The 216,486-nt window shown below is 37.3% G+C and overlaps 14 protein-coding genes across 28 annotated transcripts; 8 read left to right on the forward strand and 6 right to left on the reverse strand.

The window, feature by feature from the left end:
- Nucleotides 1-13,216: 13,216 nt before the first annotated feature.
- On the forward strand, nucleotides 13,217-52,666 carry LOC130733579 (anaphase-promoting complex subunit 1). Of its 2 annotated transcripts, XM_057585800.1 has the most exons (37): nucleotides 13,218-13,682; nucleotides 13,868-13,931; nucleotides 14,758-14,842; nucleotides 15,239-15,477; nucleotides 15,621-15,726; nucleotides 15,820-15,980; nucleotides 16,690-16,877; nucleotides 16,957-17,026; nucleotides 18,581-18,751; nucleotides 18,888-19,378; nucleotides 20,184-20,643; nucleotides 26,308-26,640; nucleotides 27,292-27,375; nucleotides 28,295-28,387; nucleotides 28,505-28,564; nucleotides 28,668-28,766; nucleotides 30,205-30,345; nucleotides 32,075-32,155; nucleotides 32,971-33,042; nucleotides 33,390-33,461; nucleotides 34,108-34,201; nucleotides 34,277-34,356; nucleotides 34,529-34,582; nucleotides 34,702-34,779; nucleotides 45,452-45,573; nucleotides 45,665-45,825; nucleotides 46,042-46,118; nucleotides 46,194-46,307; nucleotides 46,395-46,496; nucleotides 46,988-47,128; nucleotides 47,224-47,397; nucleotides 47,599-47,662; nucleotides 47,774-47,913; nucleotides 47,996-48,153; nucleotides 50,202-50,280; nucleotides 51,351-51,449; nucleotides 52,151-52,666. In XM_057585800.1, exons 1-37 carry the CDS (start codon nucleotides 13,456-13,458, stop codon nucleotides 52,526-52,528), a joined length of 5,412 nt encoding a protein of 1,803 aa, XP_057441783.1. In that variant the 5' UTR covers nucleotides 13,218-13,455; the 3' UTR covers nucleotides 52,529-52,666. The 2 variants fall into 2 exon arrangements, 1 of the variants encoding a protein (XP_057441783.1); XR_009017498.1 differs by lacking the exons at nucleotides 47,996-48,153; nucleotides 50,202-50,280; nucleotides 51,351-51,449; nucleotides 52,151-52,666 and having other exon boundaries at nucleotides 13,217-13,682; nucleotides 47,554-47,662; nucleotides 47,774-47,788.
- Nucleotides 52,667-52,841: 175 nt separating this feature from the next.
- Nucleotides 52,842-57,051, reverse strand: LOC130733581 (xylan O-acetyltransferase 1-like). Its single transcript, XM_057585801.1, has 5 exons — nucleotides 56,135-57,051; nucleotides 55,728-55,899; nucleotides 54,860-55,068; nucleotides 54,595-54,753; nucleotides 52,842-53,496 (listed from the first exon to the last, which is right to left on the reverse strand). The coding sequence occupies exons 1-5, from the start codon at nucleotides 56,851-56,853 to the stop codon at nucleotides 53,148-53,150; spliced, it is 1,608 nt and encodes a 535-aa protein (XP_057441784.1). The 5' UTR covers nucleotides 56,854-57,051; the 3' UTR covers nucleotides 52,842-53,147.
- Nucleotides 57,052-61,494: 4,443 nt separating this feature from the next.
- LOC130733582 (1-aminocyclopropane-1-carboxylate oxidase 2) lies at nucleotides 61,495-64,252 on the reverse strand. The gene is made up of 2 exons (XM_057585802.1): nucleotides 63,372-64,252; nucleotides 61,495-62,155 (listed from the first exon to the last, which is right to left on the reverse strand). The coding sequence occupies exons 1-2, from the start codon at nucleotides 64,170-64,172 to the stop codon at nucleotides 61,826-61,828; spliced, it is 1,131 nt and encodes a 376-aa protein (XP_057441785.1). The 5' UTR covers nucleotides 64,173-64,252; the 3' UTR covers nucleotides 61,495-61,825.
- A 6,317-nt stretch (nucleotides 64,253-70,569) lies between these two features.
- LOC130733583 (lethal(2) giant larvae protein homolog SRO77) lies at nucleotides 70,570-84,139 on the forward strand. 5 transcript variants are annotated; one of them, XR_009017499.1, is made up of 26 exons: nucleotides 70,571-70,819; nucleotides 70,969-71,105; nucleotides 71,456-71,540; nucleotides 71,831-71,884; nucleotides 72,115-72,206; nucleotides 72,312-72,415; nucleotides 73,192-73,264; nucleotides 74,816-75,269; nucleotides 75,818-76,144; nucleotides 76,329-76,535; nucleotides 76,678-76,776; nucleotides 76,870-76,942; nucleotides 78,561-78,688; nucleotides 78,810-79,098; nucleotides 79,176-79,396; nucleotides 79,477-79,598; nucleotides 80,206-80,323; nucleotides 81,274-81,329; nucleotides 81,630-81,723; nucleotides 81,806-81,989; nucleotides 82,061-82,126; nucleotides 82,197-82,306; nucleotides 82,381-82,443; nucleotides 82,956-83,140; nucleotides 83,745-83,892; nucleotides 83,997-84,139. XR_009017499.1 is itself a non-coding variant. In XM_057585803.1 (24 exons), the coding sequence occupies exons 1-24, from the start codon at nucleotides 70,760-70,762 to the stop codon at nucleotides 83,061-83,063; spliced, it is 3,324 nt and encodes a 1,107-aa protein (XP_057441786.1). In that variant the 5' UTR covers nucleotides 70,570-70,759; the 3' UTR covers nucleotides 83,064-83,378. The 5 variants fall into 5 exon arrangements, 1 of the variants encoding a protein (XP_057441786.1); XR_009017500.1 differs by having other exon boundaries at nucleotides 70,570-70,819; nucleotides 70,978-71,105; nucleotides 83,745-84,139; XM_057585803.1 differs by lacking the exons at nucleotides 83,745-83,892; nucleotides 83,997-84,139 and having other exon boundaries at nucleotides 70,570-70,819; nucleotides 82,956-83,378.
- Nucleotides 84,140-86,113: 1,974 nt separating this feature from the next.
- Nucleotides 86,114-89,040, reverse strand: LOC130733584 (zinc finger CCCH domain-containing protein 29-like). Its single transcript, XM_057585804.1, has 2 exons — nucleotides 88,882-89,040; nucleotides 86,114-88,501 (listed from the first exon to the last, which is right to left on the reverse strand). The coding sequence occupies exon 2, from the start codon at nucleotides 88,489-88,491 to the stop codon at nucleotides 86,494-86,496; it is 1,998 nt and encodes a 665-aa protein (XP_057441787.1). The 5' UTR covers nucleotides 88,492-88,501; nucleotides 88,882-89,040; the 3' UTR covers nucleotides 86,114-86,493.
- A 12,166-nt stretch (nucleotides 89,041-101,206) lies between these two features.
- Nucleotides 101,207-102,325, forward strand: LOC130724076 (uncharacterized). Its single transcript, XM_057575277.1, has one exon. The coding sequence runs from the start codon at nucleotides 101,207-101,209 to the stop codon at nucleotides 102,323-102,325; it is 1,119 nt and encodes a 372-aa protein (XP_057431260.1).
- Nucleotides 102,326-102,538: 213 nt separating this feature from the next.
- LOC130733585 (jasmonate-induced oxygenase 2-like) lies at nucleotides 102,539-106,544 on the forward strand. 2 transcript variants are annotated; one of them, XM_057585806.1, is made up of 3 exons: nucleotides 102,539-103,102; nucleotides 103,560-103,890; nucleotides 104,344-104,577. In XM_057585806.1, the coding sequence occupies exons 1-3, from the start codon at nucleotides 102,576-102,578 to the stop codon at nucleotides 104,353-104,355; spliced, it is 870 nt and encodes a 289-aa protein (XP_057441789.1). In that variant the 5' UTR covers nucleotides 102,539-102,575; the 3' UTR covers nucleotides 104,356-104,577. The 2 variants fall into 2 exon arrangements, with proteins under 2 accessions (XP_057441789.1, XP_057441788.1); XM_057585805.1 differs by lacking the exon at nucleotides 104,344-104,577 and adding an exon at nucleotides 105,727-106,544 and having other exon boundaries at nucleotides 102,540-103,102.
- A 26,433-nt stretch (nucleotides 106,545-132,977) lies between these two features.
- On the reverse strand, nucleotides 132,978-134,136 carry LOC130724171 (uncharacterized). The gene is made up of 3 exons (XM_057575381.1): nucleotides 133,717-134,136; nucleotides 133,590-133,655; nucleotides 132,978-133,538 (listed from the first exon to the last, which is right to left on the reverse strand). Exons 1-3 carry the CDS (start codon nucleotides 134,134-134,136, stop codon nucleotides 132,978-132,980), a joined length of 1,047 nt encoding a protein of 348 aa, XP_057431364.1.
- A 15,240-nt stretch (nucleotides 134,137-149,376) lies between these two features.
- Nucleotides 149,377-154,698, forward strand: LOC130733586 (uncharacterized). The gene is made up of 7 exons (XM_057585807.1): nucleotides 149,377-149,910; nucleotides 150,568-151,429; nucleotides 151,909-152,188; nucleotides 152,429-152,536; nucleotides 152,777-153,055; nucleotides 153,213-153,356; nucleotides 154,211-154,698. Exons 1-7 carry the CDS (start codon nucleotides 149,616-149,618, stop codon nucleotides 154,391-154,393), a joined length of 2,151 nt encoding a protein of 716 aa, XP_057441790.1. The 5' UTR covers nucleotides 149,377-149,615; the 3' UTR covers nucleotides 154,394-154,698.
- A 3,297-nt stretch (nucleotides 154,699-157,995) lies between these two features.
- On the forward strand, nucleotides 157,996-160,510 carry LOC130731598 (RGG repeats nuclear RNA binding protein A-like). 8 transcript variants are annotated; one of them, XR_009016758.1, is made up of 7 exons: nucleotides 157,996-158,133; nucleotides 158,512-158,667; nucleotides 158,768-158,821; nucleotides 159,117-159,305; nucleotides 159,422-159,881; nucleotides 159,952-160,085; nucleotides 160,317-160,510. XR_009016758.1 is itself a non-coding variant. In XM_057583878.1 (6 exons), exons 1-5 carry the CDS (start codon nucleotides 158,011-158,013, stop codon nucleotides 159,677-159,679), a joined length of 780 nt encoding a protein of 259 aa, XP_057439861.1. In that variant the 5' UTR covers nucleotides 157,996-158,010; the 3' UTR covers nucleotides 159,680-159,709; nucleotides 159,809-159,930. The 8 variants fall into 8 exon arrangements, 3 of the variants coding, with proteins under 3 accessions (XP_057439861.1, XP_057439860.1, XP_057439862.1); XR_009016756.1 differs by having other exon boundaries at nucleotides 159,422-159,709; nucleotides 159,809-159,881; nucleotides 159,952-160,510; XR_009016757.1 differs by having other exon boundaries at nucleotides 159,422-159,709; nucleotides 159,809-159,881; nucleotides 159,955-160,510.
- A 6,810-nt stretch (nucleotides 160,511-167,320) lies between these two features.
- Nucleotides 167,321-172,588, forward strand: LOC130733587 (uncharacterized). The gene is made up of 6 exons (XM_057585808.1): nucleotides 167,321-167,825; nucleotides 169,348-169,476; nucleotides 169,562-169,682; nucleotides 169,780-169,861; nucleotides 171,604-171,757; nucleotides 172,156-172,588. Exons 1-6 carry the CDS (start codon nucleotides 167,526-167,528, stop codon nucleotides 172,288-172,290), a joined length of 921 nt encoding a protein of 306 aa, XP_057441791.1. The 5' UTR covers nucleotides 167,321-167,525; the 3' UTR covers nucleotides 172,291-172,588.
- Nucleotides 172,589-190,029: 17,441 nt separating this feature from the next.
- Nucleotides 190,030-192,987, forward strand: LOC130733589 (putative serine/threonine-protein kinase-like protein CCR3). Its single transcript, XM_057585809.1, has one exon. The coding sequence runs from the start codon at nucleotides 190,288-190,290 to the stop codon at nucleotides 192,682-192,684; it is 2,397 nt and encodes a 798-aa protein (XP_057441792.1). The 5' UTR covers nucleotides 190,030-190,287; the 3' UTR covers nucleotides 192,685-192,987.
- Nucleotides 192,988-196,242: 3,255 nt separating this feature from the next.
- LOC130733590 (phosphoinositide phospholipase C 2-like) lies at nucleotides 196,243-200,826 on the reverse strand. The gene is made up of 9 exons (XM_057585810.1): nucleotides 200,311-200,826; nucleotides 199,391-199,587; nucleotides 198,849-198,984; nucleotides 198,525-198,767; nucleotides 198,196-198,428; nucleotides 197,697-197,814; nucleotides 197,132-197,284; nucleotides 196,969-197,055; nucleotides 196,243-196,772 (listed from the first exon to the last, which is right to left on the reverse strand). The coding sequence occupies exons 1-9, from the start codon at nucleotides 200,614-200,616 to the stop codon at nucleotides 196,479-196,481; spliced, it is 1,767 nt and encodes a 588-aa protein (XP_057441793.1). The 5' UTR covers nucleotides 200,617-200,826; the 3' UTR covers nucleotides 196,243-196,478.
- Nucleotides 200,827-205,252: 4,426 nt separating this feature from the next.
- On the reverse strand, nucleotides 205,253-209,318 carry LOC130733591 (phosphoinositide phospholipase C 6-like). Of its 2 annotated transcripts, none has more exons than XM_057585811.1 (9): nucleotides 208,778-209,318; nucleotides 207,689-207,885; nucleotides 207,414-207,549; nucleotides 207,103-207,327; nucleotides 206,793-207,013; nucleotides 206,564-206,681; nucleotides 205,884-206,036; nucleotides 205,730-205,816; nucleotides 205,253-205,657 (listed from the first exon to the last, which is right to left on the reverse strand). In XM_057585811.1, exons 1-9 carry the CDS (start codon nucleotides 209,147-209,149, stop codon nucleotides 205,364-205,366), a joined length of 1,803 nt encoding a protein of 600 aa, XP_057441794.1. In that variant the 5' UTR covers nucleotides 209,150-209,318; the 3' UTR covers nucleotides 205,253-205,363. The 2 variants fall into 2 exon arrangements, with proteins under 2 accessions (XP_057441794.1, XP_057441796.1); XM_057585813.1 differs by having other exon boundaries at nucleotides 207,689-207,836; nucleotides 208,778-208,915.
- Nucleotides 209,319-216,486: the final 7,168 nt, after the last annotated feature.

Genomic DNA, 216,486 nt, shown 5'->3' on the forward strand with positions numbered 1-216,486 from the left:
CAAAAACCTGAATGGGCAGCAGCTGTAACAGAAGAAGTTCAAGCACTGGTAAAAAATGGGACTTGGGAAATCACCACTATACCAGAAGGAAAGAGGCCAGTGGGATGCAAGTGGATATTTTCAGTCAAATACAATGCTGATGGAAGTATAAACAGGTACAAAGCCCGGTTGGTTGCAAAAGGATTTACACAATCATATGGAGTGGATTATGAAGAGACATTTGCACCTGTGGCAAAACTCAATTCTGTTCAAGTCCTGTTATCTTTGGCAGCAAATCTAGATTGGCCTCTTCACCAACTAGATATAAAGAATGCCTTTCTAAATGGTGAGTTAGAAGAAGAGGTGTATATGCAAATACCTCCAGGACTTGAATCACCCAACACTTCAAACATGGTATGCAGACTCCGTAAATCACTATATGGCCTAAAACAATCACCAAGAGCATGGTTTGACAGACTAACAAGGGTTGTCAAAGAAGATGGTTTTGTTCAGTGCCAAACAGACCATACTATGTTTGCTAAGCACTCTATGGATGGGAAGATAGCCTTATTCATTGTCTATGTTGACGATATCGTTATTACAGGAGACGATTATGACCAAATCAAACATCTAAAGAGTCTTTTAGCAAACGAATTTGAGGTCAAGGATTTGGGCCAGCTCAAGTACTTTCTAGGGATGGAAATTGCTCGGACAATAAATGGCATTTATGTTTCTCAGAGGAAGTACACTCTGGATTTACTTAAAGAAACAGGGATGCTCGGATGCAAAGCAGCTAATACCCCCATAGAGCCGGTCAAAAGAAGTGAAGAGGAAAGTATACCAACTGATAAAGATAGATATCAAAGTCTGGTTGGAAAATTAATTTATCTAACTCACACCAGGCCAGATATTGGCTTTGCTGTAAGCTTGGCTAGTCGCTACATGTCAAACCCAACTGAGACTCACATGAAGACTGTGAACAGAATCCTTCAATACCTAAAGGGATCACCTGGTCGAGGACTTTATTTTCAGAAGAACTCAAACAGAGGCATTGAAGTCTACACTGATTCAGATTGGGCAGGTTGCTTATCTGACAGGAAATCTACCACAGGCTATTGCACCTTTGTATGGGGAAATATGGTAACTTGGAGAAGTAAGAAACAATCTGTAGTAGCTAGGAGTAGTGCAGAAGCTGAATTCAGAGCTATGGCACAAGGTATTTGTGAAGGAATTTGGCTCAAACGAATGCTGGATGAGACCAGAATTCCTACCAATTACACCATGAGAATACTGTATGACAACAAGGTTGCTATAAGCATTGCTAAGAATCCAGTTCACCATGATAGGACAAAGCATGTGGAGATTGATAGGCATTTCATTAAGGAGAAAATTGATCAAGAGATTATACGTGTTGATCACATTCCATCATGCAAGCAAACAACAGACATCATGACTAAAGCTCTTCCAAGGAACATATATGAAAATATCAGATCCAATCTGGGTATGATAGATATCTTCCACCCAGATTGAGGGGGAGTGTTGAAAGTCAAATGCAATTAATTAGCACACTAATTAGAATAATTAGAGTCTGATTTGTACAGCTAATTAGTACTTTTATGTTAATGTTATTAGCATTCATAGAGAGAATATTTTCCCTGATTTTTAGGCTAGAATAGTGCCCAGGTCTTTAGTCATTTGTATTCTATAAATACTGCTCATGTATCATTTTACCTATCAATATAATATCATACATTTTCCGCAGAATGATAAATAATAGAAATGGTAAATGAGATGGAAAGTTTAACATGAAGGGTACATGGAATGATAAATTATCAAAATGGTAAATGCATTACTAGTTTACCTTAAAGTTACTTTGCCCCATGAAGAATTGCATGATGGACTTCAGTCTAATGGTCAGAGATACTCCAGAAAAAAGGAGGATCTAATTTCAGTGACAACGAAGGGTGTTATAGAAGTTCTCATTAAGCAAAATCACACAAGCAAAAATATTAAAAACTTAAGAATGAACTTGTCATAACTTAAGCTTACATTTCCTATGGCTAGCAGTCCCTTGTTGAAGAAGAATATAACACCAAGGAATGAGAAAAATATACCAAAGCCTGTCAATCTCAATCCAATTTATGTTCCATGTTACAATTGCAAACATTAAACTTCATAAGACATTAGAAATTAGAACTGTAAAAGAATTTACAAATAGGAAAAGTAGATGTCAATGGTGTAATGTACAAAATTAACAAATATACAATTTAACCTAGCTAAGATTACATACATAATAACTAGGCAAAGGCTCTAATATGTTTTAAAAACTAGATGTTCACTAGACAACACGTGAACATCTTATCATTTGGTAGATAAGATTACATACATAATTAACAAATATACAATTTAACCTTATTCTTATCATGTTGGTAGATAAAATTACATACAGTTTAACCTTATCCTTTTCGTAGCTAAGATTACATACAGAATAACTAGACAAATGCAAAGACTCTAATATGTTTCTGGTGAACATTGTACACATGTGGTCATATACAATTTAACCTTATCCATCTCAAGAAAAATTATTTAAAAACAACAACAATTAGAGTAGGTGATAACCACATGTGTACAATGTTCACCTGAAAACTAGCTGCTAAGTGCATGTATCGCTTCAGAATCATTGACTTTTCACCAGAAAAATGATAGGTATACACAGTTGTATTTAACTTATGGGTCAGATATTAACTATGCTTTCAAAATGTCATCACTGATGGTGTTGATGTTATTTCAATATCAATTGGTCAAAAGAGTTTATCTATAATGGTTCTAGCTTAGGGTCCTTCAAGCCAGTTATTAATGGAATTGTTGTTGTAAAGTTCGGAGGAACATACCTTTTACTTCTACTGTAACCAACTTGGAACCGTCGATACTCACTTTGCTGCAAGTAAGACGAAGAGTCTTTTAGTTATGTTACACTTGGAGATGAGAAAATCCCCAAGGTATTTTAATTGGTGTATAATATCCCTCATGACAAGGAGCAGTGTATTGGGTCTTGAAGGCCGCGAGGGATATTTTTTTGATTAATTTCCTCTCTATAATGGGTATTTCCTCTCTGCCCTGATCTCTTTTTTAGTCGCTTGCCTTTCATACAGGGTTTTCTGGTGAATGCATTGACATTTATAATTTAGTAGAAGTTCAAATTGAGTTTATTAAGATTGTGATTTGCATTAGGTCCAGGCGCATGTCAAGTGGCAAAGGGGGCTCATGATGAAGACAACGTGGCAGAGGGGGTTGGTGAAGAAGAAACGTGGCAGAGGGTAATGAACAGTGATAAAGCTATTGCAAGAAAAGTGAAGAAGATTGTCTTAGGATTATTTGAATTAAATCAAGTCTTGTATGACAAATCTTTTATTTTCTTGAATGAATGTGGTAAATGTTACAACTTTTGTTTTAAAAAAAAATAGTTGTATGATTAAAAAATTCTTCATATTTTCAACCTTTATTGATATTTTTTTCTTTTATTATCACTCTCACTATTTTCTTGTAGAAAGCTAATTGGGGCAAGATACTTCTAAAAGAGTTCAACAAGTTTAGTGTGCAAGTGCTCGTGACTTTGATGGTCATGAAACACATACCTTATCCATAACTTGAGGTAACGTTGTTAATAGAGCAAGTATATTTGGCCTTGGCAAGGGAACAACGAGCAACGCTAGAATGTTATGAGTCGTATATTTACCTTGCTTTAAAAATACCATCGGCATTGATGTTATTTCAATACCAATTAGTGATGATAATCCCAAAAAGTTTTTTTAAAGTTGTTCTAGCTTACGATCCTTCAGGGCAGTTGTTAGTGGAATTGTTGTTATATAGTCCGGAGGAAACAACAAACATTCTCCTTCTACTGTAATCAACTTCGAACCATGGGTACTCATGGTTGCTGCTAGTACAACAAAGAGAAAGTTTTTTAGTTATGTTTCACTTGGCGACAAGAAAGCCCTCAAGGTATTTTAATTTGTCTATCATACTCCTCATGGCAAGAAGTGGGGTACTATTATGTATTTTATGCATGAAACTATATATATAATATAAATACAAGAACACAAATTAGAAATGAAATGTGATAGATATCTTACACATGCGCTTGAACTTCTCTTTGAGTTCAGTCTTGTGCTCACTGTTTGTGATATGAAAATATAAGTCAGGGCAGGCGCTCTGGTCCATGCAATTTGGATGAGTTATGTGACAGCCCAAATTTATAGTTAAGCTATTAGATTAAATCACTAGTTATTCAAGCTAGAAAATCATTGATTTTTTTCCTTAACAAAAGGAAACGAGCATAAGGACGATATTTGTTTCTAGTCAACATATATAGTGCATCATCACACACTTATATATTATATACATGTTGGGCTTACATCAGCAGTTACAATACTGATTAAAGTATACACCAAACAGTCTTAGTTGCATCATACTACTGTCTTAGCTGCATCATACTAGGGTAGCTAGGATTTAGTTCTACATTATATTACACTATAAGGTACATTCCATAGTAGCTTTTTGTTTCCTAATAGTCAGGTGAGCGTCGTCTTAGAGGGAATCAGGTGGTGGTGGATCGATGGGTGGAAAGACGATGGTTGTAAGACCCAGAATTTTAGAATTAAATAATTAATTAATTTCCAGCTCACGCATAGGACTCTGTGTATGCATGAGTAGAACTTCACTTGTGTTTGATGTTTTGACAAGTAATGTGAAGACGAAAGTTCATAGCATGTTTAAGGATGACACTATAGTCATTTTGATTGATAGCACGAGCCATATTCGCACCCGACTAAGGTCGAGAGTGTCCGAAAAAGGCTATATCCACTCCTAGAGCATTGTTTAAGAGAATTTTAGAATTTAAGAGAGAATAAAAACCTCTGAGTATTTTTCCCATGACCAGCTTTCCGATACGAAACCCTAGATTGTACGCTTGTTAGGTTTCGTTTCCCGGAAGTCCGTTGAAGATAAACTTTAACTTCTCGGGGACTTTAATTAAGACCCCGAATGAAGAGTTTTTCTATTTGGAGCTTCTAACAAAGTTTCCATCCCCGATGCCTCATTCCTTTCGACGTTTGTGATTTTTTTCTTGAAGGAAGTTTCTTCATCCGACGTCGATTGCAAAAAGTAATTTTTCGGCGTAAATCGACCCACACCGTCCTTGAGACGTTTTCCTCAATTAAATGAACCTCGATTTGAGTTTCGACATTATGTCGCCGAATACTCAATTTTTATCAACAGATGAAAGTGCCAAAACGACTGGAATCGCGAAATCTCGATTTTTCGGATTTTCCCCTCGCCTATAAAAAGGGAAAAAATTCTTTCCCAAAGTGGTCGAAGCTTAGAGAGAGAGAGAGTGTGGAGCAGAGCTTTTTCATCCTTTGCCCGATCGTCCTGATTTTAGAAGCTACGCGTAGGTGCATAGGTAAGGATGCCTGATCTTACTTCTGTTTCTTCTTTCTGTTGGGTTTTCTCATGTCTTTCCGTGCTCAAAGTTTGGAGCAAAATGTCAAAATGTCTGATAGCTTTGATTTTTCTTTTCAACTATCTTCCCCACTAACCCAACATGTTATAATCGTTGTCGGTTTGTTCGGATTTGCACCGAGTCACCGTAGATCTGAGTTTTAAATCCCGAAACCCATTTTCTCTGTGAATTTACTTTTTGATTCAAAAAGTCTTGATCTTGCTTAGTGCCTTTAGAATTAGTTGCTATAAACGCCCCGATCTACGACCCTGTCAAATTTGTTTTAAAAGATTTTAACTTTGAGTTTTGAGCTTAAAGTTTGGACCCAAAAGCACCTAGTAGCATAGCAATTTCAAAAAAAAATTCCGAGCATTGTTTTACCCTAAATATCACCTAAGAATACCTAGGAACTAATTTAGATCGAAGAAAAGTTCGGGAAACCTTATTTATGGTAGTGGCCGAAACCTGTTGGGGCTGTACCGTGTCCAAAAATAATTTTTGTTTGTATGGCCTGGTCCATATCATAGCTCTCTCTGTTGTCGAAATTTTGGCTTTGGTTTCGTGTCATTCCGAGTTCTGTAGCTCGAGTTATGCGCGTTTTAGCGAACGAAGTCTTCGTTGTCCATTCGTGTCTTAATGTGAACTCTAAAGCTTTAAAAGCTTTCTTTCCGGTTTTGATTAGTGTTCTTAGATCGATTGCTTCTTGTGGAGCTTGTGTTGATGAGATTGTATTTCTGTGTTTTAGGTTCGCAACGTCTATGCACGACTTTTACTCACGAAGGTAAGGGTAACTCGGTTTTAGAGTGTCTTTGAGTCTTGCATGTTTAAATCGCATTGCATGCGTTTAAGATGAAGGTGTTTAATTTGATTGGCAATTGATTGAAATATTGTTATGTTTTGCTATGTTGTATCTTTGCTTATGTTGACTGTTTCTAAGGCTTCTCCAAATGTTTTCTGAGGCTTCAGCCATTGTTAAACAATAGAGACGTGCGTCTCCGTTTTCTGGGGCTTAGGCCATTATTCCTTGCTTAATGAATTGTCTTATGTTTGTTGATATTATGTATGACATGTGGTTACTCTGACTTGACTATTGGTTTGGAAGTTGTTGATTGATTTTGGCATATAGGGCTGAAACTCAAGTGACAGTGTAGTGGTTTTCTTTCCACATGACTATCCTGTCTTTCATGGGCGTTATTAAGTGGCATTCAAGGGAGTCCGTTCTTCGTCTGTCCCGTCTTTCATGAGCGCTATTTGGTGATAGTTCAGGGGAGTCTGTTCCTCACTCTGTCCCGACTTGCAAGACACTACTGATCGATCCATTTTGGTAGCATCATATAGTTGTATCGTAGTTTACCAACATTTGATTTTGTTGATTCGGTTGATATCTGATTTGATTCTATATTGTTGAGGTATTTGATATCATATTTGATCTATGTTGTTAAGTTGTTGATTCTGTTTATGTCTGATCTAATTCTATGTTGCTGCTTCTATTGATATCTATCTTGGATTATATTGTTAGCTTATCTATTTGTGGTCTGAATTAAGTTGCTAGTTTATTTATCATGACGTGCAATTAATTTTGAATAGCATGTTTTTCTCTTTTATATGTGGTAGTTGTATGAAGTTAACCCTTTCTGTTTTCTATTTGTTGTTTGGGCGCTTAACGCTATTAGGCGATGAAGAGCCTTCCGACGATGCTTAGCTATGATCGAGATGGAGGAGGGACAATAAGCGGCGGAGTAGAGATGGAAGAAGCTGTTTGATTTTCTTTTAGTAGTTTATGCCTTGAGTCTTCTTCATCCTCTGAAAACTCTTTTACTGGAACCCTGTCTTAGCCACTATTTAAGTGTGCATACTTATTTTGGAACCCTGCTTTATGTTATTGAAAATCACTATAATTATATGTCGGGAACGGGTTGTTTAATTAAGGTTATCTTATGGTTTCGAGTATGTTTAGTTTGTCTTCAAAAAAATATATCGTGTTTTCTTTAGGATTTCAAATTAGTCCTTAGAATTTGATAGGTTTCTAATGTGATTCCTCAGTTGAGAAATTGAGGCGTTACAATGGTCAAGGTGGTGTCTCTGGTGATCAGAATCGGCTCTGAGAATGGATAAGTTACAGTGATCCACATCGGTCCGATGTATAAGGCTACGCTACCTACCGGGTCTGTAATCAGCTGTCCCGAACCCAGCTGGATTGTTACGGCCTGAGGGGGGAATCCATAAGTGCTCCTGTCTAAATTTTATAATTTAAAAACAAGACACACAGAGAAGGAGTGAGTTCATAATATCTATAACAAAAATTCGGAATAATAACAGTAATGAGCATAACTTAAGTGAAAATGTAACAAAAAAAAAAAGAATGTAACAAAAAAAAACTGAAGTGAAAATAATTTTATGCAAAAAGCATGCATGTGGGCCCAATAGTAACTGCTCCATGGAGAGTATCACACTAAGTAGCTCGACACGGGAGTAAATGTTTTCGTTTGTACCGTCAATCCTAATAATCTGCATTTTGCCAGATTATCATAAAAACATCCTCAACCGGCCCTGATATGACATAGTGTCTAGTCAGGATACCCTCGGTGGTAAGTATAATGTCACGACACAGGGAAGCTACTCCTGACCACTTATGAGATTATACACGAGATTGTATCCCCAGTGTCTGCGAACATACCTTACTACCCATTCCCATTCCGAAGAATGAGATTCTTGTTCCGTCAATTCATAAGTTCATGTCATGTATGCATGAAAATTAAAGCAATAATTCTTTTATAGCATAATTCAGTCAAACCTTAAGACCCTTATTTCTGTGCTAACATTGTCATATTCTTTTAATAGGATTCACTGGCTAATTCATAATCTGAATTTCCAGGTTGGTAGTGTATAAACTAGTAAATTATTTAAACAATTAAGAACATATTTATCCAATAAAACGGGACTAGAGAAAGTCCTAGAGTTTTTTTTCTTAAAATACTCACTCTACTACTAATTATTTAGAATTAGTTTTATACTTGATTTTAGCTTGATACAACTTTCTCTTTAAAAATTACACAGTACCCACCCCTTAAGTTATTATTTCTTTTTCTTTTCATTTGCTACTACCGTTCTCCTCTACCTACAATCCCGTGTCCAGAGCTAGGAAAAGTCGATTTAATAACTTGGCTCTTACATAATAAACAAATAGCTTATTCACGTTATAGGTAGCAGTACTACTTTCTTATTTACGAGTTTTGAATATACATGTAAGGGGTGAATATGTACACATATATACAAATGAGTTTGTACCTATGAATAATAATACTCTATGCTTAGTTAATTCAGTCTGAAATATAGTGTGGCAACCAGAAAATATAAACAGTTAAAATATTTCTTGAGAATGTGGCTAGAAATTTAAGAATGTGGTGAATGGTCTTTACAAGATTTTGATAGTTCTTCTCTCACTCTGCAGAGATTGGCTCTTCCTTTTCAATTGAGTGACTGAAAGAATATGATTCTAAAAAGTGAAGCAAAAGAAATAACTAAATTTGAAATTGTTTCCTTACTTACAACATAGTATTGGATGTATTGTGAAAAAAGACACCACTACCATTTGTACAGCTCCCTCTTTCTAAAAGTAACAGATAGTGACTTTGAAGTTTAGTGGTATGCTATTGGTTTGTGCTGTGCGTTTCTCCTATTTGCTATCCTATTTATAGTCTCAATTCATGGTAAAAATCTTTGAAAGAATGATTATGGGCCACCTCATCAGATTCACTTAATCTGATTGCTTCACTAAGATGGTGCCATTTGTTCCCTTATCTTCTGATTGGATTCTCTTCCTGGTAAAAATCTTAGATTTTAATTTTATGCTTCCCCTTCAATCCTTACCCAATAATTATTAGCTTCCAGATCCATCCGTTGTACTCCACCATGTGTCTTTTCTACCTGTTACGTGTACTCTTACTACTTTTGTTTATATATTTCTTTTATAAATTTCTATGTATGCTATTATACCCCCGCCCCCAATGTTCTGTACCTAAATTCCTTGGAATAAATGCAATATATATCTATATATAGTTTAGTTAGAATATATTATAGTTACATACCATAGTAATATTATTATATTATAGTTAAGGAAATTTTGGGACATTACAAGTTACAGTGCCAATTGCCAAGACTACGACAGGGCCTTCAGCCCTCAGTTCCAACTATCAGAGAAGAACTAAGGTTTTTGTTAAGCACGTAGTAGCTAACTAAGCTCTCTTAAGATTGAATCAGTGTGGTGTGAGAGGAACTGGTATATATATGTACACACACACACACACACACACATTTGCAGAAGCCAAAGAGGAAGGGTAGAGATAGTGGTAGGTGGAACTGGTATTCTAACAAGCAGCATTATTTCCAGTAAAAACTAAAAACTATACACATATAAGATTCTAATTTCTTTGATCATCATAATATCCATTTCAAAACAATGAAATAATAAGAATAAGTGCAAAAATTTGCATAAGCCACGTAACCTTTTTTTTATTAGCAAATTAAATATGTATAAAATAATAGGGGCACAAGGGGTGCCCCAACCCTTGTACAAGAGGAAAAGGAAAACATAAAAGAGCAAGCCAAGACCCAACAAAAGAAATAGGGAAAATCCAAGCTCAAGAGAAAACACCCAGCTAACAAAAAGACCAAAGACAACAACAAAAGAGCATTTTCGAGATAGCATAACAATCCTTCATAGTAAGCACAAAATCAATTCTCATCAACATAGAGCATCAAAGAGCAGCAGATAACACTTTAGGCACTTCTCTAAATACACCAAAAGAAACCTTAGAGATAAACAAACTAACAGATTTGACGCCCAATCAAAAGGAGAGAAGCAAAAACATTTTGTTCTACCTTTAAGCCAAAGCCATCATTTATACTGGATAGAATCTAAGCCAAAGAAAATTTTTTCGTTTCACCTTGAAAATAATAAGTGTGTAACCTATATGTGTTCTGCCAAATTCGCCTCCAAAATCAAAGCTTAGATTCGAGATAGCAAAAAAGCAACGTATGCGTGAGAAATAAAATAGTTAGGGCCAAGACTTACATTGCCAAAACTCGAAATGATTAGGGGAAAGCATCGTCAATTTCATGAACCCTAGAAAGTTGAGGATAAGAGTGAACGAATCGCAGAGGCAAATCGCAGTCAATATCGCCTCAAGCGACACTGGAACAGAAAGAAGAAAGCATAGAATGTTCGGGTTTTTGTTCTTCATGTCTTGATTTAGGAATTTAATTCTTCATGACTTGATTTAGGGTTTTTGTTATTCATGACTTGATTCAAATTGAGCATCTTGGATCATTGTTTGTACCTCATACTCCACTTGGAATATGATTTTTTTTTTTTTGTAAATATAGATAAAGTCACCATGAAGTTTTGTTGTCACTAGCTTAATTCATCAGTTTCATTGCCAATCTCATCAATGCTCTCAATTATTAGCATGAGGTTGTGGCCAATATTCCCAATCTTCACTAAAGCCCTTTATCTATGTATGGATGAATGTATTTTATGACTGATAGAAAAATCAATAACAATTTCTTCTCAACCGCTTGGACATTTTCACAATTGGAGGTGCCGACTAATACAATTTGAAAGTTCTAATATAGATATTATCATGTGGGTTTTGAGCATGAACTGCAACACTTCCTTAATTCATCACAACCTTAGATGCTAAAGTTTGATTATTATATTATTTTTCCTTTCCAATATATAAAAAGACAATATGTATGCACCCTATTTTCATTCACAATCAAGGAAATACATCTAATGTAAAAAAATTTCTCTAATAAGTTGTATGCATAGTGAGTGATCAATCATCTTCTTCCTTCTCTTATCTGCAACAATTACAACTCATACCAAAATAAAATCACTGGTTAATTGGAATGGGTGATAGGGTGAAAATCTTGTGGGAAAAGAAATGAAATCAAGAAAGAGATGAAAGAAAACTGAAAAGAAACATGATCAAAGTTTTAGCTGAGCTGACTTCAAGTTGATTGCTATATGCTGATTTGCTATCCCTTACTTCTTAGGCTCCATATTGGTAGTTTAAAAAACATTTTAATTTTTTTTGGGCTGTCGCCATGATGTTCTGCCAATGCTTACACAATCATTCTATTATCTACTTTCTTTTATTTTTTTTTATTTTTAGGGATTTCCAATCTACTGCATAGTTCTGTAGCAAGGATGAACCGGCCAATGTCCAGTGATCATGCTAAACAATGTGAAATTCATAATGATGGTGCTTTTGAAACATGTATCAGAATGACTCGTTTTCTTTTAATTCATTAGCAGATTATGAGAGCCAACATGCTGTTTTTCTTGCTTATAAATGTGCATTGGTTGCAATATGATGACATATTTGGAATTAAACTTTGTAACGTGACAATGTGCTTAATTGAACCCATTACAGTGTCTTCTAATTTCAAGATCTTTGGATAATCCACGTGACACATTTTAGTATGTTTACAAAACAAGTCTTTCAAAGAGGATACTCATATTTTACTATCAAAGGAACAGTCCATTTACATTAACTTCAAGTTTAAAGACCAAATGTCTAATCAATAATTTTTTTTTGGGTACAGTCTAATCAATACTAAACCTTAGATGTTGATAAGTGTATAATAACGTTTCCACTATCTCAGTCAAACTTGTATTGTTGTCTACAATTTATAAAATTAATTTATAATTTATAAACCATATCAAATGAGTACTAATATATACTAAATGTCACCCGTGAATGCACGAGGATAAAACTAGTTATTTTTGTTTATGTATCAAATTCTATTCGATTTGGTGTGGTATAGATGAATCATCTCCCCAATGGCGGGTCTTATAAAGATCAAAATTTCAAGGGGTTTAAACAGCAAATTTTAACTGCCGCGACCGACACCAATTAAGCTTAGAAAATATATATTTGTTCTCAAATAAGCGTGGAAGAAAACATATCCAATTACCCAAGTGCAAGGCCAACAACACTCTTAGCCCAAAAGTCCGGTTCTGGCTTTGGTGGGACAGTTGAAAACTGCTCCATTGTGGTACAGTTGAATAGTAGTCGTTGGATAAACAAATATAAAAATGAACGGTCCAGATCTATTATCAAGTAAAGGCATTGAAATTGTACTACATGTGTTTAATAGAATGTATAATATTGCAATTTAACCTCTAGGCTCCATCCCCGAATTCACTGCTCTCCCTACACCATGTTTTTTCATCCAGATCTGGAACAAATCCTATTAATTAAAAGCCCTTTAAGTAAAAATTAATCAACTAGTGAGCAACAAAATTGAATCAAGAAACACATTCTTCTTCTTCTGCCCCCTTTGATCCTTTGAACCTAGGTCCAAACTCCATTGTTGAGACAAGAGGTAAACACCACGAACGTGGTTAGAAGCACCTACGAAACAGATCGATCCTCAATCGGTCTTCATCATCCATCTGGAAGAGAGAAAAGAGAAACCCTAGCAGAGCGTTCAAGAGGAAAATCAAAAGAAACAAACAAAATGGTGAGCAAGCTCTTTTTTCATTAATTGACTGAAATAGAAATCTACATATTTATACTACTGTCTCTTCTTGTAAAAGCCTACTACTGGCCCATTTCATTTAATGGGTAGAGGGGCTAAAACAAAAGTGCAAGAATTGATAGGACTGAATTTATAATTTAGAGGAATTGAAAAAAATTGGGGGAATTAAAGCCCGCTTCAGCGCTTCTTCTTTGATTTCACACTCGCTTCTTCTCTCTCAAGGGTGCTTCCTCTCTCGCCGACCCTCCCTCACACCGGCGCTGGTTCCTCCGCCGTGGGTTCTCCGCCGTGGGTTCTGCTTCTTCACTCGCTTAACTCGTTTCTTCAGGGGCGGGACACTCGCTTCCTGTTATGCGACACACTCTACACTTCACTTTCCCCTCCATTTTCCACACCACCATTCTCCACCTTCACTGTGAGCTCCGAAAATGTCCATAGGCGAGCGTCGCTTATCGTTACTGGGCGAGTTCAAACCCTTCGGCCTCATAGCCGAAGCTCTCGACGGAAAACCCCCTGACACTGTAACTGACAAGTACGATTACTTCCTTTTCGATCCAGAAATCGCTCGAGATAGAGACGCTGAGGACGATTGCGATGAAGTTGCTTCCGCATTGAACAATCGCGGCGATCACGAGCTTTTCATCCGCGGGAATCGGTAATTTCTTTCTTTCCTAAACCCTTGTTTCTGTGCTTAGTTGCTTGTGAAGATGCTGAAGCTAACAACTAGGAAATGGAAAGAGAAATTAAACAGTTGATTTGCAATTTTCAGTTTCAAATACTGTTGTTGTTTTTGCTGAGCATGATTATCACTTTATCTGAAATTACATGTGCTTGTTACAGGATTATATGGTCGATTGGCGCGAGAGTTTTTAAGCGATTTACCTTGCCGCATCCGATCGTTAAGGTGTGTTTTTTCGACCTTTCATGCCTATAGTTTGGTTTCCTTGACCTCTTACAATTGTCGCTTTCGTACGACTCGATTTTCCTTGGTTGGTGAAGGAAGGTTATTGTTTCTTTTGTGGACATTTTTTAAAATTTTGGGAATTTTTCTTTGCAATTTTTTCGTTAAGCGGGAAGTCAAAGCTACTAGTTTGAGACTGTAGAGAAAATGCTCTACATGTTCCATCAAGAAATTTACTGGCACACATTTTTGTAGATGGATGTGTCAAATTTAAGTTCTCCTGTTCTGTTTCAATGTACTTGCTTTTGTCAATGTTCACTTTAATCTTCTTCATTCCATAGTATGCTCACCTAGAGAAACAGAGTTTGAGGCCAGCCCAGTGTTTAGAAAATATGGTAGTCACATGCTTAGTTTGAATTCCCGTGCAAATTGGATGGAATCGAGTGAGTATAGTTACAGGTTGGGAGTTAGTGTTTTAGAAGATGAAAGGCAAATCTTCAGGTAAGTGGTAGCTGGAATTTCTGGGCTGCAACACTGAATCCAGAAAGTTTGGATGGCAAGGATTAGAGTTTTATGAGCAATTTTCAGTTGAAAGTATGGATTATTTATAATAGAAACGAGGATGCGTATAATTTTCACTAACATCTAGCTATCAAATATACTCAGTTCCTGGGAATGAGTAAAAGCTGCTCAAAATTACATGTGATTGATACTTACGTTAACTTAAGCTTGTGTCATATGCATCAAGCTTGCTACAAATAAACTAGCTATCTTTTGATTCATGTGAACAGTTTTAATCTAACTATTTTTTGTTATCATGAAATGATAGGTATGCTGGTGTCATCTGGGTCATACAGCTGAAGCTCTTCTATGTGTATTACAAAATAAATGTTTGATGATCTATAATACATCTGGTAAGCATACTAAATAAACTAACTTGGCTTTATTTCTTACAAACTTTATTTACTTAGTGGAAGCAGGTATCCTTACCTCTATTGATGTAGAACAAAAATAAAATAACTAACAATCCTTTATTCTTCCAAAAATATGCATGTTCTTCTTCATTTCGTTTTGATTTAGAAGGAAGTTGAGTATATGTCTCATGCTTCCGTTCCATCGTTGATTTCATGCTCTTTTTAAGTCTTTACATATATATATATATATATATATATATATATATGCATAGATTTATACTATGATTAGAAGGAGACAAGGAGTCATCAATTTAAATCTTTCTCATCAATCCATATGCATTTCCTGTGTTCAAATATGTTTTGTTTTAGTGACCAAAATTTACTTCTGTGTAATAGGTGAAATAGTTTCACTTCCACTTCCTCGTACAATCACATCTATATGGCCTCTTCCGTTTGGTTTATTACTCCAGCAGGAAGTTGAAGCAACTACACCATCACGCATTCCTTTTTCATCTACAAGCCCTTTGTTTAGTGCCCGTGATATCTTGCTTAGTTCATCTGGCCATATCCAAAAGGGTGAGGGAAGTTTAGTATCCTCTCATCTGATCTTGATGGATCCACTGGATGAAGAACAAGTATGTTATAACAGTCTGTTGGGTTGCTGCTGAGATTTTGTTCTTGTTTATATCTTGCGAAGTTGTGACATGTTCACTGCAATAGATTCTTGTTCTGGTATTACTTGTTTTTGTTTGATTAATTCATTTTTCTGTAACTGTAGCCAACTTTTATCCAAGAAAGAGGGAAATTGAACGTTATGAAGGAATATGATGAAAAGACAATTTGGACTAGTGATCTGGTGCCGCTTATGGCCTCCTATAATAAAGGTTTCTTCCATGAAAATTCTTGGAATTAGTAGCTGGTCTCCTTGTGAGCGGTTTCTTGTCTTAATAATATTTGTAATGGTATTTTGAATTCAGGAAAGATGCAGCACTCTTTGTGGGTTGCAGAAATTGTCAATTATAACTTTGATGAGGCAGCCACAAGTTCATTAAACATAAATCCCATGGGTGTATTGCCAAAACACTTATCCTTCCGTAGAATATGGCAGGGAAAAGGTTCTCAAACAGCTGCTTGTAAGGTTGTATAGGCTTTCACAGAACTATAAACTGTCTCTGTATTGTTGATCTTGTGTATTTAATTAGAAAAATTAAGTTTGTTTCAAAAGGGAAATGCAATTCATCAGTTAATGACCTACTTCCTCTGTTCTTTAATTAATTAATAACATAAATGCAGATGCTTTGCATACTTGTATTTCGAGCATAGCAGATTGGAATTGATAATATAAAGTTTTATTAATTTAATCTTTTTAGTTTTATGTATTTAGTATATGTAGAATAATTATTTAGTATATGTATTTATTTTCTTATATGCTTAAATTTATTATTATTTTTTTCTGATAAAATATCGACAGTTACTTTTTTCAAGCTTACGTTGACTTAGTTCCTTTGAGAGATTATTTGAATTTACTTAGCTTTCAAGGAAAAACTGGTCCACCCAAAATAAAAGAACATAGCCAGTAATATTTTGAGCGCAGAATAAGCGTCCAAATAGACTATGGTGTTTTGTATCAATATATGTCCAAAATGCCTGATTGTTTTATTGTTAGAAGACTTATTTTATTCACTTGAAATTTTGGAGTTTTAGTTCAGAACAGTGGAATCCAAAGACCTTAATTAATAAAATAAATAGATTCTATTCTTCATTCCTCATTGCATGATTTATTTGTTACTGTTTCTGCATTTAATTTATCATTTTTTATTCTTACTTTCCCTTCTAATACTTACTAGGTATTTATGGCCACTGATGATGATACAGCTCCTATCGTCTGCTTTTTTCATCAAGAACAAAAAAAAATGTTGTCTGTTAGCCTTCAGAGTGTCGAAATAAATAGTGAGATTGTGTTTGATGTTAAACCTGATACGAGCTGGATCATAGCTGCAGTTGCAGCTTCACCTGTTACGGTCACTCGTCCAAGGTAAATATTGAATTTTTCCATCTAATTCTATATTGGTTTTATAGTGTTGGACATAATTTTCTTTATATGTGTTTTCCAGGGTCAAAGTCGGGCTACTTCCATATTCAGATATATTGGTTTTGACTCCAGAAAATGTTCTGCTTCTCTATGTAAGCTTAATCCATGGATGGTCAACATATTGATTGTTTCATTGTTCATTTCTTTTTAGTGTCCTGGCATTTCTCTCGGTCTATTAATTATCCTATGTGTACATGTATCTTCACCATAAGGTTCTTCTTTGATCTTCCTTGTGGGTTACTCTCATGATTTTTGTATAGAGCTTTTTTTGTTGCACACAGTGATTTAGTCGTACTTCTGAACTAATGCATTATTGGTTATTTTTTTGTTGCTGTTAGGACTTATAGGTTTCCTAATTCTCCTGCTCTATTTTTATCTTCTCTTTTATTAGATATAAAACCATCCATGTGCTTTTACCTTACAACTTAAGCTTATGGGAGACTTGGTTTATAACATGGTATAGAGCCTCTATGACCATGTGGTCTAGAGCTTGATCCTTGTTGCCACCATTCTTCTGAATAAAAAAAAGTTAAATATCACCACAAAGTTGGGTGGGTCAATGCACAGGTCCACCTACCATGTGCTTTTTAATTCAACTTTTAGAATAATTGGGGGTGACATGGATCGAACTCTGGACCGCTTGGTCATAGAGGCTCCGATACCAACTTGAATGGCTATGAAGCAGAGTACAATATATATACAAGAGTAATCCCATAAGATTAGGGATATCAATCACCTAAATAAGGAAAAGATATAATCTATTATCCTAATTAAATTAATAAAGATAAAATATACCAAATATATGTACCCCCTATTTACTTGATTTACAACAGATCTCAACAGCTTTCATTTCTAAAATAATTAAATCAGAATAAGTTTTTAAGTCATTTCTTGAAGTTAAATTTTGGATAGCCTCTCTCTTCATTAATAATGTACTTGCAGGTTCGTTGATCTGTATATGACTGGTTTTGTAGAGAGGTTAATAATTTCTACCGAGCAATTTTGTTTTCTTCTCTTGAAGAGTATAAATCACTACATCTGATAACTTGTTCTTATGAAATTTGTCCCATATATTCTTGTGAATCCTTAGTTGACTGAAGAAAATCTTATGGTTAGAAAATGTGAGAAAGTGAATGAATTTGAACTGAAGGAAAGTTTGTGAGAGAATTGAGAGACATCTAAGTGTTTCTGAAAAACTGATTACAAATGGTAGTAGTCTGAGCATATATAGAGTAAACTTAGACTTAACTATTTCTGTTATCACTTGTAACAGAAACCTAACTACCTAACTTCCTATATGAACATGGTATGTGTCTATACTAGCTCAGTTGATACTTGATACTGAGACTACAATGCAGTGATATAAACTACAGCATAGAAGCACAAGCTAAGCTATACAGTGGAATCTCAAATTCTGATTACATTTCTTCAATATTGACCAACCTTTATTGCCTGGATATGGCTTCTTACAAATGTGTTGAAAGCATGAGAGCTTTGATTTATAGGAATTCCTTTCAGGGTTATTTTTTACACCTTATGTGGCTTTTTTCATTATCCCTCTCCTTATCATAAGCCATTTTCTTCAGTTGGCAACACGATTTCTTAAGCTTGACTTATCTTTTTGTTATGTCTTGCAACTATTGTAGTCTGGGAAGCAATGCCTATGTAGATATGTGCTACCTTCTTGCTTAAATAAAGATAAGATTTTGCATGATTGGAAGCTTCCCGAAACATCCTCTGTTCCCATGGACTTAAAGATCACTGGCCTAGCTGATGCTGTTGAAGGGCGTGTTAATGTGGTAGTAAACAATAGGCAGGTATACTGACTTGTATTCAGGGGTTATTCCTTTTCATTTTTTACTTTGAAGACATATGCAATGTTCTTTGCTATTGGAAAATGCTCCCTGTTTCTTTGAAACTTTAACTTTTGACTTTCCTGCATTGTATGTGCAGATGTTTAGATGCGCATTGCGACAAAGCCCTTCATCATCATTAGCTAATGATTGCATCACAGCACTTGCTGATGGACTCAGTTCTAGCTTCTACAGACATTTTATTGGTCTTCTCTGGAAAAATGATGACCCGGCTGATTTGTCAGAAACTGAATCTAGTGTTGATTCAGAATGGGGTTCTTTTTGTCATGTAATTATGCAAATCTGCGGAAAATATAATATTATATCTCAAAAACGTTCTGGTCCAGTGTCACACTCTGCTTGGGACTTCCTTCTCAGTAGCCAATTTCATAATAACTTCTGCAAAGTAAATTCCATGTTCGGAGTATCTTGTGCTGCGCCACTAAATCAGCTGGAATCGAATCCCCCTAAGTCGTCCATAGATGGTAAACAAAGCTCTGAAAAACCATTTTATAATGAACTGTTAATGGAAAGTCTGGAATCACTTCATGCACTCTATGAGAGCCTGAAACTGGATAGTCTCCGCAAAAGGTATGTCTTTCCATTGTATTTGATATTTTATTTTTAAACGTTCTGGCCTGGTTTTCTCTAATCTATAGCAGCGTAGTTAAAGTTTTGTTTGGGTCATCTCTTTTCTCTGTGCTGTCAGGCATTTTGTCTAGTAATGCTGCCCTGTTTGTTTAGTAAGCAGCTGATTTATTGGTTTGGTGAATGTAGCCAGTAATCTGTTTTACTTTAGTTATTAGCTCAGTGCTTTTAGGTCAGCTCAATTTGATTGGTATGAGGACAAGTTTCACCCTAAGTAGCTGCCTTGGAAACATAATTTTCTTAACAGCTCTGCGTACTGTGTACAGAGTTGACTGCACCGCATACCACTTACAGAGTTCAGCAAAATTTTCCTGGATTCCAAGAGAGGAGAAAGAAATAATTTATTTATGCTGTTTGCACATGTCTCTAAGTAACCCGATTAGTTAGTTAGTTAGTTAGTTAAGAAGACACCTTAGTTAGTTAGGTTGAGAGATACTAAGAGTGAGTAATGATAGTCTATAAATAAGAGGTGAGGGTGATGAATGATTGTCATCTGTGGTTGTGGAAAAAGGATTAAGTGGGGGACAGAGCTAGGCCTTTCAAATACCTGGCTGTATCAGGAAATTTCTTGGGGATAAACACATTTTCTTCCTATATTCAAGTCCAGATTCTATCATATTTCTACCATCCACTATATGCATTTCATTGTGTTCTTTAGGCTGTCTTTTCCTTGGTAATTCATTTTCCACATTTTGTTTTTGTTAAAATATATTTTTCTGTGATTTAATTTGATAGTTGTTGTCTACAGGGACTTGGAGCTTCTAGCAATTCTCTTATGTAATATGGCTGATTTTCTGGGTGAGAATAACTACATGGACCATTATATTCGTGATTTCCCTGGCCTCTGTAAAAAGTTTCAGATGTCTGGAACCACCCTTTCCCTTAAAATTTCTCCAAGTTTATTCAGATGGCTTGAGAACTGCTTGCAACATGGATGGAGCTGTGCTAATATTAGTGATCTTCCATCTTTAGTCCTTAAAGATGGATGTTCTGTGGTAAGTTTGGCACGGAAAATAGTTTGCTTTTACAGTATATTATCTGGTGCCAATTTGCTCGGAAAGAAGCTTTCTTCTGGTGTTTACTGCAACATCGCCACTGGATCACATTCTTCAAAAGAGGAGCTTACTATGTTAGCGATGGTTGGTGAAAGATTTGGACTTCAACAGCTGGATTCACTGCCTTCTGGTGTATCTCTTCCACTTCGTCATGTAAGTATGACTTGATTGGTTTTGAGATCTTTTTACGTCAATAATAGAAAACTCTAACTGTATAACAGAATTGTAATATTGAATTATGAAAAGGTTGATATTACAGAAAGAGATCCAAGCTATATATAGAGAGAGAAGAAGCTTGCGCAGTAAGCTATCATAAGGAAAAACTAAGCTAACTAACTACTCTAACTGATTCTGTTATAGCTTGCCATGTCAGCAAGGCCACTAACTGATTCTGTTATGGCTTGCCATGTCAGCAAGGCCATGTTGATACATATACTCTAATATCCTCCCTCAAACTCAAGGTAGGTGAGAAACAAGTTTCTCACGCACATTGAGTTTGCTTCTAAGGTCTTCAAAACGAGTAGGAGAGAGGGCCTTTGTAAAGATGTCAGCAATCTGATCAACAGAAGGGACATGATGAACAAAAAGAGACTGTTTTTGAACCTTCTCTCGAACAAAAAAGATATCAAGTTCCATATGCTTTGTCCGAGTATGGAGAACAGGATTGTGAGTCAAAGCAACAGCCCCCATATTATCACAGAAAACCTTAGGGACTGTAAATGGAACTTTCAATTCCTGTAATAAGGATTGTATCCATAATAACTCAGCAGAAGTATTAGCCAAACTTCTATACTCTGCCTCTGTACTGGACCGGGCTACCAAGGTCTGCTTCTTAGAAGTCCATGTGACCAAGTTTGGACCAAAAAAGACACAAGAGCCAGAGGTTGACCGTCTATCATCAGGGTCTGACCCCCAATCAGCATCACAGTAAGCCACCAAAGAGACTGGAGAGTGCTGAGAACAAGGCCTGATGTGTAAACCATGATGAATAGTACCTTTGAGGTACCTAAGTATGCGCTTGACAGCCTTCCAATGCTCCTCCAAAGGTTGGCTGAGAAATTGACACACTTTGTTCACTGAAAAACTAATCTCAGGCCTGGTCAATGTTGCATATTGCAAGGCACCAACAATGGATCTATAGAGTGTAGGATCTGAAAAATAATCTGCCCCATGTTTACTAAGTCTAGCACCACTAACCATAGGTGTAGAGATGCCTTTAGCTTCAGCCATGTCAGCCCTTTCAAGGAGATCACCTATGTATTTAGTTTGAGTTAGGAGAAGAGATCTATCTTGCAAGTGATGAACTTGAACACCAAGAAAATAATCCAGCTGGCCTAATTGCTTCAAAGCAAATTCTGAATTCAGTTTTTGAACCACTTCTTGAATAAAGGGCAAGAAATTGCCAGTGATGATAATATCATCCACATAGGCTAGTATGTAGATGACATTAGACTTGTTGTGAAAAGTAAAGAGAGAGGGATCACAACAACTTGCTTTGAACCCATACTTGACTAGAGCTGCCTTCAACCTGTCAAACCAAGCCCTAGGAGCTTGTTTAAGCCCATATAAGGCTTTATTTAGCTTGCACACAAGTGTTTTGTCAGAATTCTGAAATCCAGCTGGTTGTTGCATGTAAACCTCTTCTTGGAGAGCCCCATGAAGAAAAGCATTATTCACATCCAGTTGGTGAATATGCCACCTTTTGGAAACAGCCAAAGTGAGAATTAAACGAATGGTGATTGGCTTTACTACTGGAGAAAAGGTTTCTGCATAGTCAAAGCCTTTCACTTGATGATATCCCTTGGCAACTAGCCTGGCTTTATATCTATTTACTGACCCATCTGCATTCTCTTTGATTCTAAAAGCCCACTTACATCCTATTGGATGCCTGCCCTTGGGAAGAGTGACCAAAGTCCATGTATTGTTGGACATGAGTGCATCATACTCTGACTTCATTGCAGCCATCCACTTTGGATCCTTAAGAGCATGTTTTGTTGTAACTGGTTCTGCTTGGGTCAGAAGCAAAGTGGGAAGGAGTCTAGGCTTAACAATACCAGACTTTGCTCTAGTTTGCATAGGATGCACATTGGTCACTTGTTGAGGCTGAGAAGAGCCTGTTGTAGTAGCTGGGATGGAAGAAGCAGAAGCAAAATGATCTGAGGAAGATGTGCTGGAAACTGCATTGGGAGAGACAGTTCCAGAGGCTGCAGGAGGTTCTGAGACAGTGGCAGCACTATGAACTGGTGAATTGGGCAGTGACTGCAGGGAATCAACTGAATCAGGAGATGAGATGCCAGTAGGATGAGAATGATGAGGTGAAGGGATTGGTTGCTGCAAAGAAGGCACATAAGAAATAACAGGAATAACAGAAGACACAGAAGAAGGATTGGAAGCAGGAAATTCTGAGGAAAACAAAGTAGAATATATTAGGATATATGTAGTCACATGCTGACATGGCATTGCTGACATGTCAATCTGTAACAGAATCAGTTACTGTGTAACTGATTCTCTCTCTCTCTCTCTCTCTCTCTCTTAGTAACAGCTTGCTACGCAAGCTTCTCTGATTCTATAAATAGCTAAATGCTATTCATTGTAACTCAACTTTTCAGAAATACAATTCAGTTTACAATTCAGTTAGAATTTCAACAGAATAAGGAAACTTGAATTCATTGAATTGTACATCTTTAGAGATGTAAATTCGACCATCACTAGCAAGACACTTGTACCCTTTGTGTGAAGAAGAATATCCAAGGAACACACATTCCTGAGATCTAAAAGAGAGCTTGGAAGAATTGTAAGGTCTGAGATGAGGATAGCATGCACTTCCAAACACTCTAAGGATCTTGTAATCAGCTGGAACTTTAAAAAGTTTGTGATAAGGACTAAGATTGCCAAGAACTGGAGTTGGAAGTCTATTTATGAGAAAAGTAGCTGTGAGAAAAGCATGATCCCAATAGGATGTGGGCATGTTAGCACAAGCTAAAAGAGATAAACCAGTCTCCACAATGTGTCTATGCTTCCTCTCAACACTACCATTTTGATGGTGTGTATGAGGACAAGTAAGTCTATGAGTGATGCCTAGCTTTAGGAAATGAGGAAGTAAGGGTTTGAATTCAGTACCACCATCTGTTTGTACAGACTTAATTTTTAAACCAAACTTTAATTCAACCATAGCTTGAAACTGAATAAAAACAGTACTGGTTTCAGATTTTCTTTTAAGGAGATAAATCCAGGTAAACCTAGAAAAGGCATCAACACATGTCAGGAAATATGAATAGCCAGCAGAAGATTCAATAGATGCAGGACCCCACAAATCTGCAAAAATTAATTCTAATGGAGCAGTATAAAGAGTAGAGGAAGCAGAGGAAGGTAATCTATGAGATTTGGCAACACAACAAGAATGACAAATAGTATATTTTGATTTATGTGGAACAGGAATTTTACAAGTGGTAAGTGCTGATTGCAGTGCCTCATAATGAGGATGCCCTAACCTAGAGTGCCACAAGTCATAAGCTGTGGGACTTGGTACATTATTGGAAGTAGAAACAATAGTATTCACTGCAGGAGATGCAGGCTTGGACAATGAAAAAGCTGAAGAGACAGGAACTTGAGGAAGATCCTTATGAAAGTTTGAAGAGTGCATGCCATCAAAGGAGTAGAGACCATCTGAACCAAGAGAACCTCTGAGAAGAGTCTTACAAGTATCCTGAGAATTGACAGTGCAATGAAAAGGGTGAAATTCAAAATAAACACCATTATCCTGAGCAAACTTACTAACACTAACCAGATTCTTAGTAATATTTGGTACTAGCAAGAGATTTTTAAGAAGTAAAGTGGTTTGTGTGTGAATGGGAGAAGAAAAAGAGGCTGAACCAATGGATTGAATGGGCAAACCTTGACCATTCCCCATGTACACCTGATCATTCCCAGTCACTGACATTCCATCTGAAATAGCAGAGGCATCATGAGTAACATGATGAGTTGCACCTGAGTCAGGATGCCAATTACCAAGAGTAGAAGGTGCAGAGGCTAGCATTGCCTGTGGTGCACGTATCTGTGGTGCTGGAGCTCTAGGAGGCAAACCAAATCCATAACCAGAACCAAATCCATAACCAGGAGGTGTAAACATTCCACCAGAAGCATATGGAGAACCAGAACCAAATCCTGAGTTTGGAAATGACATTCCAAACTGTGAGGGAGCTCCATAAGGTTGAAAACCACGAAATGGAGAGTAACCAAACTGAGGCATCATGCCAAAGGAAGAACCAAAACCAAAGGTTCTCAGATCTGAGTTGTGTAGACTGTGCGAGAGAGTGTGCATGGAAGAAATCCAGCACTGCTTCCCAGATTTGCCATGAATGTTGACAATTCACCACTGTAGGAAGCACAGATGGTGAAAGAGAAGAGAGGAGCCAGGTAAACAAAGCTGAATCCTGTTGCTCCCACACAAGAAAAGCAGGATTCTCCACTGAATTGGCTCGATCTTCGTCAGAGAGAAAACGAGGAGGAATCTCAGGCTGATGAAGAAGAAAACTCTGTAATCTGAGTGCGCACGATTCCCTCCACATGCTGCTTCCATGAGAGGAAATTCGAGTCGTCAAGCTTCAAGAGAAGCTTGTGAACCAGCGAGGTGGAACTCAACTGTGGAATCGCAACCGAAATCGGAGTCGGAGTTGGAATCTGAGTCGGAGAAGCTTCTTCTGCCATTGAGACGAAGAAGAAAAAGGTGGAATCAAAGAGAAAAATCCACTGGATCGTAGCTTGCTCTTGATACCATAATAGAAAACTCTAACTGTATAACAGAATTGTAATATTGAATCATGAAAAGGTTGATATTACAGAAAGAGATCCAAGCTATATATAGAGAGAGAAGAAGCTTGCGCAGTAAGCTATCATAAGGAAAAACTAAGCTAACTAACTACTCTAACTGATTCTGTTATAGCTTGCCATGTCAGCAAGGCCACTGATTGATTCTGTTATGGCTTGCCATGTCAGCAAGGCCATGTTGATACATTGAAGAAGAAAACTCTGTAATCTGTGAGTGCGCACGATTCCCTCCACATGCTGCTTCCATGAGAGGAAATTCGAGTCGTCAAGCTTCAAGAGAAGCTTGTGAACCAGCGAGGTGGAACTCAACTGTGGAATCGCAACCGAAATCGGAGTCGGAGTTGGAATCTGAGTCGGAGAAGCTTCTTCTGCCATTGAGACGAAGAAGAAAAAGGTGGAATCAAAGAGAAAAATCCACTGGATCGTAGCTTGCTCTTGATACCATAATAGAAAACTCTAACTGTATAACAGAATTGTAATATTGAATTATGAAAAGGTTGATATTACAGAAAGAGATCCAAGCTATATATAGAGAGAGAAGAAGCTTGCGCAGTAAGCTATCATAAGGAAAAACTAAGCTAACTAACTACTCTAACTGATTCTGTTATAGCTTGCCATGTCAGCAAGGCCACTAACTGATTCTGTTATGGCTTGCCATGTCAGCAAGGCCATGTTGATACATATACTCTAATAGTCAATTAATTTATCTGATTTTACATATTTGTTAATGGATACCATATGGTGACAGCTGTTTTTTTTTTCCGATATATTAAATTGCACTGTTTTAATTGCATGATTCTAATGTTCATCATGATGACACCCTCATTTACCAGGCTCTGCCTAGTGTTTATTTTTCTTACATTGATTCTTTGACATATTCCACTTGTAATCGTATTGCTATTATAATACTTCTGTTGTTTGAATATTATCTCTGGCAAGGTATTAGTATTTCGGAGGATTTTTTTAACCTTATTGCTGTCATGCTTCTAGGCATTAGATAAGTGTCGAGATTCTCCTCCCAATAACTGGCCAGCAGCTGCCTATGTCCTTCTTGGTCGCCAAGATTTGGCAATGTCAACTTTGGCACGTGAATGCAATTATAAAGATATTGAAACACCAACCAATGTTAATGTAATCTCTATGTCCACACCTTATATGCTAAATCTGCATCCAGTGTCTTCTACTATTTCTGATGCAATTGGATTCGAAGGAACAAAGTTTGAGGACACAGATTCAGTTGATGGGTCTACGACGGATGGTATGGAACATATTTTCAACTCTAGTACACAGTTGCGCTATGGTCGTGATCTAAGATTGAACGAGGTAAGTTGTGGCCATATAAGAATTGTACAAACTGATTTGGGTTTTACTTTATATATATATATATATATATATATATAATTTTTTTTTCCACTCCTGTTGTGGCTTGTCTATACCCTAAAGATCATAGAAAAGGGTAGAGCTTTGCACATCAGTTTATTAACAATCATTTTAGGCAAAGAAGTACCGCTTCTTTATTGTCATAACTACCAATGATTTCAGATGAATTCATCCTCTATTTTTCACCTATCTTCAACAACGAAACCTAAAGGGAGAAAAGAGAGTGCCATACGGTGCCTTGTTAAGTGTTAAGCCTTCCTGTTGTTATTATGCATATAACATAGACTGGATTTTAGTTTTATAAGTTAAAAAAAGTTATACTACATTTGATGGACATTTCCCAAACCTGCAATGTTAATATGCCTTGATGTATGGTTATCCGATGCCATTGCAGAATTAAATCTGCTTGTTGTATGCTTAAGTTCATGTTCTACTGTCTCTTTTCTTTAAATTTTTTGCTGATAACTTGAACTGACATCTGAAATTTTACTTCACCTCCACTGTCAATTGATATGTTGTGCTGCTGCAAAAGTTACTTAAGAACATAGTTTATTTTACCCCCACCTAAATCATGGCTTTTGCCATCTTTACTAGGTTAGACGTCTTTTGTGCTCTTCAAGACCTGTGGCAATTCAAACATCTGTTAACCATAGTGCTTCTGATCAGGACCTCCAGCAGGTATGCCTTTCCATGGTATTTGACTGACTTGTTATTGTCTACAACTTTGTTTATAATTTGATTATGGGTAAGTTATACTGCCCCCTTGGAGAGATGTTTGAATTATGGTTCCCTTTCTTAATTTAAAACCTACACTCCCCTCCCTGAGACTGAGATACGTATGTTTTATACTTTAGTTTATTTTAACATAGTTCTTAGTCCTGTGAAGAGGGATAGAGGAAGGTTGAAAAGAACATTGAAAGATATGCGACCTTATGGTCAATAATATCCCACAAAGTTTGGTTTTCGATTGAGCGCAATGGCATCAGCTTTTTGGCATGAACCAACTACCCCAAAAGCTTAAGCTGTTGGGTGAAGACACATGAATGATTTTATATATGCTTTTAACACGCTCCCCACGCAAGAGCCTATAGGTCTTGAAGCGTGGGCAATACACAAGTCCAGCTACCATGTGCTGGAATTCAATTTTTTGTTAGAATAATGAGGCAACAAAGGTCGAACTCTAGCTGTTGGGTCATACATGAATGATTTTACATATACTTGTAACAAACCATTTATAATTATTTCAGCTAATTCACTTAATTAGTGGAACTAAAGCAGCCCTAGAAATTTGTAATTGGCATGTTGTACATGACTCCTGGTCTTGTTGCTCTTACACAGGGAAGGCAGCTTGAATTGTAATTTCTCCCACTTGCGGGCTTAGTTTTGGTTCCTCTATCTTTTTAATTGTTTTCTCGCCTAATATATTCTTTTCCTGAAAAATGAAAGCTGAGTTTGTTCTGAATTCTCTGCAATACTTTCTGTTCTGGATTTCGACATTTCGTAATTTAAATGTTCTTCATATTTCTCTGCTGACTGGATATACTGTTTTTTTAGAAGAATGCTTGGCTTTATCACTTTTATATTACTTTTTATATAGGCTCAATTGTGGCACCTTGCCCAAAGAACCACTTCACTTCCTCTTGGACGTGGAGCATTTACTCTCGCAACCATACATACACTCCTGACTGAGGTGCTGTTACATTTAACTTTTTAATTCCTATTTTGTTTTCATCGTGAGGATTTTGAAACTATTTCTTGAAATATATTGTTTGATTTGTTTCTGATAGAACCTTTACATAACTTATAGGCTTTTATTGTGCCGAAGCTTGTATTAGCGGGTCGGTTGCCGGCCCAACAGAATGCAACCGTAAGTTGATAGCTTGTATTTGACTCCACTGCTTGTGAAACTATTTAGTAGATTGTTGTATTGTTATGACAATATGACTTGAATTATTTTTGTCTACTCATAGGTTAATCTCGATCCCAACATCAGGAACATACAAGAACTAAGGTCTTGGCCTGAGTTTCATAATGCTGTTGCTGCAGGCCTTAGACTAGCCCCCTTTCAGGTTTGACATTTATTCATAGAGTTGTGTACTTTGTTAGTACAATTATGAACGCTTAAAATGGTTTTGATGCCACTTGTTGCGCTAGCTATATTAACTAAATTCTGCTTCATGTTAATATCTCCAAAAATAACTACTTTACATTTCTGTCAACTGTCATAATCTCAGTTAAGCAGTTGTCAATTGAGTCAACCACTTATCATTCACGTTAACTACTTATCATTAACTATATATTATAGACTTAATTCAACTTTTTATTTGTCTAGTTTGAACTTTGTGTGATTCTACTTTTCAAATTAAGCGAATTTGGTCAATTTCATATATTTAAATTATTTAAGTCTTCATTTTCTATTCAAATCTTTTTTGGGATCTATGATAGATTGGGGATATGAAATAATTTTAGCAGTTTAATAGTCAGAACTTTAATGAAATTTTGAAGGATGTTGTAGGACGAAAGATTAGGGTTTGGAGGGACTGAAAGAGAAATTAAGCCTACTATATAACAAGAATTACAATAGTTAATTAACATGATTAAAACTAAAAGTGGCATCATTTTTTTGATGAGATATGGGGCTGAAGCTTTGCTGTGTTCTGTCAAATTTATGCACATTTGAATTAAACATTTGGATCTTGTAATTTAATCTTTGATGCATTAAATTATTACGACTTTTATGAACTTTATAAAAGGAAAGTAAAATCCATTATCATATGGATTATATAACAGACCAAGTATGTCACAATTTTACATATGATTTTTATAAGCTACTAATTGACTCAAATTCAGAACTATTCTATCCATGCTTAAAATATAGTTAACTTAGGTACATCTTATTAGTGTTCCCTTTTTTTCCATCTTCGATTCGGGTTGCCAATTTGTTATTGTTTTTGATGCATGGTTCTGTAATTTGCACACATTTGTTTACTATCTACATGACGTTTTTTTCCGGTGACAGAAATTGACATTGCAACTCTTAGTTTGCAATTTTTTAATTCCCCCTCTCACACGTTGTGCAATTCATTCTCATCCTTTGCCCATCTTTTTATCTCTGGTATCATTTCTCTGACCATAAGCACTGAGAAACTGTATATGATGCTCACTGACACTGTCAAAAATCTGTGCCTTCTATACGCCTCGCAGATATCTTGATAGTGCTCCAAACTCTGGAGAGTCTATCATTCACCTTCACACAAAATACTTAAAAATGTGTATCCAAAATACAGAATACGTACTTATTAATTTGTGTAAAAGTGTAAAACTGAATGCATTGAGTATCAGAGGTGCAGCAAAAACCTATGAGGTATCTGACTCTTTTCTGGAAAATTCCAGTCACAAAATATTGTTACTGAATGAAGCTTTGGCTTCGAGTATTTGTTATTATAGCTTGCATAATGGTATATCATGGATGCTCAGTTCTGAAACATGCATATAAATCCTTTGCAGGGAAGGATGTCAAGAACATGGATAATTTATAATAAACCCGAGGAGCCAAATTCTGTTCATGCCGGACTACTTCTTGCTCTAGGAGTGCATGGATATCTGCGTGTATTGACTATTACGGACATTTACCAGTATTTATATCAGGTTTGATTCTCTGGGGCTTAGTGGTCTTGGTCATCTCAACTTTTAGCACTCCTTTTGATTCTAATCATGATGATTTATTGTGCGCATATGTGTTAAGGTCCCATATTGGCTAGAGATAATAATAATGAGATATGGCAAAATAGTCCTTATAAAGGGCAAAACAAGCCACACTTTTGAGCTAGCTCTTCGGGTAGAGTTAGGCCTAACCCGAATCCTAAGGTGGTAGTAGTCTGTCTTAGATCCATTTATTGGGTCACTCATAAATGGGTCACCCGCATATGTCTAGTCCTGGGGTGTGTTAAGATCCCACATTGACTAGAGATATGGCTAAACTAGTCCTTGTAAAGGGTAGAACAGTCCTCACCCTCGAGTTAGCTTTTGGGGAAGAGTTAGGAGGCCTAACCCGAATTCTAATAACGCAATTCTAATAACGTAAATAATCGATGTTAAAGTTCTATCAAATTGATATCCTTTGCAGTATATATTAGTTGTTACTGCTGCTCTTAGTTCAATCTATAGTTTTTTTGCACTATTAGAGAATACCAAGTGGAGACTCAAATAAGTCCCACATTGGGTAGACTAGCTAGTGTACAAGTGTATATATAATAAAGGACACACACACCCATTGCCTTAAGCCTAAGGTTTTGTGGTGGTGTGTGGTTCTAACTTATGAATTCTAACATGGTATCAGAGCCCTTGCCTAACGGCTCATGATCCACAAAAAAAATAAAAAAATAAAACGAAAAAAAAGTATATACAGTACAGGCCTTTGAGACTCAAGAACAGAAGTCTAACACCTAATGACGTTCCGCTGAGCTCAAGCCTAAGACAAAGCAAGCCGCAAGGCCTCTGAGACCCAGACGAAGGAGCACAAGTCCAACGACCACTGGTGTTCCCGCTGAAGTACAAGCCCAGTCAAAGAAAGCCGTAAGGCCTCTTAGACCCAGACGAAGGAGCACAAATCCGTCGACCACTGATGTTCCTGCTGGAGTACAAGCCCATGCAAAGCAAGTCGTAAGGCCCCTAAGACTCGAGCAAATGAGTACAACCCCGGGTAAGAAATAGAGTCCCACTTGAAGGGGGAGTATTAGAGAATACCGAGTGGAGACTCAAATAAGTCTCACATTGGGTAGATTAGCTAGTGTACAAGTGTATATTTAATAAAGAACAAACACACACCCATTGCCTTAAGCCTAAGGTTTTGTGGTGGTGTGTGGTTCTAACTCAAAAATTCTAACAGGTACTTGAATAATTATTTGAACTTTTTCTAGTTCCCTTTCTAGCTGGTCTCCTTTAATTATAGGTTGAAAGCTACGAAACTTTGGAGGATATATGTATCTTCCCTCTGAAGTCTGGAGGAGACTAATTAAACCAGGTACAAAAATTTAGGGGTTAAAGTGCAAAAAGTGCAACTAGACTATTATAATGGCTGAAGGAATATAACCCACTTAAACTTTAGATTTCTCAGAGTTCTGTTTTCAACTGAGAATTTTGTGTGAATGGTTGTACTCAGAATAAAGTGCAACTTGAATGGTGGAGTGAACAGACTATTTGATTTTAATGGCCTCGTTGTAACCACCAAGATGATTGATGTTACATTATTTATTAGTAGCATCAATATTGTCAATGAATTTGGGGACAAATTTTCCATTTTTTTGTCTTTCTATTGTTATCTTTCTGTTTTGTCTATTTTGTATAACTTCATATTATAATCACTGCTTACTTTTAGGAGCATGAAAGTACTACTGTAGGATTGATGCTTGGCCTCGCAGCTTCTTATAGAGGCACTATGCAACCAACTATATCAAAGGTACCAAATCTTTATGATGAAATTGGCAGATCTTTGCCCTTAGGTAGCAGATCGTAGCTAGTGTGACTGTGTGAGAAAATTACATTCATAGCTTATAGCTCTATAATATTATTGATTGTATTGCATTTTCTTGTGCATGAAACACACTTACCATTTAGTACTAAAACACAATTTAGTTTAATGTAACTGAAAAAGAGGCATGTCAAACTGGAGTTTAGGAATTTTTGACGTTCACATTACTATTTACTATTAGTCTATTACATCTGGGGTTTGCCTAATTCAATTGATTTCTGCAAGGAAATGTCAAGTGTGGTTATTCAAATTAATACTTGTGCTTATAACTAATTTATAGAATTACTGTCTAGTATATATTTCTTAAAGAAATTGATTTTACTGATATGATTCTGTTAATTGAACTCAGATGGCTTGTTTTCTTATCGTGCTTGGAAATTGTATTTGATTGAATTCCCTGTGCTTCCCTCCTCCTCTCACTACATTGTTAAGAATGAGCAAATGTCCCATGTTTTTGTAATCACCTTTTGTCTTGATGATTTTTTTTTCCTTTTATCCAAAACAAGGAAAGAAAAGAATATGCTCATATTATAATTAGTTGTGTTTCACATGTGTGCATGCATGTGGATTAACCTACAAATTTATAAAAAAATGTGCTTTTTAGTGTATGAAATCAGCATCTTTTTATTGCACAGTTTCTTTGATGCGAACTCGCGCACTCACCTCTGCTTTTCATAGTGCTTATAGGTTATTAAATTGGCTAAACTTCTTTCAAGGAGAACTGACAAAAGTTCCTGTTGCAGAGTCTTTGTGTTCATATTCCTGTACGTCATCCATCATCCTATCCAGAATTGGAGGTTCCAACCTTGCTTCAGGTATCTTTCATGTCATATTCTATATTTTCACTTTGGATTGGGCTCTTTCACCACCCCTCCCCAGCCCTCCCCAGGTATTGGCTGGGTGGATACCTGGTTATGTGTTGGTTTGATAAGGAGAGAAAGCTTGTGCTTTCTAACATGTGTAGAGAAATTGTAAATGCCCAAAGTTTTGACTTTAATTGACTTCAATTTATCTGATGAAAATTTTATTTTTTTGATAGTAAGTGAGTAACAATATAATTCAATTCGTTTGCAGTTATATATTACAATACTATCACATTTTTGTGCTGTGTATTACTATCACTTTTCAATGATTGTTTTTTAAAGGTGTTTTTTTCCCTCAGTCTGCAGCTTTAATGTCTCTGGGTATTCTTTATGAAGGTTCAGCTAACCCACAAACAATGCAGGTTTTATTGGTAAATATATTTCTCTTCTTTATCTACTATTTATTCAAAGCTTGATAATCTGCCTGGGTTCTTTCATTCATGACACTAAGATAAAGTGAACACAAAAAAATATGGTTGAACTGGTAATATTTATTCTGCTGAACTCTATTGCTTGCTTTGACTATTTAACCATCCTGTATGATTTACATTCTTGTTGCCCCTTTCTAGTAAATGCAATTGGTTGAGAGTTTCAATATATTTGTATTTCATTATCATTTGTGTGCTTGTATGTTTACAAATTGGTTATCAAAGATGCAGTTTGCTAGCATGATGTTATTTGCATGGTCTGTACTGATCCTATGGTCATTTTGATAAACCTGCCACATTTGAAGTGCATCAATTTCTTTTGTGATTCATTTTTTGTATGCATGCTTCCTTTTCATTCATTCTGAAAATCGATAATAGTACTGATGTTTTCTCTGGTTGAATTAGGGTTCCATATATTCAGTATCTGCTTTAAATTGTCACCTTTGTTTTGTATTTAATTTCTTTTGAACATGATCTATGATTGGACATTATAATATCCTTTGATGTGTGTAGTTGAATAGTTGATGGTACTTTGTGGAAATGGGTTATGTTGTTGGTTTTCTGCTACATCTCTATGTATTTTTTTCAGGGTGAAATTGGGCGCCGAAGTGGGGGTGACAATGTTCTTGAGCGAGAGGGTCATGCTGTTTCCGCGGGATTTGCTCTGGGTCTTGTTGCACTGGGTATGAATGCAAAAAAAGCAGATATTGGATAGTGGTTTTCTGTTTCTCTATCTAACCAAGATATGTTGCTTGAAGGACGGGGAGAAGATGCACTTGGCTTTATTGAGACATGTGTGAATCGTCTGTTTCTCTACCTTGGTGGCAATGTTCACAGTGTACGTTATGGAATTAACAAACTCCCCCATCTCCTTTTTACTCCCATGATGAGAACCTCAGATCTCATGTTTTCATACAAGTTTGAGATTGTGCCATTTTGGTCCTCTGTCGTTTGGCAATTTGAGACTACTTTATAATGTTTTATATGACGTTCAAGTACTTCTGCATCAGGAGAAATCTCATTTTTCGACAATCTCAATGGACGAAAATCGTGGTTCTGCGCAGGTAGGTTCAGTAAACTCAATTCATAATTCTTTTTTCTTCCATATCATGGTTGGGTTGAGACTTGAGATTCTCTCCTGCACAACTGATTTCAATATTTTTACAATTATTTCTTGCTGTAGATGATGGATGGTACAACAGTCAATATTGACGTCACTGCACCTGGAGCCACAATTGCTCTTGCTTTGATGTTTTTAAAGGTACAGCCAGTGACATCACTCTAGGATAAGTAATTGTATTAGGATATATGTAGTCACATGCTGACATGGCATTGCTGACATGTCAATCTGTAACAGAATTAGTTATTAGGTGTAACAGAATCAGTTACTGTGTAACTGATTCTCTCTCTCTCTCTCTCTCTCTCTCTCTCTTAGTAACAGCTTGCTACGCAAGCTTCTCTGATTCTATAAATAGCTAAATGCTATTCATTGTAACTCAACTTTTCAGAAATACAATTCAGTTTACAATTCAGTTAGAATTTCAACATGGTATCAAGAGCAGGGAACGATCCTTGATCTTTTTTCTCTGGTTTCTCTTCTTCTTCACCATGGCTGGTGAAGCTCCAGAAGCTCCTGTGCCAGTGGCTCAACCATCGTTGAGTGCTTCTTCTCTGGTTCACAAGCTCACCTTGAAGCTTGATGATACGAACTTCCTCTCATGGAAGCAACACGTAGAAGGAATTGTGAGAACTCATCGCTTGCAGAGTTTTCTCACAGCACCGCAGATTCCTCTTCGTTTTCTCACTGATGAGGATCGTGAGAATGTGGTTGAAAATCCTGCGTATCAAGCCTGGGAACAACAGGATTCAGCGTTGTTCACTTGGCTTCTATCGTCTCTTTCACCTACTGTTCTTCCTACTGTTGTGAATTGTACTCAGTCATGGCAGGTTTGGGAAGCAGTGCTTGATTTCTTCCACGCACACTCGCTTGCTCAGTCCACACAACTCAGATCTGAGTTGCGATCCATCACCAAAGGATCGAAGAGTTCTTCCGATTATCTGAAGCGTATCAAATCCATTGTGAACGCTTTGATCTCGATTGGAGATCCGGTTACGTATCGTGAGCATCTTGAAGCGATTTTCGATGGCCTTCCTGAGGAGTATAGTCATCTCATGACTATTGTGAGTAGTCGCGAGTTTCCGTGCTCGATCTCGCAAGCTGAAGCTATGGTCATCGCACACGAAGCACGTTTGGAGCGTATGCGTTCGCGTCAGACTCCTGCGACTTCTCCGTCTGCTTTCCTTGCTCAGGCAGTTGCGCCTCCGTCAGCGCCACCGCAAGCGCCACCGTCTGCGCCACTTCCTGCGCCATCGCCAGCGCCGCCTCCTCCGCCTTCATCAGTCGCATCTGAGGTTCATTACGCCTCTCGCACTGATTCAGAGGATCGTGCATATGAAGATCGCGATGATGATCGTTCTCGCTCCGGTGACAATCGCGATCGCGGAGGCTACAACAACCGTGGACGCGGTGGACGTGGTGGTTACAACAACCGTGGACGCGGTGGTGATCGATCTTCAGTTCAGTGTCAGATCTGCCATAAGTATGGTCATGATGCTAGCATCTGCTATCATCGAGGCAACTCTGCTTCCCCTGCACAGAATGCTCAGCCAAACGTGTCTTCCAACACACCTATGCCTTCTCCTTATGGTTTTGGCTCATCTTATGGCATGATGCCTCAGTTTGGATACTCACCTTTTCGTGGATTTCAACCTTTTGGTGCACCTGCACAGTTTGGCATGCCTTTTGCTGGTGGATCTGGTTTTCCCCTTGCATCTGGTGCAATGTTTGCCCCTGGCTATGGATATGCTTCTCCAGCATCATCCACCTTTGGTTTTGGCTTCCATCTTCGAGCTCCACCACCACAGCCTCGTGCACCACAAGCTATGCTAACTTCTGCACCTTCCACTCTAGGAAATTGGTTTCCAGATTCAGGTGCAACTCATCATGTTACTCATGATGCTTCTGCAGTTTCCGATTGTGTGTCAGTGACTGGGAATGATCAAGTGTACATGGGAAATGGTCAAGGTTTGCCTATCACATCCATTGGTTCAGCTTCCTTTTCTTCTCCCTTTCACACACACACTACTCTTCAACTTAAAAACCTATTGTTAGTTCCTAATATTACTAAAAACCTGGTTAGTGTTAGCAAATTTGCAAAGGATAATGGTGTTTTCTTTGAGTTTCACCCTTTTCATTGCACTGTTAAATCTCAGGATACTTTTAGGACTCTTCTCCGAGGCTCTCTTGGTCCAGATGGCTTATATTCCTTTGATGGCATGCACTCTTCAACATTCAACAAGGGTTCTCCTCCAGTTTCTGCCCCATCTGCCTTCTCAGTGTCCAAGCCTGCATCTTCTGCAGTTACTTCTTCTGTTTCAGTTTCAAATAATGTACCTAGTCTCACAGCTTATGACTTGTGGCATTCTAGATTAGGGCATCCTCATCATGAGGCTCTGCAATTAGCACTATCCACTTGTAAGATACCAGTTCCTCATAAATCAAAATATAACGTTTGTCAATCTTGTTGTGTTGCAAAGTCTCATAGATTGCCTTCATCTTCCTCTACTACTATATATACTGCACCTTTAGAATTAATTTTTGCTGATTTATGGGGTCCTGCCTCCATTGAGTCTTCTACTGGCTATCTTTACTTTCTCACTTGTGTTGATGCTTATTCAAGGTTTACATGGATTTATCCAATTAAGAGGAAGTCTGATACCAGTTCTGTTTTTCTTCAATTTCAAGCTATGGCTGAATTGAAGTTTAGTTTAAAAATCAAATCTGTTCAAACAGATGGTGGCACTGAATTCAAACCTTTAGTCCCATATTTTCAGAAACTAGGCATTAATCATAGGCTTACTTGTCCTCATACACACCATCAAAATGGTAGTGTTGAGAGGAAGCATCGCCATATTGTAGAAACTGGATTGTCTCTTCTAGCTTGTGCTAACATGCCTACTTCCTACTGGGACCATGCTTTTCTTACTGCTACCTTCTTAATCAATAGACTACCTACTCCTGTTTTGGATAACATCAGTCCTTACCATAAGCTTTTCAACACTCCTGCTGATTATTCTATCCTTAGAGTGTTTGGAAGTGCATGCTATCCTCATCTTAGGCCTTACAATTCCTCTAAATTGTCCTTTAGGTCTAAGGAGTGTGTGTTTCTTGGCTATTCCTCCTCTCATCAAGGTTATAAGTGCCTAGCAGCTGATGGTAGAATTTACATCTCCAAAGATGTTAAATTTAATGAGTTCAAGTTCCCATACACCACTTTATTTTCTCCTCCTTGTCCTGATTCCAATAATGCACATATTTCCTCTATTATTCCTGTTGTTACTTCTGTGCCTCATGTGCAGCAACCAGTTCTTAGTCACCAATCTTCCCAGTCTACTGGCAGCACATCTCAAGTATCTCCTGCACCACTTCAGTCTCCACAGCAGAGTCCAGCTTCTGCAGTCAACAGTTCTGCCACTCCAGCAGCTCCAGTTCCTGGTTCTGGTTCAGCAACCACTGCATCTGCACCTTCCAATTCAGTCCCTGCCACTGAGTCTTCTCAGCCTCCACCAGTGGTTAATGTGCATCCCATGCAAACCAGGGCAAAGTCTGGCATTGTTATGCCAAGGCTTTTTCCCACTTTGCTTCTAGCACAGGCAGAACCTACAACCACTAAGCATGCTCTTAAAGACCCTAAGTGGTTGGCAGCTATGAAGTCTGAATATGAAGCTCTCATGACCAACAATACTTGGACTTTGGTGCCTCTTCCCAAGGGAAGACATCCTATAGGGTGCAAGTGGGTGTTTAGAATAAAGGAAAATGCTGATGGCTCAGTTAATAGGTATAAAGCCAGACTTGTGGCTAAGGGATACCATCAAGTGAAAGGTTTTGACTATGCAGAAACTTTTTCTCCTGTAGTTAAACCTATTACAATTCGTTTGATTCTTACCTTGGCTGTGTCTAAACAGTGGCATATTCACCAGCTTGATGTGAATAATGCCTTTCTTCATGGTGCCCTCCAAGAAGAAGTATATATGCAGCAGCCTGCTGGTTTTCAAAGTTCAGACAAGACCCTAGTTTGCAAGCTGAACAAAGCTTTATATGGGCTCAAACAGGCTCCAAGAGCTTGGTTTGATAGGTTGAAGACAGCTCTAATCAAATTTGGGTTCAGGGCAAGCTGTTGTGATCCTTCCCTCTTTACTTTCCATCATAAGTCAAGTATCATCTATATTTTGGTCTATGTAGATGACATCATTATCACAGGGAATTTTCTGCCCTTTATTCAAGAGGTTGTTCAAAAGCTTAATTCTGAATTTGCTTTAAAACAATTGGGTCAGTTAGACTATTTTCTTGGTGTTCAAGTCCATCACTTGCAAGATAGGTCTCTCCTACTTACTCAGACCAAATACATTGGTGATCTTCTTGAAAGAGCAGACATGGCTGAAGCTAAAGGCATCTCTACACCTATGGTCAGTGGTGCCAAACTAAGCAAGCATGGAGCAGATTATTTTGCAGATCCTATACTCTATAGGTCCATAGTTGGGGCCTTGCAATATGCCACTCTTACCAGACCTGAAATAAGCTTTTCAGTCAACAAAGTGTGTCAATTTCTCAGTCAGCCCTTGGAGGAACATTGGAAGGCAGTTAAGAGGATATTGAGGTATCTAAAGGGTACAATTCATCATGGCTTGCATATCAAGCCTTGTTCTCTGCATTCTCCAGTAGCTCTAGTGGCATACTGTGATGCTGATTGGGGATCTGATGTTGATGACAGGAGATCCACCTCAGGGTCATGTGTTTTCTTTGGTCCTAATCTTGTCTCTTGGACCTCTAAGAAGCAAACTTTGGTAGCCAGGTCTAGTACTGAAGCAGAATATAGGAGTCTTGCTAATACCTCAGCTGAGTTGCTATGGATTCAATCATTGTTACAAGAGCTGCATGTTCCCTTCACAGTTCCCAGAATTTTCTGTGATAATATGGGAGCTGTTGCATTAACTCATAATCCAGTATTGCATACCCGCACCAAACATATGGAACTTGACATTTTCTTTGTTAGAGAGAAGGTGCTGAATAAGTCTTTGTTTGTTCATCATGTTCCTTCCATTGATCAGCTTGCTGACCTCTTCACCAAAGCACTTTCTCCTACTCGTTTTGAAGACCTTAGAAGCAAACTTAATGTGACTGAGAAACTAGTTTCTCACCCACCTTCAGTTTGAGGGGGTGTATTAGGATATATGTAGTCACATGCTGACATGGCATTGCTGACATGTCAATCTGTAACAGAATTAGTTATTAGGTGTAACAGAATCAGTTACTGTGTAACTGATTCTCTCTCTCTCTCTCTCTCTCTCTCTCTTAGTAACAGCTTGCTACGCAAGCTTCTCTGATTCTATAAATAGCTAAATGCTATTCATTGTAACTCAACTTTTCAGAAATACAATTCAGTTTACAATTCAGTTAGAATTTCAACAAATTGATATGTCAACAAGAAGTCTCTGTGCCATCCTCTCCTAACTTGAATCTGAATATTTTTTGTTGTATTATTGACCAGAAAATATTCATGTTAGAGAAACTCAGAATAGTGAAAAGTGTTTATCATTGATTATGAAAAGCTGAGGATACAAGAGTTTGATTACAGCTTATATAGAACTCTATAGCTTGCTCAACAAGCTTAACAAGAACTCTAACAGATTCAGTTAGCCAGCTAAGCATAACCGCCTAGCATAACAAACCTAGTGCTGACTGATAGTACAGTCAGCAATGCTAACGTGTAACTCTATACACACTCATACTGTGTTCCCTAATATCCACCCTCAAACTCAAGGTGGGTGAGTAACCAGTTTCTCACACACATTGAGTTTGCTTCTAAGAAGCTCAAAGCGAGTAGGAGAGAGAGCCTTGGTGAAGATATCAGCAAGCTGATCAATAGAAGGCACATGTTGCACATGAAGAGAGTTATTGAGGACTTTTTCCCTGACAAAGAAGATGTCTAGCTCCATATGCTTGGTGCGGGTGTGCAACACAGGATTGTGAGTTAAGGCCACAGCGCCCATATTATCACAGTAAATTCTGGGAGTAGAAAATGGAACATGCAGCTCATGAAGTAAGGACTGAATCCAAAGCAACTCTGGAGATGTATTAGCCAGACTCCTATACTCTGCCTCAGTACTAGATCGAGCTACAAGAGTTTGCTTCTTGGATGACCATGAAACTAAGTTGGGAGCAAAGAAAATACAAGAGCCTGAAGTGGACCTCCTATCATCAGGATCTGATCCCCAATCAGCATCACAAAAGGCCTCCAAAGACACTAGAGAAGAGAGTGAACAAGGCCTGATATGTAAACCATGATGAATAGTCCCTTTAAGATACCTTAGAATCCTTTTTACTGCCTTCCAATGTTCCTCCAGAGGTTGACTAAGGAACTGACAAACTTTGTTAACTGAGTAGCTAATCTCTGGCCTAGTCAAGGTAGCATACTGCAATGCCCCTACTATAGATCTGTAAAGTGTTGGATTATCAAAATAATCAGCACCAAACTTGCTCAGTTTTGCACCACCAACCATAGGCGTTGAAATACCCTTAGCATCAGCCATTTCTGCCCTTTCCAATAGATCACCAATGTACTTAGACTGAGTCAAGAGAAGAGATTTGTCCTGAAGATGTTGGACTTGGACCCCAAGAAAATAATCCAACTTGCCTAATTGCTTTAAAGCAAATTCTGAATCAAGTTGAGTAACAATTTTCTGAACCAATGGAAGAGAATTTCCAGTGATAATTATATCATCAACATAGACTAAGATATAAACACAATCTGTTGCTGTGTGAAAGGTGAAGAGAGAGGGATCACAACAGCTAGGTTTGAACCCATTTCTGACCAAAGCAGCTCTAAGTTTCTCAAACCTAGCCCGAGGTGCTTGTTTGAGACCATACAAAGCTTTATTAAGCTTGCAAACCAGCTGCCTATCTTCTTTCTGAAAACCTGGTGGTTGTACCATATAAACTTTCTCTTGAAGTGCACCATGCAGAAAAGCATTATTCACATCAAGTTGGTGAATATGCCAATGTTTAGTGACAGCCAAGGAAAGAATAAGCCTGATTGTAACTGGCTTGACAACTGGTGAGAATGTCTCAGCATAATCAAAACCATGCACTTGATCATACCCCTTGGCCACTAGCCTAGCCTTATACCTATTGACAGAACCATCTGGATTTTCTTTCACCCTAAACACCCATTTGCAACCAATTGCCCTTCTATTGGAAGGAAGGGGAACAAGTGTCCATGTATTGTTAGCAAGGAGAGCATCATACTCAGCTTGCATAGCCTGAAGCCATTTAGGATCCTTCAAAGCCTGTTTAGTTGTTGTAGGTTCAGCTTGTGTTAGAAGCAATGTAGGGTGAAGCCTAGGTAACACAATCCCCGACTTAGCTCTAGTCTGCATGGGATGAACATTTCCCTGAGAAATGACAGCTGCTGGTTGCTGAAATATGGTTCCTGTGGAAGTAGGAGTTCCTTGAACAGCTGGAGAAACTCCTGAAGCAGTCTGCAAAGAGGGCATGGTCTCAACAGATGCAGTAGAGCCAACTGCAGAAACTGGTGTGCCTGGCTGAGGAGAAGGAACCACTGGCGCAGAATGCTGCTGCTCTTGGAGAGGAGCCAGTGTGTGATCATGTGTGACCAATGGTATACAAGAAGAAATTCCCAAAGAAAAAGAGTCAGATACAGAAGATGGAAACAATGTAGTGTATGGAAATCTGAATTCATTGAATTTTACATCTTTGGAAATATAAATCTTTCCATCACTATCTAGACATTTGTATCCTTGATGAGAAGAAGAGTAACCAAGGAAGACATACTCTCTAGACCTAAGCTCTAACTTGGAAGAATTATAGGGCCTCAAGTGAGGATAGCATGCACTTCCAAACACTCTCAAGATAGAGTAATCAGCTGGAACTTTAAACAGTTTATGATAAGGGCTGAGATTACTCAAAACTGGTGTTGGAAGCCTATTGATGAGAAAAACAGCTGTAAGGAAAGCATGATCCCAATATTGGGAAGGCATGTTAGCACAAGCTAGTAATGACAAACCAGTTTCCACTATATGACGATGTTTTCTTTCCACACTTCCATTTTGATGGTGTGTGTGAGGACATGTAAATACCTGTTTTGACAAAGTGAGGAATGAGAGGCTTAAACTCTGTACCTCCATCAGTTTGTACTGATTTCAGTTTTGTACCAAATTTTAACTCAGCCATTGCCTGGAATTGAAGAAAAACTGAGCTGGTTTCTGACTTTTTTCTTAATTGGATATATCCAAGTAAACCTAGAGTAGGCATCTACACAAGTTAAAAAATAAAGGCAACCAGAATTGGTTTCAACTGATGCAGGACCCCAAAGATCAGTAAAAATTAATTCCAAGGGTGTAGAATAACTAGTAGTAGAAGATGAAGATGGTAAACGATGAGACTTAGCAACACAACAAGAATGACAAACATGAAATTTTGATTTATTAGGAATTGGAATCTTACAAGTGGACAATGCATTCTGCAGAGCCTCATGATGAGGATGCCCTAATCTATTATGCCATAAGTCATAAGAACTTTGGCTAGGTACAATACTAGAAACAGAGTCACTAGGACTTGATACATCAGAATTATTCTTGGAAACAGCAAAAACAGAAGGAAACTGAACAGGAAGAGAATTCTTGAGAAATGTGGAAGAGTGCATGCCATCAAAAGAGTACAGGCCATCCTTGCCAAGTGAGCCACGAAGGAGAACTCTAGAAGTGTCCTGTGATTTCACAACACAATGAAAAGGGTGAAACTCAAAGAAAACTCCATTGTCCTGTGCAAACTTGCTAACACTCACAAGATTTTTGGTTATATCAGGTACTAACAGCAAGTTTTTAAGAGTAAGAGTGGTTTGTGTGTGATAAGGAGAAGGAAAAGAGGCAGAACCAACAGATTTTATAGCTAAACCTTTACCATTTCCCATCAGGATTTGATCACTGCCAGCCACGGATACACTATCTGAAACTGCAGAGGCATCATGAGTGACATGATGTGTTGCTCCTGAGTCTGGAAACCAAGTGCCAAGGTTAGAAGCAGAAGATGTTGGTCCTGTGAGCAACGCCTGTGGTGCCCGAGGATTTGGAGCAGAAGCACGAGGAAACATGCCAAAGGGAAGAGAGCCAGGTGCAGTGGGATACATCATAGCACTTGAAGGATAGGTAAAACCAGCTCCAAATCCTGCTCCAGTAAACGGAACTCCAAATTGTGCAGGGGAACCAAACTGAGACATGCCTCTGAAAGGAGAGTAACCAAACTGTGGTAGCATTCCAAAATTAGGATTGAAGCCAAGAAGTGAGGCTAAAGCAACCTGTGGTAGAACACCACTGTGTGAAGACGACGCAGAGGTAGAAGAACCGCCACGATGATAACAGATGCTTGCGTCATGGCCATACTTGTGGCAGATCTGACATTGAACGGAGCGATCACCGCCGCGTCCACCACGATTGGAACGGCCACCACGTCCACCATAGTTATTGTAGCCACCACGATCACCGCCATAACCGCGTGAGTCACCGGAGCGATTGCGATCATCAGATCCTGACGAGTCAACGCTACTAGCAGCGTAGTTGACCTCTGAGTGCACCGGCGATGGAGGCGCAACTGTCGTCGGAGGCGGCGCAGTAGGTGTCGCCAGCGGTGGCGCAACCGGAGGCGCCAGCGATGGCGCAGTCGTATGAGCGAGAAACGCCGCTGGAGAAGACGCTTGCATCTGACGCACACGCGTGCGTTCCAAACGCGCTTCATGCGCAATGATCATCGCTTCAACCTGCGAGATCGAGCAAGGTTGATCGCGATTGTAAACAATCGTCATCATAGAACTATACTCATCTGGCAAACCATCAAAGATCGCTTCCAAATGCTCGCGATGCGAGATCGGATCGCCAATCGTGACAAGAGCGTTCACAATCGACTTGATGCGCTTGAGAAAATCAGATGAACTCTTTGATCCTTTGGTAATGGTGCGCAATTCAGATCGAAGCTGTGTTGATTGCGCAATCGTCTGAGCCTGGAAGAAATCAAGCACAGCTTGCCACACTTCCCATGACTGCTTGCAATTCACCACCGTTGGAAGCACAGAAGGCGAGAGTGAAGAGAGAAGCCACGTGAACAACGCTGAATCCTGTTGCTCCCAAATCTGGTATGCAGGATTCTCGACTGCATTCTCACGATCTTGCTCATTGAGAAACCGCGGTGGAATCTCTGGATGAACAAGATAACTCTGTAACCGATGCGTACGAACAATGCCTTCTACGTGTTGCTTCCAGGAGAGAAAATTGGAATCATCAAGCTTCAGCGTGAGCTTGTGAACCAACGTAGAAGAACTCAACTGTGATGGAGCAACAGCAACTGGAACTGGCATAGGAATTGCAGAAGCATGATCTGCATGAACTTCATCAGCCATGATGATGATGAAGAAGAAAGAAAAATCAGAGAAGGATCTCAAGGATCGTAGAAGGCTCTTGATACCATGTTAGAGAAACTCAGAATAGTGAAAAGTGTTTATCATTGATTATGAAAAGCTGAGGATACAAGAGTTTGATTACAGCTTATATAGAACTCTATAGCTTGCTCAACAAGCTTAACAAGAACTCTAACAGATTCAGTTAGCCAGCTAAGCATAACCGCCTAGCCTAACTGAAATGCCAACTCAGCATAACAAACCTAGTGCTGACTGATAGTACAGTCAGCAATGCTAACGTGTAACTCTATACACACTCATACAGTGTTCCCTAATAGTTCACTCATGAATATGGCACACCTAACTCTATGGAGTCCTGGTGACTTTGGTTTTTCTTATTTTTGACAGACAGAATCTGAGGCTATCGTGTCTAGGCTCTCAATTCCAAGCACACGTTTTGATTTGCAATATGTACGGCCTGACTTCATAATGCTTCGAGTCATTGCTCGAAATTTAATAATGTGGAGCAGGTTTGTGCTGGTCTATATATGTCATTGCAGCAATTTACTTGGATCTATTCATCATTTTTTTTATCCATATTTGTTGGATGTTTTATTGCAGGGTTCATCCCTCAAAAGATTGGGTTTGGTCCCAAATTCCTGAAATTGTGAGATGTGGTGTAGAAGGCCTTGAAGGTGATGACAATGATATTGACGATATGGACGCTGAGGCTTTTATACAAGCCTATGTTAATATAGTAGCTGGAGCTTGTATATCTCTTGGTAAATGCTCACGGGTCTTTGCGTCCATTTTATGATGAATTCAACCTAAGTTCCTTTTATATCAAACATAATATGACTTGATGAAATAATTAAAATCCTCAATTTTACTGTTATTCATCTATGTTTTGTAACTTCCTTGCTAGCACCAACTCAGTAGTTGTGAATTACTTTACTGGTTTGTCTTTATCTTGACACTTGTTCCTTTAACCATCTCAGGACTGGTTTTTGCTGGCACAAGAAATGGAGACGCCCAGGAATTGCTTTATGAATTTGCTATATACTTTCTCAATGAGGTCAGATCCTTGAATTATGCTGGCTAACTCCTCAGCGCATGTTAAGTGGTTGGTTATAAATTTTTAATCTTGCAGATCAAGCCCGTTTCCCCTACAAGTGGAAAGTTTTTGCCAAAGGGACTGTCTCGCTACATTGATCGGGGCACATTGGAGACATGCCTTCACCTTATCGTTCTTTCACTATCGGTGGTATTTGCTTCGCCCTTCCTTTCACTATCTACGAAGTAAAGATTAAGATCATGGTTAAAGTTCTATGATAAAACTTCTGCTTACCAGGTTATGGCTGGATCTGGACATTTACAGACCTTTCGGCTGTTGAGATTCCTTAGGAGCAGAAATTGTGCAGATGGGCAGTCAAGTTATGGTATTCAAATGGCAGTAAGTACAAGTTGTCTCTTTTTCCCCCTTTTGAATTTTTTTTTTAAAAATAAAATCTGGTTATGCCGTTATGCATGAGAAGCTGGCTATGGGAGCTGGGACATTAATTCATGTAAACGAAGTCTGCTTATGTATTTTATATACCCAAATGTATCTTCTATACTCATGCATGCATTTATGCATACATAAAAATTACAAAACACAAAAGGGCCTTTTAGAGGTTTAGATTTTAGACTTTAGACCACTTGTATTATGGTAATAATATCAGATAATAAGTTTGTAAGTTCATATACTTCCTATACACTCTTTGGTAAAACAAGCTTAATTCAAGAAGCTAGTATACGTCAATATATCTCTATCAAACTTCATCTTTATTCAGGAGAAATCTTGTATGTGGTTGACTATTCATTTTTTCTTTTTAAATTGAGTTTGCTAATTAGATATTTTCCATCTCCATTCTAATTTTTCGTTGTATAAACCTGCTGCATTAGGTAAGCTTAGCTATTGGTTTCTTATATCTTGGTGGTGGAATGAGAACATTTTCAACAAACCGTAGTTCCATTGCTGCTTTGCTCATTACTCTATATCCACGCTTGCCCACGGGTCCAAATGATAATAGGTGCCACCTTCAGGTATTTAAGATCGCTGGAATTACTGGACGATAAATTTGTATTTGTTCTATAGTTTACTCTTCAAAATTGTTCTTATGAGGTAAGTTTATTTGCAGGCATTTCGCCATCTGTATGTCCTTGCAACAGAGGCACGATGGATTCAGACAGTTGATGTTGACACAGGTCTGCCTGTTTATGCTCCTGTTGAGGTCACAGTCAGAGAAACTGAGCATTATGCAGAATCAAACTTTTGTGAGGTCACCCCTTGCCTTCTGCCAGAACGAGATATTGTAAGTCTGGTTTTCTAAATGGTCTATGGATGGAATATGTTGTGTACTTCAGTTTACCTTGTTTAGTTTATACTTTTGTATGTGTAATTCTTTTGTTTGAATTATCTTTTATTTGATTGACTTTGGAATGAATATATTTCTTATTGTTGGGTTAAGGAAAAGCATTGATCGATCTAATTTGTCTGGCATTGATGATTATAGTTGAAAAGAATACGTGTTTGCGGGCCTCGCTACTGGCCTCAAGTTATAGACTTTACCCCTGATGGTAAACATAAATTAATGTCTTGTTTATATCATCTTATGCTGATTTGAGATTTTCGGAGTTATTATATGCTTTTTCAAAACGAGTAACCCCAAATTATTCATTTCATAACAGATAAACCTTGGTGGAATTTCGGTGACAATAATAATCCGTTTAATTCTGGTATTCTTTTTATCAAAAGAAAAGTTGGAGCTTGTTCATATGTTGATGATCCCATTGGGTGCCAGTCACTACTGTCACGAGCAATGCACAAGGTTGAGATTGCATAGTATTTTATATTGTATGACGAGTTTATACAAGTATTAAACCCCCAATTGAATATTTTGCTTGATCTAGGTGTTTGGCCTGACAAGTTCAAAACCATCTGATACAATCACTGACATCCATAGTGTATCTGGTTCTATCTCAGTTGATCAGTTAGTCAGTACCTTCTCATCTGATCCTAGTTTGATTGCTTTTGCACAACTATGCTGTGATCCCTCTTGGAATAATAGGTAATCTCATATTTCTAATTTTTTTTTTATTCCATGTCTTTGCCTCCATGTACTGTTTTGTTATATCTTTAGTTTTTTAATTCTATTTGTTTGGTCTATGCAAAAGTTTCTGATATCTTTTGAAGAATAATTACTAGTTAGGCCCAGCAATAACAAGTTGGACACCAAGTTACCAAGATCCAAACCACATTCATTTGCATGCCTGCAACAAATCTCCTGAATAACTATATAGTTTCTGTTATCATTCCAAAATCCAAACACTTGACTAAAGAAAAATTATCTGATGAGCAAAGCCTGCTGACATTTCAAAAAGAGACATATAATAAATAGGTATGATGGGTTGGCAAGACCGAGTCCGAGAATGATTCACCACGTAGATAATGGAATGCTCCTCTTCAATTAACCAACGTTTGAGAAATCTGCTGGACATTGGGTCCCAAAAGGAAGTAGCCTATGGATCACCTCAAGAGCGCACCCAAAATATTAAAGGCCTGTATAAGACCTGAAAACTAACCATAGCCGTGAAATAAGACATAATTTGGTTTTATCCCTACAATCAAATGAATCTTTAATGATACTAGGCATGCTTGTAGTTTAGGTTAGGTTGGATCAGTTTTGGAAAGAAAAATCAAACAATCTTATCTCTTTTTTTTCAATCATCCAGTTGGTTTGGTTCTAAATTTAAAACCAGTCGCATCCAATCCAATCTACAACTATATGGATAGGATCAGTTTTTCAATTTTACTCTTCATTTTTTTCTGTTAAAAAATATGATTTATAGCATTAAATTTCTCATTCATAGTTCATAATATAGTTAATATTAGCAAAACTTTTAAAATCCATACTATTAAAGGGAATCTTTACAACTTCATGACATATATGTTAACTCAACACAATTTTGTAATCTGACAAATTTTGGTTAGCTTTGTTCACTTATATATACTTTTATTCAAATGTTTACTTAAAATTGTCTTCACATCTAAGTACAGCTTGTATGAAAATGTTATAAATATATAGGGAAATAAATATAGAAGTATGAGTGGTACAATATATATAAATAAAGGGCTAATATGATTTTCATCCCTCTAAATTTGACTCATTTTGGTTTTAGTCTACTAAAATTTTTGTTCGATTTTAGTCCCAACAAAATAGAGAAGTCAATAATTATAAATTTTACAGGGACAAAAAACGTATTGAATACTAAATTAAATTTATTATATATGTACACAAGCTCGGATTGGATAGTGTTGGTGTTCAAAATAAAATCTGAAATCCAGTCCAATCCATTGAAAAATTCCAGTTATTTTTTTTTTTGGGTTTTCGTTCAGTTTTGGTTTTTCAGCTTTTGTTGTATCAGGTCGGTTCTTGAACAACTTGATCTGAAACCATCTACAAAATCTGCAACATTTAGAGTACATAAATTTAGTTGGTCAGATCAAATAACTTAGTGATGCGATTGAATGGGCCATATAAAAGCCTCATTTGTTATCTATTTAAACTTTTTATCACTATAATATTTGCATGTTGAAATTACTGTGGGATTGACATCAAAATAAAAGAAAATGAATTCATTTGATTCAAATAAAAAGGACTGAGAGTTCGAGAACCTCAGCTTCTCTCTCTAGAATCCCTATTCTTACAATATGGATGCCTTACAATGAGTCCTGTTTTATGCCCTACTAACTTCCGGACTAACCATTCATACTTTAGGCTGGTTAGCTATTATGACAATAACAACCTAAAAATCATCCCATAACTGTCACTCCCCTATTCCTATCAGCGATACGCTCAGTTTCATCTATCTTTGCATCATAATTAACCAGACATGCCTTGTCGAGGGCTTTTCTTCATCGAGGTTTTGTTTTCTTTATCTTATATCAGTTCATAAATCATATTCTGTTATTCCCTAGATTTGTATTGAAGATCAAAGATGATAAGCAATGATGCTTTAACTATTTACATACACTTGTTGCATATACTATTACATTACACTCCTTTTCTGTAAAGATGGTGTAATCTCTAAATAAACTAATGAAACATGCTTGCAGATCTGATGTTGATTTCAAGGAATTTTGCTTGCAAGTATTATTTGAGTGTGTGAGCAAGGACAGACCAGCTCTTTTACAGGTAATGTACTTAGAATTTAGAAAGGCCAATTTTTTTTTTCTCTAAGTTCAACAAAATAATGATGGTCCAATATATGGTGTGTTTGTATTGCCATCAGGACATGTAAACATGAGAACTTGCATGTAGTGTCATCATTGAGGTTGACATGCGTCCTTTTTTTTGGAGGGGGGCGGGACTGCAACACGACACATGCTTAAGAACTTTAAATGTTGGCACAGGGATTAAGTTGTTTAAATTATTTGTGTGATTCACATGGAAAGTTGTAATACAATTGGATGCATCTCATGATTTATGATTTGCTGACCCAAATGTAAGACTTGTAAAATGTGATATTTACCACTGCAACTGTAGAATATGAATATTCTCATAATAAAAAATCACCAATACCACCGTTCAGCTAAATTTCTAATACATAAATAAAATTTCAAGTACTTAACGGTCTTATCTATTATAGATTCCTCATATTAGATGGTAATCCTATGTACTAAATTACTAACACAGTATAAATAAAATTTGAACTGACATGAAAATTTATGAGCATTGTCTACAATTCTACATAATGTAAACTTCTGAGATTTGTTGTTTTCTGAGAGGTGACTACTGATGCATGATTCTGCTCCTCTCTTGATGTCCCTTCTATTTTTGGGTCACACAGTACACGTGCAAAAGATTGTCTGTGCTTGTTGTACCTGTTACTAATATAATTTTTAAAACATGTGACTTCACTCCACAACTTAAGCTTTTGGAATAATAGGTTTATGACATGGTATTAGAGCTTGTATGACCAAGTGATCTAGAGTCCAATCCTTGTTGCTCCATTATTCTAATAAAAAAGTTGCATTTTACCACAAGGTAAGTGAGTTTATGCATTGCCCTCGCAACAGTCAAGCATGCATCCAGTGGTGAAGCTTCTACCATTTAAGGTCACATGGCTTAAAAATATGATATAAAACATTCATTATGTCTTCAAATAATTTATTCATGACAGTAACCATTAGATAATGAGGTTTTTACACTTCTTGAAATTGGGTTATACTGACAGTACATTTACTGACGGTTATATTATGCAGGTATATTTATCATTATACACAACGGTTGAATCAATGGTTGATCAAATTGCTACTGCTGCCATTGTTTGTGGTGACTCTCTCTCTATATCTGGTTTTAAGGTGAGCTTCATACTTAAACTTTATAATTGTACTTTCCTTTTTCCTTTTGAGTTATAATCTGTCCCTAACCTGTTTTTCACATTCAACTGTTTTTTCACCATTAGTAATCTCCTCTGATTTGATCATACTGGGCCTTTTTCCATTTTAGTCTTATGTAATGTAACTGTCAAACAACCAATTATCCGAAAAGGTTAAGCTGTTGGGTAAGAGCCACATGAATGATTTTATATTATATTTCTAACACGCCCCCTCATGCAAGAGCCCACTTGGGCTTGAAGTGTGGATAATGCACATACCCACCTACTATGTGCTGAAATTCCACATTTTATTCGGGGGGGGGGGGGTGCAAGGATCAAACTCTAGACCTTTTGGTCATAGAGGCTCTGATACCATGTCAAACAACCAATTATCTCAAGCTTAAGTTGTTATTATATTTCTAAAGTAACCATACATTGTTTTGTTCATATAATTATTTTGGTATTCTTATATTGATGTGAAGTTCAATAAATGGAACTAAAAGTTTGTAAAATAGAATTAAAACTATTCAGTGTGTCTCTGAATGCCAAGTTGCCAACATGAAAAGTGTTATTATTTTGAAGTGTTTGTAAACCGAGTCATAGATTCTGCCTAGGGGGTAAGGGTGCATACATTTGACCCTTTATTGACATTTGCTTAACTTATGTATTTGTATTTGCCTGCAGCTTTCGCTGACTTATATCGAGGCATTGATGTCCGGAAAATTATCTTCACCAAAAGGCGGTATTGTACAATCAGCGTTCATTGGTTCTCTTAGGAAGAAAGTGGAAGAGCTCCTAAATTGCTCTCAGGAATTGAAGGATGATTTTCATACATATTTGAAATTGGGAAAATGGCCTGATGGGGAATCCCAAGATAAACGTTCGATTCTTCTTTCTTGCTATCTTCAGTGGTTTGACGTACCAGCTTCATCCGTAATCAGGCTAGCTATAGATCGAGTCAAACCTAAGCTTATGTCATCATCTTCAGTTCCCTTGTTGCGTCTGTGTTTTCCAAGAACTCATATCAATGTTATTAGCGAGATAGATAGATGTTTGAGATGATTGTACTCAGCTTTGAATTGTTGATTTTACAAATACATATGTGCAGTAGTCTTCACATCACTGTATCTGGCAAAGTGTTTGTACTTATAAATTATTGTAAAAATCTGTTGTATTTATATTCAGTCATGTTATTTTTTATGATGGGAATGTTCTGATTTGGTCTCATATTTTTAGAAGCCTGAAATCAGTTATTTAAAATGCCTTTTCTATAGAAAGTACATTGCTCAATTTAAGTTGTTAGTTTCCACATGTGACATGTCCAGACGTAATATAATGCAATTATTTTAAACTTGAAGCAATAAAACACTGAAAATAAACTGAACAAAACCTTGATGCTTTATTGTTCTCTTCATTCAAGAAACAAGTATTCATTGTACAATTAATGTTCTTGCTGTGCCTTCCATTCTCGCCTAAATTGGCTTAACAAATAAACATAATGAAGTAAATGGTTTAAAAATTGCCCAAGTCCTAAAAAAGGCCTAATAAGAAGTGACTTACAAAAAACTGACAGAGACAAAAAAAAAGAGACAGGGCTTGCTTCTTAAGGTAAAAGGAGAAGTAATAACGAAGTAAAGGGCAAAAATAAGTGTATTGTGTGAAGATATGTATATGTTGTGGGTCAAGATTGAGATATGATACGTGTATAAATGAACTCATTCCAAGTGTCGGGTAATCCTGGTAAACACCAATGTATACAATCTGCATAAGTAGCAGGGTCAGCTTGTTGTTCTGGAGTTAACATTTTGCCTTGACGTATGGTGTAAACAGAGGTATGCGCATCTTTTCTAAACTCTGATAAGGTAGTGATGTTGATGAAGTACACTGGCACCTTCATTGAATGTGTTAAATTGTTTGCAATGACAAAAAGGCGACGATCTGTGCCTACATCCAATGGAGTTGACATGTTGAGAACTGGAGTGGTTTCCTTTGCACATTTTATACCATCTGGGTTGTTCCAGTCCTCACTCCTACAAATGACATGGATAATTGTAAATGTTGAATTCAGAGGACAATGTGCAAAAGTATTCATACTGATTACAAACAGGTAAGTGTTCAAATAAAATCACAATTGTAACACTCTGGCTCAACCCATTTTAGATGAAAGAAAAAGGAAAAGAAGAGAGGAAAATGATATATATTATGACGTGATAGGTTGAGAAGATAGAAGAGAAAAATTAAGTATATATGAGATGTTGTTATTCTTCAGGTGTTTAAAAATCATGATCATTTTGAGTATTGCAAGTGAGATAAATGATTTTGTTTGCCGAAATAATCCTCCATATTTATCTACATACCAATTTCACACGACTTCATAAACCTTCATTCTTATCAAGTTCGGATAAAGGAAAAAAAATTGTTCCTCTTTTAAAATAATATTAATTATGATGTTTTTTTACTTGTAATTCTATATCCATACTAATTCTGAAGTATGATAAATAATTCTCAACCAGACTAAAGATTAAAGATAGTCACCGAATGATAACTCAAGTTGTATGAGTTATGAGGCATATGAGTTTGGTAGAGGAGGTCCAAGGATCAAACCTTGGAGGGAATAATTTATCTTTCCAATGTACTAAAAAAAGATTAAAAGATAAATTGGAAAGTTTTTTAAAAAATGAAGAAATTCCTAATAAAATTTTATATTATATTTGTAATTATTTTTAATTTGACTAATTATATAAATAAAATTGAAGGTAGCACGATAAGTTAGAACACAATGACGCAACACATTTGTTTCAAAGTGTAAATATTTTTTACACATACATCCAATGATATGTTGCCAAATCAGAAAATATGTTTTTAATTTAATTAAAATAAAAATGAACATAACTGCTTTTGAATATGTGGTATTCAGTTATTAGACGTCTGCGTAAAATTATTGGGTACAACCATTAAACTCTTTTATTTATATATCCTTATCTATGACATTTTTTTTTGATAATTTTATCTATATGGCATATTGTGTCTATCACCGTTAACATAATGAAATCAATGTTTGTTTGTTGATCACAAAATTAGTTTTCAATAATAAAAAAGCAGAAACTAAAAGGTATGGTAATAATTACTTGATATGAAGAGGGGACGTGCTGCTGAAGAAAACTTTGGTTCGATTTGGGTCAATATTCTCATCAACCCATTTTGACCATGTCCTGAGGACTATCTCATATGCTACTGGCCTTGGGATCTCATCGTACTCCGTGGACCCTTCATCAAACGACCCTCGTCTATTGATTGCATCACACACAAAACCATGTCAGTTTCATGAATTTGCTTAAAAGATAAGAAACATTTAAAGAGAAAAGAAATGGAGTAGAGTGATCTTTTGCTTACAAGACTTTCATATTGAAAGTGTTCATCCACCATATGTAGGTGTTGAAGATCAGGTAGTCCACATTCTTCCAATTCTCACCATGTTTCTCAATTGATTCAGGATTGATTATACGGTTCAATATGCTGTGCATTTCTGGATCATCTGAATTTGACTCCACAAGGAATGGTGCCCAATAGAATTCCACCGTTGTAGTAATGTGATCCGGCTCCTACACATAGATAACGGTTCGCAAGTGTTTGAATATCAGCCGAGTACATAAAGAAAGAGCATTTAACAACATAATTCATAAGAGTGTAAAAAAAACAACATAATTCATAAGAGCTCAGCACACGGCTAACAGAACACAAAAGCTAAACAAAGAAGCTACTATTTCATTAGAATCAATACTATAACCTCAAAAGCTAATCACCGAAGCTTCTCACTAAAATTGATTCCGTCTTCAGAATCTATTTCAGTGAAGTTTGGAAAGATGCACTTAGTCACTCAACAAGAGTGCATCCTAAGCAATATTGCATATGTACACTTTATTCCCTGACATCATATGTCCTTTCTTAACTAAAAAGCCAGATCTTGCAGATTAATGCCAAATAAAGAGGTAACTTGATATTTAAACAACCCCATTTGGTCATCAAATTCTGTGGTCCACCATAGGTGCGCAAAATGATTCTCATTGCATGTTCACTGTTCACACAGAGACTAACCCATAAAACTAAGATATGGTCATTACTCATTACAAATTAGTACATATGAATAGTGCTTTACGAATCTAGCTTGATGTTATGTATGTAATTAATAGTTATGGCAAATGACAATGAATTATGATGATCAAACTTGAACATTCAGGAAAAAAAATGGAGGAAGACAAACCTCAATTTTGAAGATGGCAAAAGAACCATTCTTGTACCAGGTCTTTTGTTCTGGAGGAGCCACAGACTGGACCATACAAACCATTGATTCCCACTGGTTCCTATTCAGTGAGTCTCCAACAAACAAAAGCCTCTTCCCTCTGATCTTCTCAAACAAGAGTCTTGGTTTGAACCTTAACAATTTCATAAAATTCCAATCAATAACAAATTTTCTTAAAAACATTGGGAGGATTTAAAAAAGGAAAATGTTTGAAAAAAATTCTACAATTGATTCTACCACCAGAATCAATTCCGCGGAGAAGGCTATGGTCGGTAGCTTCTGGATTTCAGAATTGATTCCGAGAAAAGAGAACCTGATGCATTTAGACATGCTATAGAAATGGAAATTGAAAGAACCAAATTGCTTACTTAGGCAAAGAGCAATCTCTAGGCTGCCATTTCCATTTCTGGTACATGGAATCTCTTCTTCCATTCTTCATGCATGTCACTTGTGAAGTGAGGAATTCACATTCATCTTCTTTGTACAAAGGGTGTGTCATGTTATCCAAAACCCACTCCCCTGTAAACAAGTCACAATCTTCTGGTGGCAACTCAACCACTTCCACTTCTTCTTCCTCTTCTTTCTCTTCCTCCCCTTCTGGCAATTCAATCTTCTCCTCTTTCTCCTCCTCCTCTGCCTTGGCCACCACCGTTTTCAACTCTACGCGCTCTTGTTGTGTTTCATCAGAATCTTCATCACCATCATCCTGGCTCTTCTTCTCAAGCTGAGCTCTTGAATTCTTGGAAACAGTGACCCTCACAGTGCCTTTCTTGGTGGTATCTTCATCTTCTTTCTCACCATCCTTTTCAAAAACAACAGTATCTTCCAATTCCATGTCTCTTCTTGGATCCACTTGAACAGACTCAACAACATGTTTTGACTCCACTTCTTGTGCTGTTTCTTGAGATTTAGGCCTTGAAGAAAATGGAAACTCTGCTATTGATTTCACATCCTCGTTGTACATGAACACCCCAAAGAGACAAATGGAGAAAACCACCACGAAAATGGAGAGGTTGCTGTTCTTGCGGCCCTTCATAGCCACTGCTTCTGAGTTGAAGAGAGGGGCCTTGCGGCGAAAAGGGTGCATGGTGGTGGAGGAAGAGAGAGTTTTGGGTAACAGAAGAAGATTCACTGAGCAGAGAAGGAAAACAGAGAGGTAGAAATATAGCAGAGAAAGCAGAGAGAGGCATTTGGTTAGGGAGAAAGAAAAGGAGTTGAATTCAAGTTTTAGTAGGTTGTGTTTGTTTAATTGGGGTTTGGTGAAATGTACTTGTCTTTCTAAGACTATAGAGAGCAGAAAATACTATTGGTAGAGGGAGGGTGGCCTTTCTCATTTCTCAAGTACTCTCTACTATTGCATGGATTTATGAAATTAAGCTTACCATATGAGATTATTAAGAAATTAACTATTGTGGTTGTGTGATTGGGATCATGAACTTAGGGAGATTATTGGGGGGACATTTTTTAAGCGATTTATTGGTAATTCACTATTTTCAGCGCTTGATATAATGATTTTTTTAATTAAAGATTATGAGTCAACGACGAATAACAATAAATCACTAATGCTCTTGTTAAAAAATAGGTTTCCCTATAAATTTCCTCTATGAACTTATACATGTTTAGCAAACTTACTGTATTTTAAATGTAAACTATGGATTTCTCTTGGTTGTGGTGGATGTAAATTGTTTGCGCAATAACAAAAATCATAAATTCACGTAGTTAAAAATGAGTCATTTGATTAAAATTAGATGGTTAAGAATCCAAGTTTATTTTAGTTGTTCTATATTAATTGAACATCTCAAATCTTTAGTATAGCTTCAAATAACTAACTGAGTAAATTTAAGACGTTGCGTTCACATGGGTTCGAATCCAAGACATATGCTTAAGCTAGAACTATCTCGTGTCAGTTAATATATGCGCTTGGTGTGGTATGGTAGAACTTGAGCTACTCCTTTTATATGAGCTAAACAAATGTTGCACTATTTTACGTTTTTTACTTTTTATTTTTGCTCTATTTTTCATTCTCCTTGAAGTCTTGAACCATTGACAACCACTAATACTTTCAAGATCTACCTTGTATTGAGACAATACGTGAATGAGAGGGAAGAGAAAGGAGTGATCTCAAAGCCTTCCTTCAAAGTTGGTACCAGTCTTTGTCAGATGAAAGGGTGGGAGCTGTTATGTGGTGGTTTGAAGAGTCTTTATGGTGGACACGACGTTGCTGTCTTTCAGTTTCAGTTCCATGTTGCAAGGAAACTCTTTGATGGTTATAGTAGAGTTACTGTGTTGTGTGTTCTGAAGCCAACTCAGAGTCCAGATTCAATAAGTCATGGAGTCAACTAATTGAAAATGGCAAAATAATATTGTTTGTATATTATTCTTTTATATATACAGGGAATTGAAAATGGCATACTGATGTTTGTAGATTATTCAGTTATATATGCAGTGAACTTACCTATCTTCTCAGTTTTTTTATGTGACCCAATTGATGTTAAGAAAATAAAATGATGCCTTCATAATCATATTTAAGAAAAAAAAATTGCTTGACCAAAACATTTAAAATTGACAAGTCTTCCATACCAATTAGTCCAACTTAACCACATGCATGAATTCTAACATGAATACATGATTCCTATGAAATTTATTTAAATAATAATTAAGGATATATTAAAATGAGTGTACTACTACGTACAATTCTTCATTTAATATGGAGTGAAATAGTGAATCTTCAAATTTAGCCCACCCAATCGAGCCGATCTGTACATGAAAAAAGAAAATAATTTTAAAGTCTCTGAATGTGTGAACATGCCGATTAAATTGGTTTATCTATCACTTTAAAAATCATCATTAATATTAATTGACTAAAAGTGATCAAGATCAACTTAACCAACAAGTGACATGTCCCCGATGGTTAGCTCAAGTGGTAAGAGTTATGAGACATAAGCGTTGGGGAGGGGGAGGTCCAGGGTTCGAATCCTGTAAGAGAAATTTGAAGGATTTTCTAATTAACTTACTAACAACTAACAACTACCATTTGCCTATAAAAAAAACCAAATGATATATTTAACTCTCAGACATATACATCATATTAGTTAAATGGCAACATCACTATGTTAAACCAAACTCACCAATCCTAAAGGTACTAACGACTCTCTAGATAAATAAATGGAGAACAATCACCTAATCTTAACTAATTAACATGAGTTAACCTTAAATTTATTTTAGACAAAACTAATAAAATACTCCAATAGAGAAAAGAGAACATATTATTGGGGAAGGGAAAAGAGCCCCAATAGAAAATTCAATGTGGTCCAAGCCCAAAGGTGAAGGCCATGAAGCAGGTACAACAACAGGATGAGCCACATCAAATGTCCACCAGCATTTGTTTTCAAATGCATATTCGTTGGTTGCAGTTTGCTTTAGGTTACGTATATCATTTCTTATTTGATATGAGTAAATCTTTAAGCTATTACTTTTGATAGTTGGAATAAATACAAATTAAAGAAATAAAACAAAAATTGGTGACTTTTTTTTTATATTTATCTAACCAATGAAGTTTCATTCGCACTCTTATTTAAGTGGAAATTGAATGAAAAGAAGGGAGAAATATGAAGTAAAAAGAAAAAAAGTAAGAAATATAGGTGATATGATTAAAAAAAATATAAATATAAATGTAAGTGAAAATAAATTGAGAGTGTGATGAATCATAGCTCTTCTCTTATTTTTGAACTTTTTCTTTGATGGAAATCTTCTTTTTCTCTTGCAAGAAGAGAACGAAACTCCTCATTATTTTTTTCAGAAAGAAACATGTAAAGAAATAAATCTGAATATAAATGGTAACATTGTGTGTTCTTTTAAGATTAGCCCAAAATGAATGCTTCTAGTTCAACTCTTGGTTTTTATTCAAAGCCTCTTTGATGGAAAAATAAGTTTCAATTCTTTAATTTCAATTTATAAATGAAAAATAAAATACAAACTGGAGTGTTTGTCGGATGTGTTGAGATAAGTTATGTTTGACTTCTACCCGACACTAATTATTGACTGGACTAATTTTAAAATTGTGTCTTTTTCTAGACTTGAAGAAATCTGATGAGTTGAGTGTTTAAGAAAGTCTGGGCAACAAAAAGACCAGTTTGAGTTTATCCAAAAGACAAGTTAAATGACAATTTCGAATCCCATAAAAAATTATAAATATTTGTCACCGTGTAAAAACACCAATTCACAATCCTATTTTTTTAAAGTGGGTCCCAATGTGAAGAAGTTAGACATATATTAGATTATTTGTACTAAGTTTTGCATAGTATAATGGTATAATCTAACTGAGGTATTTGCCCGATGGGTTAAGATAAGTTATGTTTGACTTTTACCCGACATTAACTATTGACTGGACTAATTTTTAAATTGAGTCTATTTCTAGACTTAAAGAAATCCAATGAGGTGAGTGTTTAAGAAAGTCTGGAAAAGACGAGTTTGAGCTTATCCAAAGGACAAGTTAAATGACAATTTCAAATCTCATAAAAAATTATTAATATTTGTCATCGTGTAAAAACACCAATTCACAATCTTATTTTTTTAAAAGTAGATCCCAATGTCAAGAAGACATATATTAGATTGTTTGTACTAAGTTTTGCATGGTATAATCTAACTATATAATGAGATGCATTTTCGTATGAGTGTGTGTGGGATGGTTGTGTTTGTCTTTCTCACGATCCTAAATATTGTTCGATCAAGTTTTTAAAGCCCGAACTTGTCCATAGACCTAAAGATACTCGATGAGGCGCGGGTTGAAAAAACTTGGACTAGGACAAGTCAAGGGACAAGGTTGGGTCTTGTACACCCTACTCTCCACTTAGTTTACATAAACTTTAATTACAATCATATTTTTTATTTCAAAGAACAAAACTTAGACGCAATTTTCTATATATAGTTTTCCTGCTATCTAATTACAACATGACATGTGTGTTTGTTCTAGAAATGAACACTCAAGAAGGGTACATGCCCCAAACCCTAGCAGAGCAAGAGTCTAGTAATAACCTAATCCTTTAGATAAAATGCGAAAAAAATCCTTTATAATGATCATAAAGTCCTCTTTTATAGGGGTTTTCACGGAGCCCTAATTCTACAACTAAAGATAATAGTTAGGTTGTAATACTCTCGACCCAACCACCTTATACATGTCAACCGACCCCGATGTTAACCTAGAGGCCCCCTAATTCCCTAAGTCTTTTCACTCGCCCCTGACGGGCTTCACCTTGCCCGATCTTGACCGTCCCTGGGTGAGTTCCTCTGGGGAATGGGGTCTTGCCCCTAATTCCCTAGTGGAAGATGAACTTTTGATTGGGCAATGCCACAAACAATACCCAAAGTACTACATGTAAATTTGATCATTTTTCCAAAACTTATACTCTCATGTGAGTGAAGCTTTAATTACATTTTCTTCTCTCTTATTTAAAAATTTACATTCTCATTTTCTAAGAGATAAATACTTATTCCACTTTAGTATATTTTAATTATTAATGCATCTTTTAAAAGGTTTGGATGATTGTGAATTAGTTTTTTAGCATATTTATTATTTACCCATGCCATAACAAATCAATAATATTCAATTAGGATATTTTATAAGTTCTGTTGAAACTTGAAACTTGCACAGTTGAACTCATGAGTAATTGTTGCAAACTCAGATTCAAGATTAAAGTTAATGAAAAATCAGTCACATATGACACAACTGTTCTATAACTTGAAGTACTCTTCAAAATCAATCCAATTATCCAATAAATAAATGAAGCATATACATCTCATTCATCACCGTGGTCCTCTCATTTCTACTTTAAATATTTCACCACCCAAAATTCAAACTTCACTGGACTAGTAACATTACCATGCCAAATGAATAAAATACAAACTCATCAATGACTGAAAAATGAAAAAATAAACATGTTTGGATAAAGATTTTCTTTTATTAGAATCAAGTCGGAAACCCAGCAGCTACTCATAGAATCAACCGTAAAAAAATGTTCAAACATGCACTAATAGGGTGAGAGACAAGTTCAACTTCTTAATTAAGCGACACGGTACCTATCGAGAGGATCTTTGAAAAGAAGGCGTTCATGGTAGACTCTCCAAGCATAGTCCTCAAAGTCAAAAGAGTTGAACACCCTCTCTTCTTCTCTTTCTCCTTCACCATCCACATTGATTTCTTTATCTTCACCTTCTTGATCCTTTTGGTCCTTGCTGTCAATGGCTATTGCCTTGGGAGGGAGAGGAGCCACAGTGCTCTCTGTGGGAAGAGTTATGAGCAATGACATTGTTATGCAGCGTGAATCATTTTCATCTCCCACTGTGGCCACTGGTCTTCCTCTCACTTTCTTTAACTTGCCATTGCTCCACACCTACACATTGATTATTAAGTTATTCATATATAGTAGCACACAAGTAAAAAAGTAATAGATAATATAAGAATTGCATAAATATCTAACCTAAGGTTTTGATTCCAACTCTTAAGAAATATGAAACCAACTCTTAAGAAATATGAAACCAACTCTTAAAAAACACAAAAACACTTTTGTACTTGTGTCTTCTCTCCTTATTCCTACTCAATTCATCAAGTTGGCATTTCTTAATTTTTTAGACAACTTTGATGTAGCATATAAATTGTATAATCTTTGATTAAATGAATAGCACATTTTTTTTGGTAAGTAGGAAAAAAATGAATAGCACATTTTGCACAAGTGAATTTAGGATTATTCTGACTGATAAAAAAATCTTAAATTATTTGAACAAGAGGGTCAATAACCTGAATTTTTTAAGACTATTTTAATTATAACTTAATTATCAGTTTCTTAAAATTATAAAAGATCATAGACTGGCCAAAATAACATCTAATTTCGTTTATCATGTGGCCGAAAAACTAAAATATGACTCATTCAGACATAATTAATAATGCCTCCTAAGTTGAAAGTACATTTGTTTGTTTCTTCACATAACTTGATTAGTGTTAGATTTTGAAGGTTTGTTCAAACTACAGTTTAGAAGTTTCAAGATTTATGCGCATGCACTTGAGGGGCAAAACCGTACTTACAACCATACATAATATATATCAACTTAGCCACCATGATTACGTGACAAACTAAAGTACTAAACTGACAATAACACATGACCTTTTCCCCAAACCAAGCCACTAACAAGAAGAAAAATAATAAAATATGAGCGAATGATTAAATTAGTCTCTAAAAGTATGGACAACCGATAAATCCTTACTTGAAACAAAGAAATACTCAACATAATCCTCATTTGTTATAAAACGTTAATCAAGTTAGTTATTTATGGTCACATAAAACATTTGTAGTCCCTATAATGTTTAGGATGTTAGGACTAATTTGACCGACATTTTGAAATATTAAACACTAAATTTGTTATTTCCGAAAAAATTTGCACCTAACCACCACGCTTTCAGATCAATTTAACCATTCAGTTAGTAAATATGTTTTAGAAAAAGATAAATTGCAACACAAAATCAACAAATATCCAAAATCTTGAAGCTAACTAGCCCAAAAACAATTAATTAATTCAAAACATAACCTCAAAAGAAAGAAATAATAATCTAACCTGAGCAATATCACCAACAGTAACCAAGATGGAGTCCACGTGTGGCAAAACCGAAACCCAACCCGAATCCGACAGCAAAGAGTACTTCTGACACCTAATCTGATACTGCAACCCGACTATAAACGGGTAAAACCCACTCGAATCGGGTCGAATACCGGGTAAGCATTCAGAAACCCACATCACAGAATGAAACCGGGTCGGGTCATCTTCCCCAACTGGATTCTCAAGCTCCAAAGCATTCGTTAACATGTCAATGATCTTCAACCCCATCTTCTCCAACTCACGAGTGAACTCGCGCAGAGAACCGAGTGGTAACTCGGGTGAGCACGACGAGTCAAGCCGGAACGACTCACCGAGTTTGTTTTCGTCGTCGTCATCGTCGTTGCCGTTGTTGTAACCGAGAGGCCAGTTGGTGGGGAATAACGACTCCTTCTGGTCGTGGGGGAGGTTGAAGAGGGAGAGCGCTTCCGACTCGGCTGAGTTAGCGAGTTGGGAGGGGACGGGGTTGTTAGTGAGTTGGGCGTAACCGAGTTGGGAAATGGAGGTGAGGAGGTCATTGGGGGTTTGTGAGGAGAGGGAGATGGAGGGAGGAGAAGTGGGGGTTGTGGGGGTGGGGGAGCGGCGGGTGGGGAGGGAGAGGTTGGGTGGGAGGCGGTTGAGGAGGCGGGAGAGGGTGTCTGCGGCGTCGAAAGTGGAGAGGAGGTTGTTTGAGGTGGTTGATGGTGTTGGCGGCGGAGCTGAAGTGGCGCCGCCGTAGAGGTTTGGTAAGAGGTGGTGTTGCTTGTGAGCTGAGGAGGCCATGATCGAGTGACGTGAGGTTGATGAAGTGGTGGTGCAGCCGTGCAGTGCAGGTGCCAAAACTTTGATTGAATATTTGGGACCCTTTGGTTTGTTTGTACATATATGTATTGTAAATTGTAATGTTGGGCTTGTCAGAGGATACAAAAATGTTAGGCTTAATTCTCATATTAGTCCCTGTCTTTGTCTCGTCGTCTGAGGTAGGTCCCTGACTGGAAAAATTTGTGCAAAACATCCCTATTTTTACAAAACGTATGGAGCCGGTCCTCGTCGGAGCTCGGAGCTCCGGCGAGTGATGAAATTGCATGGTGACTGTGTAAATGAATCTGACATGGCACTAAAAAAAATAAAATAAAACAAAATTAGTTTACACATCATATAATTAACATAATTAACCCTGATTCTAATTCTAACTCAAATATAATTAAGCCAACTTAACTCTGATTTCAAAAAAGAAAAATTAACTCAGATCATTTTTCCTCAATTTCCCCATCTGCTTCATCTCCTCTTCCTTCATCTTCTTCTTCTTCATACTCAGGACCTTGATTTTCACGATGAGGAGGCTGCTCCTTTGTTCCTTTCATAAACCCTTTCAACATCTCCATCACAAAGAACCCTAATTCTATTTCCTTTCATCCCAAAAGAAGAAAAAACCCAAACCCATATTTTCCATATTTCACAAAGAGAACGATTCAGGAGTACTGTAAGCACCATTTCGGATGAATGGAAGTTTCTGAAGGTGGTGGGTGTGGATCTAGGGCTCTCGAACGAGATTCTTGGCCACCACCACCACTTCTGGGTCTCAATCTCCTGGGTTTCTTCTTCCATGGCCACCGCCACCACCACCACTCACGGCTTGGCCACCACCACCACTTCTGAAAGCACGATAGATCTTCTCTCGAACTTGGACAGAGCAGATCGATGGAGATCTGGGTTGGGGATCTCCTCCGAGCCCACGCTCTTACTCCGCCGTCATCACCATTGCACACTCTGGTTCTGGACGCTCTAAACGTTCGGTTGCAGGTGGGTCGGGGTTTTGGACTCTCTGAACCTTCGATTGCAGGTGGGAGTGGGGTTGGGGTTGGGTTTTGATTGCAGGTGGGGGTTGGTTGGAGAAGAAGAAGATGAAGGAGGAGGAGATGAAGCGGATGGGGTTTATGGACTAGGCGTGATTTTAACAATCTGGTGGTTCCCCTGTTTCTGGTCTGGCAGCATGTTGGAATTACTCTTCCCCTTGTTGGTTTTTTGGTTGCTATTTTTACCTTCTAAGGATTGATAGTATGGTGGGTCAGGGACAATGTATAGCTTTGGTTGATTTAGTGTTGGTTCCGTTTCTAACTTCTGTAATCCTGAGATGGGTAATTTAGCACCATTCTTGTATCCCTTTTCCTTTTTCTTTTTAATATTGTTTCTAGCTTATGTAATTCTGAGATTTATTCTTGGTTTTGGTACTTCCTTAATATATTATTGGTTTATAAAAAAATTTGTGGGTAAATTTTCTGGGTTTGGAGGGAGGGGTTGATCTTGATTTTCATGTTTCTGGGTTTAGTTGTTTGTTGAAGAACATAAAGAATGTGAGGGAAGATGATTTATTTCTCTGGTTCAAGTTTGGTTGTTTTTGCTTAATAATTTTTTGTTTTTTAACTTTAATTAATTTATGAGGAAATTGGGTTTTTTTAATTAACTTTGAAATTTTTAATTAATTTATTTTCCTGATGTGTATTTTTTAATTTTTTTTAAATTCCACGTAGGTTCCAATGACACAGTCAGCGTGACACTTCATCACTCGCCGGAGCTCCGGGCTCCGGCGAGGACTTGCCCCATACGTTTTGCAAAAATAGGGACGTATTCCATAAATTTTTCCGGTGAGGGACCTAGTTCAGACGGCGAGACAAAGACAGGGACTAATTTGAGGATTAAGCCAAAATGTTACGTGTACACACAAATTCGATTCACATTCAAATATTCAATAGACATACCACCACAACCAACTGATGCTACTAATCCTAGTTCCTGTTTCGTTTTCAGTTGGGTGAATGTCAATGTGAAAGCACATTCACTCAACCTAATAAGTGCATTCCGTTGACTGAATGTGTATTGAAAATCGTGATCTCGAATTTCAATGCTTCAAACGGACTTCCTAATTGAAAATCAAACATGCACTAAAGGTTGCTTTGCCAATTGATATGTCATTTGGATGGTTATCATAAATCATATGTACACGTATATATCAGTATATGAGGTTGTCTAAATGATCATATGAAATTTTTGGATTAAATTACTCTAACTTTGAGTGGATTAATAATAGTTAAGATAAAAAAAAAATTGACTCACTAATCTTAAATATTAGTGTTGATTCTGCGCTATGCACGAATGTAGTAAGAGTATTTTTTTTGCATACATCAATCATTTTCATATATCAGCTCTCATTTTTCATTTTTTAAATACGGATATCATTATTCAATTTTTTTTCTAATCATAGTTACACTCTAATTTCCGTATTTTTTCTAATTAGTTGTGCTTTGAATCAATATACAAAAAAGATTTTAATCTTCCAGATGTATATATGAAAACATAAAATACAAAATTTTTGAGTTAGTTTCCAAATCAATCCTTTAAAACTATTTGATATCAATTTTTTATGTCATATTTGATATCATTTTGAACGTAAGATATTATATTCAATTTTTTTATTATATAAAAATAACCATAATCATAAAAAAAAAACTTTGTCAGCATACATCTTAATGGTAGGAAAGTCATAATTGATTTTTATTAATCATTAAATGTCAAATTAATACAACAGTTATTTTCGAAAAAAATCACAATTGATCGATTTTGTTAATTATTCTAATTTCATTAATAACTATTAAATGCAATATTAATACATTAATTATTTTCGAAAATATGAAAATATTTAATATGTTAAATTAATAAAAAATATGAATATGACATTATCTACCTACTAATTATAGTATGAGAGAAAACTTATGAAGAAAGACATAGAATGAGGAGATGATACTTGTCGGAATTGTCACTTTTATTGATTTCGAAAATAGTATATAGTATAGGATATATGATATGATATGATTTTTGGTTCACTTAGGATTAGAGTGATTTAATTCAAATTTTTCTAGAATCATTTTATGAACTTCTAGGCCAAAGGAGAAAGTACATTATCCTAATTAAGGTTGAGGTAGTACTGTAGTAGTCAAGTGATTTAATGCAGTGTTTCACATTTTATTTATTAAATAAGTGGTTGAGGTTCGAATCTCAACTCTTAATTAAAAAAAAACTCATGGGACCTTTTAAAAAAGTCATATGACTTTATGTGTGTGTGCGCAAGCGCGCACAAGCGTGTGTGTAACATTTTGCTTGAAAAATAATAGAAAAAATTCTATCATCTTATATACAAAAGTAGCTATGGCCATATATGTTATGGTGTCTGCCATTATTCATGATTCATAAACTAACTAACCAGACAAGGAACTCTGGAGGATCAGACAAGCTTTCATTCAAGCACAATGGAATATTTTGATTGAAACAATATGATTTAAAACACGCATAATGTTCAATAGTATTTTATTTATGTTACAGAATTTGCATTGTTGATCGATATAGTGTGAAGCTGTGGTTGCATTAAAAAATGGCAAACAATAAAGCTCTGGGGGGTCACGACACGAGGTTATAGCTAGTGGTAGTCCTCTACCACTTTGTTAGGATAAAAATGTGCCTAGCGACCGTGGCAGCAAGCAGGGATGCGGGGCTGGAACCTGGAAGTTAGAAGTTTGGTTGGACAGTGAGACACATGCATCCTTAGGGTAATAGGCCTTTACTTAGATTTTTTTTCCTTTGAATGTCGACACATGTTCAAGATATAATTACATGCCACTCCAAACAAATGTTTTTATAGGATTTAAAGCTGTACTTGTTGGAATATAAAAAATTATAATATCTCAGAATATCTTAATAATTTAGATTATTTTCTAGGTTAATTTGTAACCAAAAAAAATTTCTAGGTTCTAGACACAATAATATTACTTACACACCTCTTTTTGAAGTGGAAGAAGTAGAATGAGGAAAGAGATAGGAAGAAAAGAAAAAATAAGAAAGAGAGAGATAGAAACAAAAATAAGTGGAAATGAAATGTTTAAAAAGTGAGGTGTGTATATATCATTGTTGTTCTAAACATGCATCCTTGGACAGTGAAAGTGGCGTGGAGTAAGCTCTGTCACGAGCATGATGATTTTCAACAATGGCAGAGCACGGGTGACATGGGGAATCGTAATATGCTCTCGCGGGCTTGGAAGCCACCGCCGGAGAACACAGTAAAACTTAACATAGATGGAAGCTTCAGAGTAGAGAATGCGTGCATGGGGGGGGGGGTGGGGCACTACTTTGTGACAGCAATGGTAATTGGATAGTGAGGTTTTCCTGGTATGGTGAGGGAGGATCAGCGTTCAGAGCTGAAGCTGAAGCGCTCAAGGAAGGGTTGTGGCTTGCTTGATCTCGAGGTTTCAGACACATTCTTTGTGAGACAGATTGCTCTGATCTAGTGGCTGTGCTTGGGGATGAAGATAGAGTTCGTTTCCATAGTCAATATCGGGTTCTGATGGATATTCGAGAGCTCGTAGCTCGGGATTGGATAGTATCTTTGGTGTGGGTGCATCGTGAGGGAAATGCTTCGGCGGACTGGCTCGCGCGGCAAGGAGCGTTATCTCCACTTAGTGGCTTGCGGATTGTGGAATTTCCCAACTCAGAACTTCAAGTACTGTTGTTGAAGGATTCCTTAGTTTTTCTTTCTTGTTGTTGTTAATTTTCCGAAGCATCAAAAAAAAAATTCTAGGTTAATTAATTTCTTTATTTAATTAGTATTAAAAGTCTACCATTATAAATATGAATAAATGCTTATCAAAAATAAATAAATAGGAGTAAAATAATCATTCACAATGTAACCCTAGTACATTTTTGTTGTTCTTCTTCTCTCTTCTTCGTTTTTTCATATATTGTTTCTTTTCAATTATATCAGAACCTCTTTGAACAAACAGTTTAGAGTTCAGTCATTGTCATCCTTAATTTTTTTATAAAAAACTTGAATTTCAGAACACAATATGTGATTTTGTACATTGTCTACGTTTCAAAACCAACTCTTGTATAAAGATACGTGTTAGAAATGATAATATAAAATTATTTATGTGTCGCCTACCTAAAATTAGTTATTTAACTGTATTATCCACAAGACATGAAATAGTATAAGTATATGAAATTAACATTTGTTTTAACATTTAATATCCAGAATTCGTACTAATTCAAATCAAGTTGATATTACTACTAGGAGTAAGGCTAGTGATATTGAGGTGTCTCCGGTTCAGGTTTGAAAGGAAGGTTTGGTGCGAAAGTGTTTTGTTTCAAGCTGTGAGAGCTTGGTTGGTAAGGAAGTTGTAGATAACAATTGCAGAGGGTGCAGGTTGCTTTGCTGGGGTAATCTTTTTCTTGAAAATGATTATTAGCTCTTGTATGTTCTAGATAGCATTTTCCTGCTCATGTGATACGTTCTTGGGGTGGGTGCATGATATTTTTGGTTGGGGTGCTTGGGATCTTATAATTTGGGATGCTCTGTTGAATTGAGAAAGATTGTTTCTCAACTTATCAGATTATTAGTACAAAAATTGCTTTTCAAGAAAATGTGAGGGATTTAGAAATGACAATAACATTCTTATCAACAAACATCTCCCCATGAGACCCTAAGGAATGACACACAACCACTCTACGGGGAAAAGAGTATCATCTAACAGCTTTTTGTCACCACAAAACGAGCTTCTCAGCACATGTGAGTAAGGTTGACAGAATTGTGACACAGATGTTACGATACTACAAATATATATAAGTATTTTAGGTGCATATAAATTCATCTTTTGGTGTTACCCATCATCAGCCCTTTCAATCTTTAGCATTGAGGTTGGGCTCGCAATTACTCCTCTTTTATTAGTGTTTTTCAACATTTTTTTGAAGGTACATAATTTTTTTCACACCCATAGTAGGTGCGAACACACATTTTTTCCTGTCTGGTATATTTTCTCTTTTATAAGTACGAAAATCACGTCACTTAAAAGTGCGAAAATCAACTTAAAATTGTAAGTGTGCTACAAGGATCATGAATACAACATAAAATTCTCACTTATAAATGCGAAAGTCACCATGATTTCTCACTTATAAATGTGAATTTTTTATCTTAACAAAAAGAATATTTTTAGTTTATGAAAAAATAGAAATGATATTAAAACTGATAGGGGATAACACCAAACCACCTAAAACTAAAACAATAGGGGTATCAATTTAAAGGTTAACCACTCGAGATTCCCAAAGCTCCCTTGAAGGTTGAGATCCTACGGTCTAGGTGGCCCTTAAGAGTTAAAGCCTCTCCAATCACCGTCCATTTCAGTAAGAAAATCACAATAAGAAACCGTGCATGATGCAACATACAGGTGATTCACACCGTACCTGAAGCAGAAACAAACAGAAATTCCAAACACAAATTTTCACAGAAGAGGAAGCAAAAGCTCTCACAATTCGATCATCATCAATCAACAATGTTCTCTAGATTCTTCCAGAAATCTCCACCACCACCACAACAACGTCCACAGCCACAGGTACGTGCATGCTCAATTTCCGCCATTACAGTTTCCAAATTCTCCTAAATTTCCAAGTGTTTGTGAATTGTGAATGCCATTGGTGAATTGAATTGATTCGTGTTTTTCCACATGAATTCGAGTTCTGAAACTGATTCTGAATTGTTCAGCCACCGCAGAACGTGGTGGAAGGTAGTTTATCGCCGGCGAAATTGGATCCGCAAGTTGTGTTTCACTATGGAGTTCCATCTACTGCTTCCATTCTTGCGTTTGATCGGGTTCAGCGTCTGTTAGCGGTTGGAACTAGGTGAGTTATGTTGAAAAACTGCTTCCTTTCACTGTTTTCTACTTTGTCAGAATTCTCCATTTCCATTTATACCAATGTGAATGAAATACCCAGAAGGAAAAAAACTCCATTTTCATACAAGATTTTGGAACTAGCTCATAAAGTGTTAAACTTTTTTTTGTTTTGTTTTGTGTGCTATTGAAGTTGTAGTTTTTAGCTTCATTAGATGTGGCCCTTTTTTTTTTTTTAAGTTTCTTCATTTCTCTGTTGTGATTATTGAGAAGTAGCTTAGATGTCGGAAAAGAGTTAGTTCCTATGGAGATTGTTCATGGCTTTATGTGTTAACTTTAGCATTTTCTTCACTCTTGTAGTGATGGCAGGATAAAGGTGTTTGGTGATAACAATATTGAAGGAATATTGACCCCTCCTAAGCAAGCATCTCTCAAGAATTTAGAGGTTTGTAATTTTGGGTAGATGTTGAAATTAGAAAGTAAAGTGTATTTGTCTATCAGTCATTCAATCTTATGCTGGTTATTGTCCTGATAATGTTTGGATGTTTGCATCTCTGGGATTGTGTGTGTGTGTGTGTGTGTGTGTGTGTGTGTGTTTGTTGGGGGGGAGGGGCATGCATCTGTTGTCCATGTTTGCTGATCAAACATGACACATTTATTGAACTCTAGATGTTAAAATAAATGTTTTTGAAGTATTTCATGAATGTATCTTACCCTTTTCCATCTCTCTGGCAGTTCTTGCAAAATCAAGGTTTTCTTGTTTGCGTCACGAGTGGTAATGAAATACAGGTATCTTATATAACTATTGAAGTTCCTTTAAACTGTCTATGACCAGGAACTCTCTGTGTCTGCTTATTATTATTTTTTACTTTGTGGTATTCCATCTGAGTTTTCTTGCCTTGGATTATTTGTGTATTAAATGGATAGCTTTCATACCTTATTTTTTTTCCTCTCTTATTCTTCCTCATTTCCTCTGTTTCATTTTCTAACCAGCTCAATATGTTTTATGATAATGGAAGGTATGGGATTTGAAAAACAGGCAAATTGCTTCTGCCTTGCAGTGGGAATCCATCATAACTGCTTTCTCTGTTATTTACGGCACCAGTTACATGTAAAATACTTGTTCAGATGATTTGGAATCTGCATTTGTAATTTACACTTTCTGTTGAAATTTCTGTTCATGAGTCTATAACATTTTTACCACGTTGAGATTCAGGTATACTGGAAGTGAGTATGGGATGGTGTATGTGTTGAAGTTTGATTCTGAAGACAGAAAAATTAATATATTACCTTATTATGTTCCCACGAATGCTATATCAGGTTAAGTGCTCACTCTTGTATTTCATGCCATATAACTGCATTTTTGCGCTGACCAAAAGGGCTGGTTCAATAAGCATTGACTTTATTTTTTGAGTTTGTTGTCTGGGAAAGAGATGCTTTCTAATCTAAACTTCTAACTAAGCTCTCAGGAAACTTTCTTTGGATTCTCGTAGTAACCCGCTAAGCCCTTTTTAAATTACTTTGTGGTTGGGTATGAAAGAAATGTAGTGATTTCATTTGTCAAGTGTCATCCAGAGAGTTAGCAAGTTTAAGATGATACCTGCTCTTGAAATAGGGTATAGATGCAAATGCGAATTTGAGAGATCATGGCTGGCCTGGAACTGTATGACCAATCAGTCAAAACATACATATATTCATATACTATGTCAATTCAATTAACTCCAAAATTAGAGCACTAATTATAGCTGGACAGAAAATACATATAAGAGAGTTTTTTATTTACTCTAACCATTAGTAATTTAAGGTTTTAAATTACTAGTGTAGTCCCCCATTGATGATGTTTTTTGTATACTTATCTTCATGTCTTGCACCATATTGATGCTTTGTAAATTGCAATAGATTTTTACTGATTAGTTTATGAAAGCTTATCAGAGCAGATTATTGTGATATATGGTATGTCACTAATGTAACATAAGTTCCAACAAAAACGTGCCATATGCTTACGTTATTATCTAGTTTTTTTATTTTTTAGGTGGGAAATCACATAGTTTCTATGAGTCTAACATCTAACTTGTTTCAAAATTGCTCACCTGCAGAAGCAGTTGGAATGTCACTTGATAATGTTTCAGTTGTCAGAGTTCTCCATCAACCTTGTTCTGATGGAAAAAGGCAAGACAGAACTAACTTAAAAGTTTCTATGGTTGATTTCCTTCTATTCTATGAAGAAATATCTTAGGTAATTTTGGTTCTCCATGGACAGACTAACAGTTTTCTTGTAAACAATAACTTTGACAAGAACCAACTTAAAAGTTTTCTTGTCACTTAATCCCTTAAACAACAATTTTCTTGTAAAGATCTATTTTTCTCAATTTCTTGATTTGCAAAGATTAAAAAGAGCATTAAGAAAATGACTCTAAATTAGTCGCTCAAAACCTGTTATTATCCTTAAGAAGCAAGCATGAATATTTTGTTACAATCAACAATTCCCAACACAAATTTTCCTATCAAACTTTAGACTGAAAATTATCTGTAAATTTTCCAATGCATGGATTTATTCAGTACAGAAACAAGCATATAAGAGATGAAAATTAAATTCAAAGTTAAGTATGGAATCATATAAGATATTAGGTAGTTCAATCTACTTCTAATAACAAGAGAAACTAACTACTCACACTAAAATAAAAGAGAACAAACCTGGAAGAGAATCTTGAATCTTGGAGCCAGACTTTTCTTTGTTCACGAACTTCAGAATCCTTGTCCAACTCTTTTATTGCCATTTTTTGTCATGTTTTTCAGTTGTTTTTATAAGCCTGCCATACATTTCTTCCCTTCACCTCCTGACTTTTGAGTTGCAGATAAAATAAAAAGTCACAAACGGTGCTGAAACACACTTACGCTAAGGAATACAACCATATAAGGAACATGCCAGGCCGTCTTCCTTACCTACTGGTACTAAAATCCTAACCACAAGGCGGTCTTGATAAGGAGTATGGTCGGGCCTATTTCTTGTTGAAATGATATTCCTGTGCTGAGGCCTGACCATAATGTAGCCATATTACAAAATATTGCAACCCATATTCCTTGCTGGACTTTAACTTTGATCTCTTCTACTGCAACTTCAGTCTAAGTTTACCAACTCCCTTTGCACTTAAAGTCGTCCTTAATCTCTGTCCGAAATACTCCAACTTGTACACCAAAAGCTTTCATAGCAATAAATGTAACTAAAAAAATTGCTTCTCAAAACTCAGTGAAGATATATAATTCAAAGTGATTCTCATCAAAATTGTTGGAAATTCAATTTAAAATTATTCATATGCCTTCACCCCACACCTTAGACTTTGTAGATTTGAGAATAGGATAAGTGCAGTAAAATTCCTCTTAGAGTTTTCAGGTTAATTGAATTGCATGGCTGTACATGTACGGGGTACGCCCATGTTGAGTTGGCAGTTAGCTTATTATGTGAGGATTGCCAAGCCTTTATGAGGACTCTTTTGGCAATATCTTTCCTCCAACTAAAATCCAACAAGAGAAAAGACTCAATTTACACTAAAAACACGTGAACAACAGACTTCTAAATCAGAACATATAAAAAAATGAATTAAATATAAAAATTGAATATTCAGTGACACATATTTAAGATACACTGTTATGCACATTATGTAAATAGTTTAGTTTTTCAGAGGGTACTTACTAAGCATTTGAATATTCATCATTTTGCAGACTACTGATCGCATATGATACTGGCGTGATGGTACTCTGGGATGCTTCTGAAGATCGAGTTGTTCTCATCAGAGGCAACAAGGACATTGAATTGAAAAGAATAAAAATTACTAGTCTTCCAAATGATCCAAAGAATGAAGATTCTGATGATAGATTAGACGATGAAGAAGAGAAGGAGATAAGCTCTGTTTCTTGGGCATCAAATGATGGATCAATTGTTGCTGTTGGTTATGTAGATGGTGATATAATGTTTTGGGATTTGTCAACTGCCAACTCCCCGCCAAATCAACAAGCTGAAAAAGTGCCCAATAATGTTGTCAAGCTTCAATTATCATCAGCAGATAGAAGACTCCCTATTATTGTCCTACATTGGTGTGCCAATAAATCTTTGAATAATAGGGGTGAGCTTTTTGTCTATGGTGGAGGCGAAATGGGATCCGAAGAAGTATTGACAGTAAGCTTCTTACTTGTAGGGGCTATTTGAAATTGATGTTTTAATAGTTATTGTAGTAATGAAAAAAGATCATCATCACATCTATTTTAATGTTAACATTTGCAGGAGATTATCCACAAGTGAGAAAAAAGTAAGAAATAACATAAAAAACGAAAGCAACCAAGCAAATGGTCCTAGATGAATACTATAAAATTAGTAGTTTGGTGTCTATGCTTCTTCTTTATTCTTTTGGTGCTTTGCTTTTGTTATATACATGTACATTCAATATATATCATGTCATCCAAATGGAGTAGAGTTGTATTGTTAGAAAAAGAAGAAAACTGGCCAAGGAAATTAATGAGCATACACTGTTGATCCTTTATGCATTTTTACTTCCCTTTCTTTTATTGAAGAAGAATTTTTTTTTTGAACTAAATACTGCTACGGAAAATTTTCCCTTTTGCTATATTAGATTTGAAAAGTACCCTGTTAACAGCCTATTACGATTTCATAAATTCAGTTTAGTAGATAATTAATGTCACTGTAATATTTTTTTTTTATGTTCCCAGGTTTTGAGCATTGATTGGTCTTGTGGGATAGAAAGTCTTAAGTGCACTGACCGCATTGATATTTCACTTCATGGTTCTTTTGCCGATATGGTTTTGTTATCTAGTGATTGCCATACAGAGGGAGCCTATGATATGCTGTTTGTATTGACAAATCCTGGACAGCTGGATCTTTATGACTGTGATTCTTTGATGTCTCGGCAAGAAAAGAAGACTTCTTCTCCCACAATGAAGTATCCCATCATCATACCTACTCTTGAACCGCAGATGACAACAGCAAGGCTTGATATGGCATGCCAAGATGTGAACTCATTCAAGAAGCTGTCTGAGGTAATCCATATTTATTACTATTAGGTCTAAATTTCTCTTTTTTATTCTAAGGCTAGTTGTTATTTCTATTGTAACTTATGTGTGTGTTATGTAATATGTTTGCAGTGCAAATGTTGCTAAAACTTTTAAGGATAAAAACTCAACTTTCACCACTCACTACTAATGGCAAATGATATCTGTGTAGTTTCTCATAGCAGCAAAGCAGAATTCAGTACAAAATCAGACAAATATGGGTACAAAGTGGCCTTTGACTGGTGGTGTTCCAAGTAATCTTTTCAAAGAAGACCATCCTATCATTCAAATATACATAGCAGGTTACCAAGATGGATCTGTTAGGATATGGGATGCCACATATCCTACTTTGTCACTTGTTTACAACATCATATCTGAGGTTAGACATTAGCATACTAGACAAATTTTAAACTATTGACTTCTGCCTTTTCCTCCAAGTTTTTCTATATTAAACCAAACACATATATTGAAGACTTATTATACTAACCAATCATATGGAAAACTAATTCTGCAATTGGCAGGTGAATGATGTCAAAATTGGCGGTGCTAGTGCACCGGTTTCAGCATTGGATTTTTGCTCTGATACTCTACGTCTAGCAGTTGGCAATGAAAGTGGTGTTGTAAGATTTATTAGTACTGTAATGTTGCATTTCTCCTTTTCTTATTCAATGAAGTTTTGAATCCCTAATCACTTTATCCTCGGGAATATGTAGGTCCGTCTGTATGGGTTAATATGGAATTCAGATGACATGACTTTGAACTTCGTGACAGATAATGGAACAGAAGGTTTGATATTCTTTCTTTTATATTTGAATTAAAACAGAACCTCTCTTCATATGTTTCTAGTATCAAGCAAGTGTTATAATGATTTGTTGAAGAAAAGCAAGAAATATTGTTAAAGGGGCATATCAATATTTGGAATCTTTCCAATAAATGATTACGGGAAATTTTATGTATAATAGGATGTGGATTACTTGAAGGTTGAACCTAGAAACAAATTTAGTTTGCATTTCCATTTGTGAATTGTGATAATTAAAAATTGCCTTCCAAATCTTGGGCTCATTGCCTGCTGTTGAGAAGTCTCACATTGACTAGAGTTATGGCTACATAAGTGTTTATAAAGGGTAGAGCAAACCTCACATATAAGCTAGCGTTCGGGGTAGAGTTAGGCCTAACCCAAATTGTAATACCTGCTATCATTTTCTCACAGCTAAGTGTAGGAACTCTTCAAAATTCATTGTTCAGACAAACTTTGTAGATAACATAAAAGTTCAGCTTCCACAACTCTTTGGAAGGCTAAGTTTCTATAGTAAACACTTGTTTGATTTCCAATGAGCAGAAGTTGGTCCTTTCCCCTAATTCATTTTATATTCCTCAAAAGCTCCATAGCCATCACATATTGACATGTATGGTGGAAAAAGTTGTTTTCATTTTATTTGTTTATTTGTGGACATGTCTTCCTAGCTTGGAGATTATATTTTCAATCTTGTCTGAGGGGCTATCAGTAACATAGGAGACTAAGGTACTTTGGCACTTGCGTATTTTTTGATGGAGCATGGTGCATCTGATTGGACTGTAAAGTCTGAGTGGAAGATGTATTAATACCAAATCACCCTAAGTGTTAAAAATATAATATAAAACAATGCATTTGTCTTATTAGAGATAATTAGTATAACTGTTATTTTATATTAAAATAAATATCTGTAGCCTATGTGGCAGCTAGGTTATTTGTAGCCTCTGTGACGGCTAGGGTTAGTTAAGATAAGCTTGCTGTGCAAGCCTTCCAGCCTCCAAGGTCTCTATATAAAGAGAACCTCTCAGCTGTATTTGACACGTTAAATTAATAGAAAATAATTTCGTTCCTTTTCTTTTCACCCTATTAGGGTTTCTAATATGTCTTCATTCAAAAGCTTAAGCTTTTAGGATAGTTGGTCCATGGCATGGAATCGGAGTCACTATACCAAGTGATCTTAGAGTTCGCTACTTGTTGTCCCCATTTACTTAATAAAAAGTTAAATTTCAGTACAAAGTAAGTGGGTTTATGGCAATGTTCTCGTTCAAGCCCCTTCGGTGAGGCAGAGTGTTAGAAATACAACATAAAACTATTGAAGTGTTTTCACTTTTCACCCAACAACATAGGGCATTGGGTATATATGGACATGTGATATCATGTCCACTCTTGTGGTCTGTAGGTTGGCTCATTGGCCCTCTGCATTTCGGCTCGACCAGATCAATAACAAGTGGTATGGGAGCCTATTCTTAATTCGGTATTGGGCCAACTATGATGGGCTTCCTGAAAATTACCAAACTAAGTTACCTTACATGTATCTCTTTACAGTTCACACTAAAAATCATTTGATATTTCTAATCACTGATTGTAACCCATTTCTATCTATTGAGACAGTTCATAATACGAATCATGAGGATGGACCTCATTGCAAAACAGTGTTTTCCCTTCAAAATTCTTCTGTGTGCGGCCTACAGTTTGGAAACCTTGGAGGGAAGCTTGCTGTTGGATATGAAAATGGGCAGGTGAGATCATCCATGAATTTGTTTCCTTTTAAAAGGAAATGGTCTAATTCTTGTCGATTCAGTTGTTGAGTGGCATACTGGATTGAACTTTCCAACTTATATTTTCTAATCCACTTTGCAGGTTGCTATGCTTGATATCAGTACATCATCAGTTTTGTTTATTACAAATACCGGATCTAACCCATCTTCAACAGTTGTTTCTCTGAATGCAAAATTTTCAGACAGTTGTAGCTTGAACATTCCACAGGAATCTGAATCTGATATTTCTGACAATTCTGGAAAGGGGCTAGTCTTTGTAATGACAAGGGATGCACACTTTTCTGCGGTAGATACTGCAACAGGGAATATGGTTTGCAGTAGGACAATGGGCCCAAAAGTAAAGTCAAATGTAATTTCAATGCACATCACAGGCAAGTATTTTGGTTAAGAAAATCAGATTCTATAATCTGCCAATAATTTTATTACTCATGGTGCTGTGTTATTTCAGATTCTGCTTCTGAACTATCTGCTGAAAAACTTCCATCCAACTCACCTCAGGAAAGTGATTCTGAAATTCAAGCTGACGTTCAATCTGAAAATGCAGAAGTTGAAGTTGAAACTGCTACTACCGCAGAGAATTCATATTTAGGGCAGATAGTATCAAACTCACTCATCTTACTTTGTTATGAGAATGAATTGAGCTTACACTCCCTAATTTCAGTGATTGAGGTTCCATTCTACATGTCCATTATCCTTTTAATTTTAATGTATTCTTCTCTACCGATTAAAATGTAGTTGCCTAATTACAGGGTAGCAGTAAGTACATACAGAAGGTGACCCTTGTACAACGCTGCTGCTGGACTACAACCTTTAAGAAGGATGACAAAGAACGTGTTCTAGTTCTTTATCAAACTGGGGACATTGAATTAAGGTTAAATGCTTCGAAGATTATGTGTTCTAAATATTAATTTGGACATGGTCACACTCATAATCAAATTTTAGATTGGCATATTATAAATTTAGAATGAGAAATGCTAGCAACATACACTTTTGAACACACTCGCACACACACTCTCCATGTGGTTGGTTAATTTTTGCAAAAGTCAAAACATTTTTAATAAGAGAGAGAAATAAATTGACTATTTTGAAAATAGACCAATCACAAAGAGTGTGTGAGAGAGTGTGTTCAAAAGAGTGTGTTGGTCGCATTCCTCATTTAGAAATCTAATCAAACAATTGGTATTATATATGGAGGCTCATCAATTTTATACTAGTCTTGACTGGTACTTGTATTCCCCCTTATCCTAATATTAGAATCTTAGTCTTGTCGCCTAAAAAATCTATATGTTTTTTATTCCTGATTGATTATAATATCTGAGAGAAATAATACTCTTCTGACTCTCAGGCTGTTACTTATTCTAGTGCATTTTTTCTGGTGGTGTTGTGTCATGCTGCTTTTCAGGATGTCATGTTCTACTTCACTCTATTTTCTCCTCTTTTTTATAAGCTTTTGATGGACGTTTTGTCACTTCATGCAGGTCCTTACCAACTCTGGAAGTGTTGGGAGAAAGCTCTTTAATGTCAATCCTAAGATGGAACTTCAAGACCAACATGGAGAAGACAATTTGTTCTTCATCAAATGGGCAAATAATTCTGGTTTGAAATTTTTCTCGTTTTTCAAATGAAGCTATTTTATTAGTATATGCTGCCAAAACTAATCTGATTGGTCTATTTTATTAGTATATGCTGCCAAAACTAATCTGATTGGTCTGTTGTTGTCTTAAGCCTAATATGTCACTTTACTAATTTTAGTATGGTGAGTTCATTATATATCACATTTAACCCATAACCATGCAGGAAATATAGTAAATTGAACTTCCATTTGGAAACAACGACAGCAAAGTTTTCGGTTTCTTCCTTTTTTTATTTTATTTTCTGTTGTTATGTTTGTCAAACTTTATCTGATTTTCTTCTAAGAATCATCTATGTTCATGTTTAGCAATGATATAAATAAACTAGCTTTCGTACCTCTTACCAGTTAACAGAACAACTTTTGCAACATAATGTGATCTAACTGCACTAACTAATCCTTGTTGGACATAAAACCATTCATAAGTCTTCGTTTAACAATTTCAACTTTCGAATAAGTTAATTCCTTTATAGTATCATAGCTTCTTTGAACAATTGGTCAAAAGGTTAATCCGTGCTACTTCCATTATTCTAATTAGTAAAAGATGGAATTTAAACACAAGAAAGGGTTCACTTGTGCAGTTTCCTGCTTCAAATGCAAAAGCCTCTTGAAATAAAGGATGTGTGGGATATAAAACTATTTCATTAGTTTTCACCTAATAGTTTAAAATTTTAATTTTAAGAGAGTCCGTTTATAACAGTCCACGACTAACACTAACATTTAAAAGGTTACAAAAGAAAAGAAAATTTGTTAAACCCACTGCATTTATCTTTTAGTGTCTTGGATCCTTCAAAAGCATTTTAACTAAAAGCTGCTAGAAGATATATTGCATGAGTAAATCTTTCTTCTAACAAATTAGATAAGTTCCAGTTGCTTTTAATTTCTTAATCAGAATCGTGATCATCTTGTTTTATAGGTCAATGGAAATGAAGCTGCTTCCATATTACTGTTCTTTGGTGAAAATGAGTTCTGGTAACTTTTTGGTTCCTCCCTTCACTCCACGAGCTTTTTTTTTTTTTTTGAAAGAGTTTAGAGCTCTATTTTTCATATTTGAAGTATTGGATAAATTATTTCCACACAACACAGCTTTTTATGACATTTTATAGAAAAAATATTTGAAAGCTCCTATAAAAGAGAGCCGCGGACAAACTACAAACCACGGGTGGTTGCTGAATGTGATCAGCCTCTCCACAAAATGTCCGAGAAAATTATATGTAGTATCATTAACTATTAGAATTATGGTTTCTAACATGGTTTTTCTAATTATTGTAGGATTCCAGAGTCTTTTCCTTGTCTTCATGATGAAGTCGTTGCAGCTGCAGTAGATGTTACTGCTATCCCATCTCCGAACCAACATGAAAGACAGGTCCAGTTTATTCTGGCTTGCTGTGCTTCTGTTTCTCATATTAAACTTTCCAGGATCTGTAATTCAACTTATCTTGCCATAGGGACCACCTTCTATCTTCCTAAATGCTGCCAAGATCTTTAAAGTAGGGAAAGCGAATCAGAATGCAAATCAAGCTGGTCACGATAATTATTTGGAAACTTTGGAACAACTATTCTCCAATCCTCCTTTCTTAAAGCCTTCCTTAGGCACAGAAGATAAGCAAGATGCTTTTGATTTTGACATAGGTCTGTCCTTACCATCTTTCTACCCCATGCTATTACTTCTTTTCTGAAAATATTTGCCGTATCTTCTGCAGATGAAATTCATATTGATGAAAAAGTCGTCGTTTCATCTCCTAAAAAAAGCAATATTGATAAGAGAGGTACATCTAAATTGTTTTATTTTCTCCTAAAAGTGTTTTATCTTTTGACTAATGAGTGTTTGGCGAGCAGATAAAGGGAAAGAAACAGAAAGGCAGAAATTATTCGAGGATGCAAGCACTGACTCGAAACCGAGAGTTAGAACGGCTGAAGAAATTAAGGCTAAATACAAAAGGACGGGGGTAAATCTTAGATCTGAAAATACTGTAATTTACTCATTTTAGCTCACACGTCTTGACCTGGTCACTGGTTTCAGGATGCCTCGGCAGCAGCTGCACTTGCAAAAGATAAGCTATTAGAGCGGCAGGAAAAACTCCAGGTAGATTATTGAGCACCATTTTTTTCACACCATTTTCGTTCATGCTTGGATACATTGTGGAAAACCACGGTGAAACCAAAATCCCGGTGGCCAGAAGCAACTTCCCTTAGCTTTTGCATCTGTCCACCATGATTTTGGTCTCACCGTCCACCATATATTCAAACATACACAAAGTGAGACCATTACATTGTAGCCTATACCAGTACACCTTCCTCACTTGTAGAGTATCCCCTATACCAGCATTGAACAAAACATTTTTCATTATATTTGATGCCATTCTCCATTACCTCTATCCTGTACTGTCACAATTTCCAACCTCATCTCCTTTCTAGAAAAAATATAATAATTCTGAATCATCAAAAAGACAAAAAAAAAAAAAAAACCCTCCATTGTTAAGAAGTTTCTAGAAATAGACGTTTCATGTATGAGTTCAGTGGATGTTAGTTTGCGCTCATCTTAATATTTGTTTATTATGATTATATCTAACTATTGCTTCTTTATATTTTTACTAGCTGCTCAACGAACGTACTGAAGAGTTGCAAAATGGGGCACAGGACTTTGCATCCATGGCAACTGAACTCGCTAAAAGAATGGAAAATCGTAAATGGTGGCAGTTATGACAACGTTGCATGATTGTTGTCCTGCTATGCTCCTTTTGAAGTTCTGCACTAGTGAACTGCCTCACTTGCTTCAAAAGGTATCTCTGATCCGTTGCTTATTTACTGTTTGTAAACATATTTCTTCCCCCACAGGCGCATGCTAGTATCATTTTATATTTTGTCTCAAGCATGTTAGTATAGTTTAATAATTGTGTTACCCTGTACAGAACATTATTTTGTATATATCAGGCTGAATAATTGCCTAATGCATAAAGCATCGTTAAGTTAAATTACCCTTTAGCTTTTTAATGGGCATTCAGCATTACCCTTTCTGAATTCGCATAGCTAATGTCTAAATCCACTCACCGTTTTTTCCATCGTTCTAATGACTCAACTTCATCTTGGGTCCTTGTCAACCCCATAATCCTCTAATCTGGATAGCAATCATTCGCAACACGACCCTCGTTCATTTCTAAGTTGTATCTTTCTTTACTAACGATACACATAATTTTGATGTTATATATAGTTAATGGGAGTGTTTGTATATACAACATTGTTTTTTCAAACAAAACTCATAGACTAGTTTTAACCATTTTTTTCATCCTTCTTTATTCTAAGTCATCAATGACTTCTATACAATCTGTGTAATATATGCCCATATGGTATTTCTGCAGATAATAATTTTTTTTTTTTTTTTTTCAGAATATACTTCCACCTTATAGGAAATAGACTAATCTCATGGAATAGCGTAGATGCTAAACTGGAGATCACTCTCGAGTGTTTTCTCAAAATGCATGAACCTAAGAATCAAATCCACGACCACAAACTTGAGACCTTTTCACTTCAACAGGTAGTGAAGATATTTTCATTTTAAATGGTAAGAGGGAAGTGTTCTCCGCACTTGAAAATTGATCTGTTTTAACTATTAATCTATTCCATTGCGTCATTTGCCAGGAAGCACTAGGTTTTTAAAGACCCTGCTGTTTCTAAAGTGTAAGATGTAACTAATCAAAGGGGAATATTACTATTAACTTTTCTTTCAAAAAAAAAAAACTAATAACTTTTCCTTAAATATATTAAAGGCAAGTTCACATGCATTTTATTAGTTACTTACTGCTTATATTTTATAGAATATTGTAAAAGAAGTGGTTGGTAAATGTTTGAAAACTCATTCTAAATTAAATGCTTGTGAACTTTGCCCATAAGCATGAAGAAAAGTTCACATGCATTTTATTAAAGGCAAGTTCACATGCATTTTATTAGTTACTTACTGCTTATATTTTATAGAATATTGTAAAAGAAGTGGTTGGTAAATGTTTGAAAACTCATTCTAAATTAAATGCTTGTGAACTTTGCCCATAAGCATGAAGAAATGAGCTGACTTCATATACACTCTGATATTAGGGGTTCGGAATCATCCTGCAAATCAGGCCAAAATAAAAACATGAATTTGTTATAACACGCAAAGCGTATATAAGCATATCTTGTTACATCTCTTAGTTTTCCCCTCCTTCAGACAACACGAAGCCAATCAAGTTGGCTGAGCTTGTGATTTTTTCCCCTAGTGGTGCAAACATTTTTTTTGGTGGACAAATAATTTGGGGCATGCAGTGCTGTAGTTAACTGAGGCCTCCCATTCCTTGCATTCAATAAATAAGTACAATTTTGCAATTATTAATAAAACTACGATACTTATAAAAGGGGGCATGGAGGGGGAGAAGGAGGCAAAGATGGTGTTGGTGATGCTCCTCCATATCGACGTTGTGATGCCCCATACCCATCTTTCGAGGCCCTCTTGCATCTTTGCCCACACTTCGTGCTGGAACGACTTGTGCAAAGGCATTTTGATGGGCACGGAAGAGATGTTGTGGAAGCGAAGGAGAAGCTTCAACATTCTCAGCTTCTTTTCAGCGGAGAACGAGTCTTCCACGAATTTTGAGTCATTCTTGTTCCACCATTTCATCGTTCTGTTGAAAAAAATACACAACCAAGAGGGAGAAGGGGGCATGGAGAGAAATTTGTGATGCTCCTTCGTATCCCTGATGTGGTGTCCCCCCCCCCTACACGTTTGGGGCCCTTTTGCATCTTTTGCCCACGCTACGATATGCTGCAATAACGTGTCGACAGGCGCGGAAGAGATGCAGTGGAAGCGTTTGTGCTTGAGAGAAGCATCATTGTTTGCTCCTCTTCGACTGAGAATAATTTTTCTACGAATCTTGAGTCATTTTGTTCCACCATTTCGTGTGTGTTTGGATTTCAGTTACTTTCAACATGAAAGTGCTTTCAACTCAATGAAGGAAATTGTTACTTCTACTTTTGGTGTCTTGGAATGTGCGTAAAGTTGGTTAGATGCACTTGAACTGAAATCCAAACATAGCCGAAATCGTTCTGTTGGAAAAATACACAGCAACTGAGAAGTCAAGCTTTTGGTCTTCGTGGTGCTACCAAAAGCCTGATGATGGCAAAAAGCTGGCTAAGTTTTTGGTAGCCGTATTGCTTCTCTACCGCTGAGATTTGATCTGATTCTTCACGTTTGAGAGGGCGGTAGGGAAGGCAGTGTGAGAGAGATTGGGGGGGGGGGGGGGTTATTTGGTCTAATAATGTGCCGGTTGGCAAAAATACCTTTGATCCACCCTAAACCGACCCATAAAAATAATTTTCAGAAAAATTTGTAAATCATTATCTGTACGATAGTGACTTGCTAAAAAAGAACACTAGTTTATAAATCTTAAAATTCAAGTTTCACATAAAATTAGATTAAGATAGTTAGATTCGAACTTGATCCATTCATACTTCCAGACTACGATTACTCATCATTGCCGGCCGCACATCCGTTTATAACGTTGATTGTCACGTACATGAACAAAAGCCAACACAAATAATATATATCTTTTGCGAATAATACGGATCATTTTTTGTATGATTGTGTTTTAGATATATAAACGACAAGATGAATCAGCTCAACGTAACCTCAAGGATAGAAATATTAAATAAGATGCCCACAGAATACTAGACAATAAGAAATTCCCAAGAATGATCATAATGGACATCGATCAAAAGGCATAACAATATAAAAAAATATTGTGCAGCTTAATCAATGACAAAATACTTGTCCACTTGCTAAAGAAAATCAAATACAACCACCACCCACTTGAGAAATGGGCTAATTAATAAATTATATAATACATCTAAATGAAAAAATCAGCATCCTTACTTCATCCAATGTTTCTCCAAGTCCTTCCTGATCTAGAAGTTGGAACTTGGAAATCTTCAAATCCCTGGATTAACCTGAACTTTGTTGATTTTTTGCAACATCTCTCATCCTATCACTAACTATACTCTTATGTAATGTTGGACAGAAGTAATACTTCAATTAATAAATAAAATAAATAAATAAATAAACTTTGTCAGAATAACCAAGAAGCTTTGTTTGCCATGGCAGCTGCACTCATCATGCTACCATCTGCTCCTGCTCTATGTACAACTGCTCAACCCATGGTGGAAGCATCTCTTTACTGAGATCATCTTTCACCAGTGAATGAACCCAAGAGACATCAGGCTCAGCATGTTCTGAATGTGCCATGGGGGAACCAGTTGGAGCCATCCCATTGTTTCTGAAGCCGAAGGAAGCAGATTTCCTCAGCTTGCTCAGCTCATCCCCATTCACACCCCAGTCCAGTTTCCCACTAGGGGAATTCCAATCTGAAAAGCCAGAGGACACCCTGCAGGAAGGGTTGGAAGGTGAAGACATCCCGAGATGGTGGGTTCCGGCGGCGCCGCGATCGATGAAACTCTGGCTTCGCTTCGCGAAGGCAGCAGACCTGGAATTCATCACAGCAGCCGCCACAGCGGAGGATGAGTCGAACCCTAGTGACGAGGGCTTCCTCACAGGAGAGGAAGGGATGTTCGATGGATAACTCGAACGAAGGTGGTTCATGTTCTGCTGCATCATCTGATGCCTGCTTTGAGATTGCAAATGTGTAGGTGTTGAAGGTCCAGAAAGTCCATGGAGTTGAGATAATAAATTAGAATCAACAGATCCTAACAGGTCATCAAGGTTAGTAGGAGTTAAATCACCAATCCTATTGCGGAAAGATGGAGAAGAGATCCTGGCAATCTCTTCTATCAATTGTTGTTGTTGCTGCTGTTGCTGCTGTTGTTGACGAGTAGGACTTCCTAACCCGAGCATTTCCATCTCCAGATCAAAATCCCTGGCACTCAAGGCAGTCTTCAACCGGCTACCGGGGAGCTGCAATGATGGCGGTGTAAGGTTTAGGTTTATCTTGTTCTGCCACAAGTTTCCACTCTTGGGAGACAATGAACCCGCCAAGGGAGACATGGGTGGTGTTGAAACAGTTGACATAGGCAAGGATGAGGAACTAAGAGCCAATGGACTCATCACTGACATGTCAACTGCATTAGATGAGTAAGATTTTGGTGAAGGCATAGCTGAGCCAGTGGAAGCATACACCGGTCGCAGCTCCTCAGGTCTGTGAGCAAAGAAGCAAACCTTTCTACCGCAGCCAGTCTCATCCTTGCAAAGCCTTGTTCTGTATTGTGCAGGGTGGAGCCAAGACTCGAAAACACCATGTGCATACTCGCAGGAATCGCCCTTCTGGCACGCCCCTTTGCGAAACTCAGGGCAGGGAACACAGCTATAAGGGTATTTCCTTGGGTCTCTCCTCCTTGCATTCTCCCCTGGATGAACAAAAGGACACTCAGTCCAGTCATGGGAGTAAGCCCTTGAGCATGGCTTCACCTTGAAACTGTACATCCTGAACTCATCACTTCCATATAAACCATTGTTAATGTCCGGCAACGATACATCAACAGGATATTCCTTCTTATCACTTCCTTCTTTTGATGAGAAAGGAGCAGAGATCAACTCTAGGTCCATCTCCTGATGAATGAGTTGACCACTCTCCCCACCTCTCAGAAGCAACTCCATGGCCTTCCTCCTTGATTTGGAGGAAGAATTGAAGGCAGGCGCAATCAAATTCATCGGCTTATTTCCACAAGCATCAAGGGAATCAGCATCTGAACCGGCATCAAGCAAGACCTTGACAACCTCCAGAGAGAGCTCAGAGCCACCAGCAACAGCACAGTGAAGAGCTGTGGCCTTATCAGAACCACAGGCCTTGTTCACATCAACCCTTCCTGTCTCAACAAGATACTTGACCACCCTTGTGCTTCCAAACAAAGAAGCAATCATAAGAGGGGTCCTCTTTTCAGATCCCATCTTCTTTGATCCAATCCTTCTTCCATACCAAAAGCCTGCCTCATTGACATCCAAACCCTTCTCATCCACTTCTCTCTTGAGAGCTTCAAAGTCATTGGAAGCAGACAATTCAAGCAAAATTGAAAAGTTGTGGAGACCATCACAATTCTCCTTCTGACTCTCCATGACTTGTTCTGAGGAAGAAAGTTTACTTTTTGAACCACTGCACATGCTCCAAATCCTGCAGAATAGGATATCACAAACTCAATCAACCTCCAAACTCAAAGCAATATCTAAAAACAACCCTGATTTTCAAATCCCTAAAGATGTGCAACTAGTTAAAATCCCATAAAAACTGTTTATATATATACCTATTTGATAAAACCCATAACAGAATCTACAAAAACTTCGGATTTCAAATTTTCAAAATCTCAACAGGGAAAAAGTTGCAAAATAAGTAACAACCTAAATCTAAAACCAAAGTTTGAAACTTTAACCTACCCAGAAGCAAACCCACAAATTATTTTCCCAAAATCAGCTCAATAACCTAAGATCAAGGGAGAATACCCAACAAAAAAAATAAAAATCCAAGCTTTTTTTTTTAAGCAAACAAATACATACCTATTGAATAGTAGTAGAGATGGAGTATCACACTATGATGAGGTTGTTTTGTTGTTTGTGTTGTTGGTTGCAATGAAGAGTGAAGAGGAAAATGGAGTGAGAGAAGATGAGGAAACAAGGGAGGGATGGGTAGGCCTTTTTATGAGGGGAAGAAAGGAAGAAGAGAGGAAAGTGTGACTTTTCTTCCTCTTGTGTTTCTCTTTCTCTTTGGTCAAAGTCAATTATTCAATGCTAAAGCTAGGGCCCACAAGCAGCGTTTGCTTAATGTCACTCACTATCTTCCTAAATGTAAATGTATATGAAACTCAAATTCACATTCAAATTCAAATGAAATGATCTAAATTTGAGTGTGGGCCACACCAGGGATTCCTCAGAGGGAGGCTCCTTCTCTCAACGGGTGGTTTACTCTCACGTGCAGTTTTGTTATGAGTTGTGAATCTCTGGCCAAAATGCATTTGCTCTGTTCCTTCTCTCTTCTTATCTCTTCTTTTTATTTTATTGATTTAATTATTTGTATTAGTTTAGTCATTTGTCATTCCCCAACCTGATATGCAAGATAATGAAGATATGATAAACATGTTATTCTGAGCTGTGATTTTCTCCATACCCTTTTGATTTTAAGTCAATTTGAGTGAATGTTTGAATTTTGTCTCTTGCCTCAAGATGAGGAAATAGTTCACACGATTTCTGAATGTGTTAAATGTTGATGTTCGATATGAGCATAATGATCAACTTGATCATCATTTGACAAAATCATGTATTAAGGAGGTATTTCTTTCTTTTATGGATAAATTTATCTCACACTTACGTCCTAAATGACGAAATTGAGCACTCACTCTCCTATTATTTTCATTTTTTTCTACTTTTTGTTTTTGTTTTTTTGTCTTAATCAAGGTACCATGGACAGTAAAAAATTGGTTAATGAATCTTTTTTATTTACAAGAATAAATCAAACTTTCAACTACTTATTTAAGAAATGAAGTATTGAACTGTTACATTTTTAGTGATTTTTATTGGTGAATCTTTTTTATTTTCAGGAATAAATCAAACTTTCAACTACTTATTTAAGAAATAAAATATTGAACCATTACACTTTTTTAGTGATTTTTATTGGCTTTTTGGCCTCATAATTAAAAATAATTTATTAATTATGACTTTAGTTTTTGATGAGCATATGGTGTGTATTAGTAATATTTAATCTTAAATAGTCTGGTTATAACATTTCTGGATGCAGAATCTTTAAAAGCAAGATATACTATGCATACAGTACCAATAATAGCCCAATACTATTTGTGCTATTGCACAAAAGTTAATGAATTAATTCAACTATTAAAGAGAAAAAATCATGAATAGTATTCCCGTGCCATGACTACTCTCTTAGCATTGGATATTTATCTATATGAAATGAAATGAAATGAAATGAAAATGACACTTTGGTTAATACTTTATATAGTGAAAAGTGAAAAATGAATGATTCTAAAACATGAGGGGAAAACAGTAATGTTGATTCCAAATGGTAATTTGGAATTGGTTCAGTTGATTCAATATTGTGACCTTTAAATTATTCCTACTCTTTAGACCTACTAATTTAATAAAAATAATTCTGGAGAAAGGGACCACAAGAGAATGGGTTGTGGAAAGATTGGAAGTTCAACACATTAATAGTTTGAACGCGTTTTTGGTTGTGTGCTTGCTGTGTGTCTGTTTGTTTGGGTGTGTTTGAATTGTATAATGTTTGATGACAGGTTGAGTGCTTAACTGAGTGGGTCGTAGTTGGGTGACAGACAGCGTTATATGTTCCTGACTCAGCCATCCACTATAGCTTCATTGAAAACAAAAACTCTTACTCTCTCACATCATCTTCATCATCATCATCATATATTAAGCACTTGGGAAAAAAAAAAGTTAGTCACACACCTTTGAAGTAGTCTCCCTAGTAGACTAGTAGTACTAATGGTTTTCTTTTGTTTATTTTATATGTATATGTATATGTATGTATATCTACTATTTTATCCTTCCAATTATATCATTGAAGTCTCTTGTGGCTCCAACATGAGTGTTTACTTTTGAAACCATCATCATTAGTCAATTGTGCAAATTGCTTTGTTTGACTCATTTGAACAAGGAAATTAAGGTAACATTTGATTCAATGTTGGATAGAGTTAGTTTTTTTGGAAGGGCAACAAAAGGAAGGAGGTTAGTCATTTCCTCATCTGGAAGTTCTAAAGTATTATATACCTTATAATTTTTTTTATAAGCATTATATACCTTATAATTTGAAAGTACTAAATTTTGGACTAAAAGATGTGGCTTCAACCGTGTCTTCAAAAGCATAGTGAATAAATATCATATGATCATAAATTACCCAAAATTTTTACCATAAACCCTTAGCTTCATGATAATAATTCACTTTGTTTTTTTGTGTGGCATAGTTAAAGCCACATCTTTTAATTATAATTTAAATAAATATTTATCTTGTCTAAAAGACTATCATTGCTTTTTTTATGTTTCTGATCTCCCTTATTGTCTAGTTGTATAGTAGAGTTTCTGAACTCTAATCAAGTCCAAACAATGTCTGAACTCGGTCGCACACCCAATTATCTAAGGATATTATAGATATTAAGAATTTTTTATAAAATTATTTGGTGTGTAAGTAGTAGTTTTAAGGTGTGCAACAAGCAATACCCAAAGGATACTTCTGATAGAGTTTTTATTTGGGGGTGTTAAAAACTCTCCTGGTTTGGGCCCTATTTCCTCAGGATCCGGTTGTCATCATATGAGTCCAATTTCCGCAATAATCAACATGCAGGACTTGGCAACTCTCTACTGAGCTGGTGATGGTAACTTCAGCCCCTTTGTGTAGTCTATGAGTTTCCCAGGCCTTTTTAATTTGGGCCCAATTCGGAACAACATTCCGTATAATCAATAAATCAAAGATAGATATATTTCTGAAAGCAATAAATCAAAGATAAAAAAATAAAATAAAAATACAAAATACTCGATGCAAATGAATAATACTATTTTAAAAAAATGCTAGCAACACTCACTTTAGCATTTTTTTTTCAACACTCCATTCATTAATTTGTTAAAATTAACGTAGGATTTACTAAAGATATAGTTTCAATTCTAATCTAATGAGATTTACATGAATTATAATTAATCAATTAGAAAGTGTTGAAAATAGTTTAAAGTGAATGTTGCTACCATTAAAAAAATATTTTGCTATCCTTGATTCCAATAAGAAGGGACATGTAGTAAATTGATGCCCAAATGAGATTTTAACAGTAGAAAAGTAAAGGACCTGTTGATGCAATTAACCAAACAAAACACCAAATGCTCAACCTCAGTCCAATGTGAGCCATCGTCCTTTATTCTACTCGAGTAAGAAAGATCTCTAACCAGTAACCAAGCAAGCATAAATGGGTGTTTGGGTACTTAGAAAATTTCCGTTTAGAAGCTTTGAAAAATCAAATTTGCTAAAAAAACAAAAAAAAACGTGGAATTGCAGGAGGGTTTTGCTTCTATCTATTGTGAAAGACTGAAAGGAAAGGAGAAGCAAACACAGAAAATTCTACAAATTGAAGAGAGTATGTTTACCCAATGAAATTGAAAAGTACATGTCTATCACATAACTCTTACTTGTTTATTATGTAATCCATGTGATGTGTTTTTTTTTTATTTGTTCCCGACAATCTTAAAAATACTTAATATTTTCTCTTTATTCATTTTAAATATTAAGTAATTTTGAGAAATTACTATGTATGTTAGTCAACACATACAAATAATGGTACAATCTCTTTTTATAATTTCGTAAAAGAATTATGGACTAATGCAAAATAAGAAGATATGAAGGCATGAAAACTTTTAGACAACGATATTTCAAAGAAAATCACTCCAACTTTTTTCAGAAAAAAAAGGAAATTATCAATAGATGATGGTCTACAATCTTCATAAATTTCCTAATAACCACGCTCTACAATAGTCATAAATTACTTTTAAAAACTTGACATTATGTATTGTGATTATTTGCTTTTGAAAAAATAAGTTTCACGAAATGTGTGGATAAACTATTATGAGATTGTTCTAGTTTAAGTAGAAGTCTTAGTTTTGAATTCTTGTGGATGCAATTGTGTCAAATCTTTATGGGAAGAGTTTTGCTGCCCAAAATCCGTAATAATCATACCCAACTCGAACTTGATTAAATTTTTTTTGAAAAAAGAAAGAAAAAACTTACTGGAAACAAGGGAAAAAAAGAGGAAAAGAAGTGGATTATTTTTGTCAACACAAAAAAAAAAAAGTGGATTGAATTAGTGGATCGTGTCTAAGCACAAAGAATCTTAAGTTGGGCTTCTATAGTTGGGTTCTTCTTTTATACTCTTAAATAATGTTGGCGTATTGAACAAAAAAAGAATTCGGGCTTGTCCAAAATCTGTAGATCATCCATCACTTTTACAACTTTTTATCAACCATAGCATTATCATTAACATGCTTTTTTGTCTCTTTGGCAAAAAAAAGTGCTTTTGTCTCGATACTACTCAAATGACAAAGTTAGGGGAACATATTAAAGAGGATAGGTAACACCATGAGATCATAAAAAACTGTTGCGTAAAGTTTAAGAAATATTTTTGTGTTTATGGCTACACTTTTAAACTGGTTTGAAAAGTAAAAAAATGTTATAGTAATTTGAAGTATCTAGTGGTCTTTTTATCAATTTTACAACATTCTCAAAAAAGAGCAAAATTATATACTTTATAAAAGAACAGCGTTATCCAAAAGACTTAGACACGTGACATTCCAAGATGCACTCTTATCTCACCCCTTCACTGGCTGACAAGTGTCACAGCCACATCAATTCTCACAAATTTATTAATTGCATTGATTTCCCTATAATTTGGTTTAGTTGTCCCCCATCAAATGTGATTTTCAAAATCATTTCCTATAAATCAACCTTCTTATTGTTGATTTCATCACAGGCTCAAAATGTGTTTTTGCCATCCTTTTTCTGCGAGTATGAAGTTTCAACCTTCTCATATCAAAAGGTATGTTTTCGCACTTTCTATTCAATTGACCTGTTACATCTGATTTGGTTCCGTTAACTAATACTGAGTTGTTGTCTTTTTCAATTGTAGTTGATGATTGCCAACAAAATGTATTGAAAGTTGTTAAGGAGGAGAAATAAGCTTTTGAAAGTTGTCAAGAAGGAGAATATATGATGAATAGAAAGTGATGATAAATTTGTTATCCAAGTAGAATAAGAATAAAGATTTGTTAAGGAGGAGAAATAAGCTTTCCGTTCATGGTTCTCATATTTGTTATCCAAGTAGAACAAGAATAAAGATTGATGATAAACCATCTCTCTTTTGCTACTGCTTTTTACATTTCAAGTTAGTTTTGACATTTATTTTTGTTTTCAATACCAGGAAACAGAAAGTGTTTGAATTTTTGTTTTGCATATTAGTTTTCAAGGTTTATTAATAAATTACGGTTTATATTTACAATTGCTTCTTTTATGATTATATGTTATTATTTTAGATAGATTCAAATCTTTCATTCTACTCGTGTTTACAAATTTTCCCTATAATGAATGAGTCTTTGTTTTGAAATGCAAGATATATATTGAGGTTGTGTAATTTTATATACTTACAAACATTTTATATTAATTTCCATCATTTCAGAGCATCAACGACATATATTCTTAAAATACATAATTTGCGTGTGTGAAAAATCAATGAATAAAGCTGATGGTTTTGCATCATTTCTTTGATTTAAAATAATGTCCATTTTTAGAATGGAAAAAAAATTAAAATTTAATTACTTATTAAATTCAAAAGCTATCTATTTAAGGAAATTTACAATTCGAAATTAATTTTTAATTTCCTTCAATTTCCTTACATGAACAACTTAACAATAGTAACTTGTAGTCAACTCATAAAAGATCTAATAAATGCTATATGGAATAAAAGTTGTATTCATTTTCTTTTCAAAAACCTCATTTAAAATAATTAATTACATTTTAATGCAGTGATTATTTTGTTTTTCCAGTCAATTATTGCTATAATCATTTTTTTAAAACCTCATGTAAAATAATTAATTAAATTTTAATTCATTGATTATTTATTTTAGGAAATTAATATTCAAAATTAATTCATTAATTCCTTCCATTTCCTTATATGAATTAATTAATGATGTGAATCAGTGCAAATATGTTTTGAAATAATTTCATTTTTTAAAATGAAAAAAAAAAACGTTTTGAATAATTAATTACTTATTAAATTCATTAGCTATCTATTTAAGGAAATTACCATTCGAAATTAATTAATTATTTTCTTCAAATTCCTTATATAAACCCCTTAATTATATTAATTTGTATTTGCACTCATAAAAGACATTAAATGTTATATTAAATAAATGCTATATTCGGTTTTTTTAAACCCTCATTTGAAATAATTTATTACATTTTAATGCATTGACAATTTGTTTAAGGAAATTATTATTCGAAATTCATTGATTAATTCCTTCAAATTCCTTCAAATTCCTTATGTAAATAAATTAATGACATGAATCGCGTTTTCTTTGATTTAAAATAATTTCCATTTTTAGAATGGAAAAAAATATTTTAAAAAATTAATTACTTATTATATTCAAAAGCTATCTATTTAAGGAAATTACTATTCGAAATTAATTTTTAGTTTCTTTCAATTTCCTTACATAAACAACCTAACTATAGTATTTTGTAGTCAACTCATAAAAGATCTAATAAATGTTATATGGAATAAAAGTTGTATTCGTTTTCTTTTTAAAAACATCATTTAAAACAATTAATTACATTTTAATGCAGTGATTATTTCGTTTTTCCAGTCAATTATTGCTATAATTGTTTTTTTAAACCCCATGTAAAATAATTAATTAAATTTTAATTCATTGATTATTTATTTTAGGAAATTATATTCAAAATTTATTCATTAATTCCTTCAATTTCCTTATGTAAATTAATTAATAACATGAATCAGTTCAAATATGTTTTGAAATAATTTCCTTTTTTAAAATGAAAAAAAAAGCTTTAAATAATTAATTACTTATTAAATTCATTAGCTATCTATTTAAGGAAATTACTATTTGAAATTAATTTTTAATTTTATTCAATTTCCTTACATAAACAACTTAATTATAGTAATTTGTAGTCAACTCATAAAAGATCTAATAAATGTTATATGGAATAAAAGTGAAATTCGTTTTCTTTTTAAAAACCTCATTTAAAACAATTAATTACATTTTAATACAGGAATTATTTCGTTTTTTTCAGTCAAATATTTAGCAAAATTTTAAGCGAGTTTTTCAAAATTATTTGAACTTGGAAACAATCAAACATCAAATATGACAAATCATATGTCTATAGATAATTTATTAGCCAAATAGAACATCAAATATGACATATCATTCCATCCATTTTCTAGCACTTGATATCTTTGTAATTAACCTTTGTTCTGATAGCTGCCAGAATCGACGATCTCGCCAAAATCGATGCCTCCAATGAGAACTGGACTATGGTTGCAAAAGTCAATCGTTTATGGCTAAGTCCGAGCTTATATGGTTCGAAGCTCCCTTTTTCTATGGGCTTGGTTCTTATGGATGACAAGGTATACATTTTTTTAATTACTCACCCTATTTTAATATCATTTTTTATGGTTGGTAAATCTCTTATCTTTTTTACTTTTAAAACTCCAAGGTTGTAAGATTCATGCTTCAGTTAGGAAGACTCTGATTTATCGATTTTAGTCTTTGCTAAGTAAATGACGTGTATATTAGATTTCATTCTTTGGTGTTGGTGAAAGCGGTAGTGATTTTCGTTCAACCTCGCATCCATTCAATATCAACTTTGATATTCACACTTCTGTACGATTGGTTCCTAACAAGGCTATCAACTTAACCGCATACTCTTTCGTTCCACTTTGTGACATAATGTATAAGGACATTGATACGTCATTCCTTATAGGTATAAACTCTTATGTAGCCTTTTGATTTTTTGAACAATAGTTCTTAATTTTTTCCTTACATTTTAATTTGTCTTTGACCAGATGTAATTAGAATTCTCACTGAAGCAAGTGGAGAACAAGAGTTTGAGAAAGATGGTACAAGCAGAAAAGGATAACTATTGAACTTGACCAAGATGGGTACACTCAATGTTCTTTCCTTATTCAAAGAACAATATTTGCCGAGCAACGCACGAGGTAAAAGCGCTAGTTTATGTTAAAGATAAAACCATCATCAACTTCAAGCAGATTTGTTGGATTATATTTATGAGCGTTTTGGAGGTAATGATAATGAAAATTAATTTCATTATTTTTTTCTTTGATATGTATTTCCTTTCATTATCAACTATATCTTTTTACCTTTTTTTACTTACCATGTTGAATTACAATTATATCACATTTTTATAAATATTAATTAAATTGTATTAAATTAATATATAAATTTGAATCTAAATAAGGTGAATAAAGAAATATGAATGTGACCTTATGGAACTCAAAATAGTAAGATAAGAATTCGAAACTGAAGTAAAATTTGTATCGGTTTTTTCTAAGTTACTTGTAAGTAATATTTCCAGCCCACATGTTTTTGTAAAGATGTGGCACATCAATTAATTAAATAAAAAAATGTTTTTTCATGTCTATAAAATTGAAATTTAATTGTGCGTAAATTTTGTTTCCACATATATTTATTTGATTTCTATGCAACAAAAATATATTTTTATTCTAATTAATAAAATTCAAATATAATGTAAGTGTCTCTAGTTGTGGTCGTATATGTCGAGATATGTTCTTACACGACCCTGAACGACTCTGATCTAGGATTTAGGATTCTAGGATTTGCCGTCAACACAATAAATATAGAATAATGAGAACCTACTCCATTTAATGAGAGTTCAGTTTTTTATAGTGGGGTTAAACTTTTAACTTAGACCTATTACATATCAACTTTTACTCTTGACCCATTGGGCCTCGACGATAGCTGGTCCAACTAACTAGTCTCCGTTATGTGCTTTTGTGATTCAAATTCGCCTCGTTCCGCTAGGAGTTGTTTGAAGGGAGGTCACGCCATTCTTTACGGGGCAGGACCGATTTACATGTCCACAAGGCGCCAAGTTCTTGGCATTCAAGGACGAAGTGCGTCAAAACATGCACCTAAGTTCGGTCCCGGAATTTCAGGGCGGAACTAATCCAACGTACTATAGAAAAAGGTTGTGTTTACATTGACACTTGATGATGATTATATCTATTACTAATATTTATATTTTTAATAGGATGAAAGGATCAAAGGAGGCTACAAACTTTGGTGGCTTTAATTGTACGTCGGTATAAAAAACAACCAAAGTGAAGCAAAATCAAGTTGTGCACGGCGCCGGAATCATGATAGTCCCTTTCAATCCAACTCCGTCGGCATGAGTTCTAACACCACAAATTCATCCACGTTTTGTAGGATTCATTATGATACTGCAATAATTAATAAAACAAATTGTTAAATAATACTAGTATCACTTTATCATCAATTGCTGCAATTTAAAATGCCAATAATCAATGACCGATGCTCAAAATCAAGATTGTGTGTATGAAAAAAATTTCTGCTAAAAAAAACTTTAATAGATTTGTATTTCGTGGGAATACATGTGTTAAATAAAAAGAAATTAAATCACGTCCAAAATGTTAGTTGCGGTAGTAAACAAATCTAGTTTCCAAAAACAAAAAAGACAAAAATCCGAGTTAAAGAACCTCACTTGTTTGTATTAGTTGTTGGGTGCGCAAAGAACTAGAATCTCGTAGGTTGATATCCAAAACTAGAAAATGCCAATAAAATCACATTTAATATCAACTCCAAAAAAGACAAACCCCACCCCCCAAATTGTGTCATTTATTTCCCCTCTTGGAATTAACTTACCAAGCATTCACACCTACTATTAATAAACGGCGCACCTTAATAAACCGCATGAGTTCCACGTTTCATTCAAGTCCATATCAGTCCTCATCATACCCTCTTTTTTTCACCATTTAACTCCCACAACCACCTCATCTCTATACCTACACTGTGACAGCGTGACATTATCATATGAAAATTTATACTTATCATCTCACTATTTATAATTTTATATTCCATACATTCCATTGTTGCTCTGTCTCTTCATATTATTTTTCTAGAATGTTTGTTGTTTTATAAAATTAAGATTTTTTTTAATTTTTTTATCTATATCTTTATTTAATAAACTTTCTCTCACTTATCACATTTCATATCAACAACTATAAATTTATTAAACTTTCTCTCACTTATCACATTTCATATTAACAACCACAATTTTTCTCTATCAACTAATTTTTCTTATTTCAAGTTAAAGTTTAATAGATATACACATGGTAGTAGTAAAATTAAAGAAGAATATTTTAGTGACATTGTACTATTAATAATTATCATTTTAATTTTCGTGCTACAACCTTAAATAACAATCTTTATGAAATAGAGGTAAATATTTAGAGAATTCCATATGATGTGGAACGAAATTTTAAGAGTTTAATAATTTTCATACATGTAAATTTTTAACACATAATTTCAATCATTTTATAGCACATCAATTTAAACAACTACATGTGTTATGACGAGACCAACAAAGCTAAAGTTCATTTAAAAAAAAAAAAAAACAAAGCTAAAGTTGACGAGACCAACATAGTCAGTATATCTTAGGTGTTATTCATAAAAGTAAAGTTATACGGTTCCCTCACTATTCATAACAAATCCATAAATATATGTTTTGATCATTACCTAACATAAGCATAACTCATTTGTCCACTATTATTATTCTTAGATACTGAGTTTCTCTCTCTGATCCTAAACTAACTCGAGCGTCAAAGTAACTTTTGTAAGATTCTCTCTACCGAGGGTATTCATCGCACTACCAAACACTCAACCAACCATGCTGTGATTAGATGTACTCTTTACTCATTTTCTAGAATAACAACATTGTTTTAGTTAAATCCAAATGTTACTTTCTGCTAGAGCATCTCTAATGCTACTTTTTAGAGACCCGTTCTTAAACTAAGAACATCAGGTTCTTAAGCATTAGAGATGGTTGATTTGGAGTTCTTAGTTTTTATAAATAAGAACTAGTTCTTATATAATCAACTTTACTTTATGAGTTCATAGCATACTTTTTTTTTCTCTTATCAAATTGCTTTATTACTTTACGAGTTTTGTTCTATTGCTTTATGAAATTAAAAATAAAAATATTGTGATATGGTAAGACAAAATGAATAGTGCTAAGAACTCAAAGTTAAGAACTTGTGATTGGAGCGAAATATGCAAAAGTTGTTTAAGCATATGTGGCAGTACGGACCCACATGAATAGTGCTTAAGAACTCACATCTAAGAGCATCTTCAATGCAAGGTTCTTAGTTCTTATTTTAGAGTTAAGAACTAAGAACTAAGAACTTTACAATTGGAGGTGCTGACATGAACTCCTTAGTTCTTAAAAATAAGAACTCAGTTCTTATATAAGAAGTTTTGCTTTTTGAGTTCTTAGCTTAAAATATTAATTATTTCTCTCTCATCCAAATTACTTTTTTACTTTATGAGTTTTTTTATTACTTTATGAAAATAAAAAGTATAAATAATGCGGTTGGTGAGACCAAATGAATAGTGGTAGGAACTAAGAACTAAAAACTCATGGTTGGAGCAAAATTGCTTGAGAGTTGCTTAAACACATGTGCCTATACGGGCCCACATCAACAATGCTAAGAACTAAGAAATAAGAACTAGCATTGGAGATGCTCCAAATGCTTAGAGCATCTCCATCTCTGGTTTTTAGAGGTGAGTTCTTAGGCTAAGAACTAAGAACTAAGAACTAAGAACCAAGTTCTTAAGCATTGGAGAATGTTAATGTGGAGTTCTTAATTCTTAAATCTAACAACGAGTTCTTAGTTAAACAACTTTACTTTATGAGTTCTTAACATATATAAAAAAAAATTTCTCTCATCAATATTTCTTTATTACACTATGAGTTTTGTTTTATTGCTTTATGAAAACAAAAGTATAAATAATGTGGTGTTGTGAAACAAGATGAATTGTGCTAATAACTCATAGTTAAGAACTCATGATTGGAACAAAATCTACATTTGTTGCTTAAAGTCTATGTCGCGATTCAAACTCATATGAATAGTGCTAAAAACTAAAAATTAAGATGTTATGGATAGTTAGTTCTTAGTTCTTACCAGAGGCAGGTAACAGGGGTTGGAATGTTCCTTTGATTGAGTGGACTTTTTGTCCAGCTACAGCTTCTCGGATTATGTCTGTCCCTCTCCCTCGCCAGCCTGAGTCAGATCAGCTCTTTTGGTTAGGGACTGCGGATGGGTTGTACTCAGTTAAAACAGGTTATGAGTTTCTTCAAGAGGTGGTAGCCCAGGATTCTCCCTCGTCTTCTCTCTCTCGTGGGCTTGATCAAACGCTTTGGAAGCGGTTTTGGAAAGCACCCTCTATGCCCAGGGTTAGGGAGGTATCTTGGCGTGTGTGTACAGGTGCCCTTCCGGTGCGAACAAAGCTTCGTCAGAGAGGTGTTGATGTTGATTCTAGCTGTCCGTTGTGCGGTCTTGAGGATGAAACGGTGGATCATCTGTTTCTTGGTTGCAATATTACTAGAGGTTGCTGGTTTGCAAGTCCCATGGGTGTTCGCGTGGATCCAGGCTTGAAGATGGTGGATTTCTTGACTATGGTGATCCGAGACATGGATCTCGAGGTGGTGGCTTGCGTGCAACGTTTTTTGTTTGCCATTTGGGAGGCTAGGAACAAGCACATTTTTGAGGAAAAGTTGTTTTGCATTGCGGGGGTGCTGGATCGTGCAGCTAACTTGGTAAGCCAATCAACTCTACCTTTCACACTGGCCGCATCACAGGAGGAGGACAACTTGAAGAGGTGGCGGAGACCGGCGGAGAACGTGGTCAAAGTGAATGTGGACGCAGCCGTTGGACAGGATAGGTTTGCGGGTTTTGGTCTTGTTGCTAGAGACCATGCAGGTGAGGTTCTCGCAGCTGCAGCAAAGTACCCCACAATGGTGCTTTCTCCTACAGTAGCGGAGGCCCTTAGTTTGCGGTGGGCGATGGATTTGGCTATTCAGCTGGGGTTTAGGAGAGTGCAGTTTGAGACTGATTGTTTGCTCTTACAACAGGCTTGGAAGAAAGTTTCTGGAAACTCTTATTTATTTTCCATTATTAAGGATTGTCATAAGTTAGTGGTGTTTTTTGATCATGTTGATCTTACCTTTGTGCGTAGGGAAGGAAACTCTTGTGCTGACTACCTTGCTAGGAACGCCTCTTCTTACCCAGACTTTGTTTGGATTGAGGAGGGGCCTCCGGGGTTGTCTAGTCTTTTAAGGGATGATGTATTGGCATCTGTGCCGAACTTGCTTTGATTTAATGTTATTTGATTTCAAAAAAAAAGATGTTATGGATGCTCTTACAGCTGGCAAATAACCATTGGATGTCACTACAAAAATTTTACGGTTACATATACATTAAATTTTAGATTTAATATAATAAAGTCACGTCAGAACTCAAATTGCTAGAATAAAACCAAAACTTGTTTCATGGTACCTAGTGACATGCATATATATAGTCCACTTTGGAAAGCATTATTCCTACTAACAACACACAATTGCAAACATGATGAAGAAGAATATTAGCCCACTTAATTGGCCTGAGCCAATAGTCCGGGTTCAGTCCTTATCCGAAACCTGCATAGATTCAATCCCTGAAAGGTATATCAAGCCCCTCACTGACCGTCCATCCATAAACTCTTCTTCATCTTCATCTGATGCCAATAACATCCCAATCATTGACCTCAGAGGCCTATTATATCATGGTGATCCTGATCATCCAGAAGCCAGAGCCTCTACCCTGAGGCAAATCTCTGAGGCTTGCAAAGAGTGGGGGTTCTTCCAAATAGTGAACCATGGGGTTAGCCCTGACTTGATGGACATGGCAAGGGAAACTTGGAGAAAGTTCTTTCACTTGCCCATGGAGTTGAAGCAGCAATATGCAAACTCACCAAAGACTTATGAAGGGTATGGTAGCAGGCTTGGAGTTGAGAAAGGTGCTATTCTTGATTGGAGTGACTACTATTTTCTTCATTACCTTCCCTTGTCTTTGAAGGACTACAACAAATGGCCTGCTCTGCCTCCCTCTTGCAGGTTCAATTCATTCTATAAGATGATAGTTTCATGAATGCTTTTACAATTTATTTTAAATTCAAAATTAATTTTGGAGAAAAGTTGCTTTTGAGTTTCATAATCAGAAGTTTTTTGATACAAACATGCTATATAAACTGATCACCAAAAATATTTATGAATTTTTGCTATCTACATATACACTGTAATGTTGATTTTTTTTGTCTATAACTATAAATATGTGAGACTCTACGAATATTTATGAAAGATAAATATAAAATTTTAAATGATATGTTATATTAGAGGGTCCTTAATTAGAATTTGGGTTAGGCTTAACTCTGTTTCAAAAGTTTGTTTATGGTGAGATTCGTTCTACTATTTATAAACACTTATTAGTCCATATTTTCATCATATACACTTTTTTGTGCTTATGGAGTTTTTCTTGTATGAATAATTAACAAGCATGAGGATTTGCATGCAGGGAAGTGTTTGATGAGTATGGGAGGGAGTTGGTGAAGCTATGTGGGAGGTTGATGAAAGTTCTGTCTCTGAACCTTGAATTGGAAGAGGATTTTCTGCAGAATGGTTTTGGGGGTGAGGACATTGGTGCTTGTTTGAGGGTGAATTTTTACCCAAAATGTCCAAAGCCAGAGTTGACATTGGGATTGTCATCACACTCAGATCCAGGGGGCATGACTCTCTTACTACCTGATGATCAAGTTGCTGGTCTTCAGGTCCGGAAAGGGGACAATTGGATCACTGTGAAGCCTGTTCCCCATGCCTTTATTGTCAATATTGGTGATCAGATTCAGGTAAATGATTATATCTTACTCTCTGTTATCTGATATAGAATGTTTTGCTATAAATTGGAACAAGATTCTCCGTAGGAGCGGTCCGGTGTTTCATTTCCTGTCTTATTAAGAAAATTGTGTCACCTCATTTAAAATTTGCCCTCTAAGTTTTTGTGTTACTCATACCTTCATGCCACAATTTTATCCGTGGCCGGATAAGGAAGATGACACCAAACAAGAAACAAATCATTTTAGTTCTTTAAATTCTTGATTCATGTACATGAATCCGTCACATGGAGGGGACACATGTGAACTGGAGGCGTTTAATTGTTTATTTGTTTATTTATTTATTTTATTACTTCAGTTCCTAGTCAGGTTTTTTGGACAGTTGTGGACTTTACCATGTTTCTGAATAGATGAGTCAATTTTTTTATTTTATGGAGAATAATCAATAGAAATTCGTATAATATGCAGGAAATATCATAGGCGAAAAAGGAAGAGATCTATCATAAATAATAGATGTAATATATAAAAAATAGATGTATTATATGATGTAATATGATAAAAAAGTAAAGATAGAAAAATATATGTATTTCAGTGTTAATGTTGTTTGAATGTGTAAGTATCATTTTTTTTTGGACTATTATATATTTTCACTTCACTTCACTTTCTCTTTAATCTCATTTTAACTCACATTTCTTTTTATCTTTTCCATTTTTCTTATTATACATCACATATTATAGTACTCATTTCTTTTTTTCCTCTTCCTAATCATCTTAGATGGAGGTGGTAAGGTGTGAACATACTATTTTCCTTTTTTTTTTTTTTATTTTGAAGGATGGTCTATATTGAAATAATGTTATGTTAACAATCCATTTGCACCTCTACTTTAATAAAAAGGAAGAAAAAAGAGAAAAATAAGTGATATGATTTGAAATGTGATAGGAAATGCAGAGAAGGATAAAAAGAAAAATGTGTAGAAATAAGTTGGAAAAGATAGTAAGATGTGTATGTATCATTACTTGTATAAATTGGATTAACTCATTCTAGGTGTAAGTGTGTTAGTGGTAGACATATGAATATGCTAATAAGATGGTTTACATTACATATATTGCTATTGAAAGAGACCTTTATCATAAATAATGCCATTTTCACACTATTGCAGAATCAGCAAAGCACACATTATAAAGTGGATAAACATTTGGCTTGTTGGCCACTTGGTTAAGGATAGATTCGTTAATTGGCATCTAATTTCTAAATAAAAAAATGAAAAAAAGTATAAATAGATATATACATGAGTTTAATGGATATGCACTGTCGTCTGTCGGTGTAAAATAGTTTTATACAGACAACCAATCACAACATGTCACATAGGAGGAATAATAACTTTCGCATTAAATTATAATTAAAACAAAGATATATTTTATGATGTGGCGGAATTCAATTGAATGACTATGTAAAATTTGTTTACATTGACGATGTAAATCTCTTTAATTCATATATTTTTCATGTAACATTCTTAAACATACCACTTTATGACAATTTTGAACTGCCACACAAAATGTTGTGAGGATTAAAAATCACCGTAAAGTGGTCTAATAGAAAATGTATACTTCTATATCAGCCACTCATTATAAAAGAGGTAAACATCTCAATAAAATACAACATGTGACTTTAGAGAAGCTTAAATATCTTTCTTATGCAATGTCATGGTGTCTAGAAGGCATTGGCGTACTTTTGCCTCCTACTTAGATTTGCATGATAAGGTTAATTACTTTGAAGTTCAATTTCAATTAGATCTTTAGAAGGTAATCAACATGAAAGTTATAATAATTTGTTTGCTTTGTGTTTGACCAGGTCCTAAGCAATGCAATCTACAAGAGTGTAGAGCATAGAGTAATAGTGAATTCAAATAAAGAGAGAGTTTCACTAGCTTTCTTCTACAACCCAAGAGGTGACATACCTATTGAACCAGCCAAAGAATTGGTAAAAGAAGACAAACCTGCACTTTACACAGCCATGACCTTTGATGAATACAGGCGTTTCATTAGAATGAAAGGACCATGTGGAAAATCTCATGTGGAGTCTTTAAAATCTCCAAGATGATCAATAAAAAGGTCATTTAATTATTGATATTGTCCAAACATCCACTTAAAAATATCTCTCATAGTCTCATGTGTTAATATTAAGATAATTGGGGCTTTAGCCCCTCCCTGTAACCAAAAAATAAAATATTAAGATAATTGTAAATTTTGTAATTAGAGAGATACAAATGTGCTTGTACAATTGCACATTAATTATGCCACAAAGTGAGGGTACAAAGATTGTATATCAGATATGAAATTGATGGAAGAAGCTGATTTCTTCTTCATTATTGGACTGGGCGGGACATAAAGAGTTCCATGCTCGCCCAAAACAAGGAGTCAGCCAGATGAAGGAAGACAGGGCGGGAACAGGTGAAACATTTAGGATTCTCGCCCTTCCCTTTAGGCGAACCCACAAGCCAGCTGGAAGATTCTTCTGGATTTGTCTTATGTGCATAGGGATTTGGGCCCTAGTTGTCAGGCCTAAATGTAGGAAAAGTCCATGTCTTGACAAACCCCCTATAAAAGGGAAAGTCATTACCTTGTACTACCAACTTCTGAATCATTAATGAGAATATACTCTTTTTATTACATCTTTACTACTTTCGTGCTCTGCTAGGGTTTGCTTTTCATTCCTCTTCTTACGTAAGCATACCTTAAGACAGAACATTGGCGCCATCTGTGGCTCTAACCTAGATCTACCAGTGACGTAGAAGGTGAGAGTTACGATTCATGGAGACCCGTTCGTGCGGCGTGGGCCGCCGTGATCATCGCAGGAGAGGTGGTGGTCGTCAGGGCGGACGCGGCGGCGGTCGAGATAACAATCGTGCAATACTTCAAGAGCAAGAGCAGGAGGCTTCCTCGGAAGGGGTTCACTCGGTGGCGCAGTCACCAGCGTCGCTGGTGAACTTAGCTCCGGGAAAGCCCTCAGATCTGATAGCCAAATCAGATCCAGGTGTCAGGCGACGAACAACGCCGCCTGAATACGTAAATTTAGAAGATCTTAAAAACAGCGCTTCGAGGAAAACACAAGAAGTGATAACGGGTATCACGCCTGTGGCTTTGCAACAAATGTTGGATACTTTGCAAAAGGTACAAACCCAAAACGAGCAGTTACAAGCCTAAGTAGAATATTTAACTCAGAGGCAAGATTTTAAACAAGGACAACGCCTCGAGGCTGAGGACGTCGTCGAATTTCAACCTTTTGTTCCAGCCATCACCAAGGTGGACATACCAAAGCATTCGCAAACAATGGCATTAGACGCCTTTTCTGGCGACTCTGATCCCATGGAACATTTGAGATATTTTAATACCAAGATGGTAATTGGTGGGGCAACGGACGCGGTGAAGTGTAGATTATTGCCTTCAACATTCAAGGGAATGGCGATGCAGTGGTTCATCAGACAACCGCCCTTCTCCATTGACAATTTTACGGATCTGTCTACTAAATTCTTAACTCAATTCTCCGCCAACAAAACTACAAAAGCAACTATGTTTGACCTCATCAGCATACATCAACAGCCAGGGGAGAAGCTAAAGACCTACATGGCACGCTTCAGTAAGATGACTGTTCAACTGGAGGAGGATAACCCGGATGTATGCCTGGCGTCTTTCAAAAATGGCCTTAGGGCGGGGGATTTGAATCGAGATTTAACAAGGCGACCAGCGAGGGACATGATGGATCTTCGCGCTCGCGTTCAGGAATTCATCCTAATTGAGCAAGACGATCAGAAAAAGCAAGAAAGGGAGGAGGGGCGAAAACATGCCCATCCCGGCGGTGTTTCGCAGGAGAAACCCAAGGCTGGAAAGGAAACAAGGATAGCTCAAACTCCACGAATGCCAAGGCCTGGACCATATCAAAACTCCAAACCCGGATTCCAGAATACATGGCACAGAAATCCCCAAGGTACCACTACAGCCCCAGCTGGTCAACATGGTGCCTCGCCAACTCTAGTTCCACTTACTAAGTTGAATGCTCCCCTAAGCACCATCTTGAAAGCAGTTGGACAGACAAATGTTGTGCAATATCCACCGCCGCATCGGCGACCACCAACTAATGTGGATACAAACAGATGGTGTGAGTACCACAAAACGTTGGGGCACACCACGGATAATTGTTGGAACTTGCGGCGGGAGATTGATCGGCTGATCAAGGCTGGTCATCTGGCAAATTTTGTTAAAGAGGCAGCAACACCAGAGGCCACTAAGGTAACTCAGAGGGACAAAGGAAAAGGAAAGGAGATAGTTGAAGAATTGGGCGACCCTGTTGGGGAATGCTCATCCATTGCAGGGGGATTTGGAGGGGGCACGATTTCTAGCAAGGCCAGAAAGCGTTATGAGGCGGCAGTACATTCCGTGCACGAGGCATACGAGGGCGAATGCTGGTTAAATCACTCTCCCATTATATTCACCCCTCAGGATTTTGCACATGTAATTCCCCATGACAACGACCCGATTGTAGTAACAATCAGGGTTAACAATTACATGACGAAAAAAGTGTTTTTAGATCAGGGATCTTCGGCGGACATCATTTATGGAGATGCCTTTGATCGCCTGGGGTTAAAGGAGTCAGACTTGAAACCATATAAAGGAACCCTGGTGGGATTTACAGGGGATCGTGTCAATGTGCGGGGATACGTGGAAATACCAACAGCTTTTGGTGAAGGAGAGTTTGTCAAGAAATTTCAAGTGAAGTATCTAGTATTGACGTGTAGAGCCAATTACAATGTACTTTTGGGGCGGGACACCCTTAACAAGTTATGCGCTGTAATTTCAACCGCTCATTTAACTGTCAAATACCCAGCCTGCAATGGGAAGGTTGGGGTCCTTCGCGTAGATCAGAACGCAGCGAGAGAATGCTACCTAAGAAGTGTGGCGCTCTATGGGCGAAAGGCCGCCAAGGAAAGCCACCGTATCACAGAAATTTTTCCACAAGAAAGGTTTAGTTTAGACCCAAGAGATGATGCTGATGATTTCCGCCCACAACCTTTGGAAGAAACCAAATCGACGCAAATTAAGGATAAGGTTTTGAAGATCGGCAACAATTTAACAAAAGAGCAGGAGGAAAGATTGATCACCCTTTTGGGCGATAATTTGGATCTCTTTGCTTGGACAATTAATGATGTACCAGGGATTGACCCCAGTGTGATCACTCATAAACTGGCCATACGACCAGGGGCAACACCAGTCATCCAGCCAAGGCGAAGAATGAGTGATGAAAAGAACAAGGCAGTGCAAGTAGAAACTGAAAAATTAATCAAGGCTCAATTCATTCGAGAGGTGCAGTACCCAACTTGGCTCGCCAATGTGGTGATGGTCAAAAAAGCCAATGGGAAGTGGAGAATGTGCACGGATTACACAAGTTTGAACAAAGTGTGTCCCAAAGATTCATATCCTCTTCCCAATGTTGATAAATTGGTAGATGGGGCTTCCGGAAATGAACTGTTAAGTCTCATGGATGCATACTCTGGGTATAATCAAATCATGATGCATCCCTCGGACAAGGAAAGTACGACATTCATGACTAATCATGCGAATTATTGTTACAAAACCATGCCTTTTGGTTTGAAAAATGCGGGAGCTACATACCAACGCCTCATGGATAAAAATTTTCAAGCCAAGTTGGCAGGAATATGAAGGTATATGTGGATGACATGATCGTTAAGTCCGCCAGGGCTAGTGACCATGGCGATGATCTTAAGGAAGCATTTGCCCAACTAAGAAAATATCGAATGAAGTTAAATCCCGAGAAATGTTCATTTGGGATTCAAGGGGGAAGGTTTCTGGGATTCATGTTAACGTCAAGGGGGATAGAAGTAAATCCAGATAAAGGCAAGGCAATCTTGGAAATGAAAAGCCCAACGAGTGTCAAGGAAGTACAACGTTTAACAGGACGCATGGCTGCCTTAGCACGTTTTTTTGCCAATGGCGGGAGACAAAGCGGCTCCGTTCTTCACTTGTTTGAAAAAGAACTCGAAGTTTCAATGGACCGAGGCATGTGAACAAGCTTTTATCAAATTGAAAGAATCATTAGCAACGCTACCGGTACTATCCAAGCCCACACCAGGCGTTCCTTTGACGCTCTATTTGGCAGTCACGGATAAGGCGGTAAATATGGTGTTGCTTCAGGAAGAAGGGAAAAAGCAGAAGGTTATATATTTTGTGAGCCATACTTTGCAAGGTGCTGAATTACGATACCAAAAAATTGAAAGGGCGGCCTTGGAAATTCTAAAAACAGCGAGGCGCCTTAGGCCATACTTCCAAAGTTTCCAAATCAGAGTTAAAACTGATATTCCCTTAAGGCAGGTACTCCAGAAACCCGATTTGTCAGGGCGGTTGGTCAGCTAGTCAGTCGAGTTGTCTGAATATGATATACAGTATGAGCCAAGGGACCAAGTCACAATCCAAAGTTTGATTGACTTTGTGGCGGAATTAACACCCACAGAAGGCGAGAAAACTCAGGGAGAGTGGGTCTTGTCTGTTGATGGATCCTCCAATGACACGGGAAGTGGGGCTGGGATAACTATTGAAAGCCCGGATAAGATGGTCATCGAGCAATCTCTGAAATTCGAGTATAAGGCGAGTAACAACCAATCAGAATACGAGGCATTAATAGCCGGCTTAAGGCTCGCCATCGAATTGGGCGTCCAGAAATTGTTCATCAAAGGCGATTCGCAGCTGGTTGTTAAGCAGGTAAAAGGCGAGTATCAAGTGAAGGATCCACAACTTTCTAAATACTTGGAAGTGGTACATAGATTAATGATGGAGATAAAAAAGATCAGGATAGAACATGTTCCAAGAAGTCAAAATGAGAGGGCTGACGTGCTAGCAAAATTGGCCAGTACGGGGCGATTGGGCAATTATCAAACAGTCATCCAAGAAACCCTTCCTCGCCCCAGTATTGACTTGGTGGAAGTTAAGTTAAAAGAAGTGAAGTCAGTGAATGAAGGCGAGCCTTCGTGGATGGAGTCAATCAAGATTTTCCTTAAAAATCCTCCAAACGATGACGATCTGAACACAAGAGCAAAGCGTAGGGAGGCCAGCTTTTATACGCTGGTAGACGGTGAGCTATATCGGCGGGGAATTATGTCTCCTATGCTCAAATGTGTTGACACAAGAGAAGCCCTGGGAATAATGGCGGAAGTTCATGAAGGAGTATGCTCCAGTCACATCGGTGGGTGATCATTGGCAGTAAAGGTGTTGAGGGCAGGATTTTACTGGCCGACGATGAAGAAGGACTGTCTGGAATATGTCAAGAAGTGTGAAAAGTGTCAAGTCTTTTCTGACTTACATAAGGCCCCGCCTGAAGAGTTAACAACCATGATGGCACCTTGGCCATTTGCTATGTGGGGGACTGACATTTTAGGACCATTCCCAGTAGCAAAGGCACAAATGAAGTATATCATTGTGGCAGTCGATTATTTCACTAAATGGATAGAAGCGGAAGCAGTGGCGACTATTACAGCCGCCAAGGTCAGGAATTTTCTGTGGCGACGAATTGTGTGCAGGTTTGGGGTTCCCATGGCGTTGGTAATGGACAGTGGGACTCAATTCACAAGTAATGTCACCAGGGAATTTTGTGCGGAGATGTGAATTGAAATGCGATTTGCATCAGTAGAACATCCCCAGACTAATGGACAGGCATAATCAGCCAACAAGGTTATTTTGAAAGGCTTAAAGAAAAAATTGGATGAGGCGAAAGGTCTTTGGGCAGAGGAGCTACCAGGAGTCCTATGAGCATATAACACGACTGAACAGACAAGCACGAAGGAAACCCCATATCGTCTAACTTATGGAGATTTGGTGATTCGAAAGAATACTATACCCGACAAGCATAACAAACTTTCGCCCAATTGGGGCGGGCCTTACAGGATAATTGGTGATGTTGGAGGAGGAGCTTATAAGTTGGAACAACTTAATGGTCAAAAGATTCCACGAACATGAAACGCACATTTGAAGCAGTATTTTAGCTAAGGGGAACAACAAAAATGAATGAAGCCGCACTCTTTTCCCTTTCTTTGGAAAGGTTTTTAATGAGGCGGCATATGTAAAGAATGAAGGGACAATTGCTCCCATGTATGGAAAGTAATGAAAAAATCATTTCAAGAAATTGTTTATTTTTTGATTTATATTACGAGTTTATGCGACGCAAGTCGCATCAGGGTATAAAATACCGCGAATAATCATTTCGGAATAAGAAAGTATCGCCATCAAGTATCAAAAGCCTTGGAAATTCTAGTGGCCACTAGAAACCAAGCCTCGTCGAAAAATCGGCTAAGGTATATAAACCTAAACGTTAACAAAATTCAGTAAACAACAACTTCAAGGTAACAACAGTTAAACTCAAAAGAACTTCATTAAAGATAAGAAAAGGGCGTGGCCCATACATGTCTTAAACAGCAACAAACAAAAGGGCAAAGCCCAAAGCAAATCTTGACTTAAACAAAATAAAACAACAAATAAATTCAAGTCAGGTTCTCATTGTTGGCGTTGTTGTCTTGGCTTGCGGCAGTTTGTGGGTCCTTCTCCCCTTTATCCTCATTCTTGTCCTCGCCATTACCATCTTCGCCATTTCCTTCCTCAGACTCACTTTCAGAATTAAATTGAGGAAGGAGGTCAATATCAACATCATCATCGCCGACCACCTGACCATCCTTGATCTCCTTCAAAAACCCGATACGGGAAAGGTCGAAGCCTGGTTCAACAACACTAATTTTCTCTTTGGCCGCGAGAAAGCCTTGAGCAAATTGAAGGGATGCACGCCCTAGAATGGAGGCATTCAGGCGTTCATATTTTTTTTTTCCATCTTTTGGCACTTAGCCTGAACAGCAGTGTGTTTGACATTAATGGCTTCCTTCAAAGATTTAGTCTTTTGAAGGAGCAGGTCAGAAGTCGCCAAGTCTTCAGTTAACTTAGCACATTTCTCCTCGGCAGACTTCAGGTGCTTATTGGCGGTTTCAGCGTCGATCTTTGCTCGCTCATATGCAGACTTATAGTCAGCCGCTTTCTTCTCAAGACGATTCTTGGCCGCATGCAAGTCCTTCACATAGTGAGCCATGCCCGCCACGGTGCTGGCGGCAGAAAGAGCATGGTGAATGGCCATGGAAGCAATATTGGGGGGACCTTGACCATAAATGTCTTTGTGGAGCCTGTTGTCAAAGGTTCGATTCATGAAGTCCAAGTCGTTGAAGTGAGGATCGGACAAGCTTAGCAAGGAAGGGAGAGCCTCGCCTCCAATGGCTGAACTAGAGCCAGCATGACCAAATGGAGTTGGCGGGCGGTTAATCATCATATTTGGATCTTCTCGGGGTGGCGGGACATTGTCATGTCCCTTCTTTTTCTCTACCGGTTTACCTTTGGAGGCTAAACCGGATGGATTGAGAGTCGTCTGGTGAAGAGGTTTACCACCAGCAGTCCTTTCAGTGGCGCCTGAAGTTTTTTGGCGCTTAGGATCCCTGAGGTTGTCAGAATCCGAAGTACCTTCGAGTTTTTTCTTCTGCTCAGCATCTGCAGCTCTTTTCCTCGCCGCCTCAGCAGATTGGGCGAGATACTCTTTCATCTTCAACGGGCCGGCGTCGACCTTGCCTTTACCCATTGTGGCTACACAGGAAAGTATCGCAGTTAGAAGTGAGGCATGAATAAAAAAGCAAGTTAAGTGTGAAGATTATTCGACGCCTCAATCAACTCATGACCAGAGACAACCGGCAATGAACGAAGATAGTCGGCGACCCCTCGCTCAGAATCGTCTAAGGCGTCATATGAAACAAAGATCTTTCGGCGAGGGTTTTTCGTCCAATAAAAGGGGAAGAGAGGAGAATTGTTGGAATCTCAGAACAAATCCTTTATTTCAGGCGACTAAACAATTTTAAAGTATTTTTTTCTGCCATACCTTGTAATGGCTCTTCAGGGCGGTAAACCGACTCATTTTCTTTCGGGCTAGAAGAGGGACCCACTTCACGGAAGTAGGTTTCTTAGTAACAGACTTATAGAAAAGAAAGAACAAAGGGTAGGTGGGCGTGAAGCTCAGATGTTCACATAAGATTTCAAAGCAACAGATAAAACCCCAGGTGTTGGGCTGGAGTTGGCAAGGCGCCACATTCAAAAATGATAGAATGTGGCATATGAAAGGCGAAAAAGGAAGTTTTATGTTCAAGTCAGTAAAAAAATAACCATAAACAAAGAAGAAGTCGGGCGATTCATCTGATGGTTCTTTGCGTAAAAGAACACAATCATCCTCGCCACATGGGAGAACGTTTAGCTGAAGGTCTTCGTTATGAGAAGTGGCGGGATTTACCTTCGTAAACCCTTGGGCAGATATTCGAAGCGAATTAATGCTCCCAATACTACCCCAGATGGAACGCCACAGACACTTATCTTCAACCAAATGTACGTTAGTACGCCATTCGGGCGAAGATAAGTCCCCATTGGAGGAAAGCACAGAATCAACGGAACCGGCTGGTCCGAAATCCTCGTGAATGGAAGGCGAGGATTGGATTTCAATAACAGAGGGGGCAGAAATTTCCCCCTCCGTTGAAGGTGATGAAAGTTCTAAGGAGGAAACACTAACACTATGCAATGACATGCTGGGTAGTTTCATAAAAGTTAAAGGAAAAATATGAACAGTGTCAAGAAAGTGAAAGAAAATAAAGTGAGAAGAAAGGATGTAGAGAACTCACCGGAGGAAGAAATGAGAGTTTGGGTAAGGAGGACGTCGGTTAAAGGAGAACACCGCGCAATGACGACGGCCGGAGTAAACGAAGGATTCGCCGGAGTTCAAAGAAGAGAAAGTGAGAATTTCAGAAAAGTTTCAGAGAGTAAAAAAGAGGGTTTCAGAAAGTAAAGAAAGGAAAGGTTAAAAGGGGTTTTATAGAGGAAAAAGAGGAGAGAGAATGAATGGGATGGGTAACGAAGAGTCGTGAGATTTGAAATTCAAAAAGGTGAGGTGAAAAGGCATAACTCCTCGAGACGCACAAATGGAAACTGCATTCATAGCAAATGATGACGAAATCCCGGAAAATAAGGATTGCGTGTGTCAGTTGAAAAGACGTGATAGACGGTTATGACAATGACGACATATTGCTATAAAAGTGGTGGTGTAACAACAAAATATTAAAGTGGCGGTGTAACAACAAAATATAAAAGTGGCGGTGTAACAATAAAATATAAAAGTGGCGGTGTAACAACAAAACATAAAAGTGGCGGTGTATCAACGATTATGAAGAATGGAGATATAATAACGAAAGCGAAAGGGGGAGTAAAGAACAACCAACATTTATAAATAACTTCACCAAAAATCACTCAGTGAATAGTGAAGGCAGGCGACAGATAGCATATTGAAGACATTTCGACTCAACCTACCTGAGCCTCATGTCTTGGGGGCATGTGGACTGGGCGGGACATAAAGAGTTCCATGCCCGCCCAAAACAAGGAGTCAGCCAGATGAAGGAAGACAGGGCGGGAACAGGTGAAATATTTAGGATTCTCGCCCTTCCCTTTAGGCGGACCCACAAGCCAGCTGGAAGATTCTTCTGGATTTGTCTTATGTGCATAGGGATTTGGGTCCTAGTTGTCAGGCCCAAATGTAGGAAAAGTCCATGTCTTGACCAACCCCCTATAAAAGGGAAAGTCATTACCTTGTACTACCAACTTCTGAATCATTAATGAGAATATACTCTTTTTATTACATCTTTACTACTTTCGTGCTCTGCTAGGGTTTGCTTTTCATTCCTCTTCTTACGTAAGCATACCTTAAGACAGAACATTAGGTGAAAAGGCATAACTCCTCGAGACGCACAAATGGAAGCTGCATTCATAGCAAATGATGACAAAATCCCGGAAAATAAGGATTGTGTGTGTTAGTTGAAAAGACGTGATAGACGGTTATGACAATGACGACATATTGCTATAAAAGTGGCGGTGTAACAACAAAATATAAAAGTGGCGGTGTAACAACAAAATATAAAAGTGGCGGTGTAACAATAAAATATAAAAGTGGCGGTGTATCAACGATTATGAAGAATGGCGATATAATAACGAAAGCGAAAGGGGGAGTAAAGAACAACCAACATTTATAAATAACTTCACCAAAAATCACTCAGTGAATAGTGAAGGCAGGCGACAGATAGCATATTGAAGACATTTCGACTCAACCTACCTGAGCCTCATGTCTTGGGGGCATGTGGACTGGGCGGGACATAAAGAGTTCCATGCCCGCCCAAAACAAGGAGTCAGCCAGATGAAGGAAGACAGGGCGGGAATAGGTGAGACATTGAGGATTCTCGCCCTTCCCTTTAGGCGGACCCACAAGCCAGCTGGAAGATTCTTCTGGATTTGTCTTATGTGCATAGGGATTTGGGCCCTAGTTGTCATGCCCAAATGTTGGAAAAGTCCATGTCTTGACCAACCCCCTATAAAAGGGAAAGTCATTACCTTGTACTACCAACTTCTGAATCATTAATGAGAATATACTCTTTTTATTACATCTTTACTACTTTCGTGCTCTGCTAGGGTTTGCTTTTCATTCCTCTTCTAACGTAAGCATACCTTAAGACAGAACAATTATGATTTGTAATGGTTAATTTTGGGTGGTCCACAAAGATCATATATATATCCATAGCCGGGTAATTATTTATTATTAGAGATTTTTGTCCCCACTCACTAACCGATGATTGTGGTGAAAAATCCACCATAATTTTAGGGGAAATATTTGCAGCACATGCAAATTGCTTATATCATCGGTAATAATTTGTATGATGCAATAATTGTGCTTATTCCAGCTTCAAAATCAATACACCAGCAATAGAAGTGTTAATTAGCGGGATAATGATATAGTGCACGAGAATGTAGGTACGATAGGAGCACGAGGCAATTTCTGGTGGTTTAAACAGTTAGAAATGTGTAAGGTTTGTGCTTTTTTAGGCACCGGAAATTAGTGACAGTTTTCAGAAATGTGTAAGACTTGCGTTTTTTTTCTAGCACCTCAAATTAGTGACAGTGTAAAACTGCCACTAAATGCTGCTCGTGTCGGGTCAAATAGCATTGTTGTAATTAGCGTCAGCTGCTGACAGACGCTAAGCAGACAAAAGACGAAGATAACGCCGATTTATGTCGGTACTGAAGTATATGTTAAATGGATTTAAGCTTTGATTTCGCACTTCAGTCGATTCAAATTCGTAAAAATTAGTGTCGGTCGTATAGATTGACTCTAAAAAAAAGGTTGTCTAGGTCGATGCTAGTATGAATGTAAAAATAAAAAACTTTACGTTGACCATGACCAATGCTAATATTAGTTGTTATGAAAAAAAATAAAACAATTTATGTGAAATTGATAATGAGTTACTCGCATTTGCTCACAGTTTGCAAGCCCTTAAATGGCGACTTCAGTCAAAGCCAAACAAGACCCCTGATTTGGAGTTATGGTTAGAATCTCCAATTTAGGGTGTTGTTTGGCCTGTACGAAATTGGTGACTTAAGCACAAATGATGTAAGTCATCACCAAATCTACATTGACAACCAGCGAAATAAAGACAATCAACTTAACATCAAGCATATCATGACATAATGCACTCATGAAAATATAGATGAACTTATATGACTTGTAAAAAATTGAATAGTTATTGGTATACCTGATGAATTGAATAGCTTATCGAAATGGTCTAAATATGTGACAACAAGAAAAACACTTCTAAAAATAATTCCATTTCCAGAAAACACAAACCTTGATAGCTAGTAATTAGAAACAATCATAGCACAATACGTGACATTGGAAAATTTGATACTCCGCCCGTTCCCAAATATAAGTTGTTTTAGGATTTGTGCTATATTCTAAAATATAAGTTGTTTTGCAAATCAAAGCATTTTTTTCTCTTTTTTTTCCTTATATACCCTCATTTAATATTACATCTCTTATGCATTGTTTGGTAGGAGAGAGTTAGAGAAGAGAGATTGAGAGAAGAGAGAGTTAGAGGAGAGAGAGGGTGAAATCACCCTTGTTTGGTGAAGGAGAGATTCAGATGAGAGAGAGATAGAGGGAGCCAAAATGTCACTTTTTGTTCTCTTCGCAAATTGCGAAGAGAAACCATCCTGGGCGACTTTTTTTTTTCGTATCCTGTGCATTTAGTGGCGGTTTGAAACAGCCACTATATTTTAATTATTGTTGTCCTGTGTATTTAGTGGCGGTTCTAAACCGCCACTATCTTCAATCTGACACCTTTTTTTGTAAAAAATTGTTTTTTAATCAAAAGTTTATTTTTTTTCTTTCTTCCACCTCACTATTTCTCATCTCTCTCTCTCATTTATCTCTACTATACCAAACAACCTATAAATCTACTCTATTTCTCACATATTTCTCTCTACTCAACTTCTCTCTTCTCTACTCTCTTTTCTCTATCTCTCTCTACTCTACCAAACGAAACCTTAATTATCACCTTCAATTTTCATATATCACAACTCTCACTATGTAATTAACCAATGATAACATTTTTCTCTCATTAATATAACACAACTTTAAATAAGGGTATTTCAATCAAAAAAATTATCAATTAATGAGTTTTTAATTAATGTGCATAACCTTAAACAACCTACATTTTGGGACGGAGGGAGTAGTTGAGTTCATTATTGTTTGATGTTGAATTTATTATTGTTAAAAATAATTCTTATCTCAGTTTTTAAAATTAAAATCTCAAAACATCACATAGATATTTTCTGTTTTTAGTTTTATAATTATAGTTTTTGACGCTGTAAAACATATCATTCAAACAAAACAAATTTATTTTGAAAACAAATTTTAAAAATTATTCCTAAAAAACCAAAGCAAAAATTAAACAAGCTTTAATAAAGTTATCTTTGCAGGGATAATTTTATACTAGTAAAGTTGGCATGACAATAATTGAGCTCTAAACCACTTAGTTATAGAGGCTCATATACTATGTCAAAGCCAATTATTTTAAAAGTTTAAACTGTTGGATAAATAACATATGAATTGTAACATTGATCTAACGAATGCTTATTGGATCAAGCGGCTTGATCAAAAGCTACAACTATTGGTAATAGCGCGCACAATCTTATTTCCTTATGGTACTCGGAGTTGCATCTAGCTCAATGAGTTGCACCTATAACAGGCCTCCCGTGTTGAGATATTAAGCCCAAAAAATCCTGCGGGTGATCTTAGACAGTAATGCCATCAATCCCCTGCGAGGTGAGGGTGAGACTCAAACTCATGACATCGCTCTGATTGTATATTATGAACTAATTTTCTCAAAAGTAGGAGACACGTAATAAATTAATTATTATATTTCTCATACTAGTTAAAATATTTTTTATCTTTGTTTTTTTTTTTTATTTTAAATTTCTTATCGTATCTGATATTTATTTATCATACATGGTAGGAAGAGTTCGATCTCAACATAATAACTATTATATGAAGGGTTGTCTAAATGACATATGAGAAAGTTTTGGTTAAATAACTCATCATCCAATCACATTAGAAATAATTGATTTGAAACAAATATTATACTCACCGAAATTAATTGTTTTAAATTTTATTTTTAAATATCAGTAGAACACATGGTATCACATTTTTTAGGCATTAATGCAATTAATTCAGCTCTTATCCTCCCCTCACAAGTCACCGTTGACTCTCGTTTTCACATATATTTTATTTTCCAAACCTATATATACATGTTCAAATCATTAAAGAAATTATTTCTTAAGCTTTTTATATGTGGAATGTCTTCCTATTGTATCTGATGCAAGACAATTGAAATGTTCAATTTGAAACCGTGTGAGTACACTTGTCTTACCTATACAATATGGGGTGAGTTAAAGATTCACACCTGCAAACTAATGAATTACGAGATTCTTCTCAACTTTATTTCCTTTTAGAGGGAACAGATTCTCATTCTTTTCATTTTTTAATTTGCCTCCATGATCAAGTTTTATAATTTAAATTTAACCTTTTATATTTTAAATAATGTGCTGAATTCTCCCATTTTAACAAAGCACTGGATGAACGCCTTATATTAAAATTTTACTATAAATTAACTCTTTGCCCCATCTTGTACAACCACAATCTTTGCATATCTATCATGTGAAGCATCATACTCACTCATTGATTATCAATAATCCGCTAGAGTCAACGCATCTATTAGCGTGTCTATTCAGCATGAATGAAAGGATCGATCACATAGGAGATTATAGTAATTTTCTTGTACTTTTCTCTTTCTTTAACAATATTATTAATCATATACCCTAATAATAATAATAATAATAATAATAATAATAATAATAATAATAATAATAATAATAATAATAATAATAATAATACATGTATCTAAAAAGTGGTTATTATTTGAATTCTTTGCTTCCGAGATCGAGATAAAAGAAACATCAGCACATACTCAATTTGTCTCCTCTAGATAGAGACATCCCTTAGAGCTAGGTAGGGTTTGAATGCTGGAAATGGAAAAACTCATTCCTCATTGCTTATCTCTAAAATTGATTTTTTAAAGGCTTTAAAATTGATTTTGGTTTTCGATACAATTAAGTATATATATAGAATAATTTTCAAACATACATACATGCATATAAGTATCAGACATGATGTTTTTGTGTGAATAATATCCTATAAAAATGCATACATATAATATTAATATAAATTCTAGTATAATATGTCATACTTGGCTTAAAGTGAGTGAGCGCGGCTCATCCAAGCTAATTGACCGTGATTTAGAAGAAAAATGAGGTGAGCCGAACTATAACTTTTTGGTGAGCCTCTAAAATCATAACATAACTCAATCCACCACGAGTTGGTGGGTTTGATGAGCTGTGACTTTTATTCTAAAAAATAAAATTTGACATAAATTCATATAAAAATTGTAAAAAGTTGTAGAAATCAGAGAAATGTGAGGAAAAAAAGAAGTTAATTTTTCAATGTGTCACAACAATATATATAAAATGAGGTTGTTTAAATTACTTAAAATTTCTATGAGTAAATTCACCATAGCTTAGGTGGTATAAGAATATTTGAACATGTGTCTTAGGAAATTTTGTTCATGACGTCATCTAATTAAGATTTTTTTTTGAAAGTTAAAAGATATTATAAATATAGATAAAGTTGAGATATATCCCTTCTCAACAATGGATACACTAGCCAAGCCGACAAAAGCCGGCAAACAACTCAAACACTACAGCAAAACACCTCTAAAAACCCCCCCACAAGCGAACGACCCGTAACGAATACACCCATAGGAAAGGTCGTAAAAAAATCCGAAAACAACGACAGGTACAACCCTATAAATTGCACGACACCTGCCAGATAGCCACCTCGGTAGTGCTTACTACAAGACCTAGAAACAAAGACCCAAAACGCCATAGTGTTGAGACTCAAACCTAGAAACACAGTTGAAAGCATAAAATAGAAACACACTAAGAAAAAAGACAAGATCACACGTGCAAGCAAAACAGCAAACTCCAACACTGCCTCCGGAACAACACCAAGCTCAAGTAGCAAACGTCAGGGAGAAAGTAAAACCCAACAACGACCCACCAGCCAAAAACCACAGGACATCCACCGCAGCGACGCGCGTCAAGAAGACCCACCCAACCACTGATTTGAGAAACCTGAGATGAATGTCAACAACTCGGTTGGGTGAGGGGTGGGTCACCGGAAGGACACCAACCGTCATCGCATCGGGAATGGAGGTCGCCAAAATTAGAACTGTGCTGGAACCAACATCTGCATCAAGATCAGAGATGAAGAAATAATCTTCTTAAAACAACAACCAAAAGACCCCATCGCCAGCCACCAGGGCAGGCTCACGAAACCACTCTCGTCACACATTAAATTCCTCTCCGCCACCACCGCCACTGAAAGCAGAACCCAAAGGTTCATTGGTCTTCCGCTGGGACAGGAAACCACAAAATCCTAGTTCGACTCAGAGAAACGAACAACATGGGTCATCTTCATCATCTCAGATTCTGGAGATATCATCAAGATCAGCTTCCAAGAGACAAGAATCGAAAAAGTTTAGCCTTTTCTACTCCATTCGCCTCAGAGACACGAAACAGAGCAGGATAGAACCCACCAATCATACCCAGACACATATCTGAAGCGATTTGGGTAGAGCAAAGCGCGAAGCAAAGCGGGAATGGGGAGGATCGAATCGCGAGCAAACAGGCACGAGAGGGTGTGGTCGGCGACAGCCGCTACTTTAGGGAGGAGAGGACAAAGGGCAGCATAAGAGGCACAATTTGCAAACTCATATGAAAGCTACACTAGAAAGGAAGAGAAGCTTTGGAAAGGGGAGATAAAAGGGACTAGAGGGGGGTTGCCGCCGCGCAAGGAGGCGGCGCGACGACCACATAAGCAAACCCTAGAAGCAGCGAGAGAGAAGAAAGGGTAGAGAGGGAAAGTCTTAAAGAGAGGGTCGACTAAATAGTGTCATCTAATTAAGATTAAAGTGATTTTATAGCTAATATTTACCTCGAGTGATTTAGATAACCCGAGAAAATGTTTCATTAATAGAAAATTGACTCGTATGCTGTAATTATTATATTTATAAATTCATTTTATTTTAGTATTAACCGAAAATGAAAATTTAAATGAATTTTTTTGACCTATTAGCCCACAACTAAAATTAGGTGAATCAAATAAAATAAAACTCAACTAAAAGCAAGTTAAAAATTGAGTTGAGTCGAGCTAATTAATCCATTGACATCCCAATATTTAGAGCATCCATTGTCAATTAGTTTCTCTCTCTAGCTCTAGCCAATTTTCTTTTTTTAAATTTGCTCTAGCCAATGTTGAACCCGACTATTCAAGTTTGTGGGTCATTGCAAATCTATTCTTAAATTAAAACCCATTTGCTTTACTATATTCATGACATGAGGGAGAATAAAACAAGTGTAACTGTTTAGATTTTCCTAACTAGATCAATGCAAGAAAGTCAGTATTGTCAACTATATATTAAATATGGATTTCATCATAATTAAATAAGAATTTAATGGGTATACACTGTCAGTGTAAACTTTGTTTACACAGTCGTCCAATTGAATTCCGCCACATCAGCAAATATATTCTTGTTTTAATTAAAATTTAAGATGAAAGATATTATTTCACTTATATGGCATGTTGTGATTGGTTGTCAGTAGTGCATATCCATTAAACTCATTAAATAATGTATTTAGTTCAATCACTGAAATTTTTAATCACGTGCTTGAAACTATATAGTACCTATCAATTAGTGGCCCATCCTCTAATTATTTTACATTTGGAAGGCAATTCATAAGTCATAATTGCCTCATAGTGGAAGTGATGCGTCGCTCAACCTAGAATTTTTATAACAATAATTATTTATTCACACCTCAAAATGAGGTGAAATGAGGTGGGGGAAGAGAGAGATAGGAAGAAAAGAAAAAGTAAGAGTGATAAAGTATAAGATGTGATAAATGATAAAAGGAGAGAGATAGAAATAAAAATAGGTGAAAATGAAATGTATAAAAAAAGAGGTTGTATATATCATTACCCTTTTTATATTTAGATGCATATTTAGCATTGCGTATACATGATGGGGGCAGTTTAATTGATTCGCAACTTTAAATTTATATAGTAAAATATTTAAAGAGGGATGGAAAATGCCACAAAGTTCCATAGAGTTTTGCACTATACTTTATTGATGAAGCAACATATGCAGTTTAAACTGGTGCAATTAATTTTACAGGCCAGTAACACTAAAAGATAGAAATTATGATATATATACTACCGCCAATTTTTTTTTTTCATCGGAAAGTTTACAAGAAAAGCGAGCTAAATTAAGGGACAACAAGGAAGTCTTTCAATAATAAAACTGAATTGACTACCAAAACACTATGGGCAAGCCAAACCGCTGACGCGTTTCCCTTACGATTATTCCAGCATAGTTTGACATGCCAGACTCTAGACATCAAGTCACAGATTTCACCAGCAAGGCTGCATTAACATGGTACCTCCAATTATCAGGCCTCTACTACCTCCAATTTTATTAATGATAACCAAAAACTTAATTCATAAAGTTTAAAAAATTTAGTTAACGTAGTTAATTGCATTAAATTTATTATTTTATCTGTTTCAAAACAATTGTCTAGTGAGAGAAGAAATATACATGTTAAGATTTAAGAAATGTAATCAGTGATATTAACTTTTTAAAACATATTTGAGTTGTTTTCTTATTTTACCCTTAGAATTTTAGTTTTATCTCTCTTCAATTTTTCTTCTTAAAGGGGTATTATATGAAAAAACATCATTTAATGTTTTGTTTGAAGTTTAAGTTAACAATTATTATGAAACAAAAATATTCTCTCAAAGTGGATAATTTTTTTTTTCGAAAGTAAAATAATTATATTATTGAGAAAAAGTTCAGGATATACAACCCTCCTAAAAAGGTCCAAAAAGCCTGCAAAAACAGTGACAGCGCAACCCAAAAATAGGCACAATCAGACTAGAACTACCCGGACAAGATATCAAAGGGAAACAATGACTTCAATGTTAAAAAGACTAACCCCTAAAGTGGACAGTTATTTTGAAACTTATGAAGTATCAATTAATATTTTTTTGAAAGTTAGTATCAATTAATATTAAACTTTCAAATTTGCTCTTAACTCACTTTTCTTAATTTTTATGCACTTTCAGAGAGTGAAAATAAATAAAATGTTCTATTAAATAAAGGTATAAAATAATTAATGTACCACAAAGTCTAAATTAGTTCTTATAAAAAGACAAAAATAAACTTCTCATTTAATTATTATCCCACGCCATTGCATCACACTAAAAGTAGTCACAACACTAAATTTAACATTGAAAAAGGCTTTACACACCTACGAGGCACAACACAATGAGTGGCCAAAAAAAAATTAGTAAGCACATATATTTTGAGATTTGGTTTCTAGTTTCTTTTTTTTTACATCAGAAACATAAATTGCACCCTGTCAGGAATAGACCTCTGAACCTCCTCATACCCAACCCATATGTCCACCAGAGTGTTTTTCACAATAATAATAATAATAATAATAATAATAATAATAATAATAATTAATGATAATTATTAGAGTAAATTACAATTCACTACCTCCAATTTTACTCATATGATGTTAAACTTTATTTTTTTATAAAATTTACACTCTACGCAACTCTTTTAATTTTTGCTACGAAATATCATAATCCGTCACTAAATTTCAAGATGATGAATAATAGAGATGAATATAGGTTGGGACATCACATTAGCATTACTTTAGTTTCTCAAGTAAATATTTTTCTTTTTGGTCTAATTCAAGTGTTTTCCCCCCAACAATTCAAGTGTTTTTTCCCCAAAAATTCAAGTTTATCCAAATAAATCTTCATTCCCAAGCACCAGTTAGTGAACATAGGCTAAAACTGAAGTGCCTGAACATATTTACCATTGAAAACTTAGGCCCATCAATTGAATTTGCTAACTTTGCACATGTGAAGCCCAAATATGTTTCGCATTACTGTTCTGTTTACACACCCAATTTTTTACTTGGTATTTACACCTCTTTATTATATAAAAAATCTCATATTTTTAGTTTCTTATTTGAAGGTGAATGAGTGTGACTAATTATTTAAAACGAGTTCACAAAAAGGGTTGTTTAAATCAGCTCTAAGTGCGATTTAACCAATAGACCGTGATTGAATTATGGTAGAACTGATGATAATTAAATAATATTTTTTTAAACACGATCATTGTTATATTCTACAATGTATTATTATTTTTTCTTGCTAATTATCATTTTATGAAGGGTTTTGTTCCGGTACGGAAGCAATAAACTTGGGCTAACTAATTCGAGAGCAAACGAAGTAACAAGGCAAGTAAAAAATGCGTGAAATGATAGGTCCCCCATCGCTTGGATGATGCCTGTTATTTATATCTTGGGTTTCGGTCCGAACGAACCATGGGTTGCCCGACCCATTGAATGCACGACTTTGATCAACCCAATTGCTGAGTAAATTAATACGCCCATATCAGACCACAAGCCCACAAGACACTGAGACTTGTAATAAGGAGAAAGTATCTTTGCTAAGCCCACAGTAATTACATAAAACATAATGGGCGTACAAGTTCTAATATCTAAAAAACAAACCGTAACCACTTTAACTATAATTTTCTTCAGATTTATTTCTTGCCCTTTCTCCCATTGGTTGACCAATTGTCTTTGCCATCGTTTCACTTGCCCTTACCGTGGCAAGTTTCAAAATCATCATTACTCAACCTGTCATAAATACATCAACAGAGATATGGTGCATATATTTGGGAACTCGGTACACAATGTCATTAAATGCTTTAAACCTTCTTGACATCACTATCAAGAATAAAATGATTATATATAACAGTCACAATCAAACTTTCACACGAAAAGTCATGCTCTTTCACCAAACTTGTCTCTCTTCGGACCAAAGTACCCTTTCACACTTAAAAAGTTATAACCTGCTTCTGAAACGTCCCGTCTTCCGGACTAACATATCCTTTCAAAATTCAAATCTCCCAAACCAACGTGTCTCTCCAACCAAAACGTCAGATTGTGTGGTTTAAACTCACGCGTGAAGACCCGCGTCTATTCACAATTAATTTCACCTTTTCACCTTCATCTCTTTCTCTATAAAATCCATTGATTTTACTTTCCTCTTACTCATACTTATCCTTTAACCAAAGACTAAAAAGTTCAAATTTCTTGCTTCTTCTTCACCAATTGCATTCAACACTCAAAGCTCTCCTCTTGCACCCACCATTTGCATCGACATTTCCAGAAATTGTTCAAGTCTTCTTCTTCCCAAGGTACGAATCCACCTCCTTTCTCTCTGCAACTTTACTACTTTCAATTCCCATACCCATTCTCAACTTATAGATTCTTTTATCACTTTCTTGCAACCCAGGAATGTTGTATAAAACTCATACATTCTAAACCCAGAAGCTTGACCGCAACTTCTCCTTTCATCTTATACTTCTTAAAATTTTACTTTCAGGATTCCTTCTGAAAATGGCTGCTAAACGTACTCGTAGGGAAACTCCCACACTTAATGTTCAAACTACTGCAGACTTTCTATGGGTCTCTAGCAAAATCAAAAAACAATTTTCAAAAATCTGCACCCCTAAAGCTGTAGTAAATCTAGTCACCAAATATAATTTTTGAAAAGATGGCTTAGATGCCCACTTGGACATATTACCCTGCTCCCCTAATATACCATGTTGCTTTGGAAAAATTGACAACCAAGGAAAAAAATTGACTTACCTCTTTGAAAATTTGTTCGCTGATTTGAAATACACACTTCCCTTTTCAAACTTTACTTGCTTTATCATAACCCTCTTGAATGTAGCTCCTACCCAACTTCGTGCTAATGCTTGAGCTTACTTAAAAGCCTTTGAGATTTTATGCCTCACCCTCAATATCGAACCTACTAGCAATAAGTTTTTCTACTTCTTTGACACATGCGGGCGAAACGTTAGAGGTGAATACGTTTCGCTCGCCACTGCTAGAGGACTAGGACTATTTACCCTATACAAAAGCCATTACAAACATTTTAAAGACAAATTCTTCAAACTCCGTGAATCCGAACCCTGTAAAGATGTTTTCTACCTTGATGATGGAAGTCCTCGATTTCCATTCTACTGGACGAACCAGTATGAAGTCATCATCAAGATTCCTGATGAAGCCCTGACCCAAGAAGAACTAGTTGACTGTCGACTCTTGTCCACCATAGAGTTAAATCTTGATGATTTTATGAACGCCCTCTCTGTTAATAAAGTGGGTGAATATGTTGGTAAGGCATCTTTATCTGCATTTCCCAATTCATATGTTACACAAAATTTCCCACTGTATCCTTATATCTTTTTCTTGTCCAGGAACAATGGCTCGCCTTTAGGAAGATATCCTTCGTTTTCACCGTGAACAACAAGCTGCGCGAGAAAAGAGAAACCCAGCAAAATCCCTCATTGACCATGATACCAGCCACTCAGGTACCGAAAGTGGTCGCCCCGCCAAAAAGAAGAAAAAGAATGGAGATCCTGACTCCCTCAAGAGTAAAGGCTCAAGTCAAACATCCTTAGAAAAGTTCATGACTAAGGATATTGCTGCTGAGGCGAACAAAGGTGGCTCATCAAGTGCTCCGCCCCCTTGCTGGAAGAATTTGCTGAAAGAGTTTGAGGAGTTGACTTCTCTATGGGACTCTAAGATTGATTTTAACTCTCTGGTGGAAACAAACTTAGTTTTTGAGGCAGATCGTGAAAAAATGAGGAAGATTGGTCTGAAGGAAGCTTGTCAGGCCCTGATGACCAAAGGCTTGGAGATTGTTGCTATCTCCAAGATGGTTGACTTAGAATCTGTTGGTTTTGATGGCCTTGCCAGCGCAAAACTTGTTGAAGAAAAAGAAAATGAAATTGGAAAGATGAAAGTGACGATGAAACTGTTGGATAAATCCAACAAAGCTAATGAAAAGAAAGCCGCTGACTTGGCTTTGGAAATTGCAAACTTGAAGAAGACTGTTGAAGAGAACAATGCTTCTTTCCAAGCGCTGACTGAAGAGAATGAAAAGGTGAAAACTGACATCACTCAAATGACTGTTGTGCACAACCAACTACTTGAAGAAAATTCAAAGTTGAAATCAGAAGTAGCAGAGTTGAAGTGCTCTATTTTGGACCAATTTGAAGCTGGCTTCGCCAAGGCGATAAAGCGAATTTCCTTCCTCAACCCTGAACTGGCTATCAACTTCAACGGTTCCAATCCATACGCCCGCATTGTGGATGGTAAACTAATTGGTCCGGACAATGTAGAAGAAGAAGAAGGAGAGGAGGAAGGAGAAGAAGAAGAAAAGAACGAAGAAGAGCATGCCAACAACAAAGAAGGCGAAGGAGAAAATAATTAAATTCCAAATCTTGTAGCGTCTTCTCTTTCTTGTGCTGTGTCAAAGATCTTAACTTTTTCTGCTTTCATGCTTTCCTTTTATCCTCCTCATGTATGTCCTTCGCTTGAACGCTGAAAAAATTATCTAAGTCTTTTGTTCATCAATGACTCATCCTGCATCATTTACCCAATCTTGGCAAAACTTCTCCAACTTTATACCGTAATCTAAACTTAATATCATATCTACCAATGCTAATAAAATTATTCCACCCAAAACAATGAAAATGAATAACATAAATCATTTACTATTTTTCTGAGATAACTATCAATAACTTCAGATATCAACAATTCATAGATATAATTTAATAGAATTGTCATACACTAACCTTTGTATCGAGTTTATTCCACCTTTCTTTACTGTATATAGTAAAGTGTTGCCTAAGCAAATCCCAATAATTTTTGGAAAATTTTATATCAATCAACTATTCTTTGAATCATAAGGCTTTTGCATATATAACTTAATCAAAATTTTCACTCTTTTGACTTAGTTGTTCGTTGAATCAAAGCCACCCTGTTTGATTCGATTATTTGCTCGCGTGGAGACTTGTGCTTAATTTGGACAAGCTTAAATCCAACTTAAGGTTGTGCTTATGAATTCGTGGTCAAATGCTCTAGTTTTAAGAGACTTATTCTTTCTCAATTGACTGGCATCGCCCAATTGATAGACCTAAGTTGATGCGTTTCTAATCACGAAACAGAATAAAATGTTGTACACTTGAACATTTTACAAAAGGTTATGCCTCGTTAAAAACTCTCCCGCCTGGGGTAGAGAAAAGAGTGCATACTTGTTATTCATTAATATATGATGCCTCATTAAAAACTCTCCCTTCCGGGTAGAGAAAAGAGCACACCACACTTAGTCTTACACACACAAACATAGTCTTAAACAACAAGGAGAACAAACATAGTCTTCAACACACATAAACTGAAACAAACTATACAAACATCACACAAACTGAAAGAACACCTTGCACATCAACTGTAATAGTAATGAAGATGCTGCGCATTCCAAGCTCTCGACACCCTTCGCCCTGACAATTCTTCCAAATGATACGCCCCTTGGCCCAATTCTCGTAAAATTCTGTAAGGTCCTTCCCAATTTGGTGACAGCTTTGAATCATCAGGCCCCTTTGCTTTTCTTTTCAGCACTAGATCGCCCACTTCCATCTGCCTTGGTACCACTCTTGAATTGTAACGCCTTTCTGACCTTTGCTTTACCATGGCTTGTCGCAATCGAACTTCCGCCTGTAGCAGCCAAATTTAAATCAAACAGTCTATTCATATCATTATGCTCTTCATTATAAGTTGCCACCCTAAATGTCACATCTTGCACTTCCACTGGAATCATTGCATCGACCCCATAAGTTAACTTGAAAGGTGATTCACCAGTTGTAGATTGTGGTGTCGTATTGTACGCCCAAATAACTATGATCAACTCATCAGCCCATAATCCTTTTGCTTCGCCCAATCGCTTCTTGATTCCATTCAGAATTACTATATTAGCAGATTCCACTTGCCCATTTGATTGTGGATGCTCAACTGAGGCAAAACGCATCTCAATACCCATTTCTGCACAAAAATTCTTCACGCTCCTGCTAGTAAATTGCGTTCCATTAATGAGATAATTGTAGCCAGTATGCCAAATCTGCAAATTAACTTTCTCCAGTAAAACTTCTTGACTTTTTCTGTTGTTATCTTTGCCATTGACTCTGCTTCAATCCATTTAGTAAAATAATCAACTACAACTAACACGAATCTGATTTGTGATCCTGTTGGAGTAAAAGGTCCCAGAATATCCACGCCCCACATTGCAAATGGCCATGATGAAATCATTGAACTTAAAACTTCAGGCGGTGCTCTGTGTAAATCCGCATATATCTGGAATTTCTCACACTTCTTTGCATATTCCATACAATCTGTCCTTAGTGTCGGCCAATAAAATCCTACTCTTAACACTTTCGCCGCCAAAGATCTTCCGCTTCATGACTCGCACAAACCCCTTCATGTACCTCAAACATAATCCTTTCAGCTTCCTCCTTTGAAACACACCTCAGCAATGGAATCCCTACCCCTCTCCTGTACAATTGATCGCCCAGAAGAGTATAATGACTTGCTTCACGAATCTGATCTTTAGTGAACAAAAGTAAATCAGTTCCCTCTGCTTCCAAACACATCTTGATTCGGCCCATCCAATTTTGATCTATTACCCTTGAAATCACCATAACTTCATCATTCTCAATACTTGGGTTGTTTAAAACTTCCTGAATCATTGACTTGTTATTCCCTTGCTTTTTGGTACTTGCCAATTTTGACAATATGTCAGCCCTCGTATTCTCCTCTCGCGGAACATGATTAATCTGCACTTTGTCTACCTGTTTCATCAAATTCTGAGCCTTCACTAAGTACTTGGCCAATTGTACATCTTTTGCTTGATACTCCCCTTGAATCTGCCTGGAAACTATCTGCGAATCTGTTTTGATTATAATACTTTGTACGCCCATTTCAATCGCCAGTCTCAATCCTGCAATTATGGCCTCATACTCTGCCTGATTGTTACTTGCTTTAAAAATTAAACTTGAGTGACTGCTCAATTGTTACGCCTCCTGGTCCTTCTAAGATCACTCCTGCACCACTGCCCTTGACATTGGACGAACCATCAACTGACAAACTTCATTCACCTGGTTCTTCATTTCTTTCTTCTGGAGACATTTCATTAACAAAATCTATTAAAGCTTGTGCTTTGACTAGCCCTTTTTTCTCAAACGAAATTCCAAACTCCGATAGCTCAACAACCCATGAAACCATTCTTCCCGCTAAATCAGGCTTTTGTAACACTTGGCGAAGAGGTAATTCAGTTTTGACTACAACTGGAAAGCCTTGAAAGTAAGGTCTTAATTTCCTGGCGGATATGATCAAGGCTAAAGCAACATTTTCTATTTTTTGGTATCTTACTTCTGCTCCTTGGAGAGCAAGACTCACAAAATATATGATTCTCAAATCATCTTTAATTTCTTGCAGTAAAACTGAACTAATGGCGTTATCAGATATTGAAATAAACATTGACAGCGAAATACCTGGCATTGGTTTTGACAAAATTGGTGGACTGGACAAGTGTTTCTTTAAATCTTGAAATGCCACTTCACATTCCTCTGTCCACTGAAACGCCTTGTTCTTTCTCAAGCATTGGAAAAATGGAGCTGATTTGTTTCCAGAACACGGCAAGAACCTTGCTAAAGCTGCAATTCTCCCAGTCAATTTCTGCACATCCTTCACTGAAGTAGGACTCTACATTTCGAGAATGGCTTTACACTTATCAGGGTTTGCTTCAATTCCTCTCCTTGTGATCATAAAGCCAAAAAATTTTCCACTTTGAATCCCAAACGAACACTTTTCTGAACTAAGTCGCATATTATGCTTCCTGAGTTCACCAAAAGCTTCCTTCAGATCTGAACAGTGTGCTAACATTTCATCTGACTTAACCACCATATCATCCACATAAATTTCCATGTTTCGCCCCACCTGTTTATCAAAAACTTTATCCATCAACCTCTGATAAGTTCCACCTGCATTTTTGAGTCCAAACGGCATAGTCTGATAACAATAGTTCGCCTGATTCGTCATGAAAGTTGTTTTCTCCTCATCAGGTCCATACATTCTGATTTGATGATATCCTGAATATGCATCGATGAGACTGAGCATACCAAATCCAGACGCTCTATCCACAAGTTTATCAATGTTTGGCAAATGATAAGAATCATTTGGACAATGCTTGTTCATATCTGTGTAATCAGTGCACATCCTCCACTTTCCATTAGCCTTTTTCACCATAACAACATTTGCCAACCAAGTTGGATACTTTACTTCTCTGATGAATCCAGCCTCTAACAATTTATTAGTTTCCACTTTCACAGCTTCTGCTTTCTCTTCGCCCATCTTCCTCTTGAACTGAACAATTGGCTTCGCCCCAGGATTTAAAGCTAGTTTATGACAAATAAATTCCGGATCAATCCCAGGGAGATCTTTCGCACTCCATGCAAACAAATCCATGTTCTCCGCCAGAAGCTTAACTAATCTGTCCTCTTAACTCACTGTTAAGCTGACGCCTACTTTCAAATTTCTTTCACCAATCACTACAACCTTAGTCTCCTTCTCTGAAGTCATCTTATATTCCTGAAATCTATCACGAGGATCCAAACTCACTTCATTTTGATTAACATTCACCTCATATACTCGATGTCCTTCTTTCACAGCTTTCTTTCCCATATGACCGTACTGCTTGAAACTTTCTGAATAACATTTTCGAGCTACAACCTGATCAGCCTTTAGAACTCCTACACCTCCTGTACTTAATGGATATTTGTTTGTCAAATGTCTGGTAAAAATAATCGCCCCAAGTCTGTTTAATGATGGTCTCCCAATAAGCACGTTATAGGGCGAAGTACACTTTACCACCAGGAATTTAATGGCAAATGCCTCCGCATTCTTCCCTTCACCAAAAACTGTATTCAGCTCCACATATCCTCTGACAAAAACTTTCTCTCCGGAAAAGCCTACTAACGATCCATCATAAGGTAACAAATCCGACTCTGTTAAACCCAACTTCTCAAAAGCATCCCCATAAATCAAGTCGGTTGAACTGCCCTGGTCTAACAATACCCTTTCAATTTCATACTATGCTATCCTTAACATTACCACAATTGGATCATCCTCATGAGGTTGAACGCCCTCAAAATCTCTTGCATTGAAGGTAATATCTGGCTGATTGATTCCCCAACTTCCCCAATCATTAGAATAAACTGCGTTAATAGAGTGAACATACCCTCTTTCGAGCTGAATTAGTTGTTCCCCCTCCACGAAATCCACCAAAAATAGAATGAATTCGGCCCTTTGATTTTCCCTCTGTCTGCTTCTTCTGCTCTTCATTCTCAATTTCTTTCCCTTCATCAGTGCGCCTCACTGAAGTTCCTGCCTCCTCCGAGTTGTTACGCCCCGATAGTTGTTTCATGCATCCCGCTTTTATTAATGCTTCTATCTCTTTTCGCAAAGTGAAACAATCATCAATGTTGTGTCCTGAAATCCTATGGTACTCACACCATTTTGTCTTATCCACGTGGCCCGGTGGCGGTTTCGGTTGTCTTGGAAAACGAATGACGTTCGCCTCTAAGCACGTGTGCAAAGCTTCAGTTAAATTAACCGCCAAAGGTATCACACGATCATTTTGATTTCTAGTCCACGTCATAGAATGTCCATACCCACGAGTGCCATACGATACTCACACCATTTTAAAATTGGAACGGTTATCTTGACGATTGTCAAAATGGTTCCGGTTATTATGCCCTCTATCTTCATGCTCAACTGCTCCCTTTGAACGCTGATCGTGAACCGCCCCTTTCTTCGTCTCAAACTGCTGCTGATGGCCGGAAATCGCCGCATTTGGACGATTCTTTTGAACTTGATTGCTTTGTTCCTCCCTAATGAAACCTTGAACTCTGATTCGTAACTGCGCCATTGTTATCACCGACTTTCTGCTTAGATTGCTATTCAAATTCGCTGGCCTTAATCCCAATTCGAAGGCGGCTATGCAAATTTCTGGCATTTTATCTTCTAAATGCACTGACAATTGATTGAATCGCCCCATATATGACTGTAGAGATTCATACTGCCCTTGACGAACATTGAATAGCGTTGCTGGAGTTACCTTCTGCGCGCGGCTAGTTGAAAATTGTGACAAGAATTTTGCAAACAATTATGTAAAATTCACTATTGAACGTGAAGGTAACGTCGTAAACCAAGTCATAGCAGACTTCATGAAAGTAGATGGAAGCATCTTGCACTTGAGTGCATCCGATGCGCCCACAATGACCATTTTTGTATTAAAATACAGCAAATGGTCCTTTGGATCAGTGTCTCCATAGTAAGAATCCAAAACAAGTGTCTTCAAATTGTCTGGGACGGTAGTGTTTGCTATCTCCTCAGTGAAAGGTTGGAAATCCACCACCGTCTCAGCCATTCTTCGATCGCCCTCTCGTAACCCATGAGTCTGATTGAGATCGGTAAGTTGAGTTTGCAACTGATGATTGTGTTGACGTAAGTCGTTGAAATCATTCATGATCCGCTGGAGAACGTCAGGATTAACATTATCCGGCGGGATTATGTTTCTCTCCCCGTTCGCCCTTTGATCGAGTCACCATTTCTGATGAAAATGAAGCCTAGGAAGAATTTCCTTCGGCCCCACGGTGGGCGCCAATGTTCCGGTACTGAAGCAAAAAACTTGGGCTAACTAATTCGAGAGAAAACTAAGTAACAAGGCAAGTAAAAAATGCGTGAAATGATAGGCCCCTCATCGCTTGGATGGTGCCTGTTATTTATATATTGGGTTTTGGTTCGAACGAACCATGGGTTGCCCGGCCCATTGAATACACGGCTTTGATCAGCTCAATTGCTGAGTAAATTAATACGCCCATATCAGACCAGGTTTTTATACATTCGCGTCTAACTTTATCTTCTACTGTATATTTGCACTAGGTTTTCTTTCTATTTTTCTCTTCTTTTCCTATAATCAACATATGCGTGATGGTTCAAATTGAAGGAGTGTTCAGACTCTTACCATGTGATCAGGTTACATCATGTATAAGGAAAAATAAAATAAAAGAGAACTCATGATTATGCTCCAAATTTTGTCTCTGATTAGATTTTAAGTAGCAATCATTTCCAAACATAATTTTCTAGAAAAAATTTGCTGGTCTTCCATTATTCCTCGAGTCACTTTCATTTTGATTGAGATATGTTTTTTTTTCCTATTTTCTTCCACTCCTCTATAGCCATGGTGCTTGAGAACGTGGGTATCCAAAGAGACTCCAATGTTGACAATCATAATTATGGTCATACGTGGGAGTTCATGGGAGCTTTAAATTATGCAAACACCCCACAGTTTCAGCAAGATAAATTAATTTAAAGTTTTCTTAACATCATCTTAAGAAAAAAATCAGTCATTAGACTTTTCCAATAAAAACTTCAAATAAAAACTTTCTATTTTTTATTCTTGAAATCAACTTTAAATCCTATTTATTTTTATTTTAACTAAGAGTATCCCACAGTTTGTAGCTATGAACTTAATTTCCTAGGATCAGCTCACTAAACAGTAGGAACTTTTTTTTTGAAACATAATTAAACAGTAGAAACTGATCAGTGAGCTTTTAGTGATGATCTTCTTCTATTCACTGGAGTTAGAAACTGAACTTCTAACCACTTAGTTAACGAATTAAATCCTGATATTAACAAAGCTGATTAATTTATAGTATAATAATAGCTATATTAAAATTATTCCTATCATCATAAAGAAAGGTTATGCGCCTATAAAATATTCATTTTCAAAGTTTGCTCTTTTGGATCTGAGGGACAGAGACCAGCTCAAACAATTGTTTCTTTTTCTTTGTTATTAATGTGGGTATATTCTATATTTCCCCTAAAATGAAAGGTTCATGGTTTGGAAACAGAGAGGAAAAAAGAAAAGTCAATTATTTTGTTAGGGATTATGTCATTATACTTGACTAATTAGGCTGGGCTCTTGTGTCCACACAAAGAAGCAATCTAGATTAAGAATGGGGGATGATAAATCCTTTTCCAACTTTACAAGTAACATTGTGAAATTTGCAATTATGTAACCTATTTATTTATATTTAGAAGTTCATGATACTATTTACATTTATGAAATTACCCACTATACTATTGGTAAAGCTATGTCACATTAAACACTTTGGCAGTTGGCTCCCCATTTATAGATTATTGTTAAGATTTCACTTCAGGTTTTGTAAATTTAGAGGATTGATGCTCATAATTATGAATTTGACCCTTTTTTCACTCACTGAATAAAAACAAATCTAACTGACAATGAATTTCACTATAGATTTCAATTGCATTATGAATTAGGACAAATCTATCTAATACTGAATTTTTACTTGTCATCTTTATATGAGAGTTATGATATATGTTTTGTGCTTCAACCTTGTAATTTTTTTTATCAAATACTAGTATAAAGAGACCATCTTATTCAAGTTGAGAACATTCACATTTTGATGAGATTTAATAATCAATCCTCCTAATATGAATTGTCAATATTTTAAGGCATATTTCATGTGGCCTCACTAACGGGCAACTAATTTGAAATTCAAATGTTGTCCAGGTAAGAAAGAAAAAAGAATAAAAAAGGGGTAAAAATAAAACAAAAAGGAAGGCAAAGACAGCAATAATTATAAAGTGAACAAATGAAGGAGAGGAAAAGAGCTCAATGATTCCACATACCAGTCAGTGAGTACTAGTGTGGTGAGTCTGGTGACTGATCAAATGGAAAAGAAAAGAGTGGGTGGCTACTCAGTTTCATAGAATTGATAAACAAACATTATGATCAATGGTGGGTCTGTGATATTGATTTCACTACCCTCTAATCAAAAGTAGGTTACACCAGTAAAAAAGTTTAATTTACTCTTAAGATTGAACATGTGCATGTGGTCCTACTCATTTTGTTTATTAATCTTTGCTTCTTTGTGAATTATCTCTCTCTCCTTATCTTTCTTCTTAATCTAAGTTTTTTATATTCTCAAATCATATCCAATTATATCAGTAATGCTTCCAAATTGATCAGCTGCTGAGATATTATATATGCATAATTGTAAAATATTATTTGCCCACTTCTTTAAGTTGTTTTTATGCCTCAGCTTCCAGCAGCAACATTTGCTTAGGTAAGCATTTTGTCCATATCAGCAACCAATTCTATCTTATTTATTGGAATTTTTCAAAGCTGCAGCAATTTTCAATCTTGTTGATTTATACTGTTTTGCAATCAAAAAAGAGAAGGAGGGCATAAAATTGCAGAGAAGAATATTCCACCCACAAAGAGGATTAGGCAGCTTAATGATAACACATTAAACATTATATATTTCTTTTTTTTTTTTCTAACAAAGATACAAAAGACAATAGATAAGACTCAAACTGAAATGTTGTTTTAGAATTATGTATCGCTTAAATTAACCACTGAAACTGTTCTAGGAATGAACATTGAAGAGAGGCATAGTACCTAGAGGTAGAGGGATTGTGCCAAGAGAGAGTGAGAATGAGAGAGAATGCTGAATTTCAAGTGTTATTTCATCAAATGAGCCAAAAGTCCCTTACAATTGATAACTACCTCCTATTTATAGAGCTTGGGTACTACCTATTGGGCCAATTGGGCCTCCAAGATCAGGGCCCATCTGAAGGCCAGGGCCCCGCCTCAGGGCGGGATACACGCTGGGCGTTGCCCCTCTAGGGGCTCGCCCAGTCCACTAGTCCACAAGACACCGAGCTCGAGGTACGAGAGCTAAGGGTGTCTTTTAAATGCTGTCACATGTCTTATTGTACACCGGAATCTACACTGCCAACATGGCTTGAAAAAAGAGAAGTTAACTATATCGCCAACATGGCGTGAGCAAAAGGAAACTAGCATTTTCAGTTACCCAGTCCACTGACTTGACGAGTAAACCAAGCTGGCAAGTCCACAAGTCCGCAAGCGGCGAGGACGACTACTTTGTATTGGTGACAAGTTGGAGCAGGTGTATGATCGCTCGCTGGCGGGAAAGGTGGCAGGCATGGGTCATGTGCCGATCATTCAGTCATTGACTGGCGGTGACCCCGGCGAGCGACTGAACTTCGTTGTTGGTGTCAATCGTCAGGCGATGGCGTTTGATCCTTATAGTGGCGAGGCTTTTCGCGCTTTCCCTTATTTTAAAACCCTTTCAAATTTCTATCTGCCTCACGTGGCTGCCCCACGTGATGTGTTGGTTACGTCAATTTCCCTCTTTCTCCGGAACCGTCACTTCACCTTTCATAACCGTCCCATCGTGCGCAGTAACTCCCCTTTGCACGCGACCCACCTCCCCAAAACCATCATGACTTCCAACCTCCCACACGCGTCCAACACGCGTCACCCTTCCAGCTTCTCCCCTTCTCCTATAAAAACCCTTCTTCCCCACTGTCATCCCTTTCCGAGACCCCTCTTCACTTCCCTAATCGCTTACCAAACTCCTTCTGCCCACTTCCGCTCCGGAGCCGTCGCTTATCACCCTTTCCGCTACCCACTCTTCACATCCTACTCCGGTGAGTCCCACTGTCTTTATCTTTACATCGCACACATACTGATCTTTTCTTTTCTTTCACCTCACTGTTTTCTAAAAATGGCTTCAAACCCTACCTCCCCTAATCGCTCTTCTTCCTCCTCCGAAAGCGACCCTGACTCCACCGCTGCCGGCGGCCTCCGTTTAGAGGTTCCGGAGATCCCAGCTCACCGACTAAAAACCTACGCCACCCTGCCCCTTCCAGTCCAAGTAGCCCCCAAACACGAGGCTATAGATCAACCTTCCATCTTCCAAGATAGCGATCCCATTGTGCAATTCGTGAACTCCCTGGGTGGCTTGTCCAATGATGATGAGTTTAACGCCAAACTCAGGATCTGGGTTTGCAGTCCCGGGGATCGCCCCTGGCTTCACAAGCCAGACGGCGACGTAAAGAGATCCCATTTTTTCTTTGCGTACGAATACATGTTTAGCGAGCTTGGAATCAGGCTTCCTTTCTCGCCCTTTGTCCAAACCGTCCTCCGCGACATCAACGCGGCTCCCTGTCAACTCCACCCTAACGCCTGGGCCTTCATTCGATGTTTTGAAATCCTAAGCGCCGCTGTCGGCATCGCCCCGTCCCCCACCAGTTTCTTCTACCTTTACGACGTCGACCCCAAGTCCATCAAAAACAAAGGATGGATTTCCTTGAAGGCCCGAGCCGGCCGGAAGTGTTTGCATCCCCACAAAAGTAACGCGAAGTCCTCCTTCGCACGAAAGTACTTCCGTGTGGCGGTTCATCCCGCCTACCCAGAGGCATTCACCCTCAGAGACGGGACCGCCCTCTTTCCTCTTTACTGGACAGAGAAGCCCAACGGGATCACCGATCCTTCAGAGGATTCCTTGTCCGCCAACGATAAAGCCTTTCTTAATCTCCTTGCCCCACTTCCCATCCTTGACTGCACAACAGTCCTTGAGGGCGCTGACCTCTCAAGAACTCCCAAATACTTAGGTTGCCCATAGCTCACTTTTATTATTGACATTTCCTTTCTCGACTCCTATGTTATCACTGATCGTTTTTTTTATTGTTACAGAAGATATGAATTTCACGAACGCCGAGCTCCTGAAGGCCCGCGAGAGGAGAATGGCTCGCTTTTCCCCAAAATTCAACACTGAGGGCGACGCGAAAAAACGGGGCGGTGCTGAAAACCAAGCCGAGAGCACCAAAGCTCCCAAGAGGAGAAGATTGACCAAAGCCTCCTCCGACGCCGGCACATCCAACCCTGGCGCTCAGCCCACCACTGCTGCTGCTGCGCCTAAAAGCAAAAATGTCGCTGAAGCCTCTGTCGCCGCAGCTGCCGAGCCAACCGCCGTACCAGCTTCTTCTCCCGCTTCCGCCGGTGCGACCGCTGCTGTTGCCGCTGAGTCCTCTATTGGCGCCACAGCCGCCTCCGCCGGCGTTAACGCCACAAAAGCTGCTGCGTCTTCCGACACTCCTATTGGAGATAAGGAAAAAGAAAATGAAACCCCAAAGTCTCCCCCTCGCCAAGATGCGCCTCCTAGCCCGCCCTCAACACATGATGCGGGCCCCATGCCTTCCCCGCCTCATCAAGGGGAAAAATCCTGTCCTGGCGCTGCCACTACCTCTGAAGCAGCTCAAATTGAACAAGCCCCTGCTCCTGAGGTCGGTTCTTCAAGCTATTATAATATGCTCCCCAACGCCATTGAACCCTCAGAATTCTTACTTTCTGGTCTCAACCGTGACGTTATAGAAAAAGAAGTTTTGAGTCAGGGCCTGAATGTCACCAAGGAGGAGACTCTTGCTTGCCTCCTACGCGCTGGGTGCATCTTTGCTCACACGTTTGAGAAGTTCAATGCCGCCAACGTTGAAGCTGAGCGGTTGAAGGCCGAAAGTGCTAAGCATCAAGAAGCCGCCGCTGCTTGGGAAAAGCGTTTCGACAAACTGGCGACGCAGGCAGGAAAAGACAAAGTCTATGCCGACAAGATGATTGGCACGGCGGGGATTAAAATCGGCGAGCTGGAGGATCAGCTGGCGCTGATGAAGGAAGAAGCAGATGAGCTTGATGCAAGCCTTCAAGCTTGCAAGAAGGAAAAAGAGCAAGCTGAGAAGGACTTGATCGCCCGAGGCGAGGCGCTGATTGCTAAGGAGTCAGAGCTTGCCATACTGTGCGCTGAGCTGGAGTTAGTGAAAAAGGCGTTGGCGGAGCAAGAGAAAAAGTCTGCGGAGTCCTTGGCCTTGGCGAAATCTGACATGGAGGCAGTGATGCAGGCTACGTCCGAGGAGATCAAGAAAGCGACCGAAACTCATGCCGAGGCCCTCGCCACGAAAGATGCCGAGATTGCTTCCCAACTAGCAAAGATCAAAAGTCTAGAGGACGAGCTGGCGACGGAGAAGGCCAAAGCCATTGAGGCGAGGGAACAAGCCGCTGACATCGCCCTTGACAACCGCGAGCGCGGTTTCTACCTCGCCAAAGATCAGGCCCAACATTTGTACCCGAACTTTGACTTTAGCGCCATGGGAGTAATGAAAGAGATAACCGCCGCAGGACTGGTTGGTCCCGACGATCCTCCCCTGATTGACCAAAACCTCTGGACAGCAACTGAAGAAGAAGAGGAAGAAGAAGAACAGGAGAAAGAAAATAATGAATAATGTAATTTTTAACATTACTTTTATCTTTTACTGTCACCTTGTAGTGAATTTTTCCGCCATTCGTCTATGTTTAAGCAACCCTTCGCCATAGCTTTTTATATCGCCGTTGGACATTTTGTAAGTCATATTGGAATGCTTTCGCCGTACACTACTCGCCTTCCCTCCTATTCATTCGCCGACCTTATATCTTGCGCTATTTTTCACGCGTCATATGATTGAATTACGCCTAACGATTTCGTGCGTTAATTTTAACTAGGACTTGTTGCTTGGTATTCCACCACCAAGACTTTAGACGTTTTTTCCCTAATAGGAAGAAACGGCCTCCATTCTCGAGGACTTCGCCCGGGGCTTTGCCCGCTCGGGGCTTACAATGCTTGGATCCCAATGGCCATTTGGGGGTCCCAAGACTTTTGCCTAGTTAACGGCGCTCGTCGTATTCTGGCGAGACTTACCCAGCACATCGTTTACGGGACCGGCGATCACGTCAGACTTTCCGGAGGGTGATTCCCAGGCGTCAAAGGCCATTTGTGGAATCGCCACAACCTTCAGGGTTCCAGCAAGCCCCTTTGGGGATCAAGCTTGTCCCACTTAGTGATCGCCGTAATTCTTTATGTCGATCGGCAATTCCGATCGTCAGGGAATCCCTGGAATTTTTTGGACACGAATTTCGTGAATTTTCGTCTTATTTTATTGATTTGTCGTTGCAGTACATTGGACAATTTGAGAACACTTCAGAAAATATTAAAGATATCTGGCTCCGGCGATTCCGACTTGTTCACTTTCTCGCCTCCGAACGATCGAGGTAACCGCCTCCCATCAAGCTCTTCTAAGTGATAGGCCCCATTACCAAGAACTTTAATAATGCGGTAGGGCCCTTCCCAGTTGGGAGTAAGCTTGTTCCCCGGGGCTCCCGATCGCCACTTGAGGACCAGGTCGCCAACCTGCATATCTCGGACGCGAACCCTGCTGTTGAACTTTGCCGCCACGCGCTGCTTCATCGCTGTTTCCCGAATGTGCGCCTCGTCGCGCGTTTCCGACAAAAGGTCCAGCTCCACCGCCATGTTGGCCTGATTTTCCTCTTCAAAACCTGGTCGAGTCCGCCATGTAAAGTTGTCAATCTCCACCGGCAACATGGCATCTACCCCGTAGGTCATTCTAAAGGGGGTTTCCCTTGTAGTAGATTGCTCGGTGGTGTTGTACGACCACAGCACCGCCGGAAGTTCATCCAACCAAGCTCCCTTAGCCTCCGCGAGCCGTCGTCTTAGTCCTCGTAGGATTACCCTGTTTGCAGATTCCACCTGCCCGTTCGTCTGCGGATGCTCAACAGAGGCGAACCTCATCTGTATGCCCATTTCCTTGCAGAACTCCCTTGTTTGACTGCTTGAAAACTGGGTCCCATTGTCAGATACGATCGCCCTTGGGATCCCGAACCTGCAAACAATACGCTTCCAGTAGAAATTGACTATCTTTGCAGAAGTAATCTTGGCCAAGGGTTCAGCCTCAATCCACTTAGTGAAGTAGTCCACCGCCACCAATATAAACTTCATTTGTGCCCTGGCGGTCGGGAAAGGTCCAACTAAGTCCACACCCCACATGGCGAAAGGCCACGGGGCGCTCATCGTTACCAACTCTTTTGGCGGTGCCTTAGACAAATCCGCGAACACTTGACACTCCTTGCACTGCTTCACGAAGTCCATACAATCTTTCCTGAGGGTGGGCCAGTAAAAACCCGCCCTCAACACTTTGCAAGCCAAAGACCTTCCCCCGATGTGGCTCGCGCACACTCCTTCATGTACTTCAGACATTATCGCTTCGTACTTCTCTGGCGATACACATTTCAACAATGGCGTCGAGAAACCACGGCGATACAAGTGTCCGTCAATGAGAGTATAGTGACTCGCCTCCCGCTGCTGCTCCTTCGTGCATTGCTCCACTTCTGCCGGGTCCCCCGCCAAGATAGATATTATGGGATCCATCCATGTTCTCCCTCTGTTTACGCAGGACATGAGCTCGCCTTCGATGCTTGGGTACGCCAGCGTTTCCTGAATCACACTTTTGTTATTGCCGGGCTTCCGCGTGCTCGCCAGTTTGGCTAGCGCGTCCGCCCGCTGATTTTCTGCCCGAGGAACGTACTCCACCACGACCTTTTGAAAGAGTGTCATCAAATACCGTACCCGCTCAAGGTACTTGATCAGATTAGGATCTTTGACCTGGAAAGTTCCCTTCACTTGATTCTCCACCAATTGTGAGTCCGTTCTTATCAACAAACTCCTGATCTTCACTTCCCGCGCCAACTTCAATCCGGCGATGAGAGCTTCATATTCTGCTTGGTTGTTCGTTGCTTTGAACTCGAATTTCAGGGATTGCTCCAACACTAGTTCCCCCGGCCCTTCTAACGTTACTCCCGCGCCGCTGCCACTACTATTGGAGGATCCATCCACGAAGAGAGTCCACTGAGTGTCCACTCTTTCAAACCGATCTGGAGTCAACTCGACCACAAAGTCAGCTAGTGACTGCGCACCAACCGTGCCCCGCTTATCGTATTGCAAACCATACTCTGACAATTCAACCGACCAGGCGACCAATCTACCTGATAAATCCGGTTTTTGTAATACTTGCCTCAAGGGCAAATCCGTCCGCACCTTCACGGGAAAACTCTGAAAATAAGGTCTCAACCGCCGGGCGGTGATGAGGACCGCCAGCGCCGCCTTCTCAATTTTCTGATATCTGACCTCCGCGCCCTGGAGTGTGTGACTAACAAAATAAACAATTCGATGCTCGCCATCTATCTCCTGCAACATCACAGAACTCAGAGCACTATCGCTCACAGCAAAATACAAATGCAGCGGGTGTCCCTGTATTGGTTTCGACAAGATCGGCGGTGACGATAGGAGTTCCTTGAGGCGAACGAAAGCTTCCTCACACTCCGCCGTCCACTCGAATGCGACATTCTTGCGAAGACACTTGAAAAAAGGAAAAGATCTGTCACCAGACTTGGGAAGAAACCGAGATAAAGCTGCTATTCGCCCCGTCAAACGTTGGACCTCTTTCACATTGGAAGGGCTTTTCATCTGCTGAATCGCCTTGCATTTTTCTGGGTTTATCTCGATTCCTCTGGATGTGATCATGAATCCCAAAAACTTACCCCCCTGAACACCAAAAGAGCATTTCTCCGGATTGAGGCGCATACTGTGCTTCCTTATTTCGCCAAATGCTTCCTCCAGATCTTGATGATGGTCTAAACCTCGTACTGATTTAACAATCATGTCATCAACGTAAACCTCCATGTTTCTTCCCACCTGCCCAGCAAAAACCCTATCCATCAATCTTTGGTAGGTAGCCCCAGCGTTCTTTAGTCCAAACGGCATGGTGCGATAGCAATAATTGACTCTGGCAGTCATAAAAGCCGTTTTGTCCTCGTCTGCCGGGTGCATGCGGATTTGATGATAGCCAGAATAAGCATCCATCAAGCTAAGCAGTTCGTTGCCCGAGGCACCATCAACAAGGCTATCGATGCTGGGAAGGGGATACGAATCTTTTGGACATGCCTTGTTTAAGTCTGTGTAATCTACACACATTCGCCATTTCCCGTTCGCCTTTTTTACCATTACGACGTTCGCCAACCACGTCGGATACTTCACTTCCCTGATGAACTCTGCCGCCAACAACTTGTCGACCTCCTGTTGCACCGCCTTCCCTTTGTCGCCACCCAAGCGCCTCCTAAGTTGTGAAACTGGCTTGACACTTGGATTCAATGCTAACCGATGGCATATGAAGTTTGGATCAATTCCAGGCATGTCTTTGCAACTCCAAGCAAACAAGTCTAAGTTCTCCCCAAGCAGTTTTGTCAGGCGCGTCTCCTGCTCTTCCGTCAGTCTGGTCCCAATCTTCAAAGTGCGATCGCCAAACTTTAGCGCCTTCGTTTCCTCAATTGGCGTGGGCCTATTTACTCGCCCCTCGCCCCGGGGATCAAGATTTTCATCCGAAGCTTCGATTTCATAACATCTATGACCAACCAACGCACTCTTCTTGCCGTACAAGTTAAGGCAATTATTGTAACACTCCCTCGCCATCTTCTGGTCCACCTTCAGCTTTCCCACCTTTCCACTGCTTAGCGGATACTTGACCGCCAAGTGGGCTGTCGAAATTACAGCACAAAGGCGATTCAATGTATTTCGCCCAATGATGACATTGTAGGATGCTACCACCTGGAGAACCAGATACCTTACCTTCAAAACCCTAGCACACTCGTCTTCCCCAAATATTGTGTCTAGATCAATGTATCCCCGCACCATTACTTGCTCCCCCGCGAAACCTACCAAGGTTCCCGCGTATGGAGTTAGATCATTGTCAGTTAGTCCCAACTTGTCAAATGCATCACCATAGATAATATCAGCCGAACTACCCTGATCCAGGAGTACCCTTCTAACGTTGAAACTGTTCATCCTTAACTGCACCACAATCGGGTCGTCCTTATGAGGCTTTATCCCCTCAAAGTCCGCCATCGAGATTGTTATGTCAGGGTGTACGAATCCAAAAGCGACCTCATGAACGGAATTAACGGCACGAACATGGCGCTTACGCGCCGCGTGAGTGTCGCCACCGCCGCCAAATCCCCCGGCGATGGTGTTGATGGTTCCGACGGGCGGTCCTGAGTGTTGAGCGAACGTGTCATCAGCCCCTTTTGTGGCGATAGCCGCTGATTCTTGCTTTTTCTTGCCCTTAGTGTCCGCTCGCTCCTCCTCCCGCTTGTGCGCTTTGTTTTGATCGCCACCATTGCGCCACTGGCCTTGACGATTTCCTTGATATCCCGCCCGAATCAACTTATCAATCTCCCGCTGCAAAGTCCAACAGTCATCCGTATCATGCCCGGCGGACCGGTGGAACTCGCACCACTTCTTGGGATTGGCGTCCCGTGGCTGATACTTTGGGGCCTCCGGCTCATCCACTAGATTGGCGTCGCTTGCCCCTCGGAGCATATCCGATACATCTGTGTTCATCACCATATCAGTTTCCTCCCGCTGGCGATGAGACTTAGATTGCCAGGGCCGACGTTGTTCATAATCATCGCGCCGTGGATACAACTGTTCCTTGGTCGGTTTGAATACCGACTTCTCCTTACCTGGCCTCTGCTGTTTGCCGTCCCCCTTATCCTCGCCGCTCCTATCTTTTTTCACGCGCTTGGGCGACGTGTCGCCCTTTTCCAACTTCGCGCGCTTTCTTTTGAAAGCGTCGTCCTCCTCGTCCAGAATATAAGTGCTGGCACGAGCACGCATCTCTCCCATCGAGCGCGCCGGCTTACGTGTCAATTTGCTGTTCAACCCTCCCGGCAGCAAACCGTTTTTAAATGCTAAAGCACAAGCTCGAGGCTCCTCGTCCTCTACCTTTACCGACGCCGCGCTATACCTTGCCATGTACTCTTTCAGTGACTCCCCTTCCTGCTGGCGAATATTGTATAGGTCATTGATCGTCACCGGCTGATTCTTATTTGCCGAGAATTGCACTAGAAACTTGGATGAGAAGTCTCTGAAATTTGAAATCGATCCACGCGGCAAAGTTGTGAACCACGCCATCGCCGTCGATTTGAACGTCGATGGAAACATCCTGCACTTCACCGCATCTGACGCCGCAATTATCACCATCTTCGTATTAAAATACAGAAGATGATCTTTCGGATCGGAATCTCCGCTGTAAGAATCCAGAACTAACGTTTTCATGTTATCCGGAATCGCCACATTCTCAACATCTTCCGAGAACGGACGGAACTCAGCCACGGAATCTGCTTCTCTGCTTCCATCATCTCGCTGCTCGCGACGGTAGAAATCTAACTGAGCCTGTAGATGCTCATTCCGCTGCTGGATGTTGCCAATACTGCGCATCAAATGGCGCCATTGCTCCTGTGTCACCGCCGGCTGTTGTTCCGGAGCAGGTGAATTCTCTGGTGAGCGCTCCAGAGATCCTACCTGTGAAGGCGATGGAGGAGGTGGTGGTGATGGAAGAGGAGAAGGCGACTGTACTCCTGTCGTTCGTACCGGAGAATCCAGGTCCACACGATGAGGCCGCCGAGGCGGCGAAATCCGCTGTCGCATTGGTGAATGATGCTGCCTCCTGCGTCGAGTCTCCATCCAAACCAGAAACGATGCAAACTCGATCGGAGAACCAACACTAGTCACAGAATCAAAATCGGAAAACCAGAGAATTGCCTAATCACAATCAGAGGTAACTTCATGCACAATCAATCCACGTGAATGGGAGTAGAAAGTTTACAGTCCCCACAGACGGCGCCAAATGTTCTAGGAATGAACATTGAAGAGAGGCATAGTACCTAGAGGTAGAGGGATTGTGCCAAGAGAGAGTGAGAATGAGAGAGAATGCTGAATTTCAAGTGTTATTTCATCAAATGAGCCAAAAGTCCCTTACAATTGATAACTACCTCCTATTTATAGAGCTTGGGTACTACCTATTGGGCCAATTGGGCCTCCAAGATCAGGGCCCATCTGAAGGCCAGGGCCCCGCCTCAGGGCGGGATACACGCTGGGCGTTGCCCCTCTAGGGGCTCGCCCAGTCCAGAAACTTTGTTTATTTTCCATTTGAAACGTCTTCGATCTATATATGCATAAATAAGTAAAAGGTCAATGGAACTAAAAAGATGGATTGAGTGAATGTGCTTCCATATTTTCAACTTTAAACTAACACATACTTATTTGTAAGGATTAAAAGTATATGGGTTGTCGTTGTAAATTTATATACATAACCATTCAATAGAATTCCGTAAAACAAAAATATATTTTATTTTAATTAAAATTTAAAACAAATATAAATATTCCTCATCGTGACATACTGTGATTAGTTGTTTGTGTAAATTAAAATTGTTTTATACTCACATTATATCATAATTAAGCTCTATTTGTTATGATATTATATTTTCAATTATTATCAAAGGATGAAACTTAGGTTAGTTTTTTGGATGTTGATCAATAAAAAACTCACTTAGGTTAGTTTTTTTTTATGTTGATCAATAAAAAACTTAGTCACTAACTAATTAGTAGTTTATCATTCCTGGTATATAATTTTTCAATATGAGTGTGATATTTTAACTAGGCAACAGTAGTGCACACATTAAACTGTACTTAATTTTTTTTCCTTTTTGTTGACCAATTTATTTTTCGTTTTTCAAACTATTACAAGCACATATTAATAACTTGTGTTCATTTAATATTTCCACGAATAATGAATGAACTTCCCCACCAAATTAAAAGAGAGAAAAAAGTTATTAAAGAAACCCAGAAAACATGTTCTAGAATTGAAAAGTAAAATAAACTGCTAAAGAGGAGAAAATTAAAGCAAAATGAGATGGTCCCATTCACATGTTGACTTCTCACCATAAAGCAAAGAAATTAAAAATATTCACGTGACGTGGACATCCCATCTCAATTACACGTGTCAGCCATGGAATTAATAATGTCTTCTCACCCAAGAGGCTCTCTTCTTCTTTTACAAAAGGCTTAATTTGAGAATTCTTAGAAGAAACACGGGTCACTTGAGCGCGTGAGACTCACATTAAGTGGTAAACAACTGATCGTAAAGTATGTTTAATTTTTATGATTGACAATCAAACTCTCAATTTCATGATTAAGGAATGAGGTGAACAACTACAACGTCACACGCGCTGTGTTTGACTGTTTTCCCATTTTCTCCAAAGTTGGTAAAGACATAGACACCTTGATTTGGCTTATGTCTTACACAGAAAAACAGGGTCATGGAGAGAGAAGCAGAATCTCTGTATTTCTCTCTCTAACTATCTTCTTCTATTTCTCTCTCTTGGAACCAAAAGAGCATGCACATCACAAACCATGGATTTAATTACACTTTTACCCCTCCCTCGTTCCTTAATTCACATGCTACTGCCCCTCTAGCTCAATCAGCACCACCACCACCACCTTCATCTCTGAGTTCTTCTTCTCCATGGCGGTGCCCAACGGCGTCGAAGCCGTGTTGCAGTTTCTGAGGAAAAACGGGTTGTCGGAAGCAGAGTCTGCTCTCCGACAAGACATCATCGAGAAGAACATGTACGATGATGATCTGGCATCCTTTGACTATGAAAAGTTCTTCTTCCCCATGGTTCCGCCGCCGCCTCCGGTTAGGCTCCGGCCGTCGGAGACTCCTGCCGCCGTCGTAGACTGCTTTGAGTCCAGCTCTGCTTCGTCGGAGGACCGGTTTCTGAGCATCGGGTCGGCTACTTCTCGTGTTTCTTCTTTAGGTACTCTGTTTTTTACTCTGTTTCTGCTGAATTTCAAATCAATTGTTTTTGTGTTGATCGGTGATCACTGTGCTTAATGCAGAACTTAACAGTTAGAAGTTAACGGTCATTGTTAACTTTTGTTGTTTTTGTTATCAAAGCTTTTCTTGTTTTAGCTTTTTGCTCAGAATTCACAAACATCCCATGTTCAGTTTGATCACTTGAAAGCTCTGTTTATAGTTTCTGCATTTGGAATACTTAATTGATCATCCAATCTTGAATTTGCATATTTGGATCACTTAATTGATCTTCCAATTCTGAATTTGTGTATTTGGTTTTATTTTAATCCCAATTCAATAGCATGTTGAGTTTATCTTGATTATTGACCTATTATTGTAAGTGTAATTTGGCAATCTCCTGCTTCTAGCATTGTTTATGGGGTAATTGTGTTACTTCTTTCTTTTGCTTGGTGCATGTTTGTCCACACGGTGGAAAATCACAGTGAGGGGCAAAATCGTGTTGGACAGAAGCAATTTTTCTTAGCTTTTGTAATTGTCTGCAGTGATTTTGGATTCACAATGGTTTTCATTGTGTACCCAAACATCTACTTAGTAAATTGTTATTCATCAATGTAATGTAAGGGAATAGAGCATTCTAAAATCTAGTTGCTTTTTGCAGAATTCATCAATCCATATGGAATCCGTTCCTCATCTCAGACTCTGAATGATTCTGAATCTTCATCTGATAGGTTATCCCAATTTGGCACGGCGCGTGATTATCATGACTTTGAAATGCAAAATGAACCATATTGGTATACTGAAAAAGATGAAGACTTTTTCATGACTCCTAATTTTGAAGGGCCGGATTTCTTCACATGTCAAACTGAAGATAAGTTTGTCATGACAGCGGAAACGGAAAATCAACATGACAGTTCTGTGGGTTTTGATCACAGCTATGAGGAACTTCAATTAGCAGGAAATGGTTGTTACATGGACAAGGCATGCCTTTGTAATCATTCCTCTATAGGGGATGGGGATGTGATTTATTCAAAAGGTTACTACCATGTGGATAACAAAGACCAGTTTGAAGGGGAAATAGAGGGCAAGGCCGAGAAAAACACGGTTTCTTGTAATTGCGAAGTTTCATTTTGCAAAAGCCGTCCAGGTTCAGGAGATTCTTATGGCGGGGATCCTACAAACTTCAGCTACCCTGATTTGAAGGAAATCCATCTGAATGATTTTCATTTGAAGCCTGCTGGGGATATTAACTCTGTGAATCAAAGTTTTGACTACTACACCAAAAATGTCACTGGTGAGGGATACAAGGGTCCCTATGACTTAACTATCAAGGTTTCTGAAACGGATCTACCAAATGGACTTGACCCATATGAAACACGAGACGATCTAGAATTCGATGAAGAATGCCATGATCCAAAGGTTTCTTCTGTTGGAGAGGACCCAAATGATGATGAGCTCTTAAAATACATTCAAGAGGATGAATATGAAGTATTTGACCTGAGAATCATACATAGAAAGAACAGGTTTGCTTGTCGATCTTCTTGTGTCCTAATCACAATGCTGGTAAATAAATTGATGTTGAATGTGTAGAAGAGTAGGATTTAAAATCAAATACTATGGATTTTACTTTTCTAATTTTTGGACCTTTTAACTTTTTCCTTACATTACCTTAGTTCATGATAATCTTCGCGGAACATTTATTTATTGTGGAATTTCTATCATGGGAGTCATCAAGTGAGCAAACTTCCTATTATGAAATATGACAGCATTCAATCATGATCATACAATCACATATAGATGGTCAAGTTTAGGAGTTATTGAATGACTTTATGATGTATTTTTGAACATTAATTGTTAGATATAATGGTAAAATCTTACTCATTTCACTCTCGCCTGATATGTTCGATGTACTGTGGGTCTTTACTTATGCTCTAAGTAATTTAAAGGGAGTCACACATTGAATTTGAGTATAATTTTCTCTCATTCATTATTGCTCCTACAGGACTGGATTTGAAGAAAACAAGGAACTTCCCATTGTGCTAAATACAGTCATGGCTGGCAGGTACTACATAACAGAATATCTTGGTTCAGCCGCCTTTAGCAGGGTTGTTCAGGCTCATGATCTTCAGACGGGAACAGATGTTTGCTTAAAGATTATTAAAAACGACAAAGACTTCTTCGACCAAAGCTTAGATGAAATTAAGCTTCTGAAACTTGTCAATAAGCACGACCCAGCAGATAAGCACCACATATTGCGTCTTTATGACTATTTCTACCATCAGGTATGTTATATACAGCGTTCATGTAAGGTTTAGAAATTTCATTTAGTTCAAGCTATATTTCCAAGTATTTGCGCAAATCACACATGATTAACAAGGAAACCTTAAACTATAGAGCAAGAGCACAAATAAATCCTTGTCGTGAGTGGAATACGATGAACTTTTTGTCCTATGCCGTTTCCCATCCCATTCAATCTTAACTTACAACATAAATGCCACTTATCTTGAATTATAACTTTGCAGGAGCATTTATTCATTGTGACGGAACTTCTGCGAGCAAACTTGTACGAGTTTCAGAAATTCAACCAAGAATCTGGAGGGGAAGCATATTTTACATTGAACAGGTTGCAGGTTTGTTCAGCTAGACTGATAACTTCTTTACCCGTTCCACATGAATACATGATTACTTGCTCAGTTGTTATATTGCATTGTATAAGTTTAAAAAAAAGACCTTGATATGTGGCTCCTTTTAACACATTTCCTGTCGATTGCGAATGGTTAATTCATCAGTTTGAATAGAATTGCTTGTTGTCATGAATAGAGAAATTGTCAAAGCAAGATGATCAGGGTTGTTTTTATCATTCTTTGCAGGTCATTACTCGTCAGTGTTTGGAGGCATTGCAATACTTGCATAACTTGGGAATTGTTCACTGTGACCTTAAACCAGAAAACATTCTAATCAAAAGTTACAAAAAGTGTGAGATTAAGGTTATTGATCTCGGAAGCAGTTGCTTTCAAACAGACAACCTTTGTCTATATGTACAGTCCAGATCCTATCGAGCTCCAGAAGTGATGTTAGGCCTTGAATATGATGAAAAGATCGATATATGGTCTCTCGGCTGTATTTTGGCGGAGCTATGCTCTGGTGAAGTATGTTCTTATTTGCCTTTCTATGATATTAATGAAGTACATTTTTTTATGGCTTTGACGTTGCATGGAATTTTCATTTTCTTTCATCGATTTTAATCAGATTTTCAGTTTGTGAAGCTAATATAACCGAGGAATAATCATTATGAGTTTTCTCTAGGTGCTCTTTCCAAATGATTCAGTCGCGCTGATTCTTGCTCGCATGATTGGAATGCTCGGTCCTATTGATCTGGAGATGTTGGTGAAAGGGAAAGAAACACACAAGTACTTCACCAAAGAATATGATGTTTACTACGCAAATGAGGTTTGTTTCCCTTTTTTATTTCTTCATATCTGTTCCCTTTTTTATGAGAAGGTAACATATTTCATTTGTTGCTGTTCATGTAATTGTATTCTTGTTGCTGCTGAATACAGGTCATATTGACCCATCTATTTGAAAGAACAGCAGCAAAAAGTTCTCTTCTTGTTCTTAAAGTATTAGCTTGCTAATATCTACTTAACACAAGAATGTAGTAAATATTTCTTCTTTGTCTGGATGAGGCTCATGAAAATCTTATTAATCCACATTGTGCTTAATTTCAAATTCTGCCGTGGATTTAGTCTATAAAAATCTTCTCTCTTTATTAATGAACAAGGTAAAGTCCATAGTTAGGAAAAACTCAGATGGATTAGCATGTATATTTTGATTGAGAAGAGTAATCGAAAAGGTAGTATATTACATCTGTGCTAGTTTGCTTATAGCATGATTGGATCCGCACTATTAATATCTCAAAATCACATCTTTCAATCACAAAAAACTACTTCTAGTAGCTTTTTCTAGAATCAGTTCTCCCCTAAACATGAAAACCTCATAGCATTTTTGGATCAGCTCAAAATCAATTCTTGCACCCAAAAGCTACTCGTAGAAGCTTTTTCCTAGAACTGATTTTGGCTTTAGAAATGATTGTAGAAAGATTTCCAAACATGCTATTTATTTTTCCTCGGAATCAATCGAAGCATTCAGAAGCTACTCACAAAACCTTCTCAGCAAAATTTATTTTTCCTTTAGAATCAATTGTAGAAGAAAAAATTTTCCTTTCTTTCATTAGCAAAATTAAATCCTCCTTTCAAATTCCATTTTAGTTGTTCCCATCTGATGTTTAGTGATGATATATTCAGGAGACTGATCAACTGGAGTACATAATTCCAGAGGAGTCATCATTGGAGCAGCACCTGCAGGTCACTGATGCTATGTTCATAGACTTTGTCAAATACTTGCTTAACATCAACCCCAAGAGGAGGCCTACAACAAAACAGGCACTGAAGCATCCATGGCTTTCCCATGTTTACAAGTCCAAGTAACATTGTTTCTCTGGTGGAATGTTCATCATGAGCTTGTTTTCTGCATACCGCGAATCTTGCAAATTTGCAATCACAATTTTGGTTTGTTCATAAGCAACTACAAAGAGTAAATGCATTGTCTCATGTTGTATATTTTCTTTTTCTTTTTTTCACCTGCTGATTAAGAGTTTGTTCTTCTTTGTACATAACTTGTGCCCATTATTTTTGCCTTCCATGAACTGGGGGATTTGAGCATTACCAGAATAACATTTTGGTGTCACCCTTTACATTCTATCACAAGTCAGCATAATACAGGCGTTTCTTTACATTCACTGCATCTATTGAAGTATAAACATAATTTGGTTTCATTGCAAAAAAATTGTTTAGAACTTCAAAGGACCTGTGCTATTAATGATAATTTTCTTATGAAGTATATATACATCCATTCGTTAATTCCAAACTTCGAGAAAATATACATTGTTGTGGTCAATTGGGCCTTCTAACAGATCCAGTTACAATTTACAAGAGCAAGAATTAGGAAATTCAAAGGAAAAAAAGGCTTGTCAGCCAAAAGAAAAAAAATGTAAGTTGATTTGAATGGACTGATCAAGACTAAGTGGCTAACCAATGATTAAACAAACATTCAAGAGGATTAATCAACTTAATTACTAACATTCAATGGAGTACTCATGATTCAAGTCGCCACTTGCAATTGGTGGAACATTTGTCATTGAAGTTATGAAGAGTTGCACCCACTTATTCATATATAATTAATTATAAATAGAAGTTTTTTTTATATTGTATTAATTTTCATATATTTTATAGCTAGCAGTACTGTTTAGAAGCATTTGTAGTTCTTGATTAATGTAAGTGTGTTTAGTGCTTATTTTAAGACCTTACCACCTATACTTACTATAAAAGCTTTCTTTTAGAGTTGTGATAGCACTTTTAAAGGGAAACATATATGCGAGAGGTGTCGCACATAGTAGTGTATGTTGAAACTCACACATGTAAGAATTGCTCATTACTTGCAAAACCAAACAACACCATCTTCATTGTACTTGACAATTGCAGCTTTAATTTGAACCCAACACTTCTTTGTCCCATTACCTTTTCCTCAAAGATGCATCCCCTATATAATCAACAGAACAATATATGAGGCAGCATTTGGAAGTTGTTGAACTTTATTTATCAATTATGCAAATGCATCAAGCGGCTTTGTCAAATAGAAACACCAATTATAATTACCGATCAAGCTATCTTGTTGTCTTCCATGATGAACATTCTTGGAACAAAGCATTCTAGATTTATCTAAATTGACTTTCAACTCAGAAGCAGTACAAAAATTGGCCAAGGTACTAGAATTTAAGTTCACTTATTTCTTATTAATTACCTAATGAAAGATGAGGACATCATCAATAAAGAAAAGATGAGATACAGCAATACATTCATTTGTGACACAAACCAGGTGCCAAGAACCCTCATCCACTAGCTTCCAGATTTTTATATAGTAAGCATCTTCTTACAAAGGACAAAATAAATCAGGGAAGAGGAGATCACCTTAGCTAAGACCTCTCTAAGGAGAAAAGGATGGCAGCTTTACATTTAGTAAAAACAGTATATGGGAGAATCATGAATAGTTATTTTGTTAGTTAATGATTATTGTACTTCAAAATCAAAATAATAATTGTACAACTATTTCTCGAGCCACTTAATTAATATCGTATTCACTGCTTTAGACATCAGTTTTTTGTTTTACCTTATGTGACTAAAAACTAGGGTATATATATAACAACAGTAAATTATTAATGCAAACTATCTTAAATTTTTTTAAAACTAAATAATATTCTATACATACCCTTATGTTATAATATTCTATGTTTTCCGATGTAGCAAAAAAATGTTATAATATTCCATATTCTGAACGTCAAGATACCGATATTTCTCCTACTTAAAATTTCTTAAGATTTTTTTTTATACTTAAAGTTAAATAACACTCTATGTTAGAACTTAGAAGTTCATAATAATATTCAAATTACTAACTTATTTTCATTTTCTATCACCACTAGTTTAAGCTTAGAACAACCAGAACAGAACACTAGTCTTCCTCCTATACACCCTTTCATTTTTTTTTATAGTCTGAATCAATCACACTTTCTTTTTCTATATCTTCTCAGTTTTCAAGTTCTGACTCCTGTCTGTGAAGCCACCCATTCTCTTCTAAACTTCTGATACAATAATTTAAAAAACATGAACAAGGACACCCTCTTTGAATATATTTTTTGGTGGTTGATTGAATCCTCTTTAACGACCCAAACATTGTCTTTTCTCATTGGCGTATTCTATATGTAGCTTCCTATCCTTAATTATTAGCATATGTTATTTCTTTTGTTCCATATAATCATGAACGCCCTTTCCCATTACATTAGTTTCTCTCACGGCGCGTTTCTTACATTCTCCCCAACCATCCCTTACTTTCTCCTTGACTTTAGCTGCCTTCAAATAAGAATTTTCTTTTGGCCATTAAAAATATATTTGGAGGTAGGGTAAAAACAATACAATTAATGACATCAAGCACTCATTAATTTCGGAGTGACCATCAACTCCATTACGAAAATGGATAACCGCCACTAAATTGTATGTCTGAAGTATGGTGCTGAATACTGCACGTGTAAAATTGCTATTTAAATGTCTGTATGAAGTACGATAATATATACTGTACGTGCACCCTACATATTAGAACTCATTCCATAGACATAATTTAAGAATTTCATACTTCAAATTTAAATATATTTATGGAAGTGTCATATAAGTTATATTTTGGTCTTAGACTTTTATGTTTTACATAAATTTTTTAGTTACTAGCTAGTTTGAGATTTAGGTAAGTCCCAACATGTGAACTTAGCTTCATGATCTATCTATCTATCTATAAACTCTATAAAGGAAGAGTTTTAGCAGCCTTAGGGGTAAATCTGTCAATCAACAAATAAATTTAAAGGCAATGAAGCTTGACCATGGATATTTTGGTAAAAGTCCCTTTTATTTCACTTAGATTGAATCTCAGCCATTGATTCACATTAAGTTATTATTTACGGATCAAATCTTGGCCATCCAAATCCTCCAGCAATCTCCTTCTTTAAAAAGAATCATTGACTCTCTAAAATCCCTAACCGTGAGTTTCTATTTTGGAGCCGCTTCGTCTCTAGCGTTTATTCTTCCTTGCCGTTACTCTCAAAGTCTCTAAAATAAAGTTCTCGCTGAATCACGCTTCAGCCCTTCCCCATGTTCGTCGAGCTTGCTCTTGCTGCCAACGGAGAAGCAGTGAACAACGACGGCTTGAAGGAGAAACCCAATCGACCACATTCATAACAGATCGCGAGTTGGATTCTCCTTTTTCATCTGTTTTCATTCTTCTAGGGCTTTTAATCGCGTGCACGGCTTAACATTATTTTCTTCTTGGCAGAATTGCGGTTTCACCTCAGATTCTTTGTTTGTTTTTTTTTTCTCTGTTCTGAATCTGTCACCTTCCCCTCTAGACTATGAAAATCTGTTCGACCCAGTTTAATTTGAACGAAAGGGGGTTCAGATTGATTTTAATCATGTTAGGTTTTGCAGGTTTGGAATTTTTAATTTCTGTCATGGGGAAGAGTTTTTTGAAGAATTTGGGTGATGAGAAGCCTGCAACCGAGGAAAAAGAGGCAGCATATGGAAACAAGGAAAGCCCTGTTAATGAAAGTGAAGAAAAGGAGCCTGAGGACAAGGTTAATAATCTTAAAGCTTTCTCCATTGATCTTGATTTTGCTTCTTCTGAATTTTATGCCTTTCATTATCTAGAGACTAACAGGAGAGTTGTGTCTTTTGATTGAATGATAAATCATTCAAGTTCAGTTTGGGTCATAAGTTCATCTTATGAATTGCATGGGATTCTTTACGAGAAAGAAACTCTTGCTCAGCATTGTTTTCTTGATTATGAAATGATGTTTTCATTCAGTGTTTGTTTACCTTTTGAAAGTGTTAGAGACTTGATCTGCATGTATTATTTTTTGCTCATATAGTTTCTGAATTAAGTGTTACATGTTGAATTTATATTCTATTGGCTTCTGTTTGTCCTTCTCTAAATGCAATCTAAACTGTGATAGGAGATGACACTGGAAGAATATGAGAAGGTGCTGGAAGAGAAAAGAAAAGTCCTGCAAGCACTCAAGACTCAAGTGAGAAAGGTGGATGCAAAGGAGTTTGAATCCATGCAGCCACTTTCCCACAAGAAAGACAATGATGAGATCTTTGCTAAATTGGTAAGAATTTTCTCCCTTTCACCATTCTAACTTTTAGTTTATATTATATTAGTGAACTGATGCCTATAAATATGTCTTTACACCTTTAATTTCTGTCCAGGGATCTGACAAGGATAAGCGCAGAGATGCTATTGAGAAGGAGAAATCAAAGAAGGTAGGATTTTTTAGGCTTTGGTTCATAATTGGTTATTATATTAAGCTTCATGACGAGCCAGTCTCCTTGATTATGGCGATTACCTACCTTCAATAATTGTGTTTTGAAAGCTTATGAGTTGATTATAGTCTAACTTTTGATAACCTGTTGAACAACAATTGATTTAATTGAAAACACCAATTTTGGGTTTTAAAATCTTTTAGTATGTTGTAGATGTCATAATTATTGATATTATGGGTTAAAATGAAGTGATAATATTTTTGACCAAGTTGTTAAAAGAGACATTAAAATGAAGGTAAGCAACACAACAATGAAAATGACTCCCTTGCCAAGAATTGCGACAGGATCAATGAGCAAGCTGATTCTCCACCTCTGGTGGCTTCTCTGTCTTCGATACCAGCATGGATTCAGGGTGAAGAGGAGCACAGCGGTGTATCCAGCAAGTCGTCCTTTTCCTCCTCTGATTCTCACCATCGATGGAAACGTATGAGATCCAAACTTCACTTCTCCATTTTCTCCCATTAACAACCACTTCTTGAAATCACCATTTGATTCCTCTTTTTGTTCTTAATTACAATTTTCCTGTTTTGGGTATTTCAGGATTTTGGGTATTTCATCTGTCATCTAAAAGCAATGAGGGCGAGTGAAGCAGCAAGCACCATTGAATGCCGAGTGGTGAACCCTTTGAATGAGTGTCACGGTTTTGATGCTGCTCCTTTTTCCATGTTCCGCGTTCCTAACCTCGATTATGTGGTGCTTTTTTGGTGTTCAACACCGCAGCACATTGATTATGGTGGTGAATCACCCCCCATGAGGTCAATGTTAGTAGGTTTTGGTTGCTCAAAAGTTCCTTCTTAATGATAGTGTTTTTTTCTCTGCAATTTTAGGGTGAGTCTAATTCTTCCACTACATTTTGTTCAACATTTTTTCTCCTTTCGTTTCATTTTGTATTCTGCATTGAGTGAAATTATGTTATTATTGATGAAGGTTTGATCTCTCAAGTTCTGAAATTATGTTTTGCTACTGATGTTGTGGGTCTCTCTTGAGGTCCTATTTTCATGTGAGTATGTCTTCCATTGTTTGTTTTATGCCAAAATAATTTACTAAACATATGAGTTTGCCTATTGTAGCAGATAATGTTTGCCTGAATATATCACGCCATGGTTCAGCAAAATTTTATTTTATATATTCAATCTCCAATACTCAGGACTAGGCTCCTCCACCTTCCTCCTTGCTTGCAAAATCTGGCGGTGCCAAGAAGAAGGTTTGCGTTTCTCTCTTTTTTTTGGTTTCGTTTCTTTTTCTCCCCTTAATGTAATATCTCTTGATGGGAGTAATCGGTTGGATTTTTTTTATTATCCATGATGGGTGTCAGAGCTCACATAAAAAATTTGATACCAATCATTTTCTACAAAGAATAAATTTTTGTTATGATTTATGCAATATGAAAGATGGGGTGTGTGGTATAAAGGTCATATATTTGTGCTAACCATAGGTGGAGCAAGGGATCGAAAAAGGATCAAGCCAGCTATGACAAGCTTCTCACTGAAGCACCCAAATACAAACTCCTCACTCCTTCCATTCTCTCTGAAGTCTGATTGTTTAAGGATGTCTCTTTTTCTCCCTGTCTTTTAGTTAGTTCTGATATATATTATTCATGTTGATGAGGAATCATGTGTTGGTGTTGTTTTGGTGCATGTTCTGTGTTATGGTTGTTGGGTCCAGGTGGGCCAGCATCCTGCCTGCAGGTAGCATTCGAAACGGGGCGCTGTCTGCTACGCTATAAGAAATAACGTTGCGCCCTCACTAACACCAATTGGTTTTGGCGTAGTGGTAAGCGCGTGATCCTACAAGTGGTATCAGAGCTAAAACTTATCCTGATGTGTATAGTTTATCTTGCTCCTTCTGAATCCAAGACTCGTGCTTGATTCTGAGCTAAGCTCCCCCTGAATCTAGTACTTAATATCAACGTTAGTAATATCTAGATTCTGAGCTAAATAATATAGGAGTTGTCAAGATACTATAAGTTCTCCCCCTTTTTGTCATAAGCAAAAAGAATGAAGGTAAAAAAAAAAAAAATAGTAAGAGTAAAAGACGAAATACTCCCCCTCAGAAGTAATACCAAGGGATACTTGGCTTCTGATTAGCATATCTTCTGATGAGAGCAGAAGTGTGGTTCTGGTGACATCTCCGTTCTGGACAAAATTTCATCTTCAGATACTTCAGAATGAGAAGCTAGGAACCTACTCTTCTTCTGATGACGCAAGTCAGAAGTTGTAGTAGCATCTTCTGATGTTGTTGCTTCTGGTTCGTCAAGTTCTGAGTCTTTGTTTCTTTCTGAAACGGTCATGCTCATCTCTGCAAGCTTTTTCAGCTAGCTTTGACTTGTCAGAGTCAAGCTTATCATTAATTCTAACATGAATAGCGTTCAGAATATCAACAGAGGGGTTCATATCAAAAACCAATGATTCCTTGACCAAATCTTGCTCTACTGATGCCTCCAAGATCAACTTCACCTTCAGGTTCAAGTTTTGGATCATGGGACATATGCCTTTCTCCCGTCATGTGTTGCTTGCATCCACTGTCCAGGTTCCACGGTTGGAGTTTCGATGGACCTATTGAAGATATCTGCAACATATATAATCTTATCCCTAGGTACCCACTTTCTGGGTCCTTTCTTGTTAGTTAGCCCAGAAGTTCTGACAACTTTGGGTCTTTCAACAGGATAATATAAAGGAATTTTAGCATGATATTTTGACATAGAGAAAGTTCCTTTTATAAGAGGAGGTTTAGCAGCTTCAGCAGGTACAGGGTCAGGCAATATGGTACTAGAGGGAACAAAGCATTCATACAAGGATTTAGCTTTAGGCACAGAGGGCTCATTTCTAATTGGTTTAGAATAGCCAATGCCATGCATTCCATTTCTGCTTACGCCATAGATCATAGAAGCCATTAAGCTTCTATCTACGCTTTTAGCTAGGAATCTTTGAAAAGATTTTTCATACTTAGATTCATGCTTACTATCAGAGGCATCGCAGGCAATAACTTCTTCTAACTTAGCAATTTGATTCTTAAGCACAGAGTTAGAATTAACTAAAGCATGGTTATCATTTTTCAAATCAGATATGATTTTCTCATGTTCAGAAGAAGTTTCAGAGGCAGCAGAGAAATTCTTTTTCAACCTTTTATGCTTAGTCAAGAGAGAGTTATATTTATCCATAATTTCAGACAAAGCATCTTTAAGTTCAGAAGTTGAGAAAGAATCAAATACCTCATTTTCATCGTCAGAGTCTGGATCTCCTTCTGATTCTGAGTCAGAGTCAACAGCTTCCTTTGACTCTGCTCCTTTGTCTTTGACAATAGCCACAAGTCCTTGGACTTTACCATCAGAGTCAACATCCTCTGATTCTGATTCATCAAAAGTCACCATCAGACTTTTCTTTGGTTTGAAATGCTTCTTTGACTTTTCGTCCTTTGATGAACCTTTGTATTTGCTCTGCCTGTGCTTCCAGATGCAGTTGAACTTTCTGGATATCAGAGTCAGCTCATCTTCATCAGAATCTTCTGATGCTTCTTCGGATTCTTCTGTTCCAGCTTGGAGAGTCTTAGCCTTTTCAGATTTGGATTTCAAGGCAATAGACTTCTTCTTGTGATCTTGATGTTCAGCACGCTTTAATTCATGACACTTCAGTATGCTTATGAGTTCTTCCAAACTCATCTGCTCAACATCTCTAGTTAGCTCCAAGGAAGTTATCAAAGGCATCCAGCTTTCAGGAAGACCTCTAAGGATCCTCATGACATGATCCGCAGTGGTGTAGCTGTTGCTGAGGGGTCTTATTCCAGCTACGAGCAACTGAAATCTGGAAAACATATCCTCAATGGATTCGTCAGGTTCCATTTGGAAGGATTCATACTGCTTGATTAGAGACAACGCTTTTGTCTCTTTCACTTTCTTGTTTCCTTCATGAGACATCTGCAAGGATTCAAAGATGCCCTTGGCGGAATCACGATCAGTAATTTTCTCATATTCTTCATATGAAATGGCACTTTGCAGAATAGATCTTGATCTGTGATGATCTCTTGTTGGGTCCAGGTGGGCCAGCATCCTGCCTGCAGGTAGCATTCGAAACGGGGCGCTGTCTGCTACGCTATAAGAAATAACGTTGCGCCCTCACTAACACCAATTGGTTTTGGCGTAGTGGTAAGCGCGTGATCCTACAAGTGGTATCAGAGCCAGGTCCCGTGTTCGAATCCCACGGAAGGCATGCTGTGCAGCTAGTTTGGCTGGCAGGTGCTGGGGGGGGGATTGTTGGGTCCAGGTGGGCCAGCATCCTGCCTGCAGGTAGCATTCGAAACGGGGCGCTGTCTGCTACGCTATAAGAAATAACGTTGCGCCCTCACTAACACCAATTGGTTTTGGCGTAGTGGTAAGCGCGTGATCCTACAATGGTCACATTTGATCTCATTTCGTACTTGACGCTGAGACAGGTGGAGTTGTCGGAGTAAGACCAAACAATGGTGGATGAATGTTTAATGGCAAGATTTCGCTTGACAAAAAGGTTTGCTTTCTGTTTCTTTGATTTACATCTTTGTGCCTTTAGGTAATGCCATCTGCTTCTATATTTATTTTTCTATTATCTCATTAAAAAAACCTATTTTTCCTTACTATTGTTTTATACATGTTCCGCTCCTCTGCTGCGTGTAATGAACACAAGTGGAGATGATCAGGAAGTGGGGGTCCTGGAGTTTATCAGGTAAACTTCTTTATTAACTACTTTATCCATCTTTTATGGTCAAGAATCTTGGTCCACTGATTGCGCTCCAAAAACATGCTTTTCTGACACTTTTGTGAGGAGGCTGGGTTTGTGGATGTTGCCCATGTTCCTAAGCTTTCAATGCTGGAAATATTTCATGGACTGCAGGTACATCCAACTTCACAAAGCTGTAAAGTGTACCAAGATATAGAAAAACTATAAATTGTATCAAGTTTTCATGTTTTCTCAACTTTCTTTCTTTTGTGGGCTTAGGATTTCCAACCACTAAAGCTATCAGTTGTAATCAGGTTGATTATATATTTAGCAGAATTATCATGGTAGCACATGTATGTAATATTTAGCAGTTTCATCACGATTTTTTTCCTTATATATAAAATTCATTTTTTCGTTTTATCCTTAAAATATATTTTAATAAATATAATAAAAACAACACATATTTTAAAAAATTTACGCGATAAATTAAAATAAAAATCCTCCGTGTATCGCACGGGTCAAAGCATGTATGTCTTATGTTGTCTTCACACTTTAGACTATATTTTATGTGATCTTGCTAAGAGTTTTAGTTTTGTAGCATGTTGTGTCATCAGTTTATTTTTAATGAAGATAGGTTACTACTGCTTTATGTCCGGGTCCTTGGTTAAAAGAAGTGGCCAAAATTGTCATTTGGTCCAACTGCAATCAAAGCACTATTTAGAAGCACAAAATCATGGTTATTATAACAATCTTAGGCCCTCTTAACTCAATCTTTGTTTTCGGTCTTTTGTTCATGTAAAAGTTAAATCTTATATTGAAAATTCTATTAAAGAGGAAAATTAAATACATGCTAATCCAATTAATGTGAGAATTTGAAAAATTGGTATTATGGTAAAAAAAATAGTAAATTTTAAACATATATCTCCCTTTTGATAAAGAGTAAATTCATCGAAACAATATCACATGCTCATTCATGGCCATAATGCCAATTTAAGAAATTATCTTCCTTTTATTTCAAAAAAAAAAGAAAGAAATTATCTTCCTTAATTAATGGAAAAAACCCTTTGCACTATAACTATTTCTATTCCATGTGGTTAATTTCTGTGCATGAAAAAAATTAGTGGTTAATATCAGTTAGGAACTTCATAGAAAATGATTTTTTTTTGAAAAATCCAATGAACATAGTTTTAACATAAATTTGATATCAATGCAAAATAATTTTTAATTTTGGTTTTATTATTTAAAAACCACACAACACGTTCATGCTCATAATGACGATACAAAAAAATATCTTTCTTAACAATAAATTAAAGGAAAAAAATCTTTGCACTACAATTATTTCAGTTACATGTGAGATATGTGTTTATTGAAAATTTTAGTGGTAAATATGTAATTAATATCAGTTAGGAATTCCAAAAGACATGATTAATTAGTTAGAATTTATAAAATATATTTATCCTAAAAAATGAAAGTTTATTGTTTTAAAATTAAATTTATATTGTTGAATTCCGAATTAAAAAAGGTGTAGTATTTCTAAATGTTAAAATAAAAAGCATAAAGCGAAAAATGAAAAATAAAAAATAAAAAGGAATTACGAAGGCAAGGTTCTTTAAGTAATTGGTCTTTATGGTTATTTTTTAGTTTTGTCCATTTTTAAGTTTATATAATTTCAAATAAAAAGGAAAGTTTTTTTTGAATTCAAGAATAAAAAGGAAAGTTAAATACACTTTAATGTGAGAATTTGAAAGATTGATATTATGGTATAAAGAAATCTTTCGCAGTGTCGAATACGATTTTTTACAGGAAATGTGCAACGATACACTTTCAATTTTATTCACAATGTAATTATTCCAATTGAGAAAAAAACATTCAATGGCTATTTTTAGCACATGACTTTAACTCCATGGAATAGATTATTTAATAGATATCGAAAAAACTATCAATCGAGCATTTAAAAAAATAAGTACAAAAAAGAAAAATAAAATAGCTACTCAAAAAAACAAGGCTTAATTGCACTTTTGGTCTCTCAACTATTGTCTTCCTGCGAAAATCGTCCCCAAACTTCAAAATTAGCAAAAAATGTCCTCCAACTATACATGTTGTTGCACTTTTGGTCTGCCGTTTGCCTTCCGTGAGAAAACTAACGTGATAAGCTGATGCGGCTCCCTCACGCGTGTCTCACGTGACTTTCTTCATAGCGCTTGATGACTGGACAAGTCACATGCTTCTCATGTGACTATTTTAAGGGTTCCATGGTGAAGAAGACGATGGAGGAGAGAGATGACCGTTGGAGCAAAAACATACAAATTTATGATTTCATATATCCAAAATAGATTTAGTTCTTTTAATCCCTAAAATATCTTTTAAAAGAACTCATAGACTTAAAAGAAATACACACAAAAAACAAAATGAATATCCCCGCCGTGCAAGCACGGGTAACAAAACAATTTTTTTCCTCTATAAGAAACTAAATTAAATAGTGCAACATTAAAGACAAAACCTAAGAATACATAAAATGGTTGTGCTTCTACAAAATAAAAACAAACAAATTCTCGACCGAAAAAATTTATAAATTTGTGTTTTCTTATATTCAAAATTATTTGTCCTTTTAATTCGTAAACTATTTTTTATTGTCTCCGAATGTTAGCTCAAGTGGTAAGAGTTAGATGACATAAGAGTTGGGGAAATGAAGGGTGAAGGATCTAGCGTTCGAACCCCGAGGATTGACTAATTTACTAACATTTTTGACAACTAACATTTTCCTATCAATTCTTTTTAATAAACATAACACAAATTTAAATTTTTTTGTACAATAAACAAAAATTAAAATCCCCCGTGCGATGTAAAAGTACTAGTTAGATAATAAATTAAGTATGCCAAAACAAAAGAAATAAAATGACAGAAAAAATCAATTAACTCACCTCATTAACATTGATTTGGTTACTCAAGCTATGAGCAAACACTTAAGTAAGTTACTCGAGCTCCGTCCTCGGGTGATGACTAAAATGAATTTTTTTCTAATTATAGGAATGAAAAAAATACTTTTTTTGCTGGCAGAAGATGAAAATCAATACTCACTCATTTTATACGGACCACACACATTTAACTATATTATTTTTTGAAAAAAATATACTATTTAATAAAAATACCATTTTCCACCTAAACAAATTAATGTCAACAATCAACTCTGCTATTGCGGGCTATTTAGCTAAGTCGGGAGTGACGACTACAAGCTTTAGTATGGTGTGGAATGCTCCTCTGGAGGGTGCTTCTTCGTTCTTAAAAGCGAATTCGTTTGGGGCCGCTTTCTTAAGGCGTTGGTCCTTTATTATTTTTCTTTTCTTTCGCATTTGTTATAAGTAAAAAACTCAGATCCATAGAAAAAGAAGATATTCGAATTAATTTAAGATAAAACCTATTAATACCACCCACACTTATATTCATGACATCCTTTTTTCATTTTCTCCAAAAATACCCTTAAAGAAGCATGACAAGCTACCTTAAAGGTGCAATTTGTATTTGTGTTTCACATTTTACAAACCTTAACCAAAGTTGAGTATGGATTTCAAGCTTCCACAACTATTGTTGCGAGATCATGTTAAGTCCCTACAAATGAACACACCGTTTAGAGATCGAAACCATAGACCAAATATTAAGAAGTCGAACTAGTTGTGGTACACCTTATTCTTATTCATCGATACTTATAGATTTTCCCTTAATTTAAAGGAAGAAAATATAACAAAAGCAGCCGTATAAAAACACGCGCCACCGCAGCGCGTTCAACAATATGTTCTGCCCTCTCTCCCGGCTTTCTCTTTCGTCGAAGCACCACCATCATCATCATCATCACCACATCTCTCTGAATTCCTCACAGAGACAGAGAACACGAACACGATATACCACAATTCCACACCACTTCCACTTCGTACTACTACGCACCGATTCAGTGGTTTCTGATGGGCGAGTTGACTCAGGCCGAGGTGTACTCGCCGAGGACTCAGCAAGTGTGGAGGGCACTGTTGAGCTGGTTGGCCTTCTTCTTCCAGATCTTCTTTCAGATTATCAGAGCCCTTGGTCACTACCCTTTGCTCTCGTTCTCTTCTGGTTCTTCTTCATCGTCGTCTTCAGGTTCCTCTTCCTCTTCTCCTCATGCCTTCAAGCCCCTACCCTCAGTTGAGCTTCAGGAACACGATTCGCCACCACCCTCCGCCCTTGAAATCACCGCCGTCGATCACCACCCTACCCAAAAACTCACGGTATTTATTTCCACAATCACTCACTGCTTAATTATTTATTGTTATTATGATTGTTGTTGTTGTTGTTTTGTGAAGTGTTTTGAGTGTAGGGATATTGATTGATTTATGCTTGAATGGAACTTCTGGACTTGTTTATTTGATGAAAATTTTGAAGTTTGAGCTATATGTGAAGTAATTAGAATTGGGAATTTGGAATTCTATGTGTAAGGTGAACTGTTTTGGCTCTGATTTGAGTTGGGTCTGATAGGATTGATGTGATATTTATATCAAAGGGAACACTGTGGAGAAAACATGGTTTGAGTACCTGGTTTAGTACTGGTGCAACTGCAGGGTGAATAGAGATGCTTGTAGTAGATAAAGATTACTGAGGATGTTACACGAGTGAACCTGGGATCATAGTACATACTAGTTTTTTTTTTGTAAGCAATGCAAAGATTACAGCCTCGGAGGTTAGAGCAACATGGGTAAAATAAACCTCCTCCCCAAGGGAATGCTTTTCACAAGGAATCGAGCCAGGGACCTCCTTGTGGGTACCCTTGTACACACTTGAGCCTTACGGACGTAGCATGCTTTGACTAGGCCAAACCCCTTTGGGTAGTACATACAAGTGTTCAGCATTAAAATTTGTGTTTTGAGAGAAAGATCATATTCTTTTCCTCTGTTGTACTTCAAACTTAGCCTGTTTCTATGATTGCTTGCTTCATGCAGCTTCCGTGGCTTGTTGTCTTCATATCTTCGCACTATTTTTCATTTCCTGCTCTCTTGTTTTTGTATTTGATTTTCGTTTAACTGTAAATCTTTGGGTGTTCTGGTTTTGATTTCTTTTGAACGTGCATATTATAAAACTTTCATGGTGTCCTGTTGACTCGTGCAACTTGGAAAATGGTTAACTTCTGTCATCTTAAGAGGTTTTGGAATCGTCTGAGGTTAAAGTAAATATTTTGCGTGTTTGTGCATTCGTTGGGTTGATGGTGCACGAGTTCCAGTGCTCATTTTTCTGAGAAGCAACAATTAGTTGCTTTTACTTCAACGAGAGTGTGGTGCAGGTGCAAAGGAAAATCAAACACGCGCTTAGAAGTGGCTCAGAAATGCATTCTCATGTTTGATGATATGTGTTTGGGAACCCCGTTGGTTTCCACGTTGGGGGATAATTGTGAGGGAAGAAGTGATTATGGGAGGTTTAATTGTGAACGCGCTAACATGATTACAGAATCTGGTCCTCTGCATTCGGCGGTGGCCATTTGTATTGTGGAAGCCTGAAGCATTGGTCTTGATAAACCGTATACTGATTTGAGTGATTCCTGTTGCTTATGTCAGAGTTCCATAGAGCTTGTCAGGACATATCCACTTTACTCAAAGCTAAAAACTTGTCACATTTTGGCTTCTTATAATGGAAACAATTACTGTTATTAGATTGCAAATAATTTCACGCTTTATGTTGTTTCCTTTTCTTACTCCCTCCCCACCACAAATCTGGTCCAGTTATATTTCCTGTTTGTAATGTAAATATGTGCATGTGTAGGTAGTGCTTGACTTGGATGAAACACTGGTATGTGCATATGAGACATCAAGCCTGCCAGCTTCACTACGTGCTCAAGCAATTGAGGGTGGTTTGAATTGGTTTGATCTGGAATGTGTATCTTCAGATAAGGTATGTTCCACTGTAACTTGCATCTAAGTATTTGTTCTGAAGTAGAATATGTTATATCCTCAGTTGGGCATGTTGGATTTTCAAGGAAGGAGAAGGCAAACCGAAAATCAATTATGTTACTGTCTTTGAACGCCCTGGGCTGAAGGAATTCTTAAGGAAAGTTGGTGAATTTGCTGACTTGGTACTGTTTACTGCTGGTCTCGAAGGTTCTCCCCAAAATACTAAGCTGCACTCAATTGATATTTATGTTTATGGAATTCTGTTTAATGTTTCTGATTGATATCTGTCTCTAAATTCTCACAGGATATGCTAGACCCCTTGTTGACAGAATAGACATAGAAAATCTGTTCAGTCTACGACTTTACCGGCCTTCGACAATTAGCACGTAAGTGCTTCTACCTCGTTTCCTATCCAGTACTCTGTTTTTATGTAAAATACTGTTATAATCCATTTAACCTTTCTTTATAGTCATCTTGTTCCTTGATTTTCCCATACCAACCTATGTCTTATCGCTGTTTTCTTTATACGTTGGGGTGGACATCATTGAATCTTGGCAGCACTGATAAAACACTCACAGACAGATATTTGGTACAAACTTGTTGCATTTATATAATATGTCTTGACTCTTACATGTGGTCCTGGTTTTGGTCCTTGGATTCATGTGAATGGAGAAATTAATCTCCGAGAAATCAGTCTCTCGCCTATCTAGTTAGAGGATATTCTGGGAGACAAAATAATAATAACAATAATATGGATTGACTCTATTGGCCTGAATGAGCCTTTGCTAATTTTAACTGCAGCATGCTGCATAATTAAATGGTTGAAAATTTTATGCTGGTATAGAAGAATCATGCAGCAATGAGTCTCTTTCATTATTTCTAAATGTTGTCATTAAAAGGCCGTTGTTGTTATTGCTGGCTATTTATTTATACATATATGCATATGATATTACTTCAACATTATAGTGGTGATATACATGTTTGTGATGGTACTTCAGTAAGCAGAGTACTTACAAGTCTATTTGAATGATACACTATTTGGTCATTTTTTTGTCATGTAGAATGTGGTTTCCTTGAACTTTTTTAAAGGGAAAAACTATTGGATGCCTTTTGTATTATTTTCAAAGTCCTGAGGGTTACATGCTTTGGATTTTCGGGCAGAATGTCTCGATAATTTTGTTGTTTTTACCCAAGATAGTTAGAGATGAGTCTGGATTATACAGACGCAACTGTTTAGCGGGTTTGTCCATTCCATGTTTTCAGTTTCGGTGTACTGGTAGTTGTTACCACAACTTGCACTTACGTGCTCTACCCAAATCCCCACCCATCCCAACCTCTTGAGTTATGCTCAGGTGACTTGTGGTTGTGATCCTAGTCACTTGCTTTTATGAGCTATCGCTGCTAAGTAACTATGACTTTATTGCAATCTCTGAACTTGGATGGAATAAAATAAATTCTATACTCTTGCATTAATCTTAAGGCTAAACTTTTATTATATTCTGCTTGCTCATGCATTTACTTTCTTCTTTTGGGGGTTGGTATAAATTCAACTGCTGAAATCTCGCTAGAAAGGTATAACAACTGCCTATATGTCAATCTGTCAATAACTCTGGAGTGTTGTTATTTAGACAATTTCTTGGATTTCTAGCTTCTGTAACTCAAAATGCATATCTATTTATACTTTTCATTGATGTTACAATTAATTGTTTCCTTTTCACGTTATTCTCACCAAGCGTGGAGTTTCTCTATAGTTTTTATGTCCATGTGTCATTAATAGTTTGAATCCTTTCTGGAATTTTGAAGTTATTTTGTGTTGTAACATCATGATATTATTATGAGATATTGTTTTAATATTGTGATAATATTATGAGATACTTATTTTCTTATTTATGTGATTTGTACAATTGAAATTAGGAGATTTGTATAAATTTATTCTTTGTAGTTATTTCCTTATTTAGTCTATATAATGTAACCACCTATTGTAATTTCACTAATTTGAGATAAGAAATGAAATTACATTTCTTCTCCTTTCAACTTTTTGTGGTCTAAGTTTTTAAGCTTGAAGTTAATAGTGGAGTCTGTTGGATGAATTTGTGCATACATTCTTATAAATGCTGTATGCTTGCAGAGAATATAGGGAACATGTCAAGGATCTTACCTGCATATCAAAGGATCTATGCCGCATTGTTATTGTAGACAACAATCCCTTCAGCTTTGTATTGCAACCAGTGAATGGAATTCCGTGCATCCCATTTTCTGCTGGGCATCCACATGACACCCAGGTGCTAATCTGCTGTTGAAAATAAAACACCATGACCCAAATAAAATAAAATCACCCATCTAAGGGCTTGTTTGATTTAGTTTTCTGAATTTCAAAACTATTTCCAGAAACAATTTCTACATGTTTTTCAAAAGAAGAAAAAAAAATATGAACAAGATGTTTTGCAAAGCTGAAAGATGAGTCACTTGAAAAATGAAAACAGAAACAGAAAAATCTCTGAGATGTTTTGAGATTTCAGTTTTTAAAACTGAAAATAAGATCTGCTTTTAAGATCAGTTTATGTCTGACGTTTTTTTTCTGTTTTAAAAAACTTGAAACTTTTTAATAAAACCGGAATCAAACATACCCTAATATTCTGATAATTTACTCACCATCTCCTGTATTTTGCATGTTTTTCAGCTTCTAGATGTCATTCTTCCACTTCTGAAGCAACTCTCTGAGCAGAATGATGTAAGGCCTTTGCTCTATGAAAAGTTCCACATGACTGATTGGTTCCAGAAGCAAGGGATTCCAGCTTCCAGTTGGACATTGTAGAACTAAAATCGCGTTTGCTAGTATCTCTTTTGTTTATTTTTTGGTGAAACTCTCATAATTATATTGCTAGAAGGGCAGCTGCTGATTGTACGGTTTAGATTCTTTGTATAGCATCCATTTGTTTCTGGAGCATCCAGAGGTTTCAAATGCTGCTTCTTGAAGCCAAGTTAGTTCACCATTTATGTATGTAGATTGCCAGAATTCTTATTGTTGTTTATAGGCTTGCAATCTGTTGGAAAGTATCTTGATGGTTTATTGTACAATTGTTTATCAATAATTATTAGCAGTTCAAAATTCATTACTTTCCATAGTTGTTTGCAACAGTTGTTAGTTTAATATGCTTTCTCACTTAGTTTTTTCTAGTTTGGATAAAAAATGTGTTAAAGAAATCTTGAAGGGCTCGTAGGTAGAGGTTGTTAGTATGAAACTTTCAAAAGCAGTCTCTGTCATTGGCATAATTATGTATGACATGTTTGAATATTTGTAAGTTCAAATTGAGAGTTCGTGTTCAAATTTGAATATGATAGAGAGATATGTTGCTGAGGTACTTTTGAAAAGTTCAAGTAGAGTCACCAAAAATTAAATTTAGCCATTTATTCACTTGTGCAAATTTGAGAAAGTGATGTTTTCTCATCTATAGTATCATTAGGATTTTGCTCCCCTAAGATGTAAGGTGCATTTTAGAGGGTAAGAATAATGGTTAAAGTTCTAACAAATTTTTTTTTTTTTGTCTTTGACGTGTAAATCCGTTCGGGAAACTGTGACAGTCTTTCACAAATAATTTTCACAGGATTTAAATTTGTGTCAACACACTCTTATAGGAATTTAACTTGCCTAACATTGCAATAACACATCGTTGGTATCTCATTTTGATAGTTATAATATTTTGTTCTATAAAGAAAAAATTAAGAGTTGCATTTGTTGTGGGATCCATTTGCTTAATCACTTAGTCTAATGTCAGCTCTGATGTGAGGGTAGGTGAAATAGTTTAGCTAAGGGAGATGAAGGGTATTGAAGGGTGAAGGGCAGGGTTCAAACCCTGGTGAAAGAACTAATTTACTAACAATTAACAACTAACATTTGCTTCTAAAAAAAGTAAATAAAGAATTATCCTGCGAATTATATTAATTAACTGTACATGAGAAGGAGATATGTGATGCTATTAATTGGGTTCTACACATAAGCAATTATGTCAGTCAAGTGTGCTAATTCCGTATGGATTCCTTTTTATTTTAGTTAACAAAAAATTAGGGTGAGGAAATGGTGCCCCAATCCAAGGGAGAAAAAACTGTCGGACTTAAAAGGTAGTTATAAAAAACTTATATTAATTACTTCGTCCCAAGGGGTAGGGGTTCAGACTAATCTGTTCACCTAAGAAAACCGGTACATTATAGAACTGGTCATGAAAATTGGGTTGAACCCACGTGTTATTTTTTATTTTAAAAAATACTTTTTAGCTAAATAAAAATCCAATGAAAGTTATTATAACCTACATATATGATTTTTTATCATTTGTCTATTTATTGTTGAATTTTTATCATATAAAATATATAATATGAATCTTATATTAATTTGAAATTTAATTTAGTCTAATTTTTTTAATATATTGTGTTAATATATGGCGTATTATAGTAAATAATATTAAAATATTTTTTAATTATCACCATTTAAGCGCAGTTTGACCATTAAATCTTAAATCGGTGTCTGAACTAAGTAAGTAATCAATCCAATTTTCAATACTCTAGATTTTTTCTACAATTAATTATAAAACTAGAATCGATTATGAGATGAATTGACTTCTGATCCAAATATGCTTCGTGGGTTTTGATCTTTTAGAAGCTTGTGAGTTCAATAGCAAGTTTAATTATTTGTGACACTTTATATCAAATTCCAAGCTCTTTTTTTTTTTTGTCAGTATCAAATTCCAACTCTAACTAGATGGTATCTACTTGTCATAAAGTTTCCCTCCAGCATGATAGGTAGTAACTGGCAAGGCAACCCAAGTGACTTGGAGCATGGTCATGTATGGCTTATGTTCTTTAAGAAATAAGAATTAATAAATTATTGGTTAGAAGCTCAACATCATGTTAGGTATATATTTAGGTTGGGATAAACAAAAATAAAACAAAGGTTTCCAGCTTGGCCTGTCTTTAAAGCTCTATCCAGCAGCATTCCTGAATATCTTGACAAAGAAAAGGAGTTGGAACTGCAAGAATCTCTTTCCATTCTCATGGGGGCACATTCTCTTACCACTCTTCTCTTCTGCTTGTCTACTTTTAGACCCTTTATTTATTCTTAGACACTAATTTGGTTGCCTTGTCAAAATGTCTCCTTTGGACTTCAAAAGCAGCTTTCCATGTTGATTATCCTATTCTTCTTGGGGTTGGTACTTCATATTTAACGTTTTGTGATGCCAAAAAGGTTGAAGGATTTTTCTTTGCCCTGTAATTATAGTGATGTGATGCTGATGCATGGAACTCCGGTGTGATGTACAGTAGCAAAATGAGGCCATGACAATGAGTAATGATATATACATACCTCATTTTTTAAACACTTCATTTTCACCTACTTTTGTTTCTACCTTTCTCCTCTTATCATTTATCACATCTTATACTTTCTCTCTCTCTTACTTTTTCTTTTCTTCCTATCTCTCTCCTTCTCCACCTCCTTCCACCTCAAAATGAGGTGTGAAGAAAACATTTTCCCCGTGACAATAGCTCATGGGTGTTTGAGTCAGTGCTTTCAGAAATAATTGTTGATAGAATTAATTTTGTTAAAAATGATACCCGACAAAACTAAGTTGAGAGTGAAATGATTAATATTTGAATAAAGAAAAAGAATTTCTATAGAGTACAATTAATGTCATTAAACTAATTTGTTAAATTTTATTAATTTTTTTTTCGAAAGTAAAAAAGATGTATTAATCACGGCTTTAATAACAAAGCTTAAAAGGAGACAATGACAAAGTGATTTGTGAAATTTTACTATTGTTTATGTTGATGATGTATCATATGAGAAAGATGTTCTTGTATGAGAAAATAAGAATAAATCATAACCGTTAGATCTAATCTTGAACGGTCAAGATTAAAACATGAAATCATGTGACTTTTCACATGACATTTTTAAGTGGTCATGTGAGCGTTAATTTTTTTAATCTTGACCATTCATGATTAGATCTAACGGTTATGATTTATTCTCATTTTCTCATATAAGATCACATTTCTCATGTGATACATCCCCTATTTATGTTAACTGTAAAACTATAATTTATGGCTTCATTGCATAAGCTTGGAGATAATAAAACATCCAAACACTCTAAAGGAGAATTGATTTCAGAAAATCTTCTACAATATTAATTCTAATCGAAATTTAAAACATCCAAACACTCTATTTAAAATTGATTTTAATCAAGAAAAAGATAAACTGATTCAAATATAGTAATATACTATACAATATTTTGTGGGAATAAGTTTTTTTTTGGTACAAAGGGATGGCTAAAGCCCGAAAAAAGAAACTAGTAGGAACTAAACGCGGGAAGGACACCCCCGCGGTATCAGACAAAAACAAGCTCGAACAACGAGGAGGACAAAGCTCCAACAAATGTAATCCAAAGGGAAGCTTGAGAGCCATTTCAGCCAAACAATCCGCTACTTGGTTAGCTTCTCGCCGGACATGCACACAAATCACCTCCCACTCACGATGGAGCCAAGCCCGAATCTGGTTCACCAAGGATGCATAAGGGTGCAAGATGGAGCATCCACCATTAATCAAGTTAACTGCAACAAGAGAGTCACTTTCAATAATAACCCGGCGCAGATTCCGATCCCAAGCCAACGAGATAACGGAAAAGATTGCCCAAACCATTATGTAAATGTTAGTTGTTAGTAAATTAGTCCTCCTCAGGGTTCGAACTCTGGACCCTTTACCCTTTACCCTCCCAAACCATTATGTCTCCTAACTCTTTCCAATATGTTTGTGGGAATAAGTGATTTTGGAAAGATTGAAGATATGTTTGTTAGAATACTGGAAATCAAAAAGAGTTATCATAAAATATTGAGTGCAACTCAATAAACAACTGCTCTTTGTCTTTAGGGGATGATTATAGTTTAATTTGCTCTTTTGGTAAACAAATATTCAGTTTACTTTTTCTAATTTCATTGTACGTGCTTTTCAATGCAGCACTTTAATGTTAACAATAGACGTACACTTCAAATTTAAAAATGTAAGCTTTAGTATTAGAAAAACCATCGTATACCCGTGTGGTCTGTGAATCGATTGCAGAATGCAGACATGTTTTGTTCTAAAGAATAGACAAATGATGAATTTATCTGTGCTAAGTATAAGATTTATGAATAAATATATATCTGATTACAACGAAGATTTGATTGTAAAGTGTATACATGTCAAGGGTGTTTGTCTTCTCATGGTATTTAATAAGAATTAATTGGCAAACTGTTTGCAGCCCAAAGTGTCATGGCGGCTTAGGTTTCCGTCGAACTTTGGATTTTAACGAGGCCATGCTTATGAAGGTTAGGTGGGGACTCATTCATCAACGTAACTCGTTGTGGGTGCGCGTGTTGAGAGGAAAATATGGCTGTGGAGATGGTCTCATGCCTCTAGTCAAGCGTTGCAGCCGTGAGTCATTAACTTGGCGCGGATTTAGAACAACATGGGACAAATTGGTCTCGGGTTGTCGTTGGCAACTTGGGGATGGTACGAATGTCCGTTTCTGGCAGGACAGCTGGGTCATGTCGGGGCACGTACTTCTTACGGTGGCCACTCAGGATGTCCCTCATGGTGCTCTTGATTTCCATGTATCACACTTCTATGTTCCAGGAATTGGCTGGAAAAATGAATTGTTTGCTAGTTATCTCCCGGGTCATATAGTGCAGGAAATTACTATGTTCCATGATATTCGAAATGACCATGAATCTGATGGGATCTTCTGGGCAGGTACGACTGCAGGCGTCTTCACCACGAAGTCAGCCTACGACCTAGTATCCGAGGTCCAATACCAACGTGCTGATGAGGCCAAATGGAAGGCGATTTGGAGGATAAAGGGACCCCAACGAGTGAGAGTATTTCTATGGAAGCTTTGTAATGGAGGTGTCCTCACAAATGCAGTGCGGGTTCGGAGGCACATGGGCGAGAGTGATCTCTGTCCTTTTTGTCTTACGTCCTCTGAAGATTATATGCACCTTTTTAAGGATTGTAGTGCCCTGGCTTCTTTCTGGACGTCAGCGTTGCAAGATAGTAGTAACAGAGAATTTTATACTGCTAACTGGGAAGAGTGGCTTCTTAGAAATATAACTGGCCAACTCCAGGGTGGAACCATGATAGATTGGCCCAGGTTTTTCGCTTCTTCCCTCTCAGCTATATGGCGGATGCGAAATGATTGGGTTTTTAACCAGATTCCTTTTAGTTCCAACCGTATCTGGTCTCTCCTCAAGTCGTTAGGGCTGAAGAATCAAGCTCTTGCAACTGCGGTCCCATCAGTTCTGTTGGATGTTCAAGGCCAAAATCGTGGAACTTTTGATGTGTGTCCTTCTATCCAGCGGTCTGTGAGGTGGATACCGCCTGATGCAGGTTGGTTTAAGGTGAATGCCGACGGGGCGATGAGCGCTGAGCTAATCGCAAGCTGTGGAGGCGTGATTCGCGGGGCAGATGGTATTTGGATTAAAGGCTTCAGCAGAAACCTTGGCACTATGTCCTCGACCAACGTCTTTCTTACGGAACTTCTGGTCGTGGCGACGACGATCGAGATGGTGATGGCTCTTGATCTTGATCAGGTGATCGTCGAGTCGGACTCCCTGGAGGTAATCAACCTTCTCCTTTCCCGGAATATTCGCTCTCACAGGTACGAGCAGGTGGCTGCGGACATCCTTCACCTCCAGTCATCCTATGGCAGCTTGGTTTTTCAGCACACAGCGAGGTCTGCAAATTCTATGGCAGATTACTTAGCCAAGGTTGGCTTGGAGCTCAATTATGGTACTCATAGTTTTGATAGCCCCTTTGGAAAGTGCCACTATATTCTAGCTAGAGAGTCGGGCACTAGTTCTAGTACTGCTGCTAGTTTGTTTTAGCCTTTGCTTGGGGTCTTCCCCTCCTTATAACAAAAAAAAAGGTATTTAATAAGAATTTAATTACAATGCACTAAAGTGTAAAAATATTACACCGTCTTTTGATTAAAATCTATCAATTTATCAGGTGCCCACTAGGGTGGGCAAGTTTCAAACTGGTCCACCGGTGGACCAGAGGGTAACTTTGTCTTTTCCCTTTCCCTTTACCCTTTCCTCTTCCTGGCAGCCTCTATGTTCCTCCTCCCTTTACCTTTCTCAATCGAAAAGCTCCACCACGACATCCTCATCCTCCTCCTCCGGTTTGATCACTTCTACGGCGGAGGGTGAACCGTGGCCGTTTCCGGGGGAGTCCGACGAGGCGATTGTGAAGTGCAGCGCCGAGGAGGGTGACGACGACGTCGTCCCGGTCTGAACCGGGACCTGACGCAGGCCGTCATTGTCTCTTCATGAATCACCCGCCATCAGATCAAATCTGTTGTCGGTGCCGTCATTCGCCATCATCGCTTCCATGACTGAGATCTAGGGTTTCACACCGCAGGCAGGAACTACCGATCACATGGCGGCGAGGTGGGTCCTCAGCGAAACGAACCTCGTCTTCGGCTGTTTTCCCGGCGAGTACCGTGTCGGTGATTGAACCGTTGGTTTCGTTCATGGACGTTCACAGCTCGGAGAAGATGAACCTGTTTGTGAGCAAGCTGAGCCTTTGTTGCGTCACGTTTGATTTCACCGACCCTCGTAAGAACACAGTGGAGAAAGATGTAAAGAGGTTGTTGGGTCTGGTTCAAGTTCAAGTTCATAGCTTTTTTTCAAGTTGTTCATCTCCTCTCCATCCCCTTCTCATCTGCTATAGATATGATATGTATTTTTTTAGGTTATTTTGAGTTTTCTATATAAATTGATTTCTGGAACGGGATGTATTTTGAGTTTGCTTCAGATCTGGTTATTATGACTAAGCTTTTGTCATCTTCTTGTGTTCACATATGGTCTTTCAATTGAAAATGTGTCTTCATCAGCTAAGAGATTTCATGCAGCGTTTGTACCCTTTATTTAGAATTGGAATATGTGTTGATAATGAAACAATTCTACACGAATATACTTGGAATTAGTTTATTTAAACTGCAATTATTTGAGAATGACAATGGAGGGATTGAAGGTGACTTGGCTTGGCTTGGTTATGAAGGTCTGATTGAGGTTGGTGGTTGAAACTTGAATGTGTTTCTCTGGGAAAGGAAAAGAGAGAAGGAGGGAGAGAAGGTTTGACATTTTACACTTTTACCCTTCTAATTTCCAGTAAATCCTAACCGTTGATCAAAAGAATATTCCTAAATTCTCTAATCCAATGGTGTTGAGGGATGGTCCACCGGTGGACCAATTTGAAACTTGCCCACCCTAGTGGGCGCCAATTTATCGTATCATTATTAAATTTAGATTAAAAATTATTTAAAATATAATGTAAAATGGGAAAAACGTGATTGGATGAATGTTAAACTTTTTATATTCTCTTTGCATATAAATTAAATCAATTTGATAATATATTTAATTTACATTGTCATTGTACTAAGCTTTGGTAGTAGTAGTAGTCATGATTATAATAAGAGATTATTTTTTATGCACTGACAGTGTAAATAAGTTTTACACAATCATTTAATCACAATCCTCCATTTTGCTAGTCCATGGTTAATGTTGAATTTAATAATATTTAAAATAGGAAATGGAAGGTTAAGATTATAAAATTTAAAATAGGAAATAGAGGGCTTGTAATTATGATATTTAATCACATCACTCTATTTTGCTGGACTCTCTAACGTGTGGAACTTGATTGCCACTGATCGAACCATACGAGGGGCTTTGCCTGTGACATCTTCTCTAAGCGTCGCGTTTTCCCTTGAGTATAGAGTTGTTGACCTTGGGAGAAAGGATTGTCTTGAGGTTTAAAGTGCTAAGTGACGGCGACAGATACCAGCCGGTGGTGAGATGGACGACTGTGGTGGTCGGATGGTCGATGGATGACCATGCACCCAGATAACTAGTGACGGAGGTAGGAATTTGATACTAGGGGGTCAAGATCAACAGGGGCTAAGAACTAAGAATATGATATGCCTACAGTATTTTCTATCGCTCACATACATATATATGACATGTGAAATAAAAGACTGAAAAACTTTTGGAGGCCATGGCACCACCACGTCCTCTCCCTTCGCCCCGAAGAATAATTATGTCTAGTCAGGTATAGTCGGCGGTCGACATGTAGTGATTAGATGGTCGGTGATTAACCATGTACCCAAATATCTATTTCTGGTTGAGCATAGTCAATAGTCGTGGTGTGGTGGTTGAATGGTGGGTAGCTAAACTTACACTCGGATAACTGCGTATGTCGAACATAGTCGGCGATCGTCATTTGGTAGTTGGATGGTTGGTGGGCTGGTGGCTGACCATACACTTGGATAGTTGTGTTCGGTCGAGCAACGTTGACAGTCATCAAGTCATGCAGTGGTCGGATGGTCGGCGACAAAGAAATGTCTACTGCCGAAACATAAGTCTCTCAGCGTTAATCTTTACTATAAGTGATGGTTGAGAGGTAAGTTGAAATCTACCTTTAACACATTTAATCTTCAGAATGATATGGAACCCGACTCGAACAATATTATCTTCATGGATGATAAAATTAGAGAAAGATAAAAAAAAAAAAGCAGCCACAATTCGTAGACACCAAAGACTGAGTATCCACACACTCGCATACAAAAAGAACCAGGCCACTAGTCATCTCTGTCACAATCAGGTCCAGAAACCAAGTTACCATGTCCAGCAAAGTGCAAAAGTACCACATCTTTCATTTTCCAGTCTCTTTCATTTTAATTTGAATATCTGATTCTGCGTGTATGTGCATCTCAGATTTGAATTTCAAAGATCACAAAAATTATCATAACAGTAGTTATTGGATGGAAATGGGACAACACAACAGTAGTTGTAAATTCTAAACCAGTATGGAGGGATCCTTGCCGGAGTCGGGGCTCCAATGAGTGCTGAAATGGCAAGCTGACTGTGTTAAGTCAATTGACGTGGAATACAAAAATTGAAAAATAGAAAAACAATTACAAGTCGGATTTATTAAATAAAATTAATCTATTCCTAATTATAACTCTAATCTAATCAACTAAATTAATTTTCCCCCAAAACTTATCCCAATTCCCCCCCAATTAACCCAAATTATAAACATTTCCACAACTGAACCCTAATTTCCTTCAATTTCCCACTGCCTTCGAACCCTCTCTTCATGTACAGAACAAGAAAAAGAAACCCTGGAAAACCCAGAAGTAGTGGTGGCGGCCAAGAAACCCATAAATTGTGGTGGTTCTGTTCCTCTTCCTCATCATCTGATTCTTCTTTCTTTTCCTCTTATTTTTCCCCATTGCTTGCAGCGTTAAGTAGTTGCAACACAGACAAAAGTGGAGGTGCAAGGTAGCAAAAAGTGATGCAGATAACCCTGAAACCGAACAAAATCCCAAAACTGGGAACACAACAAAAACTTCTGTAATTCAACCCCGTAGCTCAAACCTTATAGTGGGAGTTGAAGCCACACCACCCCCAAGCTCAGAACATAAACAACAAAAGTGTGCCTTTGCTAAAGCTGAAAACTTGAACAATCTCTCTAACAGGAAGAACCACTCATTCAAAAACAGAACATCAACATCATCTTCTACTTTTACCACCCACACCATCCTTATCATCCGCCAACACTCCCATCTCTACCGCATCGACCTTGTAAGACCCAGGATTTTAGAATTAAATGAATAATTAATTTCCAACTCACGCATAGGATTTTGTGTCAGCGTGAGGGGAACTTGACTTGTGTTTAATGTTTGGATTAGCGTTCTGAAGAAGAAAGTTCAGGAAATGACTAAGAATAGTACTATAATCACTATAAGTTATAGAACGAGCTTTATTCACTTCCGCCCTAGGGCGAAAGCGTTAGTAAAAGGCTAATCCGCTCTTAAAGCACCGTAGAAGCGGAATTCAAAAATATTCAGAGGATTATAAGAATTTCTCTTATTCCTTTCCCTAAAGAGTGTTTCGACACGAAACCCTGGAATGTACGAACGTCCGATTCTAGTTCTCGGAGGTTTGCCGAAACTAAAACCCTGATAGCTCAAGAAACCTTAAAGTAAACTGTTGATGAAGACTTTTTCTATTCGGAGCTTCAAATGAAGATTCCACACGCTTCCACCCATTTCTTTCGATGTTTCCAATCTTTCTTCAGAAGGAAGTTTTGTCTTCCGAGAATTCACTATCTTAGAATTCACAGAGGAATGCACAGGAAAAATCGGAATCGCGAAATATTCATTTTCCCGCGATTTCACTCTCTTATAAATAGGAAAAAAATCACAAAACTCACCATTTCTTCACATAGCGGCTGTGGGTTTGAGAGGAAGAACGGGAGGAGAGCTTTTCGCCGATTCTTGTCTGATCGTCGCACAGTTTGTTGCTACGCGTAGGCCTCAAGGTACTGATGCTTTACCTTACTTCTGATCGTCAATTCTGTCGCTTTTCTTTATGTCTTTCTGTGCTCAAAGTTTTGAGCTTTTTGTAAAACTGTCCAAATAACTTCATCTTTCTATCTAAACTTCTTCCCTGCATGCCCAAGAGCATGTTTAGCGGATTACATTTTGCCGAATGTCGCCGAAATGCCGCCGAGTTTCAATTCGGCTTGAAAAACCAATTTTTGGCTAAAGTTCCGTCCTTTGGGCTTAAAACTCTCGACTGAGCTTAGTGTCATTAGGATTAGTCGCCATAAACGTCGTTGGTGTCGACCCCATCAAGTTTGTTTTTCGAATTTCCAATTTTGAAATTCTGAGCTAAAAATATTGACCAAAATACCCCTGCGACAGTTTTCGATTCGATAATTTTTCTGAGAGTTTCCTTGGCCTAGATATCGCCTAAGAATATCTAGGAATCGATTTAGATCGAAGAAAAAGTTCGGAAACCCTATTTTTGAGAGTGGCCGAAATCTATTGGTTAGGGTATCGTGTCCAAAAATAATTTTTGGGTCTCTATGACCTGAGCTATAGCGTAGCTCTTTCGATTGTCGAAATTTTGGCTTTGGTTTCATGTCATTCCGAGTTCTGTAGCTCGAGTTATGCGCATTTTAGCGAAAACATGTCTTATTGTCCATTCGTGCCTGAATGTCGAACTCTAGAGCTTCGAAAGCTTCTTTTCGGGTTTTGATAGTGTTATTAGTTGTATTGTTTCTTAGCGACTAAGCAATGATACTTTGCTTAAGGTTTGGAACGAGTTGAGCTGAGGAAAGAGACTTTGGAGCAATTAGTGAGGTTTCACAACTGAGGAGGACACCGGGGAACTTGCTGGGTTCGGGAGCTTTATTTATGATTGGACTGGGATGTTGAGCTTGGATGGAGAAATTGGCTAAGGTAAAGGTAACTCAGTTTTAGAGTGTCTTTGAGTCTTGCATGTTTAAATCGCACTGCATGCGTTTGAGATGAAGATGTTTATATTGATTGGCATTGAATTATGATTATTATGCTTGCAATGTTGTATGCTTGCTTATGTTGACTGTTTCTGAGGCTTGTGCCAAATGTTTTCTGAAGGCTTCGGCCGAGAGAACTTATTGAGACGTGTGTCTCCGTTTTCTGAGAGGCTTCGGCCGTTTACTGGTTTCTGTCATTGAGTTGAGTTGACGTATGCTTGTTGATATTAAGAGTAACATAGGGTTACTCTGTCTTGATTATTGGATTTGAAATTGTTGATATATATTTGTGCATATGCGTTGTTGGATTGTACTGTGTGGCCTTCGTGGCGTTATTAAGTGGCGATGAGGAGGTGTGGTCCTATCATTGTCCCGTCTTGTGAGACGTTATAAGTGGCGATGAGGAGGTGTGGTCCTATCATTGTCCCGTCTTGTGAGACGCTATAAGTGGCGATGAGGAGGTGTGGTCCTATCATTGTCCCGTCTTGTGAGACGTTATAAGTGGCGATGAGGAGGTGTGGTCCTATCATTGTCCCGTCTTGTGAGACGCTAAGTGGCGATCAGGAGGTGTGGTCCTATGATTGTCCCGTCTTGTGAGACGTTATAAGTGGCGATGAGGAGGTGTGGTCCTATCATCGTCCCGTCTTTTGAGACGTTATTGATTGACTCATATTGTTGGTTTTATTGTCATCTGATATTTTAAGTGGTTGATAGCTGAGTTAATCTATATTGTTGAGGTTGTTGATATCTAGTTTGATTTATATTGTTGAGGATTATTGATATCTGATTTGATGTTATATTGTTGAGGATTATTGATGTCTGACTTGTTGTTATATTGTTGAGGATTATTGATATCTGATTTGTCGTTATATTGTTGAGGATTATTGATATCTGATTTGTCGTTACATTGTTGAGGATTGTTGATGCCTGAATAAATGTTATGATGTTAAGTTGTTGATATATGAGTTGAGTTATGATGCTAGTTCATTTACCATGCTAGTTCATTAAATTTGAATAGCATGATTTTCTCTTTTATACATGGTAATTGCATGGAGTTAACCCTTTCTATTTGCTACTTGTTGTTTGGGCGCTTAACGCTATTAGGCGATGGAGATCCTTCCGCCGAGGCTTAGCTGCTCGAGTCGGAGATCGAGTTGTAAGCGGTGGAGTAGGGGTGTAAGAAGCAGCTTTGCTTCTCTTCTTGTGGACTATGTTTGAGTCTCCCCTTCTTTAGGAGAACTCTGTTATTAAAGCCTTGCTTCCGCCACTGTTAAAGTGCGCATGTTTATTCTGAACCTTACCTATGGTGTTGTAAGCTATTATTACTATATATCGGGAAACAGGTTATTTAAATAAAGTTATCATGTGTTTCCAACCCTATGGTATTCATTCTCATTTTCAAAAAAATTACCCTTGGATTTTAGGGATTGCAGAATAGTCCTTAGATTTTGTTAGGTTACTAATGTGATTCCTTAGTTGAGAAATTGGGGCGTTACAGACCTCGATCAGGGGCGGACCTGGCTTATCTCCTGAAAAAAAAATTGCACTTGGATCCCCTTTATAATTTTTTTGACCCCCTGAAAATTTTAAATTATACTAGTAGACCAAGTTTAGCACCTATTTGCACCAAAGACCCACCTACTTGCACAACTATGACTTGTATAATTTTTTATGTATAAACATATTAAAGTTGTTTTTAATAATATTTTTACTGATGTGTTCATTTGAAAAATTTGAACCCCCTGACCCCGGGTTCTGGATCCGCCACTGACCTCGAAATTGCTACAGCAACCGCATCAAGGTCCTCAGTTCCTGCAACGACAACCGCATCAAGCCGTTGAGATCAACCATCCTCTCATGTGCTACAACAACCGCATCAAGGTCCTCAGCTCCTGCAACGGCCTCCCCTGCATCTTCCCCTATGCTCTCTGTTGCGCGAGGACCATGGACGTTTTCATCGGCGGGGATCTGCACTGGGTTGTGACCCGGATTTGATGGATTTGAGGGTTGATTTGATGTTTGGTGTTTGATGAATCTGCATTGACGTTTTCGTTTCTGGGTGGATTTGAATTCATGGTTGGGTTATGAGGGTGTATGGGTGTACAAATTTAGGGTGCAAATGAATCTGGGGTTAATTTGGGGATGAAGAAGAACTTAGATATGAACCCTAAATTGGTAGTGATAATTGGGAATTTATGGTTGATTTGTGGAATTAGAATTAATTTAGGAGGGAAATGAATTTGTTAATTAATTGGTTTAAGTTTAGTTAATTAGATTAATAAAACTGACATGTGATTTGTTTTTAATTTTTAATTGTTTTTTAAATCCAACTCAACTCACTTGTCTTAGTCAGCGATCCAAATCATCACTCGTCGGAGCTCCGGGCTCCGACCAGGATCTGCTCTAAAGAAGTTACAAATATGAGGACCTTTTTCCAATAATTTTTTCAGGGAGGGACCTAGGTCAGTCGACGACGCAAAGATAGAGACTAATATGATGTTTAACCCTTATACTTATGATTATCATTAACTTCAAAAAATTTCTAGAGGCACTTGACCCCATGACCTTCTTAATGCATTCGTGCTTGAATCTGAGCACGTGCTACTGTCTGATTCCCGTGTTCAGTTTATTCATTTATGACTAGAAACCCTGGACAATGTGGTCGATCTTATGTTAAAAATGTTAGAGCATCTCCAATGGAGTCCTTATTTTGGGACCTTAAAATAAGATCCGGATCTTATTAGATCTCACCATTGGAGATATCCTACATGGCATGAGATCTTAGTAAAAGCTAAGATCTATGCCTTAGCTCAGATACTCTCAAATGTGAGATCTTAAATAAAATAATATTTTTTTCTCTCTCCTTCAATACCATAACCAAAGTAAAAATTAGGGAGGGAAATAAATAATATAAATATATTAGGTACTGCGGGTCTAGTCAAAAAGTAAAATAAGATCTCAACCATTAGAGTGAAATGTGCATGAAGACCTTATGAGTGTCTTAAATCCTATGTGGCAATTTGGGCCCACAAAAATTGAGTTAAGTCCCAAAATAAGTTCCTACCATTGGAGATGCTCTTAGAACCTCTTCTTGTTTTTCCCGGGTTATATAATACAGAATTTCGTTTGAGTATAGTGGAGCGTGCTTGATTATCATGAAGTAATGTTTCGTTTTAAGTCTTTTGAATGCAAAAACTCTTGCTTGAAGAGTTTGTCTCATATAATGTGAATGTTCCTGTGTCAATTAAATTGCGCTTCCCATGAAAGATACATATAAGCAACAAAAGAAAATTAAAATTTAATTAGCTATGAGAATTTAGCTCCAAGTGATAACTTCATTAGCAATTAGTGTCATTCCTTAATTCAAAAACAAAAGATTTTGTTCCAAATACACTATGTAGGTTCTGATTTACTGCACTTTTAGTATGTAAGTTACTCGAGAGTTTATAAGCTAGTTGAAACCTAAAAATTAAAGATTGAAAATAAATTATTGATAAACTAGCTGATTGAATAAAAAGTATTTTTTTTTGTAAACAATAAAAAGTGTTTGATAAAACTAGGTATTGAAAAAAGTGAAATTGTAAAATTATATAAATGAGCAAAGTTGTATACTTGTTTTGATATTTAGCATTGCTTTATATCTTTCCGATATACTAAAAAAATTTTAGCATTGCTTTATTTAACCATCAATATTAATATAATACCAAAGGTTTAAATATGTTTTCAGTGCGTCTAAAATATAAATGAATTGGATTTGATCCCTTTAAGAAAATTCATAACTCTTGGTCCTCAACATTAATGAAATGAGTGAAATTAGTCACTGAATTCATTTTGTGATGGGATAAGAAAATATTGCATTAATGACAAGATTGATTAATTATTAATAAATTTTTATTTTAATATTACTAAGGAACTTCCTCCCCTGTTCCATAAAGATTGTTGTTTAAGGTTATGACATGAACAGTGAAGTGATAATTATTGATACTATAATATTTGAGAAGAATATAGTGGATAAAAAAGAGCCGTGGTTGATCAATTTAAATGGTGATAGGTGAGACAAAATTCAATTACAAGAGTATAGATGAAAAAAAGTGGAACATATGTATTGACTTTCTAAAACAACAAACATTTTGAAAAATGAAGGGAGACTAAAATACCAATATTTATGGAACGAAAAGTATTAAGTATTAGTAAATGTAAAACGTTTCACACATTTAAAAATTAAAATGATATTAAAATGAGTTAAATTCTAATTATCCCCAAAAAAAAGTTGTAAATAATAAAATAAAATTTAATATATATTTTTATATATGAAAATATACAATGTATTAAAAATAAAATAGTTAATTAACAATGCAACTAGTATTTCATTACTTTATTATAAAAAATGAAAGAAAAATGATGTTTTATGATATTCACTTTAAACCTTGCATTAATGACAATATTAATGAATTACTAATGAATTTTTTATCTTTATATATTGATTGTATTAAATATTAATTGTAAAATACCCCACACATATGATAATAAAAAAATTAAATACTAAAATTAGTTAATATTAATTATCATTTCAAAAATGAAATTAATTTATACTTATATATAGAGAAATTATACAAAGTATTAAAAACTAAAATGATTAATTAACAAATCTATTTTCTTTTGTTTCATCGGAAAGTTAACAACAAACAAAAACTAAGAAAAACTTAAACAATCCCTCAAAATGAGGACCTCCAAGCTAAGTCCCATGGCGACGCCTCTAGCAAGTACCACGGGATGGATGACGAAGGCGCTCTTCTCTTAGCCAAATAATTAGCCGGTTCATTGCACTCCCTACCAATCCAAAACAAGTATACCTTCCATCTCCTTTGCAGAAGCAGGCGAATATCACCAAGGATGGGAAAAAACTGACCCATTTCGTCTTCCTGTAATGCTTGGAGTAATGAAATGGGTCAGTTTCTAAATGCACTAGAAAAATTTGAGAATTTTAACTAATATTATATGATATTCACTTTGAACCTTGCATTAATGATAATATTAAGGGTTAATGGTCAAATTAGTCTCAGAGTTTGCAATTGAGTTTGATTTTAGTCCATACGAGGAAAAATGACATTTAGTGGCGGTCAAAAGCGGTCATTTTTACAATTACTAATAGTTTCTTACCGCCACTAGTCGTCGTTTTTCCTAAGAGGGACTACAATCAAACTCGTGTACAAACTCACAGATTAATTTGACCATTAAACATAATATTAATTATTTATTAATTAATTTTTAATCTTTATATTATTAATTGCATCTAGAATTAATTAATATTAAAATCTCTCACACATATAATAAAAAATTAATTTTTTTAAGTATTAATTATCATCTCAAAAAGGAAAAAATGGTATTATTTTATATTTTTATATATAGAAAATATTTAAACTATAAAAAACTAAAATGGTTAGTTAATGAAGCCATTTCCTAATTTTGCATGAAAAAATATTGAAAATTTTAAATGATATTATATGTTATTAACTTTTGACCTTGCATTAATGAAAATATTAATTAGTTCTTTAAAATATATTAATTACTTATTAATGAGTTTTTAATATTATATATTACTATTTTCCAAAAAATATTAATATTACTAATTGAGTTAAGTATTAAGTATTAATTATAAAATTTCTCATGACTAAAATTTCAAATAGTCAAATATTAACTATCATCACAAAAAGTCAAAAATAATAAAAATGAAATTAATTTGCCATTTATATATAACAAATATAGAAGCTATTAACATGTAAAATAGTTAATTATTTGCGTATTTTTGTAAAAAAAAAATTAAATAGATTTTTTTTGGTACAAAAACAAACTTAAATACATAAGCAACATAATTTTGAAATAAACATAAGTTAATATACAAAAATGGTTTTGTAGGAAAAATCCAAACATGGAATATTAATAAATATGCAATTCTATCTAAACTATATTTGTTTTTATTTTTGGATATTCAAAATTACCTTTATTTCACAAAAGGCAAGAAGAACTTCTTTCTCTAATTAATTCAAAATATTTACTGCCACGCTTTGCATTTATTTCACAAAAAAAAAGCATGCCCTATTAATTAACTTTCTGTTCATATTCATTCTTATATATACGTTACCTGAAACAACTTTCCTAGTCAAGAAATTAAAAATTTGGAATATTTTTGAATGAAAATTTGACCAAAAGCAAAAGCTGCTTCAGAAGCTTCAAAAGCTTGTTGTTATCATGTTATGCTATGTTATCTGAAGCCGCAACAAAATTCATAGGAAAACAACCTGAAAAGTTTTCGCTTCATCATACATAGGACTCTGTTTCAAACATTGACACTCTTCAACTCTCTCTCTCTCTCTCTCTCTCTCTCCCTCTGCCAATGAAGCAGAGGAGAAGAAACTGTTGCTACCCATCACGAAGATGAAGGACAATTCACCCTCCTTCGTTGCAATCACCTTCTTCACTCTCTCCGCCGTCGTTTTTCTCCTCTCTGCATTGCCGTCATGCTCTGCTTTTGGCTCCGGCACCACCCTCGCCGTCGTCGACTCCTCCGCCACCGTCTGCGGAGTAGTGACGGGGAAGCCGGAGCGGCGCATTGAGTGCTACCACCGCGGCCAGACCATCGCCGCGGAGCCGAATGTCTCGTTTTCCTCGATCTCCGGCGGGAGGAGCTACTTCTGCGGTCTCCGGTCCGGCAACTACAGCCTCCTATGCTGGGACACCGCCGTCTCCGACGGCACGAGCTTTGAAGTGAAGAGGCTCTACTACAACAACAATGGCACTGTTTTATTCGAGAATCTCGCCGTCGGTGACACCCAGGTCTGTGCCACCGTCGTCGGCGTTGGGAGCGTGTCGTGCTGGAGAATCAATGAGCAGTTCAATTTGACTTCTGGCTCGGAGCGGTTTTCGTCTATCACATCCGGGTCTGGATTTTCCTGCGGGATTTTGAAGAGCGATTCTCGCGTTCGGTGTTGGGGGAATGTGGCTTCTGCGAGAAAGATGGAGAATGCGTTCAAGAATATGTCAATGGTGAGTCTTGTTTCTGGGGAATTTCATGTTTGTGGGTTGAATTCAACTGGGTTTTTAGTTTGTAGAGGAAATAACAGTTTTGGTCAAATTGATGTTCCTCATGGAGGGTCTTTTGAGTATTCTGGGTTAGCATTAGGAGCTGAACATAGTTGTGCTATTATGAGATCAAATGGTTCTGTTGTTTGTTGGGGTGGTAGAGGATTGTTCAATGTTAGTGTCACAAAAGGTGTTTCCTTTGAGATCATTGTTTCTGGGTTGAATTTCACTTGTGGATTGACAACAGACAATTTCTCTGTTATTTGTTGGGGCCCTGGTTGGTCTAATGATTCTGGTTCAGGTTCTAAGCTTCCCTTGGCTCCAATTCTTCCAGGGCCTTGTGTTCAATCCTCATGTAGTGAATGTGGTATTTATCCACAGTCTCAATCCTTGTGTTCCGGCTCTGGTAACATTTGCAAGCCACAGCCTTGTTGGCCTCAAATGCCAGGGCCGGAGCCGCCAGGGATACCGCCACCGCCGGGGGTGAGGGCATCAAAGACCTTGACAAGGGGCTTGTTGGTGTTTGCAATTGTTGGATCAGTGGGAGGTGTGGCTGGAATTTGCACAGTACTTTATTGCTTGTGGACTGGTGTGTGTTTTGGAGATAGGAAAATCCACAATTCTGTCCAACCAAGAATCACTAGAGGTGGAAGTTTGAATGGTGGGGCTGGTTCACATCATAGTCCACCTTCAAGATCATCCACCATTCGGCGTCAAGGTTCAAGGATAATGCGGCGGCAGAGGAGCGGAACTTCATCAACAAAACATCCTGACAGGGCAGAGGAGTTCACCCTGGCTGAGCTTGCTGCAGCCACTGACAGTTTCTCACTAGAGAACAAGATTGGTTCTGGAAGCTATGGTGTTGTGTATAAAGGCAAGCTTGCTGACGGCCGCGAAGTGGCGATCAAAAGGGGTGAAACCTGTACCAAGAAGATGTTTCAAGAGAAAGAGAGTGCATTTGAGTCAGAATTGGAATTCTTGTCTCGGCTTCACCACAAGCACTTGGTTAGGCTAGTTGGGTTCTGTGATGAAAAAGATGAAAGGCTCTTAGTCTATGAGTTCATGAAGAATGGGGCACTGTATGATCATTTGCATAGCAAAGACAATGTGGACAAGAACAGCAGTGTGTTGAATAAATGGAAAATGAGGATCAAGGTCGCGCTGGATGCTTCGCGAGGAATTGAGTACCTCCACAACTATGCAGTTCCATCCATTATTCACAGAGATATCAAGTCCTCCAACATTCTCATTGACGGAAATTGGACAGCAAGAGTGTCTGATTTCGGATTATCATTGATGAGTCCGGAATCTGATCACGACTACCAGCCGATGAAGGCGGCCGGAACAGTTGGATACATTGATCCTGAATATTATGGTCTAAATGTGTTGACATCAAAGAGTGATGTCTATGGGCTTGGAGTGGTTTTGCTGGAACTGTTAACAGGAAAGAGGGCTATATTCAGGAATGGTGAGAATGGAGACACCCCAGTGAGTGTGGTGGACTTTGCAGTGCCTGTGATCATGACCGGGGAATTGGCGAAAATCTTGGATCCCCGGGTCGCTCCGCCGGAGCTGAATGAAACAGAAGCAGTGGAGCTTGTGGCCTATACTGCTATGCATTGTGTGAATTTGGAAGGGAAGGATAGGCCAACAATTTCTGACATTGTGGCAAATTTGGAGCGCGCTTTGTCTCTCTGTGATAGTAGCCATGGCAGCATTTCCAGCGCTTCACTCTCTATTGTATCTGACTGATATGGTATACAAACCCTGGAAGGGAAAGGGAAACAAAATTGAAAATGTTTCCTGATTTTTATAGATTCTTTCTGATAAATTATATGGGGTATACTCTTGGACTAGGAATCTCTTTTTAAGTTCTAACATTGAGGCTGTAGTGTAGAATTTTGCGAAACACTAGCAGCCAGTAAAATTGATGGTTTACAGATTTTTCTTTTGGAGTTTACTTTTGGCTAGCCTTTACTTTTCACATGGAATTTACACCCTGCAATTTTTATATGCCTTGCATATTACATAACAGGTTAAAGCATCATTTGTGATCAATAGATGTGTTTGTGTGTACAAGTACACAAACTTTTTCAACTTCTCTTTGTCCTTTGATATAGACTACAAGTTAAGGCATTGTACTTGATGCTCTTGCTACCGTTTAGATTAGAGTACTTAGGCCTTAGCAGCTCAACCGTGAAGGTGCTTTGAGCATTTTATTGTGACATTTATCATGGGGGAGGAGAATGTTTTGATTGGTCATACTCTGACAAGGAAGCTACATAGTAGCATGTTTGGATCAACTTATATTTCTTCACAACCAATTATGATATTAAAAAGCTGTTTGCAGAAGTTTATCTCCAGGATTAATTCTGACTCTAGAATCATTTAAATGAGGATTTCCTGATCAAGTGTACTGCAAATTTGACTAGTGTGTGAAAGAAGGGTTGGGGGAAGAGTGTGAACAAAGATTGGCTTTTAGAGCATGAAAACACAATAGTGCGCGCCCTCATTCTAGTTGCTGATTGTTAGAGTAGTTGAGATTGACCCCACTTGCACCATAATGAATCCTTTTCCTTCTTGAAAATCTTTCTAAGCATGGTCCCCATCAAACATAGACCAGTGTAGTTATTTTTGACATTACTTGAAAGACTTTGCTGACTACTATGATTGGTTTAAGTTTGACTATAGGCAAAGGAGCCAATTTAAGAAGTGGGTTGGTTAATGACCTTTTTACTATTTTTTAATACAGTTATGTTTAACTCTGTTAGCGAGAGTTTTTTTCTCTCTATACAAAAATCAAACCCGAGATATTACTTAAGATGAATCAGTATCCCTTGAACTAACCACTTGTGTTGTAAAAGAAAAACATAAACTTTTATCATGATAATGTCATGTGAAGTTTCAACACTAGATAATGTTAATCCTTCTATTCACACACATCAGCTCAGTGACGGACGGGTTCATGAGTAATGATTCACATTCAATATTTGAGTAACATTTTGAGGACTCAGTCTGGGACAATTTGAGTTTTTTTGTGAATGAAACCATTCAACATGATTTTTTCTCTGCACAAATCAAATGTGGAACTGTGCCTCTGGCTCAAAATTTATGAAACACATGCAAATTCTGGTACATGCTAAGACTTAAGGGCCCATAAGCCTAATGGGTTTCGAATTTGTGAATTGGAATAATATGTTGGGGCCTTGATGGTGATCATGAGTGTGTCCTATGTAATTAATGGCCACTGAGACAACTCCTTTTGTGTATTTACTTAAGACATGAATGCTAATAGGTCAAGGAAATAGTATACCCAACCCAACACTGTTTTATGGGTTTTTTTTGTGTAATATAATCAGAGGGATGATACGTGTACATATAAGTTTCAGCTGACATCCCATTAATATATCTAGTGGCAGGCTGCAAACAATAGCGGCAATTATGTCTATTGGATGTCACTAAAATTCGTATATATAGCTAACATTTTCCTATTATTCATTTGAATGGTGACAAGATATGACAATTCTTTTATTAATTAATTGATTCATTAATATGATGTTCGAACACAGTAAGGAAAATTAGGATACTGGTGATAGAAGTCAACATAAAGGGGGAAAATGTGAGAGTGGTTATATTTAGAAACAAATAAAGAACATAGAAAAAATTGTATAAATATGGAGATGTAATTGAACCCGGTAAATTTTCATACCAATTTTTCTAAATCATTAATGCGATTTTTTAAAATTAATTAAAAATCTAAACTCTGAGTTCATAACGTTTCAATGGCTGAGAATTTCCATTTACTGTTTAGGCCACAAAAACAATATTATTATTATTATTATTAGTAGTAGTAGTAGGAAGTAATTATATTTTTATAGAAATCCTACAAACACTCTTCATGTGATTTGTTTATTTATTGAAAAATAAAAACCAACACACTTTTAAAAAGTGAGCAAATGTATTGACTTTAAAAAAAAATAATAGAAAATGATTTGGAGAATGTTTAAAAGAGAGTATTAATAGTACTCATCTTCATTATCTTAATTTTTAATGGTATCTTCACATATATCATTAAGGAACTAGAAAACACAAGGAATGTGTGTGCTCGGATCAATGTCGTCAATATCAATTTTGAATAGAATTGATTTTAGTAAAATTGGCATTGGTAAATATGAGTAATAGTGAGTTGAAAGTGAAGTAATATATATATATGATATGCTTATGGGACAAGAAATTTCTAGAGCTACTTTCTTAAAATTTATGTAGTTTATTTTGGAACTAAAATCATCTCTCTAATCTAAGTTAATTGTTAAATGTCAATATGACACAATTGGCTGGCTGTTGTAGTTGAAACTTTGGTGTTTTGGTTGGCAATCACCTCGACTTCTTAGCTTGGCTTTCACTCAGTGTGTTTTGAGACAGATTGTCTTCAGCTCTTCCAAAGGTGGAAGAAATCTCCTGATGGTGGCTCATACTTATGTTCGGTTATGTCATTCGTTGATTTTGTGTCTTTATCTTTTGTTAGACGATATGGTAATATGATTGCATACTTTTTGACTAGAAATGCCTACTCATTCGTGTGTGGATTGAAGATGGGTCTCCTGAGACCGCTTCTTTTACTCTCTAATTTTGAGGCCTGTGCCAATTTCTAGTTAATTATGAAGTAGACAGATTTCAAAAAATCAATATAATCCTCTAAAAACAATTCTCGTCAATGAGAATTGATATATTCTAACCCTAAATTTACACTTTCAGTGCTTTTCAATAACTTTTTCATCCTATTTGTGAATTTTCCATATAAATAGAAGTGTTTTTAATTCACATAAAATTGGGTATAGAAAATGTTTTTTTTTTCGGAATAGAAAAAGTAATTTCATACATACTTTTGGTATAGAATGTTTTAGTAACTTTACCTCTAACTATACTTTATTTTATTGAAACGTTCAGTTTTTTAAACTTTAACATATCATTAAACTTAACTCTCAAAATTAATTAGAGATTAATTTCTATGCACCGACGGTGTAAAAAGTTTTACACAATCATTCAATCACAACCTTCCATTTTCTATTTTAGATATTTATTAAATTCAAAATTAATTATGAGCTAACAAAATGGAGGGATGTGATTGAATGATGGTGTAAAACTTATTTACACAGTCGGTGCATAGAAATTAATCTCAATTAATTATATCAAACAGAAGGTAAAATTTATTCACATTATTTTCCTTGGATAGCCTAATCCCACTTAATGATAACATTAGCAAACACTTCAAGACTCCAAAACACTTAAGGAAGTATATACTGACAAGCCTTACAACAAAATCACACACAGAACATTTTATTTCTGAGTACTTTTCAACAAGCACCATTCATCATACCATCCAGCTACTAAATTCAAACTCTTACTAGCATATCTTAGCATGTTTATAGTTTTTCTTTCCTCAAAATCAATTATGGCACCTAGAAGCTACTCACAGAAGCTTCTTTCAACCACAGACGGATTTCCAAACATGCACTGTACATAATGTAGAAAAAAAGCATTCACAATCAATAAAATTCAAAGCGCATAAGAAGCTTTACAGAGTTGTATTTGTCTCCCTTATGGCTGTGCAAGGGAACTGCTCGAATGCCACTTCTTAGCTCCCACACTGGTAGGCATGTTTGCCCACCAAAGTCATCCTTTTCAGACATGTCATACTCATGAACTTCTATGCGAAGCAGCGCCAATTCCGGAACTGTAAGCGGGAACTCAAATACCTCATTCCATGAAGGTAGCCAACTATCCTCTATTGCCTTAGTTTTTCTCATTATGGTATCATTAGGGACACCAGCAATCCCCACCTGCATAAGAGTTTGTAAATCCAATTCAAATGAGTATATCAGGTTTAGAAAATCATTCAACAATTGATTTTCATGTCAAAATTAATTATAGGGAGAAGTTTTTGTAAGTAGTTTCTGGGAGCGAAAATTGATTCTGAGAAAATATAAACTGAGCCAAACATGTTAAGAATTGATTTAGTGGATCATCTTAACTTACTCTTGTGTAGAAGTCTGGAGGTGAGTATTTATCAAAGTGTGTATGCTTGAAATCATAATACCATCCTTCTCCCATATACACAGTCACCTAAGAATAAGCATGAACCTTGTTGGTATCAAACTAGGGACACTATGATAATGCTGATGGTAAGTAAAATCCTTACCTTCAAAGTGATCTTCACAGGTAACTTAGCTTTTGGATCGAAGACCTCATTATCTGGACCAGTACTTAGTAGAAAATCTGGTTTTTTAACATAACCGCACCGTCCATTGGCTCTGAACATTCCATGCATCAACCAAAGTGATCTACCATGCCCCTGCCATGACACCAACCACAGTGAGAACTGATAAATATCAAGCAATATCATAATCGACAACACACTGCAAGAATTGATATATCAAACGTGTGCAATAGCAATAACCGCTGAAAGAAGTGTGAATTAAAACCTCATCCCAAGATATGGAAAAGTAGCAGCAGTCAATAATACGCATCATCTAAGAAATTCAAAAAATAAAAAATCATGCTCAACCAGGACTGCCCCATATTTCAACCACCGCATTGCCGATGTCAAAGGTTTATTATTATATCTCAAAGAAGAAAGAACTCAACCAAAAAAGTTGAAAGTACAAATAAAAATAATCCTAAATAGAGAAAATATTGAAACAGGAATAACATAAAATGAAAGACTGGGAGAGAGGAAGAAATTTAGAAGAGTAAGACATAGAAACCTGCATGTTAAATGCAACCATTTGAGCTCCATGCATCCACCCAATTAATGGGTTAAAATTTGACGAGTCAATGCGAGTGCCTTTCGGATACACCCTCATTATATTCCGCTGAGTAAACCTGTAACACACACAGACACACCCTCAGAATATCTCATTTCATTTGCACGCACGCGCACACACAGATTTATACAAACCACAGTAAAACATCATACAAGGGGAAAAATAGTCAACAGAAGTGCAGAAAGCAAAACAGCATTAGACATCTCTAATGAAATCAGAAACTGTGTTAAGCAAGGTGTTAAGTCAGCCACCTATTAATGCAGGTAAATATGTATAAGACACTGATGCAGTGCAGCATCAAGAGAGCCAGAAAATCAAAATCCGGCGCAGTATATAACAATCAAATTTACTGAAAGTTTCATGACAATAAAGAGTTCTTGGATGTCTTTTCATTCACTCTGAGGGCGGTCACCCTTAAAAGAACTGACTAGAAACATACCTGACAATTTCTTTTCCATAAGTTAAAACAGCCTTTTCAAGCTGTTGCTCACTTAAACTTAAACGAGTCCTTTTATCAGGATCGACTTTGAACCATGCCTCTAATCCACCTTTAGGCTTCCCAGCTTGAATGGTAATTAAACGTCTATATTCCGGAGCTACATTATGATGTGATTTATCTGCTTCTTCTAGATCTTGCTCATCATTAATATCTTCTTTATCCGCATCAATTTCCTAAAAATGACAAACCAGAGTGTCAGTTAACGAATCTCCCTTAAAAAGAAATAAATGACACGGCCATTTATACAAAGGATTGATTTAGTCTCAGACCTTGTAATCAGATATGGAACCACTTCTCAAGCTTGGGACTTCCTTCCCCCAAGCTTCTTCATCACCTGAAGGGTTTCCCTGAAGAGAATCATCCCCTTTTTCCTTTTCTTTTGACTCAAGGTACTCCTTTGGTGGTTTGGTTGATATAATAATCCTCCTTTTAAGTGATTCAGGAGAATGAAATTCCTTCACGCTTTCTGAGCTAGGAGAAAATAATATGTCTCCAAATGTTTGAGTAACCATCTAAAACGTTGGACAAAATTTTGAACTATAAGAAGGTAAGCATTTTGAATCCCATTAAAACTCCATGATATAACAACTAACCTCAGCCACTTTAGCCTGAAGATCTGGAGTAAGGTGGTCTTCGAAGGTTATTACAACTGGAAATTCTGATGCAACAAATGCATGTTCCTTAATAGACCTCAAACATCTGATGAGTTCTACCGGAGTAGTCAATGTCCTGTAATAAAATAATAGAAATGTAAATAACTATATTTCGAAGAAACTACTACAATTTGCTACCTTTTTACTAGAAAGCAATTTCTTGATTCAGCCTGCTATGCCTGATTGCAAAGAAACTACTACTATTTGCCACCTTTTTACTCCAACTCATCTTGGCAAGATAATATCAAAGAAAATACAGAGAATTGTTAAAGAACTATTTCCTTTGCAAAATTGTTTTCTTAAGACCATTCATGCTTGCACTCAGGGCAGAGAATCAGAGCAGAAAATTATAACTGAAATAAACAACAATTTTTGAAACTGTTAAACTTATTTCTTTCACTTCTTCCTGATCACTAATGAAAATGGAAGTAGAAAAGGGAGATCAGGGAGAAGTTAACATATCATTCAACCAGTGAACTTACCTTCCGTGAAGAACATCGACATTATCCTTTGATGCATTAGGCCATAAGTCCAATTCAATCACCCTCACACCTCTCTTCAGTGCGTTTACGATGGGGATGTCACTGCAGTCGCTGCTCAGCTGATTCCCAGTTAGATAGGAATTATGGCCAGTATATATGAAGTAATGAGACATGGGTAAAGTCATATCATGGTGCACCTGGAATAGAAGAAATAATTTCACAAATCACACTGATCAGTGCAAAGTGTAAAGACAATCTACAGCAATATAAGCATAGAAACTAAAAAGTAATGGCATCCCAAGAAGACAAAGTGATGCCATATGGTATATGATGAAACAGGAAACAAAAAAAATCACATTCCCTGCAATGCCATGTCTTTTCCAAAAGAAGGAATGTGTGACTTCAGTTAAAGTCCTAATCCTAATTCTCAATGGGCACAAACAAAATGCAGTAAGTTACTAAAGGTAAAGGCCTTTTTTGGGTAAGTCCAAAAGTACAGGGTTTGGATCAGCTTCTATTTCATGAGAATCAATTTTGAAACAGAGAAGTTACTCAAAGAAGCTTCTCTCCATAATTGACTTTGGCTTCAGAATAAATTCAAAGATGAATTACTGTAAATTCAGTTCAGATTGACATTATCAACTATTCCAAATTCATGCATAATGCTAAAAGCTAAAACTTCAGAACAATTTAAAAGTCACATGAGTGCATATACAAAACAAAAATGGTTAGAAAATGAAAGGCAAAATGGTAAAGTGATAATCAATCTGGTAAAAAAATCCTTTCCAAAAAGAAGAACACCCCAAATGGAAATGCCAAATCCAGAATCTCATTGACTCAAACAAGTGAAAAAACTACAAGGGTCAACGATTCAGATAGAAAAAAAATGCAAAAAGCTAAAAATTCCATTTTCTTTTTACCCCAAGAGAAGGAACAAGAGGAGGGTTGCTGTCACCAAAAAGGTACTTGAAGAAAGTTTCAAGGTTGAGACCATGACCCTTTCGATGGAAATGCTTGAAGCTATCGATGATGGCTTGTGCTTCCTCTTCAGTGGCCTTCTCTTGCCTCTGCACCTCAACTAAGAATCTTTGAAGCTGTGAAGCTGTCATGAGCTCATTCTCTGAGTACTGATCGAAAAGGGTCTTGATCTCCGGTGGCGCCTCCGCCAGAGCTAGCTTGAACCGCCGCCGCCAGCAGAAGCAGACACTGTAAGTCTGTTTCGACATGTTGATGATGATGGTGGTGGTGATGTTGGAGATCACAGAGTTTGTTTTTGTCTACAACAACAGAGTGTGAAAGGTCAAGGTGGGTCCAGCAATGGAACCTCTATAGTCTATGGCTATGCAATGATCTGAATTCCAATTGTTGCATAAACATGTTGTATGAGTTATGATTATGAGAGAGATTCTTGTATAAATTTGGTGTCTGCTGTTCTTCAATTGCTTTCTGTAAAATATTTATTACAGTCACTTTTATTACATCTGTATTTCTGGATCTATGTAAGCATATCTAAAAAGTTACTATATATATATATATAAAGCAATAAAAACAAAAATATAGAATAATCATGAGTTGTTTCTTTTATAATGAATCGTGAGTTGTTTTAGTTCAAATAGTACATGTTGACACATTATATAAGATTTGTGGTTCATATAATAAGTAGAGTATATAGACTTGTTGTAAGAGTAGTCACACAACACACTGATATTTATGTTGTTTTTTTATAGGCAAATGTTAGACATATTGTGTGATCGTCTATTTTGGAGATGTTGTATTAGGAAGAAACTAATATATAAAGATAAATAAGAATGAGTAGTACAATTAGATCGATGAAGTCGTATAAAAAATATTATTGTTCTTACTTTTTTGATTTTTTTACACTGAAAATATGAATTACACTCATCAGAGATTGATTTCTTGAGTTTGTCATCTTCCACTCATATGTCACTTAGTTCTTACTACTTGAGTTATCTAACCAGGTTGAAAAATGTAAAAATATTAATGTTTATTAAAAACCATATAGTTTTAATTAATGACATTACCTTTAAAAAAAAATGACATTAATACTATATTTTATGACAAAAATTTACATTCTCAAATTTTTAATTAATAATCTTCTTCATTTACGTTTGCTTTATTTTCTTCATAGAGCACAGCAAAAGTATCAATCACATTTAATATTCATTTTTCCGTTGTTTAGAGATTAATTTTCAACTCTTGCTAATGAAAAAAATCATTAATCAATTTCCTACTATATAGTGCTTGGCAGTGTGGTGAGGAATAAGTTTCACAATTACCGCTTATGAAATACTAAAAAAAGAAAATAAAAACTTGACATTTATGATGGTAAAAAAGATAGGCACAAAAGTAAGTTTCTCAAGGTGGATAGTGTAAGGGAGTTGGGTTTGACACCCCACCTATGGGGCTTGGCACCCCACTTTATCAAATACGGAATTTAAAGTTCCGTATTCTCCATATTAAATACGGAACTTAAAATTCCGTACTGTATTTAAGCATGCGTGTCACATTTTCAACCACTCATTATATACTAAAACAGATACGGAATTTTATTTTCCGTATTGATACGGAAATTTAAATTCCGTATCTGTTTTAGTGGGGTGCAAAGCCTAAGGGGTGGGACTCCAAACCCAACTCCCGTAGTGTAAGTGTGGCCTGCGTATCTTTGTTGTTTATAAATAAATTGAAAAAGTTGGAGTACTAATGGTGGGTTAGCTTAAGAAATAACGTGGAAAACGTGAGGCCGTCCCACAGGCCACAGAGTATTAAATTTGACTGTGGTGTCGGTTTTGGCTGTACACATGCTCTCCATGAATGGCCATTGATAAACACAATGCTAATTCATTTTCACCTCTCCAAGGATAGATCTAACGAATTTGCCTTCCTTGAATTAATAGCTCAGTTTATAGAGTAAAGTAAAAGAACAAAAATAGTACTTAGTTTTTTTTCAATGGTTAAGATTATAATCTCAAGTTCGGTTGGTTGAGTAGGCTAAGTGCATGTTTAGTTTTCAGTTAGGAAGTCCGTTTGAAGCATTGGAATTCGAGATCATGATTTTCAATGCACATTCAGCCAACGGAATGCATTTGTTGGGTTGAGTAAATGTGCTTTCACATTCGCCTAACTGAAAACCAAACAGGCACTGAGTTGTTAGAGATAATCAAAAGATTCATAAATTAATAAGGAGATACTATATCTAGACGAATGATTTTCTAATTAATTAAGTGATTTGCTTGTTGAACTCAACATATTTATTGGCTATGACATATCAACTGATCATGTTCAGATATCTCACTCTTCCGACGTGAGCTGAGTTTGGTTTGGATCCCTTCTGACCGGCTCAAAGTTCCCCTGATACACAATCATTTATACAATTAATGTAATGAATATTAACTTTCAACGAATAAATATTATTTCTAAGTTCGGTTTTGCTAGATATAAGGTGGTTTGCGTTTAATTTGTTAATCGCCTATGAATTAGTGGCTATCAAAACTTGTCAAATCATAAACTCGATCTTCTTTTCTTAAGTTAACATTTAGTGACGTTAAAAAAAAAACTTAACATTTAGTGGCGGTCGATGAACACAAATTACTTTAATTATTTAGGTTACTTTACTATTTAGAGTGGTGTTTAATACCATAATTATATTCGCATAAATGGGTCACAATATACCTTAATTCGCCACCTCAACTACCACATGAAAACATATATGATAAATGTCAACGGAAGATTTAAAGGCTAAAAGAGCTCCATTTTCTTCACGCACCAGCATCTCATAACCCACACTCCGAACTTGTGTGTTGTGTCATCAACATCTCATTGTATTTGAAAGCTTACAATATTAATCTTTCAATTATGGAATGACAAGAACCTCTCCGAGTAAAAAAAAAAAGAAATTCAACCATCCGGTTATAAAAAGTGTCAACGTGGATAACTTTATCTATTAACACATGGATATATGGATAAGTAAAACAACTTTATGTATTGGCACGTATTAGCATGTGATGCATCATGCATGGTATATTTTGAAAAGCTATTATTGTAATAACGACGTCTCAATAATTCTTCAAGTACTTGGTGGAATATTGATCGATCCACAACTTGAACAATTATGGAGTTGAAAGCAAACATTTTCTATCTTCCTACTTAATTGGTTTTAATGGAGTAGTTAACGGTGACCTCAGCAAAGCAAAGCTTGTGACCTTGTATGTACACGTCTATTTTTCAATTTTAATTTTTTAGATTGGAAAGTCAAAAGCAACAAACAAACAGAAACAGAAAAAACTAAAATTAGTTGTTCCAAGTTTTCAACTCTTCCATCTCTCTAATTAAGCTCCATTCTAGCTAACGTACCCGCTAGTCAGTTGAACTTGAAGACTCTGGGGTTGTGTTGGAAACTCACTTCCTAATCTTGTTGCACAAGAACTCGTGCTTCAGCAAGATAAACTGCACACAAATAAAGATATATACAGAAAACCAGAGTCTTTACAATGTGTGAATCGGCTTGAACTAGTCAAAATCAGAGTCCATATAGATGCTATTGAACTAGTCTGAATTGGCTTGAACTTGTCTTAAATTTAACAATTCTTTTTTATATTTTTCATTTTAAATTATTGCATAATTATATAAAAGTTTAAAAATATACATTTAATTGTTTTTGAAAATATACATAATTATTACTAGTTTAACCACATTTTGACAATGGTTGAACCATTAAATTGTAGATAAGTATCTTCACCAAAGTTAAACTGGCTCAGCTCTTGTTCAGTGTATTTACTTATTAATTATTTAGAAAAAAACATAGGTAAACATTCCTTGGGATGTACGCACCCTAACACATGTTCAAAGATATATAACTTTTTCAGTGTTAACCACTGACCAGATATCCATATAACTAATAATTGTGATACTAATTTCTCGTCTCACTGTTAGGACAGGAGATCTAGTTAAGAATGGAAAAAAGAGATTAATTACGGGATAAGAGATGGATATAATAGGAAAAAATAAGATGGAAATAAAAATAACATGGATGAGTGAGATTGAGATGCTTGAGGTATTTAAAAATGAAGATTGATTCTTACGTCAAATTTAACCGAGTTTTATTTCTTGCCCTTCTAAGCTCATGTGCAGTTGAAGCACATCTTAATTGTTACCAAAAAGATAACAGAGCACATAACAGTGTAGACCACCCCCATACACCCTTGTGGGGTTTTTTGGTTTTGTGGAGGTCAAAACTCAAAAGTGGGTGTATTTATGTGGTCTGTGTATAAGGGCATTAATTCTTATGTTCTCTGCCCAACTACCACTCCTTCATGTCTGATAAAGAACTATATTCAATTATTCATGCATATTTCTTCTATGATTGATTTTTTCCTTTTCCAATCAAAGCATTATAGAAGAGCTTGTCTTTAATGCTATCTTAAGGATTTTTTTTTTGTTAACACCCCAAATTCAAGTCCATATTTTGGCTTTCTGGTCTCAGATCATGCATCAGCAGCATAAACATTAAAACTCACATGCTATATGCATTAGATCTAAACACCCTGTTACAACATTTGAAGTTCTTAATACTGCTTTTGTTGGGTTGAAGGTGAAGATATATAACATCTGAACTCTGAAGTTAAATCTACAGTTACAACAATCTTCTTGATGTTCCAGAGACACAAGACAAAACTCAAAAAAGGAAAACTACCTAGACATATATGAGGCCAAATTACAAGGCTAGATGGCTAAGCCCTTTTAGTTAGTTCTTTTATGACATGCATGTAGATTAGTTAGTCAGCTCATAAATTGGTTAGTTGCTTGGTTCATGAAGTTAGTTATTTTGTTATGAGTAACTTGCCATTATGAATTAGCTATTCATTCTACTATATAAACACATTGTACAATCAATTTCCAGTAATGTGAATAATGATAGTTTCATTCTGTTTTCTCAACTAACCATGCTTAACAAGTTTATGCGAACTGGAACCGCATTAAAAGCTTTACAGATTTTAATTTCTCTCCCTTTCGATCATATAGAGGGACTGCCCGGAACCCGGATCTTAGCTCAGAGACCGGCAGACATGTTTGGCCGCCAAAGTCATCCTTTTCATGCTTATCATACTCTCGAACTTCAATCCGAAGCAAAGCTAGTTCTGGAACGGTTAAGGGAAAATCAAACTCTTCGTCCCAGACGGGAAACCAGTTATCTTGAATTATCTTGGTCTTCTTCTTGGATTTATCAGCTGGTACTCCAATAATATAAACCTGTAATACAAATTGATTGAAAGCTATGTAGAATATCCTAACTTGGAACATTAACAATACTATCCAACTCACCTTTGTGTAAAAGTCCGGTGGAGAGAACGTATCAAAGTGTGTTTTGCTGAAATCTGAGCTCCACCCGTTTCCCATATATACTTTCACCTGGACAGGAGAGAATTTCAGAAGATGTAACCAAACCAATTGATTTCCTACTCAAATAATATCTCACCTTTAATGTTTTCTTTACAGGCAATACTCTTTTAGGATCAAAAACCTCATTATGCGGGCCTTTTTCCATCAGAAATGCAGGTTTTTTCACATAACCACACCCTCCATTTGCTCTAAACATCCCTTGCATGTACCAGAGTGATTTTCCATGCCCCTGGTAAAGAAAAACACATGTTAAAATCCTAGTACCAAAGGATGCATTGAACAAAAAAGCAGGGCCAATAAATTATAGCATATCAGAATTTTTTCCTATGGAACATAATGATGAAGAAAATGAATACAGCATTAACACAGATTGTTGCTCTGCCACTAAATTCATGTATAGCATAGAATTAAATGAATGAGGCCACATCAACGTACAAATATTAGTCCAATATGCATTTAAGATTTTGCTCCACGAATAAAATAGCCGAAGATATGGCCACGCTTGATTCCTTTCTGGATTTGGTTTTGGTTCAGTCAGGTAAGTCATCAAATTGTAATCATTTAATGGAGATCGGTTGCTCAGATTTGGAGTTCAAGTTTGAATTCTAATTTGTCACAATTTAGTTTAGACTGCCCGATCTTCATTCAATGGTTCTGATTCGCTGACTACACCATATTTTGAGGGCAGCAAATCCAGTCCTTATTTTCCATAAAACCTTTCATTTTGAAAAACTGCCTTGGTCATGAGTGACTGACCTGCATGTTAAATGCGACCATCTGAGCTCCATACATCCACCCTATATGTGGCCTGTAATTTGAAGAGGTTACACGCGTTCCCTTTGGATACACCCTGAGAATATTCTTCTGTGTAAACCTGCAAGCATAAAATGCAACCATCTTAGCTGGAAGGTTATCAACTATATTATTTGTAGTTATCACTACTACGTACTAAGTAGGTTTGAATGTTTGAGAAATACCGAAATACCTAACAATATCGGCTCCATAAGTGGCAGAAGCCTTCTCAAGTTCCTGTTCGCTCAAGCTTAGACGCTTGACGTCCCCAGCAATTTTTAGATGGTCCCTTACATTGCCCTTCGGCTTCCCAGCATTGATTGTAATCAAACGTTTGTACTCAGGTGCACCCTGCTGGTCGGGTTTTTTATCACGAGCATTGATAGCTTCCTCATATTGATCACTTCCATTGAACTATCAAGTCAGGGAGGAAGATTACATAAGCATCCAGAGCTTATAAAAATGGAATCAAAATTGATAAAAGAATATGTTTCTTTCTTCACCCTGTTATCAGCTTCAACTTCATTGATAAGGCCAGGCGATGATGATCCTTCTTCCGCCGAATCCCTTTCAGTGTCACTGTCCTTAAACTGCTTGGCGTCAAGATATTCTTTTGGTGGTTTTGTTGAGATAAGAATTCGATCTTTCAGTGATTCTGGTGTGGGAAATTCCGTCAGAAGATCTGTATGAGGATAATAGAGCATATCTCCAAATATTTGAGTTGTCATCTACAAATAAGAAGATTTTAACCTTGCATTCAATACACAAAAAAATAGGGGCTTGAAGTAGAGGGGAAGTGATGATGGAAGCTTACCTCTGCAACTTTAGCTTGAAGATCCGGTGTAAGATGATCTTCTAGAGTTATAATGACTGGGTATCGAGATTTAACAAAAGCATGCTCTTTTATGGACTTCAAACATTGTATGAGTGAGACAGGAGTGGTAAGTGTCCTGCAATATTTCACAAAAATGTTCTGTAGCAAATGGATATATAAAGTTGCAACATCAATATCTTAAAAAACTGAAAGGTCAGAAAACATAAAAAGAAAATTGTTATCCGGCTACACAAGATTGAACTCTGGGTCAGCACCTTCCATGAAGTACAATGATATCATCTTTCGTTGAATTTGGCCATAAATCAAGTTCAATTACTCGCACACCTCCTTGCAAAGCTTTCATGATAGGCACATCACTGCACCCGCTGCTCAGCTGATTCCCGGTCAGATAGGAATTGTGCCCTGTATATATGAAATAATGTGACAACGGAGCATTCATATCATGATGTACCTGGCATGACATATTCATATAGTCAGGAAGGGACTTAAAACAATTTCAACAACATTAACTTTAAACTTTATATTTTTTTCAACGTTACCGAACCGCTATAAGATCTCCTATACTCTATGGTAGCGAATATCGGGGCTTTAACGGGACAACATGAGAGAAAAGTTGGAGTAACAGAAATGAGAATGTTAAGATGGATGAGTGGGCACACTAGAAAGAATAAGATACACAATGAACAGATTAGAGAAGATATTGGAGTGACGCCTATCGTGGAGAAGCTGACGGAAAACCGGTTAAGGTGGTATGGACATGTACAAAGAAGTCCTATGGAGCACCAGTGAGAAGGGTTGATAACATGGTTTTTAGTCCCGCTAAGAGAGGTAGAGGGAGACCAAAAAGAACATGGGAAAATATTGTTAAAGATGATCTCATTATCAATAGTATCCCTCATAATTTAGTTTTTGATCGAGCTCAATTGCGTAGTATGATTCATATAGCCGACCTCACTTAGTGGGATAAGGCTTTTGTTGTTGTTGTTATTGTTGTTGTAGTCAACGAATTTGTAACCCCTTCTACTATACTATACACTAAGTTTTCTTGTTTCATCTCCAATACCTAGCTTTCACAAACATAAGTGTATTGATGATTAAACTTTAGGCACTCTTACACACAATATATGCATACAAAGAAATGCTCTCATGTCATGTGCAGTAACAAAGCAATGCATCAAAATCAGATGATAAAATTTGCTATGTTTCTTAATTGATACTGAAAGTCTGAAACATTGCATATCAAACAGAATCATTAAATTATGAGCAAAACGATAACAATTTCTCATCCATTTTACCACATTTTCTGGGAAAATAAACAAGAGTGTAGAGAGAAAGGGACACACCTGAGATTTCAGGGGACCGTTGAAATCATCAATGAACAAGAAATGGAAGAACTCATCAAGGGTGAGTCCCTGTCCGCTACTACAAGCCCCACCGGAGATGCAATCGGCGGTGTCATCGTTTCCCTCATTCCGTTTCCCCGATTGCGAGACATTCTCGACGATCCGGTTCGATTCCTCTGCAGTGCAATCCGGTTCGCGCTGGTGCTCCACCAGGAACCGCCGAAGCTGGTCAGCGGACATGAAGGTGCCTCCGCCGGCGGAGAATTCGGAGAAGGCTTCCTTGACGTCCGGCGGCGGTGCCTGCTCCGTGACGGAGAATTTTCTGTTGAAGCATTTGAACATTTTGTAGTTGTACGAGAATGTGGTCGTCATGGTTGAAATTGAAGGTGTTGGTTCTATGAAACATTGATTTTACAGAGAAACGATGAACAGAGAGAGAGAGTTAGAAAATGAATGAATGAATGGATGAAAGTTTTGAGTTCAGAGAGGTTTTGAGAGACAAAGCTAGATATGGAATGCGTTTGAAGCGGGATCGGTCTTACATATTTTGGTATTTTTGGTAATTGCAGATTCACCCAAAGCTTTTATATCATTCTCACTTTAACACCATCATCACATCAATGTCCGGATCACCACGGTCATCTTTGGCCAACCACCACGGCCAATTCCGACCAACCAGTCCAACCGTCGTGGGCTAAACCTCTATTTAGGTCTTCGATGACGACATTGGTTTTACTCTCTCTGGTCCTTTTTATAAGATATAATATAAAAAATTGCGCTTATTAAGGAAGCACTAAATGTGTCTAATTAGCCTATTGATTTTAAAAAAATGCATACATTTTTCATATCTACCATTTGTCACTTTATGTCACTAGTAATTAATTGGTATGTGATAATTAATGGTCGGTGATAATTAAAATTTTGGAATTGAAAACACGCAATTAATGTGATGAGTATATATAGAAGAGCACAATACTTTTTACTGGATTATTATAAAAAGTCTTATCTTTAAGAACATGAAAAATGTAAAACTATGTCTTACAAAAGGGAATAGTGGGAGTATCATTTGAACATATTAGTATTCATATTTGAGCCCTAAAGTCACGTCACAATACAAAAATTAGAAAAACAAAACTACATGAATGACGAACAACAAGCAGTGGAGCTAGAATTGACGCGCGAAAACGACAATGAGCAGCGGTCCTGGACCTGGTAGCAACTACAGGAATAGAGTGAGTGGTGATGTCGGAGACAGAGTGTGCGAATAGCCACACTAGAATAAGAATTCGCGAGAGAGAAGGCGTAGTGCGGTCGGGGTGCTCCGGAGAAGAAGAGGCGGCTGCAGAGATGTGTGGTGGTGGCATACTAGAATCATAGGAACGTAGTGGTAGTGGTGGTGGCGGCACGATCAGAAAAGAGCATGGTGGTGGCACAGTTTATGGAGGAGGAAGAAGGGAGTGGTGGTGTGCGGTTGGGTGAAAATGAAAACGAGGTCAGGAAGGACAAGGATGGTTCAGTGGTGAAGCCATGGGTGTGGAAGGAGAGTGGCGGCTGCCGGCTAGGTTATTTTGGAAGAGAAGAAGAGAGAATAAATTTAATTTTTTTTAATTTAGTGTAGGTGGTGCAGATAGTAAAAAAGGGGGTGAAAATAGCAACCGTCGTTGACAATTGGATGGAAAGCTAACGATTACAAAATTTTCACAAATTGAAACATGAGGGAGGAAATTCGCTCATTTTAAACATGAGAGAGACTTGCACAATGGTAAAAGATGAGGGAGCAAATGTGCAATTAAGCCATAAGAAAAACATTCAAACTACGACAAAATAAGTATAGTCTAATGTTTCATCTGACCTCCCTTTAAGATACATTTACACACATTTAAAGACACCTTAATTTATTTTAATAGATAATAGCTAAACTGCAAGTTTTTTTTTTGAAAGCACAATTTGTTGAAAAGAGATTAAAAGATATTGGAACATCCTTTCAATATAAGACTTTTATACAGGTTCAAGAGGTTCCACCCTATCGCAACCATCTTTTTTTCTCAGGTTGGCCTTATAGGGATAATTGAGAGTTTGGTCGTTTGGTATAGTGTGGAGAAAAGGTTAGGATCGGGCAAACACTAAATGAAGTCTAAAATAAACTTTAAAATGAGGTTTTTTTACCTAAAAAAATATTTATTTATTCAAACTTTTTACGTAAAATCTATTTTTCAAGCTTTTTGAGAACAAAATCATTTATTAAATTATCATAATCAATTTGATTTAACATGTCTTTTTCAAGGATACTGCTAATGAAAAAGACACTAAGGTAAAACAAATATCACTCAACACTACATGGGAAATTCATTTTTGCGGTGGCATCATAAGGTAACCTTGTCATGTCCCATAACAGGTAAAAGTATACATGGGTCATGGGTGGAGCTTAGATTTCATTCCTACACACTTTGATAAGTTCTCTCCTCCAGATTTTTACACAAAGGTCAGTTGGATACTGATTTTGTTACAATTGTTCTCGGTATTTATAACATGTTTGAATCAACTTTTCTCTTACCATAATCAATTCTAAAATCAGAAAGCTATGGACTGAAGCTTCTCTTCATAATCAATTCTAACTTTAGAGTCAATTGTTAAAGAGTTTCGAAACATGCACTTAGAATTTAGAAGGAACATAGCATAAGTGATATTTTACTAATGAATTTGATGTTTTGTAAAGTTGTTATCATGAATGTTATTATCTCCATTACAACTACCCTTTCATGATTCATGTGCAATGCACATGGATTTTATAATCTCTCGGTGTCTATTTGGATACCAATTTAGTGAAAACGGATTTTCATCTTAATCTACAAGAAGAGTTATTTCACTTTTTGACTTAGAAATGTATGCTAACGTCTGTTTGCATGGATATCAACAAATATTCATACATAACCTTATTCTTTCAACTTGTGATGTTATTCCATTCCCTTTGAAGTAATTTTCACCAAATCATAGCTAGAGATAGAAGAGTTATGTCGTATGTATCAATGATGCACGCTTTCATCAATTTGTCTGACATGTCTATATTTTTGGAATGTCTGCTGAAGTGCTGATATTGCAAAAAAGAAAATAAAGGTAATCATGGACAACTGGTTTCCAGTGTGGGATGAAGAGTTTGAATTCCATTTGAGTGTTTCAGAGCTTACTTTGTTTCTGATACAAGTCAGGGACAAAGATAAGACAAAAGGTGACTTTGCTGGGCAAACATGTTTGCCAAGGTCAGAGCTAAAACATGGATATCGTTAAGTCCCTTTATATAACAAAAAGGAGAGAAATTTAAATATGTGAACCTATTTATGAGTTTTCAGTTTGAATGAATTGTAGATATCATTCATCTAGGATATACATCCTCCTTTGTTTTATAATGGTCCATTTTTAGTTAACATATTCTTCACCTTTAGCAGCTTAGAACAATATATAATAGGAATTTGCAGCATAGCATGATAAGTCATTCTCAGCAATGAGAAATCAGCATCTGGTTTTCATTGTTATGAAAATTAGTCCATGTTTGGAAACTGGACTAGGCGAGCCCCTAGAGGGGCAACGCCCAGCATGTAGCCCGCCCTGTGGCGAGGCCCTGGCCTTAAAATTGGGCCTTGATCTCGGAGGCCCAATTGGCCCAATAGGTAGTACCCAAGCTCTATAAATAGGAGGTAGTTACCAATTGTAAGGGACTTTTTGCTGATTCGATGAAATCATACATGAAATTCAGCATTCTCTCTCTAGCGCAATTCTCAACTCTCTAGGTACTATACCTTTCATCAATGTTCATTGCAAGAACATTTGGCGCCGTCTGTGGGGACTGTAAACTTTCTACTCCCATTCACGTGGATTGATTGTGCAGGAAGTTATCTCTGTTTGTGATTAGGCAATTCTCTGGACTTTTGATTTTGATTCTGTAACCGGTGTTCGTTTTCCGATCGAGTTTGCATCGTTCTTGGTTTGGATGGAGACTCGACGCAGGAGGCAGCATCATTCACCGGTGCGACAGCGAATTTCGCCGCCTCGACGGCCTCATCGTGTGATCCTGGATTCTCCGGTACGAACGGCGGGAGTACAGCCGCCTTCTCCTCCTCCATCACCACCACCTCCTCCATCGCCTTCACAGGTTGGATCTCTGGAGCGCTCACCGGAGAATTCACCTGCTCCGGAGCAACAGCCGGCGGTGACACAGGAGCAATGGCGCCATCTGATGCGCAGCATTGGCAACATCCAGCAGAGGAATGAGCATCTACAAGCTCAGTTGGATTTCTACCGTCGCGAGCAGCGGGACGATGGAAGCAGAGAAGCAGATTCCGTGGCTGAGTTCCGTCCGTTCTCGGAGGATGTCGAGAGTGTGGCGATTCCGGATAATATGAAAACGTTAGTTCTGGATTCTTACAGCGGAGATTCCGATCCGAAGGATCATCTTCTGTATTTCAATACGAAGATGGTGATAATTGCGGCGTCAGATGCGGTGAAGTGCAGGATGTTTCCATCGACGTTCAAATCGACGGCGATGGCGTGGTTCACAACTTTGCCGCGCGGATCGATTTCGAATTTCAGAGACTTCTCATCAAAGTTTCTAGTGCAATTTTCGGCGAATAAGAATCAACCGGTGACGATCAATGACCTATATAATATTCTCCAGCAAGAAGGAGAGTCACTGAAAGAGTACATGGCAAGGTACGGCGCAGCGTCGGTCAAGGTTGAGGACGAGGAGCCTCGAGCTTGTGCTCTAGCATTTAAAAACGGTTTGCTACCGGGAGGGTTGAACAGCAAATTGACACGTAAGCCGGCGCGTTCGATGGAGGAGATGCGTGCTCGCGCCAGCACTTATATTCTTGATGAGGAGGACGACGCTTTCAAAAGAAAGCGCGCAAAGCTGGAAAAGGGCGACACGTCGCCCAAGCGCGCGAAAAAAGATAAGAATGGCGAAGATAAGGGGGATGGCAAGCAGCAAAGGCAAGATAAAGGGAAGCCGGCATTGAGGCCGACCAAGGAGCAGTTGTATCCACGGCGTGATGACTATGAACAGCGCCGGCCATGGCAATCCAAGTCCCATCGCCAGCGGGAGGAAGCTGACATGGTAATGAATACTGAATTAACGGATATGCTCCGTGAGGCGAGGGGCGTAAATCTAGTGGATGAGCCAGAGGCCCCTAAGTATCAATCACGGGACGCCAATCCCAAGAAGTGGTGTGAATTCCATCGGTCCGCCGGGCACAGCACAGACGACTGCTGGACTTTGCAGCGGGAAATTGATAAGTTGATTCGGGCGGGATATCAAGGAAATCGCCAAGGCCAGTGGCGCAACAACGGCGATCACAACAAAACGCATAAGCGAGAGGAGGAGCGAGTGGACACTAAGGGCAAGAAAAAGCAAGAATCAGCGGCTATCGCCACAAGAGGAGCTGATGACACGTTCGCTCAACACTCAGGACCGCCCGTCGGGACCATAAACACCATCGCTGGAGGATTTGGCGGCGGTGGCAACACCCATGCGGCGCGGAAACGCCATGTTCGTGCGGTTAATTCCGTTCGTGAGGTCGCTTTTGGATTCGTACACCCTGATATAACAATCTCGATGGCAGACTTTGAGGGGATAAAGCCTCATAAGGATGACCCGATCGTAGTGCAGTTAAGGATGAACAGTTTCAACGTTAGAAGGGTACTCCTGGATCAGGGTAGTTCGGCTGATATTATCTATGGCGATGCATTCGACAAGTTGGGACTAACTGACAGTGATCTGACTCCATATGCGGGAACCTTGGTAGGTTTCGCGGGGGAGCAAGTGATGGTGCGAGGATACATTGATCTAGACACAATATTCGGGGAAGATGAGTGTGCCAGGGTTTTGAAGGTAAGGTATCTGGTTCTCCAGGTGGTGGCGTCTTACAACGTCATCATTGGGCGAAATACATTGAATCGCCTTTGTGCTGTAATTTCAACAGCCCACTTGGCGGTCAAGTATCCGCTAAGCAGTGGAAATGTTGGAAAGCTGAAGGTGGACCAGAAGATGGCGAGGGAGTGTTACAATAATTGCCTTAACTTGTATGGCAAGAAGAGTGCGTTGGTCGGTCATAGATGTTATGAAATTGAAGCTTCGGATGAAAATCTTGACCCACGTGGCGAGGGGCGGGTAAACAGGCCCACGCCAATTGAAGAAACGAAGGCGCTAAAGTTTGGCGATCGCACTTTGAAGATTGGGACCAGACTGACAGAAGAGCAGGAGACGCGCCTGACAAAGCTGCTTGGGGAGAACTTAGATTTGTTTGCTTGGAGCTGCAAAGACATGCCTGGAATTGATCCAAACTTCATCTGCCATCGACTAGCATTGAATCCAAGTGTCAAGCCTGTTTCACAACTCAGGCGGCGCTTGGGAGGAGACAGGGGAAAGGCGGTTCAACAGGAAGTTGACAAGTTGCTGGCGGCAGAGTTCATCAGGGAAGTGAAGTATCCGACGTGGTTGGCGAACGTCGTAATGGTGAAGAAGGCGAACGGGAAGTGGCGAATGTGTGTAGATTACACAGACTTAAACAAAGCATGTCCAAAAGATTCGTATCCCCTTCCCAGCATTGATAGCCTCGTTGATGGTGCCTCGGGCAACGAACTCCTTAGCTTGATGGACGCTTATTCTGGCTATCATCAGATCCGCATGCACCCGGCAGACGAGGACAAAACGGCTTTCATGACCGCCAGAGTCAATTATTGCTATCGCACCATGCCGTTTGGACTAAAGAACGCTGGGGCGACCTACCAAAGGTTGATGGATAGGGTTTTTGCTGGGCAGGTGGGAAGAAATATGGAGGTTTACGTTGATGATATGATTGTTAAATCGGTACGTGGTTTGGACCATCATCAAGATCTGGGGGAAGCATTTGGCGAGATAAGGAAGCACAATATGCGCCTCAACCCGGAGAAATGCTCTTTTGGTGTTCAGGGTGGCAAGTTTTTGGGATTCATGATCACATCTAGAGGAATAGAGATAAACCCAGATAAATGTAAGGCGATTCAGCTGATGAAAAGCCCTTCTAATGTGAAGGAGGTCCAACGTTTAACAGGGCGAATAGCAGCGTTATCTCGGTTTCTTCCTAAGTCTGGTGACAGATCTTTCCCTTTTTTCAAGTGTCTTCGCAAGAATGTCGCATTTGAGTGGACGGCGGAGTGTGAGGAAGCTTTTGTTCGCCTCAAGGAACTCCTATCGTCGCCACCAATCTTGTCGAAGCCAATACAGGGACACCCGCTGCATTTGTATTTTGCTGTGAGCGATAGTGCTCTGAGTTCTGTGATATTGCAGGAGGTAGATGGCGAACATCGAATTGTTTATTTTGTTAGTCACACACTCCAGGGCGCAGAGGTCAGATACCAGAAAATCGAGAAGGCAGCATTAGCGGTCCTCGTCACCGCCCGGCGGTTAAGACCTTACTTTCAGAGTTTTCCAGTAAGGGTGCGGACGGATTTACCCCTGAGACAAGTGTTACAAAAGCCGGATTTGTCAGGCAGATTGGTCGCCTGGTCGGTTGAATTGTCCGAATATGGGTTGCAATATGATAAACGAGGCAAGGTTGGCGCACAGTCGCTGGCTGATTTTGTGGTGGAATTAACCCCAGATCGGTTTGAAAGAGTAGACACATAGTGGACTCTCTTTGTAGATGGATCCTCCAATAGCAGCGGCAGTGGCGCGGGAG

Source organism: Lotus japonicus, chromosome 1, assembly GCF_012489685.1.
Source record: "Lotus japonicus ecotype B-129 chromosome 1, LjGifu_v1.2".
NCBI lineage: Eukaryota > Viridiplantae > Streptophyta > Magnoliopsida > Fabales > Fabaceae > Lotus > Lotus japonicus.

Bases quoted from the DNA above. Each gene is read 5' to 3' on its own strand.
- LOC130724076 (XM_057575277.1), top strand. From the start codon at position 101,207: ATGTCTGTCCCTCTCCCTCGCCAGCCTGAGTCAGATCAGCTCTTTTGG.
- LOC130733582 (XM_057585802.1), bottom strand. From the start codon at position 64,172: ATGGCCTCCTCAGCTCACAAGCAACACCACCTCTTACCAAACCTCTAC. The intron at 62,156-63,371 runs GTTAGATTATTA...ATCAATGTGTAG, and splicing joins CTGTTGGTGATATTGCTCAG to GTGTGGAGCAATGGCAAGTT.
- LOC130733583 (XM_057585803.1), top strand. From the start codon at position 70,760: ATGTTCTCTAGATTCTTCCAGAAATCTCCACCACCACCACAACAACGT. The intron at 72,416-73,191 runs GTTAAGTGCTCA...GCTCACCTGCAG, and splicing joins TCCCACGAATGCTATATCAG to AAGCAGTTGGAATGTCACTT. The intron at 81,724-81,805 runs GTCCAGTTTATT...ATCTTGCCATAG, and splicing joins CGAACCAACATGAAAGACAG to GGACCACCTTCTATCTTCCT.
- LOC130733587 (XM_057585808.1), top strand. From the start codon at position 167,526: ATGGGCGAGTTGACTCAGGCCGAGGTGTACTCGCCGAGGACTCAGCAA. The intron at 169,683-169,779 runs GTTCTCCCCAAA...AAATTCTCACAG, and splicing joins GTTTACTGCTGGTCTCGAAG to GATATGCTAGACCCCTTGTT. The intron at 171,758-172,155 runs GTGCTAATCTGC...CATGTTTTTCAG, and splicing joins GGCATCCACATGACACCCAG to CTTCTAGATGTCATTCTTCC.
- LOC130733590 (XM_057585810.1), bottom strand. From the start codon at position 200,616: ATGTCGAAACAGACTTACAGTGTCTGCTTCTGCTGGCGGCGGCGGTTC. The intron at 197,056-197,131 runs GTAAGGATTTTA...GCTTATTCTTAG, and splicing joins CTGTGAAGATCACTTTGAAG to GTGACTGTGTATATGGGAGA. The intron at 196,773-196,968 runs GTAAGTTAAGAT...ACTCTTATGCAG, and splicing joins CTCCAGACTTCTACACAAGA to GTGGGGATTGCTGGTGTCCC.
- LOC130733586 (XM_057585807.1), top strand. From the start codon at position 149,616: ATGGCGGTGCCCAACGGCGTCGAAGCCGTGTTGCAGTTTCTGAGGAAA. The intron at 149,911-150,567 runs GTACTCTGTTTT...TGCTTTTTGCAG, and splicing joins TTCTCGTGTTTCTTCTTTAG to AATTCATCAATCCATATGGA. The intron at 151,430-151,908 runs GTTTGCTTGTCG...TTGCTCCTACAG, and splicing joins ATCATACATAGAAAGAACAG to GACTGGATTTGAAGAAAACA.
- LOC130733589 (XM_057585809.1), top strand. From the start codon at position 190,288: ATGAAGGACAATTCACCCTCCTTCGTTGCAATCACCTTCTTCACTCTC.
- LOC130733584 (XM_057585804.1), bottom strand. From the start codon at position 88,491: ATGTGCAGTGGTTCAAAAAGTAAACTTTCTTCCTCAGAACAAGTCATG.
- LOC130733585 (XM_057585805.1), top strand. From the start codon at position 102,576: ATGATGAAGAAGAATATTAGCCCACTTAATTGGCCTGAGCCAATAGTC. The intron at 103,103-103,559 runs GTTCAATTCATT...ATTTGCATGCAG, and splicing joins GCTCTGCCTCCCTCTTGCAG to GGAAGTGTTTGATGAGTATG. The intron at 103,891-105,726 runs GTAAATGATTAT...GTGTTTGACCAG, and splicing joins ATATTGGTGATCAGATTCAG to GTCCTAAGCAATGCAATCTA.
- LOC130733579 (XM_057585800.1), top strand. From the start codon at position 13,456: ATGTCCATAGGCGAGCGTCGCTTATCGTTACTGGGCGAGTTCAAACCC. The intron at 28,565-28,667 runs GTAAGTTGATAG...GTCTACTCATAG, and splicing joins CGGCCCAACAGAATGCAACC to GTTAATCTCGATCCCAACAT. The intron at 33,462-34,107 runs GTAAATATATTT...TATTTTTTTCAG, and splicing joins AAACAATGCAGGTTTTATTG to GGTGAAATTGGGCGCCGAAG.
- LOC130733581 (XM_057585801.1), bottom strand. From the start codon at position 56,853: ATGCACCCTTTTCGCCGCAAGGCCCCTCTCTTCAACTCAGAAGCAGTG. The intron at 55,900-56,134 runs GTAAGCAATTTG...GAAATTGTTAAG, and splicing joins AGAGATTGCTCTTTGCCTAA to GTTCAAACCAAGACTCTTGT. The intron at 54,754-54,859 runs GTAAGCAAAAGA...TGCAATCAATAG, and splicing joins ACTTTCAATATGAAAGTCTT to ACGAGGGTCGTTTGATGAAG.
- LOC130724171 (XM_057575381.1), bottom strand. From the start codon at position 134,136: ATGACGTGGACTAGAAATCAAAATGATCGTGTGATACCTTTGGCGGTT. The intron at 133,656-133,716 runs GTATGTTCACTC...GGAATCAATCAG, and splicing joins CTAATTCAGCTCGAAAGAGG to CCAGATATTACCTTCAATGC. The intron at 133,539-133,589 runs GTAATGTTAAGG...TTGTTAGACCAG, and splicing joins ATGAGGATGATCCAATTGTG to GGCAGTTCAACCGACTTGAT.
- LOC130731598 (XM_057583877.1), top strand. From the start codon at position 158,011: ATGGGGAAGAGTTTTTTGAAGAATTTGGGTGATGAGAAGCCTGCAACC. The intron at 158,668-158,767 runs GTAAGAATTTTC...ATTTCTGTCCAG, and splicing joins ATGAGATCTTTGCTAAATTG to GGATCTGACAAGGATAAGCG. The intron at 158,822-159,116 runs GTAGGATTTTTT...ATTAAAATGAAG, and splicing joins AGAAGGAGAAATCAAAGAAG to GTAAGCAACACAACAATGAA.
- LOC130733591 (XM_057585811.1), bottom strand. From the start codon at position 209,149: ATGACGACCACATTCTCGTACAACTACAAAATGTTCAAATGCTTCAAC. The intron at 206,682-206,792 runs GTATTTCGGTAT...TTATGCTTGCAG, and splicing joins TATGGAGCCGATATTGTTAG to GTTTACACAGAAGAATATTC. The intron at 205,817-205,883 runs GTGAGATATTAT...TCTCCTGTCCAG, and splicing joins CTGTAAAGAAAACATTAAAG to GTGAAAGTATATATGGGAAA.